The sequence below is a fragment of the Sturnira hondurensis genome, unplaced genomic scaffold (genome assembly GCF_014824575.4).
Source record: "Sturnira hondurensis isolate 20B ecotype Veracruz unplaced genomic scaffold, ASM1482457v3 Scaffold0008640, whole genome shotgun sequence".
NCBI lineage: Eukaryota > Metazoa > Chordata > Mammalia > Chiroptera > Phyllostomidae > Sturnira > Sturnira hondurensis.
Genome location: NW_028081271.1, coordinates 11,006,550 through 11,294,907, shown reverse-complemented (window position 1 = coordinate 11,294,907; position 288,358 = coordinate 11,006,550). Strand labels below are relative to the sequence as shown.

Below are 288,358 nucleotides of genomic sequence, written 5' to 3'. Positions count from 1 at the left end.
CCTGTGCAAAAGGAACCCAATACAAGCCCACTGAGCAAAAGGCTCCGGGTCCTTCTTCTCTGAGAGATCTTCCACCTTTTCTCAAACAGATTGTGTCTTGGTAGACTTATTCTCATCAGTGGCAGCAAGCAGAAGTGGTGGGGGTTGGGAGGATAGGGGGAGGTCTGGGCCTGTAGGCACTCCATAAAATTAAAATATTTTATTGTTTTTCTGAAAATCTTTAGCTTATTTTCACTACGAAAGCTTTCAAACTCAAAGATCTATTAACTTGGTTAGAGGCATCTATTTTCATTGAAGTGTCTGTAAAATACCGAGGAGTCAAAGGGAAAATAGCAATGAGGCAGTTAATTTCAGGTGAGATATTATTTTATTATGAGATCTCCAAAAAAGTAGCAATTGCACACCTCTCATTAAAGGACTTTTTTTCAAGTGCTTAAATAATTATATAATGTATTTTAATTTTCTTAAATAATTAACTTCACAGACACTTATTGAGAACCTGCACTATGTCAAGCATTGCTCTAGGAGCTAGGGATTCAGACATCAACATTCCCTTTCTCAAGATGCTCTTGGTCTTAGTAATATGAATACGAAAATTTATACTTTCAATATAGTATACTAAGCATACAATAGCAATACACAGAAACTGTCATATTCAGGTTTATAAAGGAGAATATCCAGGAAAGACCCAAAGGAGAACATGTATTTCTATATAAATAAAGCAAGTATAGTTCAATTGTTAATAGGAAAAAAGTGAGGAAAAAAGAGGACCATTGGGTGGTGATGCTTAGAAGAAAAGTTTGAATCAGGCCATGAAGGACATTAGACAGTGCCTTTCTATACCTGAACTTCATCCCATAAGCAATTAAGGCCTTTAACTAGAAAAGTGATTTAAGGCCCAGAAAGTCCATCTGGGCTACCATTCAAAGAATGACATCAGGGGAAATGCTTAGCATCCGGGAAACCGATAGACATGCCGTTGCAGAAATTCCAGTGCAAATAATGAAATCACCAAATAAGACCCTGACAATTATATTGGAAAAATGTTAAATAATTCCATATATTTTGAGGGAGAAATTGAATCTTCATGAGTAACTTGATGCCAGTTATGAGGGGCAATTTTTTTCTTAAATTCAAACTTCTAATTTTTTTGCTTTGGAGGATTGGATGACTGTGAAGCTGGTGTTTCTATTAATTATAATTAAGATTGAAGAATAAAAATAGGTTTCAGGGTGCAATGAAAACAAATGAACTTTTTGATATTTTGTGGTAAAGTATGAGAATGCCTATAGTCAGCTTGGACTATGACGCTTAAGAAAAACACGCCTTAGGTAGGAAAAAAATGAAGTTAACAATACATAGATCTCATATACAGATTGTAAGTACAGAATAAGAATAAAAGTTCAGGAATAGAAGAATGAAGAATATTTGTGTTTAAAGGGTTGTTGGAAGAAGAGTTCATTTAACAATGTTAAAGAGTGTTTAGAAAATTATGAAGGAAAATGAGGAAAGAATGATATGAAAGTCAGTTCCTTCAAGAACCTGTTATTCACAAATTACAGGATTGTTTTTGACTTCTAAGATCCTTCAGGAAGGAAAACATTAGTCCTTAAAAAGAAATACACATAAAAAAGATACAGAAATTAACCTGGGAATATACTATCATTCTTAAAGTCATGAGTAGGCAGTATATAAATCCTAGAGAGAAATTCTGTTATCAGTCACTGGGGAACATGGAGGAGACGATTAGCATTAGTGAAGTCTAACATTTGAGGGTTTATTTTAAATGTACTTTAGAATATGCATGTTGTTATATCCTATTAATTCTACAATCCTTATATGCTGTGTCTCTAAGTTGTTTAGGCAGACTATCTGCTATATTCAGATTTAACAATACTGTAAGTAGATAGGTCAGCACTGCAGTTGCTCAGAGGCCTATTTCTGTTCCAATGTGCCCCAGACCTTGGAGCATTCTGGTAATTCTTTTTTCTTTTCAGGGTTTTGAAACAATTTATTCATGACTTTTACATGGGTAGACAAACATGCAGTGAGTTTTCTATCATGGTTTATAATCCCAGAAGAGTTCAGAAATCAGTAACATTAGAAGACTTAAGTGCTTGATGTTTAACTTTTCTTGTTTATTTAAGTAGACAAATTCCTTTAAGCATTGTTTTGAAATCACAAGGACAGTAGCTGCCCTAATGTTAGAGTAATATATTTTCTCTAAGTAGGTGACTCTTTAATAGTGGTCTTTTGTTATTGGAAATTTTGCACCTAGATTTTGTGATTACATGTAGCTCTTATGTCATTTATAGCTGTTGTTTAATTCAATACCAATTTTGAAAGTATTTCATTGTTTAGTATTTGTAATGGTTTAGTTAAATCAGTTAGATAACTGATTTAAAGGATACTGCATAATATTACATTATTAATTTTAGAATACTAAAACAAGATTCTGAATTAAAAATCAAGTACAGCAAGCAGATAAATATCTGCAAACATTTCAGTCTGTTAAATTTACAAATAAGTACCATACTTAGAGAACACATAATTGTCTTACATCTCTCAACACATAAAGAGACAGTCCAATGTATATCCACCTGCTACTTCTACATGTATATACTCACATTAAATGTCCATGGCTATTATTTATTGACTCAAACAATAATTCTAATTATTTGTTTTCAAGATCTACAAAGAATACAGTTCTCAAGGACATCAGGCTGAGCTTTTAAAAAATATCAAAAATGCTCAGTAGCACTAGCCATCAGGGAGATGAATTTCATGCTAAGCGAAACAAGTCAGACAGAAAAAGTCAAGAACCATATATGAGAATATGAGGATTCACTGATATGTGGAACATAGAACTGAAAGCAACAAATGAACCAACAAGACAAATAAACAAACAAAAACTCATAGACACAGACAACATCATGGTGGTTACTAGAGGGAGCGGGTTCCGTGATGGTAAGGAGTAAATGGGGTCGACTGTATGATGATGGATAACGATTTGACTTTGGGTGGTGGACACACAATGCAATGTACAAATTGTGTATCACAGAATTGTACACTGAAACCTATACAATTTTATGAACTAATGTCACCTCAATAAATTTAATTTTTTTAAAAAGCAAAGAGCAAAACAAAACACAACTGGAAAATACAATGAAGCCAGCTGCCAGGAATTGCATCGTGAGCACAGGATCTACTAAAAAATTCAACAACACTCAGTGTCCTCTGGAGACTGGAAGACACCCAGCAGTTATTAATATGACCAGGAGCAAACACCCATGGACATAATAAACACAGACATAATAATTCTTACTTCAAGTGCTATCTTCACTGTCTCAACATTTTTGATTATTGTAGTGTCCATCATTCTTTCTTAGCATGGAAATTTATCCTAAATGTCTCAGATAGCATAAGTCTACATTTTATTTAATTTGCTGCTTTAAAGACTGTCGGTTTAATTCTATTTGTGACTGTCCAAAGAAAAAGAATGAAAAACTAATCCCGATGTCTACTCTGTGTAAATTTAGTCAATAATTTTGACTGAGGCCAGTGGATATTTTCATTTAAGAATGGTGCTCCTGTCATAGCTTTGTCATTGTTATTTGTAACTTACATCATGTTTTTCATCTTGAGCAATACATAACTTTTATTTTCATACAAAAACTTAAAAGGAGTTAAATTAATACAACTTTAAGTCATGTTAATGATCAGAAGTATAGATACATTTTTAAATAAAATTATTCTGACTGATAAAATTGATATGACATTTTGCCTTGGAGTTAGAATATGATGCCATTTATTTTTCAAGGGCCCTCCAAAATTGTCACTTGATCTGAATATGACTTAAATATTGAATATGTTCCTGATGGCATGCATATGCAGATAAGTAAAAGCAAATGGTAGACTTCCTTTGGCATATTAGAGAGGAGAGATTAATTTTAAGTAAAAACAGAAGACTAAATAAATGAGCCAAGAAAAACAGCCACTAATATTCATGCTAGTGTACCAACCTCAAAATTCTCCACATGTCTTTTTTTCACTACACATTAAATTCAGTAGATATTACTAAAGTATTCTTACCGTAGCAGTCCCTCTCCATCATAGTTGAGACCAGAACCAGAGTTTTGACTATGGGTTTCTACACCAGGACATTACGTTCAGTACCTATTTCTAGCAATCAATCACTTCCCAGAAGAGCTTCATGCAAAATTGTGATGCTATACAGGAATCCTCAGAACTTTTCTATTTACCTTTATGTGACATATCTGCTCCTCTCAAATGTACCCGACTATCTCCTTATGTCAACTATCAACCAATAAATCCACTTAGTTCAATCCATTGTTATGATTCGCATGCATTGGGTCTTATTTATCCACACCAATCTCTGCTAGTCACCAGCCAAATTAACCTCTCCTAAGTTCTATTCAAGTGATTTATATTATATTATATATCATTGTAATTGTTCAATTCATTTTCCTGATAAAGGAATGACTACTGCATCTCTTCAAGACATATGTTTATACTATTAGGGATTGTAAGGCTCAGGAGAAAGTTCTGATTTGCCAGAAGAGATATTTTATGGTGGGAAGAAGGACTGTTTGACATCTGTGTTAGTTTGAGTCCTCCAGGAATCAGATGCCAAGGAGTCAGAAGTAGAAGATGTTCATTGGGGAGCGTGCCTGTGAAAAATAAAGGGGAGGGAGAACAGGAGTAGTCAAGAACCTTGACATTGATGAAGGCCTGACACTTGTTCAAGAAGGGGGAAGAAGGAGAATTGAATAGAAAGAGTCCGAGACTGGGGTGCACCTCTGAGAAGATCTAGGGCAGCCCAATACAAGATTCAGCGTAACAGAACTGGCCAGGCCCAGCCACTCCACTGTACTTGGCCATCAGCCGGAAGATGCCAAGGAAGCTGTCCTTGACCTGAATGAATAGCAATGAGGGATTCCCAAGGCACTGTGGCTAAAGGCCATCAGCTAGATGTGCTCCTTTTAGAGAATTCTTACACGAGAGATGGGAAGGAAGGGACTGCTGCAAATTCCTCACTTATAACTACATACGTTTTAAATCTGCCATTCTCTAAGCATGTATTTCTTTCAGTATGAAGTTGCTTTTTAAAATTTATATGTATTGGTCTACTATTTCATTTCTGCATTTTTGCCTAAGTTGTGACAGTATAAAATGATTTTATTCTTATCCTTGTTGCTTTGCTTTTAATTTTATTTAGTTCTGCAACTTATTTACTTCTCTCCTTTTGTTCATTAATTATTTTATATTAAGTAGGCAGTTCGCTGCATACATCTACATTGTTACTTATTCAAATAGGAAATATATGCACTTTGGAGAAAAATCAAAGTGTACCCCACTTTTATCTGTAGTCTAAGGCCCAACTAAAGGGATCATTCATTGATTTTTCCTACAAATCTATATGCTTCTAGCACATGCTGTGATCTCCCAGCTATACTGCAAAACATGCCCACAATACCTATATTGCTTCATATACTATATTTTGAAACCCAACTAAAATGAGAACTCTTTCTGCATGATTTTACATATCTTAGTTCAAAGATTTCTAGGTGAGTGAAACTCATTCTTGCAGAGCAATTATAACAAAATATTGCACATACAGCCATGGTTGGCATGTTTATCCAATATAAATGCTGTTACACTCCTATAATTGTATTGCTTGATTTGCAGTGCTTGTGTCTATTATATTTCCAATATTCCTGATGGTCATGTTTGATTAATATCATGTGACAGGGATGGCTTGTATTTGAATTTTAAAAACTATAGATAAGAAAATGCAAATTAGAATCTTAAAGTGTTAAGACAATTTAGGCAAATAGAATAATGAGAAATCCCTGCTAAATGTATCTATTCTTCCGGCGCCTTAGGTCTTTTCAAAATAACTCTGCACTAAGAGAGAGCTCGAGCTATTTCTGGTTAGTGCTCAGCGGGGAATAACACGGCCAGGAGTGGCAGAATTTGAAATGGGATGCTGGGTGCAAGCTGATTGACCAGCCTCCCACCCAGATGGGGTTCTGACTGACTATAATGCCTTCAGGCCCTTACATTCCTTCTTCCTGGTTTAACCTGCTCATTTTCATGATAAGGTTTCCGTGAAGGCAGAAAAGAATTGCACATAAGATACAAGACAGAAATGAAAGAAGGGAGAAAAGATAAAAGATAGGTTGGCAGACATACAAATTGAATCTAAAAAGAGGATGGCAACATGGAGAGCAGACTGAACCCATTGTGAAAAGAGTCAAGAAAGAGCCGTAGCTTCAAGAACAGGTTTGGCCTCTGAGAAGTAATGAATTACACTCACATCAACACTCTACCATTGAATATCTTGGGGAAGTTACCTTGCTTTATTGTGCTTTATATTGGATATAGTTGTTGTTTAAATTATACATGATAATACATGTCATGTGCCTGGAACATTGCACGGTATAGAAAAAGCAGTCTAAAAAATGTAATCTACTATTAAGCATAAAAATGATAAAGGCACAGTAGGAAATATGGTTCAAAATTCTGGGGAAGGGAGCTTCACTCTGTACAATAGTACAATGCTTCCTCCTCATTTTCACATCAGAGTGCCCCCCACACAAATGGGACTACTTATGTGGCTCCCTATAGTAAACTGCAGGAAACTCAGAGCCCCAGGCAGGGTGGCTGGCAGACTTTGACAATGGTTCCAGCGATGTCAGCCACCACCAGTCTTCTGTGGATGGTCCACTCAAGGGATTGGCATTCCCCGGGATACCATTGTGCTGTGGCCCATCAGCTGGGAAGCTCTGCAGTAATGTAAACTGAAAAGCTGAGTCCCTCAGCTCTTTGCCATCTGGAAACCCATGCAACTGGAAGTTCTAGAAACCCTCAGGCAAAAAGAATTCTAATGTGGACAGGGCAGGTCTTATCTTAATAGCTCAATAGTGCCCTCAGATATCCTCCTTCCCCTGTCTCCTACCTATTCTTACCAACACAGACTTAACACCCGATTTCAAGTTGCCATGGACACCAGCCTGGATGATTTTTACAGCTTCTGACAGAGCTGCCTATGCCTGCCTTTGTTTCCCTACAGTCTTTAGTTACTACAGCAGCCAGGGGATTATTTTATGACTAAGATTATGTGCTGTCTTCCCTTATCCCTAAGAGAAAATCCAGTTGTTCACTCCTGTGCAAAGGCACACAGGATCAGCCCCTCTCTGAAATTATCTCCACTCTGTTCCCAAACATGAACTGTACTCTTTATGCTTTTATTTCCATTGCTTTTACCCCAAAACACCATCTATTGACCCAGGTACTCTATCTGATTATTTACACTTTGTAATGGTGAGTTTCATGTGTTAACCTGGCCAAGCTATGGTGCTCAGTTGTTTGGTCGAACATCCATTTACATGTTGCTGTGATGATATCATTTAGATGCAATGAATGTTGAATACATTAGACACTGAGGAAGGAAAATTGCTGTTCACAATATGGGTGAGTCTCATCTAATCAGTCAAAGGAGAAAAGGCTGGAGTTTTCTGAAGAGGAAGCAGTTCCCCCTCTAGACTGCCCTGGGACTCAAGACATTAGCTCTGATTCTTTTAAAAAAATTATTGGAGAGACATTGCTCTATAGGATGGTACAGACACTATGGAAAACAGTATGGTAGTTCCTCAAAATATTAAGAATAGGGCTACCAAATGGCCCAGCCATCCCTCTTCTGGGTATTTACCTGGAAAACTGAAAAACATTTATTCACTAAGATAAGATGTATGCACCTCTATGTTCATTGCAGCACTATTCATGGTTTCCAAGACATAGAAATAACCAAAGTGTCCTTCAATAGCTGATTGGATAAAGAAGGTGCGGGGCATACACACCATGAAATACGACTCAGCCACACAAAAGGATGAACTACTGCCATGTGTGACCATGAGAATTCTTAGAATTTCTAGCCTCCCTCCTGCCCTGCAAATTTCTGACTTGCCAGCTGCTACAGTTGTGTCAATTCCCAGAAACAAACCTCTCTGTGTCCCTATGGATACCACCTGTTGGTTCTGCTTCCCTGCAGAGTATTAATCCACATTGACACCACACACCACTGGCGCCCTTCATCCACTTCCTCTCTTTTATCTTTGTCTGTGTTTTGTCCGTCTTCCCCCCCTAGAATACAAACTGCATTTAGGTGAGATTTTCTCCCCACAGCTTTAGAATAGTGCCTGACACGTGGCTAGTTCTAAGTTTATGTTTAACACAAATAAAGTAAATCAGGATGTACTTTTTTGCTCCTAGTCCTTCAATACCTTCCCCATACAAGGTAACTGAGATGCATGGGATGGACAGAGAGGAAGTGAAATGGAAAAGAGGAAGAGAAATTCGGGGAATGGACAGATGTGCCAACAACACTTAGGGGCATGCAGAGGGTGAGTAAACTCAAAACAAAAGGTTGTCATGTGTGGTCCAGAAAGGAGGCATTTTGCAGACAGAGGAAAGTGGGAATGTACAGATGTTTGGGAGAAGTTTAATTAAAAATGAAAAGAAATGACTTCAGAAACCAAATAGGCTTAAAAAGCTAGTTTCAAAAATACATAAATTGAGGTGGTAAACACTTATATAAGCATAAGGGACCTGACTTCTCCTGCTACTTAGCTGCGAGACCATATGCGATGCATTTAGTATTTCAGCATCTCCCTCAGCTCTACAGGGAGCACTGTGATCCGTGCTTTACTTCCCTGGCACAGGCACCCCCCTCCCCCCTCCAAGACTGGGTCCGATAACAGATGCAAAAATATCAAGACAAATTAATATACAAAACTACACATACTTTTATAAGAATGTTTATAAAAATAATAATGGTAATATAATGATTTTGATAGGCTATATATTAGCTCCTGAATATAAAATAACCAAAAAAAAATCAAAATTAAAACAAATTATCAAGCTAAAAAGCCAAGGTAGTGATGAAATTGCAGAGCAGAGAGAGCAGGACTTTGGGGTCCCACTGAATTTCTCAGAGAGGGAGGGAGACAGGCAGAGAACTTCCTCTGTGCGTGCTGAATACCTGGAGAAACTGGTATTTTTTAGTACTTTGGAGAAAATTGGAAAGAAAACTGCAAGTCTAGCCTCTTGCTCTGACTTACAAATATGCATTATTAAATGCTACTGCACAGTTGTTTCCCCTAGAGATGTGTTTCAAGTGAACAGTGTTATCTTAAATGTATTATTTGGCTGCCACAATCTTGAGGTGAACTTGACTGGATTCAGGCTGTCCAGCATAGTATCATTAGTCTCCTAAAACGGCAAAATTTCTCTTTGCTTTTTCAAACTGAACTGTGATCATGATTTTTGACAAACTGCCCAGAATTGATAACTTGATGCTGAGTATAAACTCTGTACTGCTTTTGAGTTGTAAAGAAGGGGCTCCAAAGCACTGACAAATATTACAAATCATAGTAAATATGTGGAAGAAAAATATGGAACAGTGAAATGTTGGTGAGACAAAGGTGGGGAGAGGATACACCTTGTTCGTGGTTTGGGAGAAATGTAAAGGTTGGTCTCATGATGACACAAAATTCAGACTCTATTCCTGTTTGATGTTTAATGTACTAAAGTGTGTTCAATGTACTAAAAGCCAATTTGTTAGTAAAGATTTTGTGCTAAATCAAATGTGCCCCTTTCTATTTGATATCAGCAACCTGTATCTTAAATCTAGTTCATAAATTTATTGAATCTTAAATATAGTTTAGAAATCTATCGATAAATATTTATTGTACTTTTTTCTTGTGTATTTAGAAACTTCAAGTCCTTCTGTGTGACAAATGTTACTATTTGGCTAGAGAAGCAAGCCCTTCATACATATTACCTTGATCTTGTATGACCATGTTTGCATCCCAAACTAGACACAGAATATAATAAAAAATGTTTGCAGCTGACAATAAGTGTCATAGAATGAGGACCTGGGATGGGTCATACCCTGCCTTCAGTGGGGCTAAGATCTTGTTAGACTGTTCACACAGAAATTTGTGCCTCTGTGAGCTAAGATCACTACAGTTACTGAATATTTCCTTCGGAGTAGAACATTCCAATGGTAGAATATTTATGCTTGGGATGGAAACTCACAATCAGGGAGGGATAGCTCTTGGATTTCGGAAAATGCTTGCTACATCTATGACTAGACATTGACACATGTACTGAAGGTGCCATAACACGCAACAAGTTGGACTTTTATATTCCACATAGAAAAGGACAGAAATAAGAGTATGCAGGTGAGTGGGCATTATATATTAATAACACCTGTGAAAGCATGCGTTGGAGTGAGCACTTACTACCCACACCTTCCATTCTCATGAAAACAGAATGTTTAGATTCTGCTTAGAAGGTCCCTCTGTACTATTGCACCCTAATTGTTTGACATGACACTCACCTCCAACCACTGCACCATTGGAAGGAGAGTTGTCCCAGGGTTATATCCATGGGCAAAGTGTTCTTGGTCATCAAAGTTGGAGGCTGAAAGAAAGAAGGGCAACTGGAGAAAACGAGTAGGTGAGAAAGATTGGATTTCAGGGAATATAACACATTTGGATACAAAAAGGCGACCATCTACAATGGCAATATATACACAGGAGGAGATGTCCAACTCTCAGAAATGATTTTGTGGCTAGAGTTTTGATGAGAGGTCACTTCTGGGAACAAAGTATCACAAAAAACCTTTTGTGAATTCACTTGAGGGAGTAGGTAGGAAAGATGAGAGGGGGGCAGAGCTTGTCCAATTGGTAAGTAAATATTTTTCCACTGAAAGTCTCAGAGGGAAGACTAGGAATTTTTTTTAAATAAGCATCCACAATATATACAAATATATATTTGCTTAAAAGAAAAAGCAATTTTAGAGAGAGGGTCCCTGCATTTGAAAGAGGAGTAAGGAGAGCATTAACAGGTTTTCAGCTTTTTAGAATTCTCCTGTGTCACCTACGTGTGTATTCAGAAAGGAGTTACAACTGAATTGTAATTTCAGACCCAATAGCAAGCTTAATTTCAGCACTATTGTCACAGTTCTCAAATATTTGTCTCATCAGGACCCTTAAGGCTGCCGCGGCGCACTTAAAATGATGGTGAATTTCTTTGTTTCTGTCAAGCTGTGGAAAACACCTTTCAAGTTCGTTGGGTCAAACGTGATGAGCATGGCTAATGCCTAAGAAGCAAGTCAACAGTATACTCAGCATTAAGCCAAAACAGCACAACAGACCTTTTTTTTTAAGCTTCCTTAAGATGCCCTTAAAGTGTGACAAGTGTAACAGATACAGAATAAGGACTAGAGCAATTCCACTGAATAAATAAACCACTTTTGAAACAAAGAGAACAATTTTAGTTTTTATATTTTTGAGGGCAAAGAAGGAAGAAGTTGTAAGAAAGTACAATAAGTCATACTTAAAAATATAATAGTATGTGGGCTAAATTCATTCTAGGAGATTTTTATTAAAGATGTTTTATAGATCCTTAGTTAGCCCATAGACTATCATAGTTTTGAAGGTAGCATAAGTCAGTAAAATTTTAGACATTCCAGGCACTGAAGCTTTAATGAGGGCAAGATAATTATGGCAGAATTATGTTGTTGCCAAATATGTGGTGACCCTTCCTCTGGGTAAGGCTGTCACTGAGCCACGGTTTTGCAGTCACAGACTACGCATCTGGATTCCCTTTGACTATAAGTGTGACTAGGTGATGTAATCCCAGCCTCAGACTATTGACAAAAATGATATACTTGCCTTGTTTCTTCTACTGTGTGTCTGGAATGGTGAATATGTGGCTTGGATATTCAACAACCCTCTCAGTGTTAATGAAAAAATGAATAGAGGAGAAAATGGGTTTTATTGGCATAGAAGGAGAAGGCCAAAGTATGCGTGGATGACACCACCCAGGGAGAGTTCATACGGTGAACATGGTGCTGGTTTAAGGACAGAAGTTTGAGACACACCAACATGTATAAGAGATAAGAGGGAGGTGTAGGAAGAGCACTCAAATAATTTACAAATGAATAGCGAAAGCCCTTAAATAGAGAAGAACCTGTCAGAGAAGCACAAGAAAATGTGGTAGAGTCAAAAAACAGTTTTAAGAGGACAATCAATATGTGTATTCCCACCCCAAGGTACCCATTTATTTTGAAACTTACCAATTTTTGGAATGACATCTTCCCATGGAAGAACATCTTCCAATGTGTGGTGAGAGCAGAATCCTGACTACTGTTTTCAAAGAAGGAAAGAGAAGCAAGGAAATGCACTGCCTGCCCTGGCTGGTGTGGCTCAGTGGGTTGAGCGCTGGACTGTGAATCAAAAGAAATGCACTACCACAAAGGAGACGACTCTATGGCAGATTGAATGGGAAGAGAGAAGTGGGGGCTTATATAGAAGGCAATACTACACAAGTACAAACACTGGGTCAAAGGGAGGGGATATTTATTGGTGAAAGGAATAGAGGAAGGAATGGGAAATGCAGGGTTAGGTAGTTCGGTCTGGCCCTGGAGGTAGTAGGAGTTGAGATTAAAAGTGCCGGTGAAAGAACTAAATTTAAAGAGGAAAGGGATTGAAGGGAATTAAAGATGCTGGGTGGAGGGAATGAAAGATGACGGCAGATACGGGCAAATCTCAGTTAGAAGGAGGCATGTCCACACGTAGTCCTCCTCCAGCCTTTACGTAGTGAAGTTTGAAAGGCAGATTAGAGGACCTCTTGCTAATCAGTCAATTAGCAGTTATTAATCTAGCATTTACTATATTCTAGGAACTTCAAGAAACACAGTGGCAAATAAAATGTTCATCGCTCTTCTCTCTCTTTATAAAGATTGTGAGGTAGTAGGAAACTTGACTAAATTTCAATTGATTGACAGCTTTCTTTCAGGCAGTCGTCTCAGTGGCAGGCGAAACAGGGCTCTTGATGGATCCTCTTTCCCTGATCAAACACCCTTCATATGGAATTACCCTCTTCTCTTGCAGATACTACAGCTGTGGGCCGAGTTCTTTACGAACAGCCTCACCCAAGGTGAAGATAAGTAATACAATCTGGTATGAGTTCCCATGTGTCATTTGCAAGCTACTTCTGCTTGCCCTGTCTTCCAAAGAAGAGTGTTCTTTCATGAGGAAAGTATGTCATCTATAGAATCTGTTTCTGTCTTCTACAGTGCCTGGCTGGATATTGGGTATTTAGATAAGTAAACATAATGCTATTTTGATGAGGATTTCAAATATATTTAAAATAATTGTAATGGAATGGAATAATTATAATATTTTAGGTGTTTTTGTCAATTGTCTTGTTTCTCATTTTTATATGATGCAGTTAGACAAACTAAATATTATCCAATATCTCATTCTGAACAAGAAAAACATACATGTTGGCATCCACTTAAGTTATAAATAACATCTAAGAGTCAACGTTTTCCAGTTTCAAAAGAGATTTATGAATTCTAGCAATTAACAGCATTTATAATATGCTTTACAGTTTACATACCATCATATTCTAAATCATTCAAACTCAGTTTTGTTAACAACCTGAGGACGATTTTGGTTCAGTGCTAGAGATATTTTCATAATGAAACTCTGCTGCCCCAGATTTTCAGGGAGCAAAACCAAGGAAACAAGCTTTCTAGAGTGTAGCCAATGGTTTGAGGCTTCTAGGAAAAAAGTTAACATAAAAAAATCTAGAGGGAGGCCTGGGGAACACAAATGTCCTCAGTGATTTCAGGAAAATTAGAATCTAGCTATTACTGCAATTAAATAGGAATGGACTTTTTAAAATTCTTACTTGAGAACCTGCTTATTGATTTGAGAGAGTGAGAGAGAGAGAGAGAAACTCCAACCAGTTGCTTCCTGCATGTGCCCAGGACCAGGCAGGGATAGAATTCACAAACTTTTTGTGTATGGGATGATGCTCCAACCAACTGAACCATTCGGCCAGGGCAGAAACAGATTTCTGATGCTTCTTTCAAGTCAATGACTTCCTGCTAGCAAATATTTTAATTACATTGTGATCATTTCAAAGAAAGAAAGAATGAGTAACATCTAAAGTCTCCTTAAAAAAAAACAAGTGCTGATATTTTCCTCTTAAGCCTACATAAAAAATAAAAATGGAGAATTTTGAAATCATGATGGAAGTGGAAGTTTTTATGATAGTGTTCAGAATTTGAGGGCTCATAGTTAAACTTAAAGGACGCAATTATAGTAATTAAGTATGGAAGAGTAGGACATGTCCAGCGTATTATGTCACATAGACAAATTAATAATTACCCAAGAACTTTAAATATGTGTTGAATTTTAACATATTTGAAACTGATGTCTACCTTTATATTATGATATCAGAAGAAATCACTCAAATATTTCAAATTACTTTATAGATAAATATTTCATAATAGTAGTATATTTTACTGTTTGTATAAGATTTACCACTGATAACGCACTCACTTAGAAATAGGCAAGAAACCTTTCTGGCGTTGTTCTTCCAGAACGTTTAAAGTGCTCTGTGTGAATTACCATTGACAATATGGTACATATCGTACAATAGGGTACAAAGAATAGCCAGTGCTATTCTTTAACGACTCTATCATAGCCTCTAATTGTTTAAGTGACATGAGTTGCACATCTCTCACTTTACATTACAACCTAGAAATCAGTAAGCTTAGTGAGAAGGGCATGTTGAAAGCCAAGAAAGGCTGAAAGTTACGCCTCTTGCACCAGTTAAACCAAGTTGTGAAAACAAAGGAAAAGTTCCTGAGGCAAATGAAAAGTGCCCCTCTAGCATACACAGGAATAATAGGAAAGCAAAATAGCCTAATGGCTGATGTGGACAAAGTTGAAGTGGTCTGGGAAGAAGATTAAAACAGTCACAACATCCCCTTAAGTCAAAGCCTAATGTGAAGTCAGGCCCTAACTCTCTCAATTCTTTGAAGGCTGAGAGAGGAAGCTGTAGAGGAAAAGTATGAAGCTAGCAAAGGTTGGTTCATGAGTTTTAAGAAAAACAGCCACCTCCATATCATTAAACATGAAAGATGAAGTAGCAAGTGCTGGTGTAGAAACTGCAGCAATTTATCCAGGTCTAGCTAGGAAGGGGGCTACACTAAAGCATAGATTTTCAGGGGTAGACAAAACAGTCTTCTATTGGCAGAAGATAGCATTTAGGAAGTTCGTGGTTCTAGAGGAAAAGTCAATGGCTGGCTTCAAAGCTTTAAAGTGGAGACTGACTCTCTTAGTGGCTAATGCAGCTGAGGACTTTCTGGTAAGGCCACACTCATTTACTGTTCCAAAAGTCTTCTGCCCTTAAAAATCATGTCAATTCTACTCTGTGTTTTATTAATGGTATGTAAAAGCCTAGATGGAAGCGCATCTTTTTACAGCATGATTTACTAAATATTTTAAGTCCACTGATGAGACAGCTGCTCAGGAAAAAAAAAAAACATTCCTTTTAAAATAGGACTGCTTGTGGACAATACATATACCCCCCCAAGAGCTCCGATGGAGATATACAACAAGATTAATGTTGTTTGCATGCTTGGTAACACAACATAACACAACATAACACACCATCTATTCTGCAGCCTATGGATCACGAAGGTTTTGTAAACTTATGGCTGAGATTCCTCTGATGAATCTGGGAGAAGTAAATTGAACATCTTGAAAGGATTCACCATTTGAGTTGCTATTAAAAACATTCATGATTCATGGGAGCAGGTCGAACTATCAGCATTAACAGGGGCTTGAAAGAAGTTTGATTCTAATGTTCACATATGTCTTAGAGGGTTTTAAGCCTTTAGTGAAGGAAGTAACTAGATGTGATGGAAATAGCAAGAGAACTGGAATTAGAAGCAGAGCCTGAAGGTTTGGCTGAATTGCTACAACTTCAGGATAAAACTTAGAGGAATGAGGAGGTTTTTTTCTTTCTTTTTTTCTTCTGGGTGAGCAAAGAGAGTGGTTTCATGAGATGGAATGTACTTCTGGTGAAGACGCTGCAAAGACTCTTAAAATGACAACAAAGGATTTAGAGCATTACATAAATTCAGACAATAAAGCAAAAGCAAGGTTCGAAAGGATTGATTCCAATTTTGTTTGCATGCCTTCCAAAGAAGTTCTGTGACTAAAATAGTGTCAAAAAGCATCACATACTACAGGGAATTGTTTATGATAGAAAGAGTCCATTGCTACAGCAAACTTAGTTTTGTCTTATTGTAGGAAATTGTCACGGCCACCCCACCCTTCAGCAGCCAGCACTCTGAGCAGTCAGTGACCACGAGCATCAAGGTAAGATGCTCCGCCAGCAAAGGCGTGGACTCACTGAAGGCTCAGATGATGGTTAGCATTTTTGAGCAAGGGAGTGTTTTTTTAAAATCATATATATATGTGTGTGTGTGTGTGTGTATGTATATATATATGTATGTGTATGTGTATGTGTATATATATATATATATATATATATATATACACAACTTTTTTTAGACACAATGCCTTGCAGACTTAATAGACTATAGTGTAGTGTAAACATAACTTAATATACACTGGAAAACCAAAAAAGTCACATGACTCACTAATGGCAATATTCACTTTATTGCGGTGGTCTGAAATGAAAGTGAGCAAATACTATTGAAAACAGTGCCGATAGACTTGTTCAATGAAGGGTTGCCACAAAACTTCAATTTGTAAAAAATACAATATCTGTGTAACACAACAAAATAAAGCACAATAAAAGGAAGTATGTACACTCCACTTGAAGAGTTTGTTGCCATCCCAAGCTACCCCATTAGGTGATTTGACTATAGCCCATAATTAACATACAAAGAAAGAAACTAATAAAAATCTGTGTCTTTTTTTAAAAAATATTTTATTTATTTATCTTTTTAGAGGGGAAGGGAAGGAGAGAGGAAAGAAACATCAATGTATGGTTGCTTCTCGTGCACCCCCCGCAGGGAACTGGCTCCTGCCGGAAACTGGCCTGCAACCCAAGCATGTGCCCTGACTGGGAATCGAACCGCGATCGTCTGGTTCGCAGGCCCGTGCTCAATCCACTGAGCTACACCAGCCAGGGCAAAATCTGTGTCTTAATAAATCAATACATCACTGTCAAAGAGCACAGGGAGAGCCACATTGATAAGGCCACTTGAATCAGAACAAATTGAAATCTTTTTAAAAAATGGGTTGCCTAAAATTTGTTATCATTTATTATCTTTATGTGTAGAACACACAACATGATGTATTTTTAAAAAAGCAAGAATTTTTATTGTCAGAAATTAGGTTTAAATCCCATCTACATAACATACTAGTGTGAGACTAAAAAAGTGATTACTTGTCATTGCATACTTTCCCAGGATGGCCTTTATGGCCCTGATGTGGTCATCAATTAGTAATTCACTGGCGCACTACAATGGTGATGCTGAACCTCATTGGTCCAGGGTGGTGCATGTGACCAAAGTGGGACCAATAGTTCTTCCTGGAGTTGGTATAGGCTTTGAGGAAAGAAATGTTCTTTCTTCATACATTAGAAGGATTGTACCGTGGTAGCAATTTTGTCTCTGAGGGACCAAGCCAGGCAGCAGTTAGAAATGCGTGTCAGAATGAGAGCTAGAGCCCTAACACGCTGTGAGCCCATGGACACAGCTGGGGAAGAACTCCAGCCCTGCGAAAGCAGAACTAAGAGTGAGAAAGAGACCCACAGTAAAGCCATTCATACAAGATTGACTCAAAAAGAATGTGGGTTTGATAACACTAAGAGTTAAGTCACATGGTGGGTCTAAGCCCCAGATTTTGCCACTTGTCCCCTAAAATTAGAATAGTGTCCTGTTTACTCTACAACATGACCTGGTTTGGAATAGTTTCTCCCCACTCATAGCTCAGTGTCTATATCTTACCCACATTACCTGTATTGTCATCTTCCGCACCTAGGTTAGGCTTGAAGTAAGGGGCAGCCAGCAAAACTGTAAGGGAATTTAAGAAAGGATCAAGAGATGCATAGTTTTGGATTTTCATTACTGTTATTAGTTTCCAGATGTAGAATAGAGACAATCCAGTATAAATTGAATAGAGCCAGCCTTTTAGTTTTTACGTTTATTGAAGCCGAATGAACAGAAGAGGGTACACTTAGCACTTGCCAGACTGGAATATAAATTGTACCCTTGATGGCCTCGCACAAACATCGTCGAATTTTATGAGATCAGTGAAGTTCCGCAAGGAATTTGTTGGGTAATATTTCATGTGCTAACATTTTCAATGCTCTTGCTTAAAAATAAATTGTATACATTTCCATATTTAAAACAATGCTACCCTTACTTACCTGTACTCTGGCATGTTTCCCAGAATAGGAAGGGCCTCCCGGCACTGCTACGCGGGCATCCAGGTAAGGACACACCTGAATATTATAGCCTTGCCAGGGTTGCCCGTAAGGGTGTTTGGAGAAAAAAAAATCTGTGAATAATTACCCTAAAAAGCCATCTTACTGATTGAAAAGTCATATGTTTTCTATTAGCAGTTAAGATTCGTATTTTTATTTTGGACTTTGGGTATGGTGAACAGCATACTGTTTTATGTAAATGGTATTTATTTATTATGTAGGTCTTAGATTATTTGAGGAGAGAAAATATGTAGTTTTATTCTGGTACTTCAGGAGATGATGAGCCAAATAAGGAAGAGATAAATGTATGTAAGTGCACTCACTGACCTCAAGGTCATTGCTGGCTGCTGGTGAACTGCGCTGCCACGCTAGTCTCTGTGTGAGTCAATTTCAGAGGCTATCTTCTTCAAAACAGGTTTGTTACTTGTGAATTGTGAGTGTTCTCCGTCCGATTATGACACGAAAGCATCGAAAGACTTCCCACGATAATTAGATAGTTTCTGTTCAATAGTCACAAACTATGAGAATTCTCATTTTCTTTTTAAGTTTTCCACTAAATTGTACAAGGACTGGTCCTGTTTTAAACAAAACATTGAATGAAAAATCTTCATTTAAAGATTAAGCTTAGGAAAAAGGACTCATGGTCATGGACAACAGTATGGTGTTTCCTGGGGGCAGGGAGACATAAGGGGACTAAAGGGTAATGGGAAAAAAAATACAATAAAGATTTTATCAAAGAAAGAAACAGTTAATAGGTAAGCTGTCTTTTAGCTTAAAAGCTAGAGCAAAATGCAAAAGGCACGTTTGAAGCCTTATTTGCCAAACACTGTGGTCTCTGGATTTCAAGTTCAAACAGATGGAGGCAGCGCTGTCACACCCGTCACTTTTGATTATTCCAGCTGCACTCGGATCAGTGTGCGACAGAGAAAGGCACAACACCTGGGGCAATAAGTATGCGCTATCATACCCATTTTGGTCATAGAAAGGTCAATATCAGGCTGTGTCCAGGAAGGCAAATCATGGGCTCCTAATTTCCTGTAACTCGTATCACTGTTATTGCTATGCTCCTCTCCCAATTATTCAGCTATTGAGATGGCAGGCAATGAGATAAGTCAGCTCTGAACTGAACATATTTAATTACTTTTCTCTGTCATTGGAAAAACTGATTTTCATCAAGGGAAATTAGACTTTCAAGTGCAATAACGAAGGAAGAAATGGGATGGCCTTTGTCAGAATTTTCCCACATAAACATAAGAAAAATTGTCCTGGCTTAGGTGGATGGTGAATATTAAATGAGCAGAGGTATGATCATTATCTTTTAATAAAAATATTGGGGTAGTTACATGCCTCTGACAGATGTCAAATCGGCACCACGCAGCTGAGACCATCTTCTCCTCCAATAGAGGCACACACAATATATCCCAGGTTTTGACAGACTTATTTCTACTTCTCACCTAATACGGATCCCAGAGCACTCATTTCAATACAAAGGGCTTCCTTTCCTTGCACTCTGGCAAAAAGTCACTGCAAAGTCTGTTTAATTTGCTCCTCATTTGCTACATGCAAATCAATTCCCCAATCAGTAATAAGTGACGGTGGATCTAGATGTCTTGTGGTACTACACCGGCTATCTCAGAATGATTTGGCAAGCAGAGAAAACAATTAAACTGAATAGATAAACCAAATAGATAAGGTTTTAATGAAAAAAAAATTACGAGCAATTGGGAGCTACACGTATCAAGTCAGTGTTTGCTTGGCTGTGTCCCGAGATGTAGATAGCTAGCAATAAGTTGACTGTCTGCACCTCATTCCTCATCAGAAGGCAGGACACACTCCCAAGTTAATAAATAGTGATTCCACCACGTTTTCCCCCAGGGTTATGCACATCTCTGCAAAGAGATACAACTAAGGGATCTTTGTGGCTGATTACAACTCAGTCATGCCTGTCAAGGGCATTTCTGGAAAATACTTTGAATATTTTAAATGGGCTATTTCCTGGGCAAGAAATGCCTGTTTTGGATTTTAGTCCACCCCTTTTCTTTCTTCTCTAGTAGGTAATGGTTACCAAAGGAGCAGGTGGGGGCAGTGCCCTAACACTGTGGCTTTTTCTTTTTCCTGGTTTAGCTCTGCCAGCCTCTTTTTATCTGGTTTTCACTGCTTTCTTATAGAGGAAGATTTGCATATTTCAATCAGTGGCTTTGAAAGAAAACCCAATTACACATGGCCAGCCCTTTTTCCTGCCTCCTTTCTGATGGCGCACTGTCCACAGAGAGAACATTCACTGCACGGGGCTCCTCCAAGGGTAGGCTTTGTCTCTGGAAGGAGGAAGGGTTTAGTACCTGACCTTGGTGCTTACAGTGCTGGCTGCCTGGGTTGAGGAACGTGTATTAGGAAGCCTGGGTCTCTGCAAATATAGGCTCTATCCTCTAATACCAGCTTTATCTTAAATTAAGTGATATATCAGCTCTTATCCATTTGCACCTTTGTCTTCTTTCTAAATTGACTTAGAACTTGGATAGGGAATCAGTATATCTTTTAGAGTGTATATGTCTTGGATTCTGAGGGTAATTAAATCATTGAGCTCTTCTTGCTAAAATAACACACACAGACACCAAAATTTTCCTCTGACTGGCAGCAAACTTGACTTGTCCCATTCTGTCTGAAGTCTATAAATTGTGGGGACAGTGCACACCTGCTTCGCTGATTCCATTTGGAAGTGACCTCAGCACAGAAAAGGAAGGTAGGTCGGTTGTAATAGTCTTCAACCCAACCCTGGGTGGTCTTGGGGGAGACGTCCATGGTGGATAACACGCTTGTTCACACACACAAATACCTCATCCAGCAGGTCAAATTCCAGGAACAAAAGGAATATTAGCCCCACTCCAAACTGGCCGCATCCACAGTTTTGCAATATACGTTCAAGGTAAATACCTCTATTATCCGTGCATGTTCTAGGAGGGTATCATTCTTCTAGAACGCACTCAAACTTGATTTTACGTTACCCTATACAAAACGTATCTGTCCAACTGTTCTGTTCCCATCTTCACACGTAACCTGCCTGGGTAATTCCTTCGGTGCCAACATATCTGGGAAACTGGCTGATGTTATAAGCTTAACATAAACATTCCAAGCATCATGCACCCAGTTTTATGGGACTCTAGACCAAAGAGAAATATTCTACAAAAATTAACTATAAGTAGTTTTAGTATTATTTTATGCTGTGTAGCATTTTTTTAGGTTCTGAACCTTTCCATCCTTGAATCATTTGAGTCACCCCAGTTCAAAGTCTTCTATTCTTGTCACTCGTATCGAGGTTTAGTTTTGAAAAAGAAATAACTGCAGCCAACAGTTAGAGAGCTTTTTAATTGAGTCTACTGTAGCAGCCCTATTCCGAGGAGACATCGTTTCCAAAGCTCTGGACTTGGAGGAGTAGAACTGATTTTATAAGAAAATGGATTTCCAGGGATGGTAAAAGAAAGAAAAATATGAATTCCACTTTATCAATTCATAAGGGGATTTCGGTAAACGTTCCTAAGGTCAAGAAAACCTAATTCTCTACTTGACTTCAGCGCATCTTCAGGATGTGTTTTGAACACGGTTTTTGGAATCACAGTGGCTCTTGCTGGCCCGAGTCTCCCTCTGAGCTCTAACGTGCAGTTCTGGCTTCAGTATGGGTTGGCAATGTTAATTTGAAGGGCAGCTCTATATTGAAGGGTGGGTCTCAAACCCAGTTTCCAAAATATAACCTACCCAAGAACGAGGGCTGTGCCAGGCCCTGGTGCCTGCTCAGATATATATCTACATAATTCTAACACTACAGTCAACAGTGATTTAAGGTAAATTTACTTTTTGTTTTAACATCTCAAAGAACATGGAGGGGCATCCCAAATGTAAGGTACAGAAAATAGTTTTTAAAAGTTGCTATTTCTATGCTCATCTCACATGCTCTGATATCTTGCATTTCCTTGAAGATTCTCACATTTTAGTCCCTCAACATTCAGTGGTGATGACCATTATGATGATAACAACAATGAAAATAATGAGGATGGATACAACGAAGTAACATGTATTTGGCGTTTACTCTGTACCATATATTCTTCTAAGTGCTTTACATGCGTTAACCTATTTTATTTTTTAGCCCAATAAAGTTCTAATTCTGTCTCTCTTCCTCCCCCTCCCCACCTCCATCTACTCTTCTTTCTCAAGTCTCTATCAAATTATAACTTTTAAATAGCCTGGCTTAGCCTCTTTATGGTTTTTTTTTTAATCATTTCTCTTTTTTACTCTTTTTAGACATTTTCCATTTTCTTTATCACAAAAGAGTCAAACAAGTTTTTTAAGAACTAAATTCCCCAGTAGGGTAAAGGGACTGGAGGGAGGTCTAGAGATTTGTGGCAGATTGAAAGCAGATTAATAGCTCTTGTCTCTAACATACAGGATGGGGCAAAAGTAGGTTTACAGTTAGTTGTAAGAATGGAAAACACAGAGTTTATTCTTGTATTATTTCCCATACAAACAACTGTCAATCTACTTTTGCCCCACCTGTATATAGGTTTGTTTTAATTGTATTTTACCTTTTTAATGGACACAACATTTGGGGACACATTTTAAATCATATATTTATTTTCAGTAAGTGTTTATATACTCATAAGTGCATTGGTACATGCTATAAAAATGCTGTCTTAAACTAGCTTTTAGATATGTTGGGGTCATGGACCCTTATGATAATCTGCTGAAACTATGAGCTTTTACACAAAATGACATATGATGACATACATACAACATTTCATCTGTGCAATTTACTTGACTGAAGTGGAGATGTATGCCTTATGTATAAAATGTCTTGTATACAAAGGTATTTTAAAATATTTTTCTGATTCTTTTTGTTTTTCATGTCACATAATTCTTCCTCCAAAAATAGATTTAATTAAATAAATTAAATGGGAACGTACATTTTAATTCCAACCTAAAGTAAATTTAAATAATAAGGCTACTATTTGGCATGGATACAGTATTGAAATTCGAACAAGATCTCTGATATAACAATGAGTAAGTTTTTTGTTTTCAATTTTGTTTTTGTCAAATCCATTGAATTTTGACTCTTAGCTGTAATGGCACTCTGGTGCAGAAATCGCTGACTCACACAGGCCTGTAGCTGAAAATGGAATGTGGTCTCCCACTGCTGATGTGGCTCAATAGTGACAAGCTTCTGTCCAAGGAAAGCGGGATTCTCCAATACGTTCCACATTGAATTTATGCTCTAGCATTTTCTTTCTACTGAAGTGAGTGGGGTTCGATTTGGCAAGGTCTCTGCCATCAGTGGCTTTGTCAGCAAGAAAAAGAGTATGAACCCATGTTTCAATGCTGGGGTTAGCTCAGATAAAGTAACCTCCGAGAGTGCTGAAAGCACTATGCACTGTGTCCAAGTATCACAGATTTCTGTCTGCAGCCCAGTTGAGAAGGCATTGTGCCTCTGCATTGTCTCCTTCAGTCTCCTCTTCCAAATGGCAGATTGACCAGATAAACTCAGGAGTTTTTTGGCAGCATGATTGATGCTATTTATGTGACCTTGAACCAAAAGATTTCTCCCACTTATGAAGCAACATGTGCCCATTAGTTTTGGAGAATCATTAGTGAAACTGCCCCTGGACAATTTTTCTCAAAATCATATTATTTTATTTCAAATGAATAATAAAGATTTGTTTTTGAATTTGACAGTAAATGTCTCAAAGATTGTTCTCTGAAAATTCAGTGCATTTTGTTTAAGAGGGAAGAACGTTGCATTGAGTACCTATTTCCTGAGAAAACCTCTCAAAATGATGAGAGTTCAAAGGTCAACCAGATGAGTTTGCCTGCTAGTAGATAAAATATATTTTAAGATTTCAAGCAATTTTTTTAGTGCCACCTTATACAGATGTGGAAAACCAATGAGTACATTGAAAGATGTCATTATTGTTTCACCCTTTGTGTTCTGATTGTGGCATTGTAACCAATTATCCCATGATTTACCTCATCATAGTAAAATAAATGTCAGAAGTTCTGGATAATTGCTTTTTCCATGTTATTTTGTTGTTGTTGTTCTATACATTAAGTCAGCAACATATCCAGGGCTCACAGCTTCACCAAGTTCTCTGTAGAAATCTTGGGCTGTGTTTATCTAACCTTGTAGAACAGCTCAAGTTTACGTAACAGTAAATCCAAAATGTTGGAAAAATAATATCTTTTTCAAAACAAGCTTTTACTTAAAAGCAATTCATTGTCAGGTATATTTTACAATGAACAGATGTTGTTTTATTCATTTATTTCTGTGGCCATTAGGGCATTTGACAAGAATCTTATATACAAGAAGGGTTTTAGTCTTTTGCTAAATCATACCTGTTAATAAAATAGAGATGACTAACATAAATTGTACTCACTGCAACAGGAAGAATAATGTCCACATCCTAACCCCTTGAACTTTGACTATGGTATTGGACATGGCAGAGATTTTCATGTGTGACTAAATTAAAGGTTTTGAGGTGGACAGATATCCAGGACTGTCTCAGTGGGTTCATTGTACTAACAAAGGTTTTCATAAGGGCAGGGGGATGGTAGGAGAGTCAGGGCTAGGGAGAGATGTGAAGAAGCCACGCTGCTAGCTTTAAAAATGGAGCAGGAGGCCACAGAATCAGAAAAAGGCAAGGAATGAACTAACAGTAAATAATAACATTCTGTGTACCACACACTGATGGAGGAAAAATAAAGTCTATATGGCATAAAGTCATATTTAAAATTTTGTTTGGATTGGTCTGTTTCTGTGTTTTGTAAAACATTTTTATAGACCTAGAAGTAAACAGAATAAAAGTAACATATAACTGTACATATATCTAAGTATATACATACATATATATAAAGTTATATATATAATTTTGTACAGACACACACACACACACACATTAGTGTGGGTATTCATGATCCATAATCTATGTAACAGGGAAGGAATGTGAAGCCCAGAGATCATATATAACATGATGGAGCTCAGACCTGAAATAAAACCCAAATTGTCTTCCTCTTAGCCTTTTACATAGTATGATTTCACACTGCCCAGCTGTGGGACAGCTTTGTCCAGCAGAGCACTCCCAGCTGCCTCAGATGAGAATAACTCTACCAAGACATGATCTGCTTGGGGATAAAAGGCTGACCAATCTCTCAGAGGAGAAAGGTCTTGAGCCTCTTTCTCAATGGGCTTTTATTGAGTTTAACCTTGCATAGGGATGCATAGCAAAGAAAGGAGGTATGGTTTACAGATAACATTTCTGGGATCACAAGGGTAATTTTGAGTCAGGGTCTGGTAGACAGGGTGACACCGATTGGCCATAAAACCTGGGGAAACAAATTTATTTTGTGTTTTTTTCTTGGACCCTTAACATTTAAATTGAAGGCATTCTTAGCAAAGCACATTTCACAGGATTTTGTGCATTCTTCCTCAGGCCTGATTGCCCCTCATTGGGAACCACTGATTCTGGCACAGGGTTGTACCCCTCTTTGGCATTGTAACAGGCCTGAATCAGGTAGGGGGAGCAAGGCAGCCATGAGATTAGGAGACTTTTTACAGATATAATGAGGACTCAGGCTATGGTAAAGCTGAGGGGTGAGGGTCTTTTGTCCCTCTTCCATAATCCTCTAAACCCTCCCTTGATGGCCCCTTCATGATTGTGCCTGTCTTAGGTTGTTCCATCCTTGAGGAATCTTACCCATCATTGACTATCCAGTCATCCTCCAGGGGCCAAGCAGGGTAAAGTAAAGGGGACAGAGGCTGCACCCCTGCTGGGAAGATACGTTTTGTCTCCTTAGTGGCTTATGGTCCCAAGGTCCCCTAGCCATGGGGCCTTTCCACCTGTCAGCAGGGTTACAGCTTCTGAAACCAGGCAGGATGGTTCCCAACACCCAGCTACAGAGATCCTAATTTTCTTTTAGACTGAAAACAATGCTAGTTGGAAATAGCTTCTACGTGAATTAATTTTTTTAATGACATAAAGAAGAATAATAGTATCAATATCAAACTTTCCTTCCATTTTATAACTGTAGATCAGCATTTTGAAAATTGTGAGAAAGCAGAGCAGTCTCTTATGCATCGACAATTTTTGTACATTTTAAGCACAAAGGTTTTAATTCTACAGTTCTTGCTCTGTCAAAAAGTTCATTTAACTTATGCATAATTTTGCCTCAAAGGTCTGCTATCTCAGCAATAACAACTTCTTTTAATAGTTGAAACATATGTTATGGTGTATTTTTACTTAGCAATGTCAACATACAATTTTACCACCAATAGAAGACCAAAAATCATGTCTTAAGAAAAATGTTTCATTATTAAATGTAATTATAAGCAAAATTAATCATGATTGCAACCCAATTAATTCATCATAATCAAATTTAGAATTATATGTTTTGATAGTATTTTTTTCTAATCATAAATATAAGGAAATAATTATTTTCAGTTATCCTGCACATACCTTATGCAAAATGCTGCCTCTTCAGCTTTATGGTGACTTTTCCCAGTTTAGTGATGATCTTAATAGGAAAGTCCCCTGTTTGTTGATCACCTGCTGTGACAAGTGCTGTGCTTAATGCTTCAAGCTACATTCCATACAAAACACTTGGTTTTCTTTGGTTCTACCTTAATTATTTATTCAAACATTACCTTCCCATCATTCTTCTTTATCCACCTTCTAGAACTCCTGTTAGCTGTTTTTCAGGAGTTATTAATGTTTATTAAAATTATTAATGTTTCTGTCATACTTCCAAGATCTGATGTGTTGAGACCTCAGGAAATTCCTTGACTTGTTCTCCAACTCACTGATCTATTAACTGTGTCTATTTTGTTAATTTCCCCATGTTTGGTATTTTTCCTCAGTCATAACATTTTTAAAGTTCATTATTTCCAAATAATTCTGTTGTATGCATACCATCATCATATCTTTTTTAATATAAGGAATCTTCATTACTAATAAATTCCTACATGTGGCATTAACTTTATTTGTGCACGTGTTGCCTGATTTCTGTCTTCCTTTTATGGACTGGAAAGCACGTCTTGAAGTGAACCAATGTTCAGTCTTCACAGACTTCTAGCAACAGGAGCAAGAGAGATACGCTAGGTAAATCACCATGAATTATGGACCTGTGATTACAAATTGCAGTGACCTCTAGATGATGATGACAAGGATGGTGATGATGATGGTGAGAGATAAAGAGGGAAAATGGGGAGAGAAAGGAGTAATCTGGGTCATGAATGAACTCTGATCTTTTGGAGCACAGTCAACTATAAGCCTTAGACCACTACTCTGGACCATTTCATAAGAGACAAATGTAATTTACTGTTTTTGTGGAGTCTCTTTGTTATTGTAGGTTAGATTGGATCTGGCCTAGCTGAGTTCGAGAAACAGACCAGTAGCACTTCAGATGGCTGATCATGTCTTAGAAATGTGAAAAATATCTGAGGTCCAAATCTGCACTTACCTTCAGCAAAAGTCAGGAAACCTAATCAATGACTGGGCAACCATGTACTGAATAAAAACTTGGGATATTATCCTACTAAAGGAAAATGATGAGATTGCACCATGGAGGCCAATGAACTCTTTCTGCTCCCAAGATCCATTTTGTCACATTCACTGCACCTGCTGCCAGACCTAAGCTAGGGATTAAGTGCAGAGACCCAATGGCCACTTTTCAGTTTACCAGTGATTCAGCCTTGGCATTGGTCCTGGACACTCTCCTTTTCAGTAGTGCTTTCCTCTCATTTAGTCGACTATTGCTTTCTTCTTCAATGTAATTACATCTTTTTATGCAATGTCAGGAATTGCTCTTGCTTTCTAGTCCTCTGCTAAATGAGATCCAATGCCTTCATGCTTTAAAATAGTATTTGTATATATTATCATTTTTTTGTGAATTTAGTTGGGATATCAAGTACATGACTTATTCTTACTCCACATTTTTTAATGATTTAATTCAGGCATTATCTTTGAAAATACATGTAACATATGTGGGTAAGGAAACAGGATTTATCATATGTTTCAATGATTGAAAATAAAAACTGTATTTCTTTTTTTTATTTTTATTTTTAGTTTTTTGCTTTTGTCTATTTATCCATTCTTGACTCGGCAGCCAAAAAAATATCAGTAGCTTGCCCAAACATGCTTTGCTTTGCTAGTATCTTCTCATTTTTAGGACTTAGCTAAATTGCCACTGATGGCTTATCTTGGCCCTAAATATAAATTTCAGCAACCATTTATTCTTTTATACCATCTTGTTTTTTTCATTCTTTAATACTTCTCATCATTTTCAGTTATGCCCCTCGTTTGCGGTGATTTACTTAGTGTTTGTTTTCTCACTGGAGTTTCATGAAAGCTAGAAGTATTTTTGCTTCCTTGTTAATGTTTCCTAATGCAATGTAAATCTGGTGCCTAGTATAGCATATGGTATATTTTGTTGACTTGAATTATATTTGTTGAATAACTGTAGGTGCGAACTTTTAACCCTGGTCTAGAACATGGACCTATAAACCAAGTTGGGTAATGGAGCTCTCCTACTATGCCAGGCACTGACCGTTTGGCTGATGAATGGTGAGGAACTTTGAGAAGTCATAGAAATTGGCCAGTACAACTAGAGTAACATGAATATGGGAATATGTGGGACTCAAGGGGGTAGGTATTTAAAAGTCAGTATGGAAGTGTTTCCATATTTAACAACCACTAGAGACGCTGATACACTAATTCAATATCAGCATGAAGAGGTAGATAAAATAGGACTACATCATAATTGCTCCCTCCATAGCTTATAATACCAAAGCTCTTTAGAATTGAAACAGATTTAATCTTGTAATTTTTATCTCAGGTCATATCCACAGTGCAAGAATCAAATTCATTTTAATTCAGATTCACTTTTATAAACTATTACCAAAAGAACACAAATTTTTCACCAAAATGTTGATTTTTATTTCAGTGAATATATCATTTGGATATGTGAGCAACTTCCTTTTTTAGAAAAAACAGATGACTTAAATATATTTTCTATTTTTAATATTTTGTTATGTTGCTTTTCTCTGAGCTTAAACTTTTTTTAATTGACTTTATTGGAGTGACTTTAGTTAAGAAAATTATCGAGGTCTCAGGAGAACAATTCTATAAAAAGTCATCTGTATATTATATTGTGTGTTCACTTGCCCACCCCAAGTCAAGTCTCCACCCATCACCAATCACCCACCCTCTTTATCCTCTTTATCTTCCCTCACCCCACCTTTTCCCTTTGGTAATCAACATACTGCTTTCTATCTATGAGTTTTGGGTTTTTGTTTTTTTTTGCTCAGTCCCTTTCACCTTTTTCACCTAGCCTCTCTCCACCACCTCCGCTCTGATAACTGTTTGTTTCTATATCTATGACCTGTTTCTATTTTGTCTGTTACTTCAGTTTGTTCATTAGATTTCACATATGAGTGAAATCACATGGTATTTGTCTTTCTCTGGCTGGCTTACTTTACCTCACATAATACTCTCCAGGTCCATCCACGCTATTGCAAAAGGCAAGATTTAATCTTTTTATGGCCAAGTAATATTCCATTGTGTAAATGTACCACAGCTTTTTAAAACACTCATCATACAAATATTTATATATATTTTAAAAATGTGAGTCAAATAAAATTTGCTTTTATAATTATTGGAACCTTGTTTCTGTGCAAGACACCAACTGGGCTACACGCTTTGTCTGCTTCTATGTGAGTGGGGGCAACAGTGGTTTTTCACCCTAAGAACCTGGACCAACATCAAGGGTAGAAAAGGTAAAATTTCAGAAAATTTTCATGGAAAAAACCCTACAAGATATGTTTTTCCAAAAAATGTGGCTACATTTTGATATTTTTATGGTAGTAAACAAATTATTTAATCTAACACTACAGCTTTGACAACACTGAGAGCTAGGCACTGTTGCATAGTCACAACCTCTACTGCATTGCATTTCTTTCCCTTTGTAAACTGGTAAGAGAATTGACTCTCAAGAATGACGACCTCCCATTCTCTCCTTGCAAATATTGCTCCTATTTCCAGCAAAATATCATGCCATTTTGGTGTATGTGTCCACTGCCTAATACTTGCTTGAAATTGTTATTTTTTAAAGAACCTGTTTCTATTTTTCTTATTGAATATTTCTGGTTTCCCAAGATATAAATACCTCACTTATCTTCTGGGTTCTGTAAACACAATGAACAAAGTTTTGTCTTGATACTTTAAAGATCCTAAGGTAATTATTTTATATTTCTACTTTCTTTGCCGAACTGTGAATTCTTAAGGACTTTGTCTATTATTTAATCATCCTCTGAAACCCAGAAGCTAATCTAGTACCTAAAATTAAATAAATATTTCAATGAAAATGTGTGGATATAAAGCCTTCTAAGTACATCATTATTGCTATTCTCTTTTCTTACAATCCCAAACTTACATATTTTTTAAGACACTTCAAATGGATATACCTGGATTTTCTTGTTTTTGAATTATTATTAATGCTTTTTTTAGCTACTCTATTATTCATTTTTTCCTTGTTCTTTTCTCAATACACTGTGTCTTAGCTGAGTGACACAGAGAGGTGAACTATAATTCAGGGAGCAGCATAGCTATTAAAATATATCATCATAAACCTGTCATCTGGCACATTTGTTCTGTTTACTTTTATGCAAAATAATATAATGCATTATTTATAGTGTTTTTCCTGGTTCCCCTATTAAAGGCAATTAAAACAAAAAGAGAAATAATGTTCTGCAGCTGCCTTTACCCCTAGGACCTTCTAGAGAAAGGGACAAGATAAGTTTTGGTATTTATGTAGTTAGTTGTCTGTTAGGCTTCTTAACTGAGGCTAACACAACCTTTCACACCACCTTAATTAGATTTGATGTTTTATTTGTCTTCATTAGCAGGCAAATTAATTTTTAATTGAAAAAGAAAGGATTACTGCATCATTGGCTCATTAAAGAAAACAACTTTTCATACCTTAATTCTATAAACAAGACATAATTATAAATGAGTAATGTTCCAGAGCAATACTCTAACCCATTAAATAATTCACTTTTATGGGAACAGAGCAAATCATTCAAATAGTTTTAATTGAGATATTTTCCAGGTGTATTTTCATGAGTATTTTGTGTTAAAAACTAAAACTCGTAAGGAAATTCTTCAAAATGAGAAAAGACTAGATTTCATTTTAGTACTTTCTAAAATGCCTGGATTTAAGTCACAAAGCCCTCAGCAGCTGTGTGAATCTTTGTTGGCATTTATTTTTTCCTTTTTTCACAATAAAAACACTATATAGATACACACAAAAAGATGTAGATATAAAAGGACGGAATTATAAATAAACTACAAAATGACATGCTAATGATATACAGTGGATGGAAACAGGAACCGAGAGTCAGTCCCACGTGGTGACTGCAGGAAAAGTGTGCAGTTTCTTCAGTCATTTCACTTAAAGCATGAGGGGACTGGCTGGTTCACACTGATTAAGACCTGATGCTGATGGACCTTCATTCCCTCACTCACTGCCCTGCCGGGAACTTCAGTACCAAAACCAAAAAATCCTCAGGCAGAGAAATACCGGAGACAATAGCTGGAGCATGGAAGACACACACTAAAACAGTAATACTGAGGGGATATGCATCTTCCTAGCCAGGAAGTCCACAAATATGTGAATGTGTGTTTGTTTATAACTGATATTGACTTGAGAAGGCCAAATCATAGCTCTAAATCACACTAAATATATGTTTCATGACATTAATGCTTACTCAGTGTCTTGAATTCATATACTAGCGTTGCCAAGTAGCTAAAAGTCAGTATAGCATTAACCCTGTAATAATAGAATAAATAGGTGCCATGTTTATTTTTGATCCAATAATATTTCAGAAGAATAAAAAGTGTTACATATGAGTGAATATTTTGCTGCTGTTATTTATGGCAGTGGATTGCAAGATACAGAAAGTATACTTATAAATACAACAAATTTCCATTAAGAGATCCAACAAATATTTACAGGATAATGGAGTAACATTATGAACAATATTAAGCTAATAAATTTGACCACCTGGAGGCAAAGGACAATTTTTTTGAAATATACAAATTACCAACTGTTACCCAGGAAGAAATATAACTTACTAAAAGTTGTTTTAGTAAGTATCTACTTACTAAAATTTGTTTTAAATTTCTCTCCACAAAGAAAAGTTCAATACTAGTTATTTACTACTAGAGTTCCATAAAAATTTTAGAGAAAAAAGTATAACTGGTTCTACATAATCTCTTTCAGAAGGGTAGGAAGTACATCCCAACTTACTCCATGAGTTTTGTCAAATTGAACAGTATATATAAAACCATTGCATCATGACCAAATGTTTATTATCCTAGGAATACAAAATTGGTTTCTCATTTTTAAACCAATCAATAGAATTTACCACATTAACAAATTAAAACATTAAAAATTAAAAATATGCTTATCTCTATAACTACGAATACTTCTTTGCCAATTTTCAACACTGACTTAACATAAAAGAGCGCACAGAAAACTAGGATTACTATTAAACTTCCTCAACCTGGTAAAGATATATAAAATAATTTACAGCAACTGTTGTGCTGGTGAAAGATGAAGCATTTTCCCCCATGACACGGATCATAGTAAGGATATCGATTCTTACCACTTTTATGAAATAGTGAGATGAATATTGTAATTAGTGCAATAGTCAAAAATAAATTAGTAACCCACTAAATGTGCAGTGGTTGCTACTCTATATATTTATCAGCAACCACAGAATCTTAAAACTTAAAAAAGAGAAAACCACCAAAAAACTTCAAGACATATCTTCTATTCATTTTTTCTCTTAGACAACTGAATGCACATGTCATAGCCCCAGTACCTCTTTCTAAATTGAAGACTGAAGGTAAAATAAATAATTAGGTAATGATAGACATATGGGTAGTTGGATAGATAGTTAATCAAGTGAATAAATGGCTTCTCAATTCAAAAAGAAGATAGAAAACAGTCTTTATTGACAGACGGCACAAAATGCTGGCTTCCTGGAGGGCTTGGTGTTTCCTTCCTGCCTCTCCTTGTCCCTCTTTCCTCTCTACTTGTTCTTATTATCAAAGATCGTCATCTTTTTAATAGGAGTCTATAAAATTGACCCAATGATAATAAACCTATGGTTCAAAATTACTATTTTTAGTTCAAAATGAAAAATTAATATTTATTACTACAACTACCAAATGGTAAATAGACAAAACAATCAAGATTAGACTGAAATATATATGAAAATGCAGTTCCATAAAACTATATATTACTGAGTCATTAAAATGAACACATTTCTTGTCTCATTCGAGATGATCTCAAGTAAATGGATAATTATCCATTCACTTTTATAAATTGAAAATACTAACAGCAGACTAAAGTGTGATCACAATAAATTTTACAAACACGAAGAAAATCAAGCCAAAAAAGCGATTTTAACTATTCACCCAACCTAAAGCCAAACTATAAACATTAAGTTGTTTATTTTTTATTAGAATTTTTGCTGCCTGGTTGGGTGGATAACCTCCAGAGTTTTCTAAGCCTTGCCATGACGTTGAAATGATAATGGCGAGAATGAAAAGACAACATTTAGAGTAGAAGAAAGGTTTGCTTTTGCACAGTACCATTTTTCAAGGTCAGGTAGCAATCTATCTCGGTCACACATTTAACAGACAAAACCCTGGTTTCCAAAGTTACTTTAGCTGGATGCCTTATTCAGATAGAGTCATAAATATGAATGGGCTCTCAGAGGAACGTGGCCTAAATTCTTACTGTCAGGGATGGACAAATTGCCAACTGGAGAGAATATATTTCCTAGTACACTTTCAGCCTAAGACATAGTACAGTTCCTATGGCTTTCCTACTGCCTTTTTGTTAGTTTAGTCAGGAATAAACCTCTGATCTCTGAATTCCTACTACAATGTCCTTAGGCTAGCATGCTGCCATTTAGTCATTGTTGAGAGAAGTGATAAAGAAAGCTTCTATATTTTACTGTTCTGCTAGGGTCTACACAGGATTTATTCATTACCATTAAGAAGATATTAAACCAATAGCTTTGACATTGAGTTAATATTGTATATTATGAATGATTAAAGACACAACGGACATTTTTATAGACACTTCTGAATACAAATAGTTAAGTTCTACAACCTGAGATTTAATGCTGAGGACCTACCACTGGGCACTGAGAACACCAGTATATTAGCTATGGCTCCTGCCCCTCTGAACTTAATTAGTATTATTTTTAACCCATGAGTCCTAAAGGTTTGATGAGATGACATTGAGGAAAAAAAAATGAAGTGTGAGAGAATTTAGCATCCATTGTAATTAACGCTGCTAAACAGAGTTAATGAATGTGTGCAAATTATTACATTCTGTGTGAAAAATGATCTCTAGGAATAGTGGGTAAGCTTATGATATATGAATTTATTATCCAACATCAAATCTGGGGAAGATTTCCCTAATTAAGGTAGTGGCTGTTTTGCCCTAGAGAAAAGAAGGAAAGCATGATTTTGAAAATAAATGAATGTCTTTGTAAGGTTCCCTTAATTTTTTAACTCATGAAATGGAAAATTAATTGGCTTTGTGTCAGCATTTTAAGCCTTTTTTTTCTCTCAAGGCTTTTAAAACCACTCTACACTAATAAGCCATGTCATCTGGAGAGGAAGGATGCCTTTGTGGAGAATTTGGAAAAAGGATTTTTAAAAACCCCAAAGCCAAGACTCTTAGACTGTAAAAAATCTGTCTTTTTAGTCAATGCATTCATATGCTTATTAATGTGTCCATCCACTCAGTCCTACAGTGTATTTGTATTGTATTGGTGACATAACAAAAACTGTCAGACTTTGCGATGTTTCAAACAACGCAAAGTTGTCATATCGCCATTCTGTCAGTTTCTGTGCTTGTTACTGAAGTTCCATTGGCCTTGGCTGGTTTCTATGCCCTTATTCACAAAAGCCTGAAACCAAGTATGCACTCAGCCAGGGGAACCTGCTCTCTGGTTGTGGCAGACCTCAGCCCCATGGAACTGTACAATGGAAGGTCTGTGTCCTTGCCAGCTGTCAGATAGGGACCATTTTCCATTTCCAGAGGCTTCCTGCAGTCCCTGGCTGATGGTCCCCGTCATCTTCAAAGGCAACACCAGCAGATCTGCTGTCTCCCTCTTTGGAATCTGCCCTTCCGCTTCATCATTCCAAATCTCCTTCTGCTGATGTCTCTGATTTCAGAGGAGAAAGCTCTCAACTTTTTGAGGGCTGTTGTGACAAAATTGGGGCCACTGGAATAATCCAGGATAATCCCTCTGTTTTAAGGTCTGTAACTTCAACTTCATGGGCAAAGTCCTTTTTCCCATGTAACACAACATTCATGGGTCTGAGGGATGGAGACCTCTTTGGTGGGGGAGGATTCTGTATTGCACACACGTTTATGGGAGGTTCCCTGGAGTCTGAGTTTGCACAAAGGGTCTGTACTCCACTCGACCAACCAGAGAACTTTATTTCTAAACAGTTAATTGCTAAACAGCTTAATGAAAAACAGAAGTAAGAGAAGCATCCTGTTCTATTAAGTAGTTTTTATTTATCTATAGGATATGAAGGCATTAGTTTTATCTGTTATATCAGACTACAATGTTAGCAAATTCTATGTACTACTTTGTTGTGTATCAATCCTTACACACATTTTTCACCAGCACATATTTGAGCTTTTTCTTTCTGTTATACATATTTTTTTCTAAAATGATAGTGCAGTTAAAAAATCTATTATGTTGTCTGACACAGAGTAGTTACATATTATTTTTCTTTGCTTATTTTCATTAACTGATTTGGTGTTCTTCCTACCTCTCATCTGGGATACACACACAAAAAACTACAGAAGCCTTACTTCCTTAGCTAAATCCTGTGGAACAATTAGCATGAACTCCTCTCTTTCCCGAAACACTACATCACTTCATGTTCCAAAGTATTACAATGTAATAATACAATATTGTCTTCTATTATTGGACACATTTACAGTTGGTCTCACAGCAATGATGGAAAGTGTGTCTTCAGAGTAAAATGCAAAGCTGCAACCCCACTAGCACAGTTCTGAGCACAGAGTGCCTATTCAAGGAAACTGTGGACTGGAGTTAGTCATCATTTCCTAGGAAAAGATAGACAAGGGTAAGGAGATGAGGAAGAGGATAAGGGACACTCTTGCATTAGATGGAGAATGTGTGATCACCTGCTTCATACTGAACCCTAGGAAGATGAGAAAAATTATAAAGCAGCTCTCAGCTCTCTCATTTTCTCATTGTGCAATTTCAACAGGAAAACTGTGACCATAGAATGCAACAATTTCATAATTCCTCATATGAAATTCTAAAGCCCTAGAAGCTCTGAAAATCAAAAATGTTTCTAAAAGTCATAAAGTAATAACACCTAGTATCAAATAATTTAGCTTAAAAGAACCTGATGTGTATTTATTTATTTATCTATTTATTATCTCTATTTATACTACTTTGTATGAGTGTTTATACATTTGGGGGCAGGAATTTTAGTGGGGTTGTAACAGGTGTTGCTTCAAAAGCCTCTTAGGGATGTACTATCTTTCTAAAATCTAAATTAAAAAAAATTCAATTGAAATTTAGGTTTAAATTTAAATAGGAAAGAAGAAAAGGAAAGGAAAGGAGGGAAGAAAGGGAGGAGAGAAGGGATCCAAGTCATACGAAACCTAAAAGCTTTGGATGAGTGAGAAATGATGAAATCTCAACTCTGTAAAGCAATAAGGGGGGCCAAGAACAAACTAAAAGGCACTAGTTTCTCCTAGGAGATTATAAATATGAAAAAGCATTTTAAGATATGCTAAAATTAGAATTTTTAAATTCTATGTGTTTATTAATGCTCTAGGTAATTTTTACTGAAGTGGGAGAGTAATTTTTAATAAGAAGAATGAGTCTAGGTAGCTCAAGTTTCTCAGTTGTTGAATCTCCAAGTGATCACACTAATGGAATGTGGGTGTATTTTATTGAAAGCATGTTAAAACTCAGTGCAGTTCAATTTAAAAAAGCATCAATTACAAGGATGATTGTCTACCTATCAAGCAATATAGTAGCTCACAGCACTGGAAAAGATTAAAGAAACTGCATTGTCTAATAACTCAATTCTTAGAATTCTGTAGCTGATTTTATTAGCATTTTGACTTGATAATTCTTAGATTATTTGCTATTTCATAGGTAATAGCAGATAATATTTATTAAATACTTATTAACATTTTCAGTGCTCACAATAACCTCATGAAGGTTGGTTCTGTTATTATCTCCCTTTTATGAATGAAGACTCTGGTTGGGAGAAATTAAAGATTGCAAAGCTAGTTAATGATGAATGCAAGAAATCAACTCACAGCTGCCTTTTATGTAAATGTTAAGCGATAAACTAAAAATGCTGTAGTTAAGGAAGTTCACTTTCTGCCTAAGTCAGACCTTCTACTGATACAGAACAGATGTTAGCTTTTTAAAAAGAATGCTGTAATATTTCTTGGTATTCAATCTTTACATCAACCAGACATCTCAACAGAGAATTGGTGTCCCTAATAAGAAGAATACAATAAATCACTAATTTTTAAACATTGCCGCAAAGTGCCAGGCTCTGTTCTAAAGATATGCTTTATTAATTCATTTAAATCTCACAACACATGAGGAGGTATTATTGTTACCCTCATTTTATACATGGGTGGATGGAGAGAAAACAAGTGTTAGTTTTCTAAGGGCACACAGCTAAGTAATGAAGAAGATGGTATGATATCGAGAGTTTGGCCACAGAATAGTTTCTTTTCTTCTGCATGTGGTAATCTTGCAAAATGAGAAGTTTTTTCTGATATACTCATGTGTCTATTAATACAACAGTGTGCAAAGTGGGGACTATATGTGATGCTTAGAAAAAATTTAAACAAAATTCGCAATTTCAATAGGATTCCATATTGGTCATAGTAACATTAATTATCTTGCATGTTATTAGAGAAGTATTTTGTTATAATAAATCTGTTGGTATGTTAATTTTTTAGCGATATATATTGGTGCACGTTTATTAGACATTAAATAGGTAAGATATTCCTCAAATTACCTTATTCTTAGTAGTTTAATAATTAACACTTTTCTTTTATAACTTTCAAAGTATTTGTGTAATAACTTATAAATTAAATAAATTATAGATAATTATTTAACAAAAATAATTATATATAAATTTATACATAAAATTAATAAATTTATATATACTTATATAAATTATATATAAATTATACATGGTAGGGCAGCATTATCTACACTTAAAAAGACAGACTTTCAAGAGCTCGTTGAAAGGAAAAGATCATTTTATGCCAGAACATTTTATTCTGGTCAGGTAGTAAAATGAGATACCCAGGGAAGATGGAGGTCAAACACATTTTCTCCTGATTAAGTGAAATGCTGAAGCTACATATTGTTAAACACACACGGGCCAGCTGACATAAGTACCTCTTCTACATACGAGGGAAAACCCCTCTGTTTGCAGACAAAGGTGCTTAAAAAGATTGAAGACTCCAGTCGAGGTCATCATTACGAGGTGGTGGCACCGAGATTTGAATCCAGATCTATCCCCAAAGCTCATTCTCCTTTTGGCAGGGCAGTCTGCTTCATCAGGGCCATAAACGGACGTTGGCTTATTTTTAAATTGGGCTTTTCTAAATGTATTTCAAGAAGATTAGATAAAGCTATTGAATTTATCTGCAGAATGTGTCAGCAGTTTAATCTGTAGAGTGCATTTTAAAAACCAATTGAACAGAAGTTAACTAATGCTGTTTACTCGACTCTCTATATACTGGAAAGAAGACAAAGTTGTTTCCATTCAGCTATAAAAACCACTTCCCTCTTCAACTGTGTTCTCAGGGCCTTCAATCTCTCCATCGTAAATGGGTCCACCCCCATACAATGTAAAATACAAGTTAGAAAAATAATGATTATAAATTAAATGAATTTTGAAGTCATATTGCAGAATGTATGTTTAATTGTTATTATGTGTGACTCTTTCATTTAAGAAACATTTGTTGAACACCTACAGTGTGCTACATTCTGAGCTGGGAACTAATGATATAACAAGGATGAAAATGATATAACTGTTCCCATGAAGTTTATGTTCTAATGGGAGAAAGTAATTAATAAACAAGTAAACAAATATATGGAATCAGAGGGGAGAGTGCTGTAGAAAAGAACATATCAGAGTTAGGGAAAATAATGTCAGAAAAAGGCTCCTGACCCCCAGTTGGGTGACTTTAGATATTCATTTAGAGGTTTTGGGAAAGACTTCTATAATCAAATACATTGGAACAGAAATATGAAGGAACTTGGTGAGAAAACCATTTCAGGAGGAATGAACTTAAATTATAAAGGCCCTGAAGCTAAAGAAAACATGCTGTGGTCAAGGTCCAGCAAAAGGGTCAGTGTGACCAGAATGTAATGAGTATGGGGAAATGTCAGGGGATGAAATAGGACAAATAGCCAGGGTCAGGCCATGTAGGGCTTGGCCGTAACAAGGCTAAGGGACTTTGCTTTTCCTCTCATTATCGGAGGGTTGTAATGACCTAACTCACTCTTTGGAACATTCTTTGGGGATACCATGTGGAGTAGACTAGGGCAGGCAGAAGAGAGACAGAAGAAGACCAGTTGGATGGTAATAGTAATATTCTGAGCAAGAGCAATCTCTAGCTTGGCTGTGGGTAGCCATACTGGAGATGGAGGAGATCAATGGTAATTTTGTGATATTTTAAGTTTGTGGTGTCACTAGACATCCAAGAGGGAAGGAGCTGGATATTTCAGTCAGGGCTTCAGAGGAGATAAACAGTGAGAAATTTAAGATATGAGAGACTGAAGGAGTGTGTACACTGAGAAGGAGACAACGGAGATAGGGAGAAGCTGTAGAGAGAACAGAGAGGTCAGGATGAAGGTGGACACTTCAGAAGTCAGAGATATACGGTGGATTCAGGAATGGAAAGAGAGTAAGTGGCCGAGTTGATGGCAGGAGACACAGGGGAAGCAGTGTCCTGGATGCCCGAGTGAAGGACGTGTTTTATTTCAGGAGAGGGTGAAACATGGTTCTGAATGGTGCGGGAGCACATGCAGCACAGGTCCAAAAACTGACTGCTATCAACACACAGGTCCCCATGGCCTCAAGGAGAATTGCCTTTCAGGGCTGGGAAAGTACGACTGAAGTTAGCTCAAGGCTGCATGAGAGGAGAGGAATCGGGTAACTCAAGAAATATTGCCACAAATGGAGGCAGAAAAACAGGATGATAACTGGAGGAGGTTGTGGGGTCAAGATAGCTGTTAATCAGGAATTTTTTGGTGCAAGTAGAAGAGATACCATTTTGAATAATACAGAGAAAAAACAAAATAATACGAGAGAGAGGGGGTGGGGAGTATCGCTGGGGTGGTGTGTTTGAGGACCTAAAATGAGAGAACCCATGTGCCTTCCTGATGGGCGGCTGCTTAGAAGGCTTGTGCATGGAGACAAGGCAGCCAGGCAATGCCAAGAGCCCCCAACTAATGGATGTTGCTGAGTACACGGGGAGGTTTCTTTTCTTTCTTCTTCTTGTTTACCAAGTTTTACTGAGATAGAATTGATATACAACTTCGTATTAGTCTAATGTGTACAGCATGATTTAATACATGTATATACTGAATATTAATTACCACCGTAGGTTTAGTTAACATTGATCAACTCACATAATGGCAATTTTGCACACGATGAGAAATTTTAAGATCTACTTTCTTGACAGTTTTTAGATATACAACACGATGTTGTTAACTACGTCATCATGCTGTACATTAGTACATACACAGACCTTATTTAAAGTTTATAAATAGGAGTTTGTTTCCTTTCACCACCTTTACTCATTTCTTCCGGTTGTTACTTTTCACCATTGCTATTTTCTCAGTGAAACAGGAAAACATGATTTTTTGGTACAGATGGGGATTTGAGCAGAGAGTGAAAGGAAGAACTAGTGAGTGAGCAGGGTGGAAGGGTGAATGGACTAGAAAATGGGGTAGGAATTTTGGGCAGGTACTGTCTGCAATAATTACCAAAGCTAGAATTTTCATTTTTATTTTTTGTATAGGTCTACAGGAATGAGAGAAAAAAAAACTTCTAGCCAAGTTTGTTCTATTCCTTTATCATTCTCCTAATAAATGATTTGTTATATTTTAAAAGTTCTAGGTAAATAAGCACATGTTTTTTGTTAAGATGCATATTTTCCATAAGTGTCCTAAAAGAATTATGAGCACCATTCACCTATTTAAACCTATTAATTTTTGTTTCCAAACTTGTATTGGTATGAAATATATGTAAATGAATGAAATTCTAGTGAATTCTCGTTAGTCTTTAGGTATTGACCCAAATTCCAATTCCTTCTTATATGATACTTTACAGAATGTGTTATCAGTGAAAGATTCCTTCAACTCATTTGGCATGAACTTATAAGTATAGGCCATTGGGGAGAGCTAGCTATTTTTCTCGTTTCTTTTTTTAGAGATTTTATTTATTTATTTATTTATTTATTTATTTAGAAGGGCAGGGAAGGAGAAGAGAGGAGGAGAAACATCAGTGTGTGGTTGCCTCTCACGTGGACCCCACTGGGGACCTAACCAGCAACTAAGGCATGTGCTTGGAATTGAACCGGGGACGCTTTGGTTGGCAGCCTGCACTCAAACCACTGAGCCACACCCACCAGGGCTATTTTTCCCTTTCTTTACATAGAAACAGGACTTCTGGCAAAGGTGGAGGTGTAGGTAGACACACTGTTCCTCCTCAGACAACCAAAAGAAGGACAACAACACATTTAAAAACAAACAAACAAACAACCAGAACTGATAGAAAATCAAACTCTATGGAAGTCCAATAACCAAGGAGTTAAAGAAGAAAAACTCACCCAGACCTGTAGGAGGGGAAGAGATGGGCAAGGCAGCAGCTGGCAGATCGGGTGGCCCCACATTTGTATGTGGATAAACTGGGGGAACAGCTGGGGAGCAAGAGAGACCACATGACCCAGGGCCCCAGCGAAGGGAAATAAAGCCTCCAACCTTTGATTGAAAACACCAGCGGGCGTTGAGGCGGCAGGAGAAACTCCCAGCCTCACAGAAGAGTTCGCTGGAGAGACCCACAGTGTCCTAGGACATACACAAGCCCACCCACTGGGGAATCTGCACCAGAAGGGTCCACTTTTACTGTGGGTAGCGCGGGAAGTGACTGAAAACTGGCAGAGAGCAGAGCAAGTGCCATTGCTCCCTCTCAACCCCTCCCCCATATGCAGAATTGCCCCACCCTGGTGAACACCAAAGGCTCAGCCCCTTACATGCAACGGGTGTGCTGATACAAAAAAGGAAAAATGGCCCTAAGGAAAGAACAGATCAAAGCTCCAGAAAAAAATACAGCTAAGTGAGGAAGAGATAACCAACCTATTAGATGCACAGTTCAAAACACTAGCGATCAGAATGCTCACAGAATTTGTTGGCTATGGTGGCTAAATAGAAGAAAAAAATGAAGGCTATGAAAAGTGAAATAAAGGAAAATATACAGGGAACCAATAATGATGGGAAGGAAACTGGGACTCATATCAATAACTTGGAGCAGGAGGAAGAAATAAACCTTTAACTAGAACAGAATGAAGAAACAAGAACTCAAAAAAAAAAATGAGGACACGCTTAGGAACCTCCAGGACAACTTTAAACATTCCAACCTCTGGATCATGGGGGTGCCAGAAGGAGAAGAGGAAAAGCAAGAAATTGAAAACTTATTTGAAAAAGTAATGAAGGAGAACTTCCCCACTCTGGCAAAGAAAATTGACTTCCAGGAAGTTCAGGAAACTCGGAGAGTCTCAAAGAACTTGGACCCAAAGAAGCACACACCAAGGCACATCAGAATTACATTATACAAGATTAAATATAAGGAGAGAATCTTAAAAGCAGCAAGACAAAAGGAGACAGTTACTTACAAAGAGTTCACATAAGGATATCCGCTGATTTCTCCAAAGAAACCTTGCAGGCTGGAAAGAAGTATTCAGTCATGAAAGGCAAGGACCTACATCCAAGATTGCTCTACCCAGTAAAGCTTTCATTTAAAATGGAAGGGCAGATAAAGTGCTTTTCTGACAAGGTCAAGTTAAAGGAGTTCATCATTACCAAGCCATTATTATATGAAATGTTAAAGGTCCTTATCTAAAAAAAAAGAAGATAAAAATATGAACAATAAAATGACAACAAACATACAACTATCAACAAATGAACCTAAAAAAACAAACAAAAGCAAACTAAGCAAACAACTAGAACAGGAACAGAATTAGAGAAATGAACATCACATGGAAGATTATCAGCAAGGGAGGGGCAGGGGAAGAAAGGGGGAAAAGGTACAGGGAATAAAGAGCATAAATGGTAGGTAGAAAATAGACAGGGGGAGGTTAAGAATAGTCTAGGAAATGTAGAATCCAAACAATTTACATGTATGACCCATGGACATGAACTGAAAGAGGAGAGGGGATTTAGGTGGGAAGGGGTGTGCAGAGTGAAGGGGAATAAAGGGGGAAAATGGGACAACTGTAATAGCATAATCAACAAAAAAAGGAAAGGTAAAAAGAAAAAAATAATGATTGTTGTCTCTGTTTCTGCATTATTTTAATCTTTTACAATGAATGATTTCATAATCAGATACAATGAGGAGGTTTTCTTTTGAACTAAAAACTTAAATTGAATTATAAATAAATAAATAGAAAAATAGTGAAAAAATGAATCTCTCCCAATGGGCATATATGCCATTTTACTATCACAAATCAACTGCTTGACAGATAGATATGAGTAATGGAATCCTAGAATGTTGAAACTGGGAAGCATCATTGAGATCATCATGTATAATTCACTTATTTCATGAAAAATAAAACTGAGACACAAAGAGTTAAGCAAATTGCTAAAAATCTTACATCTGCCAATGAACTTAAATAAAGATCACTTTATTATAAAGATCAGCCTGGTGCTCCTGCCATTCATCACAGTGTGTCACTAATGTCTCTGATACTGCTCTTGTTCTTTAATTATATAACAAATCACTATTGGAATACATAATTACATCACTTAGCTATGAATTTGTTTGCATATTAATTAAGCCACCAATGTATGTCCAGTGGAGTGCTTTGTTCTATGGCTATTATTGCACGTGGTCAGTTACATATTGTGTTGCAAAAATTTATGTTCACCTGAAACCTCAGAATATAACTTCATGTGGAAATAGGATCTTTCAAATGTAATCAAGGAGAGCTAAACATAAGATCATATGAATTAGGGTGAGTCATGAATCCACTGAGAATATTCTATGACAGAGAAAAAAGACACACAGGGACACAGAGAAGGCAATGTGACAGCAGAAACAGTGTGAGTGATAAGACGACAAGCCCAGGAGTGCCAAGGGTTGCCAGCAACCACCAGAAGCTGGAAGAGAGACATGGAGCTGCTTCTTCCTTGGAAACTCCAGAAGGAACTCACCTGCTGTCGCCTTGATTTAGGACTTCCAGCATCCAGCCTCCTGAACTGGGAGACAATAAATTTCTGTTGCTAGAAGTCATCCAGTTTGTGGTGATGTGTTATGGAACTTCTAGGGAAGTGGTACAGTGTACAAAGAAATATCAAAACTGATGACCTGAAAATTAGTAAAATAGAGGAAACGGAAAAATGAACAGATAAAACATTTTGATCATTTATACCCATCACTAGTCATCACCTTAAAACCTACCCACTCAGTTGATAAGTGTATCCCTTCTTCCTTGTAATTAGACTAGAAAAATGAGGTGCTTTTAAAAAATCTTTTATACTGTAGACAGCAGTCTACATTACAAAGCCCATGTGATACAGTGTTGGGGACATTCAACAGAAAGTTCTTCAGAATTGATCATGTGTATTTGCTTTCATGCCAGTACTGGGGCATACTATTTTTATCATGTTTATTGAAATCTGCCTGAAAAAGGTGGTGACATATGTGGGTATAATAGTAATTATTTGGTAAGTATTGATAGCGACTCTGCACTGGTCTCTGGGTTAAGGGACTTTCTGTCTTTCATATTTTAGTTCATTTAACTGAAAAGCGTCAGCATTACTACCTGTATTCATTTTCTACAGCTGCCTGACAAGTCACTACCGCTTGGTGACTTAAAACAAGATGCCTTTGTTATCTCACAGTCTCCCTGGGTCAGGAGTGTTGGCCTGGCTGAGCTGGATCTTCCGCTCAGGGTCTCAAAGCTCATTCAGGTTGTCGGCAGAATGCAATTTTCTGCAGTTATTAAACTGATACCCTTGTGTTGTTTGTTTTGTTTTGTTTTTTGCTGGCTTTCAGTCACAATCTAGAGGAACCACTCCCGACCCAGTGGGGCCGGCCTCTTGGTTGGCTCCATCCCTAGCAGTTCACGGGGGGGGGGGGGCTGTTGGCTGTCTTCTAAGTCAGCAGGACCGCACACCTGTCTCTCACTCCAGGTCTCGGACTTAAACTACCTCTGACCCAGATACAAAAGCCTCATCATGAGATTAGGTGAGGTCCACTTAAAAGTGAACTAATTGGGGACTTTGATTCCGTCTGTGTCCTACAGCATAATCTAATCGTTGGAGTAAAATCCTATTATTTTTACAAATTCTGCCACACTCTAGGGGAAGAGGTTGTGGAGGGAGCGTAGACTGAGGGGTGCAAGTCTTAGCGACCCATTCAGAAGTCTACCTACCCTGGTAATGTTCCTTGCTTCCAAGCATGCGCTTTCTTAGATGACCCTCTGAATTTTGGCGTATGGGTACCTGCCGGGTTTCAGAGAGCACTGACTTGATACACCGCTCCTCTGCATTTCCTTCTTCCCTTAACATTTTTCCTTACTCAGTGTGTTTGCAGAATAAAACCTTCTCACTTACTGGTAATAGAGGTGACTTCTCTTTCCTTAGGTTTCACATGAGAGCAGCCACATTAGAGGAAAACGTAAGTGTTATGTTTTATGAATGAAACTAAACGATCAGGGTGGGATAATGCACTTTAGAGTTCTGTGGATATACAGACTCATCAATTTTTAAAAGGGGTGAGTAACTGAAATAATTGCAGATCGCTGAAAAGAAAAAGAAAACTCACAGCAATACTGGGAACTAGGCTAGGACTCACCCCGAGGGAGAGAAGCCACTCCCTTCAGGGCTGATGGAGCCGACGCAGAGAGTGGAGTGAGTGATTTGTGAGCTCCCTGCTCTTCCCCCAAAGGGCATGAGCGTGTCCACTGGAAAGTACATGCAGGTACAAAGGTGACCCATCTCTGCCTGACTGCTTGCTGTTTGATCTTTGTTTCAGCAATACGATCTTTTCCAAAGATGAAAACTATGTGACTACTGATTTTTGTGTCACCCACAGTACTGTTTTACTGTCTCTATCCCCAAAGTCATTCTGTCAAAGTGTAAGGATAAGCAGAAAGAGTGCGAAGGGGACTGGGTGACAAGGGGGGACACAGAAGTGTGTGTAATGTGTGTGTGTGTAGGAAGATGTCAAGTCTTATCCTAGAACACCCTTGGAGATAAAGCATTATCAACTCTTAGCTGGAAGGGAGAGCAGAGAAGCTCTGGTCTAACAAACAAAGCAGAAGAATACGAAGTCATAAAAATCATGACGATCCAGATTTCATATCTGAGTCCAGCAGAGCCATGTGGGTCTTAGAATTTCATCCTAGCAAACGGCCACTGTGAAGAGTAATCACACATTGGAACTTAAGTGCTCAGAGAACAGAGTCAAGGATGAAAATGCTCTTCTTTAAATAAATAGTAGGAAGGAAGTGATTTTCTGTCATGTAAACATCAGTAATTGGAAGAGAATCAACATGGAGTTTGTGAAAAGTTTTTCAGAAACAATTAAGTGCCTTGAGGAAATCATTCTGAAGATTCAGAAACATGGAAGCTTGGTGTGCAGGGCACGGCAATAAACAGCTAGCAGATGTCAAAAACCAAATCTATGGAAAATTAGATTTGGAAACATTTTTAATGCATATAATAGAAAGAAGGCTACCATTTGTTGTATAAAGATTCTTTAAAATGAATAAGAATGGGACAAAGAAAATGATTAGTGGACATTTGGTCTTGTCGAAGACACCCATGTAGAACTTTGGCCCATACTACAGGGCCCTTGAAATTTGGGCCTGTCCAAAACCCCTACATGTACAAAGCAGCCCTGGGTTCAAATAACCTGTAGAGTTTACTTCTAATTTTGGTCGACAGGATTAATGCATTTAAAAGACTACTATACTTTATTGGTCCAACAATTGTGGTGTGGTTACACGGCCAATAATAACCCTTCTTGCCTTGGGAGCTGATTGGTGAACTGATCTAGAGAATTTAGAGGAAATTTTGTGTCTCAATCAGGAAAGATAAGGCAACTCGGGGCTGGGAATAAGACTGAGAAGCACTATTAGAGAAAACCTGGTTTAGGTGTTCTGTGTTTCTTTTGTTTGGCTTTTCAATGATTGACAATTAGTAAATTCTAATAGTTGTGTCTTTAGCCACCTATCTAGGATGATAGTGTGGTTTGTGGCTTTTTTCCTTATTATCCAGAATGCACAACATCCCTCATTTCCTACTGAATTTCCTCAGGACAACTCCTTGCCTGAAATTTATCTTTTGCCAACCACAGCCAAATATTTCATTATAAGAATTGATTTTATTTTCTCCTCCATGGACACATTCCATACATACTACCCACCCAACATGACACCTGTTAAACAGTCCTATAAATCATTCTCCTACTCAGTTGCCTTGCCACCATTCAAGAGAAACCTGGAGTAATTGATCCTGGTGCAGTCTTTCCAGAAGATCTATTTCACCAACCAAAAGGGACTTTTCAGCTGTCCCACTAAATTCTCTCATTCTTTTGAGTGATATATGGTAACATATACTTTTTCCACGGGGAAAGAGACTTTTGACAGTTTCCATTTCGGAAGAAAGTGATCGGTAACAGAGTAGTCACAGCCTTTTCTTAGCTGTTCTTAAGTCCATCTTCAGCATCACTGGTTTCCCTGCGAGCTCTTTGAAGAGGTTTCCATACCCCTGACCTGCTGTAAACCAATCACTGACGATCTTCAGTGCTTTATTAGGCCACGAACTTATTTCCCTTAGCTCTGGCTTTCTGAGCCTAGCCATTATGGCAAGATCTTCATTTCACGGTTGTCTTAAATACGAAGTTAGGTACCTCATCAGTTTTCTAGTTTATCTATTACTTAAAAGCAACATTGGTACCACTCACTCAGAACCCGAGCCTTGGATTTCTCAATAAGCTCTTACAGAGTTGACAGCCAGATTTAAGACCAAGATTATAATCCAGGTGCTAAGGAAAGAGTGGAGAAGAGGTGCTCAACTCCATCACTATATCATCTGCTCTAACACTTTGTTGGAAGATTGTAAGTGCACTTGAGATCATAGGCAAGCCCTTCATGTTCAACACGCAGCAGTTTGACAGGGGTGCTTATTCATCCAGTGTTTCAACGTGTTAATTTTTAGCTTGTTAATTGTGACTGAAACTAAAAATTATTATGCATTCTTAAAACAAACACCCCTATCAGCATGCTACATAAGAAGTAAATCAAACTCAGGTCCTGGGGTTAAGAAAATGGTGTTAAAAGGCTTCTTAAGAATCTCTAATTGCATCATTGACATCATCGTGCTCTTTTAAAACAATCAGCTTAAATTAAGAACAATGAACCTGACACTTGAGCATTACATTTTTCCTAATAAGAAATGCATTTTAAGGAAGACTATTTTGCCTGTTGGTCTCAAGCTTAAAATATTCACCCTCTAGTCCTTTACAGAAATGTTATGCCTCTATCTACATTTGAACATCTACAAAGATGGAAAAGGAAAGTTTGCAAAGTAGTTAAGAACATCATCTTTCTACTCAAATAGGGCTTAACTGAGTCCATGAACTGCTGTTTACTGAATCTATGAGCCTAAATGAATCATTTGCTCTCACTGAACTTCAGTTAAAGTATATGTAAGCATGATTTACCATGACATTACACTGTGGCTAACAATAATGATAAGGTCATTACCTATTTCATAAGGCCCCCATAAAAATGTAGTTGCCAGGCTCATAGAAGGATCTGAAGAATTGTCTATCACAGCAAATGAATACTCAGGTGCTCAATCTGGTTTTATATAGAAAATCAATTCTTTGCAACCCTCAGGATCCTCATAAATACACAAGCAAAATGCACCATCATACTTCCAAATATTTTAAGGAAGAGTTTGGAGAGTGAAACTTCCCTGTTCAGAGTTTTGTGTTTATTTCATTGCTCTTGGTAATCTACCTAAACCAAAGCTTGGGCAGAACAGGTCACTATGTTCAATTACAATCTGTGGTAAGTTGCAAGTTTTCAATAGCTGAGAACCTAGAGGCTTTTGGAAGGGACTCCAGAGCTTTTGAGTCTGGTTCCGGGCACTTGTTCTAGAAGCTCACTCTCTTCGCCCCCTCACATCTAGGAAGTGGCAGGTGAGTTTGCCCACTAGAACAGGGCCCACATTCCAGTTGCCCAGTTGGAATGGATCTTAGTCCCTGCTAGAATCCGCTAGCTTTCAAGTGACATGACTGAGAACCCCACTCACCTGCACTTTGGGCTTATGTCCTGTTGATTTTTCAATTTTCGCGAAAAAGGAAAGTTACCCAACCTGATCCTTGAGTCAGTAGGCCTAGCACCGACAACATCGACAAGTACCTTGTGAGGACTCTTTTCCAAACTGCCAAAGGACACTTGTATGCCCGAAGAGGGTTTCCGTCCGTCTGAAGATTGCCAGAATGAAACCCAGTGCTGATGCCCGGTGTGGGAAGCACCAAGCTGAGCTGTCGTAACTGCTGGAATCGGGCCTCTTTTCTCTCCCTTCACAAAAGCAAGAAGGAGGACGAACCAACGCTTTCTCTCTGCGTCATATTGCGTATTCTGCAGCCCTGAGGGAGGCCTTCAAAGCAAGGCATGCTGGTCACAGAATAAAACTAACGTAAAACAGTCGCAAAACCGAGTAGGTTAAATTATAATTGCTTTAACCATCTGATTTGTCAGCAACTAAACTCTGTCTCAGTAATCACACCTATTGGAGAAAGGTTTCCATTTGTAATTGAGCGACAAATTTTTTCTAGGGGAAATAAAATGCACCAAACAGCATAAATTACCTGACATATTTCACATTGGCATTTCCTAACACCAAAAGATACTGTACCTTTTTAATGGAAAAAAGGTTGAAGACATGGTTGATGTACTTTATGATGGCTGTATTTTCCTTGGATGAGTAGCTGCTTTTTATGACTATTTCAAAGGCAAACAACAGGATTATTGGCACACCTCACTAATGATCCCTGTTTAGCAAGCTCATACTCCTGATTTTCTGTATCCGTAAACATGTCTTGTCTTTGAATAAAAAAATTAATGTATTTCCTGCCAGAATTTATACTCGGTACTGGCATTTGATAAATATAAATTATACTTAAATTTCAATATTTGAGAAGAATAAAGTACAACAGTGATAATATTAACTGCAGTGTGTTTACAATATATTGAACTTTGGTTTTCTTGTCTTGGTCCTTATATTTTTATCTATTTGATCACTATCCTTTTCCAGCTTGCTTTTTATGTTTTCTTATGTGAATATGAAAGAAATGTGATATTAAGATATGTTTAATTTTCAGATATTGTAAGACTATTTATAAATAAAATAATGTATATTCGTGGATAAATGTTCTTACCTTTATATGAACTTTTCTTTTTTATGATATAGCATGTCACAATTGAGCAAACCCAAGTTATACTAATTTAATATCTCAGCTACCACCTTTAACCCACACACTTCTTCTTAAAAAGATAAAGCAGCAGCTGCAAGTATTAGCAGACTTAGATTAAATGTAATTATTTTTAAAATATAAAACTAGTATAAATTGCATGAAGGGAATGGGTCTAATGTCACTTTTCTCTATACATTTATTTATTCAAAAGATATTTATTGAATGGCCACTACGTATCAGGAACTCTTCCAGGCACTATAAAGAGACAGAAATGAGTAAGACATCTCAGTCTTTGTGAACTGAAACAAAAAAACCCTAGTAACTGGAGGAATGATATGTGTTATAAAAATATGCATATTGGTATATGGGACCTACAAGAGGAGGACTAATTTTATGATCAAGGAAGATTTCTCAGAAGAAGTATCATATGAACTGAGCTTCCAACAGTAAGTAGGAATTAGCTATAAGAGAAGATAAATGTCATTTCTTCAGCAACCTGTGTGGAAATCCAGATAGAAGGAGTATTTTTAAGACTTTGCATATTGGGAATCTTAGTCGCCATCTATTTCACCTGCCCTCCAACTCCTCCCATCTCTGGTAGCCAGCCACCAGTATGTTTCCTGTACGTGAATTTGTTTCTTTTTTAAAATATCTTTTAAATTGTTGTTCAAGTACAGTTGTTTCCATTTTTCTCCACTCCCCGCCACCCCCCCACCCCCACAGCCATCCCCACTTCCCACACTTGACCCTACCCCACTTTGGTTTTGTCCATGTGTCCTGTATACATGTTCCTGAAAACTGTTCTTCCTTCCCCTGATTATCCCCTCCCGCCTCCTCTTTGGTTACTGTCAGTTTGTTTTAATTTCAATTCTTTGGTTATACTTTGCTTGCTTGTTTGTTTTGATTAGGTCCCACTTATAGGTGAGATCATATGGTATTTGTCTTTCACCACCTGGATTGTTTCACTTAGCATAATGCTCTCCAAATCTATCCATGCTGTCACAAAAGGTAGGAGCTCCTTCTTTCTTTCTCCTGCATAGTATTCCATCCCGTAAATGTACCATAGTTTTTTGATCCATTCATTTACTGATGGGCACTTAGGTTGCTTCCAGCACTCGGCTATTGTAAATTGTGCTGCTATGAACATTAGGGTGCATAGGTTCTTTTGGACTGGTATTTCAGGATTCTTAGAGTATGATCCCAGCAGTGGAATCAGTTTATTTTCCATCATATTGTGCCAGCCTTTTCTTTGCTCATCCTTATTCACTTTGTTACCTCTGTTTTGTTAGGGGATGGAGTAGGTCCTGAGGGATATGAATGGAAGTAAAGAAGACACAAACTTTTAAAAAATCAGTTTGTTTCATGCCTTTGTTTCATTGACAAATGCTCTCTGTCATGGCAAAACATCCAAAATGATGGCTCATTTAGGGTTATTTGTGGGATGGTTGGGGACCTTCACATCATGAACTGTTTCCATTTACATGCACTGTGTGCTCTTTTGTTGCTCTTTGAAGATGTCCCTCAGCTTTTGTCTTTTGGTGATGTCAGGATATCAGTGGCCTTCTACAGACATCACTCATCAGTGTAACTTTTTCCTCTACTTTACAACTGTAAGTTATAGAAAACTGATGGCAATGCAAATGATTCGTGTCCATAGAAATGCCAACACAACACAACTGATTATTGTCCTTGGATTGTTGCCAGTTGTGCATCTATTAAGCAAATTAATTTTAAAATTCCTGATTGTTCTTTGGATACTTGTTAACAAAAGTGGGATTCCCTCATTAGCAAATGAGCTAAAATCTTTGATAAATGTATTTTATGAGTTATGATTTTACATTTCTTTCTTTAATGTTATAACATTTCTTTCCCAGCACCTACTTGCACCAGCGGGAAGCCCTTTGTGGTGAGTTCTTTTTCCAGATGACTGACTTAGCCACATCTGACATCTACCTTGTGGCCCATGGAATTCACCTACCTTTGACTCACCAGAGGGCAAGTGACAGCTGGCTATCACTCTTACTCTCTTTTCGCATTCTCCTGTTCAGAATAGCTCCCAACAGGCATGGGCCAGAAAGAGAGCTTTACCCTTATGCTGTTCTTGAAGGCTTAGACAATTTCCTAAACTCTTTCAAAAAGAATTCATTATAATTTTTGCATTATCAGTTAACTCCCTTACATCCCCCTCTCCCACAATCACCACACGGTTGTCCATGTCCATGAGTCTTTTTTCCTTCTTGCCCAATCCCTCCACCCCCTAATCCCTCACCCCTTAACTGTTATCCTGCTCTCTATCTATGACTCTGTCTTTGTTTTGCTTATTAGTTCAGTTTGTTCATTAGCTTCCACATACGAGTGAAATCATATGGTAGTTGTCTTTCTCTGGCTGGCTTACTTCGCTTGGCATAATGTTCTCCAGGTCCATCCATGATGTTACAAGGGGTAAAAGTTTCCTTTTTTATGGGCTCGTAGTATTCCATTGTGTAAATGTCCCATAGTTTATTTTTATCCATTCATCTACTGATGGGCACTTGGGCTGTTTCCATATCTTGGCAATTGTAAATGCTGCCAACCTGTTTTATATTTTATCTTTTTATCCAAGTTCTTTATCTTGGGTCCTTCTTGCTTGGTTTAAGGATATTAGAAAAAAACAATGCTTCTCCCTTCTCTTGTGGAGAGGAAAGCAGACACACTGTAGTACTGTTCACACTTCAGATATTCCTGCAATTACCCCACTTCTGTTCCCTGCCCCAATTCCTTAGTCTACTTTTTGATTGGTTTTCAGGAAAGGGCTGCTGATTCTTGCCAATTGAATTCCCTGGGAAGCAGGTTTGATAGAAAGATGAGCATGTGTGGATTATTAGCATTGCTTTCAACATGCGTGATAACGGAAGCAGGGTGTGGGACAGTGTGTGGTATGGCTGTCATGTGGTCACAGCAAAGGTCTTAGCAGATTCTTTGGAGAGCCCTGAAATCGGAAAGGCCATTTGCAGCTATTTCAATTGGATGCAGAAGGCTGGTCCTTTTAAATCTTTCACCAGTAATTTTTCTGCATGTATTATTGGATCGAATTTTCCTCCTTCCTAAATGTAATCTGGGGGAGTATATATTCCTAACAATACACAAGCACCAAAGTGAAGATTAAAAATTTATTTAATGCTTTACGAGTGTGTTGGGTTTTTCATAGTATTTGAAATCGTGGTTTTCTTTTACGTATCTTTTGCTTGAAGTAGTGCTTCTTGGATGTCATTATAAGGTAAGTGAATGGTTTTTAAAAATAAAGGAAATGGTCCTGACTGGTGTGGTCCAGTGGATTGAGTGCTGGCCTGCGACCCAAAGGCTCACCCGTTCGATTCCTAGTCAAGGCACATGTCTGGGTTGCAGGGCAGGTCCCCTGGCGTAAGAGGGGCCTTAAGAAAGGCAACCACATTGATGTTTTTTCTGTCCCTCCTTTCTGCTAAGTAAAATAAATAAAAATATTTAAAAATATAAAATAAAAATGTAGGAACTTGTTTTAAAACAAAACATATATGTACCCTTCCACAAGGGCATCAGACTCTGATTCATTAGTAATAAGTAATAAGATTATGTTTTTAATGTTTACAAATAATGAAGAAAAGAGGCATAGAGATTTGAATCAGGAGATAACAGATCATCTGACTACTGGCTCTCCTTATCTTCAAAGTTGGGTTTACCTTTATTTACATTTTAACAGAATATTTTTATCAAAGACTGCATTTTTATTCTTATATATCTGTAACAGAAGTCTTTCAAGATCTAAGTTAAAAAAATAAAATAAAAGATGCTCTGGGAAAATTTTTAAATGTACAAAGAAAGTATAGTATGCATTAACAATGGGGCCCTGGCTGGTGTCGCTCAGTGGATTGAGCAAGGGCCTGCGAACCAAACAACTTCAGTTCAATTCCCAGTCAGGGCACATGCCTGGGTTGCAGGCCAGTTCCCAGCAGGGGACGCACGAGAGGCAACCATACATTGATATTTCTCTCCCTCTCTCCTTCCCTTCCCCTCTAAAGATAAATAAATAAAATTAAAAAGATAAAATAAAAGACTTTATTTATTTATCTTTAGAGGGGAAGGGAAGGAGAGAGAGAGAGAAACATCAATGTATGGTTGCCTCTCGTGAGTCCCCTGCTGAGGACTGGCCTGCAATCCAGGTATGTGCCCTGACTGGGAATCGAACCGCGATCCTGTGGTTCACAGGCCCACGCTCAATCCACTGAGCTACACCAGCCAGGGCTAAATAAAGTCTTTTTAAAAAGGAGAAAGAAATAACAATGGGAAGATAGCCTTCATGGTTCTATATGTTATTACTAAACATAAAAAAAGTCACAGTTCTCCTGAGTCTCCAGTTCTACAGCCTTAGCCCAGTTGCAGCCTGAGCTCTTGTAATAGGGAAATGATGACCCAGTTTTAAAACAATTTTTAGGTGACACATAATTTTATATACTTGTCATACATAACATCTGTCAAACATTTACAAGCAGACATAGAAGGCTCTGTGACTATCAAAAAGGCAGTATGATGAGAGAATCAGAATTTAAACTGGCAGGGTAAGTAAAAGAAATGGAAAATTCTTAGGGTAAATAAGAAAGTCTTTTATTTAAAAAATATGAAGTTTTGTGAGTATGCTCTGGACTGGTAGCTTAAGAGCATTCTTTTTTTTTTTTTTGCACAGTGTGAGTGATTCATGTAAGCTACGTCTCCGCAGTATTATACTCTGCTGACAATCTGCAGCTGCGGTTGCTCAGAGTCTTCAGTACCATGTTTTGTGTAAGGAAACGTTTCTCTGGTTAAATAACTGGAAGGCACTGCAAAATCCATCTCCATCTTGAAGTTGTTCAATACATGTTAAAGGCTTTATAACAAGTGAAGAAATTTGTATGACTCTTCTTATAGAGTCTTGTCTGTCTTTTTTGTTATTGTTCAATTTTGGTTTTTGTCCATATAATGTTTTTCACACTCTTGTTTATATTGTGTGGAAATAGTGCTCAATGAAACATACATTTAGAAACACTGATTCAATGTACTATATATTTGCATTAAGAGAAACCCCAGTCTGGTTAGAAGTGAATAAATATTATCTTCTTCTGCAGGCTGGTTCCTCACAGAAAAATTAATTGAAGAAAATGCATATTTGCAGATCATTCTTTCTTATGAAAAATTAAATGCATACTATCATAGAAGACATAAAGGGCCAGTGCACCATCTGAGTGGTTACTTCAATTTGGCATTCACTTTGGTAGATGTTTTGATGCTTTAAAATACGATTTTTTATCACCATTTTCCCAGGCAATATTTTTCTTCCTAAAACAAATGGTATTATTACAATGGCAAAAGCCTTCTACCTAATGTGAGAGACAAAGTTTCACATTTGACTATAAATTGTACTAAACAGTTTTATTTACATTTACTTAAAAAATTTCAGTGTAATGTACATTTTAAAATTTTACAATATATTACATGTATATATTTCTATAAGCCCAATAAAACATATTACTAAAAGGAATACACTATTTATAAATGTAAATATAATGTAAATTTTATTTAACAATAACTGAACTACAGCGACATTTAAAATTATACTATACATTTTTGGAAGATATGCTTATACACCTTAAAATTATATAGGGACATTAACTACACAGATAAAAACTATATTGTCTCAGAAAGTGGAGTTGTGTGGTCAAAATTTATTCTTTTCTCATCCAAAATATATGACAACTATTAAGATTTTATTTAGATACAAAAATTCCAGCTTGTTAAAGATACTCTGTATGTTGATAAATTTACAATGTATCATGCTTAAAAAATGTGTAAGGTTTTTAAGTAGGAGGTTAAGAAGAAAACAAAAACACCAACCAAGAAAAAACATATGGTGTGATTCCAGCACACATTTAAGATAGGCAATGTGTTTTCCTGCAAACCAGGCTTGTAACCATGAAATTCACAGACTTTCATTGATTTTTATGAAGAGTTAACACACTGCTCCTAAATTTCCCAAAGGAATCTAAGGGTGTGTGGTAGCTCATGTAAACTTTGGATAAGCATAATTATATTCTCAAGAGTTTCCTATATATTTTTGAATACTCATGAAGTAATTTCTGTGAAAAACCATATATTTGAGTTCATATGAGTGGTCCAATTTCAAATGAAAATAGAGCATATCTTTATTTGTGCAAGATAAAAGTAAGATGTAACTAATTGAATTGTCTATACTTAAACAATTACTGAGGGAATTCTACTTAAAATTTATACCAAAATTACTTAGGAACATCCAATATTTTATTTTTGAGAGTGGCTTTGTTTTGTTGTGGTTGTTAGTATTTGCAAAGAGTAACTGTGGGTTAAGAATGCGTTGGATCCCCTGGGTAAAGAAAAGCATCCCAATTTTAACTTAATTAATTTGATAACTGTATTTGAGGGAAAAATACAGAGAATTGAAGGCAAACTTTTAGGTACCAGATTGTTATTAGCTTAAATACATCTTCAGATTCAGAAATGCCAACTCGTTCCAATAGTGGATGACTAAACTCTCAGCCATCTAGTTTTCTTTCTGTTTGCTGTTTTTTGAGATGATTCTTTTCTGAGGTCACGAACAGCCAGACTAATCTGGACACTGTGGAATGAGAGAGTAAGCCTGTGGAAATGGTATTACTTGGAAGCGTATCGTCTGCCTCTTAGATATTATTCAATTTGTTGAGAGCATCATAGAAGGCATATTTGCAAATAATGGCTTTGAGTTAAAAGCAAATTATGCATTTTAGTGAAAATAAGTGCCTTTAATCCTTGACATTTTCTTGGTAATTCATTTCCCTTTAATGTCCAAAATATAATATAGTTCCTATAATGTATTCCCATCTTTAAACACTGACTGTGTTTTACAATGACTGATCACTGTTCTGAAGTAAGTAGTCATTTGCACTCCGACTATCCATTTGCACACATTACAGAAGTTAAAGACATAGTAGGACAAAAGCTAAACCCATTTCCCTATAACTCAGATCAAGTCTTTGCCATTGCACAGAGTGAATTAAGTATATTTCCCCGCCCTAGCAGAACAGTTTAATACAATTTTGCATATTAAAATGGCAATTTTCTTTATATTTTTATTGCAGCTTCTTATAGTTGAAAAATATGTGGCTAAACTATTTAAGAAGAAGCATAGATTTGAGGCAAAGTAGCCACCACATTCAAATACTGCTCTAATTTACCTGGTATATCATCTTCTCTAGTTTATTCCAAGAACTATTTTATACTGGGAAAAACTTGTAACAGTTTTTGCTACTATCACAAAATTATATTGATCCAGTTAGATCAATTTCACTTCAACTCTTAGGAGCATGAAAAGTAGAATACAACCATATGCCATGTATACAATCATGTCTTTGCTGAATGAGAAGTAACATTTTGAATATAAATAACAAAAATAGAGAAAGATCAAGTGGGGAAAACAGTTGAATTAGTTTTATTTCTATTCCCTGATGCTCAGGAATGGAAATCTTTCAACCTTGTGATTATGATCAGAATATGAACAGGTAATTATCCTGGGTCACTTAACAAAATGACTTTAGCTCAAAATGAATTCTCAAGTAACACTTATATGTTAATTCTCAGAAGAAATGTGTATATTTTTTTGTACATCCGACTGTGCAAAACCAGAAAATGTACTGAACAAAGCTTTTGTGACTTGAAATTATAAGATTTTCTTTCTAAACTGTTTGTCACAAGGAAAACTCACCCTGTTACTATCTCATTTCTTGTTTTCTTCAGAGAACTTTTCACACTACAACATTATCTTTTTTGCTTATTTTTACATGATGGGTGGTCTGCACTCCCCAGTCAGTCCAGAAGCTCCCGAGAGTCAGGGCCTCCACTTGGGTGAACACAGTTTGTTATGAGTGACAAGAATAGTGGAATAATGGCTGACATACAGAGATGCTTGCTACCATTTATTAAATAAAGGAGCAAATGAATTCATTAAAATCTAATAAAAAAAGCACGGTAAGTTGATTTACTGAAGCTTTCCAAACACAGCTTTCTTATTTATAAAACAGGAACTAATTACATTTTATCCAAAAGAGAGTTGAGATAATAATTTAATAAGTAATATAAATTGTCTTAATTCAGTACAGAATTAACAATATATGGTTAACCCCATGTTACTTCATTTACCAGCAGATATCAAGTAAAACTGTTATCCAGAGCTCAGATAATTACATAACTCAGGTAATTCCATCATGTATTTTTAACTTCATAATGGATCGTGACTTTCCACCTTTATTCCTGATTTCTTCTTTTCAGTAAATTGCTCTATATGTTATACTTCTACATTAGAGTAAAAGTAAATTCTAGATACAATGGAATTAAACACTAAAAATTTTAAAGAACAAGGTAGCCCTGATGGATTTCAAAATATTTTGTATTTAACCCCATTATTGTATAATTCAGGAAACTAGATGCCATCATTGAGTTAAAACTAGATGCATTGAATTTAGTCAAGCATCAGAACCTTTGCCGTAACTAATGGCACGCCACACTTCCCGGGGAGCTTGAATGCAGTTCCACAATCATTCTCAGTACACCATTTCACATTGGTCAGCCCTTCCAACTGGTCAGAGTTGGCTTGCATGGTGAAATCCACGGGCAATCAAAAATAAAGTTCACCCACTTCTTTGATTAGGTTTATGTAGATGATTAAATTGCATTCAAAGCCACTCAGGGGTTAGAATCTGATTTTTTGATTTCTAATGTACTGATACCCCTTTTCACAAATGAAATCCATTTTACTTAGGGGAACTGTAATACTTCAAAATAGATCATGGATCATAGTAAAAAAAATTTACAAACATCAAAAAATAAAATGCAAAAGAAAATTTATATTAATCCTTTGAATATTTTGATTGGAAGTTTTAATTATTAACTAATTTACATTTTTATATTATTGTTTTTCTTTGAAGCTATGACTTGCTAAGTTTATTTGTCTCTGGGCTTTCAGGTTACATTTAAACAGGGACTTCATATAATGGGCCATTTACTCAAAACATAGTGGATTGCCAATGCTGGTTATAAATTCATGATAACCTGCAATATCTAATTGGGTGATCAGACTGATCCAATAAAAAGGGTATAATATTTTTCTAGATTTTTGGCTAAGTCTTTCTTTGGCTTTATATTTCTTTAATTAATTTTAAGAACAACAGGTAACTTTCTTCATGTTGTTCCAATTACTTCAGAATCTCCTATCAAGTTGTAAACAAAAGAAAACACCGAGTTCATGTTATTAAAGTTTAAATGCTATAGGGTTTTACCGAGATATTTTACCTACAATATTTTTCAAATTATTGCTCTCCTATATTACTTGCTAAATTCATCTATAGATACTGTTACATAAAACATAATAACTGTATAATAAGAAACTACGCATTACATATAAAGCATACTATGTATTTGAAAAAATACCTGGCAAATTCTCAAATGCTTATGTTTTAGACATTTGAGTTAGATTATTCATATTTTAATGGTTTATAATTATGTATCAATTGAGATTTTCATATATTGCAACTTACTAAGCAATTCTAACATCTTATCTTCTATAATTAATAGATAAAAGCATTTTTGAATAAAATTATACTTTAAGGCACTGTTTCCTTTTACTGATTCATAGATACATGTTTAAGCAATGAATATTTTAGTTTTAACATAAAATATTTACATATTATGAAGTAGTACACTATTTTTCTCAAATAATGTAGCCAATGCCATTTCCCTTTGCATATATAACTTTCAGGAAAAGTACCTGTACCTTTAATATTCAACATATTAACTGGCTTTACTTTAATGATAAACCTTTTTGTTCCTTCTTTCTCCTCTAGGAACTTCCTTTAATGTGATCCTAATATTTTTTTCTGGCTTACAATACTCTGAACTGTAAGAAATATAATATTACTTCTGGAAACAAGTTGAAACAGGTGATATAGTAAGATTAAATAATTAGTACCTAGAAAACCTGACCAGAGCAACTAAAATCATATCCGCAAAAGTAATTTAATCTTATGTTTAACTATAACATATCAGATACCAAGCATTCTTTCTGAACAGAGCCAATATAATCATTTTATTTTCAGAATTGATATCCACTACTGGAATAAAATGAGTGAATTGACCGGTTCTGAGAAAAAGTTTAATATACACTTGTAAGGTTCAATTAAATCTTTCTTTCATTACAAAGTCTTTCTCCTCTTTCTCCTTTGAGTACCCATGGTACTTCTTTGATGAAAAAATCATGGCAACAATTTAAATTTTCAATATTTTCAAGTAATTCCTTTCTTGAGTATGAATAATTTTTGCTTGCAAAGCATATTTGAGTTTTCAAATCACTAGTGAATACTATAAAGCAAAAATTTTCCACTACCACCAATCTTACTTTCATGGCAAGTATTATTTCTTGTTGAGGAAAATAAAAATGTAAGGAAAATGTGCCTTCTCTATAAAATTTGCCATGCGACAAAAGGAGGGTAATCTACCCGATAATTAGAAGAAGCCACAGCAACATCTGATCACGTAAGTGCCATTTTCTGTTCTACCAGTGATTAGCCAACGCTTTGAAAACACTAATACAATGTTGCATTGGAATTACCTGGCTTACACCCACCCCCACCTCCACTCTCTAATACTTGTGCTTAATAAGAGAAAGGACTTCACCAAAAAGCAGGCATTGCAAGGGTTGGTAGAAGGTCTGAAGACCTGCTGGGAATAAGTATGTGTGTGTCTGTTTGAACCACCCCAAACTTTGTTGAGATTTAAATCATAATGTGTAATATATATTTTATATTATATATATAATATATATCTGATATCTCAAAATAAATATACTAATTTCTTTTGTGTTTAGAACTAACATTTGATAGCTTTTGTAAGAAGTACAAATGATTCTGATTTTGTTTGTTTTCCCCCCCTAGTATCTTGTTTAGTATATATTGGTATTGGGGCAGTAAAGAAAGAAAACAGTAATAGTGACAAAAAATAAGCTTCCAGTGGATTCCATTGTTTATTTGGAAACTCTGAAGAATAATGTTATTCTCAAAGTGTGTAAAATACTGGACTGGGAATTCTGTCTCCAAAAGGTAACGAAGTACAAGTCACAGTCTTGGACTGTGTTGGCTCTTGATTATTGACAGTGACAAGGAAATGAAGAAAACACCACCATATATGCCAATGCCAATAATTCACCATTGAACAGGTATGTGCATTTATGGGTGATGATATATAGGTGTGGAGGTGTGTTGAGCAAACAGCATTTGTCTAGTGTTACCCCTGAAATAAATCACAGTTAAGCCATTAGCTAATCATCTCACAAAATGACTTTTCAATCAAGTTGAATTTCTTAGTTTCATTGGTTGTATGTGTGAAAGGAACATATGTCCAGATTTTCACAAGAGAAGCATCTTTATCAAAGATAAATTTATAAATTAAACTAGATTTTAAAGTATATATCCTAATAGAATGGATATTTAAAGCACATAATTGAAAAATGTCTCTATTCACTACTATTACTCATTTCCCTCCTCCAGAAACTATTCAATAAAATAAATGAAATAAGAGCATGTGAGTTTTGATCCTCTTTGTTTTGACTATCACATTTAATCATGGTATCACAGCAGCACCAAAATTAGGACAAAATACAAGAATTACAGGAGAGATCTTAAATTATATGAGCTCATTGCATGCTTCAAATGTCTCATTTTCGGAGGAAAAAAAGATTCCAACGGCCAAACCTTGCTGCATTTTCCTCCAAAAGGAATATAACCCACACCACCCCAAACTCAACAAAAGATACAATAGACTGATTTTTGAATAGGTATGTTATCTACAGTTTATGGAACTGATAGTCCATTTAAATAGAAAAAGATTTTACATAAATAAAGCAAGATCGAGTACAAAAGCACAGCTTTTGTAATTTTGGTAATATTGCAACTTTACAAACATATTGCATAGTATGTGTAAGAAAATAGTTCTATTTGTCATATATATATATATATATATATACACACACACACACAAGAAAAACATTTACATGAAAGTTACAAAACAAAATAAATGAGTAGTGGACCTGGTTTAAAGAATTGTATAAATAATGAGATGCTCAAACTCAAAATGACACATCTCCATTGTCAGTGAATGTCCTTGCATTTCATTAACCCTGTTTGGCTTTTATTTACAAATATTCAAACAAATGGGATATTAAGACGGCAAAACACAAAAAGAATCACAGTTCATTATACCTCATTTCCTTTAATGCTTTTCATCGACTTCTCAAAGATTGGAACTGCTTCACTCAACACATAAAAAATAGCCCTGTGGTTCTAAAAGTATTTGAAATTAATTATATTCCCCAAAGAGTTTTTTAGCAAGCAATGAAAGTGTAAACTCAGCTGAGTAAATCCATCCTGGGCCCATCTGGGAATACAATCTTTACATACTCATTTTGTGGGTATGAAAGGTTTTATTATGGATGTATAAAAAATAAGTGGACTACACTAAGAAAGATTTTCTTCTACAACAAAAGCATTAATTAATCATCTACTGCTTAGAATATAGCAAGGAGGATGTTTACAACTTCATGTTATAATTATAAGCCTTCCTAATTCATTTGAATAAATTAGTAGAAGCAGCAGCATTAAATGTAATAGAAATCCCAGTCTTTGGTCTCTGACATTTACACAGCTAACGAACTGCACGATAGAATAATAGGAATAACAGTGCTCAAGAAGGTCATTCATTACCTTATGATTGTTGTAAAAGAACAAAAATACAATATTACTTTGTAATAACGATGCTTTGCAATATTTATTACTATAATATACAAGAGTACACAGAGAAAATAATTTCTCCAGGTATCTCTGACCAAAGCTACTGGATGAATAAGATGACAATACCTCACTAGCATGAAACTCAAATGCGAATTTTGCTTGATGGCTATATAGAGAATCTGGCCATTAAGTACCTTCAACTGCAATATTTACTATTTTGATATTGGCATGATCTGCTGTAACATTTAGTCACTTAAATGCATTAAACCCTCTCAAGCCATTTACCGATGCTGCCTCATACAGAGGTATTATTTTAGCAACAGCATAATTTATTAGGAGTTTTATTGTGTCAAATGACAGCTTTATAAAACGAGGCACTATCCAATTGAGTATTTCCAATGCTAGAATACAAAGAAGTTTTGAGTGGCATCACATATTACAAAAAATTCAGCCATTGACCTTTGTAACCCAGTTACCTTTTCTTTAAATAACTAATGCTTTTTCATTCGATGGAATAAATAATAATAGAACAATCAACAGAGTATTAATATTTAGTAAATATTTCTATTAATTTCTTAAGTAGTCATTTTGTAATAATATCCAGATACATTCTTTTCCTTTTTAATGCAAATCAAATTACTGAAGCCTGCCAACAAAGTATTATTTTCTAAAAGGGACATTTATGTTCAAATGGAAACAGCCAGAAAGAGAATATAGAAAAAGGAGTAGGGTATGGCAGGCTGGAAAAATTTTCATTCCAACATTTATAAGCAACATGTTAAGATATAGCAGGAGATTAACAATGCTAGCTCAGACTGGGCTACCAAACTCAAGACTGCTGAGTCTTACGGGAACCAGTGAAATTTAGAAATGAAAGTAACCAAAAAATCTTCTAATTTGACATATACCTCTCAGAGATAAGTAAGCTCTGTCCAAGATACTTAACTATAATTCTTCAGGTCACACGAGTAGGTAGGGGTGGCAGTAATTTAGGACTCCAGGCTCAATTTTCAGAGATTTGGGCTACTAAAGTCTAAGATTTTGTGGTTAATGTAAAATCTAAAGCATTTTCTGGTTAATGTAAAATTTGAAGCATTATCTTAAATCCTTTGTTATATAATTTTGTACCAGATTATAAAGTTCATGGTTCATAATAAAACAAGAAAATAAATAGGACAAAGAAGTACAGGGTAGTCAGAAATTTTAGAGACACTGAGGGAAAAAATGAACTTTGGAAGTGTGTATTTTTTACAAGTACCTTACTGAAATATTCTGAATGAATACAGTATTTGCCATTTTTGCTTCTCTCCTTTTAAAACCATCAACTGAACGCAAATGCATCTGTTCATTCCTTTCTACCTACGGATTTGAATGCTAAGAAGAGTTAATTCTCTTCCATCCTCCTATCTTGCCTGCCTGCATTTTCCCCTTCCCATTCCTGCTTCTCCAGCTAAAATGAATGCAAAATTTTGGGCTCACTTAAAGAATCATTTTTTTTTAGTTTGATTTAGGAAATATGAAATTTGCATCTACACAAACTGCATTATATTTGTACATGTTGTGATGTAAAAATGGCACTGTTAAAACAGATAATGAGTCTGCTGGGGTAGTCTGCAATGAATCTACCTGTATTAAGAAAGAACCTAAACTTTTATAAGAAATTTAAAGATTTTTAAGAGCAATCGTCTATGTCTTCAATAGAAACTTGACCTTCAAGGCCGTACTTAGATGCTAAGGAATCCAAAGCAGAGTTGAAAAATTTAAACCAATTATTTAGTGTTGGATAGGAAAGCCATCTGTATCACAATTTTTTTAACTTAATTCAACAGCTATTTTTACATCATTTAGATACAGTCTCAATCTCTTAACATATATTTCTTTTTAAATATTTCTAAGACATTTCAGAATATATTTGAATTAAAAATTTGACAGCCCTCACTAGACTTGGTTTTTATACGTTTTTGTCTCTTCACTCTTTTCATCTTTTCTCCTCTTGTGCCACATAATTTAAATTTTCAGTGGCCCCTTCCACCTCTTACAATATTTGCTTTTGGAATTAGAATATGTTAGAGCTGAAAGGGGTCTCAAGAGACATTTGGTTGAATACTTTTGTTGCGAAGTAGAGTAAACTGAAGCTTGGAGGTATTCCCAGACTGTGTAAATGAGCTCACTGATTAGTAGAAGACGGAGCTGAGGTTAGAAACACAGCTAATCACTAATCAGAAAAAAAAAGTTCTCATTTGATTAAGAAACTTTCTAATGTTTTAAATTTAGAGATGTTTTGAATTTTAATTATGATTCAAATTAGTGTTTCCCTAAAACGTCCACAAGAGCAATTAGCATACGTAATTTCTCAAAATTTCTTGTGTTGTACTTTCTATTAGTATTTTGCAAAAAATAGTGCAAGAATTTCTCAGGTTAAATTCTAACATTTTAACTTAAATAAATTGAACTCTTGTGTTATGAGATGACTTTCAAGCAATTGCATATCTTAGTTTTTGCTCCAATATTGATCCAACGTTTTATGTAATAAGCCCAAACACAAGTCAAGTGCTATATTAAAAGTAATAAAACTGCACTAGCTTTCTGAATTTTCTGCTAAGTATAGAACACATTTAATGAAATGGGGCTTTTTTAATTGTTTGATATGATGGATTACCCAAACAAAACAATTCTGGCCAAATGGTTCACTCTGTCACTGACATTACCCAGTTTTTCTGCTTCTGCTACCCAAATAGCTTGAACAGGTTCCAATCTCTCACTTCCCTCTGTGCTGCAGAGGCCTGAACTCCAAAGTGTCCATAGTCATGGACCCCAGAATGAATCCTCCAGGCGCCTGTATCGGTGTGCACTGGAGGGCTGGGCAAGGTTGACTAACGTGTGACAATGAAGGACTTACCTTATGGTAATCAAGTCATTTTCCCATAATAGAAAATGCTTAATACAATTTTACATTCTTGGATTCTGTAAATTTCAAAAAAAAAATTGAGTTAAGGAGTGCTGTGATAAACATGTCTATAGTATTCTGGATTATTTATTAGAAGTTAATTTACAAAAATAAGCAGCGGAAAATGGAAAAAACTGGATTTCTGGTAGTTGGGTAGCTTAACAGTCTGAGAAAAGTAACTAAATACTGAGAGCTAAAAGAAAATAAATTCCTTAAAATATGAATCTAATGGAGTAAACACATTTTCAACATTTGTTAACACTTGTATTTTTTTTTTTTTTACTTTGAGCAGGAATTTTGAATTTAATTTCTACTGTCCCTAAAGTTTAATCTCCAATAAAAATACATTGATATAATTCTGAAGCTGATATTCCAATGGAAAGTGAATCCATTCTCAGCATTAATGCATCACACTAGTACTTATTTATTGAGAGGATGCTTGAATTTTAGCAGTCAGAGTCAAGTATAAAGTGAATGAAGCAAACTGATATTGCACTATTAGAACCTAGGAGTCAAAAATAGCATGTGGATTCCACACCACCTGTATTCCGCTCTTAATCCTATCTTATATCGCAGTAAATCAGATGTTTTGTTAAAAGTAAACACGTCACATGCAATAGCCAAGTAAATACTATATAAGGCCATTCAGATCTGACAAATGACAGTATAATGGCATTTTGTTAATTCTGTGAAGATTATATTGCTGAGTGCTTTCAAAATCTCCTAATGTACAAAATCCTAGACTTAGTAGACAAAGAGTAACAACACATGGATTTTAAAGAAACAAATAAAATTCAGAGTGGGATTCTATCTTGTTTTGTTTTGTTTTGTTAAAAATCATGTATTGAATTTAAATTTTTAGTAAAGCAAGCATTACATAATGCCTTAAGATTTTAAAATTCGGGGAAAAAAACGTTTATATCCAAAAAGATGAGTGGAAAAATTGTGCTTTCAGACTGTAGTATTAGTTTTCTTACAGGGTTAATTAAGCATTTCATCTTGCCATTGGATACTGGGAATATCATCTATGCAATGGATATATGTGCAGTTCATATCCAGGTCCTGCAAAAATCTAAAACTGTGTGCTTCACTTCATGTAGCAAAGGCACCTATGTTATTCTCCCTTTTGAGCGAAAGTTCTGATCCAGTTTTCCTGCTGAAGATGAGACACGGTTCTGACACCCACACTCTCTGTGTTGAGCAAGCAGTACAGTAAATTGCAAGAGAAGGTGGAGGCAAATCCCTGCTTCCGCTGGAAGAAGTCGCTCTGTGGACCATTTGAAGAAGTTCTGGACTGATCACAAGGGAAACCGAGCAGAACTGTGAAGCAGACAGACAGGAACAAAGGCTATTGTGGTGTGAGGAGGAATCAGTCCCTTCAGCTCCACAGGCAGATGTTGCTACTGGACTGACAGGTGGAACCCACCCCCGCTGGAGAAAGGTAGAGTTTGCCGTTGGGGCACACACACAACTCGTACACCGTCTGTCGGGCGTTTGAAGAGCTCGGTGAAGATGAGAAAGAGCCGGTCGGCAGATTTCCCAGCCGAATTGTGTCCGCATTCAAAAATATCTAGGGGGAAAATGGCATTTTCATTCATTTTAGCATTCTCCATTCCTCAAAGCTTTACAGCATGGCCTAATAAGAAAGACTACAGAACCAATAATTCTATTGGTTTAGCTGCCATGCTTTGTTGAACAAACAAATTATACTCCTACGCTACAGCCCCAAAGCTCTACAGCTCTCTTCTCCTTTGAGACATGGTGAATCTGTGGAAAGTCCTTGATCTGAAAAAGCAATATTGTACAATCTGCTTGAGAAGCCAACCCAGTTATTCAAATACCACAGAAAATTCATGATTTTCACAGAGCATCTCATTTTAACTTCTCAATTATGCCTAGTTTAAAGAATATACAAAGAACTGCAAAGTTTCTATAGTCATGGACCCCCAAATGAAGCTTCCGCATACCTGTAATAATGTGCTTTTGTGGGGAGGGGAGGGACTTCATGGAAATGCCATTACTGGATGGGAAATTAATTTAAAAAATTAATTTCTAGCCTAGTTTTTAAAAATACTCACAAAATCATGTTGACAGATTGTCTAAAAGATGTACTGAGGCCCTGGCTGGTATAGCTCAGTGAATTGAGCTCGGGCCTGTGAACCAAACAACTGTGGTTCGATTCCCAGTCAGGGCACAAGCCTGGGTTGCAGGCCAGTTCCCCGCAGGAAACTCACGAGAGGCAACCACACATTGATATTTCTCTCCTTCTCTCCTTCCCTTCCCCTCTAAAGATAAATAAATAAATAAAATCTTAAAAAAAAAAAGCTGTACTGAGTAGGTAATCTGAAGGATTAACAACACATAGTTGATATAATCAGATTCGAAGTCTCCATAAAACATTACTTGTACTCAGCATTTACTTTGCTGTATCTTCTAATTTGCAAGATTACTTCACTTATTCCAAATCATGGCCTTAACACTGTTAGAGACAGTGATCACATGGTTTTGACACGCGTGGGGAAAGATTGAAAGAAAGACAAAGTGGATTGTGGACTTGAATGACAAAACAGAAACCAAATGAAAAACAAAAAAATCAACTACAAACACAAAAATAAAAACCTCCCTCTAGTCTTTCCTTTATTATATTGTTATGTAGTAAATTACTGCCTAAAGACATCCTTAAATTGACAGGAGAATCAGAGAATGCACCATTTTCTATATATTTATCCTCATCCAAGTTTTATTCATTGTTTACTAGGACTCTTGAAATAGCTGCTTAACTGGACCACCCAGCTGCCATTATTATTCTCCTATAGTCTATTTTACATAGTACTAGAGTACACTTTTAAGAAATGCAAATCAAATCACATCACCCCAGTACTCAAAATTCCCAAACAATCTCTACTACACTTCACATGAGTCTCGATTCCTTTCCATGACTGACAAGTCCTACAAAACCTGGTCTATCTCTCTAACATCATTACCTATCACTCTTCTCGCTCTAGCTCTTGCATGTCCTTGACTATACCAAAAGAACTCTCACCTCGGGGTGTCTTTAGTGCCTATTTCTTTAGCTTGAAATATTTCTCTGCATATATATATACACATATACATATATATATTCATATACATATATATGTATACACATATACACACATATATACATATACACATATACATATATATTCATACACATATATATATTCATATACACATATATATGAGTGTGATTGGGGGTAGATAGTAACTAGGTGGCTAGAGAATAGGAGTGGAGCATGATTTCCACTGTTAGCCTCTTTTGTACTTTTAAAATTTTGAAACACAATCATTAATTGCCTGTGCAAATGAGCCAGTACAAGGATTCGTACACTATGGTCATGCATAATTTAGATTAACTTGGATGCGAGCATGTTTGTTTGAGTGTCTGCTATACGGTCACCTTCTCAAAAGAGGACTCCTACTCCTCCTACTAACATAACACTAATCCATTCATTAATTTCTCCTTGACAGATTCACTCTTCTTTATTACAGCCATTCCTTCCTAACATTCATTGTATTCGTTCATTTATTGTGCTTCTCTTACATAAAAGTAAGATCTACCAGGGCAGAATCTGCCTTCGGTTCATGGTCACAGGACAATTCACAAAACTGTGGCAGTACATGCTGTGTGAGCTAATGCTCCCCCTCCCCCTTGGACATGTCCCTCCACTCTGGGTACAAAGGTCACCCTCCACCCAAGTCCTCTAATCAGCTTTACCCTCCATAGACCTTTCCCTGACACTCCAGGAGAGAAGGACTTTATTTGGTTCTCCTGTAGCACTTTATTGTTACCAATATCTTATATATTATTCTTTTTTGTTGAAGGTAGAATCACACCTAAATAGTTTTACAACTCCACAGTGTTTGGCCCTCCACATACGGTGTCCACCTAAGACAAACAGTTGTTGAACAAGTGAACAGATTATAAAATAAGTGAATGATTACCTTGACCAACAGTATTCAAAGTTAGAGAATGCATCTTTACTCTTGGGTTAAGTGAGAGAAAAGTAAAGAGAAAAAAGTAAAAGGCCTTCTAATTATTTTAAGAAGATATTTTTTACTAACTTAAAAGCTAGAAATGCACAAAACCAGCAGAAGAAAACAAGACAGTTTTGGGGCATAGATGCTGGGCCTCATTTCTTCCGACTCTGTTTCCATGTTGAGGGACATCAGTGACTGTTACACACTCTGGATTCTTCGGTGCATTTCTCCCCGGTGGGGCATGGGGGCAGGGACGTCTCCTCTTACTGACTATGAGGGTTTGAGTTGCAAAGAGAAACTGGCCTTGCAGGGTTCATGCCCCTTTCTTCACTTCTTTTTAGGAGTTGGCATGCTTGCAGAGCAGGCCCCCTTACGTTGCAAAATTACTACCTGGGCACGGTCTGGGGCTGTGGGGTTTAGGTCTGCATACTTAGGACGAGTTCTTTAAGTGTTAGGTGTTGGTGTTTTGCTCAAGAAACCCCGGGACACCGATTAGAAACAGGGGGGGTGTGGAAAGCAAAGGAACATGTGGATAAGGAGTCTCGCATGGGATTGACCAAAGGACTACAAGATACTGAAGATACTGTGAATGCTTCACTATTAGTAAGCACGAAATAAATGTTGGTGGTTAGCCCTGGTGGTTTGCAGAGGCTTGCGGCCACCAAGCCGCATCCCTGGGTTTCATGCTTTGGAACTAATTGTCTTTCCATTGGTGTGGCCTGAGAGAATAAATGTAGAGAGTAGTTGTGTTGATACAGGTAGGGCGAGCAGGTGGCAGCCTGTGAAAGCAAGCACAGATGTAGACACCTCACCAACAGGCACTGGCCTTGAACCTCATGCTATGTGGCTCACTAGAGCATAGCTAGAGCACTGTCCTCTGGCTCTCCTACCCATTTAGGGGCACTTTAACAATATTTAGCTCTATGACAACACTTAATTCCATCAACTTCTGATATTGAAACTGTAGCCTCAACCACATAAGGGAGGTAGATTATGTTAATGGATGAATTAAAATGAACAGGGCCATTAAAAAGAGAAGGTATTTCCTTGGCTTAATACAGACAATGTGACGAGGTAAAAAGGACTGATACATACTGATTCTTTCCAAGTCAACACTGCTCAGCTTCTCCAGGCTCCTGCAGTGTGGGCGGGCTTGCTCATAGCTCTTTCCATCTGCAGAAGCAGTTACTATGATTCTGTTTACTTTCCAGTTTCTAAAATTGATATTTCTATTCTATATTGTCCTACAAGCCATATAATCCATTTGTTTTGAAACTCTTCCTGGCATTCAAAATTACACCTCTGAGGTTTTAGCTCACGGCCCATTGTTTTCTTGTCAGTGAGAATTCATATATCCCATTCTTACCTGTTGAAATTAGACCCATCACTATAAGAAATAATCTTGATCACTTTGCAAAATAAAAATTGTTTTCTTCTTCCTCTGTGATCTTGCATATGCTATTAGATTATTGCTTTGCATATACTATTGTAACACTTTTAGTGTTCTTCTTAAAATTATGACTTGTGTGGTTTTCAGAGCTGAATTTGAAATTCCTTGCCACATTATGTTAAAAATAACCGAATCTTCTACAGTGCGGAATTTTGTGTGCAATTTCATTCTCACACATTTTGTTCATTATTTCAGTTACCTCAGTGCTATGCCCGTTCTGACTTTAACTGGTTTAAAACCTAGCTAAAGGTAATTCTGATATCTTTCTATATTGTTTAGTAAATGATCAATCTGCCTTTCTGTGGCATACCATGAAACAAAGAGAAAGATTTTATGTCATTTCATTTTTTTTCACTGGAAAATTACATGTTGTTTATGCTAATATAAAATGTTGTGCTGTTCTATATATTTTTTTTATTAGTATAAAAAGGACCATAGCTGAAAGCCTCTGGTTATGGTTTATTTATAGCATAATCCTCATTTCACAATTAAAGGACAACCCCTAATTGAATCCAAGGAATCTGCTGATACTCTGAGTAAAAGAGCATCAGTAAAGTGGTGCATAAGTAGGAGCAGAACAGAGATTAATAAGCACCAATATTTATTATGGGATGATTCACTATGAATAATTTGAATGAACTCATCACCATGATAAAAGCAACTTGTAAAAAAGGATGTAAAATATTTAGAAAGTATCTTGCCTTGATGTGGAAGGTAAATTATTACATGTGGTCTGTAACAGTAGTGCAAAGGAACCCTAAAAGGTAATATGGGTGTATATTTTAAATAGTCTAAAGCATATTTATAGATCGTATATGTTTTAATCTCCAATGAGATGCTAATGGGGTCCTGAGCATGACTTTGTTTATAAAAATAATCAAAGTATGTAATTAAGATTTATCTTGAATCAACAGCTGAGATAACGGCAAAAAAGTAAAAAAAAATGTCTCCCTTTCATTGTATTAGTTTATGCTCTCATCATTACATCTGAAGAGGAATAAAATGCTCCAGAATATTTCTTAAACTAGCTTTCCATTCTTTTTTATGAATTTAAACTTTGTAAGCTCATCATAAAAAAATAAATAAGCACATAAGAGAAGAAAATACTGAAGGAATTAATTGGTACAAATAGCAAAACAACACATTAGAACTTCAAGGACTTTAAGAATTAAAATAAAGTTATACAAAATAGAATATGCATTATGCATAAGGCTTTGAAATAATTAAGGTAGAATTAAAAACAAATGAGCAAAAAAAAACCAAAAAACAGAGCAACTACCAAGATGACCAGGCAGATTTGAAAAAGCAACAGAGGAAAATCCTGAAAATGAACAACATAATTACAAAAACTAAAAGCTCAATGTGGGTGTTAATTATGAAAGTGGATACTGAAGAGGACTCTGAGCATGTAGATCAGGATCAATAAAGAGGGCGAGGCACAGGGAGACAAGGAAATAGACAGTAAGGAGAAGTGAAGGGATCTGGAGGCCGGTGAGTGGTATAGCGTTCCTACAGACTTCTAGAAAAAGGCCACAGACAAAGTGCGGGGGCGGGGGGGGGAGGAAATGCATGAAGACATCTACTAAATAATTTTCAGAATGGACAAAAAACTGACTCTACAGACACAACAATCACAATGTATACAGCAAGAAAAGGAAATGACATAAATGTGTATCTTGCATGCGTTAGCATACAAGAGAGGATGACCAAAGACAAAAGATCCTCGATTTTTAAAGGAGGGACAGCAGACTTAAGGGAGATTCTTGAGGGAAATAAAGTGAATGGAAGAAAACTCTTATCCAGGAAATAACAATAGGGCTAAAAAGTAAAAGAACCTTTTGTTTCTTTTAAAAATGTAGGCACTATTTTTGTAGAAACAAACATCCAAGGTAACTTTTGGAAGAATGTTTTGAAGAATGATATAGAATTAAAAACAAAGATTAATTTATTCTTGATATTATCTTGCTATTTATTAAACTGCCCCACTCATCAGTGAATATCTTTCAGTAGAAAATAAATAGAGCTTTGACTTAAGTAAATAACATTCGGCTTACTAATTTTCATATTAAAGAAGAAATAGTAATAGGTTCATTCACATTTAAGTTCTCTTACGAAGCAGTTCTCCATGTCTCACTTGGAACCATGTGCATATATACTTTGAGAGGATGGATTCTTACCAGTAAAGAGCCACCGTCTACCCTGGGAACTCACCTCCCCCTCTGTGGACTGCAGGTGGAGCTCCTTCCTGCAGGTGGCCTTGAAGTCTCCTGCAGCGGCTCGCACCTGGACCCCTCGAGGAGCTTCCATTATCAAGGACCTGGTTGGTGACTCCAGCCTAAAAGAAAACCAAAACAATCTGTAACAAATTACAATGAAGTAAAAGATAAAATCAGTCAGTTAAAAACAAAGAAGCAGGTGGGAATAAATAAAAATCTTTGGCATTTAAAAAAAGGGGGGGGCAAAATGATGTTTAAAATGACATTTGATTATTATTTGTTTGCTCTTTATATAAAACTATTTGTTGGCAACAATTATTAACTCTTACTTATATAATGATTTACTAAGTTTCTTGTGTTGTTCCCCTTCACAATGCACACGAAAAGTAGCTCATCATAAATTTACTTGTTTAAAGCTTTTATACATTTTCATAGTAATGATGGAGTTTTAAAAAATAAGCTTCCAGACTGAGCACGTGAGTAAGCATCAATAAAGAGTCTCTGTTGCCCTGGCTGGTGTAGCTCAGTGGATTGAGCACAGGCCTGTGAAGCAAAGGATCGAGGTTCGATTCCCAGTCAGGGCACATGCCTGGGTTGCAGGCCAGTTCCCAGTGGGGGACATATGAGAGGCAACCACACATTGATATTTCTCTCCCTCTCTCCTTCCCTTCCCTTCTCTCTGAAAATAAATAAAATATTTTAAAAAAAGAGTCCCTGTCTTATGAAGATGGGAGAGCCTCGATGAAAATCATGAAATCTGTGAACTGTCTTATGATGAAAATCATGAAATCTGTGAACTGTCTTATGATGAAAATCATGAAATCTGTGAACTGTCGAGCACGCAGAGTAAAAATTCTGTAAGCTTGAAAATGTTCAAAGTGCTCTTCAAGCTTCTAGAAATCAATTAAAATGAAGAAAGAAGACATTTCCTCCATCAATTGACCTCTACTCCTTGAGGAAAACGTCCACAGAATAAATGACATTAGTCTGAGGGAGAAAAATTAAATGAAGGCTGATACCTCAGTACAAGTGTGATTAAAGGTTAACGACATACATTTCGAGTAAAACAGTGTTTAAGACAGTTGTGTCTGCAAAAAAAAAGGGAGCTGGGAGACAGTTGAAAATGATCTTCAAATATAAAACTAGAGAGTAGAACCAAAGAAGGCAGAACAAAGACAATGATATACAGCAGTAAAGAGCACTCGTGTGAGAAGTTTTATCCCTGGATTGGTCTTTTTGGGTAAGTGCTCTGGGACTGCAATGGCCAGTGCTCCCCTCGGCCACAGGAATTCAGGACAGGAGTCCCCTCAGGGTCACATTCACCATCATGCAGGGGCGATAGACCCAAAGCTGTTTTGCAGTGAGAACCACATTAAACAGTTTGATCAGCATTCTTAGTAATGAGGTTGAAGGTGATATTGAAGGACTCGAGCCAGCATTTAGGAAAATCGTGATTTGGGCACACTCAAATCATTTTTTTCCCCCACTCACAAAGCCAACTTTGAAACTTTAATCTCTATGTGACTTTTTGACATCTTCATAAAATCCCTGGTGGGAGTGAGGGCATATACATTTTTGAATATAAATATTTTAAAGAAAACTGTCTTTTGTTGGTTTTAAAACAAAAATCACACATTTTTGCAGAATATTTGAAAACTTAAAAAGAAAAAAACACTCATAATTTTTCATTCATAACTCTTATACTTTGACACAGTATCAGATTTCAAAATCTGAATGTTAAAATGTATACTTGGAATGAATTGCCCCAGATACACCTCCAAATCTGCCCCACCTTGCAAAGTATATTTGTGACCACTACTGTTTCCATTGGTTCATTATCCATAAAACAAAATGTAATCGTTTAAGTTTGGATGGCATCAAATTCACAGCACTGAGTTTCAGACCACTTTTCATCCTGAGAACCCAGAGACTGTGCAGCAGAGTGGAGCTGATGTTGAATTTGTATCATGCCGCTTGTTTTTTCCAGGTGTTCCTGCTTGTATGGAGTTTACATAGCAAAAGAGACAAGAGGATTTTGTTTTGATGGTGTTGTGCCGTTCTCAAATTTGAAACGGAAAGGCATAGATAGGTCTTAGCAGAATTCTCAACATGCTAAGAAAAGAATTTGGTCTTCTTTTAAAGTCCCAAGATGAAATTACTAAATAAACACTTAAGTAGAACTTAGGCATCATATAACATGTTTTTGGTAAATTCTCAACACAGTGCAGAGAAATAGCAGGCCCTAATGAATTATCTGAGGTTTCAAATGATGGCAGGAATGGAGAATTGGACAGAAAGGTATGTTAAGACAAAAAAAGACTCAATGCAAACTGACTTGAACATGTAAGCGAGTACACTGTCATCACTTGAGGATACAATAAGCTTTTTATAGATGCGAATGACGGTCTTGTTTACTCCATTTTTATTGTTTTCTGCTCACTAGCACATGTCATTATGGCCTCTTCCTTCAAATTAGAGCAAATGAATCTCTAGATCCTATATTTTTCTGTGTTTCCAAGTTTGCAAGCTAAAACAAGCTTTTCAAAATGCGCATTTAATACTAACTCTAGATAAATACATAAAAATATACATGAAAGAATAAAAGGTAAGAAAGAAGAAAGAAGGAGGGAAAAAAGGGAGAAGAGAGGGGAGGGGAAGAAAGGAGAGGAGAGGAGAAAAATTCTACTTTATTATTATCACTTTTTCATAGGTAGAAAAACACCAGCAAAATACTTTACCCTTTTATTGACAAAATGTCTCCGGAAAAAATTCTTAACTACTTAATAAGTGGTAGCTTTTCCTTGAATGCAGAAATGGTATGGATTTAACACAATGTTTCCAGAGAGTAATTTGGAGCCTGCAAACCTCAACATCTCAGTTTCAAATTATATTTATACAGGAATGGCAATGATGAAAAGATGCCAATTACACCATGAAATGTTAACTCATTTACTAATTCCAAGTCAGCATTCTTGCCTTATTCTTGGAACAGTTCATGGAACTTGGATTCCCACAGTCTTTGGGTGATGGGCATTAAATAATGGAGTTCATCACTTCTCAGCATAGAGTGCAGAGACTCCATGGAACTGTAATGACTTACTTATAAATTAGCTTAAGAAAGAAAAAAGGAAGAACATTCACATATCGGTTATTTCAAGCAAATATGCCACTTTCTCCTTCCTGACCATTCAGCATTCATGTTTTAGCTTTTTAAAATGCAGAGGTTCCTCTTGAAAAACAATGTCATCTTATATTAAAATGTTTTTTAATCTACATGTTTAGGTTTCAAATGAACATGGAAACTAGTACAGAACTCAGTACACAACTGTTGAATAAATACACTGAAGAAATCCACTACATTTCCACACCAAACTATTACCTATATTCTACAGTGAACTTTTGCAGTGTCCCTTTTTAAAGCCCTTTATTTTTGACAAAAACAAAATCGAAGGCAGTGTGACTACTTACTCCCCAAATTAACATTTTATTTACTTGGGCAACCATTTCAGCTTGTTGATTAGAATTAGGTATCAGCTAAGAGTACCACTTATTGCCCTGAAAGGAAAATTGCCAGCAAAACTTGTAAAAATCTCAGACATTCTGATTTTAATCTTCAGTACACAAATAAATAATTGAATAAACCCATCACAACTGTGCTGTGCTTCTGTTTCAGTTCTGGAATTTAGATCCGTTAACAGTCACGTGGAGGTAGTAAATTCTTCTTTTAGCACCAGCAGATAAGCCTAGCTTAGCTCAATGTTTAAATAGTTGATGAATAATTAGAAAATTAAAAACTAGAAATACCACACTATCTATAATTTTACCCACATTTACACTTACAAATTTTGATTCATGTCAGGAAGGCAATTAAAATAGCAGTTGGTTCTTATTCTACTTTTGCAAATATACTTTTCCTACTGAAAAAAATCATAAAATGAGAACATAACTACTAAAATGCTAGGAGTAAAAATGTTTCCTTTACGTGTATAAAGTACACATGGACAAAACCAAAGAGGGGAAGAATCAAGGGTGGGGTGGGGGGAGTGATGGGGAGAAATTGAGAAACTGTGCTTGAACAACAATAAAAAATGTCAAAAAATAAAATAAAATACAAGAAATGGAAAAAAGTTTCCTTCAGTTCTTAGTCATTTAAATTTTTATTGTGTGAATTGCTAACCTCTGATATCTGTATTAAGACACAGTTCAAAAACTATTGGAATCAGTGTTGGTCACACATGTCTTAACAATACAACACGTGGCGCCACATTTTTTATATTACATTTAGCAGTGTCCTCACTATGCAGTTTTTCTACATTGCAGTAATCCAATGAACAAATGCTCATCCGACACTCCTACACGGGAGGTGCAGTGCCGGCTGCTGCAGCTCGAAAGAGGTGTGAGGAAGAAGCAGACTCCATTCTAGGGGAGCACGCAGCTTTGTCAGGTGGGGAGGGTGAAAGTGACAATTACACACAACTGGGATGAAATTAATAATTACGCAAAATGTTAAATTCCACAGGGAGTCATAAATCAAGACTGTCAGACACTATGAGATACTATTTACACATAATTTTCAACCCTTTTAAATCTGTGGGGTTTTGCCTAAATAATTATCTTATGAAAAAAATACCTTGATCACAAGAAGAAAAGTGCCTTCTGTTATTGTTAACTAGCTTGTTTGAATCTGGTTGTTCTACTAGTGAGAAACAAATTTTTAAAGGAAATTTCATCATAAAACTACAAAGGACTGTAAATTTTACAATTTGAAAAGGAGACTTTCTTCAGTGTTAAAACTTTTCATCTTTATTTTTCTGTTTTCCTTTGAGTAGTTTTTCCCACTATCAAAATGGAAAGGGCTAACCTTGCTATTTATGAAATAAAGTGGGATTTTTTTGCTTACTATTTTTATTGTGGTTTTCAGTTCAAAGACTGTCTCAGGTTGGTACTTTGATTCTGCTTTAAACATGATTTTAATATTTGATTTATTTATTAAATGTCAATATTATTGTCTTTTAAATGTAGCAAATACATTTTAGCATGTGATTTACCTATCTAAAACTAATTACATAAAACATAATTTTACTCACATATTATGTTGAGGTGAATAATATGATATATATATATATATATACACACACATGCATAGTAAAATGATCACAATAAATTATATAAAATATCTTTCATTCTCAAAGCTTAACTTATTTATTTTTAGAATAAGAACATGCATTTTATTGTCCATGTCATACTTGATTATCTACCGTGTAGCAGAAAATGTTAATTCTTTATATAGGTATGTAGCATATTCTCTGTTTTAGTTCTTTACATATCAAGGATGCTCAACAATCATGAGAACACAGATTCAGGCTGGGGTAAGTGCCAGGCCTTACCTGAGGTCTTGGGAAGGTTCTGCTCTGATGTGAGGCGTCTCCACGGAGTGCCCGAATACTGCTCCTTCGGTGCCTGTGAGCAACATGAACCCCGTGTCAATGGAAGCAAGTAGACAGATACACTGATATTCATGGCTATTTTTATGGGACAAGTATGCTTCCAAAAATGGGACAACTGAAAACAGGCATATAGGAAATAAGGAAAAAACTGAAAAAAGAATTCAAAGTAGTGCAGGGCCAAGGAGGTCAAATCTTGTTGTCATTCTGGGGCCATTTTTAAGATGATGCTATTTATAAAAGTTCAGACTGGGTCAGAAGTTTTAGCTTTTTACCAAAGAACAAGACCCATCTCCTTCCTCTTTTTTGTTTCCTCAGTAAGTGAATCTGAGGGAAAAATAGGTCACGATGCACAGTTCTGTGTCTCTACAAACAGCAGAGCGTGAGTGAAAACGGGAAGAGAGAGCTGCATTGCAACATTGGTCTCACTGAACATCCAGCCCTTCTCCCACAGAAAGCTCCCACCTTTGATGAGAGTGGTTACTGAGCAGCAGTAACTGGGCATCTTACTTTGACCTCACTGGAAGGAAGGCTCTGTCCAAGCCCATGACCTGCTTGGCTTCCTTTCACTAGAGTTGACTTCGTACGGGAGCTCACAGTCATCCAAGAGGTCAGGCTCTCCAACACCTTCCTCAGGCAAGTGAAGCTCCCATTTGATTTTCCAGGTTCCCAGAGCTTTCCCATAATTTAACTAAGCAAAATAAAATGACTTTCCTTTTCAAAAATTAAATCCAAAACATGCTTTTGAAAGAACACGATGAAAACAAAACTTCTTTTTATTTTTTGTAATTTCACATAAATGTTTCAGATCATTTCTCTCAGCATAAACTTTATTTTCTTTTGGTTTAATCTTCCTCAAATATCTTGGTGTAATAATATTATACCTTTCCCATTGATGGCCTCAACACCAGCAACTGAAAAGTTCAAATTTTAAACATACCAAACAGAGCTGTTTCTGCTTATTGTAAAGAACAATTTAAATATATTAATCAGTAAGCAAAGAAGAAATTGTAAGAACTATTTATTTAAGTAGGTTTTTTTGATATTTTTAAGAGATTTATTTCTGTGTGAAAAATTCTTAGAAATAGGTCTTAGATAGTAAAGTGACAATTTTATATAAAATTTTAATTTTATGATTGTGGTGGAGGGTGACATTTGAAATGGCATCCCAAGATATAAATTTTCATATCTCAAGGAGAAACCCTTTTAGCATTTAAATAATAAGATATAACTTCCAAAAAGGATGGTATCCATGTGTAAAGTTCAAATATTAATTTCCACTGCTGTATGATTTTGAAAACTTCTAAGACAAGATAGCAGAAATATAATTAAAGAACAGTAGCAATATTGATTTTCAAATATAGAATGACACATATAGTAATTCAGCACAGAATATATCAGTGAAAGTAAAAGTAAAGTACTATCAAAACTTTCATTTACCAAGGAGGATTAAAAATTGATAGAGGTCTCAAATCTAAGTATCAACACAGAAAATTATTGATGATTATAAAAAATTTATTCTTGAGGAAATAAATGTATAATCACACTACTTGAGGTACTAAATTGAAAAGTGAATAAAATAACAAATATTCAGCTAAGTGTAGGCCTCCAGATAATGAGAAAATTACTCTCATCTTTTCCATTTTCGTCCCAGAGTGAGCCAAAGGGCAAAAATAATAAGCAAAAATGATCATCTCAGAAAGAATCAATGAAGAGGGATGAAAGCCATCTGAGCCAGGCACATAAAAAAATCAAAATTAAATAAATATATATCTTATGAATTGGGAAATGTCACTATCAACAGGGCACAGACTTAGCAGTTAAAAATATAGGACACTCAATTAATTTTTAATCTTAGGTAAACATTAAATCATTTTAGGATAAATATCCAACATTTGAAGGGAACATTTTTATATTAAAAATGACTTGTTTTGTATCTGAAATTCAAAATTAATCATTAGTCAACATTTATTTGGTACGAAGAGTACAAATCTGACATTCTCACTTTGGGAAAGAAAAAAATGTGTGATGAGTCTCACATTGTAAGTTACGGAAACCATGGAAACCATACAGGAAGAGAAAAAAAGGACAAAAAGGAGCATGATGTAGACATTTATTAATATGCGCATTTAAGCTTATTGACTAAATGAACATTTGTTGCTATTAGCATTATAAGGGGTTGTTCCACAGGAAATAAAGAAAAATTATGATTGATTGTGTAGCTGTTAAGGATATTTCAGATATCCTAAAGTGATAGTGATGTTATAAGACTTAGGGAAAACAGACTGTTAGCTATCGTAATGGTTGGGGAAAAATGAGGCAAGCAAACTTCAGGGTCAGAAAGTACTGTATCTCAATCATGTGGTAATTTCTGGCTTCAAAATGAGAGAATAAGGATGATACACTTTGCTTTGCTGGAAAGCAGAAAGTGTATACTCAATGTGCTTCTATTTTATACTTAAAGACAGTTGAAGACATAAGCTAGGATGTTATTCTTTACAAATGCTTAACATAAATGTTACCCACCAAAAATATTGAAAAATCATTAAAATTAAGTATATGAGAGGGAACCCCCCCAAAATCAGAATTATTTTCTGGAGGGTTGGTCCCTTGCAGAACAGGCTTCCCCTGCTAAGAGAGTATTCTAGGAACCCATCTGTACCAGTGGACCAGCTGGCGTTGTGAGAAGCTGTGTTTAGCTCCAGGGAAATTCTTTTGAAGACTTTTTCACTGAGTTTGCGCATTTCATAATGGGTAATTTACAAGTGCATCTGCCCACACTGTGCTAAGTACTTGTTCAGCAGTTTTGACCAAAATTGGCCCCACCCTCCCTATTCACACAATCTTGCCCCAAGAGACTTCTTTTGTTTTCCTGGGTGAAAAAAACTCCTCAAAAGGAAACCTGTTGCCCATGTGGAAGAGGTGAAACAAAAAACAGCAGAAGCACTAAAAGGCATCAAAATCGACAAGTTCAAAAACTGTTTTGAGCAGTGGAAAAAATGTTTCAGTAGGTGTGTTGCATTAAGTGGAGAATACTTTGAAGGTGACTGACTTCTAAACATGTAAGAATACACATGTAAGAATGTAACAATTTTTTATAAATAAATTCCAGTTTTGGGGGTTCTCCCCTCATACACAGTCTTCCTAATGTGGCTATGGGTTCTATAAATGCTATACTCTAAGCTACTCACTATGGACCCGTTGGTCTCCATATACCCTTAGGAAAGGCATTTGCCTAAGAACAGGCAGCACAAGAAATGGAAATTTAAAAAATATTTAGTATTTCCAAGTTCTTTTTGAACTTATACTAACTGAAAAAGAAAAATATTCTGTGAAATGTAGCATCTTTCCAGCCACCAGCTTCATGAACTCTACCGCAGTTCATTTCAAATAAAATTTTGTGACATTATTGGCTTTGTGTGGAAGGACTTAAGATACATAATACACATAGAAGCCAAGGAAAGGTACCTCTTTGCTTTGAAATCATAGTTTTACATAAATTATTTTATTTTTTCTCACAGACCCTTTGTTGTGGTTGCGAGATGAATAAGTCATGGATAAGTCAATAAGTCACAAGGATGGCTATGCCTGGCTATTCACGGGATGGCTATGTCTGTGTTTCCAATTTCCCATTTCTCTCTGTCCCGCTATAGAAAAGATCCAACATGTTCTCAGCAAGGCCCCCCCCCCAAAAAAAAAGTCAGTGTCCAGAGTTTCTGCTTAATGTTGATGCTTAATCCTAAGAGCTCACACAGGCCACCACATTGCCCTGGTAGCTCCTAGGCCCACATAGTCACATGCTCCCAGGCGAGAGAGTGCTTGAACAAATGGGCGTGTTCAGGTCAGTAGTGAAAGAGAGACAGACAGACAGACAGACAGACCCAGAGAGTGAGAGCTTTTTTGTTTCCCTGGGATTATATCAGATATATTAGCCTGGGTTTGGGCCAGACCAGGTGGTTTTTAAATGACCAATGACCTTTACAAGATTTCATGGGCTTTTTGATGGGTCTGCCCTCCAGTTAGACTAACAGGACTTACGGTCAAGCACCTCCGCCTGTGGCACCCAACAATCCAGTAACAGAAGAAAAAGGAGGAATGCTAATCCCCTTGGTGGAGCAACACTATGATCCCCTGGGGTGTGGAGCTGTAGCTTCCTGGTGAAGCAAACAGACTCACACTTCCTGGTTTACCAAACTCAATGTACAATTTCCTTTGTTCCCCTTCTTATGAATAATTAGCTAACTACCTATGGTGATATCCAGCACCCGCCCCCCACCCCCCCCCCGCCCCCCGGACCAGCTGCTTCTTGCTGTCAAAGGGGCGTAGTCCTGCCTATCTCAGGCCCACAGGGTCCTCCTATCTGCTAAAGGAAGACAGGAGCAAAAATGAAAGAGTCTTCATGCAAGGAAGAGGGATTCTGCCAAGTCCAGCTCACTCTGGCGCTGCCTTGGGAGGCAGCATACACAAAGTCTAGAGAATGAAGAGGTTGGACAAGCTGGCATTCTTGTTGTATTTACAAGCCACAGGTCCTCTCACTCCTGTTGGTTGGCCAAATGTCGTGGGTGGAAATCAGCCTATTCCACAGGATTACAAGGAAAGTATTCCAACGACTTTTGCATAGGTGATTGTGGTATATCAAGACGGTTTATTCGTGTGGACAGCTGCCCCTGTCTTTCCAATGTCCCACTTCCCTCTGTCCCACCATGGAAAAAGTCCAACTGTGTCCTCAGCAAGGGCAAAACAAAATACAGTGTCCAGAGTTTCTGCTTAACGTTAGTGCTTAGTCTTTGGAGCCCATGCCGTCTGCCATGGGCCCTGGTAGCTGCTAGCTCAGCATGACTGTGTGCTTCTTGGTGAGAGAGCCCACAAATGGTGGGGTGAGCGCAGGTCATGAGAGACGGTGGGGAGTTGGGGGAGGGGGAAGAGAGGGGGAGAGAGAGAGCGGGCTCTCACAGACCTGTTAAATCTAAGTTGATAATATATTGTTTACACCTAAAAAATGAGAAAGCTCTAATCAGAGAAATTAAATACCTCATTGATGAGGCTAGAACCTTGGCCTCCAGATATTCATACATGTACACTGAGCACTTCGAAATGAACAGACTTCAGAGGCAACCCTAGCTTTTTCATTCCTACCTTAGTGACCTCCAGATGTCAATATCTTTAGCTATAAATAGAAATAATAAAGCCAACCTTCCAGTTTAAGTTAGATTTTTCTTAAATAAAATAATAATGTATTCTGGTTCACTGTAAGAGTTCAGTATTTCTCAATTCCCCCTTCTCTATCACTGTTCTTTTTGAAAATCAGCCACAGAAGTTGTACACATGGTGTGTGTAGAGTTAATGGCCTGACATAGGTTCACTCACTAATACATAAAAGCTCTATTCCTAAAAGGTCATAGCCTCATGCTGAATTTTGAAATCGGAAATTTAGATACTGTAATGAGACTCTTAAATGTCAAGGAGTCAATGCATTTTATTAAACAAGACTCTATTCAGTAAATCGAGGAATTCCCCAATACAGCTGCTCAGGTGTCAGATCAGATCAATCAATTCTCACATAAGCTCTGTGACAAGAGACTTATTCTAAATAAAATACTGTGTCCAGTATGATCTCACTTATAACTGAACTTTATCATAATGTTTAAAAATATTGAAAAAATATGAAAACAAAAAAGCTCTGACTTTTCTACATTTTATGCTGTTTAGGTTCTCTATGCAGGCTGTTGTAGAAATGTATCATTTGAGTAACTGGAGTCAGTGAAACAGTTCTTAAATTTACCAGGGTCTTACTTTCCATTTAAAAATCAAAGAAAGTGTTAAGGAATAGAACAAGACACCATTCTTTGAACAGTTTTTCTTTTCAATGTGAAATCTTATCCATTGAATTGGTAAAATGGCAATATAGCAATTATCTCTGAGAAGTTAAGGGGGGGGATTTGAGTGATTATTAGCCACACCACCTTCACGTCCAATCCATGGGATTGTTACAAAACTTAAATAATCCAAATTCAATTAACCTTAGATAACACTTTCAATTCCTATACCCAGTCCAAGGAACATTTATCTAGATCTCAGAAGCAAAAAAATATTTCTATTTATTCATTATCTTCAAGTTGGAACCTGCACTATTGAATACATAAAAATTCTTTGGTTAATTAAATTGAAAGTCACTTTAAAAATTATAAATCTTTTTTTATTATTCTTTTTGAGACCAAGAACCTTCTTCACTCTGTAGTTGCATTTCCTAGCATGTTATCTAGTATAATACGGACATTCAGTAATACGTCCACCTGATGTGGTTGAATGAATGACTGTTTTCATTGCATGGGAGTGAGATGAGGAACAGAACAGCAGAGAACTGCCTAGGAAGGGCACAGTCCTCAGCCTTCACTAGGGCCTCAGTGTAGCTGTCATGAAGGGCTTCGAAGTGGGAGGCTCAGGCCTGGCACGGAATGTGTGGTGTTGTGGTGTTGTTGCGAAAGAAAATGAAAGGAGAGAGATAAGCCAGATGGAGGGGGAATAAAGAAACCAAGAAAGGTTGGGATACCTGTCACTGTGGAAAAGGAAGCTAGAGAGGAGCAGAAAGAGAAGAGAGTGGCACCAATAAAATTGGCTTTGCTCCAATCACAATAGCGTAGAGTATATAAAACAAAGAGGAGTCGCTTCCATTAACCAAAATGGCTGCCAGTCAGCCATGACACTTTGGTTCAAGAGGGAAACTACCTAACTCCTGTTACAGAAATATGGCAAGGACACCCACCCAAAATATCTGCACACTTGATCGGAACAGCTTCGTCTGCAGAGCGGGACCACCCATAGGTAGGCTCCGAGGGAAATGCCTCACTTGACAGCAGGGGCGTCAAGCAGAATAGCCATGTACCACTCATAGACTAATGAGCAAATTCCCCCCTTGGCATCAGGGGTGCCGTGACATTTGTCAAAAAGACCCAGAAGTGTGGAGCCCACCACTTTCAAGGTATAACTGAGGCAGGCTCCAGACCACTGCTGAGACGGCCGAGCCTCACACACCAGACAGAGTGTTGCCCCACGCCTCGCTGATCTCCCTTGGCATCAGCCACCAGAGGCTCTGCCTGGCTGCATGGAGGACCTCATCTGCCCGGTTGCCCCCCTGGCTCTGGGGATCCTTCCTTGTAAGATGCTGACAACTCCCTTGTCCGCCACGCTGTCTCCCAGACCTGCAGACTGAGACTCTGGGACTCGTGTCCCCCTTTGATTGCCGTGTGTATACCTTATATTTCTCATGCATTGTTAGAGTGTGAGTAGGATATTAATGTTTGTTGATGTTCCACTTTGAGTGAACCTGCATTCAACAAAAGCTGAATGCATAAGGATAGTTGCTGTGTGTGACTCTCGACTATTCCTCAGTGCTGGGCTGCTCAACGGGCAGCTCGCCGAGCAGTTGCCTGGCTGACTCATCGGAAAGACTCGAGCACCGACATATGCTTGTTTATGATATATAAATTCTATTTTTAAGTTACGTGCTTTGATGTTTTCCAAATGAGATCTCCTGCAGCCTTCAGTTTTTCAAAAAAATCTACCATGATCATTTATATTTTTGAGGATTTGTGTTCGTTTGAAGGGGGACAAAGAAAAAAAAATGACCCTTACATCCCGATCAGTTCAGAACAGAAGAGATAACTGGAGGGGAATTCAAGCCCAGGAGGCAAAGGTGGGGAAGAGAATGTGAGCCTTTATCTGCAGACCCCAGCCCTCTGGCCACTACAGTTTATGAGAGTCTTAGGGCAGTATCTGGAATTCCTGCACTGCAATACAGATGGGGTCCAAGGGCAAATTCATCCAGATCTCAAGAGCCAGAAAGACTCCTATTTATTCATTATTTTCACATTTTAGCCTTTGCTCCTGAGTGTTTCAAATTCTTTGGAAGTCCTCACACTCTGTTTTCTTTTTTCTTCATTTGCAATCGCTTTCTCCACAGATTTAAATTGGTAAAGTCAAAGATTGGATAGGGAATATTTCCACACTATGCCCAGACCTCCTCTTCTTCTAATTCAATCTTTGATCTCTTTGACAAGTATTTAAAGCCCTATGGATGTTATTTGTAAAATTAAGCTCTGAATAATCTGATCTCTAAGGTACCTTCACTTTTTAACTGTCACAGTTATATTATTTTTTTTCAATCCTGTCGACACATATATACTGCAGCTCTTCTCAAATCTCCTAAATGCACGTGGAAATGAGATTGCCCCTACATATCTATAGAAAAATTATCTGGGGGAAGAAATGGAGTCATCATATTGGCAAAAGTACATTATTAATTGTCCATTAAAGTGAGTTCCTCTGAATTCTGAAAGAAAAGTCTCTTGTGTTATTTTAATATTTAAATGGTGTTCCTGCTTCCAGCTAATTCCACAACATACAACCTACACACCGCCAGATTAATCTTGCCAAACCTACTGATATCTCTTTTCTGGACCAAGAGCTGTAATTAGTCTTGGATACTGCTTTTGCCTAACATCCAAGGCTTCCGTAATGGGACCCCATCCATCTCCTCAGTCTCCCTTTTCTCTATTCACCTATGCAATCTCTTTACCAATTTCCCTACCTATTAAGGTAAATGTAATCTGTTCATTCTCTGAACATATTTAGGGTTTACAACCTGTAACACTCATTTGGAACCAATTGTATCTACTCTGAAATTTCACATTTAAAATTATGTGTTACTCCCCTTCTAGGCTAAAGAAAGAAAAAAATCAAAGACATAGCCCTTGTACCCTATTGTACTCCCATGCACAACGTGATGTCTTAAATTGCTGAGATAACTGATAAATACTGATAAGGATTACCATTTTAAGGATCTTTTCTCTGAAAGCTTTTTTCTCCTGTTTCTGATCCTTGTTTGATCAATGATACCTTCAAGTCCTAAACACTTCAGTCAGAAACTGAGATTCTTTCTTCTTCAAATTCTTTATTACGTAGTTTACTTCTTTCCACAAGTTCAATATCACTTTTTTCTCCTCTAATTATTTCTCTCCATGACTGCCAAATGATGCTCCAAGCACAAAGCTGTGTAATTCTCACTTAAAATACTTCCAGTATCCAATTGCCTATAGAAGTCAAGCCTAAATTCCTTGGTCAGACTTAATCCTTAGCGGTTCTCTGCATTGCGTGCTTAAGTGACCATAAACCTCTTACAGATCAAAATGTTTAAGGATTGTCTTGAGTATTACTTCTTCCTGGCATATTTCTCATTTATCCTCCCTTTTGATAGTAATCTCTACTCATTCTTGAGGATCTGATTCTAGAGTATTCTCTCTGTGAAGCATATTACGCATCCTTACTGCAGTTTCTTCCTCTGTTCAGCTTTCCCGGCTTGGTAAAAAGTCTGGTACAACCTTTATCACAATAGAATAGGATAACGCTTTGACCTCATACCTAGTGAATATGAGTTTTTCAAACTCGAGGGTTTTGTCTTAACCAGTTTTATAGACTCAGCGCCACTGCTGGATTCTGATAATTTAGGATCAATAAATAAAAACAGAAAGAATGGCAATAAAAGAATAAAAGTAAATAATTATAAATTTATAATTATTCTGTTTTATAATTTGTATGTAAAACATGCTGCTTCTGTTTCCTGGCATATTTCTTTGTTTAATACTTTAACACAGACCAACTTAATATCCTGGGGTGATGATATAAATTTATTGAAACTTTTATTATAAACTTAGCCAATATTAAGTTTTCTACTAAATTAGGGAAACAGTGTTGTTAAATTGTTTTCTTTTTCCTGATGAAAAAACCATCATGTTGTTCATTTGTGACTGGAGAACAAGATGCCAAATTTTTGATAAAATATTTCAAAATCTGTTTTTCCTTTTTTCATAATTATAAACATATCTCAAGAAACTTACTCCCAGATGCCAAATCATGTTCTCTCCTCCGGTTCTAAAGGTTTCAGAATTTAAAAAAGGATAGTGAAAAAGATGCCCTACGATCATATGGAACATGCAATAGAATAAATCTATTTTCTTCCAGATGAAGTTTATATTAAAAATAAATCATTTGCAATTAATAAAGAAAATTAGACTTCAGTTTATCGGTATTAGAAATGATGCAGAGTCCCTTCTTGCTCATATTTTTAACTTTCAAGTAGCTTGTATCTTACTAACATTTATGTCTCCGTTTTTTGGGGGCAAAAGTAGGTTTACAGTTGTACTACAAGCAAATAATATAATTATCGATAAGTAACAGTACAAGAATAAAGTGTGTTTTGTGTACTCACATCTGCACACCCCCTTTTGCCCCAGAACTAAATAGTGAGTAAATAGACTGGCAGCTGAAAGTCTATTCTGATCCACTAGTTTTAAAGACCAAAACAACCAGGACAATGATCAATAATTACCAAATAATAATTCGCTTGGTTTTTCAGTTATAAACTTTAAAGAGGCCATGCAGTGAAACATGAGTTATTCATCGAGTCGGTATGAGTTTTTTGTGTCTATGTGGGGGAAGTAGTAATGTTAAAAGACTACAGGATAAATAAAAAACTGATTGTATAAATGAATGTTATACTTAATACAGAAGGATGGGCAACATTTATATTATAATTACATTATCCTGAAACATCTTCCTTTCCAGTTTTCTAGGCATGTTGTGAGATTAATACCTCATGTCCAGAAACATGATCAAAATCAATATATTTTATTTTCTGAATAAAATGGACAAATTTCCTCGGCTCACATCTGAGTTCAGCCACAGACACGGTGCACAGCCCACTCCCGGACTCGCATAATCACTACACCCGACTTTAAGTGCGTGCTGAGCCCTACTTTCTGCTTCTCAGAGCCCCGGGAAGCAGGCTTAGCACACAGAGCACCCAATAATCACCCCAAAATACCTTGCTAGGGAGTTAACACCCCAAGACGACCTTCAGCCAAAGAGGCAAGGAGTCGATGAATAAATGATGAAAAGACACCAGTTTTATGTTTTTCAGCTGGACAATTATGAAAAGTATTTTGGAAAATCTTTTCTGGGTTGGCCACATTTTGAAAAGAAAAATGCCTTGCCCTAATTTCACGTCATTTGTATAGTCTTCTCTGATCCATAATATCACTGAGTCTTAGTTAACGTTGTGAGGAGATCAGAAACTGACAGATGAAGAGACTGACAACACTGTTCCTTCTGCCACCTCCTAGCGATAATGATAATCACAGCTAACATTTATCGAACATTTAAACTCTTCAGCCACGTGTTCAGCACTGAAGAACAATGGCAAATGATATGATTCGCACAGTAAAACTCTGAGAGCCATTTAAAAAGTATCCCCATTTTACAGTTGATGAAGTGAAAGCAAAGAGGGAATGTATACATTGTTCAGAGGGATTCAGAAGATCCAGAGTTAGAAAAAGTATAAGCTAATTATGCTCTGAGCACAAATATGCTCATTCCTGGTTCTGTTTTTTTCTTTTACCACCATATCTGTATTCAAGAAATTATGAAACCTGTGCTCAGTGTTCCAGTTTTTCAGTATCTCTCAGTTTAGTGAGTAAAAATGTTTGACGAAGTTGACTAATTGTCACAGTGCAGCAGCAGAGTTCTGTGCCTGTCTTGCCCCCAGTCCCCAAATCCACATCCTGGTCTCTGAAATCTACAAATATGTTACCTTCAAGCAAAGAATAATGTAGATGACAAATGGAAGAGTGCTACATATTACTTTCAAATAAGGAAATGATCCCAGATTATCCAGGAGGGTCCGATATAACCACAAGAGTCATTAAAAATAAAAGAGGGAGAACCAGAGAAACGATAGCACGAGAGAGACTTGGCCTCCTATCCTGGGCTCCAAAGATGAGGTTAAGGGAGCAGAAGCCAAGGAGTGTCACGGGCTTTTAGAATGTGCCCTTCTAGAAAGGGCAAGAAAATGGGTTCTTACAGGAAAGAACACAGCCCTGCACACACCTTGAGTTTAGCCCAGCGAGAACCTTTCCAAAGTCCCAAGTTCCAGACCTCTACATGATGAATTTGTGTTGTCTTAAACCACTAAGTTTGTGGTAATTACCACAATAACAGAAAATAATTCAACTAGTCAGTAACCAGAAAATGCGGGCAAGCCATTCAAATTTGTGGTCTCCTTTTCCTTTCTGCTCCGTATCTCTCACCTTTCCTCCCCATCTTTGTAGTGAAATGAAAGATGGCCCCGTTATCATCTAGGTGAACACAGACTCCACCCACTTATGCAAAGCACTCACAAAAACTCCACAGGTAAAATTAGAAACAAAAAAATGTATGTTGACATACTCTACTAAGATCATTTTGAAGACAAAGGTCAGCCTGATGAATTAATTTAAAACTAAAATGTGTTCTTCCTTAAATTTCAATAGGCCTTTAGAATTGCAGACCAAGATTACATTACTGTTTTCCAAATTGGTTATAACATCAATCATTTATCTCAATCTTTCCCTTGATGTTACTTGGAACATCCTAAGCTTTCAATTTACTTAGCTCCATGAAGACAGAGGGGTTACTCCAGGAGTTCTCTCTACTGTAGCTGAGAAAGTCGGATAAATAGCATTTAAGTGCACTCGTTCCTCTTCACCTCTAACTTTTTCCAGCCTACTAAATAAATCTGCTTGAAATAATGTCTGGCTACTAAATAAATCAGATTCCAGGAGCTCCACTTCATGTTGTAGAAAATCTTATTTAGGATTTGAATGCATTATGTACACATGCATGTATTGACACAGATAAAGTAGAAATGAGACTGGACTATAGTGAGGAGATACAGATGAATTTCCTGGAAGAAAGGAGGGAAGGAAAGAAGGAAGGAAGGAAGGAAGGAAGGAAGGAAAGAAGGAAGGAAGGAAGGAAGGAAGGAAGGAAGGAGAAAGTTTTCTGTTTATCTGCCATCAGCCTCTTGGATCACCCTCTGATCTGTAACTAGAGTTCTTTGACCCAGAAATGGAGATGCAAATGTTTGACTGAATTCTACCCTCAACACAATACAACACAATTATTTGTTTTTAACTTAGTTTCACACTGACTTGTATCTATCCAGCTGTGAAATATTGTCTCCATCTCCAAATTCACCTCAGTCATTAATCTTCTGGACTTGATGTTTCTTTGTGATTTCCTCGGTATTTCACTGTCAAAATCCCTCTATCGATTTTGACTTGATTCCTTTCATTCAGCTCTAGACGTTCTGAGCTGCCTGAAAGCAATTTTCCACTTTCATTTTCTAGAACTCAATTCTCGACATCAAGCGTTCAGAATTACAAAGGGATGGAAAAGTCAGTGAGTTGGCTGATCTAACTAGAGCGTGTACATTAGGAAAGGAAAAAAAAAGTGCAAAAGGAAACTGTTTAAGAATCCTGATCCTGGAAGTGAGGTTTCAGTTTGATGAAGGTAACAAGAGGGAGTGAAGATATTCTTGATTTTTTGAATGACATGATAGCAATAATTTTCAGAAAAGAAGTATGTCAAAACTAACAGCATAGGAATCATCTGTAATAGGTAAAGTAAGTAAGGGAGATTGCTGTGGATTGAAGAAAAGTGAGAATTTAAGTGTCCTTTTGAAGACTATTGTCTAATTGATAATGAATTAAAACTGTTTTTTTTTCTTTCTTTCCCTTTGAAGTCACTTATTCAGTTTCTATCTTATTACATCACTTCCTGTGACAGCAAATGGCTCATTTTCTTATTTAATCCATTCTTCCTTTATTAATAGAAGCCCTCACCCTAAGTTTTAACCACCACTTAGAAATAGCATTTCTCTGCGATCCTGGAAGGTACACATAAGCACACGACTAAGTTTTGGTCGATGTATGAGTGATGAGCGCTGTTTCCAGGTTGCAACATTCTCAGAAAAGTCCTTCCGTCTGCTCCCTCCTTTCCTCACTTCTTCAGGGCTGACGTGCAGAGATGACGGTATGTGACCGCCTCAAACTGATGGGGAGGGGCAACAACCGATCTAATGGGTTTCAGATTGGGAAGGTCTGAGGAACCTATAGCACGGGATTTCTCATTGCATCTGCCTGTGGCTGAACTTTAATACGAGAGAAAGATAAAGTTTATATTGTTTGGACTCCTGTATTTTGAGAAAACAACTAGTATTACTTATCCATCTTCTATCCTTTTTGACATTTTTCTCAAGAGCTCTTAATTATCTAGTAAAGTGTACACTTTTCCATTGGTAATATTGAATATGTAATTTCCATGTCGTGTATTTTCAGCTCTTATTTTGTTTCTTCCTTTATCTGTTGTGCAGTTCCTTTATTTCCCTTTATAACTATTTATCTTAAAAATATCAAACAAATAAGGAGAATATTAACAGGATTTAAAATTATGATATGGTGGTATTTATTAAATGTTAAATTTGTGCTAGGATTGTGCTTAAGTGATTTTCACATATATATTTTACCTTCACCCAAATCCTCTGTGGTATTTCCTCTAATGCTCCTTTGGAGAAAACAAACTCAATAATTTTTAAAGTTTGACAGGTAGAAAAAGTGCTCCCCCTAGTCCCCACCACCAACCTCCTTAAACCCTGGAGACTGAGAATATGCTAATGACAAATGGGATTTCACACATGTAATTAGGGTTACTAATCAGTTGACCTTAAAATAGGGAGATTATCCTGGATCATCCAAGTATCTGGATAACATAATAAGGCAATTGTAACCATACACTACTAAAAGTAGATAACCTCTTTCCAGCTGTTGGCAACAGGAGAGGATGTTGGAGAGATTTGAATAGTGAGAGGAACTCAACCCAACGTTCCTGGAGGCAGGACACTGGAAAGCAGGAGAAGGGATACAGGCGCCCCCAGGAACAAATGCCAGCTCCTGGCTGATAACCAGCCAGCAAGCAAAGAAACTGCATGTACTTTCAGTACACCATATTCTATAAGTGATGTATTTTTTGAACTTCATCATGATATATAAAGAATCAGACAAATTCATTTACACAAAGGCAGGATAAATTATACCTTCGAGATACAGTGGGGATTTAAGGCCCACAGCTGTAGGGAAAATTTTAAACATCAGTGGAAAATTTTAAACCCACTACACAGAGATGTTATGTCAACATGCCACATCCTTTTTTAAAAGGGCTGTTCTCTTTGAAGACATTTTTACATGGTTATCACAAAATGATATTTTCAAGATTCGTTTTAATGAACATGGGATAACTTTAAAAAATAAGTCAGGAAGAGGCCGGTCAATAAAGTCTAGTTCATAATTTATATACTTCAAAACCTGCAACCAGTTTTTACCTGCAGATCTGTGGGGAAGATAGAGTGGTACTAATCTTCAGTGTCTCCGCAATCTTTATCCTCAGTAAGTTTGAAAAGTGACTAGAACACTAGTTGAGAGAGCCGAGTGATTTACTCTAGCCCATGAACTTGAAATGCCACCCTAGAGTAGATTCATGATTGCACAGTCCTTCCCTCAGCACCTGATCTGTTCACATTCCTCCAAGTGGCATTGGGGCCGAGGAGCTGCCTTGGCTTTTGGACAGGTGGGCGGAACAACGGTGCTGCGGAACAGGACGCTTGATTCCAAAGCTGACCAGTTCACGGTGTGCCACTTTAACAGACAAGAACGCGGAGGTGGAAGACTAATAAAAAAAACAAGCCAGCAAATATTGATTTAAACCCAGAAACACGGTGTTTAATTTAAAAGACAGCTCTTCAGAAAATCCTTTTTCTGTTGTCAAACAAGCATTAGAACGTGTCTCTCTTTCCCATCACTCAGAACAGTGGCATGGGAGCGATGCATCTGGTTTGCAAGCACACACAAGGGCTCGGGGTGATACATGTTGGGATCCATTATTCTTCCTGATTGCCTGTTTTAATTTCTAATGCCTCAAAAAACAGATATATCCTTTCTCCTCATACACTTAGCTCTCCCCCCACCCCCTTTTTTATCAAAGGCAGAAAAGGAGAGGTTTAAGTCCAATGAACAGCTTTTAATTTAAAGGTAAGCTATTCTACATGGAGGGCTAGTCTGTCACTTTATCAGGTCAAATGACTTACATGTGCACTTTATTTTCTAAGTGAATATATTACTGGGGGTACAAATGAAAGTGCAAATTTCAATGGACTGATCTGCCTGAAGGTGCTAAATTTAAAAGTCTTCTGCGTGTACAGGTTTCTATCTTTATTTGTTTCCTCAGTCTCAAAAGATATCTTTAAGTCATATCATTGGCCAGTATTAGGGGATATAAAATTCAAACAAAGTTTGCAGGTATGCATACGTGCAGTAACCTGTAAAACTCCCATATCTCCAATAATACAGAGAGGTGCATGGTAGGGTCAAATAAGCGTATTCAATTAAGATTTAAGTAAACAAATGGGCAAAGTCATGTAATATCAATAGTAAACAATTACAGAATTCAAGCACACGACTGCTCGTCACCGTGATGGGAGAAGGCGGGGTGGCGGTGTGCTGGTAACCATCCGCCGTCCTAGCCCTACCCTCCCGAACACCAGGGGTATTCAGCCGTATCGGGCAAAGTCCCACTACTTTTTAGAAAGGGTAAATGTTAAGTATCCTGAGCGATACCAAGTCAATAAGTAATTTCAGTCAGAAGTGATTTTGCCCCAGGAGTGCAGACACCCTTCACATACATGTACCCACTCTGTCATCCTGAAAAAGGAGAATTAAAGGCCATTGTTCGTAGAGGCCAAAGCTAGGAAGAATCTGTTTTAATTCCTATGAATATTCCTTAAATAGAAAAAAAAATGTGTGCCACGAATTTGAAATTCCAGACTAAATCTCACACAGATCTCTTGTCACAGGCCACTTTGAAGTCTTGTCAGCACAGCTAGCTAATTATAAATGCATGAAGCGCCCTGGGATCAATGCTTCTCTGCAGCATGGGTGTCGGACGCTCCAAGCACCGCTTTAAAGTGCGTGCGGGTTACTGATCAAGCCCTTTTCTCCTAAGCTGCATGCTACGTTATGCCCGATTTTCTCCTCTGAGCATGGAAAATTCTAAATTATATTTGCCTTTGATAGTTTTGTTTTTCTTTATTTTAGAAGTCTCACGGGAAGGAACAGAGCTACTAGGAAGTTAATATGCAACATTCTGGTAACGGAGGAAGGGCCTAGTCGGGTTTTGAGGGTGCGTGTGTATGGGCACATGCTTGCATCTGTGATGAACAGGAATGTGACCGGATCCTGGGGGATGGGAATTCCAATCAGTGACAATGTTCCCTGGTTTGGCATGCATTTGTTAACAATGTGATACCACTTGTATAGGGACACGGGTTGAAGCCAGGGTTATCCGTCACGGTCACTCATTCTTCTGTCCTAAGTGCTATGCTTCAACCCCTTACAAAAATATGCTTGAATTCAGCAATTATGGACTCAAAGTTATATTATTTTATTATTTTGGATACTCTGGAATCATATGATATATATATTTATTGCAAAACAGATTGATTTTCTGAGATAATTGGAAAACAGATCAATCAAGAATACATGAAGAATTATCTCGAGGTTGTATGTATTTTTTGAATAGAGAGAGAAATGGAAAAAGAGAGCCAGAGTGAGATTCAATGTATGTATCCATTTTGACATACACGTATACATATGTACCATGCATGTATCACACACACATTCACATATACAAAGAGGGGGAGAGAGAGGGAAAAATGAACAAGTTAGCAGAGATGACTGCCTTAAGGCAGTTAATTGAAAAGCAGAAAAACAGATTTTTTAGGGGGTACAGTCTCCTCTGACTTAATAGCCCAAATTAGCAGCCAGGATGCCAGGAAAGAGTTGAGTACCCACCCAACTCAAATTAAAAACCAAAACCAAAACCGAAACTACTTATTGTGTCTACCTTTGTGAAGACAGCACTTTACCACAATTGCTGTCAAGTCAAGGTAATGTAAAGACCAGAGAAAGCTAAAATTCCACGCTGACAGCTAAACGCTGTCAAGAGCTCTCAAACTTCCCTTCATTTATGGATACAAAGTCCCCCATGAGAATATCTGAATATTGATTAAACAATTTGGGCATAATTGCATAACATGCTAGATCAGGAGTGTCAAACTCATTTTCACGGGGGCCACATCAGCCTCGAGGTTGCCTTCAAAGGGCCAAATGTAATTTCAACTCTTTAACAGTTAAGGAGTAGTTACATTTATACAGTCCTGAAATTATTTCGGCCCTTTGAGGGCAACTGTGAGGGCAATGTCACCCCCAGTGAAAAGGAGTTTGACACCCTTGTCCTAAATGCTATCTCAAGATTATGCCGGTAGCAAAAGCTGATAACTGTTAGGTATTACCAGGGTTCAAAAGTGGTTAAATATTGGAACCATACCAGTCCTGCCCAGTCCTCCTGAGTGCATTCCCATCCACACCCCCACTTTTCCACCAACCAGCAACTCAAAAGTTAGCACAGAGGGTCCTGAAGTCAATGTCCTTTCTGATTTGTCTGTGTTCTATGACAACTATAATCCTCATGCTTTTTTCCCCTCAATCTCAGGATTTAGAAAGGTCAATGTGGTAAATTTTTGCCTCTTGTGATGCCTTCTTTCCTGAGCTTTCCAATGAGTTTTAAGAAAAAAAAAGAAATGAGGCACATCAGTAGCCATGGTGACTACCCCCAAACACCAACCTGATGTCACAGGCTCTGGATGTGCAGAGGACAGTCCCACACAAGGTAGGAGGACAGGGTGGTCAGTAGGGATGGTGGTGGTGGGCTGTGACCAAGCCCAGGGATGCCCGATGGGGGACCCCACCCAACAACCCTTGTTCAATGTCATGGCTACTTAATAGTACATCTGTTTTAAAACCCACTCAGGCACTCATGTCTGGAACATGGGTAATATTAATCTTATCTTTATTAATAAGAATAAAGAGCTAACTTTTACAATGTCCTCATTATGTGTGGAAAACATTCTAAACATACACATAAGTGCATAGGTATGCAGACATGCACAAATACACACTGGTATAATTGAACACTAAATTTATCATTATCATCAAGATGAAGGAAAGAAAATTATAGGCAAAGATAATTGATTTAAAGTCTTTCTTTGAAGTGGGGGTAGAATTCATGGAGAGCAGATGCCAATTACCTTGCTAACTCTTCTTGCGTGGCCCGGAGGAGTCAGTTGGCAGAACTAGACATGAGAGATCTCCCAAGAGCCGTTTCCAAACTCAGCTCAGGGAGGCACTAAGTCAAGCATACTTCATCTTTTCTCTTTTTTAAAATAGTGTAGGCCTTTTGGCTGTTTTAAAAATATTTCAATAAAACATGTATTACTGTTGCGAATCAAATAATTCAATAGAGATTACGCTTGCAATTATCTTTATAAAATTCTTCCTCACTCCCAATCATGCCTTTAGCTTTGTTTTGTTTTTGTTCTTGCTTTTTTATTTCAGTTGTTGATTGAACCTAATATTAGAATAATGACTTTAATGACTTCTAAATAGTAGGGGATTGGCACTTTTTCTTGATTTATATATTTTGAAGATAAGTATGAGCCCTAAAGAACAAAAATTTAGCATACTTACAACCTTTCCCCTACTTCATTTTAGAGTCGATATTTACATTTTAGTTTTCTTTTGCTTATCTTTTTAAAGAGTATCTCTAAATTCTATTCGTTGGTCACCTTTAGATAGCTTTACTTATCGTTTGGCCCGCACTTTATATTCCACCATTCACACCTACTTTTCTGCCCCATCCCTCCCTGAGACTCACACCTTTGCTTATACAGAACGGCTCATGTTCGTATTCATTTCGGCATCTACAACCAGCGCCTTCTCTCTGAAGATGATTGGATAATCAAATGTTGTGACATCGTGATAGAACTCGAGACTCAATCTTAGACATGGGGGGGGCACACATTTTATAAAGTAGCCTTTTTTCCCGTTGTAATTCTTTCAAGAAGTAAACAGCATTCCATGACCTCGATCAACGGTACCTGTAACTTTCAGCTTCCCAGCCCCAATGGTGATCTCATCTTCGTCCGCAGAAAACAGCACCCTGCCGTCTTCACTCGCTCTCACTTCAAATCTTTTACACTGAGCTTCCACAGCGTCAGCTCCTAGGGTCAGAGGAAAGGTTTAAAAATGAAACTGGTATGCCAGAAACCATTAGTGTGTATTTTTAGAAAGATAAGAGAAATACTTAGGTTATTTAGTTAATCTCTGCAGTACATTTTAACCCATGAGTTCATATTTTTAATTGTTATACTTTTCAGTAGGCTAATTTGGTAACATATTGCTGGGCTACGATGGCTGGGCATCTTGATGTCTGACACTAAAAATGTTTGTGGGTTTAGCCAGTTCAAAACTCTGTGTGTGCACAAGGAGACACAGTGTCTCCTTGGTTCTTGGCTGCAGTTGGAAGATGGGGCATTCCGCTTGGCACCTGTTGCATCCCAATAAATACTTGTGGACTGAATGACTCTCGGGTTTTTTCTCTACGGGCAGATAATAATGCCCATACCTGCCACAACATGAGGTACTTATAAAGCGTTATTCAGGTATGAACCTTTAGTTGCTCTACATTGAGAGTAATTAAATATAGAGTCTAACATTGACATTTGTTCACCCTTTACTATTACTGAATGTGAATCCATTTTACAATCTTGCAAATATATATGTATATGTCTATACGTATATATTTAACAAATATATACATATATATTGATATTTTAGTGCTCCCCAATATGTCTTGTAATCAATAATTTTCTTGATTTATTAAAATGTAATATTAATATAACTACAGCATAGAACTAAAATCTCTTTCCAAGTTATTGGATAGTTTGGTATATTGATACATTCACAAATTACAAAGCCTGCTTCATATGTGGAGAACATAATTAATTTGAGAATTTGGAGGGCTTCCGTTAAAAGATCAAACAGGTTAGGGGTTGAGGAGTTGTCATTTCCATAACATTTATTTCTTTTCACAGATGGGTCTGTATCTGCCTTTCATGCTCATGTCTGTATCATCCTTCCTTTGCTGTCTACCTACACCAGCAACACTCGGAAGGTCCCATCCAGCCCAGTCAGAGACCTAGGCACATCACGCTGTGTGCATAGCTCTTTTCATTTATTTTGGCCTATGTTACAAACTCAACGTTTGTGTTGGCTCAAAATCCATCCATTAAATTTTAACATCCATTGTGATAACATTAGGGGGTTGGGCCATTAGAAGGTAATTAGGTCACCAGGGTGGAGCCCTTGTGAACGGGACTAGTGTGCTCATAGAAGGGTGAACAGAAGCTCCCTGCCTCTCTCTGCAAACCGCCAAGTGAGGACACAATGACAAGCTGGCTGTCTGTGAGCCAGTAAGGGGCCAATTGCCAGACACGGGGCCTGTTAGCACCTTGATATTGGGCTTCCAGCCTCTGGAACTGTGAGAAACACATTTACGTAGCTAAAGTCACCCATATCGCAGATAATTTATTAACATAAAAAGACTACATCATGTGTCCTAAACTATTATTGTCTGGGTATGGACAGACAATAATAAAGGTGAGTTGAAATCTTAATTTATTAAATTTAAATGCCAGTCAATGGCATTTTGTGATAGAAACCTGAACTGACTAAGAAATTGTGCTGTCATTGTTTGTTAAATATACAACTGTCTAGAATGGAAAACATTAGATCTTTGTATTCCAAAATATCCTCCAAATTTAAAATCATGTCTAGTTTCTGGTGAGCACTTGGTAGAGAAATGTGAGGTCATTAAAGTCTAGACTTCAGTTTTCCTCCCCTTCCCTTAGTCCTCGCTTTTACCTCAGTCCCCCCGCCAGTCCAAGCCCACCAGCTCCCGGCTCCAGCAACATACAGCCTGCCACTATCAGAACTTCTGACGAGCACTTAGCAGGAAGAAGAAGTTAATTCCAAACCCTGGGAACATGTGGCATAATTCTCTAAAAAGAAGGTGTATGTTTTTCTTGTATTCTGAAGTGCATACATGTTTTCAGGTCAACACTGAAAATTGGAAAAGTTGCTAAGGCAATGTTAAGTAAGATAAAACTGGTTAACCTCATGGACTGCCATGTTTAAAACAGCATGAATTACATCTTAAAATCAGTTTTTTTTTAAGCAAAGAACTTCTCTCCTGGAGTTTCATGACAATATTGGAAAAACCATAAAGACCTGTTGTCCTTGGTAACAGTTACTGTGTGTAGTTTTGCAAAAGTTATTTCATCAGCCTGTATTCAGTTGAGTGTTTTCTTCTAATTATGATCTAATTCTGCTATATTGTTTTTTTAATCTTTTAACATAGTAATACAACTGGATGATGCTCAAAAAACTATTTGAGGCTGATGTGTTGATAAATGTGAATTCTGAGTTTTGAGGCTTTGGAGAACCCAGGCATAAATTAAATCTGAATTGCCTGGAAGATATTGTAGCTATTATAAACATAAAACCTTAACATATATATTACGTTGCTTCCTTCAAATACGCTTCGTTATTGGGTGATTTGATCTGCATAGTATACCACTGACTTTAACGATATAGGGTAAACTAGATCACTATACAGTACATGCATACACAAACAATGTATACGCACACTAGCAAAGCTTCTCTTTGCACAATACTTATCATAGAGAAGATAAATTATTAACATAAAAAGGCGACATCATGTGTCCTAAACTATTATTGTCTAGGTATGGAAAGGGGAGTTGAAATCTTAATTTATTAAATTTAAATGATGAAGCAAATAAGAAAATGCACTTAGAGTAGAAGAGATGCATGGAGGTCAGAAATAAATGAACGGAGAATTTTCTAATTAAGATATATATAAAATTATCACTGCAGCCTACACTTTATTCAACATATTAGTTTAATTACAGAAGGAAAAACTGCAAGCAACTAGCAGTGCATTGATAGTAAGTAAACATTTTAAATAAAAAATAAGTTTGAACATATTGTGCTTCTGTACATAGCTTTCCTTTTCTGCAAATGGAGAAAAGTAGATGTAAGTAATTGAGTATATATTGTATTGCTGTCAATATTCCCATTTAAAGTTAGGATAGTAGGCTATATGAAACTAATTAATTATATCCTAACATGGTTGGTGTTGCGATTCTGCATTGTATTTTCCTGGCGTCACATGTCCTCTAGGCTGGGTCTATTCAGGATCTCCTGGTACAGAGGGGAGGTAACATTCAGTTTCATTGTATCTCAGCCTGGGGGGCCTCCAGCTTTGCCTGACAGCCATATACCTGGTGACTCTGGGTGAGTCCTAGACTTCATTAGTTATCCTAAACACCAACTTGCTAACCAAAATATCAAAACTGAATGTTTCCTTAGGTGTATTTCTGAGGAAATTTATGTCAACAACTTCAAAATCAAGCAAGCAGCTAGGGTTGGAACCAGTGAGAGCTGGCAGGAAAGAAAGAGGAAATATGTAACCAAAATAATAGGTTCCATGGAAGGACCGAAGCGTTTAATACATACCCCAATATTTTCTCTAGTTCACTGCTGGTTTAATGTTCTATATATTCTTCAAAGGGAAGCACACCACAATAATAACTAAATAATTGCTCGTTCTCAGAGGCTGACCCATTGCCTTTTCAAACTGTCCACACTTCTATAGGTCACACTCAGCAGCCAGAGGCATGTTTCGATGACAAGGAAAGAGGCTCTAATAGTTTATCCACTGCCTGCATTTTCCATATACATTAAATCAGTCGAACACATGGACTGGAAATTTTTCTTTAATAAAAATCTCCAAAGGAGCTAAAAATGATATATTACCACAAGCCTTTTGGGATCATTTAGTTCTGATGTACAGAAAACAAGGCAAAGATCACAATGAGTGTATGTCTGATGATCCCTAGTGTGTCCTCCTTAAGCCTATCACCACGTATTTTGTTGTGTGTATAATCCCAACTTTCTATCTGTCACTACTTTCCAGGTCTTGAAAAAGACTATTATTAAATGGTTAGAAATTCCCATGAGAAAAACGAAAACAAAATTCAATACACTCAACTAAATTCCATGTTTTGAAATTTTAGGTTTAGGATTATCATGGGCCAACAGACAAAACAAAGTTTGAAACAAACAAACAAAAAAAAGAAGCTGCTTTCATGAAATATAAGCGCTGTGCTTCTTGCCGCACTGTGCGAGCGATCGAAAAGTCACGTGGGACATGCACGCTGCTCGTACTTGGGGAGAAGGGAAGCAGAGTGAGGGAGAGGTTGGCGGGGCCAGGCTGGAGGGCCTGTCTGGAGTTTGCAGTTCTCATAGGGTCCCGCCAAAGCACACGGGTGTGCACTCACACACACACACACACACACACACACACACACACTGTCTTCTGCTTTCAAAGTGCAGGAGGAGCCACTCTCCAGGTAAGGGAGCTGCAGAAACACTGAGACTCCCTTCTCCACCCCGTCCCAACCTGAGGCTTCCATCCCGTGTCTACGCCAATGCAAAGTAGTTCTGCAATAGAAGTTTGTTTGTAAACTGAAACGAATTCCATTTCTTTTTATCATTTGTACTTTCGTGCTTTATCTTTCACTCCCTTGCCCATCTATACCACCCCTATGCTTGCACACTGTTCCTACCAGAGAGCATGAGTGTTCCTGTAGCTCCTCATCTTTGCAAACACTCTGTGTTTTCAGATTTTGTAGTTTTTCCAATCTGAGTAAGCATTATGCCACTATAGTTTCAATTTACAATTCCTTGATTACTGTTGGAATAAACATTTTTTTATGCCACTGATCTTCAGTCTTACTGACAACAGACTCCTCACAGTCAGCCCACGGGGGCTGGTGAGGCAGGCTCTCTCTTTAGAAGTGGCCCATTTCTTTTCTTACAGTAGTATTATTCTCTCTAACCAAAGCAATTTTTTTTCATGCAAAAACACATGACAAACACTCTGCTGATTTTTGCTTTATGTTTTGAAAGTGGCACTGTCTTCTCTTCAGATCACAGACACTGACCATGATATAAACTTGAGGGTTTTAAGTCTAGCTCTCACGTGGAAAAAGTTTGCCTGAGAATTCAGCCAATCAGCAAGGAAGGAACGGAATTAGAAGGGCAGAGAGACACTCCTGAATAATTGCTTAACCAGCTGGATGCAGTCAGAGACAAGCTAATCTATCCTTGGACTTGCCAATTATATGAATCAATACATTCCTTACTATGCCCATGTTGAATAGTTCATAAATTTGTATTTGTATTGTTTTAGTTGCAGTTTTTACTCTTTCTTTTCTTCTTTATGTTTTTACGAATTCATTCATTCTAATATACTTTATGCACATTTCCTCTAAATAATATGTAATATAACTTGTTTAGTTGTGGTAGTTTAATTTGCTGATGTATTCAACTAATAATGCTATCCCATGGGCACCAATTAATTTTAAGTTCCCTGCCAGATACCACAAGTATTTCCTTCTCTATTTTCAAAAGCATGTTTCTTTGACCATTAATTTATCATTTAAAGATCACACTGAAATTCATCTTCACAGTCCATGTACTTACTTTTTTTAATGTAAAAGAACTTATATACAAGCCATACTAGAGAACTGCATCCTTGGCAACATTACTTCTCTACAGAGTAACTCAATATTTTTACTTACACTACCTTTTTGCTCTGCAATAATAATATTTAAGGTGTCCTTATTAATTCTTAAAATTTACATAGAAATGGTTTCATAGTTCCTCTTAATAACAGTCAGCCTTATTGTCTTGTCTATGAGCTTCAGCAAGATGGCGTTTAAATGGAATGATATCAATAATTATATTTTAAATATAAATGGGCAAACACTAAGTACCACGATAAAGCTTGTGCAATAGCGCCCACAGGGAGCGATCATGGTGTAGATTCCAGTCATAAGGGGGAGAGCAGTCCTCGACACGACTCAGAGGACTGAAGCCACCAATGGAGACCTTCTCTAGAGATACAACTCCAGTGTGATGGCACATTTGTTACAACTTAGACATAGGTGTTCTGTTCTGTTGATGGGAGCAATGGCTTTCAGAAGAATTTTAACTTTCATGCCCGTAAATCCACAAATCTTTTCTTCTGCAATTTTTGACATACAGTACACCCTGGGAGACCTTCTCCATACAAGATCAGACAATTCTTCTAATATAAATACTTTTCATTATTTGTTTCAAATTTCAAATAGAATTGTTACATTACTCCATGGTCAATTTATTGTTTACTGTTTAAAGATGTAGAGATTTAACTTCTGCTACTAAACTGTTAAATAATTGAGTCAATGTCATTTATTTGGTGATTCCATCTCTTTTGTCCCCATTGATTTGAAAGGATGTATTCATCTTATATTGAATTACTGCAGACACATGGTAACTTTCCTAATCTTCTGTGCTCTTTTTTTTTGCTTTTGATTTTTTTTGAATTCCAAATTATATTAGTTAATGTGCCTGTAATATTTGATGCTACATATATTAAAATTCTCTTGGCTTCTCATTAAATTATAATATTTTGGAAATATTTTACCCATTAATATTTTGATTTGAATTGCTTTATATTTGTAGGTTAATTTGGGGAAAACCTGATTATTTTAATAAGACGTATATTCTAGAGTTCAAACTTTTTAATGTATATTTTCAATAAATAACAATGTAAAACAATACAATTCACAGAAGGCATCATTCACTATTCATTTTTATGTTCCTATAAAACATTCACATCTAGAATAGATGAATGCTACCAGAATTAATGAGCTGTTGGAATGTCAGAAAACTAAGAGAGAACAAATATAAAATCTTAATGTCCTGTCAGTGACTGGTTAAAGGGCCAGATGCTGTAGGTAATTTAATTGTGCTTATCGCCCAGCGGCAGTCCTGTGAATGTCATGACATGTGAAAGCACCTGCCCATGCCGATAAATCAAGTGATAACACTTAATAACCTTAAAGTGTTAGAAGTAAATGTTACCTTGAGTAATCACCATCCCATAAAAATTACAGTATGTCTGAATAAATCTTGACTGGTGGTTTTCCCATTAAGGCAGTAATACTACTATTATGAATAATAATAGCAGCTAGCACATCCGTAATGCTTAATACGCGCTAAGACCATCTCTTATATCAACTTACTTAATGACCAGAATAATCCAACAAGGCAGGTAGTATCATTATGCCTGTGTTACCACTGGGAAGCTCAGACACAGAGAGGTTAACTTGCTCAAATCACACAGCTGGTAAACGCTTGCATGAGAACAAACCCTCGGAGTCTGCCTGGCTTCACAGCCCCTGCCCTTCACTCAGAGCCTTTTCTGCTTCCCAGGACACTTTGAACTGATGCTGAGCTCCCAGCAGCAGTTGGGTCCCTGAGATCCCCCAGCAGGACAAACCGAGGCCTCAGTCTCAGGGTATTAAGGGTCAGTCCCTCCCCCTCCACAGCCCTGTCTTTGTACCTTCTTCATTCTCACACCTGTGTCCCCTGAGAATCACTCTACTATATACCTTCTGGACTCAGTTGGTCATCTGCTTCCAGGAATCCCAAAGGAACACATACATGTTAAACACACTTTTACCCTCTAGACACACTCCACTTGTTGTACACATTCTTGTTGTACACATTGGTTTTGTAATTTATATCACAAAGCGTATCTTTAATACCACTATGCCACTCTGAGTTCAAACTTAAAGTGACTCTCCATAACAAAAAGTTTTGGATTTACATCAAAAATAATACAGTATAGCCCCAACTACTCTTTTGAGCTTAAACCTAGTTCTTCCATTTGCAAACTACCTGTCCTAACACAGTAGAAAAATTTTACATTGAATAAAGTAGATGCTACTTTAATAAATCCAGAACTATATTTACAAAGGGACGTAAAGTCCAAGGACAAAAGAGTTAGTTGCTTGTCCTGAGTTAGTTTGACTGCTCCCTTGTCAGCAGCTACGATGGCATTAGAGACTCTGTGGGTATAAACCTGGCGGTGGGTGCAGAGCAAAGAGCTCACTCTGCAGCTACAGGGAGCATTAGTAGGAAGCTGGAAAAGAACATATACTTTCTAATTGTGCCTCCCGTGGCTTTGCACCAAAACTCACAGTCATCATTTTAGTATGTGTCACTTAGCTTTCTGTTTCTTGAACTATATCCACATGCGAAAGCTCAATTATGCTCAATAATATTTCTTCATTTTGATTACTTTGAATGTGTCCGCTATACGGAAAAAAAACCATCATATAAATTCAGTTCTATTGCAAAAGCTTTTATTATGTTACCATAAAAATGAAAAGAAATGACCAGGGGGAAAAGAGGCATGATAAAAGAGAAAATGGAAGGAGGCCAGAAAACCCATTTAAGATCATAATCATTATTAAATCACTTTCAATATCACAAGTTCTTGCTTTGAAACACTTAAGGGAATCCCTTTCAAAACTGTTTATTCTTGTTATTTACACTGTAACCCTACTAACACTTTCCTTAATCTGTTAGATTTTCCTTGTGTAAGAAAATTCTAGGTATGTTTTCAAAAGGCACATTTGAGGTTCATCATTTTCCTTGCTCAGCCATTGTGACCTCACAGCTTCTTGAGGCTGAATCAGCCTGGCAAGCCTCTTCCCTTTCCTATTCTAAACACACTCTCCTTTGAAGCTCCTACCCCTAAGAACCAGAAACTTTGTACAATGGAGTCTGTTTCATTTTCAATAGCTTTGCATTGTTTGCATTCATCTCGTTCCCTTTGTTAGGAATGTGATTTTGACAAATGAATAGCAAAGGTAATTCCTATTTTCACTGAGCTTCAAAGGTGGTTATTCACAAGCTGAGGTGACCTACTCAACTGTTGCAGTCAGCGGGCTAGTCTAAATGATCGGTTGATTACGGGTGAGGAAACAGAAGCAGGAGCTGTATTTTGAAGGGAGACTGATTAGCTTAATTTTTTAAAAAGCCTCTGTGTGCTCTTGTTAACTTTACAGGAAACAAGCAAACTTTTTCAGGCTGGCTTTTGCATGTTATCTTCCCAGCGGCATGCATAACAGTTCCAGCGGCTCTCTTCCATTCCAGCACTTGGTGTTGTCCGTATCTTTTATTTTAGTCATCACAATTATTACTGTTTACGATTTCTCAGAGCTTTTAATGTGAAAACATGTATAATGGATGTCTTAGTGTAGGATATAGAAGGCTTTACTCTCCAGAGATAATATTGAAGACATTATTTCCCACAATGCCACAGCGTGGGCTTAGGTTGTTGATACCTGTAATGATTCAGTTAAAAGTAAAATCTGAGTGAGGAATGAGGCTGCAGGTGAAGAAAAAAGGAGACCCAGTCATGAGGACTCAGGAAGAAAGAGCATGGGAGAAGTAAGCTTATTTTTTAGAGCCACATACTCCTTAGTCCCCCCAAATAACTTGCATCATGGCTGGTCTACAAGTTATTTTCAGTAGTCTCTTAGAATAATACAGAAATGGCAAAAAATGTAAAATTAGAAATGAGATTTTTTTCCTAAATATTGTGACATGAGAGAAGATGGGTTTTGAATATTATGAGATAGTAACATGCATTAATTTCTTGGAGGGGTGAAAGGAGGGTAGAATATGGAGTCTGCATCAGTCTGATGTATTTGTGAGCATTTAGGAAAGACAGCAGCCGGCACATGACCTCAGATGAAAGATTTGAAGTGAGACACGCCTAAACTGGATCAATGTATGAGGGAAGGTATAGCATTCAATATTCTTGATTTTAGGCAAATACATGACAAAATATTGAAGTAGAATATGGTGGGGAAAGGTTACAAGTAAATTCAGAGCTGAGTAAATACTGTTATCAAAGAATGCTGCCCCTTAAAGGGCTGACAGTAATTTTAAGGCAGTCTTAAAGAGATTTGGCAACACTGTTAGGAGGTATATTGTCCAGAGTCCAGTGAATACTTGGACTCAAGAATCGCTCTGGTTCATCTTCTCCCTACCTATACTCAATTTTCTAGTCCCACTGTGCTTTATTTTTCTGATGTATGCATGATCTTACTTGGAATTTCTCCAAAACTACACACAAGAATAGACACATACTCCAAAGTGAAATTTGAGGGAAAAGCTCATGTAGTTAATAGAACTAGACTAGATTATAAGAAACGGTCTCCATGCTTTGTCTCCCTGTATTCACTGATCAGGCCATTAGCACTGTTCTTTAGTCGTCTGGCCTCAACTGCAACCTCATCTAGGGCCTTTAAAACGGAGGTAAACAATCTTCTGTGTACATGTGGACCTCTAGGTTGTACTTAGCTTTCTACCAGCAGATGTTTTCAGGTAATTAGTCCCATAACCTTACATTTGTGAACAGTATGCCCCATTAAGCAAATTTCCAAAGACAAATTTCTAATTAAGGCCAACAGAAAATTGCATGTTCAGTAAGTCAATTATATACAAAACCCAGATGCACCCACAATTCTGAGGTCCCACAAATCAAGCCTCATTGAAAACAAAGCTCGGTTCAATGTATAAATTATACACCCATTAATTTTAGGTAAGCCATGCAGCTCTAGTGCAAACTAAATATCTAAACTATAATGTAAAAAAAACACTCTTACTATTTTTTAAATTTATTTTATGTTTATACTCTGTAATGTATCATTTTTATTTATTACAACCTTTTTACCATTAAAATTTAAACAGTGAACTATGACCATAGCATATTTTTGATAACTTTATGCAATCACAGAATTAACAAAACAGAGTTATTTGTCTCTTTAGTGCTTTCCTTAGTATTGTAATGTTAGAAATCTGTAACCAATTCTTGTATCACACTTATTGAAAAAATTACATTATCTCCTTTTCTCACCACATAAAGACATGGAACGGACTGGGTCCTACCAAGATGGTAGAACATGGCACCTTTAAACTGCATCTTTTTTTTAAAAATATTTATTTATCTTTAGAGGGGAAGGGAAGGAGAGAGGAAGAGACATCAATGTATGGTTGCTTCTCGTGCATCCCTTGCTGGGAACTGGCCTGCAACCTAGGCATGTGCCCTGACTGGGAATCGAACCGCGATCGTCTGGTTCGCAGGTCCGTGCTCAATCCACTGAGCTACACCAGCCAGGGCAAACTGCATCTTAATAGAATCACCATTTCTCACTCTATACTACGTCTTCATTCCTAGATACTCAAGAGCAGATTTATTTCTCTGACAACTAAAGGCATCATTAGCAAGTATCTAGTTTGAAATATATATTTTGCCTGTCATAAAACTTTTCAAAAGACCTACATTATTGCCTTTTCCTTCAGACACTGAAATTCCTTTATATCTGAGTTACGCCAATTTAGGGTCTTAAAATCTAAGAATCTCATCCTCCTGTTTTCCTAAACTGATTAGTTAATATTAAACAAACTCATAGTAGTTTAATATTAATACATAAATTAATTGATATGAACAATGAACCCTTAAAATCAACAGTGCATTTATTTAATCCCTTAACATGCATGTGTACAATTAAACCTAAGTGTTTTGTTGATCTACTCTCCCAGAGTTACACAGGACTCTTTTGCATAAAATATTCATTCTTACAAGTTGTTCCAGACTACTACAGCATTCTCTAAGTTAAAAAATATGAGTCTATGACCATAAATTTTGGGTATGCGAGAGTGATCTGTAACCTACTTTTTATATGTTGAACACCATCTGGAGTCAATTAGGTGGGTCCCAGGTGTTCAAGGTACTAATTGCTTTAAAGTAAGATTACAAGTCACTTTAGGGATCTTTAAATATTTGTTATAAATATCCTCATCTACATTTTCTCCATTTATTTAGGGACAAAACATGCTGATGTTTAACATTTACAAAAATAAGCTGATTGCGCTTGCTGAGTTAGTTTATGTATAAAATTTCATTATAAAACATTTATAAAGCCAGGATTTGATGAAAGAGTAAAAGCATAACAAGGATGTTGATTTAGTTGTGTTTGTTCACACTCTTATTTTCAAGTCTAAAATACGTACTTATTATAACTTGTAGTTAAGATGTCAAACACTCAAATCAGATGTCATTTAGTCAGGACTACTACATAGAGGACAATTGAATGAGCCAAATTATTCATCAGTTAATTTCTTCCTCCAAAGGTAAAAAACAGGTTTTCCCTTTTAGACCTGGAACAGGAGAGACCTATAGAGACAAAGTGGTATAATACTTATTTTCTAGATAAGGAAATTAACACCCAGAGGCTTGGTCAAATGTGAAGAATTTTTATATGTAGATCTAATAAAAATTACACAATCATAACAACTAACTTAACCACACTGCAAAGTGTGTTTCAGGAAGTATTCCCTGAACTTCACACATACTTGCCTATTTAATTCTTTATTTCTTTATTTGTAAATACTTGTTATAGAACATCGGGTGTGTGGCTGTAACATACATGTAGGTTGTAAAGCACAGTGAGGAAATGAACACTGGGAGCCCCCCCCCACCCCATTTTGAGAACCAGCACGTGACCGGTCTGTGTGCTCCTGCCCTGCCCATGCCTTTGCTTCCCTCCGCTGTGGAGCAACTGTTGGGCTGAGTCATGTGTTCCTCGTTCCCTTCTTCTCTTTTAATAGTTCTGCCATATGTGTGTATGTTTCCTCAACAACGTAGCTCTTCGTTTCGCTTCGTGGTGAGGTCTTATTAAAAGTGCCATTATTATTGTCTGGAGATCTGTGCTGCAGTGCAGTTTGTCGGGTAAATGGCAGGCTGGCTGCAATTTTCTTTGAAATGTCTCAAGGGGAGAAAAAAGGAGAAATGAAGTAAATTAAGTAAAATGCTGACAATTATAGAACATATGTAACAAGGAACACGGACAGGACTGGCTGCGGCTGGGCTGTCTAAACAGCAAGAAGCCTGGGGAACATCAACAGAGGTACACGATGAGCAACAAGGATTACTGAATAAGACGCATGGCCTGTCTGATTCTCACGTGGACCACGTGAGATGAATGGGGACGAGGATGCCCAGGGTGGCTCGCTCATAGAGCGTGGAAGTGACAGACCTGGGGTTTAGCCGTTTCAGAACCATGCTATTAGTTATTAAAATAGAATTCCTCCCTAGATCTAGTCTGTGAGGAAATTACGGTTTCCAGGTGAACATATTTTCTACAACATTTTGATATATAAGTCATATTATGTAGGTGTTCACAATATTAATATTAATTAAAATGGATATGAAAATAATTTTTATTAAACTTATGTTCTGATTTTCTTGGTTTTCTATAACAATTCTTAATCATTAGTCATCCTCAGAGTGCCTGTCCAGCAAATGTTTTGTGTCGAATCTTGCTCTGCTCAGTGCTTCCAACAATCTTATAAGCATCAAAGTCTATTAAAGTATTAATTGTAACACAGGTATGATTAAAACTTTGTGATTAATTCTTAAAATATGATTTTACTTCTTGCTTTATAGAGATTTGACTTTGCCATGAGAGTTGGCTAGTAACGTTTTTGAAAATGCTTCCAAATTAACTTGCAGTATATTGGATGGAATAAAATGCTGACATGTCCATCAACCCTGCAGTGTGCAGCAGTAGACTCAGAAATGTTTCTACGATGTTGCGCTGGCTTTGTTTTCCTTATACTAGTTCTGTGGGGAAGCCAAAGGGCTCTGTGTGTGTGTGTGTGTGTGTGTGTCTGTCTGTCTGTCTTGGCAGTTAGGGGGTACATTGAGTTAGGCAGACTGCTATTGACATGGTTAAGAGACTCAGTTAGGGTTTTCAGTTTTTACTAAAGGATATGAATTTATAATCAGGTTACTTGTTTTCTGAAATGAGAAGATGCAGCTACAATCAGGAATTTGGGGGGCTCCCACTTCAGCTGACCGATGATAAGCCAAGGTGAGTATATATCACTAAAGAAATGGTCACACACATCACCTCTTGCAGGTAGGTCTAGGTTTTTATCCTTGAATGAAGTTGAACCAGTAAACATTTATGTATTTGCCACCCACAATTATTTTTATCTAGCTACACTTGACTGCCTTGTTCTCAACATTCTATAAGTACGCCAAAGCATTAGCCAACTCAATTCTCCTCTTCATGTACAGCTGCTAAAATAGTATACACTGTCTCATCCAGTTTTCTTTCTCTTAATCAATGAGTACATCACTTCAGTGAAACTTTGAGGAAAAATGTTGGTTTCCCTAAAGAAGCTCATATGTTTATCCCTTAAATATAATGGGGTGATGTCATTACTTACAATTTCCTTTATACCTTTACCACAGGAAGGTCCACACATTTTAATTTACTCTACAGGATCCAAGTGACTTTCATATGTATAAACACTGTACTGATTTTAATGTAATTTTACGCATCTGCACATTTTTATCTCATTAAAACTTACTATATTTTAAACATGTACAGTTCACCCTCTGAGCTGTATTATTCATGTCCTTTGATTTGAAATGAGAAGAAACCAAATGAAATAAAAATATTTTCCCGAGGATCCTAATGTGTCATTTTCCTTTTCAAGCACATCTTCTCTAATCATAAATAAAACAAATTTGATTTTTAAGTGTGCAGTGGATTGACAGTCCTTGGAAAAGACGAAGGACCAGGAGAGCCCCCTCTGTTCTGGGCCACCTGCAGCTTGCTCACCACCCCAGCTCCCTGACCTTCTCCCTCAGAGACCCTAGGGCAACGGGAGCAGGCTCTGCAGACCTGGGAAGAAACCCGGGAGTTGACTGTCCTGCAGGGGCTGTCTTTTCCAGTGTTCAGTGTTACGTGGTGCTTAGTTCTCAAAATGTGAAGTACAACATGAAAACAGGCACTAAATGCAAATGTCACTGTGTTTAATTATTTGTTCAGTGGCATTCTTTCTTATTGTCATATGGATTTATTTCAGAATTACTTTGAAGAAATTTGAAGCGTTGAAGAATCAGTGAAGACAGACAAATGGTAATTATAGATTGTAATTGAGATTTTTATATAATTTGATTATGTCACTGATATTTGATAAATGAAAATGAGAATATCAACAATGAGCAAATGATTCTGACAATCGCTGGCAATTCCTAGGAGTTAGTTCATTTTTCCAAATTTATTGAGCATTAGAACCAGGAGAGTTATAAGGAAATGTGAGATTCCATCTGAAGCATGAGATTGTGACTTTAAGTACATTTTAAATGTAAAATTTCAGCACGATGGCATTCTAATTATTTAATACCCAATTAGTCTTACTGTTTTACTGGGATACGGCTGTAGATACGGCATCCTGGAGCTTATCATGCGCACAAGAGCAAACCACAGAGAAGTCATTCGGGCTTGCTCAAATGACACTGTGACTGAAGTTTACATGAAAGATGCTACTAAGCAAAAATAATTAAATGCAAAACTATCTTTACTCATTCATATTAGTCCATGGGCAACCTTTCCGTTTCTCCTCCTTTCATTTCTATTTTCCTGCTGTAGACTGATAAAAAAAGACGTAGGAGAGGGGAAAAATCTTATTACTTTTTAGCCATTAGTTTATCAAAAAGAAACAATAGTTTATGATGCAGTGTAAGAATAAGCGCCGTATAATTTCTTCTGCAAGTTGGCTAAGAGATGTTGAAGGGCAATCATTTTGATGAAATTAACATTTATGTTTTTATAACTACTTATAGTAGTTTGTGTTTTGTATTACAGATGAATGTAATGTTATTGACAAATAGAAGATAATTACCCCAGTGATATTGTGGGGAAGGTCACCATAAATTAGCAACTCAAATTACTACAGATTTAATTATTAGGATCACCAGTTTTATGAAAAAAGTATAGATCAAAAGTACATGGTTCATATGCACTGCCCTAAGAAAATAATTTTCATTCTGTATGTCACATGTAGCACTCTCCTAAGAGAATATGATATGGTTCAGAAAAAATGGTATATCATTGATATTTTATCCATGCTATTTGATGAAATTGTCCTGGAAAATATAGAATAAGCTATCGGAGACATATGAACATATAACCCCTAAAGTCACACACAATTTTTGTATGTGAAAAAGGAATGACCTGTTAACATAGTCATAATTGATTAAAAAATAGACATTTTGACTTGGATAGTAATTCTAACCTGTACTTAAGAAACTTCTAGTTATTTTCTTTAAGAAATCTGACCTGTGGACTTTAACCATTTCTCTATAACAATCTCATACCTCTCTTTCGGTTTTATTCTAAGAAGAAAAGTTTGTATAAAGAAATCTTGAATTCATTAATCTCCTATGAAGAACTGGAATCTTAGATGTCATGGGGAGAAGGGGTGTTGTGGTATCAACAGAAATTTAACATAAAGCCTAGAATTTTATAAGTATACAAAATATTCATCCATTGATTTTTAACCAAAAATCTAAAAATGTTTATATTTAATTTTGAGTGAGCTGTCATATGTATAAGATCTTTTTCTTTGCACTTATGAAATTAGGAGTAATATCATTTTATAGTCTTAGAATGAGTCTGGTTTGGGATTGACACAGGGGGCCATATATGTCTTCAGTTACACATATGCCTGGCAAATCGAATCAGCAGGAGAACAGGCCTGTAAGAAAAAATGAGAAAGATGGGATACAAAAGGGATGAATATTTACTTTGCTGACCAAACACATATAGAATTTGGGGGGGGAAATGATACAGCTCACTACCGATAGGGGACATTTTCCCCCTTACATAATGGGAATAAAATGTAGAAAGATAATTCAGTCTGTCATGCTTTCTAATGGAAATTGATAGGTACAGGGTAGAAATTAGGATAGTTTTACTTGAAGAATAAATACATTCATTTTCCACAAATATTACTCCATTTTTGGAAGTAAATTTTTAAGTATTGCAAAACAGCATCATGTTTATATTTTAATCAAGACGATGCCCCAAAACAAAAACAGAAAAAGATTAAAAAGCAGCAAGAAGATTAAAATAACTAGTTTATGCCAATGCAGCTAAAATTAAAGTCTTTTAAATATATTGCTTGAATTCATCCTACTATCTCTTCAACTCCTACTTAGAGAAATATTTATCCTAATATGATTTGAAAATCTTCTATCTACCAGGTATATTTACATCTTCGCAACAGTACTGGAATCCAACATAACATTCCTCAACTATCACAGAGATACATTCGATAGAAAAGCACAGTGAGATTTCTAATAGTAATGTATTTCTAACTAAAGTGATATAATTATTATAATCATCATCATCAAAATAAATACAGATTTGAAACATAATTGTCTATTTGAGATACTGAAATTGCCCTGATTCTTATAATATTATTCCAAATAAGTGTCCTTATTTCTGCTTTAGAAATGAAAAACCTGACTCTCCAAGAGATAAATTACTTTTTGGCACCCCAGATGGTTTGACTCCAGAGGTGAACATTTTGTCCCCTCCTCACTTCCGTCTCTCTATAGCTGTTTTGTTCTCTGTATGTTCATTGAAAAATACAAAGCAAGGAAAAGATGGAGGTCACCAACAGTAGACCCTGGTGACTAGGATGTTAAATAGCTTTTAGTTTAAGCATCAATGGATTGAGTGTATTTTCATCCACAAATATAAGCTGCTACATCATTAGCTTATTGATTTGCTTCATTTAAAACTAAGTATACCCTCTCTCCCTCCACCCATCCTTTCTCTCTCTGTTCCTTCATTCTTCTTTTTCTTTCTCATTTGGCAAATATTGATACTCTATTACAATCAATTTAGCCCTGGTTGGTGTGGCTCAGTGGACTGAGTGCCAGTCTGCAAACCAAAGGGTTGCTGGTTTGATACCAGTCAGGGCACATGCCTGGGTTGTGGGCCAGGTCCCCAGTGGAGGGGGGCCTGAGAAGCAACCACCCATTGAGGTTTTTCTTCCTCACTCCCTTCTTCTCTGTCTACAAATAAATAAATAAAATCTCTAACAAAAAAGAAATAATAAAAAAAATCAGTTTAAAACTAGTTGGAGCTACAGTCTGATACTATTATTCTTTATCTTTCCTGTGGGAAGACATACAGCAAAATACAAGTGGCATTTGATTACACCCCACGTAACTGAACAGCTGCTTTGTTCCATCAGCAGTACTTATGTGGCCGTTGTATTACAGTGGACACTGAAATATGGTTTTTTTTGTGTTTAACACTTCGTCATTTTCACTAGGGACATTTTCTCTTTCAAATCAGGAACAGAATATAAAAGCAAGTTTTATCTGTCTAAAGTCTTCTCAACATTAAGAAAATTATGACATGGACCCATGGGCAGAGACAATGGGGGAAGAAAATTGAATGTGGGAGGTGGGCAGTGGGGAGGGGAGGGGAGAGTAATGTGGAAACATGGGGACAACTTTAATTGAACAACAATACAAAATTAAACAAAAGAAAATTCTGACATGGAAAAAACCTGCCTGTTCAGGCCCGTTTCTGCAGTTCCGACATAACAGTAATGAAATGGCTTGTTCATAGACACTGAGCAGCTGGTGCTTCTGAGGCAGCTCTGTATCCACAGACATATTTCTCTTCTCTGATTTTCAATACGTTCGTGTATCACTCCCCTGCATAGTTGACATACATCTATGTATCACAAAACACTTCCCAGTTATGATAATAATGGATGCCTACTGACCAACCCTTACGCTTTGCAGATATAAAATAGAATTTAATTGTTATAAATAAAATGTAACTATATATTTTTGGAAATATATGCTAAAACATAAGTTCCACTTTGGGATTCATTAAAATGAAAAATATATTAAAAAAGTATTTCATATACTTACAAAAGAAGTAGACAGAATCAAACTCATGTTTATAAATCTCAAACTTTAAGTGTCACATTTTTGTGAAGTTTAATTAAAGTTCTTCCCCAATAAGGTCAAGTTAAGGGTCATCATCACCAAGCCCATATTATATGAAGTGTTAAAGGACTTATGTAAGAATATAAAGAAGATTAAAACTTATGAACAGTAAAATGACAACACAGTCACAACCGTCAACAAATTAACCTAAAAAAAGGAAAAAGAAAGATAACAAAAACTAAGCAAAGAACTAGAACAGGAACAGAATCAGAGAAATGGTCAACACATGGAGGGTTTCAGTTGGGAGGGGGAGGGGAAGAATGGGGGAAAAGGTACAGGGAATAGAAGGATAATTGGTAGGCATAAAATAGATGGAGAGAGGTAAAAAATGGTATAGGAAATAGAGAAGTCACAGAGTTATGTACAACCCACGGACCTGAACTAGTGGGTGGGAATGCTGGAGGATTGAGGGGTACAGGGTGGAGGAGAGATAAAGGTGGAAAATTGGGAAAATTGAAATAGTATAATCAATGAAATATACTTAAAAAGAAAATAAGAAATATTGGAAACATACCTCTGCATTCAAATTATGATAAACTTATTAGGATAAGGGTAACTCAGTCCTCAAAATTNATAACAAAAACTAAGCAAAGAACTAGAACAGGAACAGAATCAGAGAAATGGTCAACACGTGGAGGGTTTTCAGTTGGGAGGGGGAGGGGAAGAATGGGGGAAAAGGTACAGGGAATAGAAGGATGATTGGTAGGCATAAAATAGATGGAGAGAGGTAAAAAATGGTATAGGAAATAGAGAAGTCACAGAGTTATGTACAACCCATGGACCTGAACTAATGGGTGGGAATGCTGGAGGATTGAGGGGTACAGGGTGGAGGAGAGATAAAGGTGGAAAATTGGGAAAATTGAAATAGTATAATCAATGAAATATACTTAAAAAGAAAATAAGAAATATTGGAAACATACCTCTGCATTCAAATTATGATAAACTTATTAGGATAAGGGTAACTCAGTCCTCAAAATTTTAATTTACCATTTGTAATACACTTTCATGTACACACATACAGAAACACAAAATACCAATAAGTGGTAGGCAATTTTCCCACAGAAAAAAATATATTCCTTTTTAGAATTTTAGCGATTACAGACCAAGTAAATCTTTGTATTACCTTACATAATTACAACCAACTTTTAATTTGCCTTTCTTCTTACAAAAATTGAGTCAAATAACTTATTAGAAAAAATGAGTCAACCAATAATGCCATTTAATATGAATCTCTAAATTAAAATTTTCGACAATATGATAAAACACTGATACTTTATCTTTAACTTACACTTATCACTTCTGAAACCTGTAAGCCTTACATTGTAGATAATTCAACATTAAATTTATAAGTAATCATACATTTTAAGATTTATTATATTCAACTAGTATGTTAGTTCTGATTTCTATAAGCTGGTATTAATATTTATTGGTGAATGATTCATCTAACATAAAGGATAAACAGACAGTATCATATATGTTAATTCAGCCATCTAATACCACACTGACAACAGGAATGATTGCCAAACAGAGGGAACTTGAACTAGTCTCACGGCAAATCAGATCCAATGTGAGATAATTGGTCTGTTTGGGATGTCTCCTTATACATTAGACAGATGATGCCCATTTGCTTTTCCCAATTTAAACAACCACAGAGCTTTACATGGAGCAAGATGGCACACACAAGTGGATCCCAAAACACTCACCGACGGTCAGCTGTCCAGTTAACTGCCCCATGTGATTTCTTGCATTCACTGTTACATTCCTGTCAGACTGTAAGACCAGTGGACTATCCTGGGAAACATGTACAAAATAAAGAAATCAAATAAAAAATAGAAATATAGACAAACCTTAATATATAAAACTATACTCCACTTGTTGGGGTATTATCAAAATTCTATTGCTCTGTTTGATACTGATTGAACAATATAGAGAATAGGATGCCTCATAATAACTACTGTACAGAACAGCAGTGTTTCCACATTTGGTGAATGGGCATTAAGTATCGGGTGTAAGCATTTCCAACTTTACTAATTATTGCACATTGCTGGGGGAGTAGCATGTCTTCCTCTCTCCTCCCAATGGCACGTACACCTGCCTTTGGAGATATATTAGACCTTATCCAACTGTGAAAATCTCTTTTGAAGCTGAACTTGGAATTTAGAGATGTCGGCTTAAACATTATCCCCTCAAAATTGCTTCTCCTGAGAACTGTAACTGTAGATTCATTCAACTCTCAAACTCCCAGTCTCCGTTTATTTTCTTCAAAGCACTTATCATAAGACAAATCTATTTCGCTCATTTATGTTTACTTGTTTTTTTTAATCTGTTTCTGTCTCAAGAAAAACTGTTTATGGGATACACACTGATATCCCCACTACTTAGCATATGGCTGAAGGAAAGCATTTACTAAGGGCTTAGTGAATGGATAAACAAATCTTCATAAGATAATAATAAATATTGCCTTATCTATCCCATGAAGAAATTTGTTGTAAATCACAGAATGGTTTAAGTAAGGAGGTATATAGAACATAAGGTATTTGTCCAGGAATTCTCCTTTAGTATTTATAACCTTGACTGATATTTTCTTCTATCACTTATTTAGTACTTAGTAGTGAACTAATTTACTGAAGGGCATTATCACTGCCTAAGGAACTATGTGTTAGGCTTTCACCACTGCCTGTTTCAGACAAGGAACTTACAACTGGCTACGTGATCATTTTTATGATCTAAAACATAAGCAGCCGGTTATTTACAGACTCTCCATTCACTCATTCATTCAACAGATATTCATTGAGCCTCACTAGGTAAGATATAGTCCTAGAACCCTGAAGCATTTTGGTGTTCAAAATGGAACAATACCTGCCCTTCTGTGGATTGCAGTCTAGACACTGAAATTCTGAAAATATCTCCCGACACTGCCCTCACCATCAAGGTGGCGTGTCACTTCTATGTCAATGGAAACATGCAAGTGCTTTCATGTATGAGCCATAAAAATGCTTTGGAGATTAGCATCTGAAAGTCATGATTTCGATGCACGTGGAGAGATTTACTGGCTTGTTTCTAAAGCTGTTTTGTGCCCTTTACGGACAGATAGATACAGAGCATTGAACAGACACACACACACACACACACGCACATACACACAAGCACATACACAAATTCCTCTTAAAACTGTGCTTTGCTAATAGATCTAAATGATCTTTTAAAATGATTTCCTGCATTTTGAAGATTATATTTATTCTGTAAATGAGGCATAGTTGTACAAATATCACTGTAGTAAGATTTCATTCCCTGCCTGTCTCTCACCACAACTCGCTTCTTCTTGCAACACATTGAGTAATTTCTGCAGTTTTAAAAAAGCTAATCATTTTTCCATGGATGTTTCTATGCTTCAGGTTCATCTCTGAAGATATCTGAAATATTGTAAATTAATTTCATCATTCATTTGAATAATATGTTTGAATTTGGTCACAAATAATAATAGAATTTGGTCACAAATTCTATTTAAATATGTGACCAAAGTGATAGCAACTTTTTCAATCATGTAAAAAGTATACAATCCTAAACTAGTTATAAATCCGATAATAACAACATTTTTAGATTAAAAATCAGTACCTCTTACCAAAAAAGAATGACATTTAAGAAGGTTTTATATCTTTTATCTTGTGTTCATTTCTCCAAAGGTCTCTGTATAAGAAAATCACTTCCACTAATAAATCTTAGGTGTCTACCTTCTTTTTTATATTCTCTTTTCCTGTTCCTTTATATTATATTTCTGTGTTGATTTGGTGGTATTATCTCGAGGAGTAGGAATGAAACATAACGGTCTGTAAGGTGAGTAGGTGGCATCTTACATGCACAGTGTAGTAGTATAAATATTTTAGTTTTCTTTGGGAGAAAGGAAAACTTCCTGTTTAGATTCAAACATCCTTCCTCCAAACCAGGAAATCCTCCATTAGCAGGTATTTCAGTTTTCTGGATCTGACATGCACCCTGACAGTAAGTCTAGAAAATCTATTTGCCTTTTTTTGCTACTCTGGAGACAAAGCAGGTAGGAGATCCAGGGAGAAAGACAATGGCACCATCAAATGGGCCTGAAAAACCTGCTTACCTTTCCTTCACCCATACGTTCATTAGCTGTAGATCTGGCTGGAACTTTGCTAATGGTTATAGACAAATACTGCAAAATGTTCTTCTCATTGTAATGCCTTTGTGATAGGAGGTGCCATTGACTCAGAAGGAAAAAGATTCTTTTCTTGGTATTTCCATTGTGTTCACCTTTGTTTATCATAAACATTCACTGAGTTTCTTGTGATGTGACCAGCTCTTTGACAGCCAGTGGGTGTAGAACAGAAACAAAGGAGACAAACTTTCTTCTCTTATGGAGTTCATAAACTAGTAAGCCAGACTACAAACCAGATAAATAGCAAACAAAACAAACAGAGAATGTTACGGTAACAAGCTGCTGTGATAGACAGTTCTCTAAACAAGTGCATGTTATTCTGATGAGATGTGAATATATGTGTAGAAGGTGCTGTATGTACATAAGACACTTCAGATATTCATTCTCTCAAGACTAACCATTAAGTGATCGTAGAAAAAGCTCTAACGGAAGCAGCAGCTAGATTTGCTGGCACTCGGTCAGTGCCAGACCCCATGTACCAGCTCATGTATTTATGATACTTGTGAAATTTCCCATGATTAAAATCAAGAAAGAAAGTGTTCGCAGGAGACAGTGGATCCTGACTGATGTCAGAGTCTGCCAGATGCTGACTGCTTGACTAAGCAAGTCTCACCTCTCTGTGCGATGATTTCTTCATCTGTAAACAGGACGACAGTATATATAGTCTGTGGGGATATTTTAAATGAAATAATGGGATAATACATTAAAATGTTCAGATACGTGCCAAGCCTTTGCTAGGGGCACTAATAGTGTTTTCTTTTATCATTTATTCCTCAATGTATTTCCAGTACTCTACCAATGATAGTACTGGCTATGTCCACTCTGTTTTACAGTGAAGGAACTTCAGCAAAGACAGTACATGTCAGTTGCTGTAAATCACGTGGCTAATAAATAACAGAGGATCCATTCGACCCAGAAATTTGGGTCTAGAATCTCTCCTGTCAAGCATTATAAGACACCGTGTCTCTGGTCGGTGATTGACTTCTAGGCTTACTAAAATGGCAGATCAAAATCTGAAGATAAATAACTGTATTGGAACAAGATACAAGTTAAGATTGCTTTAAACATTCCCATCTCTAAGAAATACCTGATATACACACTGCCTCACGAGTGAGTGAGTCGGGAACGCCGCATTACCATCACCCACCCGCCAGTCAGCCGGGTTCATTTCGCTTCCTCGGGTTCTAGAGGAAGGGGGGCCCGCCCCTGAGACGCCCTGCGTACATGTTTTAGAACACTGCTCGTCTGAGAGCTTTCCTAATTGCTATCCTGAAGGAGAACATGAATTAATGATCCACTGTTTTCAGTGTAGATGGTATACATTTGATATGTCATTTCTGAAATTACTATACAACTTTACCTGAGTTTTACCAGGTCAGTTTTCTTTTTCTCACTGACAGTAATTGCACAATTTTGTAATAAACCTACTTTATGCCCCAATTTTCTGTCTTCTTTTTCCTCAATATGGAATGAGCTATGTCAGAAATGTTTCTTAAATACACCTTTTCCCATCTTTCCTGTGACCTCTCCTATAACAGACTGATAACTCACATCAAAATAGCCACTTCTCCCTAAACTGAATATTTTTAATATCAACATATATTTAAAATTAAAAAAAAAATATTGTCATGCTTCAGTGAAAGCAAAACAAAAACACATCATATTCCCAGTATGGAAAACATCACATTCTTGACCTACAGGTCCTCTATAACGTACCGTACTGTTACACTGGCAGCCCCATTGCACACCCCCTCACCATGCTCACATTTCTGAAAATAGGCCACTTTTGGGCGTTCTCATCTTCTGTTCTCTGTGCCTGACGTTATTATCCACTTCTCCATCAACTGGCAAAACCATAGGCATTTTATAAAGCCTCGGGTCACAGTTCAAGTCCTCTGGGAAGCTCCCCTGCTTCTCCCAAGTTAATATTCATCTCCCACTCTTCAGTGCTTCAGGCAGGGCCGAGGCCAACGCCTTTCACAGGACTTTTTTGCCTTGTTTTGTTTTATTTTGTTTTGTTTTATTTTCTTTATACCCTGCATTAGACTGGACTGTCCTGAACTCAGTGTGTTGTCATTTTCTTTCGCACATACATACTTTTCAAAGTACAGTTTGTATCACGCACCTAGGTCATGGTCAGTCAATGCCTGTTGAGTGAATGCACTGAACCTGATGCATGCATAACAATGTTCTCTGGCTACGAGGGCTCACCTGAATTCATGTTCAGACCACACAGAACTTACTGAGCTCTTACTACTTTTTTTTTACCCAGAGTAAGTTTTTTTTAAACATTTAAGTGGAACAAGTTATATCACATTGTGATTTCATTTATATTCACCACCTCTTGCTGCCCAAGGCAGACACTTCATTTCTTTCCTGAATATTTGACCTACTTAAGGAGCTGCAAAACAGGTAATCTTAAATATTCTTTAGTTAATAAAATGATTACTTGAAATTTCGTTTCCTTCAGAATGCAAAGTATTTAACTGATGAAATATATATTTTAAAAGGCATCAGCACTGATCATAAAAAGGAATCTCTCTAGAGCTGTTAAACTGACTTCACCAAATTATTGGTGTTCACATTTGAACTTGAATGTGAAGTAGTGCAGGAGAAGGGGCACTTACTCATCAGTCCCCTCCCAACTCTTTTTTTTCTGAGAATTTATTCACTTTGTTTTATTTTTCGTTATAAATGATCTTTTCATGGAAGTCACAGCTAGGAGTACATTATGAGAATGTTCTGACTTGGGACTGCCCTTGGCTCGTCCCAGACTTCTTCAAGCTCTGCAGAAAACACAGTAGTCTAGACAAACTCCTCCCAAGGCCCTCCTTATCCCAGTTGCTCGCTATCCATGAGTGTGTCTCTGGAACCAGGCAGGGGGTAGAAGGGTTGTACATGCAGCATTCTATTCACAGGACATCGGGGGCAGTCTGCTCCTTCCTGGAGCATTCACAGTACTGCCACTCAATCTTTAGCCATGGGTAGGCTTAGGAAACTAATGCGTCTTGAATCCATAGTTTAAAAGGGAAACGTACGATCTCTACCTAAACCAATAAAGATCCAGATTGATAAAAGGCTCCTATTGTTTCCATCAGATGACATCAAACTCCCAGAATTGTCTCCTATTCTTTCAGATGACATCTGCAGCCTCAGGGACACCGTCTCCTCTTACCACCTCCTCATTGGATGCTTCTGTTCCTTCCAGCCACCCCTTGAGTCTTCCTTCAGGCTGCCCCTGCCCTTGGCCTAGACAAAAGGGCGCTTACTGCTTGCTCTCATGCTGGGACTCTGCTCAACCAGAACACTGGCTGAGGAGCCTGGCTGAGGTGTACCCCATCCAAAGGGGTAAAGGAAGCCAGCTGTTTTGCCAATGATACCTCAGACAAGGGTTTAATGTCCAAAATATGCGAAGAACTTACACGACTAAATTCTAAGAAGACAAGCAACCCAACTAAAAAGTGGGTGAAGGACTTGAACAAACATTTCTCCAAGCAGGACATACAGAAGATCCAGAGACACATGAAAAGATGTTCAATATTGCTAACTATCAGTGAGATGCAAAGTAAAACCACAATGAGATACCAGTTTACTCCTGTCAGAACAGCCATCATAAACAAAGCAACAAACAAGTGTTGGAGAGGTTGTGGAGAAGAGGGGACCCTAATCCATTGTTGGTGGGATTGCAGACTGGTACAACCACTGTGGAAAACAGTATGGAATGTTCTAAAAAAACTAAAAGTGAATCTGCCTTTTGACCCAGCAATTCCACTGCTAGGATTATATCCTAAGAATCCTGAAACGCCAATCCAAAAGAACCTATGTACCCCAAAGTTCATAGCAGCACAATAGCCCAGAGTTGGAAGCAATTTACGATAGCCCAGAGTTGGAAGCAACCTTGGTGCCCGTCAGTAAATGAATGGATCCAAAAACTATGGTACCTTTACACAATGGAATTCTATGCAGCAGAAAGAAAGAAGGAGCTCCTACCTTTTGCAACAGCATGGATGGAACTGGAGAGCATTATGCTGAGTGAAATAAGCCAGGCAGTGAAAGACAAATACCATATGATCTCACCTTTAACAGGAAGCTAAACAACAAAACGAAGAAGCAAGCAAAATATAACCAAAGACACAGAAATAGAGAACAGGTGGACAGTACCCAGAGGGGAGAAGGGAGGAAATTTCAGGGGAAAAGGGGAAGGGTTTACAGGAACTAGTATAAAGGACACATGGACAACAACTAAGGGGGGGGGGGTGGAAATGGGAGGGAGGTGGGGATCACTGGGGGGGGGGTGGGCTGGGATGGGAGTAAAAGACAGAAAACTGTACCTGAACAACAATTAAATACATTTTTAAAAATGAAAAAAATAAATAAAAGGAAAAAAAAAAGACTAGCTGTCGCTTTGGAGAGAATACATGCATTGTATCTTACTCTGGTGGGCAGAAAAAAAGCTTCATAGCTATGTAAATATCTTTCGCTTACCCAACTTCTATGCTCTGAAAAGAAAAACAAATAAAAATTCTCCTAAATCATTTATCTATATGGAATAAGGAAGTAATTAAGTCTTCTAGAAGTGGAACTGTCCAATGGGGAGTTGGTAAATGTTCCGGACCAAACACAGTAGAAAGCCTTTTATGCTAGGGTATGCCAGGAATGTATTTGTGTATCAAACGGACTTCGTGTTACAAAACTAGGAGACATGCAGATGGGTAGGAAGTTAAGCAGGCAGCTAAGCCTCAAACAAAGTATATTTATTTTACTTGAAATTGGTACTGGTGGAAGGATTTGAAGACTGTGGACTCTAAAATTTAAAAATTGCAATGTATTTTTTAAAAATATCCTTCTCAAGTAAGATGCATAGACATGTCTATGTTGAGAAGGGGAAAGGATGGGGAACTTCAAAGAGAACTCCTTTACTGAAATATTTTTCATAGAAATACCTTCATTTATAATTAAGTTTCTACTGTTTGAAAAACACCTCCTTTTCCTTCCTCCTGAAATCTGGTTGGCTTTTGGAGTGCTTAAATTTTCTGGAAATATTAGGATCAACGTTTTTAGTTTAGGATATTAGTGGGCCTGGAGTTTATAAGGCCTGCAATGTGCTGCCTTCGCAGTCTCAGGCTCCAGGGTGTCCCGGATCCACCTGCAAAGAGAACCTGGCTCTCAGTGTCTGCACAGACCTGGGCCATCAGCACTATCACACCACCAGAATGTGAAGCGAGAGGTAAATAATTTTGTATTTGAGTTAACCCATGAAATACCAGAGCTGTTTGCTACTGCAGCTTGCCTGTTCTGAGAGAATACTCTTCCTTCTCCTCTTTTAAAAAGGGCAGCCAGTAGCAAATATAGTTTGCTGATGTGATCTAGAGAATGAATTTCTAATGAATTTCAGATCTCAAAGTTATAGCTATTATGTGCTCCATATTTTTCAAAATAATGCCAATATTATATAACATAATAATTTTACTTTCTGAATAATTCTAAAATAAACAATGCAAGTGTAGTGTTAACTTTATATACCTTTTACTATAAAATTCATGTAAGAAAAAATTTCAATACGAAATAAATAAATCTAGGTATAAATTTCACCTTGTAAAACTCTGCCTACGCTTTTTGGTAATTCCAGAATCTGACGAGGCCTGTCTTTTACTGGTGTTGGAGAATGATCATTTATTCAGTAATGCTTCAACTTTATATTTTTTCCCATATTGAATTTACATTAGATTGTGATAAATCTCCTTTCATTCTAGCTCTATGTGTCCTTAACTCTCATATTTTCTGTATCCGCCCCCCCCCCCCCCCCCAGCTCTGTGCTGTATGCTGGTTAGGGGTTTCAGCTCTGACGTGTACTATCCTCTCCAGCTCTGTCCGTTATCTGTTAAACTATCCACTGAATTACCAATCCATTGTTATAACTTTTATTACAAAATATTTTTGGTTACTGTTCACATCTGACTAGTCAAATATATTAGAACTATTGCTATTTTTAGATTTTCTTTTATTATTCCACCGTTTATTTCTTATCATTATATATAGTATTTTAATACTCTGTATCTGAAAATTCCAGTCACTGAAGTAATGAGAAGGTTTCACATAGTGAGCCCTTTTTTCTGTTGTATTTTGCTTGTGTTACCCCATTTTTTCGTTCTTTCTTTTTGCTGTTTATTTATTTAGCTCATAGTTAATATGAAGGAATTTTCGGGAGCCAAGATTAAGGAAGGGAGGCTTTGTATTTTTTAAAAAAATTATTTTATTGTTGTTCAATTACAGTTGTCTGCATTTCCCCCCACCCACCACTCCCTGCCCAAACCCAGCCAAACCCCCCTGCCTCCCTTGCTCCTGCAAGGCACTGGAGGACAGGTAAATCTGGGAAGATGATATGAATATAAATGGGCAGGCCAAGTTTACAACTTCTCAAGGGGCCCAGGCTTTTCAATTGCGATGGTCTTGCTGTTGGCTGGCCACGAGTTCCCATGGCTTCAGGCTATAGGTATTGTTAATCGTCACTAAGGAAATTCTGATTTCAACTTTCACATCCTACTATTTATTCAATTCACTGTTTTTATTTTTTTGGACTTATGGTTAATCCTTTATCTTTTGTAAGTTTAAAATCCCAATAAATACACCTCTTGGTAATGTATGGCACATGTAGGTCTTCAGTGGGGTTTTATTTCAGAATACAGAGTGTATAAACATACTAAATGTCAAAGCCCTCATTATATATACCATTTTAACATTAAAATAAGCTCACTATCCTTTATAAATATATAAAAAGTGTAGATATGAATGTTGAGAAGAAATGCATGTAAAATAACCTGCTCATTTTAAGGATAACATAATAAGTAAATTAAAACTTAGAGAACAAATTAGTACCTAGAAACATGTTATCTCATGCTTCTAAAAAAGTGTGTTCACATGTGCATGCGCACCTATAAATGGCTAGAGTAGAGGTGAAGTCATGAACAACTATGTCATATTGCTATACGATAACTGCACAGCACTTGTTCTGTTTGGTAACTATTTAATGTCATCTTTAAAAGTAGATTTAATGCCCTGACTGATGTAGCTCAGTGGATTGAGCATGGGCTGTGAACCAAAGGGTCACTGGTTCGATTCCTGGTCAGGGCACATGCCTGGGTTGCAGGCCAGGTCCCCAGTGGGGGCCATGTGAGAGGCTACCACACATTGATGTTTCTCTAACTCTCTTTCTCCTTGCTTTCCCCTCTCTCTAAAAAGAAATAAATAACATTTTTTTAAAAAGTAGATTTAATTACTAAAATTTTCAGAAAGTCTAGTAGATCTCATACATGACAAAAGTAATTTTTACATGTATCCCAAGCTAATTAACTGTTTTCATAAAATGCTTTTTTCCACAAAGAAAAAAATAAGTTGTTTTTACAAAATAAGTTATCTATGTTAAAACTGTAGAAATAGGGATTTTTAAATGTAATAAACGAACCAATTTAATATCATTTACTGTTAGTTTAGATATAAGGGATTTTTCTATTGAAGCACAGAATTAGTAATATATGAGAAATCAGTGAACACTATTCTAGTTGATAAATTATCATAGGATTTTTGAATACTTTTAATGCATAAAAAGTATTAACAGTGTTTCTCAATTGTTCTGTTTCCCATTAAAAAATAAAAGACTTGCCATCTGAAGAGCAAATACATAGAGAAAAAACAAAATATTTATGTTTTTATTAAAAGTACTTCTTCCAAAAAGATATTATTATAAACTTAAACACAATGTTAAATAGGGCACTAAAATCTGTTAACAGAACTAAAGGCCTTTTGAACTATGAGAAATAAATGTTTCTAAACACATAAAATGTTGCTTGTTGCAACAAGCGTGTTGCTGCAGTTGAATCCCAAATTTTACTTTGACATTCCTGGCAGTTAAGGCAAATTAAAAATGTTACGCTATAAAATTTTCATGGCATAATAAAAGGAAGCAAGTAAATTTATAGGGAGAAATATTTTGCCCTATCACTAGCACTTAATTAATCTCTCTGAGAAGTTTGAAGATGTTCATTTAAAGCACTTGTCTCCAAATTCAGTCCAAGCAAATGGTTTACAGCTCTGCCTGTGGTGAGGCCTGGCCGACCCAACACTTTTGTGAGCCAAATGTTGAAAATGAAGGAAGAAGTAGAATTCCTGTTTGCGTCAAAAAGTAGGGGAAGCTGGAGAAATACAGGAATAAATAAATGAACCATGTTAAAAATGGATTTTAAAAATTGAATAGAGCTGTTAAATGTTGTTTTATCTTGTACTACTAGTATGTAATAAAATATATTAATGTGATTTCCATAAATGATTTATGCTACTAACATACAAAAGAAAAACCTTTTTATATTTATTTGGCTGAACATATTTAGAAATAGAATGACTGTACAAACTGAACATTTCAGAAAGTGAAAGACATAATTTAATCTTTTTTATCTGTAAGAGGAATTTGTTATGCCTGGTAATAAACGAATTAGGTACATCTTCAATTTTGCAATAAACAACTAATAAAAAACAAAGTAACTTGCAAAATACTGTCAGCCAGCCGTTGTAGTCATTACATTTCTCTCATTTGTTGGGGAGCATCCCTAAAGGCTTTCTAAAGCAAATAAAATGATTGTTTATTGTATCTGTTATTCTCTCCCTAAAAGGTTCTTTGTTTAATGCAATATTTTTTGAAATGTGTTGGAGAAGTTTGTAGATAGTTGAAGGATGTGGGATATGTAAGATGCTTTTATTTGCCCTAAGTATATGTTATTGTGGCTCTCTCTGTTTTTCTATTACATGCATTGAATAAATGCATTCAGTCCAGACAGGGATGGACAAACTGAAATCTCTAAATGGAACTTGTCTGCACCATTGTACGAGATACTGAACTCAGAACATCTCTGCTCTCAATATAACTTGCTTCATGCTTAACATCCCTCATGCATCAATGTTTACCATGAGTTTTTGATACTATTTTTGCATCTCTACCTCTCTCTCTTCTCTTTTTGGGCTCCTTGAAGGAGTTTAAATCTTAAAACAATACACCTTAGATAAACAAAATCGAAAGATCTCACTTTGTTTTCACCAACTTATTTAAAACTCTCTATTGAATGAGAATCCCTAAAAGTTTTCACATTACCAAGTTAACCTAACAAACTGTCTCATTTCTCACGCACATGCATCCACTCACAGCAAAACTGAATTATCACCTCAAGTATAGCACAGAAGTTACACCATCAACTGTCTAATATTGGCTTCTGCTACAATCTGAGCTGAAAGAAATGCTTACAGAAGGTTCTTTGAAAGATATATTTTTCTGGCTATTCTATATGTGTGGACTGAGTGGTGTGTGTATATATATATATATATATATATATATATATATATAACATTATTCCTTTATTAACTTCTCTTATTTAATCCATTTAAAAATATTTCTCACAGCTTTTATGGATGATACAATGTTAAGTTCCATAAAACAGTTTCTGCTTTTACTCTAAAAGTATTTTTACAACATTATCTACTATTTCATTCTATGATCTCCTTATGAAATTCTAAACAGCAACTTTTTCTGGCAATGTATACTAAGAAGAGCGTTTTTTCTTTAATTAATTGGTTATGTTCCTTTATTTTAGAAATTAAAATCATGTACCAATTACATTTTATTTCCCTTTTTCCTTCTTGAAATGAAAGTTGAAGCTGAATGATAAAAACTATGTGAGGATGAGTTTTATTTCTTTTTTCTGGTCTTGCTCTACTTTTATTGTGATTTTTTTCACTCTAGCATTTCTTGGTATTCTTGGTTTTGTTTTGCTATACTTCTGTGCATTTTCTTGTCATTTTCACTATAGTTTCTAGAATAAGTAAGGTATAAATAGAAAAATAACATACGGTAGTATAAGTTATCTTAATATGCATGTGCACATATATATTTTAAAGATTTTATTTATTTATCTTTAGAGAGAGGGGAAGAGAGAAAGAGAGGGGGAGAAACATCAATGTGTGGTTGCCTCTCACACGCCCCCAACTGGGGACCTGGCCTGCAACCCAGTCATGTGTGCTCACTGGGAATTGAACCAGTGACCCTTTGGTTCTCAGGCCAGCACGGAATCCACTGAGCCACACCAGCCAAGACTGCACATGTACCTATTTAACATGATATAAGGAATGTTGTTAGCATTTAAATTGATATCAAGCAATGTTGTAAAGTCTAAATGTAAATACAGAGAGATATAATGGTATACAGATATATCTATCTAACAATTCAAGATCAATAAAAGAACAATTTGCTTCAATATCTTTTAAACAAGAACTGACAGGGGAATTTGTTGAAATTAGAACTTTGCAGACATTTTGGCTGAAGCTATGCTTTTAACTATAAAACAACCAAAACAGTAATGTTGTGTTATTCAAAAGAAATAGCATTAATTACTAGACCACTTTAGATTTTTAGAAAGACTACTTTATAGTTTAGCAGAGTATAGCTATTAAATAATCATTTGCACATCTTAAACAAAATATTAATTGTTTTCACATATGAAGATGATAATGGACATAATTTAAAAACAGATGTGTTCTTGTGAGAAACAAGATACAATTTTTCTTTCAATGCAGACTTTCTCTGGACACCAAAGTCATACCATTAATCAATAGGCTGGAGTATTTTATTAAAGATATGGAATAGTACATCAGTCCTCTGTATGCACTCCACACACAAGGTCTGTCTAGAAGGTATGCAGGCATGTACTAGGATAAATAGACACTTACCGAAGAAGAAACAAGATACTAGAAACACTGTACATAAAACAATGATGCCTCAGTCTCCTTCAAAGTAGGCAACTTGGGACCTCACACAGTTCTAATTGCCATCAGCTTCCTCATTGTATTTTCCTGAATCTCATTGGTGGTCATGAATTTCTTCCCTTTAAAGATGATTTTAGTTTCGGGAAAAACCAGAAGTTGCAGGGAGCCAAATCAGGGCTGCAGGGGGGGCGGTGAGTCACCTGGGTGATTTGATGTTTTGCTGAAAAACTGCATGAGATGTGATGCATGAGTGGTCACACTGTCGTGATGAAGCTGTCAACCACCAATTGCCCATAGCTGCAGCTTTCTGAACCATCTGAATAGTTTCCATGGAGCAATGATCATCTGATTGATTATGCATTAGAAAAAAGTCAAAGTCACACCAAAAAATAATTCAGAACCTTAGAGCAGCTCTCGAAATCCCTTTGACATGTTGAATGAGCCAAAGTTGACAGGTTAGAGGTTAACACTGGGTTCATAGGTTATAAGTACAGTCAGTTATTGGACAGTATAGAATTGTGACAGCAGACCTTCTCCAAATAAAATAAGCACTAAAATTATATCAACTAATGAAAACCACATTCAAAATTCATCTCCATACTGTGTTGGTGAGCTCTTACAGAGTGCATTCAATATACCATATGACACTACAAAAATTCCACTGGGCTAATGTGATATTCTTATGATTAGTTTATCTGCAAGCAGGGAAAATACGCATTAAAGTGCAGTCTGCAACATCTGAAGATAGTTTAGGAAAACTTTTATGATCCTCAAGTGTGAGACTTATGTGCAGCTTGGTAGAAATAAATGAGAAGTAGGAGAGTTCGCAGAAATTATTGCAACATGTCCTTGCCTTCTTCATGCTGGCAACCTACCTCGTACAAATCAACAGCCATGCTAACTAATACAGCATCGTGCGAAGGCAGGGAGCAGCCTTTGAGCCTTGCAATATGTTCCATGCGCCATCTAACCCTCATCACGACATACACTTGGCGGCATCGCTGTGTTTGATTTCAGAGTATCCTGGATCGTTACCTCCTATACTTTAGTCACGTGTTTCATGAAAAGAAACTTAGCCTATGTAGTCTCCAGTACATGCTGTGAAATGCTACATATACTATGCTATAGATAAACATTCAATATAAAGTACGGAATGTTTACTGGGGTTACGAAGTAGGACACACAAAGAGAAGTGGGTCCAGAGAAACAATGAAGAAAAGGGCAAATCTTGAGAAAACAACCACGTTTTTGCCTTATGAAATTATTTCACTAAGTTATTTTTTAAAGATTTTATTTGTTTTTAGAGAGAGGGAAGGGAAGGAGAAAGAGAAGGAGAGAAACATCGATGTGGTTGTCTCTTGTGCACCCCCACTGGGGCCTGGCCCACGCCCCAGGCATGTGTCCTGACTGGGAAGCAAACTGCGACTCTTTAGTTCACAGGCCCGTGCTCAATCCACTGAGCTGCAATGGCCAGGGCTTTCACTAAATTCTTAAGCTATCAGAAATTATTATGCCCAAGCCAAACGATATTGTCCTGCTTCTCTTTAACACACAGTCAACTGAGCTGGTACCTGAAACAAGTAGAATGATACTTAGTAAACTTTTAAAGAGGAAGGTCTAAATACCCAGATTCAATAAAGGCAAATAAATACATCTTTTTGAAACTGAACAACTATAATTTTACCTCCTTAAGAATTTTTACTAACATAGTATGTTATTAATTTTCATAAAACAATGCAAAGCCAATTTTCTCATTTGGATCACTGTCAAATTTAAACTGACTATTTGAGTAACTGGAGGTTTTATAGTTATTCTTAAATTTACTTGTCAATATATTGACCAAAGTATACTGCCGAGAATACCAGTACAGCAATTTAAAGCTGAAAGAAAAGTGATGAAACCATTTTCAAGTTGAATATTCACATTAGGCTAGGAGAACAGTCTCCACAAATCGTACAATAAATTATTCTTGCCCTGGCTGGTGTAGTTCAGTGGATTGAGTGCGGGCCTGCAAAGCAAAGGATCATATTTCGATTTCCAGTCATGCCTGGGAATCCACATGCCTGGGTTGCAGGCCAGTTCCCAGCAGGGGACGCACGAGAAGCAACCATACATTGATATTTTTCTCCCTCTCTCCTTCTCTTTCCCTCTAAATATAAATAAATAAAATCTTAAAGAATATATTTTTGGAGGGGTACAGACTCTCTCTTTAGTGTAAAAAATAATCTATTACAAGTCAACTGAGAATTTTAAGACCATCAGAGGATCTAAACTCAAAAGAAAAGTAAAAGTAATATACAAAAATCACTGAATTTTCAAGGCAAAAATATTCCTAAAAGATGTGGTATTGCAAAACGCATTGAAATATAAAGGAGAAAATTAATTATGACCTATTCCTTCCCTAATCAATTTAAACTTGAGAAAAGAGGCTCTCCTAGATGGGACAGGATATGTGGTTATCAGTTAGTAAAAGACTGTACTAAATTCCATTAAATCAACCTTGTATTGAATAAGCCTTAATTCTGTAGGTAAAATCATTAGCAATTCAAGAGATATAATAATAAGCTAAAAAAAAAACCCAGAACCTCATTAATCAGCTCAAATGTTATGAAAAGACATATGGTTTAGTAGGTAGACTTTAGTTCTTTGCCTAACAATTATTTTTGTCATTCTATATCATCTTATCAGCACTGTGCCGTACAGCTTTCTGCAATAATGGTAACAGACTGCATTGTCCAACAGAGTATCCATCAGTCACAGGTATTTATCTATCACTGGAAATTATAAACTAATTTAAAATTTCAATGCAATATTAATGAATTTAAAATCTAGTATCTGTATTTGGCTAGTAGGTATTATATTGGAAAACATAGATATATAGATCTATCTAGCCCCATTAAAATATCTTCTTTAAAAATCTATTCCCTCTTATTTCTATATTAATTTCAGAAATGTTGTATATTTTTGTGTATTGCTTAAAGTAATTCCTTACATTTAGCCTTTTGCCTTTTTATTATTTTCAAATTGTAAAGCTTCAAAAGCCTTGAATAAATAATACATATCACCAATGCTGTACCACACTATGTGAAGATAAAGCTATAATTGTTTTAAATGATACACAATTTAGTCAAAAGAAGTTTCAAAAAATGTTTTGGGGAAAAAAAGCTACATGCACACATGCTTTCTAAATTAGAAAAATTAAGACATGAGGAGTATGATCCTACACCCTTAAGTGCTATGTCACAAAAACTAAATAAACCCAAAATTGAGGAGTCCCTTATCATCTTCTTTTATGTTATCACTTATGTGCATTTGTGTTTTTTCACATGAAATTTGTTTTTTTTTTTGTAAATTTTAAATTAACTAAGCTGTCTGGGAAGAATGAGAAGATAATTACTTTTGGAATTGCTTCATAATAAAACATGATTTTCTTGCTTCAGTTTTTATTTCACTGCTATGTTTCTGTGTATAATAAAAATAGAGGTATTCTTAAATACTATATAGTAAAAAAAATAACATTTTAAAACCTTCCTTAAACCAATGGTAGAATGCAAATGAAAGCATAGTAGTTTATGGGAAATAAAAAAAAAACAGAAGAGTTTGGCACTATATTTCAAGTCTATGAAAAAAACTTAAAAATCATTAGAAGTACTACTGTGAAGATCTGTATTTTGATAAGTCTGTGTCCTATTTCTGACAATGTGCCCGAGACAAGAAAAGGACATTTCTTTTCACATCAACTTCTCCGTGCTAGGAATTTAAGATAAGCCCAATCATTTCTTCCGTATTCAAAATCATAAAAACTTTCTATTTTTAAAATATAGTCTGTAAAAAAAAAAGTCTCATTCCAAGTAGCAGTCCCCTTAAAGAGAACAGCTCTCAGCTTGGGAAGAAATTCACAGGCCAGCAAAAGTCTCCTGAAATTCGGGTGGACCACTGTGTAGCTACCCAAACCCCTGTCCCCTGCTTCCTCATGTGACTGCTCTTGGTGCCCAACCTAAATACTCAGCACAACTCTGAAAACAAAAGGCGCTTCACTGAAGTCTTACTATTTTCAGGTCTGACACTTTGAAGGTCATTTTGGGTTTATACAATATTTAGAGAACTCATGTAGTCAACATTGAATGTATAAAACTCTATCTAGTACCTGCCTCATTTATTATTGCAAAGAGAACTAAGAATTAGTTCTTTTCTGGAAGTGGCTGAAATCCTAATATCAAATAGTCTTATGTATCTTATGACCAGAGCTAGTACTGTCTCTTCATTGTTGGTCCTATACTTCTTCTTGAGAAAGACTAAAAAAATGCCCAAATCTGGACTACTGCAAGTTCGTTAAATCAAAATGCAATAATCCATCAGTACGGGTCAGAGACTCCAGTGATTCAAATACAAAAGGCATGGTCCTTGTCTTTAAGGTGTCTTATAAAATATAAGGTATCTTATAAACTATAAAAATTAAGATGTGAGGAGTAGAATCAGAAGTAGAAGGTGGGTGAAGCATTGATCAACAGAGTGGAAAAACATAATGATACCTGTTTTATAGAGTTTTATAGAGTTTTATAAAGGACTCTCTCAATACACATGGGCACAGTTAGGGAGGGTTTTCTTCAAGACATGAGGTTTGCATTGAACATTCAATAATGTATAGCCAGGGGAAGGTAGGGATCCAAGAAAAAATTAATTCTGGTAGTGACAAGAGACCAATCAAACATCGAAGAAAGAGAGAAAAGCAGGGAACTGACATGAATTTGCCCTCACAGAAATTACTGTAAAGAAGGCTGTGAGAATGAAAGTGCAATAAAGAGTGGGAAAATCAAAGGGTAGGGTGGGATGTGTGGGCTGAAAAAACATTTTAATGAACTTGGATCTTCTAAGCAAAGGTAATGAATCACTGAGACCCTTCCAGCCGTCTACCGTCAAAGCAACTGAGAGCAAAACACCTGATGTCGGAGTAGATGAGGAAAAATAAAATGAATTAGGAGGAAAACTGAGAAAGAAAGATGTGGCATAGACCACTGATCGCCAGAGAACCCTGGGATCTATTACTGTAGCCACACAAAGTGGAAGGAGGGAGCTGGTGCAGGACAGAGTGTGAATCCTAGACCAAGCTTCTTTCACTAAAAATACGTGTGACTCGTGAAAAGGGTCTCAGAAATAAAAGGGAACTGTACTTGAACAAAAGTTAAATAAAAAAAAAAAAAGAAAGAAAACGGAATTGAAGTGAGCTCCTAAAGTTGAAAGGCTAGTAGTGAACCTTATCGCTTTACGTTTGTGCTCTGCTTTGTCTTACAATATTTTTAATTTCTTCCTTAATTTAGAATTTAATGAGTGTGTTAGAAAAATAGCTTTTTTAGCTTTTTCAACGTACCAGGTAATTTTCGTATTCTTTGATACGTCACGTATCAAAGACATATCCTCTCCAATATGCAGATTTGAGTATGCGTGTTTGGAAGGGACAATCCCAGCACTGAGCAGTACTGAGGTGAGACTGCACTAAGATGATAAAAGACTTCAAAAGACAGATCAATAAGAGTAACTCCATGGGGAAAGATCGCTGAAGCATAAGCAGTGGTATTTATTCATCCAACCTAATGGTGCTACTGCTGTGCATTGGAGAGTGAGGTTTTGCTGCGAGATTTTAATAGAAGTAAATACTGAACTGGAAAGAAATGGTGTGTTATGGGCTGTTTAAGCTAAAGAAGCCATTTCCATGGTTTATCGCTGAGAGCCCACCCATGGGCTAGTGCCGTCCGGTCTCCTGGTGGTGTTATTGGTAATACAGTTTGTTATGTGGTCCTCAGTGTTGACTCTAACGGCAAGGTTTGTCTGTTGTCATGGTTTTAGTTCTGCTGCTTCAGTTTGGAGCAAAGAGACTGAAAAGGCGACACATCTCTGAAAACCATTACTTCTCTGTATGGTGAGAAGGTTGGGTTCATAGATCTAAAATGTTTTCATTTTAATTCTTGCATACAGTTAAGAGTTCTCATGGCTTATATCTATATACTCAGTTTGTATTTATATCATAGTCTCTACAAAAAGGGTAATCAAATTTAGTCTCTTCAAAATTGATCAAATGAAGCATTTAAAATGACATATGATGACATATTTATATAAAATAAAATTACAGCCTTATTTCATTTTATTACAAAGTTTCTGGAAGATAATTTATGTGTGGCTGATCGCCTTTGCATCCCTGTTCGGGCGCTAGATGCGGTGGACCCTGGCCCACAGAGGCCACCTATTGTGGCTGACGGCGAGAATGAATGCACAGGTGACAACAATCCTGTGGAGAAAAAGGGAACAGGAGTGACTACTCTCTCAAGGGGAGAGTGTCTATGGTGCCTTGGCCACTCCCTCAAGAGGGAAGTGCCTCAACCCCTGCCTAGACAGGCTTTTATTGTTTTCCTGGGATCTTATATCAGAAAAAGATTTATTATCTATTACATAGAATATTATTGTCTACATTTTAGGTACAATCAAGAAAATGAAAATAACATGCAGAGGGGAATGGTGAAGAGCTGATTAGCTCTGTCCTTGGGAAAATTCACACAGGCTTTGGAAATGACTGTGAAGATAGACAATACACATTTGTTGTTTTAGACCAGGGTGATGGAGTTTTAGCAAGAGCAAGCCATAACAGTCTGTGTGTATTTTCGAGGCCTGGTTCCCACGGGAAAACTTGGTTTGAAGGTCTGGCTCCTGCCCACCACTTCGCTTCTGTAGGTTTTCCATACAGAGCTGATCACATTTGTCAGACTAAAACAAACTGGTCCCCTACATTTATGGTTCATATTTTTGCAGATTTATTAATTTCCAGTGGTAGTATTTACTGTGGCCCTTTGAAATTTTTGCCAATGAAATACAATAATGAAAATGAAAACATAAAAATACAATACTGGGTTTGGTGTAGCCAATACAGATAAATATCACACACACACACACACATGCACACACATATCTGTACTGTCTTTAACTTGCTATGTATAATTTTTGCACATGACTTTTCAGATTTCAAGTTAAAATCTGAATGGCTTTGAAATAGATAATACTTGTTAGATTTACTATAAACCAGTAGAAAGTTATTGTATTCATGAAAAACTTGCAGGTAGTTTTCCATAGACATTTTTTGGCTTGAGGATCAAAGTCAATAATAGTGTTTTAACAAGTATTGGCTGTACCATATTTGCAAAACCCAAAAACTATGTAATTGACTTCTCAACTATTATAACAAAAACAAATACATTTTTATTTAAGGTGGTATGTTTTTAGAATATGGGGAAGTTGTCAGAACAAAGATTATTAAACTAATACTGTATACACACTTTCGTTTGTTAGTTTGAATTGTTCATTTGTTAAAGAGTAGTTATGATTAAATATTATTGAATATTAAACTCTCAAATAAATGTCTGAAGCATAGTAAAATATGTATTATAATGCAACACTTGAGTATAACCTATTGGGAAGAATGTTCAGAACTCAAATTTATCTTTTTAATTCAAATCTTAATTATGTATCTTAAGAAAGTTACAGATTTGGCCCGGGCTGATGTGGCTCAGTGGGTTGAACCAAAGGGCTCAGCCTGTGAACCACAGGGTTGCTGGTTCCGTTTCCAGTCAGGGCACGTGCCTGGGTTGCGGACCAGGTTCTGAGTAGGGGATGCTCGAGAGACAACCACATATTGACGTTTCTCTCCCACTCTTTCTCCTTCCTTCCCCTCTTTCTAAAAATAAATAAATAAAACCTTTAAAAAAATCATTTAAAAAAAGAATAGTTACAGACTTTTACAACTTATACACAGTGAATACAAAGTGATAAGAATATAATAAAAAGGGTATTAAAATAATAATCACACATAATCTAATGTTATAAACACAATATTAATCATCTCATTTGTATGTTTTCCATGAATATAAAGTCATAGGTTTTGTGATTTTTTTCATAAATATGGGTTTAATCTACAGCAGAAATCAGTTTAGGATTTTATCATAGGATTATATTATAAGCATTTTCACAGTTCAATTATATTTTATAATAATATATTTACTTGTTCAATAATTCTGCTGTTGGATATTAATGGGTTTTTATTTTTGCTGTTAGAAGTATTATAGTATTCTTATACTATAATCACTATGTAAATATTTTTTTAGTTTCTTTTTTTAAATTGTTGTTCAAGTACAGTTGTTTCCATTTCTCCTACCACATTCCCCCACCCACCCCCACTTCCCAACCTCAGTCCGTCCCCTCTTTGGCTTTGTCCATGGGTCCTTTACACATTGTGTAAAGATTTCTCTAGGATAAATTTCCAGAAATAATAGAGTATTGGTTTATTTTTCCTTATGCTTTTTTCACACTTTTTACTTAAATTTTTTCCAATGACATTTACATTTAATATTATTTTGTATTAGTTTCATGTGTACAGCATATTGATTAATTAGACAATCACATACTTTACAAAGTATTCCGATATCTACATTACCCAACTGGCACCATGCATGGTTGCTACAATATTGACTATGTTGGCTATGTTGTACTTTGCATCCCCATGACTATTTTTTAAGTACCCACGTGTACTTCTCAATCCCTTCACCTTTTTTTACCCAGCTTCCCAATCGCCGTCCCCTCTGGCAACCATTTCTAAATAATTCTGTTACCAATCTCTGCAGACCTCAGAAAACGATGCTGAGCTATGATTTATTCACATTGTTCACGAGGTGATTCTGATGAATCCTCCTTGGCATAATTACATATTCAGTTTTCAACTACTTTTAGTCTCCTGGACCTAGACTGCCTTTGAATCACTGATTTCTCTGGCAGAGAAATTCTTTCTTTTTGTTCCAAATTGTTACCACCGTTTTGCTTTCAGAAAAGTAATGTATAAGAGTTCCAGTAGCTCCACGTTCTCATCAATACTTCGTATGGTTAGTCTTTTTTTTTTATTTGAGTCACTATAATAGGTATATGGTGGCTTTTTAGTGTGGTTTTCATTTTCATTTCCCTAGTGCCTAATAATATTGAGCCCTGTTTTTCATGCCAGAGAAATTTCTGATGATACTATAGAAAGTTCTTTAAGTCAGAAATCCTGGAGGACCAGGTGTTGTGCCATGTGAACTTGGCTGTCCACAGTGAGTGAGCAGGTCAGGTCAAATGAACAGGAGGTCATCTGACTGGGGACAGTTCCCTGGTGTCAAGAGGTTTAACTAGGTCAGCAGTCTTTCAACATTTTTGCTTGGTCATACCCTGAAATAATTGTGAGAAAGAATATAGTCACTCGTATGTATTTAGTTGACATTTAACTAACAGGAAAAAAATAGAAAACATTTCATAAGGTGAAATAAAATAAGGATTGGCTATAGATGGAACAAATATTTGATGAATATTTATGACATGATTTTATAATGTCTATTTTTATTGAAATAAAAAGTAAATTTGAAAAATGTCATGTGAAATTTTTGCATGTGAATTTTTAAAAATATATTTTGAAAAAATGCGATAAACCTGAGAATTATTCTAGTTACATATTAAAACTAACCTGTACTGATTCCATTTTTCTGAATCTGGAACATCTCAATAGAAGCCAAGCCTCAGGCTAAACAAAAATAAGTATAACAAGGGAAAAAAGAGGAAGCCGAATAGGTTAAGGTATCTTGACCCATCAATTTAAAATGTTTCCCTGAAACAGTGTACCCCTTCAGAGTACCCCTTTGGTTACTGCCTGAGAGGAGGGGTAACATTCTGGACCACTGTGTCAGCTAAGGGAGCCAATAATATCCAATGAAAAATGGGTTGTGTGAGGACTGTGACTTTCTTCTGTAAAGTGGGAATAAAGACTATTGTGAATTTAAGTTTGCATGGTGTTTTCATGAGAAATTACACATAGAAGTCAACTATTCAATAACTGAGAATCTTCTTTGCATATTCCCAGACTTATGTATACCCAAGTATGAAAACTTTTAGATGAGATCAATTTCATTTGCTATTGATTCATTAACATGAAGTGCTCAATCTGAACTTTAACGGATGACAATAAAGTTTTCTCCATGAAGAAGCATAGAAAATTTCACATCCAGCAAGTTCAGAAAAACCATACTCTGAACAAGAGGCCTCATTGAGCCAGCAAATGTGGTTACCAATATTGCCCTGCCAGGGCGAGTTCCGGACTGAGGAACCGGAGCCAACCTGAGACTCGTCCGCCTACAGCAGCACAGCTGTCGCCTGTGCATCTGATCAGCTCTCTGCTGAGGAAGAAGCACGCAGACCAGCCAGCTTATCTGGGTGTAGATAGCCCGGCTTGCTCTTTCAAGCACACAGCTTCCTTTCCCATGCAGAATCTCAGGGATGATCCTGAATCGCACACCTGCTCGGAGGCATTTTTGCTGCCTGGTGACGCAGGGACAACTGCTGCTACCATCCGTCCCAGTCTTGCAGTTCTTTAAATATGACATTGGGAGGGCAGACTAAAACTTTTCCATTTTTGTTTGTCTTAGTGTTGACGGAATTGTCATAGGCCAGTGGAGAACTCTTGATGTTTTGCATGATTTAATTCACTTGCTTAAGCTTTAAATGAAATTTTGACAGCTCAGTTATATAAATTCCATTTTCAGTAGAGTGGCCATATATCATAGTTTGTCTGAGTCAGTCCAAATTGGCACTCCTGTCCTGCATAGGCACCAGTGTTTGGGTAAAGTTTTAATAACTGGCTCCCAAGAGATGAAAGCCTTGACTTGTAGCAGTCACTGATTTTGGTAGAGAAAATGACCCTACTTTGGCTCATTACAAGCTACCAACATTGAACTTGGAGTTGGAGTGACTGCATACAATCTCCTTTTTTTCCAGCTTCAATGAGGTAAAATTTACAAAATTGAGTATATTTAACATGTACAATGTGACGATTGAATATATGTTAACATTGTGAAAAAATTCCCCAAATTAAACTAATCAGCACATCTATCACCTCACAAGGTTACTTCCTTTATTTGGTTGTTGTTGAGAAAGCGTAAGATTTACTCTGTTGGAAATTTTCAGTTATACTACACAATAATGCCAACTATAGACACCATGATATATATTAGATCCTCAGAACTTCCCCACCTTGTAACTAAAATTTATTACACTGTCATCAACCTTCTCCATTGCCCCACCCTCCCTCCAGCCCCTAACAATTACTCTCTGTTGCTCTGGGTTTGAATTTTGTCACTGTTTTTGCATTTCACATCTAAGGGATACCACACTGTATATGTCTATTTGCCTAGTGTTTTATGTTTAACATTGCACCCTCTGGATTCATCCACATTGTCCCAAATGGCAGAAACTTCCTCCTTTTATAAGGCTGAGTAATAATGCATTGCATGTATATGTCGGTGTGTGTGTACATTTTCAAGTCCATTCATCTGTGGAGGGACACTTAGGTTGTTTCTATATCTTGGTTTATACGGATCATGATGCGATACACACAGAGGTGGAAATATCTCTGTGAGCTAATGATTTCATTTCCTTGGGATGTAAACTCAGAAGTGAGATATGGCACTTCTACTTTTAACTTTAAAAAAACCCTCCATACTGTTTTTGATTCAGCCGGACCAATTCACATCCTCACTAACAGTGTTCAATAGTTCTCTTTTCTCCACATCTTTGCCAACACTTGTTATCTCTCATCTTTCTGATGATGCCATTCTTAAAAGGTGATATGATATCTCACTGTGGTTTTGATTTGCACTTCTCTGGTGATTAATGATATTCAGCATCTTCTCATGTACCTGTTGGCCATTTGCATATTGTCTTTGGGAAAATGTTGTTCAGGTCCTGTGCTCATCTTTTACCTGGATTATTTTATTTTGTTTTGCTCCTGAGTTCCTTTTCTATTTTTGGATATTAATCCCCCATGGAATATGTGATTGGCAAATGTTTTCTCCCATTCTGCAGGTTGCCTTTTCATTTTGTTGATGGCCCCCCCCTTGCTGTGCGGAAGCTTTTTAGTTTGAAGTTGTCCCAGTTGTTTATTTTTGCTTTTGTTGCCTTTGCTTTTCAAATCCAAAAAAATCTTGCCAAGGCCAGTATCGAGGAACTTACCCTCTCTGTTTTCTTTGAGCGGTTTTAGAATTTCAGGTCTTATGTTCAAATTTTTAATTCATATTGAATTGATTTTTGTTCATGGTGTGAAATAGGAGTCTAATTTCATTCTTCTTCATGCAGATATTCAATTTTCTTAATCTCACCGATAGACGATACTATTATTTTTCATTGTATATTATGGCTCCCTTGTCAAGTATTAGTGGATTGTATATGGATGGGTTTATTTGAAGGCTCTCTGTTCTGTTCCACTGATCTATGTGTCTGTGTTTATTTCAACAGCATATTCTTGTAATTACTAGTACTTGGTAATATAGTTTGAAATCGGGAACTATGATGCTTCCAGTTTCGTTCTTTCTACTCAGTATTGTTTTAACTATTCAGGTTTTTTGTGGTTCCTGAGTACCTACCTTTTTATTTCTGTAAAAATGGCACAATCACCTCTTACAAGCCCCTAGGAGTGGGCTACCCTTTCAAATTTTAACATGAACTGGTGTGGAGAAAAAATTATATTCAGCCTAATTTTAAACTACTGGAAGTTTATGAGGCACTAAGTAAAACTCTAAATTCATTTGAAAATATTAATGCTTCATTCATAATATTGGTGAAGAGCTTGCTGTAACCTTAGCTTTGACCTGTGTTAGACAGAAGAAACTAAGGTAGAAATCAAATTTGACACATGAATAGTTATATCTTGACTTGAAACCTAAGGTGATATAAAACAATTTTTGTTACAGAAATCAGTTGGATTAGCTCTTAAATGAAGAGGATGATAACAATCTATTTCTCCTCTCTACATCAATTTAAATATATATCAGTGTGAATGTCAAATTAAAAACAAATGAAGTTTACATTTAAGTAAAATGTGTGATAGAACATTTTCAAATTTTATTCATGGAATGCTTTCTTCATCTAAGTCTCAGAATGAAAAACTTTTCTCAACAATAGAATTCATTAAGGCTGAAATTTTAAATAGGTACAACATATTTATAAAGAAATCAATAATAAAATAAAACTAGTAGAAAATGTTTCCTCCCCTGTGTCATTCTTAGTTGCTTAGTCCTGGGTTTAGTGCTTATATTTTATGTTATTTTTAAAAAGATTTTATTTATTTATCGTTAGAGAGAGAGGAAGGGATGGAGAGATGGAGGGAGAGAAACACCAATGTGTGGTTTCCTCTCGTGCGCCCCCTACAGGGGATCTGGCCTGCAATCCAGGCATGTGCCCTGACTGGGAATCGAACTTGCAATCCTTTGGTTCGATGGTCAGACTCAATCTACTGAGCCATGCCAGCCAGGAAAAAAGTGCTTATATTTTAATGACAACAAATTATTGCACCTTTAAAATAACAACATTTCCTTCCTGTATAGTCCCTTAAAATGCCTCTGGTTTTGAACTAAAGGAGTCCTGTCTCTTACTCTTCCTGAAATGATACTCGTGCCACACATACCCTGCATATGAAGAGTCCTGAGACGGGCAGCCAGTGCAATTTCTTGCACCCTCTCAGGGCATTCCAAGAAATTAGTGCTTGTAAAATCTCCTAGTGAATGGTCCCAATCTACGCAATGACATTTAAACGTGAATTTTAAATATCTTAAGTCAAAATGTTGAACTTCACTACCATACTACTCCCAATCCTTATGTTTAAAGATTTATAACATTTAGATATTCTATGTTTTATCTTCTACCAAGACAATCCAAAGACGTCAGATAACATACAGAATAGTTTACTATCACGCGTGTTGGTAAACTATGCAGTATTTGTCCTTAACAAAGAAAAGGCCCGCAGGCAGTATCAGATGCTACCTGAATACTAACTATACAAACTAATGACCATGTGATATGTCCTCTCAAGGGACATATCACAAAACATTATATTTAATATTTTATTTCCACTCACAACCCTGTATCTTAGAAATTTGAAAGTTGTCGAATTCTTTTATTTTACAGGAAAGATGGGGTGAGTGTTAGCAAACATGCCTGCATATTTCTACCAAGCAACCTCGAGACAGATGGCCTCACCCCTCCGTGGCATTTGTTAGAAACGGGTGTCAAGGGATGACTCCTCAGAGTATCTCCCTTTATTTTATTAACTCCGCTTTCAAATATACTCTCACATCTCAATATTTAGTTGTTTTCTGAGCTTTTATTTGCAAATGGTGTATCAAATTTTAAGCACAGAATTTCTTAAACTACTGTTATTGTTTCAAATGGTAGTAAATCTTATTTCAAACATTTAACAGGAAAAAAGAGTCAGCATAATAGGAAAAGAAGTTCATTAGAAATTTCAAGTGACTTCAACACTTGATTCTCTTTCAGCATTTAAAGTTTGTGATTAAATCTGCAGAAGGGAAACAGTTGGTTTACATAAATATTTCATCCTACTAAGTTATGCACAAGCTGTTTATTTTCAACTTCTGATGGACTTTAGAAACATTTGAGGAGGCCAAATAGAATTTGTGTTTAGAGTACATGCTTAAGTTATCAAAAGTGAAAAACCTCTGTACATTATTGTTCTTTTTCTGTCTAGTGTTATTAAGGCAATACAGTCTTCTCTTAGTTTCAAAACATATTATTATATATGTCAAGCTCCTTCAAAATATAGTCCAATTGTACTTTGATTTTTAGTGATGTTCATCTGGAGATCTACTAAATGTTTATTTCAGCAACCTGAAATATGTCTTTTATGCTTTTTATTTTTGTTATAAAATTTACTGTGTGTATTTTTCTGTTTATGCTTCTCAGTCATTCACATAACATGTATATTATATAAACTGCAGTAAGAAAATAATAATAATAATAATAATAATAATAATAATACTCTGAGCATTGTGTAAAGTAAAAACTGAGGCCCCAAATTCGTCTGCTCCCTAGATGTTTGGCAGCTCATATTGTCATTTCAGAATTACACATTCATTAGCATCTTACAAACAAATGAAACGTATCAGAGCTATATGATTCATTTTCTGAACTCAGCATTTCAGAATCGAAAGGGAGACATCACAGAGATGAGATTGTTCAACTGCTTGGTACACATATGAGAACACAGAGCAGAGGGGGACCCTAGGTGCCCAGGAACAGGTTGGGGCAACACCTAGGTCTTCTGACTCATGGCCAAATTTCAGTTAACTCACCCAGGTCAAACACTTGAACACCTATAAACTGCCACATTGCTAGTCACCAGGAAAACCAAACGTAAACCCAGAGTTTACATTCTACCCACTCAGCAGAGCAACCTTTTCTTGGTCCTGCTGGATGAACCCTAGTCAAAGCCCAGTGATTTTCTGGGGTACTCTCAGAAAGATAAAAGTTCTCTTTGTAATAACTAAGGCATTTAACCTGCTGCACTACTCAGAAGTCTCACTCTTTCTCTCTTCTTCCTCCCCTGGGGCCTGCTGGTCCTCACTGCTTTCCCCTGAAGGGGTGATGCATTTCCATCCTCTCCGACTACTCAGAAGTTCTGCCCCTCCCATTTCTTCTCCTCTGTCTGAGAACATGGCGGAGAACGATAAAGAAAGAAGTAAAGACGGAACAAAGTTACTAGTACTGCCCTCAGCTAGAGTTTGCACTTCAGGCTCCTGGTAGGTGCTTAGGTCATCTTACTTGTACTTGTAGGGAACATGTGTTTCTTTCATTCAGTGGAGGCAGCTCCCAGCTGCTGGGGGGCCCTTTCCTGCAGGATCCTTTATGGAGTGGAATACTTCTTCTTCAGCTGGTATAATTTAAGATGGTTTTCTTGTAGCTGAGGATCCTGGGATCCACCTCTGCACCCTATTAATGATGTAAGACATCTTGCAGGCTAGCTCTCCCTCCCAGAGGGGGAGCAATTAGCATTCTTTGTCTGCCAAACTCCGGGAGTGAAAACCATTTCAATGTGCCAACCTGTCACCTTTAAAAGCTCACAGGCCAGAGTTAAACACTGGTCCCCGATGTGTCCCAAGTTCGGTGGCCATCTCTCACGTCCTCCAGCGGGAGCGACCCTGTGCTAGAGGGGACACGCTCCGCCACTGAGGAGCAGTGGGGCACATGGACACGAGAAGCTGAAATTTCTCTTTATACAAAATCCTCTACCTAAGCCTCCTCGGTTTGGTGGGTATGATGAGTAGTATGAATTATTTACCCATTCTTCTTTGGCAAGTCCTGTGTGATAGTCCATTCATTACTTTGGAATGCGTGTGCATTTTCTTGGGGTCTCAACTGAGACTGTGATTAAAACAACTCCATTTAATCATCTTGTCATAGATTCTTAGAGAGCACGTACCATTCATTTTTTGCATCCCCAGTGTTTTTACTTCAGTGACTGAAACATAGCAGATATTCAATAACTGCTTTTTAAAAATTGTTGAAGTGATTGTTAATTTAGAGCCTGTGCCATGTATTCTCAGAAAGAAACATGTACGTAATACTTGATTTATTTTCTCTTACGAGTGAACAAAAACCATTTCCCCAAGTCTCAGTTTCATACCTTTTCTATCACTGGAGTTTTTGTGCCGCTCCACATTTTTTCATTACTCTTTGACTTCATTTAGAGTTCACCCCTCCCTTGGAGTATCCTAAGCATTCCTATTTCTGAATAATACTTTCTTTTCCCTTTAATCAGCATTTTATACTGCCTCCAGGCTACTACTCTAGAAATTCAAGTTCGATATTGTTTTCTATCCCATTACTCTGCCCTCTGTTTAAAGCACTTGTTTCCATCTCCATTTTTGAACCCATTGAAGAGGGTTCAAATTCCCCAAAATGACACAATGAACTTTTTCACTGTGACATCTGTCTCACTCCCCATTACTGACTTGTGTAGTTCACCGTGTTTACCCTCTTGAATTTCAACAACAGTCAACTACAAAGAGCTTACAGATTGGGTCACAGTCTTTCACAATTTCCAACTTTTGCAGATGCATTTATTTCTTTTCAAGAAACACCTCCCTCTCTTGTTTATCTGGTGAACTTCAAGTTCCTCTGCAAATGATATTTTACCGCTCCACTCATTTTCGTTTCTGCTAGATCGAGACCATATGCTATTAATGCACATTTCACTCTACGTTATTTGTTTATATACCTGTCTTTCCAACTTTACCGAAAAGTCGTTTCTTTATTATAATTACTCAATAAATAAATAATCACAAAAAGCAATACATTAAAAGTTGTTAAATTGCTAGTGTGTTGGTGAGAGAAAAATGCATACTAAGCATAGCATCTGAACACAAGTGGGGAGAATGTGATGGATGGATTAACTGTGCATGTTATACATTATTTATGAACTTCATTTACTTCCAAACAGTTTAATAACAGTCACTGAAATACTGCAACGTCTAAGTCATCTGATTCTCCCCACTAAGACCTCCGAGTAGTTTAGTCAAACTGAGACTACAGCGAGCAAAGGGACCTCAATCGTGAAAGCACGCACCGAATCCGTGTTTGGGGTATGATAAGAGTCTCCTGATCAACTACTCATAGGTTTGGGGGAAGTCACATCAAGTTGTACAGGTCTTAAAAGAGAACGAAAGATTGTGAGACAGTGACAACAGATTCACAGAGGTTTCTGTATTTTCTAGACGGCTATGACCACGGACCTCAAGTCTCTGAGATATACGTTTAACAATCCACAAGGCAGTTTTAAACTCTCAGCCCACAAAACTATGGAAATTGCTGTCATAAACCTTTAAGAAGCCATGTTTCTTCCCTGATAAAATGCTGTAGGAAGAAAATGGCTCTAATTCTCAGTCTAAATATTTAATGGAGACATGTCTCTTGGAAATAATAGGAACACAGTACTTCAAGTTTTTCCTTGCTGTGTAATTTCATCTTAATTACTTATCTTAGGTTGCATTCCCTACAAATCAGAGCCTGAGATAAAAGATGACGTGCTAATATTTTAGTACGGAATTCCATCCGTCCATAGAGATTAGGAGAGAGGGGAGAAAAAGTAGTGAGATATGCAACAAGGAAGAATACACACGAGAAGGGTTACCTAGATGCCCACGGATAATCACCCATCATCAGAGAAGCTTTATGCATGATGCTATCCAAAGACGATCATCTGTCAGACGCAGTACCTACTGGATCCTTATCCCCTCCTGATCAAAGGCGGTGCCACGGTTATTAACTTCCTCCCCCAAGACACGCACACAAGGTCTGTGGTACCAGGTCCCTTTAGGCATCTGTCAAGGAAGCCACAGCTCCAGTAGAACCTGATCAGTCAAGTTCACAGTGATCCTTTGTCAGTAAATATCAAGCATGGAGTTTCATGATGTCAGAGAAGAATAGTTGCCCTAGAGACTGGGCTGCATAACCAAAAACAAATTCAACCAGTTGTTCAGGTCTGTCCAGCAGCGTGGCAGGCAAATGCATGGAGCCAAGGAGAAGCACCGACAGCCTCCTTTACCTGGATCTCACGTCAGCATGTAAACGCCAGCATTGCCTGAGATCTACCTAACTATCTTAGAAGGCTTGTTTTTTGTCTGTTGGTTTATCTATGTTTGCTTGCTTCAGAGGAGGCAGTTGTGTATCCTTTTTTAGTTGACCAATTGAGAGCAAACAGGTGCTCAGCTTCCAGTTTCAAAAAAAGTCACTCTTGAACTGTTTCAAACAAAGAAACAAGCAGAATTGGTCCCCGAACATGGGGAGCCTGTGGCAGAGTCATCTCATGGTCAGAGCACTGGCCTGACTCCAGTTGGGGATGGCTCACAGTTGAGGAACAAAGGCAGAGGGAGAGCGGGCGTAAAGCAGACTGCACCAGTCTGATGAACCACTTCAAAGGGAGAGCATGCATCCTACTGTTTACGGTATTTGTCTGTTAGGAACATCTTTTTAGTCAAAATAATAATTGTTTTCAGTGGCAAATGGCTGCTGTGATAGGTAGTGGTTTGCTTTTGGGAAAATATTCAGTGACTGTCTGTGCAGGGGATCACGTGTCACCCCGGGCACATTTGGTGGGAAGAACAGTGATGCTGAAGAGCTCCCACCCAGGTCACTAATGGAACTGAGACCTCTGTGTAGATGTTTGCAATGTTCTGAGGTTTTCATCTGAAGAGGTGCTTGGCTTGCCCACTCACTGAACAGTAATACAATGTGTTTTCCTTTTAGCTTCTGATCATCAGACCACAGCTACCCAATTCATTTTTAAAAATGAAAATTCAAGAACCTGATTGTTTGGAGAGTATGGCTTTAGAAAAAAGAGAAAGAAAACAGATGTGGATATGTTCCATTCTTTTAGAATATATCACACAAGAGTGTTATATCATCCAAACATTCTCTGACTATGGCTAATTTTGAGCTGCATTAGTCTGAAACTTTATGTTCCACATCTTTCTCAAACTCTGTTATAAACACTGATGGCTACTTGATATGCATTAGGAAAAAATGGGGAGAATAACAGGTATTAAATAATTTAGAGTTCATATTTTTGCTGCATATTCAAATGGTCTTATTTTCCCAATAATAAAAATATAACATATTCATCATAGAAATTTTAGAAAAAAAGAACAACAACAGAAGAAAAACTAAAGAGCGTCCTAAATTCCTACCCCTGGGGAAAAAAATCACTGTATAAAGTGGGAATATGTCTATATAAATACACAGTTAGGTAGCCAGATCTCAACTTTTTCTCATTCTTTTTTCTTTTTCAGTCATTCCTGAAGAATTTTGGAAGACTTTGTAGAAGTGGCCTTTTTCCTTTTGGCTTAGGGGTCAACTATTATGGCTGACTTGACAAATTCTGTCAGAGGCTTGTTTTACTACAGCACACAGATAATAGTGTTTTACTTTTTAAACAGTTTTAAAAAATGAAGGGAACTGTCTTTGGACCCAGTGATCCCACTTCTGGCAATATATATATTCTAAGAATCCAGAAACACCTATCGGAAAGAATACATGCACACCTATATTCATACCAACGCTATTTACAATAGCCTGGATCTGGAAACAACCCAAGTGCTCATCAGTAGATGAGCGAAAAGCAGTGGTAGGTTTACACAATGGAATACTATGAGGCTGTGGAAAAGATGGCATTTTTACTCTTTGAGACTGCATGGATGAACCTGGAGAGTACTAGGCCAAGCCAAACAAGCCAGTAGGATAAAAATAACATATGATCTCACTTATGTGTGGAATATAATGAGCAAAATAAAATGTCAAACAAAATAGCACATGGATCCATGGAACAGAGTGATGTATGTCAAAGGGGAGGGGCAGAGGAGGCTCTGGATAAGAGAAGGTGGAGTGATTAGCCAAAGAAAGTATCTGCATGACCAGGGGACACAAGCAGCAGCGTGGTGAAGGCCAGAGGAGGCAGGGTGGGAGCTGGGTAGAGGTGGAAAAAGAGGGAGAAAAGGGGGACATCTGTAATAGTGTCAAAAGTAAAAAAAAATCAAGAGTAACATTTTATGACACATGAAAATTATGACATTCACATTTAAATGTCCTCAGATGAAGTTTTACTGAAACATAACCATACTCATTGTACAACTGTATTATCATGTTTTTCCATTTATAAGATTCATAAACCTGTCTTGTTTCTGGAACCTGTCCTGGCTGAGTTTTCATAGAGTATCAGCAGCCCATGTTGGTTCATCATTTAATTCAAAATTGTTCATCTATTTTTTAGCTTAAAAATCTTGAATAATTATTGGAACTGAAAAATTATTCATTTTTGTTAAAATTTTATTCTAGAAATGTTTAAATGTCTACATAAAATCTTATAGCCATAAAATCAACATTGATGCTTATTGTAACAATATCTTTATAGTAAATGTTAAACTAGTAAATTCATGTTACACAAAATTTATAATATTTTAAGTGTATAGATAATAATAATCTGAACTTTCACTGATCATTTGAAAGGGAATTGAAGGACAGGTTGGCTTATTTATTAATTAGCCTTGTATATTTTATAAGAAAGAAGGTCAATTTATTCTCTTATTTCTATATATCATTAAATAATTATTCCTCAAATTTCAATGAACTCCAACTTCATGTTCTGATTTCAGCCCCATGAATGTTATATGCTTGTTATAAAAATAACACTAACCAGTCCTATGACCAGTGCATTGAAGTTCTGGGGGCGTGCTGAACATGGATATAAACAAATGATTGAAAAGCTACAAAGTATAACATGCTCTTTTTTGTGGAAACATTAAAAAACTAGTTACATTAGTTCACCTTTGGTTTTCATCAAGGATTTACATAAAGATCATTGCTACAACATACATTTATAAACTTTAGAAAACATTAAACAATTTAGGATACATCTATATATTACTTATTTTTAACCTCAGCTGTAGACAACAGCTGTGCAAAAGCATTATGTTCCAACAATATGCATGCAAATTTTGAATTCTGAAGAAAAAATTATTTTTTCTAGATTTGACTTATTTTTAACCCTCTGTATACCAGAGAGAACAAAAAGATGAGCAGATGAGTCCACAAATCTCTTCAACTTATTTACAATAAAAAATTTTGCATCTACTTTATTAACAAAAAAAGAAAGTAAAGACACCTGAGAATTTTTAACTATGGCATACATCACAATACCACAATGTTAGATAAAGTCCCCTTCACTAACAACTTTTGGCAACGCATGCTACCCCAGATAGATGACAAAAGTTCTATCTCAGCGTCTGCAAAGAAAATTCACAGCCTGAATATTCGTTATGATATTTAGTAACTGACATTTCAGAAAATTAATAAGCCAGACAGAGAAAGACAAATACCATATGATTGTACTCCTATGTGGAATCTAATGAACACACTGAACGAACAAGCAAAACAGAGACAGACTCCTAGATGGAGAGCAGGCTGACAGCCGGTAGAGAGGGAGATTAGGGGGCGGAGGGACTGAGCAAAAGGGAAAAGGACTCATGGACATGGACCGCAGCATGGTGACTCTAGCACGGGGACGGGGTAAATGGGGACTCCATGGCAATGAGAAAATACAATAAAATGGAATAAGAACAAATAAAAGAAAAAAAATTTGTTATTTTCAATGGGAACCCTCATGTTATAGTTTTATTTTTTCTAATTTTTTTCCTCAGAGAAAATTAATAGCAACTGGCCTCCTTTGAAAGCTCACTCTTTAAATCAATTTGTTAAATAACATATTGATCTTGGTCCAAGTGAACTATGTCTAAATACAAAAGTTAACCAGCTTTGGGGCTTTGCTTAAGTCTTTCTCCTTTTGTCAATATCTGTTGAAATTGCAGAAGTCAAACAGAGACTTCTTTCTGAGCCATATAATTTGAGATTTTGTTCAAATGAAATTAAAGTTGAATTAGGTAGAAGTTAATCTAATCTACTAGGCAGACAATTACATACACAATCTTCCATCATTGTTAATTATAACGTAATGCTATGGATGATAAGAAGGACTTGTTCTATTTTGAACCCACATAAATGAATGGTCTCTGTGTTTTGATGTAACAAGACACAGATAACATATTAAGAATCACAGTTTCAAAAATAGGTAGGGATATACACTTGGGTGATATAATTTATATTATAGCAGAGACCACAGTGATGAAATGCTTCTGTAATATCAAGGTAAGATTTCATTTCTTTATATAACTCTATTATATTCTTCTCTTTAAAGTGAGGTAACGTTGCTATCACTAAGTTTTCTAAGGTGCTGGACTAAATGCAATTTCATCATGAACATTATATCCATATGAAATGTGATTCTAAGAGAAATGTTGCTTTGGCTCCTCTTAGTACTTTAGTGAACCCTTAAATCTCCAATCTCTGAGAGTGTCTTAACGGCACTTGTATTTTATATATTGTTTCCTTAAATATTAGAAAACAACACCCTAATGATTTTTGCTGTTAATTCCTTTGTGGTTGAAGAGAAAATTTGTGTGCAACTGACTTTAAATATCTCTCTAACAAGGTAATTATTTCTCTACACTTCTGTTCCCATTAATAATTTGACCCCATCTTCCGGACTCTTAATCCACATGCTTTGGCTTCTTTACTAAACCTGTATCAAGTGTGATTTGCTTGGCCAGTTCTCATACACTTGGAGGCAAGATTGGAAGACAAGAGAAGTATGTAAGAAAAGAAAATGGTATCAATGAAAACAAAGAATTACAGTGGTTCTTATATTTTTATAATTATATTCCTCTTTAAATGAAAACGATGAAGGTTTTTCTTCTGCTCCCGTGTATATTTTACCAACAATTACAAATTTGGAGACCTTATGTGATTCTTATTACTGTAATAAGAAAAAAGATTTTGCAGTCATGTTCCTGGGATAAAATCCTAGTTTTATCATTTTGTAAGATGGACCTACTCAAGATAGTAATTGAAAGTAGAGAAACCTTGAGGCTTAATTTTCTACATAGTATAATTAGCATGACTATACACACCTTATCTACTATTAGATGAGATAATGATGTCATATGCTATTAATAATTTATTTTATGACATCTTATGTGCCAGGCAATATGTCACAGTGCTTTATCATGTTATTTAAAATAGTGAATGTGCCATTTACCATTATTTGTTCCATTCTTTCCCACAATTTTGAGTTTCCAGGTTATTTTTAATTTTATGCAACACTTTATTCATTAAGGTAGATTATTAACTTTTCATATCAAAAACCTTTGAGAATTAATTTAAAAGTAGGATTTATACTTACAGGCTACTTAGAGAGCCATAAAATCTAAACACTAGGTAAATGGAATCAAGACTACCATGGCCAACTCTCTCAACAAAAACACGCATCCAAAAAGCATTCCTTTTGAGTTGAAAATATATAATTTGAGAGAGCAGCAGTGAATCTTGGGGTCAATCCAGGCACACAGGAGGGAATTGTGATATGACACTTTATTACAATAAAAATAAATATGCTTTCAAGAAATGTGTGTATGTTTGAGATATTAATCAAGATTGTCCTTGAACCATAACATTTTTTGCACCTCAAATTTAATGAGCTCCTTTCTTTGCCTCTGTTCTTTATATCTAAAAGTCACCAATCTCCTGCTACAAACACTGATACTACTAGATGTACAAAGGGGGACCCTCAAAAACAGAATTTATTTATAAAAAGTTGTGTATTTATTCTTACATGTTTAAACTTCAGTCACCATCACAGTACTCTCCATTTGATACAATGCACCTAGAGAGAGTGTTTTTTTTTCTGCTCAAAGCTATTTTAAACTCGCTGATTTTGATGCCTTTTAGTCCTTCTGTCATTTTTTGTTTCATCTCTTCTACATCAGCAAAGAGTTTGCCTTAAGGATGTTTTTTATTGGAGGAAACAACAAGAACAACAAAAAGTTTCTGGTGAGGATAGAGAAGGTGCGGCACCTGGGTCTTTGCTGCCTTTTGGTCAAAAACTGTCCAACACTCAGTGCCACATGGGCGGATGTGCTTGTAAATCACCCATCATGAAAGGGGCAATGCGTTGAAAGAGTCTTCCTGAAAAATTCACTGAAGCCAAATGCAGTCTCTCACAACAACACCAGCTGGTACACTCATAGAGATGGGTGTACCAGATGGGTGTACTAGAACACTCACCTAGTCGGGTAAGCCTGTACTACAAGGGGCCTACCCTCCAGAAGATAATTCCATTATTTGGTGGTTTCCCATAATTTTCAGCTTAGTCTATAGTAAGCCAGTATTCCAGCCATATTGGTTCTGGTGAAAGGGTATCTATACTCTTTTTTATTTCCTTCATACTGACAAAACAAGGAATTCAATAAATGTTGATTTTTACATCAATTATGTGAAGGATCAAAGTCAACTCTCTCATGCCTGGAACATTCTTCAGAACACTGTGCTCCCTCTTTGCTTTCATTGAATTCTGACAGCCCCTAAGGATATTAATCCCCTAGTACCCCATTCTAAAACTATCGGTTCTCAGATACCATGTAGCTCAGATTCAGGAAGTACACTATTATATCTCCGCTTCATATTCACACCGTCATTTCTTTTCTTCTTAGAAATTCATATATTTCTGAGGATATTTTAATCAATTTATCTCATTCCCTTCCAGGCCTCATTGATGCCATTATAACTACCCCTTGGTCATTCCTCCTATGATTCCTTTTTCTCTTCCTCCTTTGCCTCCTCCCCTTCCTACTACTAAACACACACACAATCACACACATACTCATGTTCAGGAATATTTTATAAATCAGCTCACTCTCGTCTCTGCATTTCTGTGAGCATTCTTGGTGCTTTGAACACCTAGTGTCTCCATTATTTTACTTCCCCACTTACAATGACTCTTCCTCAACTCTCTTCCTCAGCCACCAACCTCTGTGGTCACATAATAGACCACCTTTAAGTCCATAAACAGAGAATGAGAAGTGGCTCCCATCCTGTTCATCACCACCCTCCTTGCTCCAGTCCCCCTCCTGCAATACTCAGTTTCATTTTATCAAGACCCCCAGTCCTTCGAATGGCCCTTCTCTCCCAATCCAGTCGTTATTTCTGACTATGCTTCCCTGCTTTTCAAACACCATCCCTTAGTTCAGCATGATAACCACTCTCTTTCAAAATGCTACTCTTGCTTTTGTTGATACAGACTTGGAAATGCCAACCTTGAATGAATATCTAACCCCTACTTCCCTATGCTTTTCCCCACATAACTGAGAATTGCTGTAAATAACTACATATACAAGGAGGCTGGTATCGGTTCACAATGATCCTAACTCAAGTGGAACCTCAATATTACCAGTAATCCTACTAAGTATCCTTAAAAAACCCTATTTCCTGTTTGGTTCAATTCATTTTTACCCATTTTTTACTTTTCAGAAACTGGCTATCTCTTCTCTATCTTAACTCTCTCAGCATATAACTGTAAGTTCTTTTTAAGGTAACTCAAGACATGAGAGTACTTAACTTTTTGTTCAGGAGATTGTCTTCCTGCTCAGAAAAATGCTAAGTCAACCACATGTGCTCAGATACCTTCCCTCTGATCTTCTCAAAAATGGTTCCATATATAAATAACGACTTTTTTTCTGAAATTTTTGAGAATACCTTGAGGATATCATGTTTCTTTATGCTAAAAACGTAAGCATGTATTTAAAACACAGCAACATTCTCTTACATAATCATGGCACAATTCTTAAGTTCAGGATTTTAAAAATTGCTTAAATACAATGATCTAACACAAGAATCAGCAAACTTATTTTTTCAGAGGTCCAGATAATAATTATTTCAAGATTTGGCGGCCATATGAACTACTCAACTCAGCTACTCAACTCTCCTGCCGTGGCACAAACGGCAATACAACCACCCATAAGTGTGGCTGTGTTTCACTGCAACTTTATTTACAAAAGTAAGTGGCAGGCACAAACAAACCATGGTTTATATTCTAAAATTGTGGGGTGAGGGGAGTGTAAGGGAACTAAATGGTAATAAAAATACAATAAAAATTAAAAATAAAAAAGATAGTCAAATAAAACTACAGTTTTCAATATAGAATTTATTCACTATGATCATGTTTTTGCTTATTTGATTTTTTCTTTTATTTTTCCGACTTTCGCTTTTGTATATTTTGAAGTGTTATTAGACACATGTAAATTGAGAATTGATATATCTTCCTCTTGAATTAACAATTGTATTAAGACACTTCTGTCCTTATTGCCACTGGTAATATTCTTACACTAAAGCAGAGTTTGTCTAAATTTTTTTAATCCTCACCTAAGGATACACTCATTGATGTCAGAGACACAGGAGAGAAGATGAAAAAGAGAAAAATAGGGAGAGAGAGAAAAACATTGACTGGTGGCCTCCTGCATGTGCCCAAACCAAGGACTGAACCCACAATCTAGGTGTATGCCCTGACCAGGGATCGAACCCACAACTTTTTGGTGTATGGGAAGAATTTATCTGATTTCAATGTAGCTACATCGATACACTTTAATATTATGTACATGGTATTTTTTTTCCTCTTTTAGTTTTCAAATTATCCATGTCTTTCGATGTAAAATGTTGGTGTTTTCAGCCTTTTCCAATACTGAGATCCTTTGAATATATTTTCTAGTTATCTGTTTTGAATGTCAGTAACATTTGCTTTTATGCCGGGCATTGTATATGAGGTTTATAAAAGACACCTTCACATGATTTCTCCCACCAGTGACGCTTTTCCCTTTTTTATGTCAGGCAGGTGAGGCGAGAGACTTACTACATCAGTCCTATCAGAGGCCCATTTGGGTCAAGCCCGGGCTTCTTTTTCAAGACAGTTTTCCCTATTTGAAGTATTCGTTGCCTCACTAATGCAAATCCGATGAAAATATCTCTTAAACTGTCAGTTAGGTGAACGATGAATAAACAAAAGGCAGTTGGTATCCTGGTTTCCAGATAATTGTTTTTTCTGTTACATTCAACCTGCCTCTAACTTACAATTTCTCACGTTGGAGTATGTCCCTTCCTGGTGAAGTTGTATGGTACTCTCAGCAGGCAAATGCTCCCAATTCCCTCTGTCTATATTATAAGAGGCAAATAAATCTTGGCTGCATGAAAATTATTTATAAGCATCTTCTTGAGAAAAATACTGAGTGAGCCCTGTCTTTGCTGGGCTCTTCCCACACACCACACACGGAGAATGAGAACTGCGCAGTCTGAGACCTTGCTTTCTCTGTAAAGGCCACGGCTGCTTCAGTAACACGCTCGGGCAGACGAAAGGAGATGATATGAAACTTTTCCAATATTCTGTCCATGTCAGGATGTAACAGTCACTAAAATATTTAGTGCCCTGGTACTGCTCTTGAGGCAAATTGCTGTAGAAGGGCAGCGTGGAAGTTTGGGGAAAATGACTGATCTTTGAGGGCTGCTGTGAATTCTAACCACAGGTGGACAGGAATGCGGGGCTGGGCCTCAACAGAGGCGGGATCTGCAGCAGTGACAGTTTCTCTGAAATAAGAATAATTCTACCTGACATTATTTATTTTATTGGAAACCTCTACCTATTCAATGTGACATCTCTGCCCCTAAATCCACTTTATTAAGTGTTAGAAAAGTAAAAACACACACTGAGGTGGACAACTTAAAAGTCTGGGAGAAAGAAACTGAGTTTAATATTAAATAATGTATTTTTGTGTGTGTACTTCATGCATTGTTTTTAAGTTATAACATTATTTTGCTGTTCATCTGTATCTGCCAGAACCCTATTTCTAAATAAAAGCCTAAGTCACGTAAAGGCTTGAAAAGTATCTGATGACCCTCTATTTTTCGATGTGTAAAATCTAAATTATATTCATGGCCCAGGTTTACATGGACAGTCAACATGACCCCAAGCTAACTTTCTAGTTTCAGTCACATTTGTACTTCTAACTCTGACCACTTGTTGAAGTAAACCCTCTGCCTAGCATACCCCCTTATCTATCTATCTATCTATCTATCTATCTATCTATCTATCTATCAGCATTGATGGTACAAGACCCATGTCAAAGGCAATTAATCTCATGAGATATTCAATGACCATTTTTGTCCCAGACAGTGAGGGGCATAAGGAAATCTTAAATATAAAATAAAACAACCTATTTTAATTTCCAAATGTATTTTGGAACCAGTTTCTACAATGGAAACTAAACCTAGCTCAAACATATGAATAGCATAAATACAGAGGATAAAATTGATTTAAAATAAAATATAACTTTTCACATATTTCCAAAAAAAGGAATATCAAGATAGAGATTTTAAGTATTGCAAAGAACATGGATTTATTATAAAACCAACACCCCCTCCCACATACACACAAACACATGTACACAGAGGAACGGGCTACTCATAGGCTAGAACTGCCCTCTGATAATAAACTACAAATACTATGTAGAAAACCAAACATCGCTTCCATGAATGATGAGCCAGTGGATTCATAGACATGTCAAACTAAAATATATGCTACAAATGTGTATTTTTGTTACAACTGAATGACTCAAAAATATTTCCAGTGAAGCAAAGCCCATTAACAATGACATCCAATAACATCAGTCTTCTTGATTGCTAGTGGAAATAATGGATAACCAATTACATTAAGCAGCAAGATCTTAATCAATACATTCTTATTCTAAAACTACAAATGTATTACATCATGTTCATTTCATTATTGACTCAATCATTTTAAGTAATTACAATAATGTTAGAAATTTTTATTTTTAGTACCAGAACAATAATGGGGTTGCATTATGTTTATAAGAATTATATGTGATTCCCTTAGTTGGCCAAATAGTTAATTTTTTTCTGAAATGAATAAAATAATGACATTTATAAGAGCAAAAAGCTCATTTCCACTCCAATTAATATTTATTCTTTTCCTAGTTTATTCTTAGTATTTATATGAGATCCTATAATGCAAATGATGATTCTACAGTTAGCTATCATTTAAACATGGTTTTACATGTTAAAAGAAATAATATCATAAGATCACCTATAAATAATGCCACAATCTGATTTTCAAATGGTATTAATGAGGGTGTTTGTATTCCAGAAGAAACCAAACTGTATGTATCAGATATGGCTCTACGTCCCATTGCTATGGTAATACACCATATCTTGTGATTCATTTAATGTCATGAAAAAATGGCCAACCTATTTAATAAATGTTCTCTGTGGCTACAATGTTAAACTTTAGGTTGTTTCACCAGAGTAAAATGAACACTGTATCCATTCAATTTTGATTCTAGAAGTAGCACACCTATCTTATGTTAACTATGGACATAATTTTGTTATATTATAGCATTAAGAAATTGCCTGATATAGAAAATTAAAGTAATCAAGTTTTAGAGATTTGTGGCCTTCCTAAAATTATCAGTCAATAGCAGCTTAGATAGGATAGAACATGGTATTTATCAAAAGCTGTAATTCACTTAATCAAGTATTGAGACAATCAGCACTTAGAAAGCATGGTAACACTGTATCCCAGCTTAGGGTGCTTTATTGTATAAAGATTCTAGATCAAATAGATTGAAGACATATCTAATTTTCACTGGCATTTATTTTAATATAATACAAAGCCAAGGAATCAATGTCAATAACTAATCCACCAATATTGCCATCAGAAGAACAACATAATCACATAAATTCAAAGAGATAAGTAATGAAAGATGCCTCATAAGTCACAGTAATGCCCCATAAACTACATTTTGTTGATATGGGCATAGCATCTGATATTTTCATATTTCTATTGGTTTTAAAAAAATTATAGGAAGAATTCTGTGTCCTGATACCGAAACTTTCAAACAACTCAAATGCGGGTTTTTCATATCATCAAAAATTATTGTTCCTCAGTTACTTAAGAGCAAATTTCTGCTAGCCTGACTGGTACAGCTCAGTTGGTTGGGTGTCATCCCACCAAGGGTAAGCTTCCAGTTCAGATCCAGGCCAGGGCACAGGCCTGGGTGGCCTGCTTGGTCCCCAGTTGGGGTGTATAGGGGAGGCAACCACTCAATATTTCTCTCTTACATCGATGTTTCTCTCACTCCCTTTCTCCCTCCCACCCCCTTTCTCTAAGAATAAATAAAATCTTTTAAAAAATGTTATTCTATAAACATAAAACAGCAAAATCTAGGCATTTTATCTAGTTTTAAATGAAAAATAATATGCATATTAGTAAGATTAACAAACATTTACTTCTTTTGAAACAAAGGCCTAAGTACACAATTCAGTATTTCATAGAAAGTGCTACTTGTCAACTCTACTTTTTTTTTATTTAATTATTTTTCAAGTACAGTTTTCTGTCTATTACTCCCATCCCATCCCACCTCCCCATCCTCCCCCCTCCCTCCCATTTCCACCCTTCTCAGTTGTTGTCCATGTATCCTTTATATAGGTTCCTCTAAATCCCTCCCTTATTTCCCCTGAAATTCTGTCAACTCTAAAATGAGAAAGCACAATACCATTTTAACACAAGAAATAATATAGACAGTCTTTGTGATCCAGCAAAGTGGCCACAGATTCCTCCCATTACGCCACGCCCATTTACAAAATGACTTTACTGTGCTCCCGTCAGGAGGCAGAATCAATTTCTCTATCCCTCGAATTGGGGCCCAGGCTTGTGACTTGTGTTGGCTAATGGGCCATTAATTAACAAATCTGCCACCAGCGGAAGCTTGAGCAGCATTAACACACTGGGGTTTGCTGCTGGGCATCATTTTGTCACCCTGTGCTTGAGCTAAGACCAACCTCCTACAGGACTCCAGGTTATGGGAGGGGGCATTGCAGCCATTACAGCCAGGGCGACTTGTCCGTGGGGACCTTTTAGATCACTCAGCCCAGGCCAGTTAATGCACTGCCTGGCTAATGCACAGAATGGATGAGAATAATTAATGCTTACGGCTTTAAGTGTTCGGCATGTCCACTTTTTTTTTTTTGCAAAAAGATAGTTAAATCAATCTTCATATATTGTTTTTAGGCAATTAAACTAATTTTAATAACTATCATCACAACAAAAATAGTCAACCGAACAACAGGACTGAAGCAAAACAATAAATCTGATAACATTATAGTGTAACATATAAATCTTAATTAATCAAAAATAATAGTTTATATAATTCCCTTTAAGTACTATGTCCATTAATTTAAAAATTTTTGAAATGACCTACAAGGTTAGGTATTTATTTGATTAGTTAATTACACATTATTCCATATAAAATCTAAAGCACTGAGATGCTATTAGAATTAATTTCTCTGCAAACGCTTTTTCCTCGGTTGGGTGATAATCCATGATTGCTCTTTGATAAACTATTACCTGGCATGGTGAGGGTATTTTGAGCCTATCTTTCTGATTCAGTTTTTGACGAACAAATAAGAGGACAGCATGGTGTAAGGTAGTAAGTTGAGTGAAATGCAACATGAGATTCTGTTGCAAATCACAGAAAAATGGAGAGAGCAACCATGGCATGGTGTTATAGAGGCACTGTTTTTTTTTAAAGCAATAAAACATTTACATAACATGTTACATTTCTTTGAAATGAAATAAAAAATGGTAATTTAAAGTATCAGATCCAATTGAAACTTAGAAAAATAACTGAGGAGACATAAAAAGAAAAAATTAACTGCATTAGGTAGAACTGAATTGACAAAACAAACAGGCAAGCAAAATATAACCAGAGACATTGAACAGGAACCAGAAGGGAGGGGAATAATGGGGGAAAGAAGGGGAAGGGTGGTCAGGAACATGTATAAAGGACCCAGGGACAGACCTAAAGAGGGGTAGGACTGATAATGGGAGGTGTGGCTGGTGGGGTGTGGGAGAGTTGGAGGGGGAAACGGAGATCACTGTACTTGAACAGCAACAACAAAAATATTAGAAAGACTGCCCTGCTCATTTCTGTTCCACAAGCACCAGGGGATAAAAGACAGGAAGAAGAGGCTGGTTTATGGCAGCTTGTTTTAGCAATTCACTCCATAAACAGTGCCTCGCAAAAAAATGAAATGGCAGACAATTACTGATTGCACCAAAAATTTATTGAAGGGGAACATTTGCACGGATTTACATTTTAAGAAATGAGAGAAAGATAAAAAGATAAATATTTTTAACAAATATTTCATAAGGAAAAAAGATACAGTTGAAACAACTTTTACTTAACAAAACTGAAAAATAGAAATGAAACAGTGAATATAGGGCACACAAAAGATATGGCCTTTAAATAACTATTCTTCTTTCTGTCTCTTTTCTCATTTCCCAGTCATCCAGTTTCTAAATTAATACTTCAGTAACCTGGTTAAAGACTAGAATCATGTAATTAAGCTTCAGAGTGGCGTCAGGGTCAAAGAAACAATTTAGCATCACAAGTAAATTTTAACAGTTCACAACATGTATTTGCATATCTTAAAATCAATGAAAATATCAGAATATAATTTTTCTGGCTTTATCCACTTTTATAGAATCTGACAAATACCTTCAGTATCTCTCAGATTTTCTCTCCCTCTCCTCACTCTTTTTCTCCTTTCCTGAATCACTTAGGTCAATTTAACCTTTCTTTGTCGAAAATAACTCTTTCCTCTTTGTCAGTAAAAGGAAAAAAAAATTATAGGCTTCTCTTATCCCTGTGGGACAGAGCATTAAAACTAGGGCCCTGAACTGAGCTAATATTTGAGTCCTGTTATATATACTTGTAATAATTTAAAGACACAAAAGTCCCTAAATTAAAGTTGCCTTCTTCTTCATATTCAATCCTATTCTCTGATGTTAATTCTAGTAACAAACTGTTGGGCATTTTTCTATTATCTTTTCATTCTTTATGAAAAATATACAAACTTATATTCTATACCTTTAATGTACAGCATAAACATATAAACAGTGAAAAAAATTTTTGGTTGTTGATCTTGAAAAAGAGAAAAAGAAAGAGAATAGACAAAAGAGCAAGAAAGGTTCTACTATGCTAACAGCCCATTTCAGAGAACTTTAGTGGGGTCTTTACAAAATTAAAAAAAAATCATGTGCAAATACATGTGTCCATTTTAGGGGGGTGAAAGTGGGGAAACGCAGCAAATGCTAGCTGTCACAAAAGAGAAAAAACTTTCATGTAATGTAGGGGAGAACGAATTCAACAGTGACAGACACTCATGGCCAGATAACCTGAGTCCCCTGGAAATCCATGATATTTTTTTTGGATATAATTGGGTCATCCGTGGGACACAGAACAACAGTTGAAGCTATATGTAAAAAATCCTAAAGACTCAACTAAAACACTGTTGGTCTTATCAACACAGTTGGTAAAGTTGTAGGATATGAATTTTTTAAGTTGCTAAAAAGCAGGGTGATCAAAGGTAATGCATGGGTTCATCATATTCAAAATGTTACGATTAGCATCAATTAATTAATTATGTATTAATTAAATTAATTAATACAACAAACAGTACATCACGTCTTTTTTAATTTTCTTAATTTTTGAAAAATTTAAGATCTTGATATGTCTTAGTAAATTTGTGATAAAGATTACTTCTTTTGTCACAGATGTGCTTGAAGTAAGTTCTGATTTACAGAGGCTGCTTGCTACTTAAAAGAGACTTTAATAGCTATGGAGATGCAAAATTAAGAGGAAGAAATGTTACCCTTTGAAAACGAACACAGGAAAGTTAATTAAAGTTGAAGTTGAAAGTCCTGAAAGCTGAGCTCTCTCACTCTACTCCCCACTGGCATTTTCAGACTCCAGCCAGAAGAAGTACACCTTGACCTCCCCAACAGTCGAAGCCTACGCTTTCAGCCAATGAGAAACCACTACCACCCTGAACGCCTCACTTTCTTCCGATGGCCTTTCTTTCATTCAGAGCAGCCGCTCCCAGCTTCCCCCTTTTTCTCATAAAGGAATTTTCTTTGTTCTCTGGACATGCCTTTGGTTTGCTGAAGCTTACATACCCCAAATTGCAATTCCTGTGCTGTTGACAAATAAACTAATTTTTGTTGGTAAATAACTGGCTACTTTATCTTTAAGATTGACAACCCTAAACTTCACAGTCATTTTCTTAATGTAAGGAAAATCAGAGAAGTGTGGTGGAAGTATATGAAAAGGCAAAATCATCACTACAATAAATTATGTGCCTTGAGAGTGAGGAGGAAGTATAGTATTTGTGATGAATTTAATTTTGATCACTCTACTGATTGTATAATAAGAAAAGTATCAGATGACACTGGAAACACTGGTAAAACCAGCATTTTTCAATGCAAGAGTCTCAACATTCCAATGGATTCCTGTCATGGGTGGGGCAGATGCTCATGTCCATTTGTTTTATATTGATTTTGTGGGGTTTTTGGTAAGATTTGATTTGACAGAAAAATCTCACATCTAAAAATCATTTGTAAACAACTAATCCAACTAACCCAAATTACAACTTATCACAAAACTGTAATTTGTGATAATTAAGAATTTAGTTTTAAGATATTGAGTATTTCTATTTTTAAAATTATCATTTTTGTTTGTTCTTTTTAAAAATTTTCATCATTATTATTTTTATTTATTGAATTATACTGGGGTGGCATTGGTTAATAAAATTATACAGGTTTCAGGTATATAATTCTAAAACATACCACTTATAGATTGTATTGTGTGTTCACCCCCCAAGTCAAGTTTCCTTTCTTCACCATTTATCCCCTCTTAACCCCTTTCTTCTTTATCTGTTGCTCAGTGTAGTGCCTTTTATAAATTTTCCAGCACTCTATGTGTTAGAAATATTTTAAAGGATTTTTAAAAATTTATTTAATTATAGTTCAAGTACAGTTTTCTGTCTTTTACTCCCATCCCAGCCCACCCCCCCAGTGCTCCCCACCTCCCTCCCATTTCCACCCCCCTTAATTGTTGTCCATGTGTGCTTTATAATAGTTCCTATAAATCCTTCCCCTTTTCCCCTGAAATTCCCTCCCCTCTCCCCTCTGGTCACTGTCAGCCTGTTCTCTATTTCAGTGTCTTTGGTTCTATTTTGCTTACTTGTTTGTTTTGTTGTTTAGCTCCCTGTTAAAGGTGAGATCATATGGTATTTGTCTTTCAACACCTGGCTTATTTCACTTAGCATAATGCTTTCCAGTTCCATCCATGCTGCTGCAAAGGGTAGGAGCTCCTTTTTTTTTTTCCTGCTGCATAGAATTCCATTGTGTAAATGTACCATAGTTTTTTGATCCATTCATTTACTGACGGGCACCTAGGTTGCTTTCAACTCTTGGCTATTATAAATTGTGCTGCTATAAACATTGGGTGCATAGGTTCTTTTAGAAATATTTTTTAAAAAATGAATGTCGAATACATTAAAATACAATTGCCAAAAATAATGGTGAAGAATAAATAACTTTTTCAGTTAATGAAATGACTGTTTACTATACTTGAAGAAATGCTTTTTATTAACTCAAAATATAGTAGACTACAGATTTTAAGACACTACAGGCACTTAGAGTTTCAATACTTTGAGGATAAATTCTAAGTTCCCTAACATTCCTGCCCATGTGAAGCCCTAAGCTGCTTTTCAAATCAATGTTTCTCTGTTCCTCTGTATCTTTGTTCTTCAAATCTATTTTTGTTCACTCATTTCCTAAAATATTTTAAAAACTACGTTCTTTCAGATATTTTAAGCTGATACATGCAATATTTTGGTCTAATAAGTTTCGTGTTTGTAAGAGATATAATACCTGATGCTAAATATTACATGTGTGGTTCAAATGTTTTTTGTTTAATACTCTAATTTGGGGGAGCTCAAATTGAGCTTAGCCAAATAATACAACATTCTGCTATGTAACCTACATCGTTAGTGAAACCAGTCTTACTTTCCAGGAGAAAAGTGAATATTTTGCCTCAACTAAATATGTTAGTATTATGCCAATATAGCTAACTTATTTTTCATTTGTAATTTTAAGAAGGAAGAGAGATATTTTATGCCCTAAGTTTATGTCCTGAATATGTATGCTGCCCCTTCAATAATTCTTACTTGCCACTGGTACTTCCCTGTCTCTGTATGTTTTTACATCTATCTATCTGCCTATTATCTATCTTTTTACTTTTACTTCAGATGCAATATATACTCAAACTCCCTTTTAGTTTAGCCAATCCTCCTCCCTACTCTAAAATTCTTATGTCCTAAGCAATATTTTTAAAATGTTAAAAGACTCATGCTAGTGACCCCTTACTTTTGTAAGGTAAGGAAAGGATGGTTGTTGGAGAGGTTGACAAAAGAGAAGTAGCAGGTACAGGGCCATGGGCATTGTGGGGCAGAGTGGATTCAGCCAGTGCGCATGTGCAGTCTGACAGTCTGGAGATGGAAATCCATGCCTCAATAATGCCGGGACAGGCTGGGCACACCCTTGGAAGTATGCTTGCCTGGGTTTGAGACTGTTGCTTTATAGGCTTCCTCACACCAAACCAAACTATTCTGCTCTGTTCTCCAAGCAAACAATGATTTTATTTTATAAACTGTTTTCTTGATCACAAAATGGATCTAATTTGAAAAGCAAATTCCAATCATTCTTTAAAGCCCAACTGAAATTCTTTCAGATGGAAGCATACCAGCTCAATTCATGGTTTCTTATTTAGTTTGGAAGACCCAACGTAAAATTGAAATAATCTCACTAAAATTACTGTGATGCTCAGTTCCAAGGCCTGAGTACTGAGGACAACCGCCTATAAATAAATAAATAAATAAATAAAATAATTTAATGTATAAACTAATAAAAGGTATTTCATCGAGAAACTCAATAGACATAGAAAACATAAGGCAGATCATTTTGTGGTTCAAGTAGCACACTGGTGCCCAGTTAGTGTGACTTTTGGTCCCTGTGACCAACACAGGGATGTAGGTGATAAGCCAGTTACATTTATACAGGCAAGATCATCATAAATCATAAAGCTCTGAAAATTCAAAGTTAGATCTTCTGCCCTAAGGCACGCATGTGGGAACTACTCTGTATCTTGATAAATATGAAATTGATATGACTACTTATTCTTATGCAGTTTAAGGCAACTCTAGGACCTAATACTGGTAAACTAATGAAACAAATATAAAACATTGGGCGTAATGGAATTGCCTATTCTGTTTGTTTAATGTGACATAGAAACATCTTGTATGGTTCTAATTTATGTTTTTGAATACATCACCCACTCATTCCTTCAGTAACGTAAACCTATATTGGGATATGTGCACTTATATTGGAATGAAGAGTTTAAAGATTTTAAAGACTTTAAAGATTTTCACTGAGCTTTGCATCTCTCGGGCATAGCTGTAGAAAGTGGTCAAAAACGAGATTGCTGTTTCATGGTATTTACACCTTTTGCACTTTACCCTTTGAAATTCAAATAAAGTGTTTCCTATCTCCTGTAAATCCATTATTTCTAGGATACCCGAGAGAGGAGAAAATATTTGGCCGTAAATTTATTGAACAAGCTATTAGAGTTGCTAATAGCTGGGGAAATGTTTCTCAAATCAAACACATTACAGAGTCATTAAATCAATTTAGTAGATGGCAGATAGATACATGACCCTCAAAAACCAGAGTTTATTCTAACATGTTTAAACCTACTGACAAGTTTTTTCTGCCTGTTCAAAACAGTTTCTCAACTTGTTAATTTTAATGCCTTTTAGTGCTTTTGCTGTGTTTTGTTTCGCCTCTTCCACATCAGCGAAATGTTTCCCTTTGAGGACTTTTTTCATCCAGGGAAACAAACAAACAAAAAAAGGGTCCCACCTCCATTTCGCTCTCTGTTAAACGTTGTATATCCTTGTTTTGGTCTCTCTGCAATAGATTGCCAAAACACCCCGCTAATATCATAACAGAAGAGCAACTTGAACAAACGGGTGCTTCCCTTTTGTGGTAGGTGTGCCATCTCCTGATCTCACATGTTTTCTGGGAAAAGAATAAGTGTAGGGCTGCGCGTGGACCTGTGTGTGTCTGTGTGTGTGCATGTGTGTGTGGTCTGGAGGAGAGAGAAGCTACAGGAAATTTGTTTACATCCCTGTTTATAAACGCCACTAAATATGAGATGATGACAGAATGCTCACTGTCTTAGAGATAACATGAGTGAGGAGACAATAGAGTGATCTCTAGAAAAAAAGATACACAGTAAAAAAGAACTCCTGGTGCCTCCAGACAGTTTTTTTAATTTGCTTTTAAATCCTAGGTATTGTACCCCTACAACTAATTTCACCTACACTTATATATTTGACAATGTCTGTCTTCCAGTATAATGAGGATTGCTCACCATGGTATTTTTTCTCATTTCTAAACAAAGTCTCATTTCTCAAACCATCCTCATGCTTCTTTAAGGGTTCCGCCCAACACTCCACACACATAAATAGAAATATAGATTTTCTGGAGCATTTTTTAAGAAGATTAATTTGAAAAGTCTCATGAATTGTTAAAGAGCAATGAATCAGCATGGCACAATTTCGATTGTGTAGTCACAGTGTTATGACTTTTAGGTTGCTATAAACTTTAAAAAGTGGAATCCAAGAAAAGGGATTATTTCATAGCAGCATATAATGGGTATCCATATAATATTTTTGCCCATACCCCAGGAAGAAAAAAGAATGCCTTAACATATTTCTGAGAAATCTAACTCAAATAAACTAACCCGGAGAGAGGGAAAGAGGGTGGTGAAGTAGGTCTTCCTGGGAAAATGTACCAAGAATGAAAAACAGCGCCCACTGTGGGCGATTTTCTACAGCAGCAGAAAGGGACACAAAGATCCAGAGATTTAAAATCGTCCGTGTCTGGTGAGCAAACGCTATTTGGTAGCACTTTAGATCAGAGAAAACTGCTACATTCCATGTCCTCCTTCTCACCCCAAATCTCTCCAGTAAAATAAAGAAAGTAGCTGGACTTGAATTCCTCTACCTCAAATTGTGACTCATCAGGGATATTTCAAGCTAGGTAAGGCAAGTGCTTTCAGTGTTAGAATAAAAAAAATTAAACTCAATAAAACTGAAGCTCAAAGACAGCAAAATGACAAGATTCAGAAGGAGACTGTGGACCTAAGGAAACTTCTGAGACTCAAAAGGGCATTCTACAAATGACAGTTACTTTTTTTCAGGGGAAAAATATGGAGTTCGAAATACTTGGATAAATTATGGTCCAACATAAGAATTACTGCTTTCTCAGAGGTAAAGACTCAACAAATGGAAATGAAAGATGTTGAGAGATACAATAGAGAAATTTTCCCTGAATTGAACAAGTGAAAGGGTAAAAACACGTATCAGACATCTGGACAGAACATTAATGTCATCGACAAGAGAAAAGTATCAGGCTGCCTCCAGACATTTTATGGCAGTATGTAATCAGTATAGTATTCTTAATGCTAGAATTAATAGAACAGGGGGTTAACAGGAAAAGAAGGGATGGACCATTCATAATATTCCCAGAAAAAAATAAACAGACATACTTAGCGTGAAATATTTCACCAGTTAACAAACAAGCAAGCAAGAAAATACACAAACCAAAAAACCCCTAATTAACAGCGCAAGACACGAATGAATTCAGCCATAGAGAAGCCTGAATGTAATACTGGGGGGTGAGTACAGAAGCCACCCATACAAGCAGTTGAGATCCAAGTGCCAAGGCGATGAGTGTTGCAGAGCAGAATGCAATTACCATGAACTCTGGCAAAGTCAAAATAATACCATTGTCCCCAGACTGAAACTGAAGAAGGGTGAAGACAAATCGGAGAGAGGCTAATCACCTCAAATCGCACTGCAGGGCGTTAATGAACGCTGTCTGGAGCCGACACTGGGGGCGAAGATACCCAGCTTCCTCCCGATGCTCATGAACTTCTATTCTTAACCTAAAGACAAGCTTTAAAGAGTTCTTGTTGTGAAGGGACTGCATTTAAGTTCAGCAATTCTTTTAAATTTATTTCAGACTATATTTCTTTTACTAAATCAGTATAGTATTGTAAATAGCAAGAATATGCCTCTCTACGTAACTGTCTTTCTGTTTGTGTAGAGGTATAAACATGTGACTGTGCGATATTCCATGTATGTTAACAGTTGTTTTTTTCCCCGAGTGTAAAGATTTTGGAATAATTTTTAGTTTTTTTTTTAACTTGAATAAAGACCTTACAATGAAACAGTCAATTTCACAATACAATTCAACATCTAAATGCAACACAATAGTGATCATGATGAAATGATCACAGAAGCCTGCAGATAACTCTTTGTATGAATTTGTTTATGTGGGAGGGATACACCTGCAAAAGACATTTGTACAGGCGAAATGTACCTGAAAAAGACGGGGTCAAGTGATTAGAATGTTGCATAACTGGGAAAGAGGTTTGCTGATTCTGCCTGACCCAGTGGGTTTGTATCTGAACTCAGTGAAGAAGCCCTGGGCACACACAGTAATAAGCTGTTGCAACCAAGAAGAGAGTGAGCCTCCTGGCTCCCACGCCTGGCAAAGTGACTGCGCATGAAGGCGAGAGCAGAGCCTTACTCAGCTCTGCAAATGCAGGCATCAACAAAGGTCTTTGATTTGCTGGGGTGTTATTGAAATTGGAATTAGCTGGTAGTAATTTCCTGGCACAATTATCAATCTGTCATGCAGGATGCTGGGATTAGGGGGCAGTGGTGAGTTACCACTGTAACTAAGGATTCTTGAACAGTAAACAGTGAACAAGAACACTGCCTAATATCCGATGGAGTTAAGTCATGCTTAAAGAAGTCCTAGAGACCTGCGTGATGCAGAGTTTCTGGCAAGAATCAGTGAAACGTGGCTAACTTAACCTCCCTAGTACTCTGGACTCCTGAAACCTTGGGAAACATATTCGCATTACACTGAAAACAAAAAAGCATGGAGATTAGCATGTCCTCATTTGCTGCTGTTTCAAAGATATTGGCCTAATGTTGGACCATGAGCACTGAAGACTGATTTAGAATGTTATCATTTATTTAAGGTAGCCCCAAATTCCACATCCTCCAGGATACTTCCTCTTTGAACAAAACTGGGTTTCACAAATGTTTACTGTGTGGGTACTCCAAGAAAACAATGTGTTACATTTGAAAGATGCATTGAATTGTAAGATATTTCAAATACACCCCATGTTTTCCCATGTACTGATAAGATGGATCACTTAGATAAATTAGATTTTTTTTTAAAGATGAAGAAGAGAGTAAACTCTGATAGATAATAACAGAACTCCAAGTATCTATGCAAGTTGAGTGGTGGGAGAAGGGCCAGTGAGCTTGTAGACCATAGGAACAGTCCCTGGTTTATTAGGTTAAGAGACCAGAAGTGTGTGTCTTTCTGACAAATAGAAATCTTTCCATCACATTTCTATGTGTAGGATTAAATTCCTGCATAACCAGAAGGTAACGTTAAATAAGAAAAAAATTATTACAGAATGGAATACTGGCTAAACATAAAGAAGACAACCCATTAGACTTAGTGCAAGAAAATGCACAAACTCAGGCACACGCACACATACACACATCGAAATTGCTGGGGGAAACATCTGTACACATCCAAATTGTTGTACGTAGTAGTATTCTTCTTAGCTTAATTAAATCTTTGTAAGTAGCTTTAAAATTTAATAAATTTGCTTATCTTAGACCTAGAAGAACTTTAATGTTTTATCATACAAATATCTGAATACATAAAAATGTATGAAAAGATTAGCATGTACAACAGAATTTTTAAAATGTAAATCTCCTGTCTACTAGTATTGCTGAATTTCTTTGTATTCTTTCTTAACCTAAGAACTAAGTATACTGATAAGTTTCCACCAAACTCACTGTATTCATGAGAAAACTAAGGCTCAGGGGAACTGTGACTGGCTTGTTAAATAGTGAAGAGGCTTTAGGGCAGAGCATAACTGACTGCATGCATTCATGATCCTAATGAGGGGACTGTTGACGAGACGTACATTTTTCTATTTAGTTCAATTATTTATTTTTGTAGTGTGCGTGTGCAGAGAAATTTTCAGTAAGTAAATGGGACTTCTTTCTTTTCTAGTCTCAAGCCACACCCCTGCCTGACTTCAGATGTGCTGAGCCACGGGCTGCACAGCTACCTAGGGGCAGATGGGGACGGGTGGTCACGTGGGGAGGACAAGCAGCAGGACTGGGAAAGCACTGCATAGAGATTCCAATCAATACAGGGGCTTTAGAAGTGCTGGTGCACTGGGGCTGCAAACTTTCCACAGACGAATGTTACTAAGCCTGCTGCCATCATCTCACACTTTAACGTAAAATCAGTGGCTTCTTCCTTGTTAGGTCAATAGATGGAGTGAACATTCATCCAATTTTCTTAGGAGAATCCTAGTTCACAGTCACAGGTGTGCTCTCAAAACTGTTCCGGCTGTGGGGTGAATTCTCTCTCTCCCTACATTGTATTCCCAGGCGGCCACCACAGTTTGGTTTAAAGGAATGCAACAGAAAACTGTACTTGAATAAGAATTAAATTTAAAAAAAAATAAAGGAATGCATTTTCAAAGAAGTTCCTGCCTGTGATTACTCTCCCCTCCTTGCCATGCTAAGCAATTTCTTGATTTCCGTGTACAAGTTTGCCTTTCTTCAGGTATTAAGTTGCTTAACAGTGCCTAACACAACAAGAACTCAGAAAATAACTGAGCGGCACTGACTTTCAATCAGAGGGGAGACTGATGTGGCAGCAGGCTATTTTTCAATTCTTAAAAAAATAAAACGGAAAGCCAATCAATGTTTAAAGTTTGAGTTTAATTATTTGCATAGTTAACCATGTAAGGTTAGGTACCATACATGTGTCTATTGTGTTATTTGTTGGACCAAAATCCAGGAAGCAAAGAAATCTCAGCATAGAATTTCTAGTCCCCAGAGGAACAGTCAATATAGTATATTAGTAAAACTGTGCAGGTTCTCATAAAACAAACTAAAATTGAAAGTTAATATAATATCCTAACTAAAAGTTCATATAAAAAGAACTCTCTTCTGCTTTCACTTTGATATTTAAGAAAAAAGGGCTTTGAGTCAAATTATGTCTTACTATATAACTCATTTGCTAAGATACTATTATGTCAGTGATAACAAAAAATAATTCTGGTTTAAAAAGAACTTTCATATTTATGAAATAAAGTTAGCAAACTTCCCATGTTTTACATAACACACTTTCTAGTTTTTCTGTCTGAATAAATTTATTTCTATACCTACACACCTATCCCCAGGGGAATGCCTACTAGATTTGAGGTATTCTAGTTTAATTTTAACTCACCCAAGAATACTTACTACCTTCTGAGAGGTAGCACACTTAAGCCAAAATAAACATTGTCTAAGTTATAATCTTTTTAATTTTAACATACTGCTGAGTTATAAAGCACACAAAGCACAGACACAGTTGAAAAGATAATATTCTTCCTTGGTTTAAATAATGTACATTCAGAAAGCAATTTAATTTCTATACTGTGACTTATTGTACTGTCTTAGAAAATGCATGTCCATTAAAACTAAAAAGATTTATAATATATTAACCTTAAATCATTTATTCAAATCAATGCTTCCAGCAAAAATTACTCAAGATATACCAAGTGCCCCTTTTGGAAATGATATAAATATGTATTTTTAACTTCCATTGAAAACATTTTCAGAGGGGCACATTTCATAGACTAACAAATACAACACTGCAGTTTAATTCAACATGATTCTCTAATCTGTTAGTTTGAAACTAACCTTCACTGATTTTTCTGTCGTTTTATTGTTTTGATTTCTTCAAGTAAGTCTTTAGCTTAAGGGAACTTAAATACAAACTTAACAGATATGGGGGTCCTATCCTCCTATTTCAAGCTAAAACATAACCTCTAAATTATCTTTTACAGTTAAGCCAAAGCCAGTATCACATACCTTTCGGGAATGAATTTCTTTCACATACAATGGAAGTAGAAACTCAGATATACCTTCAAGTCGGATTCCCTTCTTGGTGACTCTCAGATTTCCCATACCATCCTACAAGCAATGAAATATAGTTCACTTTTAGGTTGATTAGAGAATGAATAACTGGCCATAATTTTCTTAGGCCTAAATTGAGAAAACAATAAGCTCAAGTCAGTGATGATTTAAGGAAAATGAGAGATCGAATCTACTTAATGAATGATTGCAGCGATTTGCATGCATATAGAGGGCTCTGTTTAGAATGAATGGGATAAGAGGAATAGAAAGGACCTGGTATCTACTCCCAGCTCTATCAAAGGCTAGGATTCATCGTGAATAAATCCTGTCATTTCTTCATTCACCAGCCAGTTTAACTATTTATTAGATATAATGATACTTGCTACCTGCCTATTGGGAATAACTTTATTTATTTTTTTAAAGATTTTAATTTATTTATCTTTGGAGGGGGAAGGAAGGAGAGAAGGAGAGAAGGAGAGAAATATCAATGTATGGTTGCCTCTCTGAGTCCCCTGCTGGGAACTGGCCTGTAACCCAGGCACGTGCCCTGACTGGGAATCCAAGGGCGATTGTGTGGTTTGCAGGCCCGCACTCAATCCACTGAGCTACACCAGCCAGGGCTGGGAATAACTTTATTTGCAGAGCTCTCATAACATTTTTATAGTATACTTATAAACACATATTTCTATAACATTGAAACACTGGCATTTGTATAATCTCAATAAGTAATTAATGGCTGACTAGTATAAGTAAGCATGGTGTTTGAGTATTTAAACAATGAGAAAAGTGTAAGCCCTCTCCTTTACAAAATAACACTTTGAGGGTGAAACAAGCACACAGATAATGTTTATGAGACAGAGTAAAATAAATGAAAAGGTAAGAATGGAATGCTAATAGGAATTTTTACAAAAGAGATTTCAAGTCAGGCACTGGAGTGTACAGTGTCTCATGGGAGAGGCTGACTAGGATAAAGGCTTTGAGGATATGGAATTTCAACAGGAGATGTCCTTTCAGGGAGGAACAAAATGAACATTCTGGTAACACGCAGGAAATAACAAAGCCGTCCAGTCTGGATAATGTAGGAAAGATGGTGAAATAATATAAGGGGGATTATGTTTTGAGGCCAGAGAAAAGAAGACCTTAAACACAAAGCTAAGAAGTCTGTACTCACTTCAGCCTCCAGGATAAGAAACATAAGAAGTTCTTGAATGGTTCAAATTACTGCTGTTTCAGTTTAAAGGTTAATCTGGTAGGAATACTCTTCGGGGTTCAGTGACAGAGTATTGGTGAATAACGCACAACTTGGCAAGAGGTGTGAGCAGCATGGTGGGAACACAACCTCCAGGACCTGGTGACCGACCGTATTGGGAGATACCCAAAAGGGGAGCATTCCCAATTAATCCAAGAGTGCGCCACCACGGTTGAAGAAGGAAATACTGTAGTTTTTACACTGGGATCCTGAAACTTGTAGACTCAGTAACAAAAATAAATTCAGTTTTGGACTTTCTCACTTTGAGGTGTCATTGAAAAAGTCAGGTATTTATTCATAAACCATCACATGTGTAGAAAGTAGGTTGGCTATGACAAATACTTAAGGCAGGTTTGAATCTGTCATGATGGATGAGCAAATGCCGTGTGGGAAAATGTAAATAAAACCAAGGAGAAACCTTCAGATAATGACTTGGTCTGTGGGTTGGAAAGAAATATTTTATACATTCTGGGCAGCTGTGATGAGTAGAAGAAGAGGAAAGCTTAGCGATTATGCTGGCTCCCGTCCTGAACCCCTCAAAAGAATGCCAATCAAGTAGTATAAAAACACCTTTCAGTAAGAATTAAAAGACTTCTAAGTTAGACAAAAAATGACTATTAAACAGAGAAAAATTTATGTGGGCAGTCTCAAATCTCTCCTCAAAGAAGGAGGTAGTAGATGTTGGTTGAATTGGACTGGGAATGGGAAGAAGGGATTCATTTCTTGAGGCTCTGATTTAAAATCGACACTGGAAATGTCTAACAGCGGACTGACTAAAAATAAAGAAGCATACATATGAGAAATGTAAGCATCACTAAAGGCTGATTCTGATGAGAAAATAGTCTCTTTTTGTCAGGATGATGACACACTTTGGTTCTGTGAGACAGAGCTGTTTATAGCAGTCTTGGAATATTCTCTTCCACTTTCAAAAGTGAAAAGTGTCCCTGATTTAGATATTCACTACATAGTCACTGACAGACTGGCTCCAATTAATGTGGCTTTGCAGCATTCTACCTATCTAGGAACAGACAAAGTTCCTAGATGGGTTCGAAATTCAAAACCGAGACTGTGCTAGGCAGGAACGGCCGGAAGTCATAAAGATGCCGTGTTCTAAAGTAGCAAAAAATGATGCCCCTCAAATGCCAGAACAGCAATGGTGGGCCGCAAAACAGCACAAGGTCCAAGAGTGATAAAGATAATAAAGTAAGGATCGAGATCAATGGGGGTTAAGAAATGTGAGATAAGCTAAGAGCAGAAAATGGTGTGCGACCAGAAAATGGACCTTCAGATGAGGAGATCTGAGCAGCGAGAGAATTTCCAGACCTGAAGAGGCCTAAGGAACCCAGGAGCAGTGGGGGCAGAAATCAAACGCAGGCAAGACTCTCTCACACTCAGGAAGCTGGTAAGATTAGAACATTACGGGACACATGCTTTAAAGCATTACACTTTCTCCGAGGGACTGTCTTTATTAAACCTCCCACAGTGACTATCCATATATTTTGTCAAATGCCTGTTGGAAGAAATGTTCTTAAGTAGCCGCCATGGAGTTGCTATGGAAACATCTAATGCAATTGACTAACTTGTGGATGTTAAAAAATTCTAGCATAAACATAATTCACAGTTCAATAATAATCTTAAAAATTGTTTTCAGGGCTGTGGCTGGTGTGACTCAGTGGATTGAGCGACAGCCAGTGCACAGAGAGATCACTGGTTTGATTCCCATGCCTGGGTTGCAGGCCTGGTCTCCAGCTGTGGGGCGAGCTAGAGGCAGCCGATCCATGTAGCTTTGGCACATTGATGTTTCCCTCTCTCTCTTTCTACCTCCCTTTCCCTCTTTCTAAAAGTAAATAAATAAAATCTTTAAAAGTTATTTTTGTAAAAGGATTTGAATGTAAAGAATCGGACATCTAAAGTTAAGTGTGATGATATGTTATATGCATACTTAATTTTGGAAAATTGTGAATCTTAAGCTCAGTGGTTTCTTACATTTTCTATACAATATACATATATTGGTACACATCAATATTTATATTTCCTTATTAGATGAAATAGGAAATCCCCTGTATAAACGTAGAGCAGTTATTAAAGTACTGTGCTGTGAATCTAACTTCACTCCAACATGTCCATTTGTTTCACCTTTTAGTTCTCCTGTTTTGTATTAAAAATTCAATTTTGGCCATATCATTTTCAGGTAGTTTACAAATACATAAAGTTATATAACGTATATTCAGTATATAATCAACCTGATCCTCACATTCAATGAACCAAGTCCACTAACAATGTAAAATATGAAACAATGTGGCTTTCCATCTGCAGGAGCATTAAAAAGTGAATTTATTCCTAAATCACTATATTCTTGGTTCTTTCAACATCTAAAAGGGAGAAAGTAATTTCTGAATTTACTGTTAAGAATAACATTGTCAAAACCTCAGAAAGTAACAGGATCTAATGTCTCTAAATGTCCCAGGCCCCAGTCTGGAATCTGCCACCTTCTCCCTGTGTCAGCTTGAACTACCTAACTAAACGCTTGGTGTCCTTTGTCATCTGTGAAAGGAATAATACCAGAATTTATGTGTTTACTGAAAGGACTACATGAGGATTAGAGAGCTTAAAATAATGCCTAACTTATGTAGCAACTGTAAAAAATGTAGGGATTACTGTACTCCATAGTTTTAACCATTATTAACATTTTATTAAAATAATTAAAAATTTTTTCTCATATCATTATACAAATTCATATTGTTTATGTTCAGGGGGATCATCTTCGAACATCAAGACTCTGCATCGAGCTTTGTTATCATTATATTTACCATGCTTTTATTCATCATCTAGTAATCTCATAATCATTTACCTACTTTGGACACACAGTGTGGTGTTGCTTTACAAGGGAATGTGGAACCGGCCAGATTGGATTTGAGACTTGACTATTATTTATTAACACTTGTCTTCGGCATGTTGCTTAATCTATTTAAATTAAATTCATTTTTCTATAATGATCATAATAGTACTCCTCACAGGGATGTTTTAATAATTTAACAAGATAATATGCAAAGTCGATTACTTGTTCTGGCATATTTTTGATAATTATTCTCTGTACTTGTTTATATAAAATAAACACTTTAATAATAAAATATAATTAACCTCTAATCAACATGTGTGTTTTTTAATTGAATTAATTGGGGTGAAATTCATTAATAAAATTATATAGATCCCACATGAACAATCCTATAATGCGTCGTCTGTATGTTGTATTGTGTGTTCACCACCCAAAGTCAATCTCCTTCCATCACCATTTATCCCCCTTGCACCCTATTCTACCTGCCGCCACCCCCTTTCCCACCAGTTGTCATCACATTGTTGTCTATGAAGGTTTTTTTCTTAATCCCTTCACCTTTTTCATCCAGTCCCCTGACCCCCTTTCCCCTCTGACAGCTGTCAGTCCGTTCTCTGTTTCTATGGGTTCATCATGTGTTTTTAAATCAATCTCTCCATTTTCTTTTCTTTTTTTCCATTCCCTATGGCACTATTAAAGTTCAAGACTACTTCACTTTCAACCTGGCAATTGCCTCCAAACTTGCACTCTTGGGAGAGCAAGACAACATTTTTTACACAGTCAGTTTAATGAAATATTCTTTATTCTTGCTCAAAAACCCTTAAGATCACCTCAATGCTGAGATTATTAATTTATGTACTTTATTTTAAATATTCAGTATGCTTTCTAATCTATTATAAACAATATCATTTCACACTGAGGGGAAATAGCACAGAACAATCTCTTGTATTGTAGCCCCTCCTTCTTCAGAACAATTTAAAAGACCCTTTAAGTATCTCATATAATCCTTAATTTTTCAGGTGTTTTGCTCTTTTCTCATTATTACTCATTCTTATGTTCACTAAACTGCTAGCAATTCCCCAGAAAGCTCTCATTTTACCATTAAAATTTCTTAATTTATGTATTTTATTTGTCTGAACTGATCTATTGACACCTCTCCTTCACACTCTTACCTGTCATCCAAGGCCCAGTGCAGAGAAAGTCATGGTTAACATCACAGTCAGAAATAACATTTCTCACTATGCTCTACTGTCAAAATGCTATATTTGTTCTTCTCTCAAAAGGTATCATTTTCTTATTCTAGTTATAGCTGGGTATTCATTGTTATTGCTTCATAAAAGTATATGATTATTTATCTATATATTTACTTCCTTTTCTAGCATAATCCTTTCAATCGTGGTTTCATAAAGTATGTGGTCATTAAATGCTTCATTATTTAATTCATCACTAGAATTTATATCTTTACTTGACAAAAAATATAAGAAAGAATACAGTGATATCTATGTGAAAACTATGCTATCACCAAAACTCAAATTATTAGCATTTAGAAACTGCAAGCAGTATTTATTGTCATGGTCATACATTTGATTTTTTGAATGCAGTGAAGGATACTTTATGGAAAAATATTTTCTGAAATTTATTATGAAAGCCTGACTTTAAGATAAATCGTAGACAGGAATGTAATAAGAGAATGCTGGTAGCCACACCCCTTTAAATGTACAACATTCCCTCATCCCTCTCCAGTGATCCCCCCCAGTTCACTCTGCGCTCACTCACACAAGGTTCTTGATCAGCTTTAGCTGCCTGGTCACAGCAGGGTCACCTAGACGGTGGCTACCCCCAGGATTTGAGTTTCTCCACGACAGGCTAGTTTAATTGTCAAAGTAGCGAGAGTGTTGACATGGGACGGAGAGAAGAATTTTAAATGACTTCATCATTAAACAATACAGAAGATCTGGCATATAATTAATTGTTTAAAAAAGAAGAAAACTGTTCAAGAAAGTTGAAAGAATCTGGCAGTCAGAAGAGAGTTAAATATATATTTTAGACAATTTTTTTCTGGTTAAAACCAAATATGAAGTTCTTGCAAATTACTAGCGTCATGCATTTCAAAAGAGACTGTGTAAGGAAAAATGGTAAATAAATATTTTATGGCTTTGATGATCTAATATACATTCTATACTCCACTTTACATTAGAAAATGACCTTAGGCAATTTAGTGAAAAATGGAGCTTATTAAAGTGGTTATTTGTGAAACTTTGATAACTAAATAGTTTAATAAACTTAAAAAGTACTGAAATACATATTAGATTGTTTAAATGTAACTGCAAGTCACTTTTAAATTTTGTTACTTATTATTTAAGGTATTGTAAAAAATGGAAATTCCATTTAATCTCCAATTCTTAATTAAAAAAATTCTCTCTAAAGTATCTAAAGCATATTCTTTTTTAAACCTGTTTTATGTTAATGCTACTTACAATTTATCATGAGCTGTTTTTTCTGAAGTATAAAAGTTTTTACTATTATTTGCTGTAAGCCTGTATTTTTTTCATTTTAATTAGCCTTTGTTCTTTCTGCCTATTTTTAGAAAATAAACTCTCCAGTGTTGATAATTGATAGACCTCTAGTTTGACTTCTAATTCAGCTTGCATAGAAATATCTTTATACATTGTTGTTAATAAGATAACTTTTATCAACCTGAGCACAGTTTATTACCTTTTTTCTTAGCCAATATGGTTTAAGTTCCATAATTTATATATCACCAATGGTCAGAGTTGTGAAAAAGTTTTAAATGTATTTTTATATTGAATATGACAATAAACACTGCATTTTGTATCTCTTATTTGTGTCCATATTCTATTATTCTATGAGAAGGATTTTTTAAAAGTATAATAAAATAAAATTTATTTTTTTCCAAAATTTTCTCTACTTAAAATATAATTTCCTGACAGGTATTTTCTTCTTTTTCTGACAACCCATAAAATCATCAGAATGAAAATATGCAGATGCAAAGTGAAATAAAAAGCAAGAATATATGAAAAAGTTATGGTAGATATGAGCACGGTCTTCCAGTAAACAGTGAAAAAATGGATGTCTTCAATGTTTGATGGTATTATACATAAGGGGCCAGCAGAAATATTAGCCTATAGTAAATCAGATTATATGGAAGTGACCAGCATCATTTACTTCATATAATGGAGAACAGATCATAGCTATTCAATCCAGTATGAACATTTATATAACATATGTGCACTTTTTGCTCAACATGCTTGAAAAAAACATTTTCCCCCAGAAATTTCTGTCAGAAAATTATTTCTACGACCCAGTCTAGTAATCTAATATTAAGTGTATAAACAACTTTAAATCTGCATGGAAACATAGGCATCGTACATCTTTAACTTGAAGTTCAAGTTACACCTTAAGAATGTGATAAGCAACTGTGGCAGGAGACGAGTCTGGTTGATAAAGAGACTGTAGGAAAAGCAAGCATGCTGTTAAAAACAAATCCTATTTCTCAGTGGTAAAGGTAACAATTGAAAAAAAACCCCAGGGATTTGACTTAAGAAAAATAATAAATAATGAATTAATAATAATGCTATATACCCTACAGACAGCCATCCACAGATGAGTGACTGACTGAGCAACATCCATATTTTAATCTTTATAACAAGAGTATAAAGCCTAAAGGTTCACTATTAGCATGCCTGTTTTTCTCAAACATGTTTAATAGAACACCACAATTATAATCAAGTAAAAAATGTTCAGTTTTCAAGTAAATTTAGAAAGGTGTTGCATGACCTATTCCCACTCAGTGACACATCATTCATGTCAGCACCCTAAACAACTCAAGAAGTCTGGAGTAAAGAAACCTGTTTACTTTGTTCAGTACAGAGTTCCCCAGACATTTTGCTCAGTGGGTCCCCTACTCACTTACACACATTTTAGATTAGGTGGAATAATATCCCCTGAACACACGGTGGAAAAACTGGTTTAATCGCCTGTATTTTTACAAACTCTGTAGGAATACTTACTAAAAGGGAGGTGCATTGTACAACATAGAGGCTCAAAAAAGTTAAAAGCTAAAGTATGTCCACAAATACTTTTGAAAGACTATGTATAGTACCACTAAATTCTGTTTACAATTTGATTTCCCAGCCACCTTTAAATGCCGGAGAGAATATGCTGAACATCGTGAGGCATCTGTGCTGCTTCATGGGCGTGACATTTTATAGCCAATAAGAACTGAGAAAGAGCTCCGGTTTTGCATATGAGATTTGTCAGTGTTATAAGCACAATTTAGTTCCTAAAAGGGGCATTTCTTGCCTTGAACAAATTCACATTTCTGGACCTGAAAATTAAGGACAAGACCTCAAGGGATGGTCATTCTACACAGGCAGTCCACGTGCAAGGTCTTGACTAAGAAGTCTTTCCAGATTCTCAAGAAAATATCTTCAATTTCTACCCTGTTATAAAAGTTAGTGTAATAGCTTAATTCAGAGAGCAGGTTGGCAGAGCCAATGGTTTATCAACATGACTTTGTGAAATAGCCACATTATTGTCCTTATTGTAATTAAAATATCAAAATAAGGGTGTTAAGTGGACTTCATGCACCTAATAAGGTCGCCTGAAGTCTAGTCATACTAGGTCACTACAGAGATAGAAAATGTAAGTCCAATTTATTTTAGTAGGTAATTCCAGTAGGAAATTCTAATACTTTTATTATTATTTCTGAGTTAATTTGTATATCTTCTTCTCTCTTAAATGTTTTGTGTTCTTTTACTTTTAAAATTTCCTTCTCTAACTGATGGCATTTACCAGCATACACTTCTCTTAGGACTCAGGTCTACATCACAGCCATCTGGAAAATGTTTCCGGTAAGACAGAACTCTGGTTCCAAATGATTAGTTCACCCTGGAAATGAATCCCCTCAGAACAAACTGTTGATATTTGTACAGTCTGAGACCATTTTAAGGGAATCTCAAAACAACGTGTTCTGAAAATAAAAGTTCTGCATTTCACATTCTTTTTATGAGCAGTTTTCTAATCACTTTCACCCTGTAAAACTACATTGTGTGTGTTTCATATGTGTGTGTTTCATGTGTGTGCCTGTGTGTGTATTTGGAAGAGGTGAGCTGCATGGGAGGCATAGGTGACATGAACTCATTGAACTTGAAATTGCAGATATCCCACTAGCCAGAAACTGAGGGAATATTAGGTAAATGTCATTAGAAATACTACAGAACCACCATGAAGACACAGATGAGCAAGCTGATTCTCTCTGTGGGACCAGGCGGTGGGACTATTAGTAAGTTTTCTGACTCTGGCTTGTCTCATGGTTCACAGACCTCATTCCCATGGCGTTCTGGCATGCATCATATTGAGTTTATAAAGCTGTAGCACTTGGATTCTTAAACTAAAGTAGTCTCTTAGGTGTTTAATATTTGAAGACTTTTCTCATTATCAAGAAGAACCTTTCATGCAGAAATGCAATGGGTCATCTCTCAGGCAAATCTTAAAAAATTCTATGAGCTTCCTTAAAAGATACTATAGATTTCCATCTTTTTCACCCTTGAATTTTAAGGATGGATTTTTTTTCATATGAAGAGTCTGACTTCTCTCTCTGATCAGTCCTGTTCCCTTGAAATAATGTCGTCATCCAGATTATTAAGAAATATTTTTATTAAAGTGCAATAAACTCCATGATACTTTTTAAATTAAAATGAAATTAAATCTTAGGGTAAAGGTAAGATTGACATTGAAAATGAAAGTGAAGTATAATATACAAGAGAAATCAGTACATTAATATTTCTGCCAGGTGGAAAGAAAAATGATAAGACGATACTTATATTGACAATTCAAACATATTTTTTCCTTTGCACAGTGCTCTATTAAGGCCCTGTCATCACCAGGAAAGCACTTTCATTTTTAGTGCCTGCACTGCAATCTTTCCTTTATACTAATTCAGTTATCACAGACTTTCTTAAAATATTTGATTGCAAACAATGGTAATTTTGTAGAATTACTCAGGTCCAGACAATACAGGTCTAGGTTAGTTTCTGTTTACCTGGAAGCCAGAAAAGAAGCAGCTCTTCTCTATATGAACATCAAATCACACTTTTTAAAATAGCTGCTTGGGATGACTGTTTCTCCAAATATTTAAACATATGTACATTTAGAAAACTTTTAAGAGATAAACTATAGTGTTTGGTGGGATGTTGGTTGAGAAGTTATTGGAGGTAATGGATTCACTATCCATCCTCTTTCTAGCTTTTAGTACAAAATTCAGAGTCACGGTCAATGATTTTTTTCACACAATGAATCAGTGGCTATGTGTTATGAGTATATTGTAGGCTATGCTCGTGTAGTGTCTGTGTGGTGTGTGCATGTGGTTTGGAGGGGCGTGGAGGTGGTGTAAGCATCCATCCCTGGAAAAGTAAGGAAGTAAAACAGTGCGTGGACTTCATAAAGTATCATGCAACCCTGTGCAGCAGGTGAGTATATGTATACCTGTTAGCAACAGTATTTAGAAAATTGAAAGAAAAATTATAATAATATTTATATAAATTAAAAATCTGCGCACAGCATAGATGAAGTCTGTCTGCCAGAACACCAAGGAGAGACATGATCACTAAAAACAATAGAATGACTACAACGAGGGCAAGTGCAGATAAGGAAAGCGGGAATGGGGACATAAATAAAAGAAATGCTAGAAGAATAAATAAATAAACAATAAATAGCAACAGTGAATGAGGGATTTTGCAGGGGCCAATGAGGTAATAATGACAATGTTTCATAAATTGACATCATTATCTCAATCTACTGCACCTGATTTTAAAAACAAAGTAAAAACTGCCATAGAAAGATCCATTCTGTTACTCTCCCTGTCTGTCCTCACTGCTATTGTTTTAATTCTTATTGTTTCACATTCTGTCTGTTATATTAGCAGTTTTCTAAATGTTCTCATTATCATTAATGTGTCCAATTAAAATATGTTCATACTGTGGATGCTCTTATCCTCTTATAAAGCAAATCTTATTTTATTAATGTTCAAAGATAAACAACATGAAAACATCTTCATATTCTGAACCATATTCTGCTACGTTATGATCCAATGGTAATAATAGTTTTATTGTTCCACAAATTTTCTCATAATCTATACTATCCCTACTTCTTTGTTTCCATAACAAATATTCTTCTTTCATTCAAGTATTTATTGTAATGCTTTATCATTCACTGTTATCTGGAAACTCTCTCTGTGGCCTAGATTTACTGTATGAGGTGTTCTGAATGGGAAAAATAACAAACATTTCTGTGTTTTTTTTCCCTACTCCTATGCTCATAATACTTCTGACATTAGAGGTGTGGGTTTCTACACATAAGCGATTCTCTGAGACACCAGCTGGATGTCCTACAATTTGACTCAATTCAGACACAATTCACCTGGACATAGAGCCCATGCTTTCAGGGTTCAGTCCCAGGAGGCTGGCTCCCGCTTTGAGATGCAAATTGCAAGTCCAGGTTGTTATTTGCGCTTCTGGACAACTGGCTGTAAAACAAGATGTGACTGGGACTCCCTTCCCCCTTCCTCAAGTTCCGCTAGTTTACTAAAATGGCTTACAGAACTCCGAGCATCTTAATTGCTAGGTTACTGGTCTGAGTATAAAAAGGTACAACTCAGGAACAGGCAGATAAAAGCAATGCACAGAGCCAGGTGTGCGGGAAGTGACACAGAGCTACCATGCCCTCTCCTCCACTCTCCCCAAACCTCCCCATGTTCACCAACCTGGACACTCCCAAACTCTGCTTTGGAGATTCTAATGGAGGCTTCATCATGTAACAATCCGCTATTAGCTCACTCTCCAGCCCCCCTCCCATTCTCCGGACAGAGGGATGGGGCTGAACATTGTAAGCTTCCAACCTTGGCTAGCCCCCATCCTGAAGCTATCCAGGAGCCCAGGAAGAGTTCCCTCTTTAGAATTAAAGATACTCTGTCACCCAGGAAGTTACAAGAGATTTAATAGCTGTGTCAGAAACTGGGGTTGAAGAACAAACAGTAGAAAGAAAGATAGTCCTGGTGCTCTGATCATTTAGGACATTTCAACAGTTTTAGAAGCTCCATGCCAGAAACCAGGGCAGAAAAAAGTATATACACACACATTTGTGTAATTATATATCACACATATAATATATAATTATATATGCAATATAATTGTATAAAATGCGTTATAATTATAGGTTATATAAACTTTCATTTATTCTCTTTTATCTCTAATTTCTCACAATAACTTGAATATACAAGCACAGTACTCGGAAGGACCTCATGAACACCAATTGAGGCTTAAAATGCATTTTCAAACAGGCAGGAGTAATGAGAGTGCCTATAGCAGAGCAGCTCATGACAGACAAATGTACCCCCTGAAAACATCTAGAGAATGTGTAATAAAAAATAAAGTGTAAAACTAATCGTTGTTGAAGGTAAAATACTAAAGTACTGTGAAAAAATATGCACAATATAAAATTTACTGTTAACCATTTTTAAGTATACGATGTGACAGCATTAAGTACATTCACACTGTTGCACAAAATCACCCCTATATCATTGAAAATCTTCACCATCCCCAAGTAAAACTCCGTACCCCGTTAAATAATCACTTCCTAACACTTCTCCCCCGCCCCACAGTCACTGTTCTATTTTCTACCTCTGTAAAGCTGACAACTTTGGGTGTCTTGTTACTAGTGCAATCATACAATGTATGGCCTTCTGTGTCTGGCTTATTTCATTTCATTTCATTTCATAACGTCTTCAAAATGTATCCATGTTGTAGTGTGTGTCAGAATTGTCTTCTGTTTTCAGGCTGGATGACATCCCATTGTTATGTATGCAGCACATTTTGTCTATCCATTCATCCACTGATGGACACACAGGCTGCTTCCAGCTTTTGACAATTATGAATGCTGCTGCCATAACGTACCAATATACCTTTGGGACAATACTTTATAAATTATTTTGGGTGTATTCCCATAAGTGAGCTTGCTGGATCACATGGTAATTATAAATTTAATTTCCTGAGCAACCCCGCACTGCTTTCCACAACATCTACACTACTCTACATCCCGATTGGCAATGTGCCAGTGTTCCAATTTCTCCACATTCTCATTGGTACTTGTTATCTTTTGCTTTGTTTCATTCTGTGTTGTGTTTTGGTATAACAGTGACTGTAATAGCTTCCCGGCCGTTCTTCCTGTGTCCATTCTGCACATACTCTGTAACATTCAGTCAGAATTAAACAATATATAATTCTGTTCATGTTACTAACCTTTTAATATTTTTAGATGTTATCTAATGACCTAATGAGGATAAACATATTTTTAAGATAAAATGTAATTGATTTACTTTGATTTTATTCTTATTTGTAATTTCATTTGTTGTTATAGATTTTCCCCACAACTGCTCTCATTCTATGAGAATGTCTGGACTAGTAGACATTAGTTGGAGAAGTTAGACTTATTCCTGAATTAAGTCTTAGACACCAATCTCTCCTGTAAGTCTCTTTCTTTATTTTTAGGGAGAATAGCAGTCTATATCTGGTTACAAAAATGCATCTCTCTCATTGTATTTTATGTGCCTGTTATTTATTTGTTCCCCCGGTAAGTTGAAGGAGCAATCTTACTGCCTAGAGTAGTTCCTAGGAAAAGGGGAACCACATTTGCTGAATGACTTACCACGAAGTGCTGGTTTTAAGGAAACAATCTGACCTTAATACCAAAACATAATCACTTATTTTTATTATGAAATAGTAAGTTTTGTTACACAAAATGGAAAGTATAGAAAAACATTAAAGAGAAAATAATTGCCATAATGCCACCATACACATGTGAACAAAAGATTTTCTATTTGAAATAAGTTAAATATAACAAATACCAGTAAGAATTGCAAATTAAGACTATCTTACTGGTAGAAAAGAGATAATATTCTTGACACACTGACATTCTAATATTTATAGCATGCTAATATTGTAACATACTAATAAGACGTAAATATACTAGAGGAGTCAATCAGAAAGAACAAAACATAAACCAAAGAAATAAATCATGATATTATAGTATCTATATAGTATCAAATTGCTAAGCATTTGACTATCCTTGTTCAATAAATAAAAGTATACTTATATATGCATATTATTTAGGTATCCCAAACACATGCATATTGTTTACATAACCCAAAATATATGTATAGCACATAAACTACAGGGTATGGTAAAAGTAGGTTTACAGATGTTTGTGTGGAAAATATGTAATTAATAAAAAATAATACAGGACTAAACTTTGTTTTTTGTACTTACATAGGTAAACCTACTTTTGCTCTGCCTTGTATATTGATAGATTGCTTTTTAAAATTTCTCAAAAAATGCTTTGCAATGAAATTCTGAAGCTAAATAACATTGCTTTAAATTCTCATTCAACTTCTATTTACTGACAAATTCCTAGCACCTATATATTCAAATAATTTGTTAGCAAAACAACATAAATGTTATACACAATGTAATACACAAATGACAAAACTTTTCTTAAAAGCTGACATACTGAGTTGTAAGCATCTGGATTTATTCCCAAGCAGTTTTCTGCAGAACATTGATAACAAAAATATATGATGACTATTTTCGAAAACTATAGATATATTTCAATTTCAATTTTGCAAGTTAGCATTCCACTGTTACAAATAAGGCATTTGTCCTAACACTGTCCTTGAATCAAAATATGTGGCTATTATCTCTAATTTACAGTGTCAGTCCCTTCGATCTTTATTGCACGTTTTATTCATCCCAAAGTTTTGTGGACTTTGTTGGTTTATAAGCTACCTGCAGATGTTTTGCTATAATGATGTCAGGAAGGAAAGATAATTTATATATTCAATCAGCAGTAAAACAAAAATGGATGTTGTATTTGTAGTAAAAAACTCCAAGTCTATATTCTTTGTTTTCTTGGTTCCAAATCAATTTATAATTTAATTGCTAAGAATAGTAACTAGTAGCTATTATTATTAGAAATAGTAACTAGACTGATTGCCAACAATAGCTAGTCTGGTTTCTATTTGTGCAGGTGAAGTACACAAATCTAACAAAACAGAAGTTCAGTTATTTTTTAACAAAAATTGATGTATTTATTTGACTTTTATGCAGATTTTCTGTATCTCTAGAGGAATCATATTCATGTCTTGGTAAAGTCATTTAATCTAAGATCTAATTTAGTAACTTAGAGAATTCAATAATTATATATGCCTATTCTACTTAACGAATTTGATAAAAGATAAAATGGATGGCATTATCAAAGATTTTTGGAAATTACTGAACACAGTGAAGGCTTATAAAATAATAAAATCATGAACAAGAATGATTAATTAAATTACTCTTCAGAAGTTCTGGGCCAGTCAGCCAATGTCCTGCATGTTTGGTGGAGCTACTTGAGGGAGGAGTGGGGAAAGATGTTTATTATACTTAAGAGTAAAGAACAGTCGCTTTAGTCCAGTGTCAGATTTTCTCTACTTTGACACGAGAAATTCTGAGAGGTGTCATTAATTATAAATAATATGTATATAACATACATAACATATAATATGTTAAATAATATATAAAATCATATATACATTACTTAATATCCTTCACAAGCAATCTATATCTGTCAAAAGAGTAATATATTTAACAATATGAGTGAGTTATCAAAAATTTCTAGACAATAGAAAAATTTAACAGAATAAAAAGAAAGACAAACAAAGTGGAATACCATATATTAAGAAAAAGAAAATAAAATGAGAAAATGTAAATAAAAGTAGAGGGTTAAGTGCAGTACATTTGAGAAAAAAAAACTTTATTTAGCAAAGTATGTGATGCAAAAATCTGGATGCTCCTGATGATGAGATGTAATCTTTTCTTTCTCACAGTAATAAAGATAATCTGTGAAAAAATATTTATAGACATACAAAGCACACTAGCTCAGGGCAGAATTCTGAGCATTTGATAAAGTCTGTAAAAGTAAACTTCTTTGCTTATATTTTGAACAGTTTTTTTCAATGCACAATATTAATAAAATAGCAGTTAATACTGATCTGCAGGCCCAAACCCCTTGGGTTTGAATAAAAATTAACTTATACTAGTTTCTTCTATATTGCAATGGAGTATTTAGATTTGATTAGAGACAATATAAAAAACAAAATGAGATATGATAAACTCTGAGAATATATATGTGATGTAATGCTCAGTAGAAATGGGAAGATTTCATAGAGAAATAAATTAAATTAAAATTGTATTGAACCCTTCATATTACATGGTAGGACATAGAGTACTGTTTAAAATTGATGAGTCAAGAAATAAGTATACAATTTAAGGTTTGTTTTTTTAAAATTTTTATTTACTTATCTTTAGAGGGGAAGGGGAGGAGAGAAGGAGAGAAATATCAATGTATGGTTGCCTCTCGTGCATCCCCTGCTGGGAACTGGCCTGCAACCCAGGCATGTGCCCTGACTGGGAATAGAACCGAGATCCTCTGGTTTGCAGGCCCATGCTCGAGCCACTGAACTACACCAGCCAGGGCCCAATTTAAAGTTTTGATGGTTAGTAGTATAGAGTTTCGTGAGGTCAGTGATATAACATTCATGCTAGTAGCATCTCCCTTTAAATATCATATAATTATATTGTAACTCTATGAAAATTGTGACATTTATTATTGAACCTATGATCTTCCCACTAGTAAAGGATACAGGAGAAATTTTCAAATGAGTCCCCTAATCTAAATTTACATTCATTATTTCAGGCTGAAAGTCTCTGTAGAATCTCAGAATGATGATTCCAGACTTCAACCTAATCCCTGGCTTGGCTCTAGAAATGACAGGTCATTGCTTTAGTGCCTGTGCCTCTATAATATTTTTAATTCCCCTGTTCATATATTGAAAGACATTACTTCATTCCAGGAAAAAGATATCAATTAAGCTTGTTTAATATTTACCCTCCTTAAAATGATACATAGGTTCGTGATATGAGTACGAACGGAGGAAATACATGTTCCTTACAGCCAAACAAATCAATTTCTTTCCTCCAAGTGTGATTTAAGTTTACAAAAGGATGCAAGTCAGTTAAGGTTTACAAAGCCCTTGACTGTATCTGTATCTCACTGAGGGAGCGTAACTGACCTAGTTTTCGCAAATCACTGAGGACTTGGCGTTTCTCCCACAAGCCCGATTTATTTTTGAAGTAGCTATAGTGAGTGAGACTTTAAGATGATTGGTATGTGGTTTTTGTTTCAAGTGTCACAGTGCTAGAATACATGAATGTATCACTCCCTACACAACACTAATGACTTTGAAAGTAAACTTGGCAACTGTACCCATCAGCTAAGCTGAGCAACTATACCAGTGATGGCACTGAATACACTTAGTCAAATGATTTCTATGCTTTCAAAAATACAGTCCCAATTAAAAAAAAAACATTGCAAAAGCATAACTCTTGATATCAGCAGCTTGATTACCACTTTGTTTTTCTTCTCAGTGTCATTAGAAGAGATGCTAATAAAAAGTAATAATAATAAAAATAGATGCTTAATTCAATTCATAGGAACCTAGGCCCGGTTACAACCTGTATTGGTATGCACTATTTCATTTAATACTTTAAGGAGTGTAAATATTAAATTCAAAACACGTAAGTGATACCAACTAAATAATACAGTTAAAAATTGGTAGAAATAATATTTAAATTTAACCTCATTAATTCCAAAGTCTGTGCAATTAACGATGACGTAGGAAGAAAATGACAATAACAATGACAAACATTAAGTCGACGAGACAAGAAACTATTTGTAATTTGCATTCATCAAGATCTCATTATTTCTTAAATGCACTGGATAGACTGTCCATACTAGGCATTTGAGACACAACGGAGGATCTTCCATATTCACACAAACACAAAGTGACACACGTAAACCTCTGTTATTTATCTGAAGCGGAAGTTCGCACGAAGAGGGCAGAGGCACCAGATGATGGCTTTTACGCCTGCCCTGGCTGTGATGCTCTGCGGAGCCTGCACCCATCATCCCTTCACCCCACTTCTACCTTCACTGTTTTACATACCATTCGGACAATTGTGTAGTCATCACTCCTTGCGATTTTAACGCCCGTTACTCTGGTAGCTAATGATGTTGGAAAGTTTCTTCATTTGTTTTTTTTCCATTGGTATATCCTCTTTGATATAATAGCTCTTCATTTACTTTGTCTATTTTTAACAACTGTTTAAGTGTTTTGAAAATTCTTTATATATTGTATATACTAGGCTTTAATCAAACATGCAGTTCTAATATATTTTAGCCTACTCTGTAGTTTTCCTATCATCCTCCTCAAAGGGCAAAAGTTTCCAATATTGATCAAGTCCCATTTAGCATTATTTTTTATAGACCATGTATTTGATATTAAGTCTAGTCCCATATCCCAAAGATACTTTGCTTTTTCCTAACATTTTATAACCATACAGCTAATATTTAAGCCCATGATCTATACTGATCTGATCTGTATACAGCGGGACACCTAGCAGAAGTTTGTTTTCATGCCTAGGGATGCCCAACTGATTGCCCTGGCACAAGTTTTGAATGGGACATCCTTTCTCCATGGAAATGCTTTGCAGCTTTCTCAAAACCGGTTGAGCCTATCTGTGTGGGTCTGTGTGAGGTTCTCTATTCTGTCCCATTGTTCTCTGTTTATCTCTTGATTACTGTAGTTATAGAGAGGACAATATCTAGTTGGGCGATTTTTCTATTCTTTAAGATTGCTTAGCTATTCTAGCATCTGCATCTTCCCGGACAAATTTTAGAATAAGCCTGTGTATATTCCCAAAGAATCTTGCTTGGATTTTTCATTAGGAATTGCATGAGGCCTATAGATCAACAGAGCTTGCTCATGAGAGACATGAAAAATCAACATTTCAATGCAATTCTTTTTAGTGTGTGTGTGTGTGTGTGTGTATGTATACACACATATATATATGGCTTTGTTTACATGTCTAGTGTGATACCGTGGCTACAGTCTTCACACAGGCTACCTTCTGGTGTTCGGTCATTAGCAGTGGAGCATTTTCCTTCTTGCAGGGTCTCCAGGAGAATCCTGCATTCTTGCTTCTTAGAGCTGGTTCAGACACTAACCCCCCAAAATCTTTAGTCTACATCTTCTAATCTTTGCAACCACAGAAGATTTACACAAGTTTCTTTTCATGAAACCATCTTTCTCAGTGAGAATTTATTCAGCTTCTGCTGAGTCTAGTTGATTTCCTAGTCTTATTATTTTGAATCTCTCCATTCTGGGCTTGTCCCTCACGTAACTGAACAGCTGGGTATTTTCTAAATTGCTATTTTATTTCTTTAGTTTGTGTCCCTCTGTAGTCAGACTTTTACAGATCAAATCTCTTCTCCCATTGACTATTTATATTTTATTTTAAAACATAATTTAAGAGATACACATAATTTCTTAAACATGAAAATTTTATCAATATATGTATACAAATATACATATTTATAATATTTGTATTATAATATATAATATTGTAATATTAAGAAATTTATTTTTAAATATTTTGGTATACCTCATTATATGTCGTACAACATGGTAAAATGTGAGTTTTTGAAATGATCTTTACAGGTTTTTTAAAAATAAATTTCATATATAGCTCAATTTGTTGATACCCATTTTGCATGTTATCTTCAAGGCTCCTTTCAAGGTGACAGTCTGGAGACAGGAGAGAATGTGATAAAGCGTTTCTAATCTGCAGTCTAAATGAAAAGCATTTCTTTATTACCTTTCTGCCTCCTTCAGACTATAGACATCTGAAAACATCAATGTGACTGACAGTTGACATATTTTACTTTTGAGGTAGAAGGGCTCTGTAATGACAAGATGAAATATGTGAGAGTTTTCACACCACATTATTTTACTCTCATTCTTTATTCCCTGGCAGTCTATACACTGTGAATGTCCAGAGCTAAGTAATAAGAGAAAAACAGTGCCTTTCAGGCTGAGGCTAAACTCTTCGAGTTACAATCTAGAGGCGACCCCTTTCACATCCCGAAGTTACAATGCAGCGCTTTTAGCCTGGGATCAGTTGCAAGCGGCACTTGGGCATTTTGCTCACGCCCACAGGTAATCGCACAAGACGTGCAGTTAGAATAGAAAGGTGTTTGTGGCCAGCGAGCATCCTTCTGTTTCATTTTCTGTGCTTTTTTTTCTGCCCAGGCAACAGTTTACTTTCAACAATAAAAAAAATCTGATAATTTAGTGCTTTTAACACATTTTCCCATATCACCTGGCTAACCAAAAGTAGAGAACACTTGGTCACTTTTCATTTCTACTCAGCGAACAGTTTTGCCTGACTGCTGGTGGCAGCTGTTGCGCAGGACACTGAGGGCTCACGAGGCTCATTGGCGAATGGCACCGCAGGCTTTGCTTGTCCCCCTTTATGAGCACTTCCTGCAAAGAGACACTCGGCCACATCTGGTCTTCTTGTTTCATGAACTGCTCGTCTCCAATACTATGCATAGCTCGCACACACATCTCTTTAATTATTGTCTATTTAGAAAATTCTTACCCAGTTTACCTCTCACTCTTTCCTATTTGCCTTTTCACTTTTCCTTTTTGGAGTTCAGTGCTGGATTGAGAGAATCGCACTCCCAAATCCCTGGCACACTTTCACCAGCCATCATGATTTCCCCCTTTCCCGCCAATCTCCTATTCTCTTTCTCACCACTCCATGGGCTCTGAAAGTTACCGTCTGCATATTCTTACAAAATAGATGGCATAGGTCCTCATATAAATGCAGTCTATAGTTAGTCATACACATCCCTTTTTATATTTGCTTTTAATATCATTCTGCATTGTTTTGTGCACAAATACCTCAGTACTTTTAATGTTATATAACACTGTCAAAAATAGCGACATATTTTATCTACATATTTCTGTTTATGGACTTGTGGGTCATTTCTCACTGCCTGCTAACACAAGCATTGTGACACCCACTCTGCAGTATTTTCTGGCCCATATACATAAAATAGTGACTGGTGCATCATGGGAAATATATACATGTTCTTTGTCTTACTGAGTATGTACTTTGTGTTCTTCAACTTAGCTCTGTTGGTTTTGATTCTTAGCATCAATGCTTAAGGATTTTTGTACTTTATTACCCCTCAATGACATTTGATATATTTTTTCCTAAGGCTTTGAAACAGACAGATGTAAATTGTCATTTCATTGTTTTATTTAGCATTTTGTGACCACTTGAGAGGTTGCATGCTTCATCATGCTTCCATTAGACATACAGGATTTTCTTACCACAATTTCTGTTTTGTATCATTTATGTAGTAATCTGTTAGGCTTCCTGTCATAATCTTAACATTTATGTGAGTTCAGTATATTTCAGATTCTTATCCCTTGTCTGTTTTGATATGACATTTTTCCCACCTGCCAACCATCTGCTAACTTTGGTGTTCTCCACTGAAGAACTGCTTAAAATTCATATAGTCAAAACCAAATATAAAATATATGATTCCTTGTAATCTTGTTTAAGAAGTTTTTCACACCCTGTTATCACAAAATACTCTATATTTTACTTTTTTAGGCCTCAATTTTTATCTGTCAAACTTAGTTTATGTCTACTTTACCTCCATCATTTTATATAGTAAAAAGTAAAGATATAACATTAATTTCTTAATGTTGCAGGCCACTTTCTTGCCTCTTTCTTCTAAATAATAGATGTGCCCTTTCCACTCAATTTTATCATATATGTTATAGTGTCATTATATACTTTGAATAACAAGCTGCATAAGTACCTTTGTGATTTTTAATTTAAACTAATCTTACCAGGAAGAGATTTAAACTTTAATAAACATTTTAGAATTGCACTGAGTGAGTTTCTCAAACATGTGCATTCTCTAAGATGCTCCTCTCCATTTTTGGCCATTTCCATAAAAAATAATTATTTTTGTCAAATAAGCTTTAAATAGTACACACAAAATGCTCTGCATTTTGCTTTACCCAATGAATAATACCTTCACCTTCTCTAAGCCCTCTAAACCAACTGAGAAAATTTTCATATATTATTTGATTTGATTTGCTAGCATATTATGCAGAAATTTCTGCCTCTGTGTTCAGGAAGCAACTCTCTAATTGCATTTATTGTGACATTTGCCACAAATTTTGGCAGCAATGTTACACTGGTCTCATAAAATGAATCAGAAATTATTTCTATGATTGTTAGTCTGTGCAAGCATTTATCTAAGATTAGTATTATTTCTCACTTAAATACATGAATAAATCCATTGGGAAGTCTATCTGAGAAGGTTAAAAACAACAAAGTAATTTTTAAATAGGTAATAGCTTATTTTTCTTTAATTGCCTGTTAGATTTTTCTACCTATATCATTTTTGGTAAATGTTTTATCAAGGAATTTGTTTATTTTATCTAAACTGTCAAATATTGACATAAGATACTTAATATAATCATCATATATCACCTTTTCTGTTTTTTTGTCATATTGATTTCTATATTTTGATACCTGATATTAAAGTTTTGAAAGTTCCTTATTTATTAACCAACATTGGAAATGCGTTTCCAAGTTAATTAATCTTTTCACAGAACCAACTTCTGGCTTTGTTGACTTTCTGCATTGTCTGTGTGTGCATATATGTATGTGTGTATTTTTCCCAGAGACACTTTATTCTGAGTTGAAAACATGGCATTCTTTGATCCCTACATATATCAGCATGATTTCTAAAAATGAGCTAATTATTTACATAAGTACATCAGTACAATTCACTGAATCAGTAAATTGACATTGACAAAAATATAGCTATTATCTGACTTCCATTCAAATTTTGCCACTTGTCATAGCATAGCCCTGCTTCTTCCCAGATCTAAAATAATCCGTTATAATCAATTGCCAATTATGTTCATATCCTTTAATTTGGAATTGTCCCAGAGTCTTTCTTTATATGTCAGGCATTGATATTTTGAAGAGGACAGTCTAGTTTGTAATCTTTGCCATGATTGAGATGTGTTTGCCTTCCTCCATGATTAGATTACACGACATATTTGGAAGGAAGACACAAAAGCACAGTGGAGTGACATTCTCAGTGAATGTCAGTGTTAACAGGATGTGCATGCTGTCTATTAGCCTTTACTGGGAATGCCAACTTTGACCATGAGTTTTTCCCACTGTGGTGTTATCATTTATTATTTTTCACATTGTAATTAATAAGTGCCATTCTGGGAGATATTTTGAGACTAATAAGCATCCTGTTATTTCTCAAAGTTTCGCTAGTGAGTTTTTGCACCTACTGACTTCTTGCCTAATTACTCAACTGTGAAGTTAATTCCGTTATTCCTCTGTATTCATTAGTTTGCATTCCACTGTATGAGTGTTTACTTCTTCTGCATTTATTTATTTATGTGACTACAGACTCATAAATTTTTACTTTATTTCATGGGTTATAACTGTCATATCATTATTTATTTTGATGCTCAAATATTTCCAGCTTAGGTGCTTGTAGCTCGATGCTTTGTCTTTTTGACAGGTTCCAAAAATTCTGCTTTTTTGGCACAAGAAGACATTTTAAACTCACCTTGTACTTTCTCTGCCTGTACTGTAGAAACAGCTATTTTCACAAGTTCTTGCCTACTGAAAAATCTTATGAAGACAATATCTGAGTGCCGGGTGTGCTCACTGCAACTAGCCCATGAGTGGACAGAAAAAGAAATTGGTGTTTATACACAATCTGTGTGTGTAAAGAGGGAGAGAAAGGCTTATATATATAGATAGATAGATAGATAGATAGAGAGAACTATTACCACACTTTGGTGGTATTCCTGCCAAACTACACAACCTGACTCTCAATCATGAGGGAAGGCAGACAAATCTAAACATATTGTAACTTGGGGACTGAATTCCTGGCTACTCTTTGTACTTGATTCTTTTGAAAGGCTGGAAGTATGAATCTAAGTTAATCTCTTTCAAAACAGCTATCTATCCTTGTAATACCAGTGTGATTTATCATAAAAACCTAACGTCCCCCTGATATCTTAGATGCCACTTTCATTTTCATCATATAATGAATTTTCACACACACACACACACACACACACACACACACACACATATATATATACAGTCTATTTCTCAACTTTTTATCTTATTACTTTTTCTATTCATTCATTGTTACCACTTTTAAACGTTTTAACATCTAGTAAAATAATTCTACCTCTAGCCTTAATTTTCAATAATCTGTGAAGTTTTCTTGCATGCTTATTTTAACAAATAAAGTTTACTATCATTTTGTTCAGCTCCATATAAATTCCTTTTGGAATTGTTGTTGAGATTCGATTAAATTTATTAATTAAGTCAGGAAGAATGTGTTCTTATTCAATAACAAGAGTTGTCTTCCCATTAGTTCAAGTCTACTTTTGTGTCTTTAAGGAGAATTGAAAATGTTCTTTATATACATTGTTTACATTTCTTGTTTATTCCTAAGTATTGAATCTTCATTATTATTATAAATGACATCTAAACTATTAGTTGTTTACCTATTTAAGGCTCAAGTTATTTACTAAAAATGGCAATGCCAGTATATCCCAGCTCATATACTCTTCTTATAATACAATGTTGACACTCAGTGTGGGTTCTCTCCTCTTGGCTCTAGATGTACCTACGAGTATATCAGAAGTGGTCCTACGTGCCTTCAAACACAGTTTCTGCCTAAGACTCTCAGAAAACACCACTTCAGACGTCTGCGCTGCCATGTTGGGAGTCCAGTGCTTCTGATTTTCCCCGTGGTGCAGAGACTCAGTGAAGGGGTCACTGAGAAATAGAGCTAGGAGCTCTCATTGTTTTAGTCTTTGTTAGGTTTTTAGCAGAAATAAATACCTCTATTATTCACCCACAGAATAATATGCTGGCTTCAGGGTTAAGGTATGTAGACAATGATAAAGAATTTGAGATAGAGGTAGAGAAAGATATATATCTCTGTGTGTATATATATGTATATAAATATATGTACATATTCATGTTAACTACCTATTAAATCCTATTTTGAAGAAATTTTTTTCTGACATGGGTGTTTAATATTGACAAATCTTTTTCAGATCTTTCTTTCCTTTCTCCTTATATATATTCATGTGGTATATTAGTATTAATAGCTTTTCTAGTCTGCAATCAACCTTGCATCACAGAATAAGCTCTACTTGGTGTGTTTTTTTGTAAATGTTTTCATTCTACTTATTAATAAGTTAGTATTTTTATACAAATACTCATAATAATATCCATTTATACCTCTAAAGCTCATTTGCTTCTCTTAAAAGCATAAGTGCAAACTATTCTAATGTATCTAGTATGGTTTAATTGCTTTCAAATATTAAAATACAACATTAAATATCTAATATTAGTTCCAGATTACTGAAAATATATATTTATTTTTGGCTGATTACACAGCAGTATTATTCCCCTTTTTAAATTTCACTAATTCATATAAACACAAATTAAAAAAACTTATCTAAACACTTTCATCTTGTTTCTCAACCGAGTTTTATCTCCAGATTTATGTGAGATCTCTAAATGTAAACAATGGGAGCAAAAGTGACTGCCTATAATTTAGGAACATTCAAATGATAGATTATAGATTTTATCACTTACTCAAATTACTTAAATTGGGGAGGATACTTGAGTAAGTCATCTATCTCGGCTTTACCTCTTTAAGAGTAAGTACTCATTTACTTTATAAAGGCACCATGGGCTAATGGTTAAAAACAGATTTTGAAGTCACATGACACTGGTTTTGCATCATCGTTCAATTATTAACTGGGCATGCAATTCAACTACCGTATCTAAATTTTACAGTTGTATACTTGGTAGGGCTATTTTAAAATTAAACCCAATAGTACACAGAAAGTACCTCACAGTGTCATAAAAATGTAAACCCTGAAACTCTATAGTTATAGGGGAAGAAAAAGACAAAATGAAAATTTTCAAAATTTATTTCATTGATTAATTTTTTTTCAATTTAGACCTGCATGAGTATAGGTAAAATTAATGAGGACAGTGATCTAAATATGTTGAAATATTTTTTATAACTCCTACATCATAAGAAGAAAATTTACTTTAGACTCAGGGAGTTCAGATCTGTTCAAAATGTGTATGATGTTTGAAATTAATAGAAAGGGCAATTAAAGATAAAAAAACATAAATACAAGTTCAGAAAATATTCCTTAAGATACAGGCCAGGTTTCAAATCTAAACTGCTGACAATGCTTTGCCTTCATGCGCAATTAAGGGACGTTACAGGGTAATTCAGAGGGGGTTCAGCTCCCACAGCTGTGGCCCAAATATTCATTTCAGAGCTCTGTGGGGAGTTCAAAAGACCTTTAGTTCTAATGAGTTGACGAGTTTGACACACGAGCTGGCACAAAAGAGAAGAAGGGAGCATTTTTAAACGGCAAAGAGGGAACTGGCATAGAAACATGCACTTCACAGTTCTCTGGCCGTCAGAAGGGTTCTGGGACGCAGCAGACAAAGACACCGCTGGTCAAGTGGCTGAGACATGCAAGGACCTGTCAAGTCAGTCATCTGTACCCCTCAGTGAGGCAGTCTGTAGTGTGTTGATTTACCAAATTTTCATAAATAAAATGGCTATCAAAACTCAGATATTCTGACAAGCACAACAGGAAAATTCATTCAGCTATGTAAGGTTCCTGAAGCAAAAAGATTTTGCGTAATTGTCATAATTCTAAATATGAAACATATAAACTTCTGAGAATTTATAATTTCAATTAAGAGGATAGCAAGTAAGCAGATTTAAATTATCGGAATATTTTACCTAAGTTTTCTTTTCATAACTAATAGAAAATATCCCTTCGTTATATGTATATTAAAATGGTAATTTATTAACTCCTATACAATTAATGGAAAAAGAACATCTTGGAAACTCCATTGGGAACAGTAGTAATATAAGCAAAACTCTCAGACTTTTTTGCGTGTTAAGTAATGAACACTTGGCTCAAAGATTAGCATGTGGTACAGTGGACATAACATGAGCCACACACCAACTCTGATGACCTCAGGGGGCCCTGTGTGGTGGCCTCACAAACTCAGAGTCATAATGTAACCACACAGGATGGGCTGACATTAAAACTTTATAGCTAAAAAACAAATCATGGAGGGTAGTCAGGTCACAGCCAACACTGACCTTTACCTAACTGAGCCTGTCCATTGTCTTTTTTTTTTTTTTTTGCAACTGTGACAATGCATCTTGGGAATGCTACAGTTTTTCTACACCCCCCAGGGCACAATATCCCACCAGAGCAGAGAAGACAAAACCCCTCAGTGTTACTGTACTGTTTTATACCCACCAACGTAAAAGAAGTATATGCTATTCTTTTTACTTTGTATCAAATCCCAGAGCTTTTTCCAGTGTTGCTTTCTCCCACCTTCCTAATCTATCACCAGTGGATTTCACGTAACCCCCTTGGGCCACCTCCTTTGATTGTAATAAAGTAAAACTGGCATTCTCTGGAGCATTTTCTCCTCCGTTGAGCCATTTTTTCCCTCAGTAATAGTTGTTAGTTTGGCTCAAACTCATAAGCACTGTTACGTTTGGGCTTTCTTTACTTCGACAGTATCCACTGAATAAGTACAGGGCCTGGCACATAAAACACCCCCTTTTTATTATAGAATCTTTTATTACAAAATCACAAGCATGTATCTGTAACATAACAACATCACACTCAAGCACACCGTATGACATTTTAGGTGAAATGGTCAAATGAAAACTATAAATTATTACGCCCATAGCATTACCTTACCAAACACACTCGAACAGGCATTACTTCTGCCTAATCCTGCATATGTATGTTATGTTAGTTGATAACACTCATATTAATTGATAAAAATTTTAAATTAGCTAACACAAACCTAGTTTGTTATTTGTCATAACGGACATTTGAAACACATGTAACATGGAAGCCCCGGAGACTGAGGCGCCTCGGAGTGCACGTCTCACCATTTTGCGGCTGACAGTCATGAATGTATCGTTCCAGGTCACACAGGAAACACACAAGTAAATCACTTAGTGCTGAAGAGAGGATGCACTGTTACATTTTGGGACCAATGCCATTATTCTTCCTACTCTTTTGTTTCATACAAAAATGTTTAAAGTAGCCAAAGACATAATATTTATCCCAAATGGTAGGAACCTTCAGGAAATATCAGGCACTTATCACCTCGGGAACTAACAGCTAATTCTGTCTTCAAAGAATCTTCATGTCTGGAAAAGAATGTGACTTACTATAACATATTTGTGGAAAAGTTAGTGTCTAAGTCTTTTGCAAAAGAGACTGGAAAAAGTATCAGATTTATTAAAAAGAATTTTGTTAGATAAAACATTCAAGGAAAAAAAAGCATGATTATTTCGCAAAGATACAAAAAAGAAATGACAAAAGAAAAATAAGTATTCAAAGAACCACAAATTTAAAGAGGAGAGTATTTTGAAAACCCCTATGTAAATAAATTTGAAAAGTTAAATGCAATGTGTAATTTCCTTGAAAAGCACAGTTTATAAAAATTAACTCCATTACAAATAGAAAACTTAAACCAATTCCCAAAGGAGAAAAAAAGATAAAATGTCCCAGGCCCTGACTGCTTTATAAGGAAATCTCAGACTTCAAAAATAGTTTGCCCACAATGCTACATATTTTTTCCAAGCATGGAAGATGGAAAACTATTTCCAAAATTTTTTTAGTAAAAAAATCAATATGAATACCTAACTCAGATAAAAGCTATAACCACCCCTGCAAAAAGAAGGAAAGAAAATTTGAAAGCAGTATTACCTGTGAGTATAAGGTAAAAAATCTAAAGAAAATTTTAGCAAGTGGAACTCAGCATCACATTAAGAAAATAATATATAAGCAGGCAGGATTTATGTGATGACTGCAACATTGGTTAAGTATTTAAAAACTACTGACAAAACATACTAATAGATTTAGAAAACATTATTTGTATAGACTTAAAAGCCTTTGAAATACCCATTTGTTTCTTTAAAGTCACTTAAAAATAAAAATTGATAGATGCTTTTTTAAAAAAATGACATATTTACCTTAATCCTTAGCCCAGTATTTAGTTAGTTAACTAAAGACTTTCCATTAATATCAGAATAAAAGACAGATATGTACACATTTCTACTACCATTTATAATTCCTCTGGAACTACCAGCCAATGCAAGCAGAAAAAAATTGATTACCATCTTTGGGCCTGGAAAATAAATACTAAACCTATTTCTCTTTGCCATTGATATGATTATATACCTAGGAAATCCTGCAGAATCAATGAAAGAACCTTTCATTTTAAGTTCAAAATAAAAGAATTTGGTAAGATGGAAGGAGAAAATTAACTTACAGACATCAGCAGTCTTCCTGGGTGACCTGAACAATAAGTAGGTAGAGGCCATCTAGTGCTTAAAAATAAACTTTACAGCTGCAACACCTATAGAGGAAGGCTTCGTGTCTCCTGTAAGCCATGAGCACAGCCTGAGCATGTGCAAAGCCATCCTCTGCCCTCAGGATAACCAAATATTCTGAAGATGACAAATGGCCTTGTGACAATCTGTAAAATTCATAAAATCTCAGTGAAGACACAATGTTTGGAACCTAATCAATTTGATGCTGGGTTTATATAAACAAGTAAGCATTTATTAATAGTTAGGCAGATGCTGTAAGAGAAAAGCTACAAGGGAAGAGTTGTCTTGCCCTACCTGATATTAAAATATTATAATTAAAATAGTGTTTTAATCTTCCCCTCAAATAATGTTGACTATTTCTAATCTGACTAGCCATTTGCATTTTTCTCTTCCATCAGTCTTTCATGTTCTCCAATTGGGGCATGAGAAGTTTTCTTGTTAATATAGGTGAGCTTCATGTATTACATTAATATTTTAGGTGCCAATTCATCGTGAAGATCTTTCCAGTCTGTGGTTTGCATTATGATGTCACTGACATTGTCAAATTGACCTTTACTTTCTCCCATTGTTTTCATGTTCTGTTGAAAAGCGTTCTTCAATTAATATTAGATAATCACATATATTTTTCTGCCACGTTTGGATGTCATCATTTTAGCTTTAATTCTAATCCATCCAGAATTTAGTTTTAGAGTATAAGATGATGAACTGTTATGGAAATAATATTTTCTAATGAGCTAGTCAATTTTCACAATTCAATGTATTAAACAATTTATCAATTCTTTGTTGATTTTGTTTGCATTTTACTGCAATTAAAGAAATGCAGTCAGGAAAATTCAAACAATAAAGAATTGTGCCCTGTAAGATGTAAAACTACCCTTCATGCTCTCAGTTCCAGTCTCCAGAAGTAACCATTTTAAACACCTTAGTATGTATTCTCAATGTCTCTTGACACATTTTTTACTGCACATAAATTTTTTAACCTCATAACTAATCAGTTTCTGAACCACATTATTTTTTTTCATTTGACCTGGTGATTAGCAAAAGAGGTAAGAAATATACCTTGTAATATTTGATAAAAATTTAAACTAGACTCATAGGATTTAGACACATGGATGGTTGTATGAATTATAATGGTTGAGTCTGAACTCTTAACATTTTTGGCCGAAGCAATTGCAAATCTTCTTAAATTATATATAAAATTTGATTCTCAGAAAAACTATAAAGGTTTGAATAGAGTTAGAAAAAGGTTCTGAGTGTAAAAATATGAAATATTCTGCAATTGGAAATTGCTCAGGCCAAGTCACCCTGACAGCTTCAACGGGGTCACATTAGGCACAAGCATCCACATTGCACAGCATCTTGCTTCACTGGCCCCACGTGGTTCCCTGTCCTCCAACAGCCCTCCCAAAACTCACAAAACCCCAGAGTTCACCCACGCAAATGTTATGCTTTTACTAGTCAGTTAATCCCCCCAAAATGCTTCGACATCTCCGCTGAGCATTCCAGTTTCTGCTAAAACCTCACTAAGCCTTATCATCTCACTTCTAGGAAGAATTGCTCATTCTTAGTCGCATATGCTCACTGTACAGCTTTACCATTTCCTGGGCTTTACTGTGATAACTCCTTGAGAAATTATTGTATAGAATATTGAGCAAAAGTGACAGGAGGGATGAATACTCCGCCACCTTTTCCTACCACACACTGAGAAGAAACTGACAAAGGGGACCACAAGGATGCCTTGTTTGTGTACAAACTTTCTACGAACCTGAGCTAGGATCCGCTAAATTGACAGTGGATGAGATGTGACTACCTCGTGAAGTCTCGTTTGTACAATAGTTGGAGCAGAACACCACCCTAATTTAAGAATATTTACAGAACTTATTTACATCCAAGACATTTATGTTTGCATAACTCTCAATTGTTTCACATGAGGGCCGAGACCTGTAGAAAAGAACTTAGACCCAAGTCACAGGGTTCAGAAATATAAAGACCTGTCTGCCAGTCACCAACTAAAGAGAAATACCATAATATCACAGCATGCAGACCACGCACTGAATGAGGTAAGTATGAGTCCGCTACACTTTCCCCGGGACGACCATGCCTATGTCAGCATACCTAAGACTCTTCCAGTGATGACACATATGGGACATGACGTCACTATTCGGAATGCTCAGGAGTATTTGTGGAGGAGGTTCCAAAAAATATACAAACCAACCATGTGCTGGGTGAAAAGGTAAGTGCTCAGGGCATCAGGATTTATAAGTGTCAGGTATAAAATACATGGCAGGGAGCAAAGCATTGAATACTTAAGTGAGTGGTGATCTCTTTGGGGCCCAATGAAGGAAGGAATAGAAAATGCCTCTGCATTACCTTGACTCGGCTGACTTTCTAAACATTAGTGTCTTTGTTTTCTAGAGCCTAAGGTAAGTGTCTCCTGTGCACAGATGATACAGTGGTTCTGTACCCCGTGTTTCCAAACCAGAAGGGCAAAGAACCCTAACTTATACCTTTCCAAAGCTCTGGGGAATTGCTCCAACAAGCACATTGATTTACAGATCCTAAGGAACTTGAAACATGTTACAAACCATATAATTTTAGGAGAGAATTTTCTATTACCTCTGCCTAAATTAACTTTCAAATCAGGCCAGCTTTTATTTTAAGATATATTTTTCATATTTGGTATAAAAAGGAAGTAAACTATTACTGAACAATAATATCCTGAGCTAATTTATGCATTTCCTTGCCTCCAATATCTTCAAAACACATACTGATAGTAAAAAAAAAACACTTTTTAAGATGACACATATACATGAGTCAGATTGAAATACTTGAGGTCATGTGTGGCTTATGTGGCTTGTCTAAGTCTCATCCATTCATTTGCGTGGATTTCGATGCTCTCATAGGTAGTTCTCTGTGGGTCAAATGACAGAGGCCCAAATTAGCACTATAGTAACATTGATAAAGTGGAGGCAGAGGAGGAGTCAAGGTTGGTGTCAAGTTAAATGCAGAATAAAGATAGAAAGGGCTAGATAAACATGTTACTTAGCTTCCAGGTGTTGTGTCAGTGTGTGGGCAGGACGATGCAGGTTTCAAGAATAAAACTGTCACACTCCTCGGGTTTTTATCTTGGTCCCCCTATTTACCAGGCGGTGACATGGACAGGCTTTTTAACCACTCGGTGCCTTCATTTTCTAACTTGTAAAACTGACATAATGATAGTACTGACCCCAGACAATTCTGAGAATGAAATCAAATTAAATAGGACAAAAGTCCTTAGAAAAATGTGAGGGACACAGAACATGTCCCTGCACTCAACATATGCTAGCTTTAATTCTGTTCTTACTCAGTCTGTCACAGTCTGTACACTCTTTCTAGGTCAGTTTATCTTCTCTAATAATTTCCACTTTCACTTGGTGACTCAAAAATCTCTGTATCAAACGCAGACCCTGCCTTGTGGTTTAGAATCATGCATCCAACTTGAAGTCACTATCATGTAAATGGCAACTAAAAAGCAGCCAAGGAAGAGAAGAAGAGTAGGATTCTCAAAGAAAGAAGATGCAGTGCTTATCGGCCAAGTTAGCAGAAGACAACAGGGGACACACTCAGGTTAGGATGCTTGAGGACGATTTAGAACAAGAAGTACTGCAAAGGGAGGACGTTTTCCAAAGGGCTGTTCCTTGTAAGAAAAGGGAAAGTGCAGCATACTAGTGCTAACAAATGTGGGGCCTTCAGGTCCACAGGCACACGGGGAGGGGCAGTTGCCCTAATTTAGAAGAAGAGCACTGAATAGAAAGGGGCATGTTGAGAACATCTTTAATCTTCTGCACAGGAGAAAGTCAATGGTGACGAGGAGAAAGCCATGGGAATAAATGGTGACCAGGAGAAAGCCAAGGGAATAAATACGTGGAGAGAGGCAAAACATCTTGACCTCATTTTTCTCACGTTCCCTGCTATCCAAACAGGGCTACCTGTTGGGTGAACACAACCAGCTATCGGAGGTCAAGGAGCCCAGAACAAATATCTGGGAGAAAGGTGGAGAGCAAATCTGCAAAGAAAAATGCATGATACCCAGCATATAATGTCCAAATGAGCAGCTATAGCACAAGTGAGTAGATCAAATAAGACAACTGTAAAATACAACCATAGGCTTCTGATAAATTCTGATGCTTTTGTATTGGACAACACTTCTAGGGTCAAAAGGGTTAAAATAGGCATAATTTAAATCCAGTATATCTTAATTTTATATATATTTAAGACAAGAAAGAGGCTAAGAACAAAAGAAAACTGTTTTTTAAAGGTCGTACCAGGATAGAGGTATTCATTGCTTCCTTTTCCTGCCAATTTTTACCCCTGCTGTTGTAGGTGCCTACACCTCGCCCATGTTTACTCCCTTACCCTTGAGGTCCAACCAGAAAGATGACCTAAGTTGTCTGTGAGGAACTACTCTCAGCTTCTTCTCTCAGTGCCTGGACAACCTATTTTCAATGTAGTGTAAGGTGAGAACTTCAAATGGACATATTTTCTAAACAAGAAAAGTGCTGGTTCTTGTGTTTTCCTTAACTGCTCTGACTTCCTATTGCAGTTTCTAACCTTCAACAACCCCCGAGGAAATGTCAGTGATGACTGGGCAATCGATTCAGTGAAATCCCTGAGAGCAAATCATAGGCAATGGTGAGAATGAGACAGTCAGGTTTGGAGGACTTGGAAATGTTACCCAGCTTATCATCACTTCGGCCTCCTGAGGTGCCCCACCTATTCATTCACTCGGTACTCAATGCCCATTTACTGAGAATTCTCTCTGTCCCAGGCTCTGCTCAGGGTGCTAAGGAAACTGAAGTGGACAGGACCGACAAGGCCTCCATTCTCACTAGAAATCGTATTGAGAGGAGGTGACGGTTAATAAAATGACTGGCAGATACACCCTCCTTTCAAATTGCTCAGGGTTTTCCTAACAGCAATTGTCATTGTCAGGCTAATTCAAGGCTTACTTTTGAGCTCAGGTGAGTGGAGTTACAAGATGGTGCACTTTAGGTTGACATGGGTCATCCTGTTGCTACCCTTATGCTCAAGGGGAATCACAACCCTTAAGAAACATTTGGGAGGGATGAGACAGCAGTATAGTGCTCTTTGAAGGAAGCCACAGGAACAGACCGGGGTATTGCAGAAAGCTGAAACTTTAGTTGAGGGAAGTTCGCTTAATCTTTTTGAGAAGCAGTTCTCTCATTTGCCACATGGTCACATTCATCCTTCATTACAAGGTTGTTGGGAATTCATGACAATATATGAGAGGAACCCAAGACACACTGCTGGTAAATATTAACAAAGTTATGTGAACACTGTACAACTTAATTTTCTCATCTTGAAAATGGGACAAATGTTACTTTCTTTATTCACTTTAAATCTCTGGACTTCTACTAACAGGAAATACAAAATTTCTATTGGTTTCTCATTTCTCCTTGAGAGATGTTTATTCCTGACTTCCAGTTAACATATGTCAGATACATTGAAGGCTATACTATTTTTAAAGTTGATAATAGAAGTTAATAATATTAGAATATCATAACATTTCTGATGCAACAGAAAGCATGATAAGTAAAATTAGATACTTTATAAGTAGGTCAAACTCCACAAATCACTTTGTATTTTTACTGGTTTTACTCACAATTAAAATAGCCACTAATGCTTCTAATAGGCATTTACCATTGTAAACAGTGGAAGCAATTACTTCATAGGAATAATTTTTTCCTTCTTCCTTTCCTTTGCACTGGCATATCATATTTCTAATCAAGTTGGGATATTACCTATTAATTTAATGTAAAGAATGACGACAACTACCTGTTTCATGGTATTGGAAGTCTACATTGTTATATATAATAAATATTGTAGCAATTTTTAAAATTTTAACATAACATATAACTTTTTTCAAACTTAGGCATTCAAGATGAACATAATATCATTTTTAATAAAAATGTTCATAACTTCTCCTAGTGATTAAATATAAAGAACACATAAAAGTACTTGGTATCCAAAGAAATCCTTCAGGCACACAGTAGCCCTCTGGTACCCACTTCCCGGGCATCAGCACATTCAGCTGAGTTTCCGGCTCATCAAAGGTCCTTCCAAGGGACTCACCTCAGGGTCGTCAAGCTGAGCAGGGCCTTGGATCCTTACATTCACCCTCCTCTTCATCCAAATACCCTCTCCCTGCATTTCAGTCCCCTGAGCCCTGCTCTCTGACTCCTGGGAGATAACCAGACAAATTCCTTGGATTTAAGACATCATCTTTCTCTGAGAATGTCTGTGTAAATTCATGTTTCCTACCACCAACTCCAGTGAGAGCTTTCTGCGACCCTAGGTGGACATCAGGAGTAAGGCCAAGTGATGCGCGATGTCGTCAGACAGACCTGTCCTCTTTTTTACTGGATGCCCATGTACAAGTTATGTGAGTGTTTCAGAGGGGAGAGGGGAGAGAATCACAGGGGAAAAGGGGATGGACTCACATGGACAAGTATAAAGGACACATGGACAATCACTAAGGGCGGGGGGGGGGTGGAAATGGGAGGGAGGTGGGGAGCACTGGGCGGGGGGCGGGCAGGGCTGGGAATATAAGACAGAAAACTGTACTTGAACAAGAATTAAATTAAAAAAAAGTTATGTGAGTGTTGTAACACTCATTTTTTTCAGCTTTTAAATGGAATTAGCATTAGTTAGTCTTTCGAATTGCACGCAGTTATATCTTCAAAGTGCCCCGATTACTGATTAGGTCTCTGTCACTGACACATCTTCTCCTAGACAGGAACCCAGTACCTGCCTTTTCGCTCTTAGCAACAAGCATCTAGTTCAAGACCATGTAGTACGTGCTAGAGTTTAGCCATCAGTTAAGGGGGTTAATTCAACAAGCATAAGTGCTTACTGAAATGAACAACTGATTCAAATTACACATTTAAATATTTCCTCCTATAAAACTGAAACATTTACTTGTGATTATTAACAATTTCCAAAAAGAAAATTTGTTTTTCTAAGCTCCACTTCCTAGGCCTGTTGGCTTCAGAAACCGGACTTGGTCATTACTGCTTTGACATGTGAGGAGGTTTGGTACTATCACTTCTTTGGGGGAGAATAAGAGTATTGAAGAATTTAAAGTTATGTTGACTATAAATGTTTAATTTATTATTTACTAGTTATGCATCAGGTGTTTTTGGATGCCCTTTCTGTTGACAGTGTTATATAATACTTATTGTTTATTATACAACAATATGTGATTATAACTGCTCAGATGATTGTAAAACCGGAATTAATTTCTTACCTTTTTTTTTTTTTACTTTAGTCTTAGAATTTCACAGGCCTCATCACCCACCTGCTTTCAAATAGCACCGACAATGCATTTGTTCAGTGATGCCTGATTGAACTGGACAGGCCAGATTTCTGTAACATCTTTCTCACGGGCTGATTTACTTACGTTCTGGATATGTAAGTTCTTTCCCACATCACGGATGATTTATTAATATGAAGAAAATCTGTCTTAGTCTTTCTAGCTAAAAGTTACAACGCCCTTTTAGAGAGACATTTTACAATAAATTTTTAGAACTTTGCAAACTTAAAAATATATATCTTTATTTTTACTGTGTAATGAGGCATTTGAAAACATAAACTTATCTTATTAGATTTTAGCCCCCTTCATAGCCCACTCTCATGCTTTGAGCTTAATCAATAGTATTAATGTATTTTTTACGCCTTAATAAGGCTTTTTCAAGTACTAACAACCAAATAGCTAATAATACTCATCTATAATTTAATTTTAATGGAGCTATAACTCATATGTTATAAAATTTACCTCTTTGAAACAGGCAATTCAACCTTTTTGGTATATTTACAGAGTGCGGCCACGGACATAATCCAAACTGGGAACACTCGCATCACACTGTACAGAAACCGTGCCCTTCAGCTGTCATCTCCCATTTCCTCTCCCTGCTTCTTATCCCCCGCCTCCTTCCTCTACCAACTGGCCAAAGAAATCACAAATCTACTTCACGTCTCTGTTTTCCTACTTGTGAAATTCCTATACATCGTACCACACAATATGGGGTCTTTTATGAGTAGCTACTTTCACTGAACATAACGTTTTAGAAATATAATACCCATGCAATGGCATGTATCAGTACTCCACTCCTTTTTACCATAAAATAATATTCCATTGTATGCATATATGACACTGGGTATTCATTCATCTATTAATGAATATTTCAGTTGTTTCCATATTTTAGCTCTCATGAATAATTCTGCCATGAACATGCATACACAAGTTTTATGTTGGTCTATGTCTATATTTATCTTTGGTAGATACCTACAAGTGGAAGTTCTGGTTCACATTGGGTCTCTCATTCCAAGCAAAAAGGATCTATACAGTATTAGAAACATTATTTTACTACCATATTCACTTGTTTTATTTCATGACTATCATATCATTATGTGGCCAGACCATGTTGTAGAGACATGACCTTTGTCTTAATCAAAAGGTCACGCTCCTGCTATCTTGTGTGCAATTATTCATGAGTGGCCATTCTCACATCTGCATTTGTTAAATTGCAAACCCTCAACTTTCTGGCCAATAGCTTTTTTTCGGGAAGGAAATTACATGCACAGAGATGGAAAAACAGATTGCATTTCTGGAGTACTCAAGAATGAGTTAGCCTGCTTGCACAAGTTAATTTGTTGATCTTCAAAGAATTCTAAATAATTCATGTAGTTAAATATATGTGGTGATTATATTCCTGTTTTATTATGTTGAATATGCTTCTAACAATGAAAAGTTAACCATAAATCTGCATAATATCTAAAATCTCGACAGTCACTGGAACATGATTTGAAAACAAATGATTCACCACACGCAAGCCAGTCCCACCCCATACTGATTTCTTTCTGTTACTGATGGTCATTGTACAGTCTTCCTTTTCACTTCCCCAATCCTGATCATTTAAGAGACAGCTCATTTCACACCTACAAATAGGGTTTTCAGATGACTTTTTTTCCATAATAATGTTACAACGTGTACTACTTCTTAAATTTCTTTGCATTACCCATTATATCAATAAAACACCTATTCATAGTAGATAATAACTCTAATATAAAGCACATTGATTTTTTTCTTATAGTGTTTTATTTGTTCAACAGGTTGAAAGTCACGTGTGTCAAAAAATGCAGATCTTATGAAGAGTGTTCTTATTCTTAAGTATAGAGTATTTTGTACTGATGAGGGGCACAGAAAAAGATAATATTTGGAGCTGGCAGAAACATGTTCTTTGGGGTCTGAGAATCTCTATAATTTAAAAAATTTTTCCTACACTAGCAATGATTATCTTAAAATAAATTTACAGTTATAAAATAAAACTACCTTTGCAATGATAAATCATAACTGTAAACTATTTACTTAAGTTTGTATAGAAAAATTTAGTCTAGTAAGTCAATATTTTTCAAACTATTATTCTTTTTTTTCCAAAAGGAGGTCTGTGTATTACTCAAGTTTAAGGAATAAAAGCATACATACAACATTAATATAAACTATATGTTTAAAGATGGGGGAAAGTGGGGAAAGGGTCATCAAGGCACATGTATAAAGGACACAGGGACAAAGCCCAGGGGTGGTAGGAATGAGGGGGCAGGTAGAGGTGGGTGGGGCAGGGGAAAGTGGTGGTGGGAAAATGGAGACAACTGTACTTGAACAACAATAAAAAATGAGTAAAAAAAGATACACAGTCAGTAAAAAAAAAAAAAAGACTTTTAATTGGAGCAATGAATCTGCTACACCTGTCAATGATATACTTCTTAATATTCCAAGCTTTAAAAATCATCAGACATGTCAGAAAAGTCTAGGCTTTTGTGAGAAGAAGCATTTTGATAGGAATTTAAAGGAAGAGAAATGAGTATTCTGTGCCACGCTGAAGGCTCGAAGGGAAAGACACAGAAAGAGATGGACGAGATTGACAGAGAGACTAATAAATGATACATTGGAGCATCATGAAGGAGAGTGAATGAACTACGTGAGATTAGAGGTGAGATGATTCCAGAGGAGGAGGTGCATTACTTGTAACTCTATAATTTCACTCTCAATTTAACAACCATATACTTAGGTATAAATACTGCATCTACCTTTCTTTATCTAGTGCAATGGCCTTTTTTTATCACATAAGATTTCCTCATTGCTCAGTGTATGTAAACTGTACTAGACAATCTTAACATTATATTGTACTAAATAAATCACCTTGTACATGCTAAGAAAATATCCATTTTATGAAATATGAGCACTAATGTACCAGCAACACATCCTCTGAAAAAAGACTGTATTTCAGACTATGTAGGCATTTATGAACATGGGAAGATGTGTGTGGGGGGAAGTTAGAAGAAAATTCAAATAATTTTAGAAGTTCTTTTCATACTCAGAAATAATAAGAAATGATTAAAATGACATTTAGGTTTTCAAATTAGGTGAGAAAATTCAGACCACAGGTTGTCATTTCAAATTAGGTCGTGTACTCATTTTCTTTAATTATTAGAAAAGACCTTTCTGACTTGGCACACTGAGAATTCATGAGGACATTTGACTTTTATTGTGAAAGCAAACACAGATTTTCTGGCTGGCCCCTTCTCCAATCCTGCGGTTAGATTGTTATAATTGACAAGGCTCCAGTCCATCTCCTCTTTGCTCTCAGATCCATGCTTTGCTCTCACCTCGCTCCACTCATATTTCAAGGATCTGAAACCCGGAACTGACATTGTCTCGGTTTCTTTGCCTGCAGTATTTTGAGCTAGTTTTGGCCAGTTGGGAGGCCCTGATATGAGAATGGAGGGCATGGGGAACTCGGAGTCCCCTTGCTCCATCGTCCTAGGTGCTGCCCTATCGCAGGTCTGGTGTGGCATCACAGCCTCTGGACTCCAGATCAGTCCAGGGGGTTTAAGGTCCATGGTTTTAGGACCAGCCTGGTGGACCTAGCAAACTGAACTCTCAAGCATCTTCTTCTTCTGCTCTTTTTCTGAATGTCACTGGTCCCTGAACTCTGGCACTACCTTCCCCTTCCTTCTGCCCAGCCCTAGATTTGGTATGGGCTGCAAGGGCGAACTCCAGTTCTCACCTGTTCCTAACAGGAACTCTTTCTAGTGCCCATGTTATTAAATTCCCTCCTCTGAAATACATGATATGAATTCAGGTCTCCGGTCTGGAAGCTGACAGACAAAATGCAGTTTGGCTGAATGTGTAAGCATTATAAATTATCTTACTATTTTAAGGCTATAATCTGAGTTGTTATTTCTTTACAAATCCTCCCCCTGGAACTGTTTTTCTCACACATTGCCTTAACATTCAAACTAAAAAAATGCACACACAAAATTCAATAATCAGAGAGGAAAGAAATTTTGACTCGTGAGCTGTTGTCCTCTGCTTCAATGTGCACATTATTGGTTATTTAACTAACCCATCGTCTTCCACAGAATATCAAGTGTGGCCAGCAGGCCCATTTCATTTTAACATACCTTTATGTTGAGAATCACATCTGTCTACATTCTGGCTGATTTGTACATTGAAAAACAGAAAAAAATATGGAATTTAACGTCATAAAGACGTTGAAATACTTCTGCTTTCAAATTTTGTATATGCAACCATATCAAAGCTCTCAATGACTGAATTTTAAGTCTGTGATTTCCATATTGTACTGCACAGCTGTGGCATTTGTCAATGAGCTTCCTACTTCTAATGTAAGTATTAAGTTGGCCAATAATTTACTTCTTAATACACTAGAACCTTCTCAGCCTTATTTGTAGAACAGTTGCTCAATTACTAGCATTTCAGTAAGGATTTTGTTCTCAGTGGAGTGAAGCAGGTAATCTGGGGTGTCAGCAAATTTGCATACAGAGAAATTAAGATCACATTGTAAAATACACATTCACATGAATAGCTTTCCTGTTGGTTAAGTCTTAGCAAATAACCCATCAGACCTTTGTGTCGGCTCCACTTGCCCAAGCCTGCCCCTCGCTGTCTAGACTACAACCGCACAGCCTCCTCCTCCTCCTTGAACATAGTCAACTCATGTCTTCTGCAGAGAGAGCTTCGTCTCTGTACTTCACTCTTTGCAAAACTGGTTCCTTCTCTGGATGTACAACTCAGCTCTGTCTCACACGGGGTCCTTGACCACCCAATCGGAATGGGGTCCTCATACCCCCCAGGCAGTCACTCTGTTGCCAGGTTTCTTGTCCTGACATCATGGATCACCAAAACTGTTTTCTAGAAATTTATATCTTAGTCTTCCATAAATACACTGACATACATATATTGCAAAACATATGCAGATATATACTGATTTGCAAAGTAGATTAGCAGCGTGAAAATATTTCTATGCTATTTCCAAATACACATAATTTTTATAGGCCTCACAAATATGATAATATTCAGAAGGGGCAAAGAAAGGGCACTTACTTTGAAAGTGAGTTTATAGCTCTCACTAGAGATAAGCAAAGTAAAATCAATGAATTAACTATAAGATACTTGCTTACATAGCCAAGCTTTAAGTACACTGTTTTGATGACCCTCAAAGGCAAATTAACTTCTGTTTGTGCAACAACATCAGAAAAGATTAGACAGGGTTGATTTTTAAAAACCCAAATGGATCTCCAAGTATAACTGTTCTGTATCAAAATTTATAAAAACCAAAATTTTGTTTGGGGATTGTCACATGGGTATTCTGTGTAATTCTAAGTTAATAAAAATAAACAGGAATTTGAACAGTTTCAATTAAGCTTTCATTTCAAGCACACTTCTTTGCAAACTGAGCACTCCTATACTCTAAGGGAAAAATTAAACAAATAGAAATCTTTAGTTTGACGGTTTAAATTGAATGATGGTGCTGACTTTTCAAGATTTTTCCTCTATTTTTTAAGCAATTTTAAAAACAAAAAGAGTTGAGAAGTTCCTGTGTTCTTCAAATCTATAATACCTGATGAAATAGTATTATTACTGTGCCAACTAACAGGTATTATTTTTTGCTATTCTTCAGATTTATTTTACAAATTAAAAATATTGTATTTATGGGCCCTGGCTGGTGTAGCTCAGTGGATTGAGCATGGGCCTGCGAACCAGAGGATCGTGGTTCTATTCCCAGTCAGGGCACATGCCTGGGTTGCAGGCCGATTCCCTGCAGGCCAACTCCCAGCAGGGGACCCACGAAAGGCAACCATACATTGATGTTTCTCTCCCTCTCTCCTTCCCCTCTAAAGATAAATAAATAAATAAATAATCTTTAAAAAAAAGGGATCAGGCTGATGAAGTAAAATGAATCATGTCATCCTAGCCCTTAAAAAATATTTAAAAAATATTGTATTTATGATATTTATTAAAATAACAAACATTTTTCTTAGAAATAACTCGTGAATTCTTAAATAGCCTGAACAACTTTTTAAGAAAGATTTTATTTATTTATTTTTAGAGAGAGGTGAAGGGAGAGAGAAAGAGAAGAAGGGAAACACCGATGTGTAGTTGCCTCTTGAGCACCCCCTAATGGGGACTTGGCTCACAACTTAGGCATGTGCCCTGACTGGAATCGAACCACGGGCCCTCTGGTTTGCCGGCAGGCACTCATGAAGAACACTTTCTTAAAACACTATTTGTGCTCTTACAAAAACAAAAATGAAAAGTTTTGGCATAAATATTGTCAAAGAAATCATCATTTTTAGCCATAAGGCATACAAAATGAATTAGCATTCTGTTATTTAGGGAAATTCTTAAGTCCATGTCTACTTCAATTAAGAAAACTTTATAACTTCTGAATATACTGAAACCAGTATCAAGTCTCTAATAATATAACCAAGAAAGATGAAAAACATATTTCACTTTGAAGTCTACAATATACAAGGTCCAAACTAACATAAGAGTAATTAACATATTCCCTACATTACTTCTGTCCAAATCTAAACTTTTGAGCTTATGGGCCATATATATCTATTTTTGTATTCCACTGTATACCCATCATGTAATAAAATGTTTAACACATAATGCTCATTAAATATTTTTCATGAACAGTAGCATTATAGAATTACATGATTATATGTAAAGATACTCAGTATCAGTCATCAGTGAAACATGTAAATTCATTAAAGTCTTAGACACGTGGTCTCTCTTCAGCACAAACACACACTCCATACATTCCCACGTGATCTAAGAAAAGCAAGGCTAGCAGGCGTTGCAACCGGCCAGTTCCTCTGCTGGAGAGCTGAAAGAGGCTGGCAGGAGGGCAGTGCACGCAGGGGAAGAGAACAGACTGCGTTCCGCAGGGACAAACAACTCATTCACAACTGTGTGTACATCCTTACCACCAAGTGGGTGTTGAGGTCAGAATTGACATCCAAAAAGGATTTACAGAACAGGAGGACATATGTTACCAAGTTCTGATTGACACTGAGAGGTAGTGATGAAAAGAAAACCATGGATTTTGTAAACCTGGACTCAAATTCTGACTCAATATTGAGAAACTGGACCTCAGTTTCCCCTTCTGTAAAATTCAACAATAGCTCCAATCCTCAGGTTTTTCTTAGGGTTAAAAATAATATATGTGAAGTATGTAGTAGAGAATCTGGCATATCGTTTGTATCCAATAAACATCAGCCATTGTAATTATGTGTGTTTCCCTTTGAATTACTGATCTGTGTGTATATGAATGTCTAATTGATATGGATAAAAAATGTGGTAGAATATTCAAATGAATTGCATTCCAAATTTAGAAAGATAATCTCAGTATACATGCTGCCAGGCTTTGCCGTTTGCAACTGTTCTGTTTAAATAATTCACCTAGTCATCAGGTAAAAACACATACTTTGCATTATCTTTAAAGACGTGCACAACAGTGAGCATCTTAATGAGTAACCTAACCTTTAACTCAGCCTCATTTTCCTGAGCTATTCAATATTACGGCCAACTGTGGTGGAAATTTCTCACAGGGGATAATGTATTCAGTACACACCTATGCTGCATATTAACAAGCTCACTAGATGTGCACCCATGATAAGATACCAGTGTACACAGGCACAACTATGAGGATAACATCATTTTAATGAAACTACCTGAACTTTAAGAATATTTGATATTGGGAAACTTGATAAATATGGACTACATATAAGAAATATTCTATTTTAGTTTGTGAATTATTATTTAAATGAGTAGCATTTAATCAGGTACATTACAGGAGAAAAGTTCACCCATAACAGAAATTAGTACTTACAAAAAATTATTATACTGTAAACTCTTACTGTGAACTCCACAAGCCAAATTTTACTTCAAATTTAAGATAATTTAGCCCTGGCTGGTGTAGCTCAGTGGATTGAGTGCGGGCCTGTGAACCACAGGATTGCGGTTCAATTCCCAGTCAGGGCACATGCCTGGGTTGTGGGCCAGTTCCCAGCAGGGGACTCACAAGAGGCAACCATACATTGATATTTCTCTCTTTCTCTCCTTCTCTTCCTCTCTAAAGATAAATGAAATCTTTAAAAAATTAAGATAATTTAAACATTATTACCCTTTGCATAAAATGCAATAAAAATCAACCGCATTCTTACCATTAATTACTTACCATTTTAACTTTGGCATTCTTGTAAGTGTCCTTGAATCGGTAAGGGAGCATAGCATAGTATCACTGGCCAGAGCAATGTAATAATATGAAAGTATGCTTCTGTAATATTGCTTTGATGATCTCTTAGGTATTATTACTTTATACTAATCCACAAAGGGTGCAGATAAATTGAGGAAAGTCCAGAACCTCTTTTGTATAGGCAAGATTAGTTCCCTTCTTATATCCCAAAGTTAGTTACTTTTTTTAGGCTTAATAATGTGCATTTATCTTTCTATTCACTAATTTGAAATTTTGTTGTTTTTAACTCTTTCTACCTTTTTGAAAAAAGATGAGTTCTTCCTTATTTTCTTTTAAGATTCCCAGCACAAGTGAATTGTTCTAATGGATCCTGTTGAACGCAATTATCTTGTTCAAGCTAAATGGATGTGTCATGCGTGCATAGTAAAATGTGTTAGATCTTTGGATGTCATTATATTACGATGCTAGGTAAAGTACTTTTTAAATTCATGCTGGTGATGTTGATTCCTTAGATTTCACAGGTTTTAAATTGCTAAATGCTCTGAAGATAACATTCAGTACACCTCTCTGCCCATCTCTCTCTCTTTTTTTTTAATTCTGGAGCACTAAAATCACATTTCTCTGTATTCACCTGCTTAATTGTTCTCTGCAACCATTTTAAGAGCACACCTGCATACTAAACATAGAATGGGTCTTATACCTCCATTCATATGCATATCTTCTAGATAGATCATAAACCCTAGGGACAGAGTTTTTTCTTTGTTCTGTTTTGTTCTCTGATACATCTAGACTCCTGGCACTTTGCAGATTTACAATGATAGTGTGTGACGTAAGTGAACAGACAATGTACTTTTCTCTGGTAGGACTGGTTCCTACCACTATTGCTATTTAGATATTTAATCTAGTATTTTTCTCAGTTCATAACCCATGAAAGTAAATTAACATGATTTGAATTTATGTGTTTCACAACAATTGATTCCCTAAGATTATTTGGAATATCAGATAAATGTTTACAATGTAAGCTGTTTAGTTTGAATTGCACATAAATCTTAAGAGATTTAAAAAAATACCAAAAAGCAGCATAACACAGAGAAATAAACATACACATACACATAAATCTCTTAAACCGAAATGTGATTTGGCATTCCTAATCTAGCATCAGCTTCTCATTTTGCTTTTTTTAGCTTAGATATGTCATATAATTGTGACACTCTGGCCCACATACTCTTAAATTTGTGCTTCTCACATCTGAGTGTGCATAAGAACTCCCTAGAGCATTCAACTTGGATTTGTGGGGCCCATCCTCAGAGCTTCTCATGGCGTAAGTCTAGAATAGGTCTAAAAGGGTTTTTAATTGTTACACTTTCCAAACCTGCCTGAGATCAAATTAGGCGAATAAAAAGGCCCTCATTATTTTATATGTTATATGATAAACTTATAAACCACCTCAAGTGTATTAATGACTCATGGAATTTAAAAAAATCTAGTTTAAAATCAGCAGGAAAAAAACCAACATGTGCTCTAATACCTCAAACCAATGATACAGGCACAAGCACAAAAAATAATAATCCACTATAAGAGCATAACAATAAATCTGCCAATCATGCTCAAAAGCATATCATAAGGCACTTTTTTGGAAACAGAGGGAGTCCATTCTCCTCAGTCTGTGAAGAGGTAGGTGAATAAATACATATGTTAGTATTGGAAATGTTTCATAACAAATGTGATAGTAAAACACTTATGAAATTGTGATCATAAAATTGAATTTGGAAGATGTAATATAACTGACAAGCTACTTGGAAATTATTGTTTCGGAAAATACTGATTAAATTAGACACAAAATTGGGAACGCACTTCAAGAAAATCACTGTTACTCAGTTCTTAGCTCATTTAACAATATTTTGGGAAATTGTGCTTATTGAAGCACCTAAAGGTCTTATAAAATTATCCTAGTACTTATTTTGATTAATAAAAGAGTATTTTTAAAATGGCTGAAGTAGAAAATTTCTATAATTTTAGTGACTTTAAAAAAAGTTACTCTTGATTCATTCGGTCCTTTGTTATTAATGAAAAGGAGAACATTAAATTTATGTTTCATGAGTGTTCATAATGCATTTAAACATAAAGACAAGTTTTTAAATGTGTAAGTACCAAAATTAGTCCATTTGATGTCTTACAATTAATAAAATAATTTCATTTATTACAACAAAATTTGAGTGTTTTCAGAAATACCAAGGGTATATTACACTTTTTTAACTGTAAAATACTGAGAAATATAAATGAGCCAGTGAGATAACTATTTAAATATGGAATATTTTTTCATGCATACTTGAATAAAAATTAATGTCACCTAACTCCTGAAAATAGCTAAGATGAAATAAATAAAGCATGTTTGAGCCAAGAAGATGTGCACGCTGTCTTAGAAATCATATCACTTGATTTAACAAGAAAATTAATGTAAATAAATTAACTGACATTTTAACCAGAAGCAAGGTCCTGCTGCCTGTGGCTGTGAAAGCCAACACGTGAGAGGCAGGTGCTGATGGAAACACAAGCGGTTCATTTTCAGGGGCGAGACTCATGCCACAAAGCCCCTCCCCACCTCTCAGTGGAGGCAGAGGATCTCATAAGGAGGGAGAGGGGAAGACAACAAAGAGGTCCAGGGGGAGAGTTGGAAAGTTCTCCATGTACAGATGGGCACAGTCCATTCAGATAAGCAAGTAACGGCCCAGTGTGCCACTCTGGAGCATTAAGAGTCATTAAGATGACTCTTTTATTAGTCATCCCGGTTTCTCGTCATTTTGGCTCTATGTCGTCCTGGCTCCACGTTTGAAGGTCAGCAAATCTCCTAGAGCTGGGATGCCTGAAGGTTGGAGTCTATGTCCTTCGAAACTAGTTCCTAGGATGCTTATGCAAACGTGTTGACCATCTACAAACTACATATCAGTCAGAGTCAGCACTTACAGAAACAATGTCAAAAGAAGGATGCAGTGGGCTGTAATTCCCCACTGTTAAAATTTACCTTTACAACATCTTCTGTGGAATTTTACTTCCTCGGATTCAGATCCAGTATTAGAACCTTTGGATAACTTTTAAAGAAGAAAGGGGATTTGCTGCAGATATATTTAGTTTGTTTAGATTTTTCCAATGGAGGAGAGAATACTTTGCAATTAAAAAGAAGGCTCAGATAAACCACTTTCAGTCTTTGAAAGAAATGAAAGCTTGCCTGAATTTGCTCACACTGCACTGCACAGAGAATCAGTGGATCGAGTGAATATAAACTGGGCAGCATGGCTCATGGTAACTGGAATTGCCCTGGTTGCCAAAAACTGTATCCTTTCCTGACTTGCCTCAATATGAGAAAAACGAATCACTACAATCGCTTCTTTGCAATAATGGAAACATGCTTATTTATTTTACAGTTTGCAAAGAACTTTCCAATATGCTATTTAACTTTATCACCAGAAAAGCCTGTGAGTGAGGGAAGGCAATTTCAGTTAATTTTCTAATACTATTTGGAGAGATTACACAGCATGTCCTTAGAGTACGCACATGAGTTGGCCTTACACCAGGCCTTCCAATTAAAACAGAAACACATACACCATACTGTTTTATACCAGCATGAAGAAACACATTATTTCTAGAAAGCCTCTTTTAAGATAGATATTTCTTGTGATAATTATCATATCTAGAAGTTGAAATAGTGATTAATCCACTTATAAGATTGACTGTTGTCCTATGTAGATAAACTTTCCCAGGTTTCTGTTTTATGTTTCATTTTGACATGGAACTTCCATAGTCTGAATAAACAGTCTCATTATATCAGGAGAATAAATAAGAACATAGTGAAAACATGTCCTGGAGAAGAATGGGAGAGCACTTAAAGTCATCTGGACCCCCCCCAGAGGCCCCCAGGCACCCCTGCCTGTGTGGGGACCCTGAGTGGCCAGGAAGCAGGGGGAGGCTCTAGATGACTGGGGTAAAGAAAGTTTGAGATATGCTGAGTGGAATAAGCCAGGCGGTGAAAGACAAATACCATATGCTCTCATCTTTAACAGGAACCTAAACAACAAAACAAACAAGCAAGCAAAATATAACCAAAGACACTGAAATAGTGAACAGGGGAACAGTGACCAGAGGGGAGAGGGGAGGGAATTTCAGGGGAAAAGGGAAAGAGTTTACAGGAACTAGTGTAAAGGACACATGGACACAAACTAAGGTGGGTGGAAATGAAAGGGAGGTGGGGAGCACTGAGGGGGTAGGCTGGGATGGGAGTAAAAGACAGAAAACTGTACTTGAACAACAATTAAATAAATAAATTTAATTCTAAAAAAAGAAAGTTTGAGATGAGAAGTCAAATTTTCTCTTGTTTACACCTTTGCCCGTTGGTACTAGTCAAAAGTTGTAAACTTTATATCGATGTTAATGCCCCACTTACTTGGATTTAAAATCAAAGTCCATGATTTTATGCCTCAAAATTATGCCTGAATATTTTCTGTTACATTGTTACAACAGGCCTTGTTTTCATCCTTTCTTAAACAGCCACTGATGTTATAGAAGAAACATTTAATGGTGAGGAATGTTTGTTGGCACATTTGACCAATTCCCCAGCTTGGTGGCACTGTGTACATCGTTCTATTGCCAGTGGAGTTCAGACTCTTCTGTGGGATTGTGAGAAAAGCACTCCTAGGACCCAGGCATGGGAGACTGTGATGTGGCAAGGTGGTTTATTCACATGAAAGGCTGCTTCTGGGCTTCTGGTCTCCTACTTCCCTTGGTCTCGCCCTGGGAACATTCCAACCATGTCTTCAGCAAGGCCAAAACAAACATCAGTGCCCAGGTTTCCTCTTCATATTAGAGGTTGGTCTTTGGAGCCCACACAGTCTGCTGCAGGCACTGGCGGCTGCTACAGCCACGTGGTCTCATGCTCCCGGGCGAGAGAAGGCACAAAGGCACGCAGCGAGTGTGTTACTGGGTGGGGGAGAGAGAGAAGGTCTCTGCTCCCCTGGGGTCATATTAGCTTGGGTTTGGGACGGATCTGGTGCTTTTTCAAAAGAACTGGTCAACTTTCCAAGCCTTCGGGGGCTTCTGATAGGTTTACACCCCCCAGTGAGTCCCACAGGCCTCTGTGGCCCAGCACCTCTGCCTGCACCCCTCTCCCCGAAACAACCCCATACTACAGGGAGAACAGGAGGAGTGGTAATTCCCTTGGTGGAGCAACACTGTGATCCCCTGGGGTGTGAAGCTGTAGCTTCCTGGTGGAGCAAACAGGTTTATGCTGCCCAGTTTATTAAGCTCAATGTCTCATTCTCTTTGCTCTCTTTACTGAAATCTAGTGAACTACTTACGGTAACAATTTAGTTTTTCTGGGTCTCAATTTCCTCTTGTAAATTAGTGAGCATAATATCAATCTCATACCTTGTTGAAAATGTAATAGAATATTGGAAGTGACAGTGATTACATCTAATGGATAAAATATTATGATGAGAAAAAATAGCATCCGATGACATTATTTTAATGTCACCAATGGGGCCCAACATTGGTGAGGGTTATAAAAAGAATATAGAGGTTCAGTTCTGTGTTTTTTTCTCTTCTCATAACCAAACCATCTGCTTGAATTTCCTTAAGAACCCAGTGAGGTAAGCAGGACATAAAGAGAGAATTGCTCTGCACTCAACCTGTCTCTGACCTCCTGCTGTGAAAATTCGCATAGTGGGAAGGGTAGTTCTAGGCAGGTGTGAGGTGGCTGGATATCCACCTGAGGAACCTTTGACTGAGTTTGTAGTACAACTGGCAAGTGTGGACCAAAACGGAACGCATTCATTTCTTTCTTCAGTAATTCTAGGCAGTGAGGCCCACACTATTTTCTCTGTGGGAGTAGGGGGTGGGGTATACGGCAGAGGAGAGCAATGGAGGGAAAGGTGGGACAACTGTAACTGAACAACAATAAAATTAGATAAGTTTTAAATGTTTTCAGTTTCAATTCTTCTAGTGGTTATAATACCATGCTTAGAACTCAATATTCTTCTTCATCAAGTACAAATATATCACACGCCACCACTCTTCCTGCCCATAATTATTTCTGCAATGACCACTATTTCTGTTGAGCTTTTGATTATTTTCTCAACTTTGAAGAAATATATATATATATATTTCTGCATTTTGTTCCATCAACTGCAATCATCACCATTTTTCACTCCCTTCGTTTTACTTCCTATATCCTGCAAACTACATTTTATTGCGTTGTCATAGTCATGGGCATTTACATTCTAAACCCATAACAAAGCTGAGTGTTCTGTGTCCAATGTGTTGGCAGAAGAAGTTGGAAAACAGTAAAATGAAATTACATTATTAAAAATACATGAACTTTGTTTAATGTTAGGTCAGATGCTCTGGAAAAGATTCCTTTTTTATTATTAAATATCACTTTTCTTGGTCCACTTAAAGAAAAAAGTTTCTAGCATTAGAGGCCAATAACTTTTTTTCTCTTTATGGTCTTTCTCTTATATGGTCAAATAATTAAAAGTCATCTCATTTTGTACTGTTTAGACCTCAGCTACAAGTTTTCGTCTTTCTTTCGATTTTCAAATGGCATTTTATTTTTTCACACTTGTAAACTTTTATTATAGATTCAATTGTGCCCATCACATATTAAACACTAATTGTTGCAAACGTATCTTTCCCTCTAGCCCCGCTGGTACCCTCCCTGAGTCTGGTTATTTACACCAGTGGGTTGACGGGTCCTGCACACCAGGTGCTGTACATTTTCCTACTCGGTTAGATTGAAGGCAGCAAGAAGAGGATCATGTTTTCCTGCCTTATGGGGGGGGGACCTTTATTTTAAGGGAGGAAGGAATGTAATACATGGAAAAATGCAGCTTAAGGGGATATACACCATTAAGGCATTTGACATCACATTAAAAATGTTCCTATGGGGTGGGGCAGTGATAGTTAGTGTTTAAAAACCAAAGAACAGGAAATTGGCAGAATCGAAGGAGTTGCTTGTGGAAGCATCCTGTGCTAAGAGACCAAAGCTCTTAGAGGGGACGCCTAAGATAGAGGCATAAGCAGGATTAGCCTGACGGGGTGACATTGACTTCCTGCAGCATTACATTCATTAGGGGACCTTTACAGCTTCCTCCAAAAACTGCTTTTGCTGAAAGAAAATTATTTTATCGCTTTTTCATTACAAAATGATTTGTATCATTTCCTTTTTTGAAGGTTAATTCATTTAACGAGAATTTATTGACCACTTGCCATGCTCATGAACAGTAATCTTACAATTTTTTTTCAATTTTATTTATTCATCTTTAGAGGGGAAGGGAAGGAGAGAAATCTCAATATGTGGTTGCCTCTCATGGGTCCCCTGCTGGGAACTGCAACACAGGCATGTGCTCTGACTGGGAATCGAACTGTGATCCTTTAGTTTGCAGGCCTGCGCTCAGTCCACTGAGCTACACCAGCCAGGGCTAATCTTGTAGTTTTTATTGGTGACACAATTACAGGTGGCCCCCACTCCCTCCTCTCTTGCTCCCCTCCACTCAGCCCCTGCCTCCTCACCCACCGTCACCACGCTGTTGTCTGTGTCCAGGCTACTCAGTCTTTTACTTAGCACTATTTAATGGGTTGGTTCACAGATGGGTGTCAGTAAGCACAGTCTGCAAAGTATTGGTTTATGCCTTACAATAAGATAAATATAGAAACAGATGAATAATTAGGTACCTTACAAAAATTTGACCTAGCCAAAACAAATGTATTGTGTTGTATAAAAGTGTCTATAAGCAATCGAAAATAAACTTATAAACAGTACAAAGTATTCTTCTTCAAAGATAATTTGGATAGCAGACCACTGCTGCCATAAATACCCAAGAACATACTGAAATTGGTTACATATATGATCAAAAGTTTTGTAGATTCAAATCGCTTTCATCAGAAACCTATCAGGAAAACATCTACTGGATGCCTTAAACACATACTTCAACACTTCAGGCTTGGGATAAAATGACCTGTATTTGAATGTTAACTGTCTAGGAGTGCTTTTGATTCAACTGTATCACAACAACATCTGTTTCACTACTAAGTATCTACCGGTATGTTTGGTTTCAACCACTGGCAGCTTGAGAAGCCCATAAGTAGACCAAGATCAAATAATTTAAAGTTTGAGAAAAGTATTATAAAATATTTAGCATATTGCCAAACTCATGAAATAAAAAGGATAACTAAAATTTACTCAAATTAATTCAGAAGTGGAAATGAAATGGAAATCCAGCAGGTTTAGCAAGTTAAAGTGCCAACGTCTATCTGAGTTCTTAGATACAGCAAAACAAACTGTGAGTTGGATAATACAAGTTATGTAACTCATCTTATTCCACTGATTGCTTTGACTGCTAAGAAATAAGAAATAATGTTTTGGAAGTACTTCCTCAATTAGAGATGATATAATTTTCTCTTTACCTATTTACCAATTGTTTTCAATTTTTACCCCATTAAGCTTTTTGTCTATAATTTGTTTGCTATTAATCTAATATTATCTTATCTCTTTTTTATCTCTTTTATGACCATAGCATAAAAATAGCACTTTCAATTATACAGGCCTTTGATTGCTTTAGTGATACAGAATTTGTACATTTTAAATAATTTCTTAATGCAATGGCAACTATAGTGCTTGATGGAAACAAAACATTAAACACCCATCTCTGATTCCCCCCGTTTCTGACAATAAGATAAACCTGCTTTGGTGTAGTGTGTGTTCAATTCCATTTCTGTTAAACTTCCAATTTAGACTTTATTAGTATGTCATATTATCAAATGATTAGGGCTAAGAATACTGAATATCAAGTTTGTTGAATTCAAAGTGTGCTGTTACACTAAAGTAATTAGAATTTGTTTCTATCGTGGTAGAAAGTGGGTATCTTTTCCTTCGTCAATATGATTACAAATCAATGGTTTATCTTTTGCTTCAAAATTCATAGGGCTGGCCCTGGCTGGTATAGCTCAGTGGATTGAGCGCGGGCCTGCAAACCACACGATCGCGGTTCGATTCCCAGTTAGGGCACATGCCTGGGTTGCAGGCCAGTTCCAGGTTCCCAGTTCCTGGCAGGGGAGGAATGAGAGGCAACCATACATTGATATTTCTCTCTCCCTCTCTCTCTCTCTCTCCTTCCCTTCCCTTCTAAGACAAATAAATAAAATCTTTAAAAAAAATTTCATAGGGCTGAACACTGAATGTGATTTGCTGGAAGTATATTTGCTTCACTTGCTGTTAACCATTCTTTCCTCTGCCACTACTATAGAAATCATATTAATCTTATTGCTTTTATTGCATTCACATTCTACATTATAACCCAGTGGTTAAACTGTGTAGAGTGGCTTACAATTTTCAACTGTAATAATTTTATCCTTTTGTATCCTGTATTATCCATTCATTTTATTATTCAATTTTTAAAAATCATTTTTATGTTGTTTTCAAAATTCTCTCAAAGATAGCTGAAAAACTACAAAAAAAAAATAGAAGTCTTTAAGTCATATTATACAGGGTCCCACAGAAGTAACGCCTGCTTGAGTGTGGTTGGTTAGGTAATAATATGGGTATAACAATTTATAGTTTTAATTTGAACATTTCACCTAAAATGTCATGTGGTGTGCCTGCGTATGATATTGTTATGTTACAGAATTACATGCTTACAATTTTGTAATGAAAGATTTTGTAATAAAAAGGGGCAGGGTTTTTGTGTGCTAGATGCCATATGATACCTTAGTACAGAAAAGGGGAGTAACGGTTTCTAATCATTACTACCACAATCACAATCACCTCATCACCATTGACAACATCTTTGCTTACGTCTCAACAATTATTCTCCCAGCTTGGTGTGTTAGTGTTTATTCAATTCTTTCCTCTATTTTGGTTTCAGTGTATTTCAATTTTTCATTCTGTAATCACTATTCTTCAGAAGCTCTAATGTGCTCTCCCACATTTTTTCTTATCTTCCTCTATGTATCACTTCCCTCGTTCTGCGGCTGACAGATACCAAAGTGACTGACAGCCCTGAAGTGCTGACCCCAGAAACCTGTTTGCCCAGCACACAGAGGTCAGGCTCCACTTAGCAAAGGAACCATAGAAAATACATGTGACTGGCATGCTGAACTATAACAAATGCAAAGTCCCTCCCAAGGCCCTGGCTGGAGAACGTTTGTGCAACAGCATTAAAGTATCTTTCTTTCCCTTAGTGAATACGCTTCTTAGAAAGAACTAGTTTTATATTTGTATGTGATGCTTCCAGATGGCTTGTAGATGCTCTAGAAAATTTTTCCACTTTATAATATGTCTTATAGAGACTGATCACACTATTTCCGAAGATATTTTCATAGTACTCTGAAGTTTTGGAATAAAGGAGTGCTAACACTAACTAGGTGACTTTATTCTAAATTGTGATTCCCCCATCCACTCTTCCCTCATTAAGTTAACTGAAATGAATCTTAAAAAATGTCAGAGAACTTTGTCAGAACACTTTCATGGGAATGGTCTAACCTTCTCTTATATGAAATAGTATCAGTAAATACCCAAAGGCTTAGAGTATTTGTCCCATGCTTCCCTTCCTTCTATTGCAACCCCACAGGCCAGCACCACGCCACACTGTCTTTTAGATGACACTGCTCTCTGTTCCGTCTTCCTCCCATTTACTGGAAAGAACAACACCACACAATTGGTAATGTTTTCTAGAGAACCAGAATTCAGATGTGTCACTCTTTTTTTCCTGGAAGTACTCTTTATTCACTGGCTCTAACAGTGCAAACGTGCATGGTTGTGGGGCCCCAGAGCACATACAGCCATGTGACATTGGTACCACCGCCTTCCAGACATTTCGACCCTGTGTCTGGGTTTGCAGTTCTTGAACCTGTCAAGCTAAGTCAACTGCATGCTATCAGACATACTGAATGGCCAGATAAACTTGCATTTTGTTCAGACAAAATAACTGGTTTGTTCTATTCTTTTCAAACTTCAAAATAAAGATCCCTAGAGTTCTGGTCCAAGAAGGTAACATAGGAGGCTCCTGAACTCACCTTCTTCTCTGGACACAGTGAATCTCTAGCTACATAAGAAACAATTGCTTCTGGAAAAAAACAAATCCAGAAACTACTTAGCAACTCCTACACTGGGCAAATGAGAAAACAGCAAGATCAGAGTCAGTAGAAAAGACCAAGACACACGGAGTCCATAAACCCCACCTCCAGCACAGCAACACACAGTTGAAAGTGAACTCCCAGCTCCCAGCTACTTCTGAGGTGAGAAGGCTTTAGACCCAGTATCTGGTAACCCAACTTTAAGACCATCATGTGAAGAAGGGGCCCCCCAAATATTCAGTGCTGAAAGCCAACAAGGCTTGTGTCCATGAGACCCATAAGACTATAGTGAACAAAGTAACATGTTCAAAGTATATATTTTTAAACTAAATTTACTGAGGTGACATTGGTTAATAAGATTATATATGTTTCAAATATATAACTCTATGGTACACTGCATTGTATATTGCATTGTGTGCCTATTGCCCCAAATCAAATCTGTTTTTTTTTAAAGATTTTATTTATTTATCTTTAGAGGGGAAGGGAGGGAGAGAAGGAGAGAAACATCAATGTATGGTTGCCTCTCATGAGTCTCCCGCTGGGAACTGGCCTGCAACCCAGGCATGTGCCCTGACTGGGAATCGAACTTCGATCGTGTGGTTCACAGGCCCGCGCTCAATCCACTGAGCTACACCAGCCGGGGCCAAATCAAATCTTTTCTATCATCGCTTACACCTGCCTTCCTTCTGGCAATCACCATGCTGTTGCCTATGTCTATGAGTTTTTCTTGTTTGTTTTTCTTATTTATTCATTTATTGCTTTCAGTTTTATATCCCACATATGAGTGAAATTATATGGTTCTTGACTTTTTCTGCCTGACTTATTTCACTTAGCATGATATTCTCAAGATTCATCCATGTTGTCACAAATGGCAGTATTCCATCTTTTTAATGACGGAGTAGTATTCCTTTACATGTAGGTACCGCATCTATTTCATCCAATCATCTATCAAGGATGGATGAAACAAACTTCTGTTGTTTCCATCTTTTTAACAGGCTCACAATAGCTCATAATAGCTTTGGCTATTTCTCCAGGGCCCAGCCTAGGATGAACAGATAAAAACACACATCTCTCAGACCTTCCATGAAAGAGGTCTGTGTTCAGACACAAAAAGCTGTTGCCTCGGGCTCAGCATTCTCATCTCGCAAACCACTAGAAGCTGATTGTGTTCCACCCCCTGCAGCTGGGGAGGCAGGAGGTGGTTGTCTCCACATAGTCCCTCTCATCGCCTAGAAACTGCCTGTCTCTCCCTGGCAGGTTTCTGGATGCATCAGCAGGACTGGCTTTTGTGGCTGCCGGCTCCCAGGGAACAAACCAGTTTACTGCCTGGCTTGGTGGCTAGTGGGCTTGTGTGGGTCCCACAGGACTTCAGCAAACACAGAAACAATTCTTTCTTTTTTATGTCCTCTTTTCTTCTTTTAAAAAAATTTAATTCTTGTTCAAGTACAGTTTTCCATCCCCCACTCCCATCCCAGCCCGCCCCCCGTGCTCCCCACCTCCCTCCCATTTCCACCCCCCTTAGTTGTTTTCCATGTGTCCTCTATACTGGTTTCTGTGAATCCTTTCCCCTTTCCCCTGAAATTCTCTCAAAATTCAGAACAAGTTGACAGGGACCAGAGGGGAGAGAGGCAAAGAAATAATTCTTAATGAGTAATTCCTCCGGGGTTCAGCATAGAGAGAAAACAGAAACACCCATCTTGTAGTTATAACTTCTTTGGAAGTGTACTCAATTTTATATGTTGTAATAAAAATATACTATGACAATTTATATTTGGTATTAAATGTATTATAGTTTATATTTAACTGTAAGAAGTCATTCAATCTATAATTCTAGGTATCTGTAATTTTCAAGAAATCACATTATCTTATTGGAATTTACCCTGGAAAACTTTTCTGATGGACAATTTTTCATGCTAATGTGATTCTAATTAAAATGTTTTGGTTTTAGCAACACAAATAAAAATAGACTCAAAAATTACAAAGTCAAAAAATCTATCAGCTCAAAGCATCAGTGTTAAACTGTTCTTGTATTTTCTATATAATTTTCATTTATTTTAGGCTATTATTAAATTACAAGAAAACTCAGTGATAAGGTAGTATCATAATATGGCAAATCATATTTCTCTATGTTAAAAGAATCCTATTATGCTGATTTCACAGGGCACAGGCATAATTGCTATTGAAATACAAGAAAAATATATTAATATTATTCCAATGCAAATATAAATGTTCTTCTATAAATACAGAATCTTTGCATGTGCATGGATATATTATGGATTAAAGGTTAACATTGTTTTTGTAAATAATTCTATAATAAAATTTTCTGCTTTTTATTTAAATACAAAAAAAGTGATGGCATAAATGCTAAATAACGACCTCTTAACAAAAATTAGGAAAGGTCTCACCCTAAATCATAATAGTAGCTCATCTTCTTAAAAACGTTGAGACCCTGTTGGAAGTAACTGGTTGTGAAATAATAACCAATGTGTTTACAAAATTAAATAGAATTTACATTTTATAGATTTTTTCTAATTCTGAATGATTTTTAAAACAAATGCTTAGTGAAAATAAAATGAGCTGGGTCAGTGAATATTACATAAGTAATTTTGAATAAATTAAAATCTATAATAAATTCGACACCTGCTTGCATAATAGTAAGATGCATTGCAATAGTTTATGTACTCTCTTTATGTCTTATTATGAAATAAACTTCTATTTCACTGAGAAAACAGCTTGGAATTATAACTGTTTACAAATTACATTTTATATGTAAGGTGATTAAGAATGAAAAAAATTCTCTCCTACATCTGCTATTGCCCTCATGTTAAAACAGTGTTCTTTATTTTATTATAATATACATTTGAGGTAATCTGATTAAAAACATCACTAATTTTCCACCCTCAACCACGAAATAAATATTAGGCAAGGAATTGTATATAATATAAAAATAATGAGTTAATTACATGAGCAAATGATTCCACTGAAAATAATATTCGTTTTTCGCCAGCTTTTTCAAATACATAAATGTTAGTGGAAATATTTGATAAAAATAAAGCAAATAGAATTAACTGTTCAAACTATGATTCAGCAGGAAAAATAGCTTTTGTAAAAAATAATACTTAAAATTTTTTCACTTGTAGTAGTATTCATTGTCAAAACTTGAGTAAGTTATTGTGTGGGGGAAAATTTACAGATGAAATAAGAAATTCCTTAGTGAACAGAATAGAAACTTTACATTGTTGAAGGGAAGCTGCTATGGGAAGAGTACTGGCAACAACGTTAACTTAACACTTTCTTAAAAATCGATTTTGTGCTAAAAACTAAAGTATTAACTATACTCTGCAAAAAAAAAAGAAGGATATTCTGTAAAATACATGGGTGGGATAACCAAATTGTTTCAATTTGGACTGTAATAGTACCTGACCTGCTCCCTGCACATGCAAATACCTGAACTTCTGAGTTCTTTTTCAGGTCTTACAAATTTAGTGAAGACTGAGATTTTTTTCTTATGAGGGGAGAGGTGCATGTACTTCTAAGTCTACAGGCACACAGACATACGTGAACTCATAAACTCATCTGTTCACTCAGAAATGCGAGAAATTTGTTCTGAAACCCATTTTTTAAAATTTCAGAATACATTTTGCAGTAATAGTCATCATAATTCTCTTTTAATGTTAGGCACATTTTTACTGTACAGGATGCTCTATAGAGGAATTTCAAGAATGAAGAAAGATAAATCATACTAGGTAACCCTTCACACAAAATTAAAATGTATCTGTCCATTTGAAAGAGAAAATACTTTTCTTAATTATATATTGCAGACATTTTCCTCCAAAGAACTTTGAAACTATACTCAAAAGCTAAAATACTGAAATTCATGGTTATATTTTGATTCACACTGAAAAATCAATTACTTGCCCTTGACAGAACCTTTTATTGTATCCAAATGAATTTAGCCACCGGAGAGATACTGAAAATTTAAGTCACAGACAGCTTTCATCTTGTAAGGGCATCATTCCAAAACGCGTGAGCTAATTTGCAAAGGTCATATCTGCTATAATTAAAGCTATTATTTGGATCTCTTTAGAATGGAAGTTGCCAAATTCGACGCTGAATGCCCAAAGAGTAGCATATTCGGAAATGTATTATTTCCTCACCGATCTGACATGATTATGTGGACTTATTCAATGAGTTATTATGTTGTTTTAGACAATGGAATATTTCAAATCATATAAGAACACTATAGTAGAGTTGCATATTTTATATAATAAGCAACCAACTAATAATTTTGTGGCACTAAAGAACAAAATAACCATATTTTAATATGATGCAAATGTAAAAACTTTTATTTTTATTTCATGTACATATTAGTGTCTAAGTATTATCACTTGATATAAATGGTATGTTTTCTAATTGATAGTAACAAAATGTGGATCTAGTTGGAGAGGACAATGAAAATAACTGATAAGTAAATGTACAAGTAATAAAACAAAAATAATATAAAGAATATTAGCATTATTAATAATTTTGAAGAAATTCCCTTCTATTATTTAAGCTAACATTTCTACGAACAGTTCATGTTAAATGACAGTTAATTGTTTTAAAAATAAAAAATAATACATTAAATTGAAAATGTAATAAAATTTTCATTGATGGCTCAAATTAAAGCTAACATTGAACTTACTTTACATCTTCTTTGGTCGGTTTCTATTTACAATAAAACTTTGACTTTGTGCTGGAACTTTTGGGAACTAAAATAAACCCAAAATCCCTATCCCAACTTTCTAGTATGTTATAATCAGGATAGGAAATCCAATGGATAAAATAATCAGAAATAATTCCAGGTTAAGGAAGTATTGACATGCTCCATGTGGGCAACACATATGCATCAGACATATTAGTTGAAATGGTGCCATATATGGCACATGTATGTGTATATGTAATTTATTTTTAAAATTAAAAAATCAATATCTTAAACATATTAATAATTAAAACAAAGCCCACAGACACCAAACATTTCCATCTTTAGAGAGAAGTTCCATTTATCTATGGCTAATTAGAGTCAAATAAGAATAATATGCTTCCGTTTATTGTATATTTTCTCTATTCTAAACTTAACAAGTATCATTATGAATGCTAGTGCACTGATTCTTATGACAACTCAGTGAAGCAGTGATTAATAGGCCCGCTTTCAGATGACAGGATGGAGCTGTAACCAGGGAAGTTACTCACCAAAGTCTCACACAGTTCAAGGGCAGACAAGAAGTAGAACTCAGCCTGTCTGACTCCTACAATCAGACTTTTGCCACCGTGCCTCACTGTCTCGAAGAATCAGTCCCTAAACTCCGCTATGCACTTCCAAAAAGGCAGAAACTCATGTTCCTTTAACAAACTATTATTTCCCCCTAATTGTACTTTTCCACAACTATCTATAAACAGACTGTGACCCTACCTAAGACCCACAGAACACGTCTGTTTTGTTCCCAGGACAATTTTTCTTCCCCAACTTCATAAGTTGAGTATATTCAGTTTATTCTACTTTTCATAGTATGTTCTTCTTAAGTTCAAATTGTATTTCTTTTCTTTTCTGTAAATAACTTATACTAATAATTATAAACTTATTAATATTTAACTTTGTAAAGTATCTCTATAAAATGGCATGCATTTCTACGGACAGACTACTTTTGCATGTCATTAATAAGAAGAAGTCCCAACCCATGGGCAACACCTTTAAAAGAAACTTCGTAATACTGGAGCACTTTGGTTTTAAGCTTTAGATTTTATGAGCTCATTAATGAATGTTAATATTCTTATTGACATTCACTACCTACAGTTTTATGCTTTTTACCACTGGGAGCTGTTTTGCATACTAGTGATTTTATTAGCCTATTAGTATTCTAAATTGAGTTTGGTTAGTAGAAATGACACGATTATCTTATTGTTATCAGATACCTCCTCACAGTAGTTTATTTTATTCTCCTTGTGTAGTTTATCATCTACTAAGTCTGTCTAATAGCATATTTTTAAAAATATTTAACTAAACAAAATATTTCATTAAATCCAATTCAGTAATAAGTAAAAATAATTATATATCATGAGCAAATGGATTGTGTCCCCAAAATGCAAGTTTAGCTTAATTTCCAAAACTCATTGTAATTTACCACATTAGCAGATTAAAAAATAAACCATATGATATTCTCAATAGATTCAGAGAAAGCATCTGACGAAAGCTAACACCCATTCATGATAAAAATGAACAACAAGTTAGTACTAGTAGGAACTTCCTGAATGTGACAAAGAACATCTACAAAAAGTCTACAAAAATTTCTTAATTAACACTGAAAGATTTCATGCTTTTTGCCTCAGGTTGTAAATAAGGGAAGAATGTCTACTCTCACCATTTCTACTCCACATTGTACTTAAGACCCAAGACAGCACCATGAGATTGGAAAATATCAATTAAAATTGTCTATATTTGCAGATGTTTATCTATTAAAATAATATCTAATAAACATTTTCTATGCAGCTAAATCTACTCTGGTTTAATAACCATAAAAAACATTAGGCCTAAATTTCCTAAATTTTTAAACATATAAGCAATTTTGTGAATTGCTTTAATTTTCATCACAATACATAACATTTTAGACTATCTTCTGTTTAATATTTAAAACAGAAGGAACTATAGAAAATACACAATGAAACATCATACCTCTTCTTTAGCTATCGAGATGTGTCCAGCTAATAAGGTTACATATCATCGTGAATTCAGCATCCTTTCTTTACTCCGAAATTGGTAGGTTTTAATACATGGTTAACACTTTTCTTTTTTGTTTTATTCCTGGAATTTTTCAGATTTCAAGGAACTCAGATTTATTCATAAAAGAAGGTTAGGGGGTGAGTTGAGGACATTCACTGTAAGAATATGTGAATAATAATAATTGGCATGGTGCGGCAGCAGGTGGCAGACGGGACGCAATAGTTCCTCTTTGACCCCACCCCCACATACAGTGTCACAACCCAGCGACTGAGTTGCCCTGCTCTAGTGAACACCTTAGGGCTCTGATCCTGCTACGGAACAGGCACGAACAGCCCAAAAGATGGTGCAAGAAGAACTCAAAGTCCCAGAGCCAATAACTCTCAGCGACCAAGAAATTGCCAGCTTCTCAGAAGCACAATTCAACATACTGTTTATCAGGAGGCTCACAGAACTGGTAGATTATAGTCACAAATTAGAGGAATATATGAAGGATAAACTAGTTGAAATGAAAGGAGATGTCCAGGAAATCAATAGCGATGGAAAGGAAACTGGGACTCAAATCAATGGAATGGACCAGAAGGAAGAACAAACCATCCGACCAGAAAGGAATGAAGAAATGAGAATTCAAAAAAATGAGGAGAGGCTTAGGAACCTCCAGGATATCTTTAAACGTTCCAACATCCGAATTATAGGGGTACCAGAAGGGGGAAAGAAACAGCCACGAGTGGAACACTTATTTGAACAAATAACAAAGGAGAACTTCCTCAGTCTGGCAAAGAAAATAGACTTCCAGGAAATCCAGGAAGCTTAGAGTCCCAAAGAAGTTGGACCCAAGAAGGAACACACCAAGGCACATCCTAATTACATTAGCCAAGACTAAAATGAAGGAGAGAATCCTAGAACCATCAAGGGATAAGGGGACAGTCACCTACAAAGGAGTACCCATCAGACTGTCAGCGGATTTCTCAAAAGAGACCTTACAGGCAAGAAGGGGCTGGAAAGAAGTATTCCAAGTCATGAAATCCAAAGACCTACAGCCAAGATTGCTTTATCCAGCAAAACTTTCATTTAGAATGGAAGGACAGATAAAGTGCTTCTCAGATAAGGTCAAGTTCAAGGAGTTCATCATCACCAAGCCCTTATTATATGAAATGCTAAAGGGATTTATATAAGAAAAAGAAGATGAAAAATATTAACAGTGAAAGGACAGCAAACATACAATTATTAACAACCACACCTAAAACAAAAGCAAACCAAGAGGACAGCTAGATCAGGAGTGGAACCATAGAAATGAAGAACATATGGAGGGTTAGCAACAGGGGCGGGGGGAGGAGGAGAAGGGGGGAAAAGGCACAGAAAATAGCATAGACGGTAGGTAGAAAATAGATAGGGGGGAGGGCAAGAATAGTGGGGGAAATACAGAATCTAAAGAATTTGAGACATATGGTTATAAACTAAGGGGGGGAGAATGGTGGGGGAGGGAGTGTGTGGGTGGAGGGGAATGAAGGGGGGGAATAGAACAACTGTAATGGTATAATCAATAAAATATATTTAAAAAATAAAAATAAATAAAAAGTTAAAAAAATAATAATTCGCATGGAACCTGATGAAAACGAAGGTGGATAACTCTGGATGCTGGTGAGGATGTGGAACAGAAATCCTTACCCTTTGCTGGTGGGAATGACGAAGGTACAGCCACTCGAAAGACAATTTGGTAGTTCCTTACAAAAGTAAACATAATTTTACCATATGTATCAGCAACTGTGCTCCTTGGTATTTACCCCAAAAGATTGAGAACTTAAGGTTCACACAAAACGCACGTGTGATATTTACAGCAGCTTTATTCATAATTTCCAAACCTTGGAGGCAACCAAAATGCTCTTCAGTAGGTGACTAGGTACCTGAACTATGGCACCTCCAGACAATGGAATATATTAAGTGCTAAAAAAATGGACAACAATCCATAAAAAGACATAGATGAAACTTAAAAGCATATTACTTAGTAAAAGCAGCCAATCTGAAAAGGCTCAGCACTGTATGTGGTAGTACTGCAACTATATGACATCTAGAAGAAGCAAACCACGGAGAGTGTGACAAAGTTTGTTCTTGCCAGTGGTTGGGGGAGAGGAAGGGATAAATACACAAAGCACAAAGGATTTTTAGATCAGTGACACTCTACTGTATGACAGTATAATGGTGGATACAGGTCATATATTTGTCCAAATCTAAAGATGTATAACTCTATTGTAAACTATAGATTTGGGGTGATAATGATAAGTCAGTGTAGGTTTATGGGTTGTAACAAAGGGACCACCCTGGTGCAGGATGTTGGTGGCTGGGCATGAATGGAGACAGGATACTCAGAACTCTCTGCAGTTCTGCCTAATTTGGCTGTGAACATAAAGCTGCTCTAACATATGAAGTTTTTAAAAAATAATAGGGCAAGAATTACAGCATTATATTTTCAGTTCTCCAAGATTAGAAATGATGATACAGTCTTAACCCAAGGAAAACAAGAGTTCTTGAATCTTCTCTTTAGCATCCCAGCTAGAAATATATTCATCTATTCTCTTCATCTCTTTCTTCAAAACACTTGCTTCTTTTGCTATTATAATGCATCATTTTCACCCTCTTGTCAATTTTATATTTTCCTTAATAATGTGCTTCTGCTTAAAGAAGACTGTCAGTAAAAAACACCTTAGGAGAAAGAAGTCAAGAAAAAAGTACTTGTCATTACCCTGTGCTTTAATCTAAAGTGCTACAACACAGATTATAAATTCTGTCTTGGGAAATTTCTTTGGTTTTTCTTTTTAGTAGCTAATCTTGAAGAATGTATTTGAGCAAATTATGTATCAGTGACATTTAAGTTTAACCCATATAGAGTCGAATTTTCAAAATATGTCAGAAGGCTGGATATTGTAAATCCTTTATCATCACATTATAACACAACTCTAGCCATTACTTACTTAGGAACTGCTCAATAAATCTAAGACAATTTACACATAAATAGTCATGAGTGAGTAGGACTCATCATTATGTTTATAAAACTTAGTACAATCATTTACGGTTGAGAATAAAAACAAAACTAGACATGGACTTACTTTAATAGAGAAAAATAGAATAAAATGAGACCAAGAAAACCAGAAACACATAACCCCAATGGCTTGTAATATTAATTGAATGCTTTGTCATCAACATATTTTGCTATTTTATGTCAATGCATTTTATGAATTATTATGAAAATGTATATTTAAAATATTAATTTTAAACATCTTTTTATTGATGTTGAGAAGACAGGGAAAAAATGTTGACTTGTTGTTTTACTTATTTATACATTCATTGGTTGATTCTTGTATGTGCCATGACCAATGATCGAACCCACAACCTTGGCATATGAGGACAATGTTCTGACCAACTGAGCTACTCGGGCAGGGTTTCTTTAAGTATAAACTCTTTTTTTATTAAGTTTTTTAAGATAGAGACAGAGAGAGGGAGAGTGACAAAGAGACAGAGAGAAAGATACATCAATTTGTTGTTTCACTTATTTATGCATTCATTGGTTGATTCTTGTACGTGCCACGGCTGCGCCATGACTAGGAATGGGATCGGCAGCCTTGGTGCACTGGGACAACACTGTAGCTAGCTGAGCCAGTTATATAATGTCTAGTAACTGGGATGGTCCAGCTAAAATTAATATAATATTGTATGTCCACTATAATTGAAAAGTAAAAAATAACTTTAAAAAAGGAAACAAGTAAATTTAAGATCATATACTCAGTCCAACATATATATATATTCTTCATATTCAACATGTATAAAGACCTAACTAGTTGCACTATTTAGATTTAATTATATGAGCATTAGCTTTTTCCCTTCTGATTCTACGGCCATATGCTGATGGACAAGTAAGATACACCTGGGGAAAGCCCACATCCAACTCATTTCAGCACACCTGCTTGGCCTCTTCTACTTATGTGCCCTGTATTCCTGCTGACTACAATTTTGCTAATCCTCTGACCTCATAAAGACTGCCAGGGGCTGGCTTGCGTGAGCAGCATGAAATCAAATGTGCCATATTGTTCCGCATCTGTCCCTAACTCTCCATGAAGTTTTCTTTGCAAATAGCAGAGGCCTGTCAGCTTCAATCAGCTCGGTAGAGAACTTCACTAACGTGCATTAGCCTTCACCTGGTATCGCTCTTTACACGATCAGATCCACTCATGAGCACTTGAGTACACAATGGAGAGGTTTAATGTTACCAAAAAGAAATCTCCTAGCTTTTGCTCTAATATTTCTATGTGATCTTAATATTGAATATATCTACTGGGACAAAGAGCACACTATTATTGACTACTGGATGTTTTCTTCTTGAAATGCTTCTATTGTTCACATGCTTTAACGCTTTTGACTTCAACTCCTGGAACATTCTGTTAATCTCTTCTTCACTGCAGATGATAATAAAATGTAAGCATATTAGTGCCCATTTGTGGAAACACATTTCCAATATCTCTAGTGCACACTGAAATTGGATCTATGGGTTTCCTATCAGGAATGGTAAATTATTCTATCAATTGTGAATGCAGAAATGCTGCATCATAGACAAGGTGTGATTTTAGGCTTTCTACACAAAAACACTTTAAATATTTAACCATTTTCAATCTGTCAAAGACTCAACTGAAAGGAACTAAATAAAAATCTCCACACTCTGCAGCATGCAAAACATTCATTTGCATATTATGCTATTATAATTATTTGAGGGTGTAATAATTGCCTGCCTTTTCTTAAGATATCTAAGAAAAAATAATTGTGTACACAAAATAATATATTTTATTGACCTCAAAACATAGTAATGCCTTTTCGTCTTCAACAAACCTCCAAATATAAGTAATCTAAGATGCATTATTTGTTTATAACATATAACCTGTTCACAGATCACTCAACACATGAATGATGGCACTATCACTTCTAATACAGAGATTTATGTATCCTTTTTTGGGTAAAGAAGAATCCTCTGACTGTGTTTGACCATATTTTTATCTACTTATTAACAATTTAAGTTGAATCAATTAAATATTATCTGAGCATCTTGGCCTTAAAATTTACATTTTAGGGCATTCTTAAATATCTGGCACGTAGGAGATATTCAATGTATCAAATACAGAAGTTCTTTTGTGAATGTTTTGAAGGGACAATGAGATTGACATTCAAATATAATACTGTATGCTTCAGTATTGAATATTTAATAATAAAAATGAGTCATCAAAAATAGTTAAACTATGTTAAAACTGTAGAGTAAAATATATTTATCAAGAGTGATATTTAATATTATCTGAGTGGTAACAACATTATTAAGAAAATTCACTTTTATAGAAAAATTCATTTTTTGACCATACAGAATAAGTGAATTTCTACTATATGTGTACAGACGAGACCTGAGATTCCACAGCAGCAGCTGTCCAATGGCTCCCAAGAAAGAACATAAGAACCCCAAGATCACCCTAGTCTTTATGAAGAGGATACAAAGAACAGCCACAAGATGATAAGAAAAAAATCCAATGAATGTCAGTTAGTAATTTGCTCCTCTTTTTCTTCTATTCCCAATCCCAAGTACTGTCTCGTGCCCTACTAGTTAATTTCGTCCTCTCTTATTCATACTCCAATCAAATCTAAAACTTCTAAGGACTATAACTCATAGCTATAAGATTGTATTTTTATTAACACTTTAATATTGTTATACATAAAATAGCTAAAGGTGCAATAACCTTACAAGGTATGTTGATCCTAAAAGAAAACTTACTAGTCCTTTGGAAACCAGCCTTAATATTGCAATAAAATTTTTTGGTATAAAGCTTGATTTAAAACAACTAACTTTATCACACAAATAATCAAATATAAAAGCAATTAATAGCTTCAATAGACAATATCTTTCTTCTAGCAAAGAGTATATGTTACAATCTTGCCACATAATTGTTTTAGTTAATATTTAAAGGACATATTAGAAATATTGTTGAAATACCTGAATGTCATTTTCTAGGAACTATGGGGACCCAGATATGCCTGTGTGGCAAGATATAGCACTAAAAACCACAGAAAAGTCCAGACCATAGAGAAGGAAATTCTTTGTGCTCTAGAATCTGAAAAAAATGAAGGTTTCCTTTGCAAGAATACATTTACTTTTATGCAGCACGAGGTCACTAGAGTAAACCTTTAAGTTGAGCTAACTGGAGTATTAACAGTCTTTAGTAGATAGTTTAGTAGAAATGGACACTTGAAGAATCACCTGTTGCCTCCGTAATAATGCTAAATGGTACCTCCCTGGGTGAATGAGACAGACCAGGTATTGGCTTAGGATTTTCAATTGTGCCATTCTGTCAGGAGAATCTGAGATAAGACAAGGGGTACTAACAGCTGTTAAATTTCATGAGATCAAGCGGAAAAGCATCCCCTCCTCATAGGAAATGGTAATCCAGAAAAAAACACGAGAGGAAACCAGCTGTGAGCTGATTTACAGTGCAAATTTCTTGTGTGCGTGTCTCTGGCTGTGTTTGAATCTATGAGCAATGAGGAAGCACGTTGAACAGAGTAGTCAGACAAACATGAGCCCGGCCACACAGATCCAAATCCTGGCCACTCAGCTGAAGCCTGTGGTGCAGATGTTGAGACCAGAGAAGTCTTAAAGTGCCAGAAAGCTGAACTTGCAAGGTAGCAGAAATTATGAGGGAGCAGAGAAAGCTTGTTGGTACAGAAGGGAGAATGAAGTGCGTGCACAGAGCAAAGGAAAGATAATCAGATGCCCATGAAAAAGGTGGAAGAGAAGCTGGTTACCAAAACTGTTTTATTCCTGAGTGCCTAACTGCTATTGAAGTTTTAACATTTGAGGTGGGCTGAGTGACTTTCCTCATACTTAAAGTTCTTAAGGTGAACCACCACACATTCCGTTTTAAGAATTGTCGTCTTACCTCATCTGACTTCTTCCCTTTGTTCTTTCAACAAATCAATGACTAAATAGTTATTGATTACCTAATACAGCCACTTTGCAGTATGGGGAAAGTGATGCAGAAGTTGCATTTCCGAGGCAATCCCCCTTCTAGTCCAGGAGGTTGGTAAGCAAGATGCTAATGACCACACCCAAGGCAGTGGTACCCCTGGTGCAAAATTGACCAGTTGCACCAGTGGGAGAGAAAAACATGGGAAGAGTCTGTGCATGTGATTCTGCCATCTTCAAACAAGAGTATAAACTCACTGGAGGAAAGTACGACTTTTATGTCTTTTCCAATGTCCAGTGCATATCACAGGATACCGAATATGTTAGGCTGAAATTACTGAGAACCATTGCAATTTTGAAATGTTTTCTCAGGCCACCTATCACTGAATCCTCTTATGAATGAACACAAGGGAAGGAATACAGCCTCTACGATCATACTCTTCTTAGTTATTTTATATTTAAAGTTAAATCAATAAAGTAAGAATATTTCTTCAGTAAGGTCTTAGTGACCCTTTAGTCTTACTCAGTGACATTCTGTGATTTACTTTGAGTTCAATACCCAAACTTCATTCAGTAATCTGAAGCTGACCTGAGGCATACTCCTGGTCACTAACTGTGCTGTTGGTGATGGTACCCTGAAATATATGATTCACTTGAAGCAGTATAATGAGTTTGTTTAGGGCTTAAGTGACATTATTAAAATAAAATATTATTTAAATTTGATTACTTAAGATTTTGTTATAATACAGTCCAATGTTCTGCATGAACAAATGGAAAAAATAATGCTTTAATTTTTTTAATTTTAAGCAATCTCTGTGAGTTGAACAAAGTTTAATATATTTTAATGAGTAACAAAGAGATCTTTTTTCCTTCCTCAAAAAAAAACTATGTAATTGAGTTAGCATGTACCTAATAATAATTTCAGTAACATCAATGCAGTGGCTAACAATAAAAAATACATCTGGTAGGAAAATAAATCATGGTTATCACTTGATTAGCAATGACATGTTTATTATATTCTCTCTCTCTGGAAATTAAAATTATTCTATCTATCAAAATGTTACTTAAACATGAAAAAATAAATTTTACTATAACTAGGTTTGTTTTGCATTGTTAAGAATAATCACTTTACTGAAGAGAAAGATAATTTATTAAAATTATATAACAATATTTTTCATTTATAACTCTCATTAGATCATTCAGTGTTTTCAGGATTGTTCCAAATTACTTTAAGAAGGGACTACAGCGACAGTGGATTTTCAACATAGTTCTTGGGAAATTTAGGGGATGGTCTGAGAACTTAAAAAAACTCACGTGACAGATTAGATAGCACTGTCATAGTCTAAAGGAGAGGAACAGTCAGGAACTAAAATTAAGCAGTGAGGTGGTTATGCAAATCTTATTGTTGGGGGAAGCTGTGTGACAGGCACATGGGGATTTTGTGTTATTTTAAAAATTCTTGTAAGTCTTAAACTATTTCAAAGTGAAAACTACAATCAGGATAGCGATTAAACAGTAAAGTAAAATAGAGAATAATTTTGATATATTTTAGTTAAAATTAACAAAACTGATGAAATACAGTTAAACTTCAGTATTTTCTCATTATCTTAAATATAAATGGTAAGGGCACCAATTCATCACATATGTCAATAAATAAACAGACCTGTGCATTAAGTGTAAATATTATTGAATATTGCTCAAAACTGCTATAAAGCCCAAAAATGATCTAAAATAATATTTATGAAGAGTCCTTTTGTATCACGATGTAAACAAAGAACATATGAAAATCGAATACTGTTTAAACTTGGTCTAAAACTGAGGGGCTGCTACTTAAAGACAAGAGCTGTATCTCATTCTCCAGGATCCCCGTTGAGCACAATTGCCACCCAGGCATATGACAGTCCCAGAACAAACTTAATGAGAAAAATGAAAATCTCTCAAATATTTAAACTGATGATTGCTTTTCCTTTGGGTAAAATACTGTTCTGGTCAATAAAAGCATAAAAACATTTCAGCATCATTTCTTTGACCTTAGTATATATTCAAAGCATTGTGTGTGTGCGAAATATCATAAAGAGTATTTTAACAAAGCGCACATGTTTGTATTAACTGGAGAGCATTATGCGAAGTGAAATAAGCCAGGTGGTAAAAGAAATACTGGATGATCTCACCTATAAGTGGAACCTAATAGACAAAACAAACAAGTGAGCAAAACAGAACCAGACACGTGGAAATAAAGAACAGACTGACAATGACCAGAGGGGAGGGTACAGGGGGATAATGGAGGGAGGAAGGGGAACAGTCACCAAGGAACATGTATGAAGAACCTATGGACAAGGATATTGGGGGCTGCAGGATTGAAAGTGGTAGAGGGGGGTAAGTGGCGTGGGGGGAGAGTGATAGGGGGCAAATAAGGACAACTGTAGTTGAAAAACAATAAAAATAATATTAACATATAAAAATATAACAGCTATTTGACAAAGCACTTGGAAGTAGACTTCCTTAAAGATATCCTGGCCAAACTACTGTATCAGAAAAAACAAAAGTGTTCATATTCATCTTTTAAACATCGTGAGTATGTCTAAGATTTGAAACACTCATTGTATATTGTTATACTATTGGTAACTGTACACACTTAGAAATGATTTTCTGTTTTTTTTTTAAAAAGATGAAGATAGAAATAAGGCTGCATTTTATGAGCATTACTTTATCTCCAGGTTAGCCAGTCAAATTCCAAGATGACCACTGGAAATGACAAATTTAAATCACTGACTTCTAGATTTCTTTGACATAGAATCTAATGATATTTGTTTAATTAGAGGTTGTGCAAGATACCAGTGAAATCTGAAGTAACAGAAACCATTAACATAAGCCTACAGTGATGGCTTTACGCTACGTCAGCTTGGTTAAGTGGAGCTATATTTTTCATAATTCTCTTTCAATATGATTCTGGTTAGGGTAGGCTAGAGGAACAAACTCTGAAATAGTTGGAGAAAAAAATGGGACAGTGGCCATTTATTTCAGTTATTCAGTTAAACACTAATCTAGGAGCTTCTGTTATAATTAGACTCTCCAAACATTTGGCTTTCAGGAAATCAGAAGGAAGATTTTCCTAAGAGAGCATGACTTAACCAGTTAAATGTCCTGTAAAAGAGGGCTTATACACCCCCTGAAGTAAGAGACTTCACACACACATATATGTGTATAATGACAGATAGGTGTGTTACACATCACTGCTGTCTCTTCCCCAGGGCTTAGTAATAACTTTTAGACAGGTGTGGTTATGACTTCATTCTACGTCTTCTAACCTATGGCTTCTTTCTGTACTCCAAGCTGAGTGCTTCCTAGTATCAGTACTAATTGTAGAGTCTTTGGTATATCGATTGCAATTTATATATGCTTTTATTTTAAAGATTTTATTTATTTATTTTCGGAGAGGGAAAGGGAGGAGAAAGAGAAGGAGAGAAACATTAATGTGTGGTTGCCTTTTGAGTGATCCTTACTGGGGACCTGGCCCACAACCCAGGCTTTGTCCTGTCTTGGAATTGAACCGGCTACCCTTTGGTTTGGAGTCTGGAGCTCTGAAATTCACTGAGCCACACCAGCCAGGGCCCACTGCAATTTCTAATGTTCAATATTCTAGTTGCAGAGATAGTTGGGTTTAATTACTCAGACTTCTTTGACTACATCTGTATAGCTTTTCCTGTCTATTTTTTATTTCCTGTGTTTAAAAGTGGGTATTTTCAAATATCTTTAATTGACAATGTCCTTTGCAAAATTTCATCTTGTGAAAATCTTCCATACAGGTTATTGGATAGATCTCACTGGATTTACACAGAATATGTAAATAATTTCAGTTCATAGGTTGTAAAGATTCTTTGTCTCTTAATAATTTCTCTAAGACTCTTGTTTCACTTTTAGTTAATGGCCTAATATCTAAATTCTCCATTTTTTTAAAAAAAATGTGGCATTCCGAGGCTTTGCTCATTTCTTATCTGCTCACTGGAATTAAACCACAACAGACATTTAGAGAAAAGGAAGAATTAAATGGAAAAACGTAAGAGTATGTGCAAGAGACCCTTCCTTCCTTCTTTCTTTCAATCAACAAACATTCGAACTTCTACTATAATCAGTCTAAGTAAAACCATTTTAGGCAATAACAATTCAGATCTACTCTCATTCAGATCACTCATATATTATTAAAATATATGTGTTTTGATTTATACTCTTGATCAAGAAGAGAACATTTATGTAAATTAAAAAGGGAACAAAACCCATGTAATCATGGAGCAAAAAGATGTACCAACACCCACAAAAATAGACAGTACAATCTTTATTATAATGTGTGTAACTACATACAAAATATTTTTAAAGATGTTGGCTTTTTCAAAGATTTTTACTTATTTTTAGAGAGGAGAGAAGGGAGAGAAAGAGGGAGGGGAACATCTCTGTGAGAGAAAAACATCAAACAATTGGGTCTTGAATGCGACAGGGATCCAGCCTGAAACTGAGGCATGTGCCTTGGCTAGAAATTGAACCAGTGACCTTTGGCTTTGCGGGACAATGGTCCAACCTGCTGGGCCTCACTGGTGTGGGCAAAATAATTTTTAAATGATCTGTATATGTAACATAAGTTGAAAATTTCTAATCATTTGATAGTTATTATAAATTAATTAGTCAAAAATAACATTTTATATCTTTTGGGCACGTGTTTTGATTGACTTCTTAAGTTTATTAATGTTGATTATTTGTCATCCAAATTTGCCCTCCCTGTACTGCCCTTTAGATAGTCCAATCTAATTATAAATTAAGAGGTACAAAAAACAATCAGAAATACAGGAATATAATCTTTCTTAATGTTTTTGATTAAAATATGAAATTATGATTATAGCATTAGATTTTAAATACCATCATAATATGGTTTTATTTGATTTGTGAATTAAGAATCCAATATAATCACTAGTCATTCTAAAATCAGAATGTAGTAATATTTTTCTAGCATTTATCATTTTTGTTTTTAATATAATTTATTTAAATGCAAGTTTTTTAAATTAAATTTATTGGTTAATAAAACTACACAGGTGTACAATTCAGTAATACATCAGATGTACTTTGCATTATGTGTTCATATCCCCAAGTCTGCTTCCATTATCATTTGCCCTACCATTTACCAGAATGCATTAATATTGATTACACTAAAAAAATAACTGTAAATTGGTTATAGATTTCTTTAGGAGTCTAAGCCAAAAAACACTATGCCAGTAAAAGTAATTTTATTGTATTGCTATTTTCTAGAAATACAAACAAGCCAATTGTAAGGAAAAAATGAAATCTAATAAATGTACTTGGGAAAATAGCTTTTAAGGTAATTCTTCATAGTCAGGAAAGTGAGGCTGAGAATAAACAAACTCCTAATATGTATAAAACACTCTAACCTCAAATGCACATTGAAACTTGAGTGGTCAAAGAAACTAAGCTCTAGTATAATTTTCTAATAAATCATAAGAAGCAGCAGCTATTTTTTTGAAATTTAAAAAATATTCTCTCTTTAGGGAAATCTCCTTGAACATATTCACATATACCAGTTTGTCAGCTGACTCAGTCATTCACCCTAAAGATCAATTTCTTTCATTAGTTTCAAAAATTGGTATCATTTACGATTTTATAGAATTACTCCAAAGACCTCGCCACTTCAGATATTAGACTGTTTGGGGTCCAATTATTAATCAAAGAGGAAATTTATTTAGAATTCTGATAAATTGTCTTATTTAACTAGATATGTCAGAATAATTTTTAAAGATGACTTAGAATCAGATGTTTCAAGAGAAATTACAAACAGTATGAAACTTGCAGAAAAGTAAGTTGAAATAGCATAGTCAAGTTTATATTAAATCAAGAGGCCCTTTCCAATATAATTTTAAAACAACTTGTATAAGAAAAAATCCCTAAGAGATTAAGAAAATGATAGGCCACAGTGTATAGCCCATTACATAATGGCCCAAGAAATAGTCAAATTTTAAAATTCCTTACAATTAAGAAAGAAAAAATAACTCATTTTAAAAAGAATATTAAACAGTTTCCAAAGTCTCAGATTATTCAGATCAGATGGGAGCAGCATTTTAGATTTCAAATATACAAACTTCTAAAATTTTATATAGTTTAAAATAACAATAATAATACTTTCTTATATAGCAATACTTTATAGGTATTTATAGATGTTTCCTAAAATTATATATATATGCATCAATACATTCATAAATTATTAATTTTTAAATTATCGATATATAGTAGTTAGAAATGTATACTAATGTAAATTTTCCTATATATTCAGAATTATGAAAATTGTAATAAAATACAACAATATTTTAAAATTATGATTATGAACAAATATACTGATCATCCATATAGTATGTAATAGCATCTATACGTCTGCTTTATACATGTACATATCTACATTAGTATTTATGTTCACTCTTGGGAAGCAATATGAACAATTCTCAGAAATTCACTTCATTTCTGGCTAAGGACGCATTAATACAATTTCCATCACTACAAATGCAGCAAAACTACATAAAGCTTAAATAATTAGTTTGCAAGCAAGAAAACTTGTTTTCTAGGCCCTTCCTGAAAAGCTATTGATATTGCAGTTATATATGTGCATATCCTCACAGATTTTTTTGACAGTAATTTTTTGCCTTTACCATCAAAGAGGTCTTCATTCTTTTACATGCCTTATTAGTAAATTTATATAAATAATAGTAGTAAGTGGCTTTGGAAAGAGGTAACAATTTTTCATAGGGGAAAAGGGAATGGACTCACATGAACAAGTATAAAGGACACATGGACAATAACTGAGGTGGGGGGCAGAAATGGGAGGGAGGTGGGGAGCATGGGGGGCAGGGTTGGGAATATAAGACAGAAAACTGTACTTGAACAAGAATTAAATAAAAATAAAAATTAAAAAAGAAAAAATATATAAGCGCAGTCTAATTTTTTGCATTTCTTTTTTAAGAATCATAGCACATTAGAGTTACTTTCTTTTATTGGGTTGAAGGAGTGAATAGCAATGTCGTGGCAACAAGCTCATTGAAGTAAAGTCCTTTGATAAACAAATCCTGATCCCTGCTCCCTTAACATTTGCTCTAGCCACTTATTACTGCTTGTATTATTATCATTCCTATTTCCACAAAAGGAAGCTAAGATTTGAAATGGTTTAGTAACATGTCAAATAGCTTGGAAATGTCAAGACCAGTGACTGAATTGAGGGCATTGACTCCAAAGCTAGTGGTTTTAAAGAGTTGGCAGTACCACCCAATGACACTTCTATTCTCCAACATTTATGCAATATCAAATTGAATGTAATAACTATCCGAAAGAAGATGGGGTCAATCAAAAACTACTTTGCCCTGCTATGGGAAGGCCCAGAGGTAAATTTGGCAGTACCAATCCATACAGAGGGGTATTTGCCCCGGTCGGTGAATTATTTCAGGTAAATTTATCCTGATGGTCTTAAAGACTGAATTCATTTCACTCTCCTAGGTCTGATCCTATGGTTGTTATATAACTTTTGGAGCATGATTGTATATTTGCCTATTGGGAGAAACAGCAGTCAACATTGAGTCTCTGGTACCCAAGTCAGAGATATTTCTCATCCGTTAATAAGCTTGCATTTTAAGTTTAGGCATCAGGGTCGTAAAATATTGAATGTCAGTTTAATATTGAGTAGTGGATTCCTCCTAGGTATGATAACATAATCATTTTTCTAACCTTGCCAGGCTGAAGGCTAAGACTAAGATAAATTCATGGCATAATAAATACTATTTTGTTAGAAAACCAGGGAGGCATCCAACATTTTTTACCCTGCGCTGTTGCAATACACACACGCACACACACACACTAATATCAACTGTACAAAGAACATAAGCTTTTTTCCCCACATACATTTTCTATTGCAGTAATCATTAAAGCCCATTTCCTCAATGCCTGAGTTTATAATCAGTGCTAATAATCAAATGCACGGTGGCAGCAATGTCCACATGTCAAAAGACCTATCCTGCTGCTACTGTTGACTTCAATGTTTTACAAAGCTTTTAAACTCATGACCTTACCATCAAAATGCATAACAATCTGCCTCATTTAGGTGGAAATATCCAATTTCTTGCTTAAAAATAGATTTAAATGTAATGTCATTATTTGATAATTCTATACAATTTGCCAACATGGTGAACATACAAGTAATTATAATAACTTCATGTTATCATTATCAATAAGCAGTTAAGTGTTCCCCATTATCAGTCTACATTTAGTTTGCAAGTAAAAGTTATTAATCACTAAGTATTATATTTAAAATTAAGGACCAGATGGTATCACAAGTGAATTTTACAAAGCATTTAAGGGAGAGCTAACCCCTATTCTTCACAGATTCCAAAAAATTTAAGAAGATGGAAGACTCCCAAACTCTTTTTATGAAGCCAGCATTATCCTAATCCCAAAGCCAGATAAAGACAAAAGAAAAAAAGAAAACTTCAGGCCAATATCACTGATGAATATAGATGCTATAATCCTCAACAAAATATTGGCAAACCGCATCCAGCAATAGATTAAAAGGATAATACACCATGATCAAGTGGAATTCATCCTGGGGATGCAAGGATGGTATAATAATAATCAATAAATAAATGTAATACATCGCATAAACAAAAGCAAAGACAAAAACCACATGATCATATAAATAGATGTGGAAAAAGTATTTGATAAGGTACAGCACCCATTCATGATAAAAACACTCAACAAAGTGGGAATAGAGGGAGCATTCCTCAACATAATAAAGGCCATACAGAGACCTACAGCCAACATCATACTCAATGAACAAAAAGTTAGAGCTTTCCCATTAAGATCAGGAATAAGACGAGGATGCCCACTTTCAGCACTCCTACTCAACCTTGTTTGGAAGTCCTAGCCACAGCAATCAGACAAGAAAAGGAAATAAAAGGCATCGGAATTAGAAAGGAGGAAGCAAAACTGTCACTGTTTTGCAGATGACATGATAGTGTACATAGGAAACCCTATAGACTCCACCAAAAAACTACTCAACCTAATAAGTGAATGTGGCAAAGCAGTGGGATATAAAGTCAATATTCAGAAATCGAAGGCATTTTTGTACACCAACAATGAGATATGAGAAATAGAAACCAGGGGAGAAATCCCATTTGATATAGCAACAAGAAAAATAATGTACCTAAGAATAAACCTAGTCAAGGAGGTAAAACACCTGTACTCAGAAAACTATACAACACTGAAGAAAGGAATTAAGGAATACATGAACAAATGGAAGCATGTACCATGCGTATGGGTTGGAAGCATTAACACCATCAAAATGTCCATACTACCAAAGCAATATATAGATTCAATGCAATCTCATTAAAGTACCAATGGCATATTTCACAGATATAGAACAAACATTTCAGAAATTTACGTGAAGCCTTAACCCATCCCGAATAGCGGCAGCAAGTTTGAGAAAGAAGAACAAAGTAGAGAGGATCACAATACCTGATACCAAAATGTATTACAAGGCCACTGTAATCAAAACAGCCTGGTGCTGGCATAAAAAGAGACACATAGACCAATGGAACAGAACAAAGAGCCCAAAAATAAACCCAAGTCTCTATGGTCAATTAATATTTAACAAAGGGAGCAGAAGCACAAAATGGAGTAAAAATAGCCTCTTCAACAAATGGTGCTGGGAGATCTGGACAGCTCCATGCAAAAAATGAAACTCGATCACCAACTTACAGCATGCACAAAAAATAAATTCAAGGTGGACAAAAGACTTAAATATAAGTCATAACACCATAAAAGTCCTAGAGGAAAACAGACAGGAAAATCTCAGAAATTCCACACAGCAACATCTTCACTGATATGTCCCCTAGGGCAAGGGACATAAAGAAAAAAATAAACAAACGGGACCTTATAAAATTAAAAAGCTCCTGTACGGCTAAAGAAAGCAGCATTAAAATAAAAAGAGACCCAATTGTATGGGAAAACATATTTGCCAATGATACCTTGGACAAGGGTTTGAGCTCATTTGATCTCCAAAATATATAAAGAACTCCCATGACTCCACTCCAGGAAGACAAACAACCCAATTAAAAAAATGGGCAAAAGACTTGAACAGACTTTTCTCCCAAGAGGACCCAGAGATGTATGAAAAGATGCTCAGAATCACTAGCCATCAGAGAGATGCAAATTAAAACCACAATGAGATACCACTTCACACTGGTGAGAATGGCCATCAAAAACAAATCAACAAACAAGTGTTGGAGAGGATGTGAAGAAAAGGGGCCCTAGTGAACTGTTGGTAGGAATGCATAGCCACTATGGAAAACAGTATGTAATTTCCTCAGAAAACTAAACATGGAACTGCCTTCTGACCCAATTCCACTGCTGGGATTATATCCTAAGAGCCTTAAAATACATAGGTTCCTAAAAGAACCTATGCACCCCAATGTTCATAGCAGCATAATTTATAATAGCGAAGTGCTGGAAGCAACCTAAGTGCCCATCAGTGAGTGAGTGGATCAGAAACCTATGGTACATTTACATAATGAAATACTTCACAGCAGAGAGAAAGAGGGAGCTCCTACTCTTTGTGACAACGTGGATGGAACTGGAGAACATTATGTTAAGTGAAATATGCTGGGCAGTGAGAGACAAATACCATATAATCTTACCTCTAACTGGAACATGATCAACAAAAGAAAAAAAGCAAACAAAATATAACCAGAGACATTTAAATTAAGAACAACCTAACAATAACCAGAGAGGAGTGGGCGGTGGGACAATGGGGGGAAGGGTTTTTAGGGACAACTCAAAGGACACATGCACAAAAGCAACGGGAAGGGTGGAAGCAAGGGAGGGATGTGGGTTTGGCTGAGGTGGGGGGTGTTGGGGGATACACAGACAACAGTAATTGAACAACAGTAAAGTATTTTTTTAAAGGAAATGGCATGTTGGTTTTTAAGTTGCATGTAGTATACATATCATCATATGAGTAAACCAAACTTAACTGTATGCCTTGTTGTTGCAAACAATTATATTGTTTTGTGAATTACATTTATGTGCAATAGAATATACACCTTTTTGAAAAGTTTGATAGAGTTATGTATATGCCAATAAAGAATCACCATTTATATTAAGCAACTCCTCCCGAAATAAAATTAGTAGAGTTGATTTTCTTAACAAAATAAGAAAATATGTCTCTCAATTTAATTTGTACATGATCCATTTAAACAACCTCAAGACGCAGAAGAGAGCAATGGGGGTGTGATGGGGACAACTGTAACTGAACAACAATAAAAAATAACTAAATAAAGAGAAGTAAAAACATTAGGCAAAGAGGCCTTTAAAATTTTAGGGCATCTTTATAAAATTTCCTGTATCAAATTCCATTCACTCCTAGGCCTTGAAACATTAAGTATGTCATAATGAGAAAAGTTATGCATATAAATTGCCTATCCAGTTGAATGGAATCATTACTAGCTATCTCCTTACTCTGCATCAGATTTGGAACACATGTCTATTGGTCGTTTCTTTGATTTATTTCTCTGAATTAACTCTGTGTCTTATTGTACATATAAAACCTATCAGCCTAGTATTCTGTTGTGTACTGGGCATTTGTGAATCAGAAGATATGATCTCAACCAGTTACCATATTATATGATATTATATGGTTGAACATAAACAGAGTAACTAAAGCAATCATTGAAAAAATCAAAAGTTGTCTTTAGGATAGCTAAGATCATTTAACTGTAGGTATCCACTGCTTTTCTGATAGATAAAGGCATTTTCTCAGGATGTGTGTTAAGGGCAAATACAAATTCTATTTATGCCTAGTGGCGATTATCCTTTTATATTCAGTCTTTTCATACTGTATTATTTATAAATAGGTAAATATATCTGACTTGGAACTAAGTAAATATTTTTACACTAATTATTAATACAAGATATATTATAATGACAATTCCTGTTAAACAACTTTAACAAGACAAACTGCCTAATATGTTTCTAGAGAATGATGTACTTCAGCAGTGGTTACAAAAAAGTAGGATTCTTTATCAGTAATGTGTGGTGCACTTTTATAAGCAAGGATAAATATATCACTCAAGCACACAATCTTAAGGAGATTATTGTGAACAGAATGAAGTCTTTTTTTTTTCATTTAATTCTTGTTCAAGTACAGTTTTCTGTCTTATATTCCCAGCCCTCCCCCCTCCCCCCAGTCTTTAGTTTAATCAGTGAAATGGAAATAGGAAATTTTGAGTCAGGGAGCTCAGTCAGTTCCCTAGAATATTTCTGTGGGCAATCTGACTTGTCTTCTATCAAAAATAATGTGATGTGGAAAAAACAGATAATTCATTACATAGAGAAAAATATTTTATAGTTAACTTTTAAGATAACATATCTCAAACTCAATCTAATAATCTTTAAGCAATATGTCAGTATCATTACCATAAGTACCTCTTATATAGTAATTTTACAGATTTTAGAAAAGTCAGTTTATAAATAATGTAACAATTTCCAAAGAAAAATTTTAAAATTATTAGAGTGACTATTTTAGATCCATAAAATCTCAGATTTTCATATATGATTATTAATATTGAATACCTGAAAGTTCTCTCTATATAGTATAATTTTAATAGATTTTGGGTAAATTTCCAACACTATTCTTCAATGTATTCACTTTTGTTACACTTTAAACATGTATTGAATTAACAATTCCATGACTAGGAATGTAATACATAAAGGCTAATTTTATGATTAGAATTGTATGAATCTACAGGCCACACAAAGTAAACACCTTTGAAATTCTAGCCATAAATCTAAAATAACAGTGGGTACTTCCCTTTCCCAATCTGCTAATTGAGTGGAGATGTTTTACATTCAGAATTCAACTTTCCTCATTTTATTGACACTCAGCTTTATCTGTGGGTAAGTTTCTATTCAGGTTTTAATTTACATAGAATAAGCAGAAAAAACAATGAAATTTAAGACAAATTTAAAGCACCTAAGCTTTAGAATACACACATTGTATCCTGATCTTTCCCTTCCTTCATTTCAGACACAAACAATGGCTAATTAGTTCCTGTGTTTTATTTTAGAGGCCAAACAAAAAACATCAGGTCAGGGGAGGTCCTTCCCCCCCATCCCCACCCCCTCCGTTTTATGGTTTATTTACGGGAGTATGACTGTGAGCACACACTGCTTGTTTACTATCAAGAAGCTGCCACAATTGTGCTGGAATTCGAGGGTACATGATCTGCAAGTACAATTTTGCTACTCAAATATCCAAACCATCGGTGCACAGATGAGTATTCTAAAAAACAGTGTTTACTATATCATCACCCATACCCCGAGGAAGTGATTCAGAGTTGTGGATGTGAATTTTAGGTGGATAATTTCTATACTTACATGCTTTAATAAGATAGTAGTTTTATGTAGAGGAATTACCAGTCGAATATTTTATAGACCTTAAGATAAATGATACACAAGAAGAATTCTTATTCACAACTTTAAGGAAATTGGCCACAGCTATTTATTTTTTAGAAGGGAGAAAATAAAAATACAAGTGTTAAGTAATAATTCATTATCTTTCACTTGTTTTACTTAAAATAAGATTACAATTGGAAAATTATTTTCATGTAATAGGATGGTGCAATTGTTCCCTTAAACATGATTTTTAAGAAGAGCTGAACCATGGCTGATGTAGCTCAGTGGACTGAGTGCGGGCCTACAAACCAAAGGGTTGCCAGTTCAATTCCCAGTCTAGGAGGGCACATGCCTGTGTTGTAGGCCAAGTCCCCAGTAGGGGGCGTGTGAGAGGCAAGCACACATTGATGTTTCTCTCCCTCTCTTTCTCCTTCCCTTCCCCTCTCTCTAAAAATAAATAAATAAAATCTTAAAGAAAAGAACTGAATGTACATTGTTTATTGGCCTTCTGAAGGTAGTGCTTCATGCAAAACATAGGCTGAATTCTAAATAGGAACCTTGCTTGCCTGGAATACATCAGAAAAGTAAATGAAGGAAGGAGACAATATAGAGGTTGTTTAAGAATTGCCTGAGTTTTGCTGTCTTATGAGATTTTTACGTTTATCTTGTAATTAAGCTCAAGTAAAGAATATTCACAGCAAAATTATCAAGTTAAATATTCACAAGATATTCAAGTGAATTCAGTGAAACCACCAACTGAGAAAGTAGTGACCTGTTTTAAAATATTCAGATATATCACAGTAGATACAGGAATCAGACGAGGTTGATCAGACGGAGAGTCAAGTACCATGTGGAAAAAACATAACCAGGGTGGTCAGGTTTTTAGTTTTTTTCCCAACCAATGGAAAAATAGAAGTTATTTTACATCTCTAGTAATTCAGATCTGTCCATGCCCCAGCAATTAAATTCACTTGAATATAAAAATAATAGATGATGAAAATCAAAATATTTCTTGATCTAATATTCAATGACTCACAAGTAAAGATTATATTCCCACACAGGTTCCTCCAGGTCAGGAAGGTTTTCCTGATACATTTGATATTTTCATCTGACAACATCAGGAAAGTGCTTTGCTGATCAAGGATCAGGTGGCTTTTCTACAAAACACGCATGGACACCACCTTGGCAGGTTTGAGAGTTTCATTTCATCCGCAAGAAAATAGTATGTTTGCTTTATAAATGGGGAAATTACAGGCCCTGGCTGGTGTAGCTCAGTGGATTGAGCGCGGGCCTGCGAACCAGAGGATCGCGGTTTGATTCCCAGTCAGGGCACATGCCTGGGTTGCAGGCCAGTTCCCTGCAGGCCAACTCCCAGCAGGGGACGCACAAAAGGCAACCATACATTGATGTTTCTCTCCCTCTCTCCTTCCCCTCTAAAGATAAATAAATAAAATCTTTAAAAAAATGGAGAAATAATTTTTGTATTTTCTTAAGTAAGGGAATTCAATATATTTCACACAGATTTCCTATAAAATGCATGATCATTGAGTAAAGATTATACAAATGTACAAGAAGAAAACTGAAAAAAACACTTATAAGAACACCACTGAAAAATTTTGCTTTGTACTTAATATCTTATTCTAAGTAATTCATTTTAGAGACTAGATTTAGTTTTCTGTACATTATTTTAAATATGTATTTTTCACTTGTTATATCATAAACACTGAACATTATTATCTGAAAAATTAATTTTAATCATTAATACTACATATAAGTTTATTATTATAGCTTTAACTTCTCTTGTTTAGATCTTTATGTTGTTTCATGTAAGTAGAAGATGTACTTCTTTGGAAACACAACTTTCTCCTCATTTCTAATTATTTTATGGCACATGCCAGAAGATTTTTATGAAAATTAAATGCTTATACATGATACTATAAGAGTGGGAAACTGTCATTCATTATACATTAAAAAATACACAGAATATCCAGCAAGGGGAAACCCTAATGTAAGCCACGGACTTTGGATGATAAGGATGCGTCAACGCAGGTTCATCCCCTGTAACAGCTCTGCTGGGAGACCTTGATGCTGTCGGAGGCTGCGCACAATTGGGGTGGAGAGTGTATAAAAGCTCCGTACTTGCTGTGAACCGAAAGCTGCTCCAAAAATAAAGTCTGTTTAAAAGCCTAAAAATTTTTAAGAAGTTTCATGCCTCTTGTTTTAATTGTATTTCTTAAGTGAAGGGAGTGCTATGAATCTTTCCTGGACTTGTGACACTTGAGCAACAATTGTCAACCAGTTTTGAGTCTCAGGCATCTAGAGGTCATACAATGGCTATGCTCTTCCTTTAAACTTCTAACTCACTTAAAAAAGGGTTGTATATTGCAAGAGATGGCGCAGTAACTCCAGCCAACAGTCAAATGACTGCCAAATCCGGGAATGAGGCATCCTAAACCAGACAGCGACAAGATGACTAGTCAGCTGAATGCAGATCCACGAGGAAGTCCTGCCAACATTGGAGATGATGGAAATGCGCAGTCAATCCACAGATACCTAAATTAATTGAATGGTTATTGTTTGAAACCACTTGGATTTGTGTCTGTAGGACATTCTTGTGGCAATAAATCACTGATACATTGTACCTATTTAAAATGCCTACTAGTATATAAAAAGTTAAGCATGCCTATAATTTCTTTTTTGATACTTTATTCATTTGTAGCAAGAGGGAAAGGGAGGGATAAAGAGAGGGAGAAGAAAATTGATGTGTGACAGAGACATTGGCCAGTTGCCTCTCACACGCCCCCAACCAGGAGCCTGGCCCTCAACCTAGGCACGTACTGTGGCCAGGGATCAAACGGGAGACCTGTGGGTTTGGGGGTGATGCCCAGCCCACTGAGCCACACCAGCCAAAGCGGTCCTCTAATTTTGTTGTGATAATAAGAGTGCTCAGATGAGAGACCACTTTTTCTTTATACAAATGTCAGAAAAAGTTAAGAGAAGGTACCATTATTCTGTAGTTTTGTTAAAATTAATACGCTATAAATATGATTACGAATCAAAAATGTAAACATAGCAATCGAATATAAATTAATATTAACAGACATTAAACTACCACATTTCAAAGTTAAGTATAAAATATTCAATGTCATACCCTTATAAAAGTGTGAGAGCTCATATGTGAACTTGTTAAATTATTGCCAAATATTAGAATATTGCCCATGTGAAAAACTTGCAGCCAAATGCACTTGTGAATAACGTCAATAGTAGAATAATTTCTAAGTAGCTGGAGCACATTTGGTCTGCTGTTTCAGATAAACAAATATTCAAACTTTAACTTAGTCACTTTTCAGTTACATACAACAGAGCAAGGCTTTCAAAAAATATTTCATACATATGTCAACAAATTAAAAAATAAAAATATTTTAAAACATGTGAACTAACAAGTCTTTTCATAACTTATTTTTCAATGACTAATTTTCTTTCTTTTAAGATTTTATTTATTAAATTTTAGAGAAAGGGAGGGAGAAAAGGGGAGAGAAACACCAATGTGTGATTGCCTCTCATGTGCACCCCACTGGGGACCTGGCCTGTGTCCTGAGCGGGAATTGAATCAGCAACCCTTTGGTTTGCAGGCTGGTGCTCAATCCACTGAGTCATGCCAGCCAGGACCAACGGCTAACTTTCTTAATCATTTCTTTCTCCTGTGGAATATCTAGTATTCTAATGTAGTCCTTTTTGCATATTCTATATATAGTCTGTGATTTGCCCAATGCTACCATTTTTGTAGCTTATTTCAGTAAAATGAACTATCCCTTGGTGCTGGTCTGAACCTGGATAAAAAATGACTAAATTTTTCTTTATAAAGTCAAAGGAAGAAAATGTACTGCTGGGCTAGGACTAAGCATGAAAGATTTCATCTGAGAGGGACAATTTGTCAGAAAATTATGAGGAGGTGCAGACAGAGAGTTATAATGGAAGCAGTCTTGCAACATTAACTATATCATTCTCTCCCGTAAACTCTTCAATAAATCCACACTCGGCACAGCAAGGGCAGGGCGGGCCCGCGCTTCTCCAGCAGGCAGACTCCTGCTGCAGGAACTCACTGCGGGGTGGCCGGTGCACCACCGGAGGTGGGTCCTGCCTGAGTGTGGGGTGCGCACCGTGCGTGAGTCACACGCTGAGGAATTCACCGGGAAAAGGGACGTGGCAGCCCAGTAAAGTGGAGGAAAGCTCCGATCCTAAATCACTTTCAGTTTGGTTTGTTATCACGGCGAAATAGGAACTCCTTAGCAAAATGTAGTTTAACCAGGGCAGTAAATAGATGGGGATGGTAAGGGTCAAAGAGCCTTTCTGAAAACCACTGTCTGTTTTACAAAGGTTTTATAACGAGTGTCATTGCTCCACCCAGAAATTAAAGTTCAATGTCTACTCTTCCAAACTCGAAAGTGTAGTCATGCCTGGGACGTGGAGAAGAATTTTCACTAGTCCGATTCCTCACTGACTGTGAGAGATGGGATACAGCCCCCGCCACATTAATCATAGGTGCGGGGATGGAGGTAACTTTGGTCCAACAGATTCAAAACCTAAGTAAAAGGCAGTGATACCACAGGTAGATATTTAAGGGTGGTGTTTGAATGTACGGAGCTCTATAGAAGAGCAAGTCACTTATGAAAAGTATTGAACTTATTTTAAATTAATTTTACCAACATCACTGCAATAACAAGTGGTAGAAAAAGCGTGAGTTTTAAAACCGTACAGGCCCTTGCCTCCAGCTCTGTTCACCAGGGTGCCCTAAGGAGGCACATTTAACTTCCCTGAGCCTCCCTGTCCTGTCTTTAGCTGCCAAAGGGGATCGTGTTTACTCTGAATGGTTGTTGTGAAAGTCTAGAGGGTCAGGTCATTAAGGAACATAATCTTGCCAAATATAAACTACACGCTAAATAAAAATGGGAGCCCAAGCACTGTAAACTGCAATCTTATAGCTAAAGAGTTAGAGCCAAAGGGTTATAATTTAGGATATTATAAACATAATTCAGATGCGTAATAATTTAAAACCAGAATATTCAAGAATATTTAGGATCGAAAGTGGAAATCCCACTCTATCATTCAGTCGTTTTTTTAAAGTACTACCTTTTTCAAAATGGTTTAAAGAAGAGGTTAGCACTTTCTGGAAAATGAGCTCTCTTGTTCAAACAGGCCGGTATGTTCACTTCCAGGGAAGACAGGTTATGAAAATAAACTGCTTCGGGTCGTGAAAATGATGATGATTTTGACAGCCGAACTGCTCTTCTTAGAAGTTTTAGGTAACCTATTTTGTATCTCAGCATCAAATTAGAATTTCAAAGGAAATCTTCTTGACCCCATCATCACCCCAAGGAAACAATGCATTTGCTATGATAAAATAACTTTAATCGTGAACAGCTAATAATGAATGGAAATCATATTTGTCATTACACACAGCTGGCACCCATTGAGTGCTTACTGTGAGGTCCAAATTGAAGCACTTTTATAACTGTTTAGTCACTTAATAGTCCTAATATCTCTAGGGGTCAATCTTTGACCCTGTTACAGATGAAGAAACTGGATGGAGTCCAAGAGGTTACGTACCTCACACAAGGTCATGTTGCAAAGCAGCCATCACTGAGCCAGAATGTGCATCTGGCTACCTAGCCCCGGTGCTCACGCTTTTAAACTTCATCCATATCATTAGGATGAACATGATCAGACATGCCCTCATCTACTTACAGTTTATTTCTTAATACACACATATTAAGATCCTTTGTGCCTAGGACTATTTTATGCTCAACTTTGTATGATTTGAGTTAATTCACACGATGTCTAAAACAACCGTGAAGCTGGAACATCTGTGAAGTTGGAACACTGGGAAATAAGTAAGAGTAATAACAGCAACTCTTATAGAGCTATTAAGATATGCCAGATAGTTCTAAACTTTTTCACTCTCTTAATTATTTTTGATTTCTACAACAATCTAATAAAGAATAACATTTCACTCATTCTATAGAGTAGTAAAGAGCTGCAATGTAAATAGCTTGCCTTAAGTAACATGGAGCTAATGAACAGTAAAACCAGGATTTGGACCCAATAGTCCACGGCTGGATGGGTCATGAGAGTGGGTTTCGGCAGGACCAGCAATCCAAGGAAACCTTGACACTGACAAGAATCTTGTATGGGAAAAGTCCTCAGTGGCAGGTAGTGGAGACTCAAGCTTTTTCCTTGGTAATACAATATTTATGAATATAAAATGAATTCATTTTATGTTTGTAAATTGTTGTATTCACAAAATACAGCCTGATATGTTTGTGGTGTGGGGGGAAGTGAAATACTTATTAGAAACAGCATGAGGTTCAGAGCTTTTTAAAGAGTGTGTCAGTTCATGTTTTACAACAATAATATAAGAAATGCAACTTTAAAATGCTCATCCCTTATTATGAATACAATTCCTCTCTATTTCTAGTTTCTGCTGTTCCTGATCCCTTTCATCTTTCTTTCAGTAAATGGGGAATGAATTGAAATTAGTGGGGGCTTAGTTTGTTGCGTGGGTGTCTTTTATTTCATTCTTTAAAAGTAAACTCAGAAGATCACAAATATGTCAAACAAGATCCATTGACCAAGTTGGGCCAACAGACTTCTGTAGGAAATCTTCATCTTGCATTGATTTGACTAGTTCAATGAAGAGGCACATGGGGAAGTTGTGTGTGATTGTGGTGGACAGGCTGACGCTCTGCAGTAGGGGGCGCCCTTGCCAGGGAGGCTGCGAATCAGGAAACCGTTATTTTCCCTCACTCCTGAAGGCCAGATTGATTTTTCTAGGGGGACTGTGAGAAGTGGTGGCACAGAGGATCTGGGATTTGATGGTTATTTGCAAGTAACTGGCAGCCTATGGCACCTCTTAATTAGCAACTGATCTTGCCTAAAGGAAGGTGAAGCAGGTAAAGAATGTTTTTACATAAAATCCAAGGTGTGTGTGTGTGTGTGTGAAAAAGAAAAAGAAAAACAGATTTGATTGTACTTATTCCTGAAGGAGTCAGTCAGAGTTAGTAGCTAGAACTTGAAAGGACTGCACTTTTTCACTGAAAACCTATTGTACCTCAGTGCTCTGGGATTTGGGAGAAAGAGTTCTATGCTTGTCTTCCTATTAGGGGAAGCCTGTCACCCTGCTAAACATTGTGAAAGGACTTGAGGGTTGTCACGCCGTTAACAGGGTAAGGTAAGATTTCAGCTAAAAACAAATGCCCATGACATAAAAATGGAAACCAATTGGAATCTGAACCAGTTTTACAGAGAAAAGAGGTGGAAATTTTAAGATATTAAATTTGACGCTCCCTCTACCAAAAGCCAGTCTCGATCACCTAAAATGATAAAGTTGACAAAAAATAACATAACATTTATTATGTGCTTGGACAAGACACCAAGATAAGTGAGACAACACCACCAGCTTCTTCTCCTTTAGGAGCCCCCACGACCAATGAGACTAGAGGAAAGTTGGTGGAGGGAAAATGTATATTTTTAGATGAACCGTAGTCATATACTTAATATTTACTATGATAAATCCTATCATTGAGACACAATCTATGAATAAAGATAAGATACAGGGCACCTAAACAAACAATCAGTAAGTAAAGAAGATCTTCCTGAGATAGCTGGCCATGAGATTTGTTGCTCACCAGGCAGAAGCTATTTTAGCTGGTGATTCTGTGTTAAGAGTTAGAGAGAGAAAAAGAAACCCTTACAAGTTGCTGGTGGTAGTAAAAATTGATTCAGTCACTTAGGGGAATAATTGATATTGAAAGTCGATATTCCTAGACATACACTTTAGACTTTAGAATCCAGAGAAACTATTGTGTATGTGCACTACGATGATCAATATACAAGAATGTTCATTGAGGCACTGTTTGTGAGAGCGATTTAAGCAACAACAAGAACAACAGAGTGGAAACACATCCAAAGGAGAATTGATAGATCAATAAATCAGTCATGTTCATTAGATGAATTTACAGCAGTAAATAAATTGCAGCTGCACACACTACCAGGAATACATGTCACAAACATAATGTTGAACCCCAAACAGTAACATTTACATAAATGAAACTAAACAGAAGCATGAGAAACAGCCAGGGCTGTGGCTTTCTCGACGGAGGTGGTACCATTGGGAAACTTTATTTTCTCATCTGCGTGATGATGTCACAGGTGCACAGTTTGGTGTTTATTATCATTATTATTATTTACACCTTCAATATATAGCATATGCATGCTACTTTATAGGATGATAAAGCCACTGAAGTGTTAATAATGGTGCCTGTCCGTACTCCTGGTACGGCTAATTAAGGTTGGGCCTGTCTCCTTGGAATGTGTTAGATCTTAAATGCAGGGATTGCCAGGGATTATTAAACTTAACATTCAGAACAAAAACTGCATTTTCAATGTAGAATTTAATAAAAGCCACTGCAGAGACCACAGAAGCACCTGTCCTCTGTCTCTGAAATACAGTGGTGGGGCAGGTGTCAAAACCCTGGTCCTGTGGAGTTTATGTTCTATATGTGGGTAGAGTAGGGCTCGGGGGCCAGGCAAGAAACAAGATTCTATAAAGAGAAGCTATTTTGTGATGGCTAAGGAGAGGAGAAAAAGTTATTAAAGTTCATAAAATATGGCTGTTTGATATTAAAGCTGCATATATATGCCTGGCTATATCCTTCGATTCTGGGTAAGAAATAAAATGCATTTGGGATGAAGACACAGCTTTGGTAAATATGTGAAGTGGCTGGATACACAGAAACGGACAAGTTCATTCTAATATACCAGTCCTAGTAGAGAGTCAAACGAAGAAAACTGTGCACTTAACAGATGTTGGATGGACGCACTAACCAATGACAGCATGTTGCAAACCTAGTTTAGATAACACAGGTAGACTGATACGGCTAAGGATAATATATCAGTGGGTTAATAATAAAAGATAAAAAGAAGAAATACTCACAAGAGTGAGATGAGAATTTGTGATCCTTCACTTATCAAAGTATTAAAGAAAACTCAGGATTTCATACTCAGAAAGTGTTTATTCCATATTCCCTCCAAATTAACTTTTAAAAAGTATAACTTAAAGAAGTTAGAAAGCAGACACAGAAAATAATGCACATGCTCTCACCTTTAGAAAGGTACACTAAAAGTAAAAAGGTATGATAAAAAATATCAGTGACTCTACAGACAACAGCTATAAACACAAAAATGCCTTAAAGGTGTGGGCAGTATTGTAGACACATAATTGCAATTAGGTAATATATTTGAAATGAAGAAAAGCAAGTAGCAAGTAAAGAAACCAAAGTGACTGCATAAGAATCTCTCTTATATATTTTGATTTTTAGGCATAAAATAAACGTATGGATCGTTAATGTATATATGTGTATGTGCATATATATGTATTGTTGTATTTATCTGTGTGTCCATTATGACGTGTTATGGTCTCCATGAATTACTTAATTAATTTATGTCAGATTGAAAGAATGTAACTGGGATCCCATGATTAAGAGTTATATACAGGGAGACTACAACACAACATCAAGATATTGAACAAGAATAAAACTACCCAGGGACCTAATAAGATGGTTTGCATGTCATTACAGGAGTGTGTAAGCAGGTGCTGAATGACCAAATGGAGAAAATGTTGTTGAGTGACTTCCAGCAATACGTGGAAGGTTCTGGGATTGCTTTTCAGCCAACATTCATTCTACGGATCAAACAAGTCTCGAAGAAATTTTTTCCAATTTGTTGAAATAAGTGTTTCAATTATTGCCCACATCTGGGTATTCCTGACTACTCAGTCACAACATTCACGAATTTCCTCTCCCTCTTTGCTTAATAACGGCACTTTAGTTTCCATTCTTTCTTCTGATGGCCAGCTAACATTTCTAATCAAATTAAGATGTCCTTGAATGCCACTGACCTTTACTTGGTACTCTTGTGATTAAAATAAATACTTTAATATTATATTAATTTTCAAGTTTCAAGTATAGAACTTACCTACTTAGAAAGGGCACTTGGGACGAGAAAAGAATATTGTCTCACAGAATGCCTCCCTTTGATAGCTCTGCTGGACTCGTCCATTCATGTGGAGCCACAAAGATATTCCAACCCATCATATAACAACAGCAACAACAACACAACAATACAACAGCAACAACAGCAACAGTAACAGCAGCAAAATCATGTACTTGAGTCATACGGATCGAGAGAGAAAGGGCTTTCAAAATCTCTCCCTTCAATGTATTCCTATACCCATCAATTCTCATAGCCAGGGAATTATTGTTTGTGTCTAAAGTCTCTTGTTTCCTTTGCCTGAGGAGATTTATCAGAAAAAAAATATTGCTATGAAGTCCAAGATTTTACTACCTATGTTTTTATTTGGGATTTTTATGGGATTGAGTCTAACATTTAAGTCTTTGATCCATTTTGGAATTTATTCTTGTGTGTGGTGTAAGAAGGTGGTCTAGTTTCATTTTTCTGCCTGTACTTGTCCATTTTCCTAACACCATTTGTTGAATAAACTATTTTTAGCCCATTGTATGTGCTTACTTCCTCTGACAAATATTGATTGAATATTAAGGCATGGATTTATTTCACTGCCTTATGACCCAGTGATTCCACTTCTGGGAATTTAACCAAAGAAACCTGAAACACTAATTTGAAAAAATATAAGCACCCTAATATTCATTGCGATGTTATTTACAATTGCCAAAATTTGGAAACAGCTCAAGTGTCCACCAGTAGATGAGTGGATAAAACAACTACGGGACATTTACACACTGGAATACTACTTGGCCATAAAAAAGAAAAACATTTTACCCTTTGCGACAGCATGGGCGGACCTGGAGAACATTATGCTAAGCATAGTACGCCAGTCAGAAGAAGATAAATATCACATAATTTCACTCATATATGGAATCTAATGAATAAACTGAACTAGCAAGCAAAATAGAGACAGACTCGTAGAGAGCAGGCTGACAGCTCGGGGAGAGTCGTTAGAGGTTGGAAGGGTCAAGCAAACAAGAAAAAGGACACATGGACACGGAGAACAGAGTGGGGACAGTGAGGAAAGGGAGGTGGGGGGAGGCAGAAGAAGGTAAAGGGGGTAAATGGTGATGGGAAAAATACAATCAAAAAGGAAACTAGGGAAACATTTTAAAAATAATACTCTTTCACCCCGTTCGTATAAGTCATTTCCTTTTTCTTGATTCTCTGCAGATGAATATCTCAATAGCAGAGTGATTTTACTTTCCACAAGGTGAGAATCAAAATAAAAGCACAATAAGCCTACAGATCATGCATAATACTGATCATAATGATGGACTCCACAAAGTAGCATAGAACAGGTTGGCAGCTACCTTTGCTGTGTTGAAAACACAATATTTTAATAACAATAACATGCCCACTTTGCTCAAATAAAAGATGTTAACAGCCACATATTTTTATGCATTGGATGGCAACAGTTAAAATAAAAATGATATACATTTTGTGCAGATCCATAATAATCTCCAAACAATTTACAGATCATTTACTAGTTCTTACTGTATTATTGCAAGTAGTTGCGGTAGTCACTCTAGAGATGGATACAATCGTAATGGACCAGGGAGAACATAAAACTGATTTTTTTTACTGTTCCAATGTGAGAGGATTACAAATTATTTCACACTTTTCAAGTATATACAACTTAATCTGATGTGTAATATTGAGAATTGCTCAATTCTGCAACGATGGAAGTAATTTTGAATTTCTTTGAATAATTATGAATTACTGCATTGTATAGAGAATATATTACCTTACAAAAATGACCTCAATGCAATAACTACAATTTCATCTTTTCTTTCATTTCAGCTGCATGCAAATAGATTACGTGGCTGAAGGAAGGTTGGTCTTGTATTTTGATTATGAAACAGTAAAACTGTAATTTCAAAATAAGTAAGATATGCTCCAAATTTAATATATATATATATATATATATATATATATATATATCCTATGGAAACAAACTCTTTTTCATTATCACCAGGAATAAGATGACATTTGCTATTTTGCCAGCTGAGGTTCAAATTAGATAGCTCCATATGCGACAGAAACCCTGAGGCCTGCGTGGATCCTGAGGACAAAGGTGATTGTTTCAATTATTTTCCTTGAATGGCTTATCTAGCCTTGAACTCAGCATGGGGCAAGATATTGGGAGCCTGATGCATGCAGCCATGTAATTATGCACTTAAGTCTATTTTCCTAATTAATTTAAATATGCATGAGACGCTTTCACGGCTTGAATCCGAAAATTCCCGTGGCCTGGTCACTGGATAGAACCAAGGCTCCCTAATGTGAGAGCTGATCACATCTTTCACAAACTTTTGAAAGATGTCTTTTGGTAAGGCAAATTGAAGCCTCAAAATTTCAAAACTTGGAAAAAATTCTGCTCTTTCTTTCTTTTTAACATTTTTTTTTAAATTAAGAAAACGAGGTTGAAAAACTGCTGTCAGCAACTGCAAGTTTGAAGGATGGCCATGGCAGCATAAAAGAGTCCACAGGGTTATACACTGTGCCCCAACTAATGGGATAAATAAATCATTAACGAGGCCTGGACACCAGGAGGAGAAGGGAGGAGCAGAGCTCAGAGGATCAAAAAGGCTTAAGGGTACAATTGGTGACATTTGTGCCAAAGTATTTCCAAGTGTGTGCAGAGGGAAGAACAGGGGGCGGGACTGACAGAGCCAACTCTTGAGACAAAGGAAGGGTTCAGATGTAGCACTAGAGGGTCTCATGAAGCAACAACTGGCCTAGTTGCCTCAATTCCACCTCTTGTCACCTGCAGGCTCACAGGCCTGGATCAATGACCCTGAATGTGGATCCATGTCTAGGATGCAGGTAATTTCTCAAATCCTAGAACATATTGATTCCCACCCATGCTTTCTCTGTCTTTCATTTCTCTTTTGATGAATGTCTTTCGAAAATCTGCACTGTACTGGATAAAACGGAGCCCTTGCTCAGCTTTGCAGTTCTCTCTGAGCACAGGCTGCTTTACCGCGATCTATACAGACATGGTTTTTCCTCTCTGGAAAGTCAGGCCCCCTGCCCTCGCAGGCTCCTCTGCCTGCAACCCGGTGCTCTCCACTGTGGACAGATGGAGGCGGACTCACTTTTCCTACTGAGGCTGTGTTTGAAGTTGGAGGTAGATGTCAGTCAAGTAAAAAACAAACAAACAAACAAACAAGCAAACAAAACTACTCTTCCTAAATCAATACACAGCAGAGGTGTTTTTTTTTTTTTTTTTCTTATGGCTCATCTAAATGGCCCACTACACACTTGCCCCTGAGGGTGCAGAGATTCAAAGAGTAACAGTGGGTTTGGGCAGCAAGTGAGAGGTCCCTGCCTGGATGTGAAGGTATCTGACTCTAAGTAAAAGCCACAAAGTGTAAAGGCAGAGTTGAGAAATTTAAGGATTTAAACAAGAAATACATAATGAGCTAAGCTAGACTTCGCTGAAGCAGCTAATTTTTCCAGGTAAGCCAGGCTACTAGGTTTATTGTACACGTTCCAAATTCATCAGTAAGTTATAAATTTGTCTGACTATTGTTAATTTTCATAAGAACTTGATACAATTTCTGTTTTTTTTCTTCTACTTATCACATGTATGCTTCAAACGAATGAGCTTACCACCTGACAACAATTACACACGTTGGTTCACGCAGCCCAGACCACACTCCGAGGGTTGGATTTGAACATGTACTGTGCTCCCCAGAAAGCAGGTACAGGGAGGCAAATGCTCTATCCTCAGTATTTCAAAGGGACTTTTGGTTTCTGATATTCCTGTATTGTGAAATATCATCTCATTTTACTGGGAAATGTCCGACTCATTTCTTAGGTTCCCAGATAGAACAAGCAGCAGTTCCTGTGTATTGGTTAAAAGTTTTCTGGATTTCTGATGAATCAACACGCTGTGCTGTCTAGATTATCTTGATTATCTGGATTTCCCACACTTAAAGTGGCGGGTAGTAATATTATATCAGAAGTGTTTCATGAATACAATATAGAATACACTCTGAAAACAATGTGTGAAAGCCTTTGGAATTTCAAGACACATCAAATGTATAACTTTAGATGAATAGCTTTCAACTAAAAAAATAAAATAAAATAAAGTTGTATTGTCTTTGAACCAAAAGCAATAGATGTGAAGTGAGTTCATGGTGGTACTTACCACAGTGAAATTCATAACTTTCAATATCCATATGGTCATAGCTAAGTTAACGATCATGGTAACCAACAGCAGAAGGACAAAGAAGTATAAGCACCTCTTTCGCCATCCATAAATCCCCACTGGGTACAGCTGTGCATTCTCCGCCCGTGGCAGGCTATTCTGCTGTGTTGCTAGTATATACTGTTCTCGTGTCATCTGCAAAGCAAAGGGAAAGAAAGGGAAAAGCATTCAAAATTAAAGTCTATATATTTTTAATCAAGAGATACAACATACCTAAGCATAATGGGTATTCGGTGCTCAGATAATTATTGCTATGTAATTAAAATTTGTAAACTCATCTAATTAAAAGTAGTTCAAATGTTAAAAATTCCCTCAACATATTATTATTAGTGTTGTTTTTAACTAGTTGCTATATCTGTCAGATATGTTATTTTTAGTCAGGTTTGCCTAACCCTAACAGTAGCCATTCCTCTCAGGAGTCTGTCTGGTTTTGTTTTTTTTTTTTTTTGAAAAGCAAGAGATTCAGTAAACATATCAAATGCCTGTAACAATTTTGAAGAGCAAATCGTATAAGAAAAGGCCAAGCGAAAAGGATGTCAAGAAAACATGAAAAAATTGTTATTTAATGAAAGCTATTTTTATTACCTGCCCTAAAAGGTGAATTTAACATTATTACCTTACATACCATCTTCATCACAAAATACTTTAGAGGATGTAAGCTGCAAAGAGTTTTCTTAAAAAAATCTTTATTTCTTACATCTCACGGATTGTTTTTCAGGATCACAAAAGCTTTCAGTAGGTGTTACAGCGCAGGGCTGGCACCGCCAAAGAAGGATAACAGCATCTAACTCTAGAATGGGGGTGTCAAATTCATTTTCACTGGGGGCCACATCATCCTCACGGTTGCCTCTAAAGGGCTGAATGTAATTTCAACTCCTTAACAGTTAAGGAGTAGTTACATTATACAGTCCTAAAATCACATTTGGCCCTTTGAAGGCAACCGCGAGGCTGATGTGCCCCCGGTGAAAATGAATTTGACACCCCTGTTCTAGAAGACTAAGCAAACAATCCTAAATTGGAAACTTTTAAAACCTTTTCCTGAAATGTTAAAATTTGATCCCTTTTCAAGTATTGAGCATATTCTAAAATATCTTGTGTGACATTATGAGATTTTTTAAATTAATGTAGAAAATTATTTTGCTAAGTGTTATTGTTATTCTTTTTTAAAAAAAGATTTTATTTATGTATGTATCTTTAGAGGGGAAGGAGAGAGGGAGAGAAACATCAATGTATGGTTGCAGGGAACTGGCCTGCAACCCAGGCATGTGCCCTGACTGGGAATCAAACCACATTCCTCTGGTTTGCAGGCCTGTGCTCAATCCACTGAGCTACACCAGCCAGGGCCTATTGTTATTCTAAATGAATCTATCAAACAAACCTACAATTGCAGAGATACTTATTTTCTCAAAACAGCTAAGTAGGTCTGCTGAACAAGAGAAAGATGATCACAGTTTCCTGAGGAAAATAATCTGCACTGAGACATTTCTTTGGCTTAGTCCTCTCTACCCCACCTGCAACATGAGTTCAATACCCTCCAAAAACTTTCTTTGGAATTCCTTTGGTTTTCAAGGTCGAATACACTCCTCCTGGCTACTTACAGTAATTAGGACTCTCTTCATCTTACTTTTGCAATTCTATTTCATACCATATTTCATGTCGACAAAGGATTCATTAGAATCAAATAACTTCTAAAATACAGTATTTCTTAGTTAATAGCAAGAAAGTCTTCATCTTCTTGGATCAAAATGATTATCAACATTCACAATGAGGTAAATGGAATTACTTATAACTCCTTGTAATTCAAGTAAGGGCTGATTTAAATTTCGACTTTGTACTTTCTATATAAAAATATACTTTTAAAATCCTGATAATGAGAATAAAATTTCCAACAAGATATTATGTGGGTAAATGAGAGATGCATGAGAAAATGGAATTAGACTTTGTGCAATTTTCATCATTTTTCTCCAAAGGTATAGAAATCTGGTTTTCAGAAAGGTCCATTTTGTTCAGTAAATTTAATAAGACAGCAAATGAAGACTAGAAGGGAATGAAATATTTTGGAACAACCTAAACACAGTTCATGATTGATAATCTAACTTTGGGAGTGAAATTCTGGTGGAGTCTGCTGAGTGGATGGAATGGCCGAGATACTAACCAGAATAGCTGAGACCATTAGTTATTACTCCCATACCTCACAGGAGACAACGGTATAAAATACTGAGGCCAGAGAAATGTGCTAAGTATTCCAATCTAGCTGGCATTATTGTGTGTTTGTGTGTGTGTGTGTGTGTATTCATATTCTGAGTAGGGCATAGTAATTGACACTCTAGGGGATAGTGGGTCTTCACTTGATGAAATATGTATTTAGTGACAACTGTGTGCAGGTAAAGTTCAAGGCTGTTATGCTCATGGATTTCACATATTTGGGGGAAACACAATAAATAAATGGAAAAATAACACATCAAACAGTAGCCTACTCTGAAGGCCATAATATATATATTAATATAACAAATACAATAATATAAAAGTTATAAATATTAATAAATACATTACAGAAATAAGAAAATAAATACAATAATATAAGATATACATTATACAAGCAATATAACATTGAATAGTGAATATTTAATATATATTCAATATTACTATCTTCATAGACAAGGTAATATAGTCAATATATATTCAATATTACTATTGAATATATATTGACTATATTACCTTGTCTATGAAGATAATAGGCAAGGTAACATAATGAGGCTACTTTAAATGTGATAAAAATAGAATGCCTCATAAACAGGGCACCTGAGATGAGACTGAAATGATGAAAGTCTTCTAAGAAGAAAGGTAAACACAAAATCTTTGAGTATTTGAAGGCCTAAGTACTAGGGCTAACTGGAAAATAAAAGTGCAGAGTGAGTTTATGGATCATTTTCTGAGGGGGAAAGAAGAGCAAAAATGGGATTTCCTACCAGAGTACAGAGTCTGCTGTTGGAGTATCAAATGGGGGGCCAGTGCATGTCTCCGAGCAGGATATGAGACAGAACGTAAAGGAAATGAGGACACTTAACCACGGGGCCAACTGTTGAGGTGACGGGGCTGGGCTCTAGGGCTGCTGAGTTGCACTCTCAGCAATGTGATGGTGGAGGAGCTAGACACAACGACAAATTACTCAGGCATCTGCATTCCACAAGTAGGGGTAACAGACAAGTTGTAATTATTATAATCCAATGAGACCACTCTAGACCTCATACACTAGCATTCTGACCTGGAGCACTCCCATCGGCATATGCAAAGCTGAATTAGCTGTGCTGTGGTTAAAGTTTACAGGTGCGGGGGCAGGTGGCTCTGAGACTCGCCTCCTGCACAGCACGCTTCTTCCTGTACGCTCTGTTACTAGAAATGTGTTCCGTCTCAATTTCAGTCTCTGACACCTAGAACACCAACATGCGACAGTGCCGTCTTCTCCTATCTGACCCCAAAACTCTTTCGCCCCTTCCGGTGAAGTTTTATTCGTTATTTTCTAAAATAGGGATGGAGAAAGGAAGGCATGTGTGAATGTAATTGGACGTGAGATCTTCCCAGATTGATAGGGAAAGCTAAAGAAAACTCCACCTCTGCCACTATTTATGAGAATGGGTCGGGGAGGGGGAATAAGAGGTGAAGGAAAATTATAATGCATATGTTTTAAATTTTTGTTGGTTAAACCTAAGTGCTAGTAACGCAATGCCCTGTTTCATGTTTTGGAAGGAAGAAATGAGTGAAAGGATGACCAAGTGACCCCACCCCAGGTTTGTATCCTCGTGACCCTAAAGGGGAGGGAATTGGAACAACTTTGAAATGGCAGCAACGTGAGAAGTTTGGAGGTGAATTGTGAAGTACAGGTTTTTGAAAAAAGGAGTTTTAGTAAGAACAGACTCTCCAGTTTGACACAAAAGCTTGTGGACATTTGAAAGTTAGTACATGCCAAGGCACTGAGAACCTATTATCTGCAGCCCAGATAATTTCACCACTAAATTGCCAGTGTGACGACAAAGCTGTAAAGTGAACCCGATTTGATATCGGAAGTGATATAATTACTATAATTGATTTTTAAATATGTCATTTAACCATTTTTACAATACTACTGACACAAATACTGGATATAATGCAGAGGTGTAAGCACAAAGGCTGGAAGGAAATAGTGAATTAGTTGTTATTTCACTCAGTAATTTGATTCTTTAAAATATTAAAATATAAATTGAGCATCTGATTTCTTCTTAGACCAGCTCCCTGTGTTTCCTGTTATGGAAAACAAGAATATAAAAGAGAAGCATATGTCTCCTGGAAAATGAGCCAGAGGACTGGAGAGATTGATTCTATTTTCTGATTACGAAGCTAGCACTTGGCACACATAAGCAGCAGTATGCGCCACCCTTGTGCCCACAAAGATTCAATCTCAGCTCCCAAACCCCGTAACCTTCTCACTGAGAGTAGCCACATTCTAGAAGAAGTGGCAAATCACCTTGGCATTACTGTTCGTTGTGTTGCTTATGCGGATTCAACACAAGAATGGCCTATTGTTTGTTCAGACAAGGGAGGGAGCAGCACATCAGACTAATGGCGGTCCCCAATTTGCCAAGCGGGAACCCCAGCCCGGTCCTCCCTCTGTACTCCGAGGGCAGCTCCCCTAGTCCTTCTCTGCCCCGGCTTCCTCCGCTCTCAAATGAACACTATGCTGACTTACATGACAGCAATATGGGGACAGAAAAGTGGGGTGTTAAAGTGCCCTTTTCATTTTAAATGGTAAAAATACTCATTTTAAAATTGATCATCTGCCCTTAGCGAATGGTTTTCTACTTAAATGCTGTGTATTTTATTAAAATATATTTGAAAATGTGATTGAAATATAACTCTAAGAACAAAATGGTTAAAGTGTCCAAATTATATGGTATGAACTTTAGAGAGCATAAAGGTTTTTCTTTTTCTGTTCTCAGAAAATGAGTCTCCAAACAGCTACCAATGTTGAGAGAGACTGAAACAAAGGCCACTTGGCAAAGGCCACTTTCCAGGGCAGTAGGGTCCCCCCTCCCATGGCATTTAATCCTCAAAGGCACGTTCCAACACGAGTGTACTTACAGTTTGCTATTTAAGAAAAATGTCTATTTAGAGTGGATATTTTTTTCCAGTTGGTTTATGGAAAGTGCTGTAATCGGGTTTTACAGCCTAGAAAAGAGGCAACCTAGCAACTGAATTTCAAGAATGATGAAAGATAGTATCCGAGTCAAATGGGCTGCCTCTTGAGATAGGAAATAGAAGAGGATTCTAGCCAAGCCCGACAGAAAAAGGAACTAAAGAGGCATTAAAAGGGACACATATTCCTAGATGAAGAAACGTTATATAAAAACATGGCCATTTACAGGAAGATTTTCCAGTGACCCAGTCGTCACTCTGAGCTTATTTCACATACCTTGTGTGCTCAAAAATTAAGTATTTTTATACAGAAAGTAATTCTTCAGTGTTTAATTGAATGAAAGCTCAATCACAGTTTGTGACCTTTATTAAGGCATATACTTCAGTTTAGGTTCCTAACTTTGAAGGAACTCAATGCTCGAATCCTCTCTGGTAATATTAATAGAACAACTTAACCACTAAAGCCATTTTGAAAGAGGTAAAGGAGTCTTTTGCCCACTCAGGGTAATATCAGCTCTGAGGGGGAAACAACACACACAGTCGTGAGGACCGTAGGCACTGAGATTACCAGCACGAGAAGGCTGCTGGCGGGTGCAGCTGCACATGCGCAGCAGGAGAAAGGAAAAATCTTTAAGAAGAAACAAATTTGCCAGAAGCACAGCTGGGTGCTTAACCGGGCAAGTGGAAAACCCACACTTGCAACAGGAAAACGTATTTAATGAAAAATGGTAACAAAAAAAACCCAGAGAAGGACTAAGGATTACTGGATTTTAAGAGCAACTAGAAAAACTCAGTGAGAATAAGGAAGGTAGAGAGTATGGCTTTCATGGTCCTTCAGGGTCTCGAACAGCGACATTGAAAAATGTGGCTGTTTGAAAAAATTTGCAAACAAATTTAAAAAATAATTACTCTATGGAAAGTCATTTTTTCCCTCTGAAAAACTTAGTAACATTTTATCAGATTAATTCAAATCATCTATAGTGTAGTCAAATTTGCCTTGATATAAATTTTGCTAAGGTGTAATAAACTCCTAAAAATGTTGTTTTGGTTATCTTATTTTTGAGAGATGAGGAAAACAGAAGATTTGTAACTAATATATTTTAACATAGAATTTTCTGCTTTCAAGGAATTAGACAGAGACAGCCTTGTAAAGACCAACACCATCAAGCTAAAACAAGTGTTTTCTCCCAGCGTGACTGTCTGTTGACTACCTGAATGAAGACAGAGCAGTTGGGCCAATAATTAGACTTCAACTCTCTTGAATTATTTAGGTTTTAAAAGGGATAAAAAGATATGGCCCACTCTTGATGTAATAAGTCAAGGGCAAAGAGGACATGCATACCAGTTCAGTACCTGTTTGCACGATGGAAGGATGCAAAGACAAGAATGACCATCGTGAAAGGTCCTGATCCTTCACCTCTGTCCCTGTTACATCTTAGTAGGGGACGTACATAAGAACAGGAACCCGAGCAAAAATGAATGCGCATCTATCATTCCACTAGTTTTGGTGGGGCACACCGGGATCATGAGCATACTCTGCCTTTCCACCAGAGGTGGAAAACAAAGAGAGAAAAGGACTAAACATGCTTTTTCTTTTTGGTTTACATACAACACATCAGCCTGTTCTCAGCGCTAGCACCAAGAGACTAAACATTAACTGGTGGTTCCTGTTAGCCGAAGAGCTTAAAGGAGGATGTATACGTTGTCCTCTTCCTTCTACTCCTTTCTGTTGTTTATGGCTATGTCTTGTCTTAGCTTACGAAGGGTAGCAGAATATGCCACATAGGCCACTTTGCCATATTGATTGTTCCCAGTTGTGAGCACTTCGAAAAAAGCAAATGCAGGGAGAGGTTTCTTCTGAACTCCCTTAACTACCTAAAGACCGATCCTCCAAAAGTCACACCACTGTCACAGATCCTCTCTTCAGGAGTGTCATCAACCAGGGTGGTTTGACTCATGTCATAGAAGAGACTGGAAATTGACATCACACCCAGACACGCTTTGTCATAACCTATCATACATCTCATCTATTCTTCTAGGGCCCATTCACCTCGACTAAACACCATTTACTCTCCCATAAGAGGCCTATATCTCCCCTTCCCTTTTCCTTTAAAATTGGTATTTAAGTGTGAAATTTAAGCCAACTCAAGGAGTTACTCATTTTTCCTCGTGTATCTCCCACATGTACATTAGATATACATGTTAACAAACTTTGCTTTCTCCTTGTAATCGGTCCTTTATTACAGGGTCCTCAGCCAAGAACTCAAAAGAGTAGACACAATTATTTTTTCTCCCCTGCATGGTGAACAGCCGTCCGCAGGGCAGAAAACCAGTTGGCTGCACAGAGCTTGCCGTCCTGTGTCCATCTGACCATCTCTCCTCCTCCGTGTGGCGAACAAAGTGCTTTCTCCAAAGCTTCACAAAGAATTGTTTCACTGCTTGGAATATATCCTAGGAATCCTGAAACACTAGGCAGAATATATGCATCCCTATGTTTTAGCACTGTTATCTACAACAGCCAAGGTCTGGAAAGAGCCCAAGTGTCCATCAGTGGATGAGTGGATAAAAAAGCCGTGGTGCACTTATGCAATCGAATACTATGCAGCTGTAAAAAAAAAAGCAAGGAACTTTTACCTTTTGAGACAGCATGGATGGACCTGGAGGTTATTATGCAAAGTGAAATAATCAGAGTAGGACAAATACCTTATAATCTCACTTATATGTGGAATGTAATAAAGAAAATAAACTGATGAACAAAACAAACAAGCATGGAGACATGGAACAGACTGAGGCTGTCAGAGGGGAGCGGCTGAATGAAAGGAGAACTAGAAATCAGTCAATGACCAGGCACACGTGACTCCCACACACAGACAAAGGGGTAACAGCCAAAGGGAAGGGGGGCAGGGTTGGGGTGGAGGGGAGCAGATTAGGGGGGGGCAGGCAGAGGACATCTGTAATAGTGCCAACAATAAAAATATTAAAAAAGACTCATTTCCAAATTCTAACAATGTATAAATTGTTTCCTGATTGCACTGAACAAAATTATTTATTGTGTATAAAGGCATTCTCTTCAGAGTTCTGGAAAGCTATATTCCAGGCCACAATACTTAACTTAGGCTTCTACCTGGTGATCTATAAGGGCCTTGGTCATATTATAAATTGGAGATCATTGTAAATTGTGTTTTACTGATTTAATAGTACCTGTCTTACCATCAAGAAACATCGCAGATAGGGATTTTAACCAGATGAATATAAAACAAAAGTATAACAATATGTCAACTGCTAATTTTAAGAATAACTGACAATATTAGTAGCAATATCATCCTATATTTATGTATTTATTTATGCACTTGTATATGTACATATTCATTTATTCTCTTTCTTACATCTTGCACATAGCAGTTTAAAAAACAGGTTGGAATGAATAAAAAAAGGAACAAAAATAAATACCACTTAGTTGTTTAAAACACATAAAACTTTTTTTTGAATAAGCAAAAATTCATGTATTAAAATTCATTTGGAATATTGTACAGATATAATGATAAACTACACAGTGTTTACTCACTAGATTATTTCCAGGATGCATTAAGGTGCAATTACATTAATGCATGTTCTAGTGCCATCTGCAGAATTTTGCATTTTACCAGCACCTCAGTGCTCCCTCCCAGACGGGTAGTTTAACACCACGTTGGTGTTCCACCCCCCCCGCCCTCCCCCCCAACTAAAAGGCTAAGTGTTCCTATTTGATCTGAAAATGAAGAAACCTGCAGTATTCATTTTTATTCATAGCCTCTGAAATTATTTTCTACAACTAAATAAAAATGAATCCTTTTCAGTTACAAATAAATAGTGCATTTAACACTGACTGATCTTGCACTCAAGGGGAAGAAAGGGAGTTTAATAATGATAATAGCAAGTGGGTGCCTGGAGATTTTCATGTGCCATACATTAATGCCAAGCAAGTGTTAAGTTGTGCGGTCCTGACCACAATCCAGAGGGGGAAGGTGTTATTATTATCCTTTTAAAAAATAAGTTAAGGAAAATAAGCCCGGAGAGTTAGAAAATTTCCTCAAGAGCTACCAGGGATGAGAGTTAGTTAGCCAGGGCAAGAAATGGAAAAAGCACCTTCCGAACCCGGGATCCCCTTTCTTAGCGGGACCCTGCACTGTTGACAGGCCATGCACAGAGCCAGCCCTTCTCCTTCTCACATCTTGCTTATTTATCCACACCACTCTATAAAGGTGAGTCTTAAAAGTCCCATTTTAATACTTAACAGGATAAAACTCAAACCACTCAACATATTTAAAGTCCCATAAAATAAGTAAACAATTAGATTTTAGATTCAGGTCTGCATATTAACATGGGAGATGTTATTGCTGTTTTTACTTTCTTCCCTATGTTCGACTACTTTCCAAACAAATATTTACTAAATACCTAGTACAAAGCACTTTAAATACATTTAAATACAGACTACACTGTTTCTAAAATCCATAGACACTTAGGCAAGTGAATATAATCTGTGTTTCTCCCAATGTGACATTCGTATTACTGGTAGTAGGGCAATTGTTTTAAGTGACAAGGGTAGTCATTGCAGACAGTCAACACAATATTAAATGTTTTTTATTCATATAAAGGGAAGTCTCTCCTTTTATGTTTGTTTCCAGGCTTTCTTAGCATGTCATATAGAAAGTCATTTTCATGCCAGTAGGCATATTCTTAATTCCTAACCAACCCTCAAAAAAAAAAAAAACTATTAGAGAAGTTTCCAGCCAAGCATTATCTTTCTAGTTAAGATGTAATAACTTTATTTTGTTTTCATTGTATTTATCTTTCCTGTTACGTAGTGGTAGGTGAAACTGGTCATATCTTCCCTGTTATTTTTTGGCAGACAGAACTGCTTTCCAATTTACTACATCAATCTAAAACTTTGTTTAAAGACAGGTTTATTTAAGTAGCAGTGGTGAGTTGATGTAAAGAATAATATTCAACGAATAGCCTACCAGCTATGTGAATGTGAGGAAAATTGTGAGGTTGTAGGAAGTGGTCAACGTTGAGATGACACCAGAAAGAGACCTGCCCGTATAGCCTGGGAAAAGAAGGGATTGGTTGAGAGGTAAATTCCCTACAGCCTGAGGATGAAGCCTGGGAAGCTGATTGGTTCTTTTGAAAGGGTACCTCGTCAGTCCCAAACCCAAGCAGATGTAATCCCAGAGGAACAAAGAATCTGTCTCTCAATCTCTCTCTTTCCCACTACCCCGCCTCAACAACTGGTGATTGACTTTCCTGTGCATTCGTGCACTTTCCACCTGGAAGCACAAGAACACATGAGTCTAGCGGCTATGGGCCCAAGGCAGACAGCACAGGCTCCAGAAGGACTCAGCTCCCTCACTTACTTGCCCACCCAGGAACACGCTCACCCCATACACTCACACCTTCTCTCTCCAAGGCCAAATGGCCTTAGCAGTCACATGGACAGCAGCCATATGAACTGCATCCCTGGAGCAGCAGGGAACAAGCCTAAGTACCAAGACAAGGAATGACACTACTTAGCAGCCACCTGCTGGCTCCAAAGGACTGAGATTTAATATAAAGCAGAAACTCTGGACACTGGCTTTTGTCTTGCCCTTGCTGAAGACATGGTTGGATTTCTTCCACGGACCGAGGCATGGGACATTGGAACCCAGGGGACAGCTTCCATTTCCACACAAATAAACCATCTTGCCACCCCACCATCTCTTGTGCATGGGACCTTGGAATGCTTTCCTTATGATTATGTGCAAGAACCTAATTTCCACTCATAACAAAGCAGGGATTCTCAAAAGCACTAGTAGAAAAATGAATTGGTATCTCACTTGGGAGAGCAATTAAATGTATCTGTTAAGCTGAAGGTGTACTGCCTCCCCTCACAGAATTTTCCTACGTACGTGTATACTACAGAAACCCCAGTACGACAAACCATTTCAAATGATGTTTTGTTACACTAAAATACTGAGAAAACACCTCATGCCCAGAGGGGAAGGCATATGTAAAATTGGCTTATTTAAAGAGTAGAATGTCATGGATAAAATGAATTCTGTCTACACATATTACAATCCACAGGTCACAAAAATACGATGTTAAATGACAAAAACAACCCTCCTCCAGTATGTACATACACATATATTTACACCGCACATAATTTTTGCTCACATGCATAATCAGTAAAAATATTGAAAAATCTGATGAAAGAAGCATATAAACCTATACCAGGATAGTTATTAGCTCCTGGTATAGGTTTACTCCACCCTATGAGTGAACTTGGACATGAGATTTGTGTTCTAGGTCCTTTTTCTGTAAAATGAAGTTGATGAAAATCTTCCTAGGATGTGTTTTAAGCCATTTTGACTGTATTGAAAATGTATAGACAGATATAACATTTTAAAAAAAGGATGAGAGAAAAATAGTCAGAGGTCAATTTTTGTATCGTTGTTCCATGAGGGAAATTTATCCTGAGCTGAGTCTCCTCAAAGGAAATGAACACCCTGACATTCATAATTAAGGCAAGACGATAATGGAAGACCCAGGTGCTACATAACACAGGGTACTATGGAGTCGGATGGGGACCAGGGGGCAGGAGTAAGAGTTAAGGAGAAGGTGGCTGAGGTGACTTTTAGGAATGGAATATTTGTTATCCATCTACACATAGGAAGACTGGCAAGACTGAACTTGAATTGAATTCTTTCAGAAACTTAGTTTATGTCCCTGAGCTGGGTGCCAGCAGACCATCTCTGGCAAACAGGGACCTGAAGATGACCTCTTAAAGCCTGAGGATGTGCTTTCTTGCACCTGCTCTTTATGGTCTTTTTAATTTAACAAGTTAGAGAGTGAGGGGACACAGACCAGCACGATATTCTCGGACAGACTTGAACCTCAGCATTCTAAACGCCAGCAGAAGCAGTGGCCACACAGTGCAATGCATTGTTCTCTACTTTGGAATGTGGCACATATGAGACCGCTGTGACCCTCTTGGTGTAAGGAGATGCGAAGGATGGCAAAGTCTGCACCATTCCTCCTTATCAGACCCCCTGCAAGAGTATTCATCTGAGGAGCCATTGCCCAAAAAGCTTCCATAAAACTAGGCAACAAGAATGTACACACTTTAGATTTAGTG

The 288,358-nt window shown here is 36.4% G+C and overlaps 1 protein-coding gene across 2 annotated transcripts; it reads right to left on the bottom strand.

The window, feature by feature from the left end:
* Positions 1 to 67,935: 67,935 nt before the first annotated feature.
* On the bottom strand, positions 67,936 to 276,174 carry SGCZ (sarcoglycan zeta). 2 transcript variants are annotated; one of them, XM_037055070.1, is made up of 7 exons: positions 275,980 to 276,174; positions 178,125 to 178,226; positions 120,553 to 120,640; positions 100,062 to 100,184; positions 80,087 to 80,159; positions 74,695 to 74,818; positions 67,936 to 68,583 (listed from the first exon to the last, which is right to left on the bottom strand). In XM_037055070.1, exons 1-7 carry the CDS (start codon positions 276,172 to 276,174, stop codon positions 68,392 to 68,394), a joined length of 897 nt encoding a protein of 298 aa, XP_036910965.1. In that variant the 3' UTR covers positions 67,936 to 68,391. The 2 variants fall into 2 exon arrangements, with proteins under 2 accessions (XP_036910965.1, XP_036910966.1); XM_037055071.1 differs by lacking the exon at positions 100,062 to 100,184.
* Positions 276,175 to 288,358: the final 12,184 nt, after the last annotated feature.

What these genes read in the sequence shown, in the direction of transcription:
- SGCZ (XM_037055070.1), bottom strand. Translation starts at nt 276,174, where the DNA reads ATGACACGAGAACAGTATATACTAGCAACACAGCAGAATAGCCTGCCA. An exon ending in AAGAAATTCATTCCCGAAAG is followed by an intron (nt 120,641 to 178,124) that starts GTATGTGATACT and finishes CATGTTTCCCAG; the next exon opens with GATAGTCCACTGGTCTTACA. An exon ending in TGGGAAGCTGAAAGTTACAG is followed by an intron (nt 80,160 to 100,061) that starts GTACCGTTGATC and finishes TGTTGCTCACAG; the next exon opens with GCACCGAAGGAGCAGTATTC.